Source organism: Sus scrofa, chromosome 2 (assembly GCF_000003025.6).
Source record: "Sus scrofa isolate TJ Tabasco breed Duroc chromosome 2, Sscrofa11.1, whole genome shotgun sequence".
In the NCBI taxonomy this organism is placed as follows: Eukaryota; Metazoa; Chordata; class Mammalia; order Artiodactyla; family Suidae; genus Sus; species Sus scrofa.
In genome coordinates, this window is record NC_010444.4 from 50,728,166 (window position 1) to 51,016,523 (window position 288,358).

The 288,358-nt window shown below is 40.0% G+C and overlaps 3 protein-coding genes across 4 annotated transcripts; 2 read left to right on the forward strand and 1 right to left on the reverse strand.

Moving 5' to 3' along the window:
• JMJD4 (jumonji domain containing 4) lies at positions 76,632–84,015 on the reverse strand. 2 transcript variants are annotated; one of them, XM_003123609.5, is made up of 6 exons: positions 83,517–84,015; positions 83,081–83,246; positions 80,892–81,017; positions 80,281–80,548; positions 79,565–79,711; positions 76,632–79,122 (listed from the first exon to the last, which is right to left on the reverse strand). In XM_003123609.5, the coding sequence occupies exons 1-6, from the start codon at positions 83,779–83,781 to the stop codon at positions 78,820–78,822; spliced, it is 1,275 nt and encodes a 424-aa protein (XP_003123657.2). In that variant the 5' UTR covers positions 83,782–84,015; the 3' UTR covers positions 76,632–78,819. The 2 variants fall into 2 exon arrangements, with proteins under 2 accessions (XP_003123657.2, XP_005661214.1); XM_005661157.3 differs by having other exon boundaries at positions 80,281–80,512; positions 83,517–84,011.
• On the forward strand, positions 84,144–193,579 carry SNAP47 (synaptosome associated protein 47). Its single transcript, XM_021083339.1, is given in 7 exon segments — positions 84,144–84,312; positions 102,951–103,495; positions 149,188–149,678; positions 158,028–158,152; positions 171,367–171,378; positions 189,658–189,746; positions 189,748–193,579. Coding segments are annotated over 6 exon segments (1,305 nt in total). The 5' UTR covers positions 84,144–84,312; the 3' UTR covers positions 189,791–193,579.
• PRSS38 (protease, serine 38) lies at positions 243,967–279,862 on the forward strand. Its single transcript, XM_003354166.5, has 5 exons — positions 243,967–245,142; positions 245,328–245,490; positions 246,082–246,353; positions 276,614–276,756; positions 277,185–279,862. Exons 1-5 carry the CDS (start codon positions 244,980–244,982, stop codon positions 277,437–277,439), a joined length of 996 nt encoding a protein of 331 aa, XP_003354214.3. The 5' UTR covers positions 243,967–244,979; the 3' UTR covers positions 277,440–279,862.

The window sequence follows — 288,358 nt, forward strand, 5'->3', positions numbered from 1 at the left end:
CCACCCTTTGTTCTGGTGCAATATAAGAATCAAGACATAGTTCTCAATGCTACACAACAGGATCTCATTGTAAATCCATTCCAAATTGTATACAATAACCCCAAGCTCCTGATCCCTCCCACTCCCTCCCTCTCAGCCTGGGCAGCCACAAGTCTGTTCTCCAAGTCCATGATTTTCATTTCTGAGGAGATGTTCATTTGTGCCGGATATTAGATTCCAGGTATTTGTCTTTGTCTTTCTGGCTCATTTCACTCAGGATGAGAGTCTCTAGTTCCATCCATGTTGCTGCAAATGGCATTATGTCATTCTTTCTGATGGCTGAGTAGTATTCCATTGTGTATATATACCCCTTCTTCTGAATCCAATCATCTGTCCATGGACATTTGGGTTGTTTCCATGTCCTGGCTATTGTGAATAGTGCTGCAATGAACATGCCGGTGCATGTGTCCCTTTTAAGTAGAGTTTTGTCCAGATAGATGCCCAAGAGTGGGATTGCAGAGTCATATGGAAGTTCTATGTATAGATTTCTAAGGTATCTCCAAACTGTTCTCCATAGTGGCTGTACCAGTTTACATTCCCACCAGCAGTGCAGGAGGGTTCCCTTTTCTCCACACCCCCTCCAGCACTTGTTATTTGTGGATTTATTAATGATGGCCATTCTGACTGGTGTGAGGTGGTATCTCATGGTAGTTCTGATTTGCACTTCTCATATAATCAACGATGTTGAGCATTTTTTCATGTGTTTGCTGGCCATCTGTATATCTTCCTTGGAGAACAGTCTATTCAGGTCTTTTGCCCATTTTTCCATTGATTGATTGGCTCTTTTGCTGTTGAGTTGTATAAGTTGCTTGTATATTCTAGAGATTAAGCCCTTGTCCATTGCATCATTTGAAACTGTTTTCTCCCATTCTGTAAGTTGCCTTTTTGTTTTCTTTTGGGTTTCCTTTGCTGTGCAAAAGCTTTTCAATTTGATGAGGTCCCATGGGTTTATTTTCGCTCTTATTTCTGTTGCTCTGGGAGACTGACCTGAGAAAATACCCGTGAGGTTGATATCAGAGAGTGTTTTGCCTATGTTCTCTTCCAGGCGTTGGATGGTGTCTTGGCTCATATTTAAGGCTCTCAGCCATTTTGAGTTTATTTTTGTGCATGGTGTGAGGGTGTGTTCTAGTTTCATTGCTTTGCACGCAGCTGTCCAGGTTTCCCAGCAATGCTTGCTGAATAGACTTTCCTTTTCCCATTTTATGTTCTTGCCTCCCTTGTCAAAGATTAATTGACCCTAGGTGTCAGGATTTATTTCTGGGTTCTCTCTATTCTGTTCCATTGGTCTGTCTGTCTGTTTTGATACCAGTACCACACTGTTTTGACGACTGTGGCTTTGTAGTATTTCTTGAAGTCTGGGAGGGTTATGCCTCCTGCTTGGTTTTTGTTTCTCAGGATTGCTTTGGCGATTCTGGGTCTTTTGTGGTCCCATATAAATGTTTGGATTGTTTGTCCTAGTTCTGTGTGAAAAATGTCATGCATAATTGGATAGGGATTGCATTGAATCTGTAGATTGCTTTGGGTAGTATGGCCATTTTCACAATATTGATTTTTCCAATCCAGGAACATGGACTATCTTTCCATTTCTTTACATCTTCTTTGATTTCTTTGATTAAAGTTTTATAGTTCTCGGCATACAGATCCTTTACCTCTGGTCAGGTGTATTCCGAGGCATTTGATTTTGTGAGGTGCAATTTTAAAAGGTATTGTATTTTTGTGTTCATTTTCTAATATTTCATTGCTGGTATACAGAAATGCGACTGATTTCTGAATGTTAACTTATACCCTGCTACTTTGCTGAATTTATTAATCAGTTCAAGTAGTTTTTGGGTTGAGTCCTTAGGGTTTTCTAGGTATAGTATCATGTCATCCGCATACAGTGACAGATTTATCTCTCCTCTTTCTATTTGGATGCCTTTTATTTCTTTTGTTTGTCTAACAGCTGTGGCTAGGAATTCCGAAACTATGTTGAAGAGCAGTGGTGAGAGTGGGCATTGCTGTCTTGTTCCAGATTTCAGTGAGAAGTCTTTCAGTTTTTCCCCATTGAGTATTATATTTGCTGTGGGTTTATCATAAATGGCTTTGATTATATTCAGGAATGTTCCCTCTATACCCACTTTGGCGAGGGTCTTGATCATGAATGGATGTTGGACTTTGTCAAAGGCTTTTTCTGCATCTATTGAGATGATCATATGATTTTTGACTGTTCTTTTGTTAATGTGGTGTATGATGCTGATTGATTTGCGTATGTTGAACCATCCTTGTGAACCTGGGATGAACCCTACCTGGTCATGGTGTATAATTTTTTTGGTATGTTGTTGGATTCGGTTGGCTAAGATTTTGTTGAGAATTTTTGCCTCTATATTCATCAATGATATTGGCCGATAGTTTTCTTTTTGGTGGTATCTCTGTCTGGTTTTGGAATGAGGGTGATGGTGGCCTCATAGAATGTCTTTGGGAGTATTCCTTCTTCTTCCACCTTTTGAAAGAGTTTAAGGAGGATGGGCACCAATTCCTCTTTATATGTTTGATAGAATTTGCCTGTGAAGCCATCTGGTCCTGGACTTTTATTTGTAGGGAGTGTTTTTATGACCTCTTCAATTTCATTTCTAGTGATCGGTCTGTTCAGTTGGTCTGTTTCTTCTTGATTCAGTTTTGGCAGGCTGTAAGATTCTAGAAAATTGTCCATTTCTTCCAGATTGTCAAACTTGTTGCCATATAGTTGTTCATAGTATTCTCTTATGGTTTTTTGTATTTCTGCAGTATCCGTTGTGATTTCTCCTTTTTCATTTCTAATTTTGGTTATTTGGGTTTTTTCTCTCCTCTTTTTAGTGAGTCTGGCCAGGGCTTTGTCAATTTTGTTCACCTTTTCAAAGAACCAGCTCTTGGTTTTATTCATTTTCTCTATTGTTTTTGGAGTCTCGATTTTATTGATTTCTTCTGTGATCTTTATAATTTCCTTCCTTCTGCTGACTTTAGGAGTTTTTTGTTCTTCTTTTTCTAGTTCGTTTAGGTGGAGGGTTAAGTTGTCCATTTGGGATCTTTCTTCTTTTTTGAGAAAGGCCTGTATTGCTATAAATTTCCCTCTGAGCACTGCATTCGCAGCATCCCATAGATTTTGAGAGGTTGTGTCTTCATTATCCTTTGTTTCAATGTAGTTTTTGATTTCCTTCTTGATTTCCTCATTGGTTTTTTAGTAGCATGTTGTTTAGTCTCCATGTAGTAGGTTTTTTCTCTTTGCTTTTCCCATGGTTGATTTCTAATTTCATGGCATTGTGGTCAGAGAAGATACTTGAGATAATTTCTATGCTCCTAAATTTATTGAGGTTAGCTTTGTGTCCCAATATGGGGTCAATTCTTGAGAATGTTCCATGCACACTTGAGAAGAATGTGTATTCTGATTTTTTTGGATGTAGTGTCCTGAAGATGTCAATTAAGTCTAACTTTTCTGTTGTTTCCTTTAGGATCTCTGTTGCTTTATTGGTTTTCTGTCTAGAGGATCTGTCCATTGGAGTGAGTGGGGTATTAAATTCTCCTACTATGATTGTATTCCCATCGATTTCTCCCTTTATGTCTGTTAATATTTGTTGTATGTATCTGGGTGCTCCTATATTTGGGGCATATATGTTGATGATAGTAACATCCTCTCCTTGGATGGATCCCTTAATCATTAAGTAGTGTCCTTCTTTGTCTTTCTTTATGTCTTTTGTTTTAAAGTCTATTTTGTCTGATATGAGCATTGCGACTCCTGCTTTTCTGTCATGTCTATTGGCGTGAAATATTTTTCCCCACCCTTTCACTTTCAATCTATATGTATCCTTTGTCCTAAGGTGAGTTTCTTGTAGGCAGCAGATTGAAGGTTTTTGCCTTTTTATCCACTCAGCCACTCTGTGTCTTTTGATTGGGGCATTCAGTCCATTGACATTTAAGGTGATAATTGATAGATGATTATTTATTGCCATTTGAACCTCGTGTTCCAGTTGATTCGGTCTCCTGTTATTATCTGCTTGAGTGTATTTTTTTTTTCATTTATTGCAAATGCAATATTTGCTTTTGGCTTGTGGTTTCCCTGTTTCTTAAGTGTGCTAACCCCTTCCCATAATTGTGTGTTTTAGCCTGATGGTCCTGTAAGTTCAAACACTTCATTACTATATTAAAATTAAGAAGAGAAACATACAAACAAACAAACAAAAAGGTTTATTTACTTCCTAACATCCGTTGCCCACATTTTATGGTTTTGATGACTCTTTTTTATTTTTTTCTTTTTAATTTTATTTTGTTTGAAGCATGTTCATGATTAAATCTGTATGCTGGCTTATTTGAGTGACTGCTCTCTGATTGCGGTTTCCTCAGTCCTAGTTCCTCCTCTTCTTCTTCTTTTTTTCTTCTTCCCTTTCCTTCCTTTCTTTTTGGTTTAGAGAAGCCCTTTCAATATATCCTTTAACCTGGGTTTTGTGTTGCTGTATTCTTTAAGTTTTTGTTTGTTGGGAAAAATTTTTATTTCCCCTTCTATTTTAAATGATATTCTTGCTGGATAGAGTATTCTGGGTTGCATATTTTTTCCTTTTAGCACTTTAAATATCTCTTGCCATTCCCTCCTGGCCTGTAGTGTTTCTGTAGAGAAATCAGCTGATATTCTTATGGGGGTTCACTTGTAGGTAACATTCTGTTTTTCTCTTGCTTCCTTAGGATCCTCTCTTTATCACTAACTTTTGCCACTTTTGTTATGATGTGTCTTGCTGTGGGTCTGTTTGGGTTCAGTTTGTTTGGGGCCCTCTGTGCTTCTTGTATCTTGAACCCAGTATCCTTTAGATTTGGGAAGTTTCCATCGATAATTTCTTCAAGTATATTTTCCATTCCCTTATCTTTTTCTACTCCTTCTGGAATTCCTATTATGCGTAGATTGTCCTGCTTTATATTATCCCATAGGTCTCATATTGCTTTCCAGTTTTTTGATTCGGTTTTCTGTCTGTTGACTGGATTGAGTGATTTCCATTATTCTATCTTCCATATCACTGATTCATTCTTCTACATATTCATTCTGGTTTTTACTGCCCCTAGTTCAGTTTGCATCTCTGCAAATGAATGTTCTAGCTTTTCTTGGCTCCTCCTTCTATTTTCTATTTCCTTTCTGAGGGTATCTGCATTACTGTTCATATCTTCTCTTAATTCCTTCAGTATTTTCAGTATTTCTCTTTTGAACTCCAGGTCTGTCTGACTGCAGAGATCTGTTTCATTGTTGACTGTTTTAGGTGAGTTCTCCTGTTGGTTTGACTGGGGGTGGTTTCTCAGCTTCTTCATCTTGCTTGTTGTTTTCTTTCTCCTGAGGAAGTTGTACTCTCCGTTATTGGGCAGTGTTTGCCTTGTCACTGCCGTGGAATATTTCCTGAGGGCTGGCATTGTTGGTCAATCTTTTTTGAGGCAGTGTGGCTTTTCTGGAGTGTTGATGGGGCTAACAGTGTTTCTTTGAAACAAAGGAGGACTTCCTGAGGGCAGACAGGCCTGGGAGGTCCACACCACGATGGTAGCAGATTTCACTTGGTCATGCAGAGCTTGCTCTGGTGTTTTTAGGCTGTGGGGTTCTTGCCAGGGGTTGGCGGTGTTGGGCAGATGTTCCTCAGGAGTGCATCACCCCCTGGGGGCTGGAGCAGCTATCTGGGTCACTGAGAACCTAAGAGGCTCTTCCCTAGGGCAGCCCAACTCAGAAGGATGGCCTGAGAATGTAGGCGGATCTTTTCACAGTCTAGCCAAGCTTGTTGCAGCTTTTCTGGGCTGCAGGGGCTCTTCCAGGGGACTGGTGGTGCTGAGCAGCCACTCCATGGGAGTGGGGCACCCCCTGGGGCTTGGGCTGGTAGCAGGACCGCTGGAAACCCAAAAGGCTCCTCCCCAGGACAGCCCAACTCAGAAAAACCGTCCAAGAATTAGGCAGATCTATTCATGGCCTGGCTAGGCTTTTTCTAGCTTTTCTGGGCTGCAGGCCTTTTCTTGGGGGCTGGTCGTGTTTGGTGCTACTCTGCGGAAGTGTAGCTCCTCCAAAGGGCAAGCAGGCCTGTGCATGGACAGCCCCTGTGGTGATAGGCTTCAGGCAATTGTTGAGGCCAGCCCTCCTGGATGGCAGGCAGCCCCAAGTTCAGCAAGAGCGTAGCGGGTGGTGGGGGTGGGGGGAGGGGATGCACTGGGAAGCACAGCTTTCAGCTAGCTAGTTGGCCTGTAAGCTTACTGTGGCGTGGGGGTTATTCTATGTGGACCCACCCCTTCTTCTCTCCCCTCCCCAGCACGGGCGCAGACCAGGCTCTTCTCCCAGGTTCCCTCTGATGCGGCTTTCCACTTCCCCACCCCTAGAGTATTGCTCCCTTTCTCTGTGACAGCTTTGTTTTCTAGTCTCCCAGGCAGTCTCTGCCCCGTCAAATGGTTTCTAGACCTCCCAAACAGTTTCCGCTCCTCCCCGCCCCCCCCCCCAGCCCGATCTCAGGGACTAACCTCTGGAGCCAAGATCTCGGGGCCCAGCCCCCACCCAGGCGTCTCAATTTTTGGTGACTGTGCCCGTAGTTCAGATGGTTCATTCAGTTCTTGATCGGCTTTTCTGTACTCCAACTTACTGCTACACTCTTCTCTGCATCTGGAGATTCCTCCGGTTTGTTTGATCTTTCCCCCTTGTAGGTGACTTTCCAGGGTGCGAGATCCCTTTCTCCTCTGCAGTTCCCTTTCGGGAGCACCCGTCCCGCTCGGATTCACCTTCTCTCACTCTTCTCTTTTCTCCCATTCTGCCCAGTAATGTCACGAACTTCTTGCCGTTATTGGAGTTTAGGTTCCTCTGCCAGCGATTGGTTGCTCTTCTGTGCGAGTCATTTATTCTGTAGATGTGCTTTTTTGTTGTGTTTGTGGGAGAGGGCGAGTGTGTCCCCCTACTCCTCTGCCATCTTGTCCTCAACCCGAGAACAACTTTTGAGTGCATTATAAGTTGGTGGATCCAACTGCCAGAGTCTAGCACATACAATGATTTGGTCAAGTGAGCTGGTACATTACACTATTTATATGTGAGTGTCTGAGGTGGAAAAACCAGAACGTTTGACTGTTCTCCAAGGAAGATATACAGATGGCCAGCAAACACATGAAAAAATGCTCAACATCGTTGATTATATGAGAAGTGCAAATCAGAACTACCATGAGATACCACCTCACACCAGTCAGAATGGCCATCATTAATAAATCCACAAATAACAAGTGCTGGAGGGGCTGTGGAGAAAAGGGAACCCTCCTGCACTGTTGGTGGGAATGCAAACTGGTACAGCCACTACGGAGAACAGTTTGGAGATACCTTAGAAATCTATACATAGAACTTCCATATGACCCAGCAATCCCACTCTTGGGCATCTATCCGGACAAAACTCTACTTAAAAGAGACACGTGCACCCGCATGTTCATTGCAGCCCTATTCACAATAGCCAGGACATGGAAACAACCAAAATGTTCATCGACAGATGATTGGATTCGGAAGAAGTGGTATATATACACAATGGAATACTACTCAGCCATAAAAGACAATGACATAATGCCATTTGCAGCAACATGGATGGAACTAGAGACTCTCATCCTGAGTGAAATGAGCCAGAAAGACAAAGACAAATACTATATGATATCACTTACAACTGGAATCTAATATCCGGCACAAATGAACATCTCCTCAGAAAGGAAAATCATGGACTTGGACAATAGACTTGTGGCTGCGTGATGGGAGAGGGAGGGAGTGGGAGGGATTGGGATCTTGGTCTTATCAGACACATCTTAGAATAGATTTACAAGGAGGTCCTGCTGAGTAGTATTGAGAACTTTGTCTAGATACTCATGTTGCAAAAAAACATAGGGTGGGGAAAAAATGTAAATGTGATGTATACATGTAATGATAACTTAATCCCCTTGCTATACAGTTGGAAAATAAAATAAAATAAATAAAACAAAGAAATAGGTCAACTGAACAATACAATACCCTTTAAAATTGCACCCAAAAAAATCAAATTCCTGGGAATACACCTCACCAAGAAGGTGAAAGACTTATATGCCAAGAACTAAAAACATTAACAAAGGAATTTAAAGAGGGTTCAAAGAGATGCTCCTGGGTTGGAAAAAATAGTATTGTAAAATGGCTATACTACCCAAAGCAGTCTAAAGATTCAATGCAATCCCTAACAAATTACCCATGACATTTTTCACAGAACTAGAACAAACAATCCAAAAATTCATAGGGAACCACAAAAGACCCAGAATTGCCAAAGCAATTCTGAGGAGCAAAAACCAAGCAGGAGGCATAACTCTCCCAGACTTCAGGCAATATTACAAAGTCACTGTAATCAAGACAGTGTGGTATTGGTACCAAAACAGACATACAGACCAATGGAACAGAATAGAGAACGCAGAAATAAACCCAGATAGCTATGGTCAATTAATCTTTGACAAAGGAAGCAAGAACAAAAAAATGGGGAAAAGACAGTCTTTTCAGGAAGTGGTGATGGGAAAACTGGTCAGCCACATGAAAATCAATGAAACTGGAACACACCTTCACCAATGTGCAAAACATTCCCTGACATCAGTCTCACAAATTTTTTTCTCAGGTTGGTCTTCTAAGGAAGGAGAAATAAAAGCAAAAATAAACAAAAAATGGGACCTAATCAAACTGGCAAGTTTTTCACATCAAAGGAAATCATTAAAAAAAAAAGGACAACTTAAAGAATGGGAGAAAATAGTTTCAAATAATATGACTTGACAAGGGCTCAATCTCTAAAAAACACAAACAACTTATACCAACTCAACAGAAGAAAACCCAATTGAAAAATGGGCAGAAGACCTGAATAGACATTTTTCCAAAGAAGATATACAGATGGCCAACAAACACATGAAAAATTCTCAACATCACTGATTATTAGATAAGTGCAAATCCAAACTGATGAGGTACCACCATTCAGATTGGCCATCACTAATAAGTCCATAAATAACAAGTGCTGGAAGTGTTGTGGCGAAAGGAACATTTCTGCACTGTTGGTGGGAATGTAAATTTGTACAACCACTATGAAAATCAGTGTGGAGATACCTTAGAAAACTATGCATAGAACCACTATATGACCCAGCAATCCCACTCTTGGGCATATATCCTGACAAAACTTTCCTTGAAAAAGATACATGAACCTGCATATTCATTGCAGCTCTGTTCACAATAGCCAAGACATGGAAACAACGTAAATGTAGAATTGACACATGAATGGATTCAGGTGTTGTGGGATGTATACATAATGGAATACTTCTCCATAAAAAAGAGTAAAATAATGCCATTTGCAGCAACATGAACGGAAGTAGAGACTCTCATACTAAGTGAAGTAAGTCAGAAAGAGAAAGACAAATACCACATGATATCATTTACATCTGCAATCTAATACATGGGACAAATGTACCTTTCCACAGAAAAGTAACTCATGGACATGGAGAACAGACTTGTGGTTGCAAAGGGGGAGGGGGAGGAACTGAGAAGGATTGGGAATTTGGGGTTATTAGATGCAAACTATTGTCTTTGGAATGAATAAGCAATGAGATCATGGGAATTGTGTCTGGTCACTTGTGATGGAGCATGATAAAGTGAGAAAATAGAATATATATATGTATGTGTAACTATACAGTATAAAATTGATAAAACACTGTAAACTAGCTGTAATGGTGAAAATAAAAATCATTTTAAAAACCACAATATTTGGTATGCCATGAAAGCAGTGCTTAGAGGGAAATTCATGGTATTATAGGTGTTCCTCAAAAAAAGAAGAAAAATATCAAAATAACAACTTAACCACCACCTAAATGAATTAGAAAAAGAACAACAACAACCAAAAAAAAAACCCTAAAGTTAAATGAATGAAGGAAATCATAAAGAACAGAGGGGAAATAGATAAAATATAGATTAAAAAATAGAAAAAAATCAATAAAACCAGAAGCTTGTTCTTTGAAAAGATAAACAAGATTAACACACCTCTGGCCAGACTCAGCAAGAAGAGGAGAGAAAGCCCCCCAAGAAATAAAAATTAAAATTAAAAAATGAAAAAGGAGAAATTACAACAGATACTGCAGAAATACAGAAAACCATAACAGAATACTATGAACGATTGTATGCCAACCAATTTGACGCTGTAGGAGACATGGAGAAAACTTTCTAGAGACTTACAGTGTGACAAAATGGAATTAAGAAGAAATATATCATCTGAACAGACTGATCACTAGAAATGAAATTGAATATGTAATAAAAACTATCCCTACAAAGAAAGTCCAGGACCAGATGGCTTCACAGGTGAATTATACCAAACATACAAGGAGGAACTTACTCCCATCCTTCTTAAATTTGTCCAAAATGTTAAGAAGGAACTTACTCCTATCCTTCTTAAATTTGTCCAAAATGTTACAAAGGAATATTCTATACAGCCAATGTCACCCTAATACAAAATCCAGACAAAGATACTACCAAAAAAGAAAATTATAGGCATAGACTCAAAAATCCTCAACAAAATTTTAGTCAATGAGTCCAACAACATATACAAAATATCATACACCATGACCAACATTCATCCAGTTTGCATTCATCCCAGGTTCACAAGGATGGTTCTACATATGCAAATCAATGTCATACACCACATTAACAAAAGAAAAGTCAAAAACCAAATGATCATCTCAATAGTTGCAGAAAAAGCATTTGACACTGTCCAACACCCATTCATGATAAAAATTCTAACCAAAGTGGGTATAGAGGGAATATATTTTAATATAATAAAACTCATTTAGAACAAACCCACAGCAAATATAATACTCAATGGAGAAAGCTGAAAGCCTTTCTGCTAAAATCTGGAACAAAGCAAGGATGCCCACTCTCACCACTGTTATTCAACATAATATTGGAAGTCCTAGCCACATCAATCAAACAAAAATTAAAAGGTATCAAAATTGGAATAGAAGAGGTAAAATTGTCACTGTATGCAGATGACAAGATACTATATACATATAAACCAAAGGAATACACACAAAATTCCTCCAACTGATTAATGAAAACAGCAAAGTAGCAGGATACAAGATTAACATTCATGAATGATTTTCATTTCTGTATACTGACAATGAAATAGTAAAGGAATAAAATAGCTTTTAAAATATAACCCCAAGAGATTAAATACATAAGGCAAACCTGACCAAGAAGGTGAAAGACATATGCTGAGAACTATAAGACATTAATCAAGGAAATTAAAGAGGATTCAAAGAAATGGAAAGATATTCCTTGCTCCTGAATTGGAATATTTAATATCATAAAAGTGGCCATACTACACAAAGCTGTATACAGAGTCAATTAAATCCCTATAAAATCACCAATGATATTTTTCACAGAACTATAACAAACAATCCAAAAATTTATATGGAACCATAAAAGACCCAGAATTGCTAAAGCAATCATGATGAAAACAATACAAGCAGGAGACAAAACTCTGCCTGACATCGGGCAATATTACAAAGCTACACTAAACAAGACAGAGTGGTACTAGTACCAAAACAAACATATAAACAATGGAACAAAATAGTGAACCCAGTAATAAACTGAGACACCTACAGTCAATTAATCTTCAACAAATGAGGCAAGAATATAAATGGGAAAAAGAGAGTCTTTTCAGCAAGTGGTGCTGGGAAAACTGGACAGCTGCATGTAAATCAATGAAACTGGAAAACACCCTCACACCATGCACAAAAATAAATTCAAAATGACTTAAAGACTTAAATGTAAAACAGAACACCCTCAAACTCCTAGAAGAGAAAATAGGCAACACATTCTCTGACATCAACCACACAAATATTTTCTTAGGTCAGTCTCCAAAGGCAACAGAAGTAAAAACAAAAATAAACCATTGGTACCTAATAAAACTGACAAGATTTTGCAAAGCAAAGGAAACCATTAAAAAAAAAGATAACTTATGGAATGGGAGAAAAGAGTTTCAAATAATATGAGTGATAAGGCCTTAATCTCTAAAATATACAAACAACTTATCCAACTCAACAGCAAAAAATTGAAAAATGGGCAGAATACCTGAATAGACATTTCTCCAAAGAAGACATACAGATGGCCAATAGGCATTTGAAAACATGCTCAACCTCACTAATTATTAGAGAAATGCAAATCAAAACTACAATGAGGTACCATTTCACACCAGTCAGAATGGCAATCATTAGTAAGTCCACAAATAACAAATGTTGGAGAGGATGTGGAAAAAAGGGAACGCTCCTATGCTCTGGATGGGAATGTAAGTTGGTATAACTACTACAGAAAATAGTATGGAGGTACCTCCAGAAACTAAATATAGAGCTACAGTACCAGAAATCCCACTTTGGGGCATATAATCAGACAAATCATTCCTTGAAAAAGATATATGTGCCCATATGTTCATCTCAGCACTATTCACAATAGCCAAGACTTGGAAACAACCCAAATGTCCATCAACAGATGAATGGATGAAAAATGTGGTATGTATACAGAATGGAATACTACTCAGCCACAAAAAGAATACAATAATGCCATTTGCAGCAACATAGATGGAAATAGAGACTCGTACTAAGTGAAGTCAGAAAGAGAAAGACAAAATACCTTATGACATCGCTTATATCTGGAATCTAATATATGGCACAAAGAAATCTTTCCACAGAAAAGAAACTCATGGACTTTGATAACATACTTGTGGTTGCCAAGTGGAAGAGGGATGGACTGGGAGTCTGGGGTTAATAGATGAAAATTCTTGCATTTAGAATGGATAAGCAATGAGATGCTACTGTATAGCACAGGGAAACATATCTAGTCACTTATAATGGAACATGATGGAGGATAATCTGAGAAAAAGAATGTGTGTGTGTGTGTGTGTAAGAGAGAGAGAGAGAGAGAGACTGGGTCACCTTGTTGTACAGTAGAAGACGGAAAGAACTCTGTAAACCAACTACAATGGAAAACATAAAATCATCATAAAAAACATGAGAGTCCTAGGGGGAAATATGGCAACAGCTGCTTTCCTGTGAAAGCTAACTTTGGCATTGGTGTGATCTCAGTGATGGGCATGCAATTTGCAAAAGTGAAGCTGGAAACCTCTTGGGCGTGACTGTTCTAAGATTGATGACATGTGGGCAGCAGCCTACCTGGCTAGGCACTACATTTACATGATTGTGAACAGAGTGACTTTTCATAAAAAATCAGCATTTTCCAGGGTGGGGAAAAACTTTTGTGTGTGTTGTAAGTTGTTTGATCCCCCTGCCAGAATGTAGTGCATACAGAGTTTTGGTCATCTGTGCTGGTCCATAACACTAGTTATGTTGTGTTTCCAAGGTTGAAAAGATGTGTAGGTAGATTTTCTGTAGAAACCAACATTGGCGCTGGTGTGCTCTCAGTGTGGAGCACACAGTATGCAAATGGAAAGCTGGAAATCTCTTTTGTGTGGCATTTTTCAAATTGGTGTATTTCAGGTTGAAGCCTAGCTGGCTAGGCTCTACATTTACATGATAATGAATAAAGTGCCTTTTCATACAAGATCAGCCCTTTCCAGGGTGGAGAATTACTTTTGATATACCTGTTGCAAGCAGGTGTATCCCACTTACAGGTTTTCAATCACACAGAGGTGTGGTCATCTTATCTGGTCCATAACAGTAATTATAACTTAGTGTCAAAGGTGGAAAAAAATGCAAAGGTTGGCTTCTTTGGGAAAGCATTATCAGTACTGGTGTCTTCTCAGTGACTATAGCGCAATTTGCCAGTGGGAAGCTGGATGCCTCTCCTTTGTGACCTTACGATCCATGACATGAGGGTAGAAGCTTGGCTGGCAAGGCCACACATTTTGAGTGTAAGGATGAGAATATAGTTTCCTACCAAATCAGATTTTCCCACATTTAGAAGGTGTTTGTCATCTGTTTCGAGGAGGTGAATCCCATCTCAAGAATCTTGCACACAGAGATTTTGGCATCTGAGCTGGTCAAGGACAGTTTTTATGTATAAGAAGTGCAGGTGGCTTAAATGCAACTGGTGATTTCCTATGGAAAACATTACTGTACTAGTGTGCTCTCAGTGACTATCATGAAATTTGCAAGAGGGAAGAGCTAAACTTTTAGAGTGTTAATTTTGTATTATTGGGGACATAAATGTAGAAGCCTATGGAGCTAGGCCCAGCATTTTGACTGCAGTGAAGGGAGTCCTTTTTCATAACACTTTACCATTTTCCAGTATTGAGACCAACTTTTGAGGGTCTTGCCAGCAGGGTGATCCCACTGCCTGAATCTAGCTCACACTGATATTTGCCATATGAGCTGGTCAATCCCAAGAATCATGTGTGAGAGGCCCAGGGGGAGATGGGAAAAGGCTGATTTCTTGTGAAAACCAACATTGGCTCTGCTGTGCTCTAAGTGACATGTATGCAATTGGCAATTGGGAAGCTGGAAACCTCTCTGTGTGACATATCTAAAATTGGTAATATGCAGGGAGCAGCACAGCTGACTAGGCCCTACCTTTTTGTGGTAGTGAAGAGAGCATAATTTTATACAAAATCAGAATTTTCCATGGTGGAGAACAACTTTTGAGTGTGTTGTAAGTTGCTAGATCCCACTGCCAAATTCCAGTGCACACAGAGCTTTGGTCATGTGAATTGGTATATAACAATGCTTATATGTGTGTGTCTGAGGTGAAAAAAAGGAAAGTTTGATTTACTGTGGAATGCATAATTGGTACTTCTGTACTCTCAATTACTGGCATGCAAATTGCTAGTGGGAAGCAAGAAGCCTCTTGTTTGCTACATTTGTAAGATTGGTGACTTGGGGGTAGCAGCCAGACTAGCAAGACCATCCATTATGAGTATAATGAGGAAAGAATATTTTCCTACCAAATCAGATTGTCCTGTATTTTGAAGGAGTTTGGAATATGCTTCAAGCAGTTCACCCCACTTCAGGAAACTTACATAAACAGAGCTTTTGGCATTTGAGCTGGTCAAGGACTGTTATTATGTAAGGAGGTACAGGTGGCTAAAAGACAATGACTGATTTCCTCTGGAAAACATTATTATTACTGATGTCTGCTCAGTGAATAGCAGAAAATTTGCAAGTGTGAAGCTGGAAGCCTCAAGATTGTGACATTTGTAATATTGGGGACATGAGTGTAACAGCTTAGTGAGCTAGACACAGCATTTCAACTGTAGTGAAAGCCATTGTTCATACCAAGTCATCATTTTCCAGGACTAGGAACACAAATTTGACTGTGTATCCAGCAGGTTGATCCCACTGCTGGGATGTAGCTCACACGTATTTTTGCCATATGAGCGGCTAAATAATACTAGTCATGAGTGAGAAGCCCAAGGGGAAAAGGGAACAGCTGAATTCCTGGAGATACCAACATTGGTGCTGGTGTGCTTTCAGTGACAGGCATACAATTTGCAAATGAGAAGCTGGAAAACTCTTTCATGTGACATTTCTAAATTTCTGATCTGCGTGTAGTAGCCTAGCTGGCTAGGCCCTGCATTTACATAGTATTGAAGACAGCAACTTTTCACACAAAATCAGCCTTTTCCAGGGCAATGGCTGAAAAAGTACATAAGCAATTTTGAGTGTGTTGCAACAAGGTGGAACCCACTGACAGACTGGCACACACAGAGCTTTCGTCATGTGAGGAAGTCCATAACACTATTTATATGTGAATGTCCTATCTAGAATAAATGAAAGGTAGATTTCCTGTGGAAAGTATTGTCGGTACTAGTGTGCTCTCAGTGCCTGGCATGCAATTTGTGTAACTTTAAGAGATCACTGACATGATGGTAGAAGCACGGCAGGCAAGGCCAAGCATTGTGAGTGTAATAATGAGAATACATTTTGCTACAAGGTGAGATTTTCCCATATTTAGAAGGTGTTTTGAGTTTGTTTCAAGCAGCTTGATCACACTTCAACTATATAGCACATAAGAGCTTTTGGCATAGGAGCAGGGCAAGGACCATTATTATGTATCAGAAGCACAGGTGGCTAAAAGGCAACAGCTGATTTCCTCTGGAAAGTGTTATCAGTACTGGGTGCTCTCACTGACTGCAAGCAATTTGCGAGTGGGAAACTGGAAGCCTCTAGATTGTGACAATTGTAATATTGGGGACAAGAGGGTCAACGCCTGCTAGCTGTGCCTAGCATTTCGAATGTAGAGAAGTGAGTCATTTTTCAAAGAAATTCATCTGATTCTAGTGTTGAAAACAAAGTTTTAGTGGTCCCACAGCCGAAATCTAGTCCCCACAAGTTTTGCCATTTAAGTTTGTCAATAACAATGGTCATGACGAGAGACCTAGGGGGAAAAGGGTAATGTCTGATTTCGTAGGGAAAACAACACTGGTGCTGGTGTGCTCTCAGTTACAGGCATGCTATATGCAAATGGGAAACTGGAGACCTCTTTTTTGTGACATTCTAAGTTTGGGGACAGGCCGAGGTGGCTAACCCCTACAAGTTAAATATTTTCATACAAAATAAGCCTTAACCAGGGAACAAATTTTAGAAAAAATTTAGAACAAATTTTGGTTAGGTTTCAAACAAATTGATCCCACTGTCAGAATCTAGCACACATATAGATTTGTCATTAGGGTGTTCCATAACCCTCAGTATATATGAGTGTCCAGGATGGATAAAAAAATGTTGATTTCTTGTGGAAAGTGTTATGTGTACTGGTGTGCTCTAAGTGACTGGCATGTTACTTGACAGTGGGAAGATGAAGCATCTTGTTGCTGACATTTGTAAGATTGGTGACAAGAGGAGAGTAGACCAGCCACCTGGCCATGCATTTCAAGTGTAGTGATGAGAACATAATTTCCCACTAAATCAGATCTTCCATTATTTAGAAGCTGTTTTCAGTGTGTATATCAGTCAGTGGATCCCATTCAAGAATGTAGCGCACACGGAGATTTTGCCTTATAAGTTCTTCTCTTCACCATTGATTTCTATGAGGGGAACATGTAGTTAAAACTCAGGGATGATTTCCTGTGGAAACCAACTTTGGTGCTTGTGTGCTCTCACTGAGGGGAATGTGCTTGCAAGTCAGAAGATGGGGAACTCTTTTTTATATGAGAGATATGAAGAGGGCAGCCAAGCTGGCTGCGCCCTACATGTACAAGTTAGTTAAGAATATGTCTTTTCATACAAAATTAGCCTTTCCCAAGGTTTAGAACAACTTTGGACATGTTGCAAGCAGGTTGGTCAAATTGCAAGAAACTAGCCCCAAACAAGCTTGTGTCACCAGAACTGGTCCATAACACTCTTTATATATCTGTGTACAAAATGGAAAAATGGAAATGTTGATTTCCTGTCAAGGCATTAAGCACAGTGGTGTGCCTTCAGTGACGGGAACACAGTGTGCAAATAGGTAGCTTTAAAACTATTTTTGTGAAATTTCTAAGATGGAGACATGGTGGTCAAAGGCGAGATGATTAGGCCCTCCAATACCATGGTAATGAAAAGAGACCGTTTTCCTACAAAACCAACCTATTCCAGGGTTTAGAACAACTTTTGAATGTGTTGCAAGCAGGTTGATCCCACTGCCACAATCTCGCACACAGAGAGATGGTATCAAAGGAACTGGTTCGTAACAATAATTAGATGTATGACTTCAAAAGTTGGAAAAAGGAAAGGTTGGTTTCAGGTGGAAGGCAATATCAGTACTGGGTGCTCTCAGTGACTGGCATGACATTTACCTGTGGGAAGAAGGAAGCTTCATTTTTGAGGTATTTTTCATCCGGTAAACATCCATTGATATATATAAGTAGGGCAGGTGGATAAAAGGCAATGTCTGATGTCCTGCAGAAAACGTTATCAGTCCTGGTGTGCTCTCAGTGGTTGGCATGCAAATTGCCATTGGGAAGCCAGAAGTCTCTTGGTTGAAACATAGGTAAGATTTTTGAACTGATGGTAGCTACAGAGCAACTTAGGCCATGCATTTCGACTGTATTGAAGAGAGCTTATTTTCCTACCATATCAGGTTTTCCAGGATTTAGAAGGCATTTGGAATGTGTTTCAAGAACATGGATCCCACTTCAGGAATCTAGCATCCATTGAGCTTTTGGCATCTGATCTGGGCAAGGACTATTGTTTTGCAATCAAGGCACAAGTGACTAAAAGGCAACAGCTGATTTCCAGGGATAACGATTATCAGTGACCTGCATGCAAGTTGCAAGTGGGGTAGCTGGAAGCCCTTGGTTTGGCCTGCATGCAGGTTGCAAATGGGTAGCTGGAAGCCTCTGGTTTGGCCTATATGTAATATTGGGGATAGGATGGTAGCAGCCTAGCCAGGTAGGCCCATGATTTTGATGGTTATGAAGGGAGCCATTTTTCATACTATGTCCTATTTTTCCATTTATTAGACCAGGTTTTGTGTGTGTTGCAGGAAGGTTGATCCCACTGCCTAAATCTTGCTTGCACAGTGTTTTAACATCTGTGCTGGTCAAGAAAAATAGTCCTACATGAAAGGCCCAGTGGGAGAAAGGCCTCTGATTTCTTGGGAAAACCAAAACTGGTGAAGGTGTCCTCTCAGTGACAGGCATGCAATTTGCACATGGGAAGCTGGAAAGCTCTTTTTTGTGACATTTGGTCACACTGACATTTGGTCACTAAGATTGGTGACTTGTAGGTAGCAGGAAAGCTGGCTGAGCCTGATATTCACAAGTTAGCAAGGACTGTGCCTTTTCATAAAATTCAGCCTTAACCAGGGTTTAGAACAAGTTTTGGGTGGGTTTAATGCAAGTGGATCCCACTGGCAGAATCCAACACACATTTAGATTTGTCATCGAGCTTGTCCAGAACAATACGTATATACCACTCAGTGTCCAGGCTGGAAAGAAAAAACAAAATGTTGATTCCCTGTGTAAAACATTATCTGTATTTGTGTGCTTTCAGTGATTGGCATACTATTTGACAGTGGGAAGCCAAAGCCTCTTGTGTGTGACATTTAAATTTTGGTGACCCAGCCAGCCACATGGCCAAGCATTTCAAGTGTAATGACGAGAGCATATTTTCCCCACCAAATTAGATATTCCATTATTTAGAAGATGTACTGAGTGTGTATCAGTCAGTGGATTCCATGTCAAGCATCTAGTGCACACGGAGATTTTTGCCTTCCAAGGTGATGATTTGACAATTGTTTTCTATGAGGGGCACATGTAGACCAAAGACATGGTTGATTTCCTATGGAAAACAGCTGTGGTGCTTGTGTGTTCTCATTGATGGGCATGCATTTGCAAGTTGGAAGCTGGAAAACTCTTTTTGTGTCATTTCTATTATGGGTGGCATGGTGATCAGTATAGCTGTCTAGGCCATACAGTCACAAATATGTTAGGTATGTGTCTTTTCATGAAAAATTAGCCATTCCCATGACCTGCATGCAAATTGCAAGTGGGTAGCTGGAAGTCTCTGGTTCAGCATGTGTGGAATATTGGGGGCAGGATGGAAGCAGCCTAGCCAGCTAGGCCCATTATTTTGACAGTTGTGAAAAGAGACATTTTTCATACTATGTCCTCTTTTATGGTTATTAGACCAGGTTTTGCATGTATTGCAAGAAGGTTGATCTCACTACCCAAATATTGCTTGCACAGCGTTTTGCCATCTGTGCTGTTCAAGATCAATATTCCTACATGAGATAGCTCAGGGGAGAAAAGGCAATTGCTGATTTCCTTGGGAACACAACACTAGTGCTTGTGTGCTCTCAATGACAGACATGCAATTTGCAATTGGGAAGCTGGAAATCTCTTTTTAGTGACATTACTTAAATGGGTGACCTAGGGCGTCAGCCTAGCTGGCTAAACTCTACATTCACATGTTAGTTAAGTGTGTGCCTTTTCATGCAAAATCAGCCTTAACTTGGGTTTAGAGCAAGTTTGAGATTTTTTTCAAACAGATGGATCCCACTGGAAGAATTCAGCACAACCCTAGTTCTGTCATCAATCTTGTCCATAACACTCATTATATGTGAATGTACATGGTGAAAAAAAGTTGTGTTCCAGTGGAAAGTGTTACTGGTACTGGTTTGCTCTCAGTGACTGGCATGATACTTGATAGTGGGAAGCTGCAGCCTCTTGTTTGTGATCTTATTAGATTGATTACCCTAGGGGAGCAGCCTAGTCACCTGTCCACATATTTTTTCTGTCATTTTGTTTTTTCTAGGGCTGCACCTGTGCCACATGGAGGTTCCCAGGTTAGGGGTCAAATCAGAGCTGTAGCTGCTGGTCTACGCCAGAGCTACAACAACTTAGCATCTGAGCCACGTCTGCGACCTACATGACACCTCATGGCAACCCTGGATCCTTAAACCACTGAGTAAGCCAGGGATCAAACCCACAACCTCATGGTTACTAGTCAGATTCATTAAATGCTGAGCCATGACAGGAACTCCTGGCCACACATTTCAAGTGAAGTGATGAGAGCATTTTCCCACCAAATCAGAAGGGATTCCACATCAAGCATATAGAGCACACAGAGATTTTTTCTTTCCAAGGTGAAGTTTTGACCATTGTTTTTTATGAGATACACTTGTAGATTAAAGCCATGGCTGATTTCTTATGGAAACCAGCTGTGGTGTTTGTGTGTTCTCAGCGATTGGCATGTGTTTACAAGTGGGAAGCTTGAAAACTCTTTTTTTGTCATTTCTTATATGGGTGATATGTGTTGAACAGCCAAGCTAGCTAGGCCCTACATGTACAAGTTGTTAAGTATACACCTTTTCATACAAAAATAAGACTTTCCCAGGGTTTAGATCACCTTTTGGATGAGTTTCAAGTAAGTTAAACCCATTGGCAGAAACTAGCACACAAAGAGCTAATGTCATCAGAATTTTCCATAACATTCTTTATAGATCTGTGTCCAAATGGAAAAATGGAAAGGTGGATTTCCTGTAGAAGGCATTATGCATACAGTGACTGGCATGCAGTTTGCCAATGGGTAGTTTGGAACAAATTTTTATGACATTTCAAAGATTGAGACAGGCAGGTTGCAGCCTAGAATTCTAGGCCCTACATATCCATGGTAGTGAAGAGAGCCCTTTTTCATAAAAAGCAAAATTACTCCATGGTTTAGAAAAACTTATGAATGTGTTGCAAGCAGGTTGATCCCAAGGCCAGAATCTACACTCAACACTTATGAGCTTTATTCATAAGTGCTGGTGCATAACAAAGTTTAGAGGTTTGTTTCAAAAAGCAGGAAAAATGAAAGGTTGATTTCATGTGGAAGGCAATATCAGTACTGCTGTTCTCTCAGTGACTGGCATACCGGTTGCCTGTGGGAAGATGAAAGCCTCATTTTTGTGACATTTTTCATCTGGCCGCACAGGTGGATAAAAGGCAACATCTGATGTCCTATGGAAAACGTTATCAGTCCTGGTGTGATCTCAGGGGCTGGCATGCAAATTGCCAGTGGGAAGCCAGAAGTCTCTTGGTTGAAACATAAGTGAGATTTTTGAGCTGAGGGTAGCTGCCCAGCCAGTTGAGTTGGCCATGCATTTCAAGTTTATTAATGAGCTTATTTTCCTACCAAATTATATTTTCCATTATTTAGAAGGCATTTGGAAAGTGTTTCAAGAAAGTAGATCCCATTTCAAAAACCTGGCACACTCAGAGCTTTTGGCATCTGAGCTGGGCAAGGAGCCTTGTTTTGGAGTCAAGGCACAGGTGTCTAAAAGGCAACTTGGATGGAAAAAAATCATGGCTATAGACCTTGAGCTAAAATGCATGGTCATGGAAAACCATGATGCCTTCTTGGAATTCTAAGAAGGTTGTTCTAGAACAGAACAGATGCTGCCTTGCTGAGATAAAGTAGAGAAAGAATGCATGGTCATGGAAAACCATGACACAGCCGTGGAATGCCAAGAGAGTTGTGTTAGAACAGAACAGACTCCACTTAGCTGAGATAAAATAAGGGATTAATGTGATAACTTTGCTGCCCTGCAAACAGCTACACTATGGCCTAGATAAATGCTCAAGGGACTTTGTTGATAGTAGTTTTCTCACCAGGAGTAAACCTTGAAACTGTCTGTGCTGGATTAGCAGGTTTTATCTATAATCTCTATGAAATTTTTGCTTCTCACACTTCTCCACGTACCTCTTGTTCATGATCCTAATAAAAGACAGATGCTAAGTTTGCTCAGGACTATTACTTTTCACAGCATTAGCCATCTCTGTGTTTTTCTTAAGCTGTTCTCCAGGTGCAGCCTAAGTGCTGATTGTTGCAGATGATGACAGTCAACAGCTGATTTCCAGGGACAAATATTACTGGTACTGGTATGCTCTCATTGACCTGCATGCCAGTTGCAAGTGGGTAGCTGGAAGCCTCTGGTTTGGCCCATATCTAATATTGGGGGCAGGATGACAGCAGCCTCACCAGTCAGGCCCATGATTTCTATGGTTGTGAAGAGAGCCATTTTTCATACTAGGTCCTCTTTTTCCAGGCATTAGACCATGTTTTGGGTGTGTTGTAAGAAGGTTTAACCTACTACCCAAATCTTACTCACACAGCTTTTTCTGTCTGTGATGGTCAAGAACAATAGTCCTGTGGAGAAGCCTAGGGGGAAAAAGGGCACCTGCTGATCTCCTGGAGAAACCAGCACTGGTTTCTCAGTGATGGGCATGCAGTTTGCAAATGGGAAGCTGGAAACCTCTTTTTTTTTTACATTCTTAGATGGGTGACACATGGATAGCAGCCTAGCTGGCTAAGCCCTTCTTTCATAATTAGTTAGGGGTGTGCCTTTTCATACAAAATCAGCTTCAATCCAGGTTTAGAACAAAGGAATAGATGTGTTACAAGTAGGTGGATCTCACTGGCAGAATCCAGCACCCACCTAGATTTTTCATCAAACTTGTCCATAACACTCACTATATATGAGTGTCCAGGCTGAAAAAAAAACAAAACAAAATGTTAGTTTCCTGTGGAAAGCATTAACAGGAATGGTATGCTCTTAGTGACTGGTGTGCTATTTGATAGTGGGAAGCTAAAGCCTCTTGTGACATTTAGAGTTTGGTGACCCAAGAGTATCAGCCACGCCACCTGGCCATGCATTTCAAGTGTGGTGATGAGAGGATACTTTCCCACCAAATAGGGTATTCCATTATTTATAAGGGGTTTGAGTGTGTATCAGTCAGTGGATTCCATCTCAAGCATCTAGAGCTCATGGAGATTTTGCCTTCCAAGGCTATAATTTGATGTTTGTATTGTATGAGGAGCACATGTAGATAAAAGGCACGGCTGATTTCCTATGGAAACCAGCTGTTTTACTTGTTTGCTCTCAGTTATGGGCATGCATTTGCAAGTTGGAAGCTGGAAAACTCTTTTTGGTGTCGTTTCTCTTACGGATGACATGCGATGAGCAGCCTAGCTGGCTATGCCTTCCATGTACAAGTTTGTTAAGAATGTGCCTTTTTATAAAAAATCAGCCTTTCCCAGGGTTTAGAAGAACTTTTTGATGACTTCCAAGGAGGTTTATTCCATTGCCAGAAACTAGCACACGAAGAGCTTGTGTCATTGGAAAATTTCAATTACACACTTTATATATCTGTGCCCAAAATGGAAAAAGGAAAGTTTGATTTCCTGTGGAAGGAATTATGCATACTGGAGTGCTCTCAGTGGCTGGCATGCTGTTTGCAAAAGGGTAGCTTGAAATGTATTTGTATGACATTTACAAGATGGTGACATGTAGGTCACAGCCTAGATGGCTAGGCCCTACATATCCATGGTAGTTAAGAGGGCACTTTTTCATACAAAAACAACATATTCCATGGTTAAGAACAACTTACAAATGTGTTGCAAGCAGGTTGATCCCACTGCAGAATCTCCACATATAGAGATTTTTTTTTGTCAGAGATGGTGCATAACAATATTTAGAGGTGTGTGTCTAAAAGCAGGAAAAAGGAAAAGTTGTTTTTTTCTTGTGGATGGCAATATTAATACTGGTGTGTTCTCAGTGACTGGCATGCCATTTGCCTGTGGGAAGATAGAAGCCTCATTTTTGTGATATTTTTCACCTGGCCAGAATTCATTGTTACATATTAGTAGTTCAGGTAGATAAAAGGCAGTGTCTAATGTCCTATGGAAAACGTTTTCAATCCTAGTGTGATCTCAGGGGCTGGCATGCAAATTGCCAGTGGGAAGCCAGAAGTCTCTTGGTTGAAACATAGGTAAGATTTTGAGTTGTTTGTAGCTGCACAGCCAGTTATGCCATGTATTTTTACTATATCATTCATATCTTATTTTCCTACCAAATTATATTTTCCATTATTTAGAAGGCATTTGCTATGTGTTTCAAGAACCTGGATCCCAATTCACGAATCTAGCACAGACGGAGCTTTTGTCATCTGAGCCGGACAAGGACTGTTGTTATGTAGAAAAGGCACAGGTGGCTAAAAGGCAATGGCTGATTTCTGGGGACAAACTTTGCAGGTACTGGTGTGCTCTCCGTGACCAGCATGCAAGTTGCAAGTAGGTAGCTGGGAGGCTCTGTGTAATATTGGGGACAAGTTGCTAGCAGCCTAGCAAGCTAGGACCAAAATTTAGATGGTTGTAAAGAGAGACATTTTTCATACTATGTCCTCTTTTTACAGACATTAGACAAGGTTTTGATGTTTTGCAATAAGGTTGACCCCATTGCCCAAATCTTCCTCACAGATCATTTTACCGTCTGTGCTGCTCAAGAACAATAATCCTACGTGAGAGACCCAGGGGGAGAAAGAGCACCTGCTGATTTTCAAGGGAAAGCAACACTGTTGCTTCTGTGCTGTCAGTGATAGACATGCAATTTACAAATGGGAAGATGAAAACCTCATTTTTGTGATATTCTTTTGTTGGAGGACATGCACCTTGCAGCCTAGCTGCATAGGTCCTACATTCAGAGGTTAGTTAAGGGTGCAGCTTTTGATACAAAATCAGCCTTAACCAGGATTTAGAAACAGTTTTGGGTGTGTTTGAAGCACGTGGATGCCACTAGCAGAATCCTGCACCCACCTAGCTTTTGTCATCAAGCTTGTCCATAATGCTTATTATATGTGAGTGTCCAGGTTGGAAATAACAAAACGAAAGTTGATTTCCTGTGGAAAGCATTATTGGTACTGGTGTGTTGTCAGTGATTGGCATGCTCTTTGACAATTTGAAGCTGAAGCCTCTTATTTGTGAAATTTAAAATTGGTGAACTCAGCTTAGCAGCCCAACCAACTGGCCATGCATTTCAAGTGTAGTGATGAGAGCATATTTTCCCAGAAAGTCAGATATTCCATTATTTAGGTGTACTGAGTGTGTATCAGTCAGTGGATTCCTTCTCAAGAATCCAGTGTATACAGAAATTTTGCCTTCCAAGTTGATCAATTGAACATTGTTTTGTATGAGTGGCACATGTAGATTAAATACATGTCTGATTTCCCATGGAAACCAGCTGTAGTGCTTGTGTGCTCTCAGTGACAGACATGCATTTGTAAGTGGGAAACTGGGAAACTCCTTTTTGTGTCATTTGTAATATGGGTGACACGCAATGAGCAGCCTAACTGGCTAGTCTCTCCAGGTACAAGTTTGTTAAGAATGAATCTTTTCATACAAGGTCAGATTTTACCAGGATTTAGAACTTTTGGAAGATTTGCAAGTAGGTTGATCCCATTACCAGAAACTGGCACACAAAGAGCAAATGTCACTCAAAATTTTCCACAACACTCTGTATATATCTGTGTCAAAATGAAAAAACAGAAAGGTTGATTTCCAGTGGAAGGCATTATGGATGCTGGTGTGCTCTCAGTGACTGTCATGCAGTTTGTGAATGGGTAGTTTTAAACCTCTTTTTTTACATTTCTAAGATGGTGACAAGTGGGTATCAGCCTAGATGGCTAGGCCCTATGTATCCGTGGTACTGAAGAGAGCACCTTTTCATATATAACTAACCTACTTCTGGATTTAGAATAACTTGAATATGTTGAAAACAGGTTGATCCCACTGTCAATATCTAAAGCACAGAGAGCTTTTCTCACTGGAGTTGGTACATAACAATATTTAGAGGTGTATGTCCAAAGTGGCATAAAGGAGAGGTAGATTTCATGTGGAAGGCAGTATCAGTACTGGTGTGCTCTCAGTGACTGGCAGGCCATTTTCCTGGGGTAAGATGGAAGACTAATTTTTGTGATATTTTTCATCTGGCAAGAATCCATTGATATATATTAGTAATGCAGGTGGATAAAAGGCAATATCTGATGTCCTGTGAAAAACTTTATCAGTCCTGGTGTGCTCTCAAGGGCAGCCATGCAAATTGCCAGTGAGAAGCTGGAAGTCTCTTGGTTGAAACACAGGTAAGACATTTGTAAGATTGGTGACCTGAGGTTAGTAAAGCAGCCCCCTGACCATACATTTCAAGTGTAGTGATGAGAGCATATTTTCCCACCAAATCAGATACTCCATTATTTATATGGGATATTGAGTGTGTATCTATCAGTGGATATACTTCAAGAATCTAGTGTACATGGAGATTTTGCTTTCCAAGTTGATCAGTTGACCATGTTTTTCATGAGGGACACATCTAGATAAAAGGCATGGCTGATGTCCTACGTAAACCAGCTGTGGTGCTTGTGTGCTCTCAGTGATGGAAGTGTTTTGCAAGTGGGAAGCTGGATAACTTCCTTTTGTTTCATTTCTAATATGTGTGATAAGTGGTGAGCAGCATAATTGGCTAGGCCATGAATGTACAAGTTTGTTAAGAATGCACCTTTTCATACAAAATCAGCCTTTTCCAGGGTTTCAAACAACTTTTAGACAAGTTGCAAGTAGGTTGATCCCATTGCCAGAAAATATAACATGCAGTGCTAGTGTCATTGAAACTTTTCCATAACACCCTTTATATATCTGTGTCCGAATTGGAAAAATGTAATGGTTGATTTCCTCTTCAAGGCATTGTGCATACTGGTGTGCTCGCAGTGTGCAAATGGATTGCTTCAAACCTATATTTATGACATTTCCAAGATGGTGGCAGGTAGATGGCAGCATAGATGGCTAAGCCCTACTTATCCATGGTAGTGAAGAGAGCCCTTCTTCATTCAAAACCAACCATGGTTTAGAACAACTTATAAATGTGTTGCATGCAGGTTTATCCCACTGCTAGAATCTGTGTACACAGAGCATTTTTCCTTGGAGCTGGTGAATAACAATATTTAGAGTTTTGTGTCCAAAAGCCAGCAAAAGGAAAGATTGATTTCATGTGGAAGGCAATATAAGTACTGGTGTGCTTTCAGGTACTGACATGCCATTTGCCTGTGCAAAGATGGAAGCCTATTTTTTGTGGTATTTTTCATCCGGCCAGCATCCTTTGATATATATTAGTAGCACATGTATATAAAAGGCAATGTCTGATGTCCTGTGTAAAACATTTTCAGTCCTAGTGTGCTCTCAGAGGCTGTCATGAAAATTGCCAGTAGGAAGCCAGATGTCTCTTGGTTCAATCACAGGTAAGATTTTTGAGCTGAGGTTGGCTGTGCGGCCAGTTAGGCCAAGCATTTTGACTTTATTTATGAGAACTCAGAATGTGTTTCAAGAACATGGATCCTTTTCAATAATTTGCACACACAGAGCTTTTTTCATCTGTTGGGAAAGGTCCATTTTAATGGAGTCAAGGCACAAATGGCTAAAAGGCAACAGCTGATTTCCAGTGACAAACATTACTGGTACTGGTGTGCTCTCAGTGGCATGCATGCCATTTGCAAGTGGGTAGTTGGAACCCTCTGGTTTGACCCATGTGTAATATTTTGGATATGATAGTAGCATCCTAGTTAGTATGCACATTATTTAAACAGTTGTTAAGGGAGTCTTTTATCATATTATATCATTTTTTGCCAGTTACTAGACCAGATTTTGAGTGTATCACAAGAATTTTGATTCCACCGCCCAAATCTTGCTCACACAGCCTTTAACATCTGTGTTGTTCAAGAACAATAGTTCTACTTGAGAGGCCCATGGTGAGAAAGGGAAACTGCTGACTTCCTGGGGAAACCAACATTTGTGCTACTGGGCTCTCAGTAACGGGCATGCAATTTAAAAATGGGAAGCTAGAAACCTCTTTTCATGACATTTCTTAGATGGATGACGTGAGAGTAGCAGCCTATCTGGCTAAGTCCTACATTCACAAGTTATTTAAGTGTGCACCTTTTTATGGAAAATTACCTTAGCCAGGTTTGAGAACAACTTTTGGTGTATAACAAGTTGTGGGTGTGTTTCAAGGAGGCTGCCCACTGGCAGAATCCAGCACACACCTAGCTTTTGTCATCATGCTGGTCCGTCACACTCATTACATAAGTGTGTCCAGGGTGGAGAAAAAAATCAAGATCTTGATTTCCTGTGGAACACATTATCAGTTCTGGTGTGCTCTCAGGGCCTGGCATTCTTTTGACCACAGGAACCCAAAGCCTCTTGTTTGTGACATTTATAAATTTCATGAACCAAGGATAGAAGGACAGCCACCTGGGCATGATATGATATTCCAGTGTAGTAATGAGAGCTGCTTTCCCACCAAATCAGATCTTCCATTATTTGGAAGGTATTTTGAGTGTGTATCAGTCAGTGGATCCCAATTCAAGAATCTAGTGCACACAAAGATTTTGACTTCTATGTTGTTCAATTGACCATTGTTTTTATGAGGGGAATGGGTAAATCAAAGGCATTGCTGATTTACTGTGGAAACCAGCTTTGGTGCTTATGTGCTCTCAGTAACTGGCATGCATTTGCAGGTGGGCAGCTAGAAAACACTTTTTTGTATCATTTGTATTGTGGGTTACATGCAGTTAGCATTCTGGCTGGCTAGGCCCTACATGTACAAGTTAGTTAAGAATGTGTCTTTTCATACAAAATCAGCCTTACCAGGTTTGAGTACAACTTTTGGATGAGTATCAAGCAGGTTCATCCCATTGCTAGAAACTAGCACATGAAGAGCTATTGTCATCAGAACTAGTCCATAACTCTACATATCTGTGCAAAATGGAAAAAGGGGAAGTTTGATTTCCTGTGGAAGGCATTATGCAAACTTGTGTGCTCTCAGTGGCTGGCATGCAATGTGCAAATGGGTAGTTTGAGACCTAATTTTTTTGATATTTCTAAGATGGTGACAGGTGAGTAGCAGCCTAGTTGTCTAGGCTCTACCTTTCCATGGTGGTAAAGAGAGCACTTTTCCATACAAAACCAACATATTCTGGGGTTTGGAAAAACTTCAGAATATGTTGCAAGCAGGTTGATACCACTGCCAGAATCTCACACACACAGAGCTTTTGTCATTGGAGCTGACCCATAACAGTATTTATATATATATGTGTGTCCAAAAGTGGGGAAAAGTTGATTTCATTTGGAATTCAATATCAGTACTGGTGTGCTCTCAGTGACTGGCATGGCATTTACCTGTGAGAAAATGGATGCTTCTGTTTTGTGACAATTCTTCTGGCCAGCATCCATTGGTATATATTAGTAGCACAGGTGGAAAAAGGCAATTTGTGAGGTCTTGTGGTAAACGTTATCAGTCCTGGTGTGTTCTCAGTGGCTGGCAGTAGGAAGCCAGAAGTCTCCTAGTTGAGACATTGAAAGATTGTTGAGCTGAAGGTAGCTGCCCAGACAGCTGGGCCATGGAATGAAACTGTATGGATGAGAGTTTATTTTCTTACCAAATCAGATTTTCCCAGCATTTAGAAGGTGTTTGGAATGTGTTTCAAGATTGTGGATCCCACTTCAAGAATCTAGCAACCACTGAGCATTTAGCATCTGAGCTGGGCAAGGACAGATATTATGGAGTCAATGAACAGATGGCTAAAAGGCAACAGCTGATTTCCAGGGACAAAATTTATTGGTACTGGTCTGCTCTCAGTGACCTGCTGGCAATTTGCAAGTGAGTACCTGGAAGCCTCTGGCTCAGCACGTGTAAAATATTGGGTACAATATGATAAAAGTCTAGCTAGCTATGCACATTTTTTTATAGTTTTGAAGAGAGCTATTTTTCATAATATATCTTTTTCCAGTTATTATAACAGGTTTTGATTGTGTTTCAAGAAGGTTGATCCCACTGCCCAAATTTTGCTCACACAGCTTTTTACCATATGTGCTGGTCAAGAACAATAATCCCATGTAAGAGACCCAGGTGGAGAAAGGGCAACTGCTGTTTTTGGGGAAGACAACACTGGTGTTAGTATGTTCTCAGTGATGTGCATGCAATTTGCAAATGGAAAATTGGAAAACTCTTCTTTGTGATATTTTTTAGTTTGATGACATGTCAGTAGCTACCTAGGCTGGCTAAGCCATACATTTATAAGTTAGTTCAGTGTGCACCTGTTCATACAAAATCAGGGTTTAGAATAAGTTTAGGGTGGAGTTCCCATCGTGGCGCAGTGGTTAACGAATCCAACTAGGAACCATGAGGTTGCGAGTTCAGTCCCTGCCCTTGCTCAGTGGGTTAACGATCCGGCGTTGCCGTGAGCTGTGGTGTAGGTTGCAGACGCAGCTCGGATCCTGCGTTGCTGTGGCTCTGGTGTAGGCTGGCAGCTACAGCTCCAATTCGACCCCTAGCCTGGGAACCTCCATATGCCGCGGGAGCGGCCCAAAGAAATAGCAAAAAGACAAAAAAAAATAATGTTTAGGGTGTGTTTCAAGCAAGTTTATCCCACAGGCAGAAACCAGCACACACCTAGGTTTTGTCATCGAGTTGGTCCATAACACTCATATACATGTGTTTTCAGGGTGGAAAAAAAAGAGGATGATTTCCTGTGGAAAGCATTATTAATACTGGTGTGCTCTCAGTGACTGGGCAAGCTATTTGACTGTAGAAAGTTGAAGAATCTTGTAGTGACATTCATAAGATTGGTGACATGAGGCAACAAGGCCATCCAGTAGATATGACTTTCAAGTGTAGTGATGAGAGCATGTTTTCCCACCAAATCAGATATTCCATTATTTAGAAGGTGTTTTGAGTGTGTATCAGTCATTTGATCACACTTCAAGAATAGTGTAAACAGAGATTTTGGCTTCCAAGGTGTTCAGTTAACAATTTTGTTGTTATGAGAGGCACATGTGGATCAAAGCATGGTGGATTTTCTGTGGAAGTCAGCAATAGTGCTTGTGTGCTATCAGTGATGGGCATGTGTTTGCAAGTGGGAAGCTGGAAAACTATTTTTTGTGTCATTTGTAATAAGGGTGACATGTGGTAAACAGCATAGCTGGCCTGGCCCTGCATGAACAAGTTTGTTAAGAATGCATCTTCTTCATATGAAATCAGACTTTCCCAAGGTTTAGAACAATTTTTGGATGAGTTTCAAGCCGATGGATCCCATTACCAGAAACTGGCACAAGAAGAGCTAGTGTCATTGGAACTAGACCATAACACTCTTTATATATCTGTGTCCAAAATGGAAAAACATAAAGGTTGATTTCCTGTGGGAGGCATTATGCATACTTGTGTGCTCTCGGCAACTGGCATGCAGTGTGCAAGTGGGTAGCCAGAAACCTATTTTTTTTACATTTCTAAGATGGTGACGGGCAGGTAGCAGCCTAGCTGGCTAGGCACCATCTTTTATGGTAGTAAAGACAGCACTTTTTTAATATAAAAACAACCTATTCCAGGGTTTAGAACAAATTGTAAATATGTTGCAAGCAGGTTGAACCCACTGCCAGAATCTCTGCATACAGAGCTCTTGACATCAGAGCTGGCCCACAACTATATTTAGATGTGTTTGTCCAAAAGTGGGTAAAAGGAAAGTTTGATTTCATGTGGAAAGTGATTATCAGTACTGGTGTGTGCTCAGTGACTGGCATGACATTTGCCTGCAGGAAATGGAAGCTTATGTTTTGTGACAATTTTCTTCTGGCAAGCATTCATTGATGTATATTAATAGCCCAGGCAGATAAAAGGCAGTGTCTGATGTCCTGTGGAAAATGTTATCATTCCTGGTGTGCTTTCAGGGGCTGGAATGCAAGTTGCCAGTAGGAAGCCAGAAACCTCTTGGTTGTGACATTTGTAAGATTTTTTGAGCCTAAGGTAGTAGCCCAGCCAGCTAGGACATGCATTTTGACTGTATTGATGAGCACTTACTTTAATAAAAAAACTGATTTCCCATAATTTAGAAGGCATATGTATGTGTTTCAAGAATGTGGATCCCACTTCAAGACTCTAGCACACACAGAGATTTTGGCATCTGAGCTGGGCAAAGAATGTTATTATAGAGTTAATGCGCATGTTGCTAAAAGACAATGGCTGATTTCCAGTGACAAACGTTACTGATACTGGTGCACTCTCAGTGACCTACATGCAATTGTCAAGTGGGTATCTGGAAGCTTCTTGTTCAACACATGTTTAATGTTGGGGCTAGGATGGTAGCAACTTAGCTTGCTATGCATATTATTTCAGCTGTTTTGTAAAGAGCCATTTTCCATAATACATCATCTTGTCCAGTTATTAGAACAGGTTTTGATTGTGTTGCATGAAGGTTGATCCCACTGGTGAAATCTTGCTCACACAGCTTTTTACCGTCTTTGCTTTTCAAGAGCAATACTCCTATGTGAGAAGCTCTGGGAGAGAAAGGGCAACTGCTAATATCCTGGGGAAACCAATTTAGGTTGCTGTGTTCTCAGTGAAGGGCATGCAATTTGCAAATATGAAACTGGAAACCAACTTTTTCTAACAGAACTAAGATTGGTGACATGGGGGTAGTAGCCTGGCTGGCTAAGCCCTACTTTCACAAATAAGGTAAGTGTGCACTTTTTCATACAAAATCAGCCTTAACCAGGGTTCAGAAAAAACTTGGGTGTTTTTCAAGCAGATTGATCCCACTGGAAGAATCCAGCACACACCTAGATTTTGTCATCGAGTTGGTCCATAATACTTATTATATAAGTGCACCCAAGGTGGAAAAAAAAGTTTGATTTCCTGTGGAAAGCATTATCAGTACTGGTGTGCTCTCACTTACTGGCATGCTATTTGTCAGTGGTTTGCCAAAGCCCCTCATTTGGGACATTTATAAAATTGGTGACCTGAGGGGGAGCAGCCAAGCCACCTGGACATGATAGTCAAGTGTAGTGATAAGAGCATATTAGCTGCCAAATCAGATATCACATTATTTAGAATGTGTATTGAGTGTTCATCAGTCAGTGGATTCTACAGCAAGAATATAGTGCACACAGAGATTTTTCCTTCTGTGCTGTTCAATGGACAGTTGTTTTGTAAGAGGTATGGATCAAAAGTATGTCTGATTTCCTGTGGAAACCAGCTTTGGTGCTTGTGTGCTCTCAGTGATGGGCATGTGTTTGCAAGTTGGAAGCTGGCAAACTCTTTTTTGTGTGATTGGTAATATAGGTGATGTGCAGTTAGCAGCCTAGCTGGCTAGGCCGTATGTGTACAATTTAAATAAGAAAGTGTTTTTCATAAAAAGTCAGGCTTCCCAGGGTTTAGGACAACTTTTGAATGCGTGGCAAACAGGTTGATCACATTGCCAGAAACCAGCACATGAAGAGCTTTTGTCATCAGAACTGATCCATATCAGTTTATCTGGGTCCAAACTGGAAAAATGGAAATGTTGATATCCTGTGGAAGGCATTATGCATACAGGTGTCCTCTCAAGTGACTGGCATTCAGTTTGCAAATGGGTAGCTTGAAAACTATTTTGTGACATTTCTAACATGGTGACAAGTGGGAAACAGCTAAGATGTCTAAGCCCTACATTTCCTTCGTAGTGAAGACACTACCTTTTTACAAAACCAACCTATTCCAGGGTTTAGAACTTTTGAATGTGTTTCAAGTAGGTGGATCCAATTGCCAGAATCTAGCACACATAGAGCTTTTGTCATCGGAGCTCTTCCATAACATTATTTTGATGTGTATGTCCAAAAGTGGGAAAAAGGAAAGGTTGATTTCATGTGGAAGGCGATATTAGCACTGCTGTGCTCTTAGTGACTAGCATACCATTTGCCTGTGGGAAGATGAGAGCCTTATTTTCGTGATGATTTTCACTTGGCAAGCATGCTTTGATATGTATTAGTAGCACAGGTGGATAAAAGGCAATGTCTGATGTCCTTTGGAAAATGTTATCAGTCCTGGTGTGCTCTCAGGAGCTTGCATCCAAATTGCCCTTGGGAAGCCAGAAGTCACTTGGTTGTGACCTTTATAAGATTGTTGAGCTGAGGGTAGCAGCCCTGCAAACTAAGCCATGCACTTCAACTGTATCAATAAGAGATTTTTATTCCTACAAAATCAGATTTTTCAGGATTTAGAAGGCATTTGGAATGTGTTTCAAGAATGTGGATCCGAGAGCAGATTAAGATGAGAGCAGATTAAGACGGTGGAATAGAAGGGCTGGAGCTCAACTTCTCTCCTAAAAACAACAAAATTCACAACTAATAGGCTGAGCAATCCCACTCAAATGGACTGGAAACCTTAAAAAAGATACCCTACTCCAGAAGAAAAAGAGGAGGACACATAAAGAGGTAGGAGGGGCAATTTCACAATATAAACAACCCCATACCTCCTGGTTGGGAAGCTCCACATACAGAAAACTAACTGGTTCACAGAGACTCACCTACAGGAGTGAGAGGTCTGAGCCCCACATCAAACCCTCACGTGCAGCGATCTGGCACTGGGAGAAAAAGCCCCTGGATCATCTGGCATTGAAGGCCAGTGTGGCTTCTGTGCAGGAACTCCACAGGACTGGGGGAAACAGACACCCCATTCTTAAAAGGTGCACGTGGACTTTCACATGCACTGGGTCCCAGGGCAGAGTGAGGTCTCCATAAGAATCTGGGTCAAACCTGACCACAGTTCTTGGAGGACATCCTGGGAAAACAGGGGTGAACGTGGCTTGTTGCAAGGGAAGGACATTGAAAGCAAAGCTCTTGGAAATATTCAGCAGCTGCCTTTCTCTGGAGGGGGCAATTTTGGGACAATCTGGCCCCACCCTCAGTCAGTGCTGAGAAGCCCCTGGGCAAGCAACAATCCAGGTGGGGTCACAGCCCCACCCCTCAGTAAACAGGCAGCCTAAAGACCCTCAGGCCCACAGCTGCCTCTAATCCCATCCAGAGACTAAGCCCCACCCACCAGAGGGATTAGAATCAGCTCCACCTACCAGTGGGCAGGCATCAGCCCCTCCCATCAGGAAGCCTATAGCAAGCCCCCCATACCGACTTCAGCCACAAGGGGGGCAGACACCAGAAGTAAGAGAGGCTACAACTCTAATATCTGTAAAAAGTCACCACACCAAAAACATATAAAAATGAAAAGACAGAGAACTATAACTTAGATGAGGGAGAAAGGAAAAAAACCAGAAAATCAGCTAAGTGATCAGAGATTCTAGCCTCTAGGAGAAAGACTTTAGACTGTTGATGCTGAAGATGATGCAAGACATTGGAAATAAACTGGAGGCAAAGATGGATAACTTACAGGAAATACTGACCAAAGAGATACAAGATATAAAACTTAAATAAGAAGAGATGAAAAATACAATAACAAATAAAAAATTCACTAGAAGCAGCTAACAGCAGAATACGGGAGGCAGAAGAATGAATAAGTGAGGTGGAGGACAGATTAGTGGAAATTATGGATGCAGAACAGAAAAGAGAGAAAAGATTGAAAAGAAATGAAGAGAGTCTCAGAGAACTCTGGGACAACATTAAACACACCAACATCCGTATTATAGGGGTGCCAGAAGGAGAAGAGAGAGAGGAGGGGACGGAAAAAATATTCCAAGAGATAATAGCCGAAAACTTCACTAACATGGGAAAGGAACCACTCACTCAAATCCAGGAAGCACAAGGAGTACCATATAAAATAAACCCAAGGAGGAATACACCGAGACACATATTAATCAAACTGACCAAAATTAAAGACAAAGAGAAAATCTTGAAAGCAGCTAGGGAAAAGAAACAAGTAACATATAAGGGAACTCCAATAAGGTTATTGGCAGATTTTTCAGCAGATACTCTGCAGGCCAGAAGGGAGTGGCATGATATACTTAACATGATGAAAGGATAAAACCTCCAACCAAGATTACTTTACCCAGCAAGGCTCTCATTCAGATTTGAAGGAGAAAGCAAAACCTTCACAGATAAGCAAAAGCTGAGAGAATTCAGCCACACTAAACCAGCCTTACAACGAATACTAAAGGAACTTCTCTAGGCAGAAAAGACAAGCCAGCAACAGGAAACAAAAATTCCGCAAATGACAAGGCTCACCAGTAAAGGTATATGTACAGTAAAGATACAAAATAATCCATGCACAGTTATACCACCAAGATCAGAAATAATGAGAAGAGGTGGGTACAAATGCAGGACACTGGAGATGAACTTGCAATTAAGAGAACAACAACTTAAAACAATCTCACATACATATAGACTCTTATATCAAAACTTCAGAATAACTGCAAACCAAAAATCTACAATTGATACACAAACAAGGAATCTCTGGAGAAGAAATATATCTCATAGTAAATAAGTGCGTAATCCACCATGAAGAGGGTAATTTGACATCATTCTTGGAATGCTGAAGTCCTCTGAGATCTGATTCTGATTTCCTCTCCATCAAAGAATTTATGATAATTATAATTAAATAATGCAACTGTACAATTAAATAATACAATCCTACCATTGTATTGTTAATAACCATTTCTCTCTATGGTACAATATAAGGTGTATAATGTCTTGTTTATCACATCACTTAGAATGGTGTAATGCCTATATTGAAGAATCAATAAGATGTAACAAATTGTGAGGATGTATTTATATAGTTACAATGTTTTTTAAACAATTTATGCACTTTATATTCTACTCATTTTTGGAGGGTGTATTATTTTTGTTATTCTTACCAGTTAAGTTATTCTTTTTATTATGCTATATAAAATATTTAATGGTATATAATTCTTTCTTTATAAATTTTAGTTGCACAATATACACAATTTTAATATAATGCTAATATTTAGAGAAAAATTAAAATGTAATAGATAATACTAAATAGTAAAGATGAAAGCCATACAAAATGAGATAAAGTATAGAATAAATTTCGTATTTATCTCAGCATCCTTTCCATTCCACTTCTCCAGAGGGAGTCACTTAATCTGTTTCTTAAGATCCATGATATAATAATCTGCGTGAATGTAACTGTGTTTAAATATATGCATTTTATTCTGTAAAAAAAATAAATTAAATTTAAAAAAAGAATGTGAATCCTACTTCAAGAATCTAGCAATCCATTGAGCTTTTGGCATCTGAGCTGGGCTAGGACCATTGTTATGTAGGAAAGGCACAGGTGATTAAAGGCAGAGGGTGATTTCCAGTGACAAGCATTTCAGAGAATGTTGTGCTCTCAGTGACCTGCCTGAAAGTTCAAAGTGGGTAGCTGGAAGCCTCTGGATTGGCCCAGGTGTAATACTGGGGACAGGAGGCTAGCAGCCCAGCTAGCTGTGCACATTATTTCAACAGTTGTGAAAAGAGCCATTTTTCATAGCTCATAATCTTTTTACAGAACTGGTTTGAGTATATTGCAAGAAGTTTGATCCCAAGCCCAAATTTTGCTCACCCAGCATCTGTGATGTTCAAAAACCATAGTCCTGTGTGAGAGGCCCAGGGGCAGAAAGGGCTACTACTGATTTCCTGGTGAAGCCAACATTGGTGCTGCTGTGATCTCAGCATAGGGCATGCAATTTGAAAATAAGAAGCTGGAAACCTCTTTTCTGTGACATTTCTTGGATTGTTGATATGAGGGTAGCAGCCTAGCTGACTAAGCCCTACATTCACCAGTTGGTTAAGGGTAAACCTTTTCATACAAATCAGCCTCAACCAGGGTTTAGAACAAGTTTTGAGTGTGTTTCAAGTAGGTTGATCCCACTGGCATAATTCTGCACACACCTAGCTTTCGTCGTCCAGCTGTTCCATAACACTCATTATATATGAGTGTCCAGGGTTGGGAAAAAAACCCAAAAGTTTAATTTCCTGTGGAAAGTGTTATTGGTTCTGGTGTGGTCTCAGTGGCTGGCATGCTCTTTGACAGATGGTACCCAAAGCCTCTTATTTCTGATATTTGATATTTTTGTGACTCAAGGGTAGCAGCACAGCCACCTGGCCATGTATTTCAAGTGTAGTGATGAAAGCATATTTTCCCGGAAAGTCAGATATTCCATTATTTAGAAGGTGTATTGAGTGTGCATCTGTCAGTGGGACCCCACTTCAATAATCTAATTCACATGGAGGTTTTGCCTTCTGTGTTCTGCAAGTGACCTTTGTTTTGAATGAGGGCCACATGTGAATAAAAGGCATGGCTGATTTCCTGTGGAAACCAGCTTTGGTGCTTGTGTGCTCTTAGTTATGGGCATGAGTTTGCAAGTGGGAAGCTGATAAACATTTTTGTTCATTTGTAATATTGGTGGCATGTGGTTAGCAGCCTGGCCTGATAGGCCCTTCATGTACATGTTTGTTAAGAATGCATTTTTCATATAAAATCAGCCTTTCCCAGGTTTTAGAACAGGTTTTCACATGTTGCAGGTGGGTTGGTCCCATTGGTAGTAACTATGACACAATGAGCTCTTATCATTGGAACTGGTTCATAATATCTTTCCATAACTGTGTCCCAAATGGAAAGATATAAATATCTGTGTCCAAAATGGAAGAATAGATTTCCTGCAGAAGGAATTATACATAAAGGTGTCCTCTAAAGTGACTGGCATGCAGTTTTCAAGTGGGTAGCTTGAAACTTATTTTTGTAACATTTCTATGATGGCAAGATGCAGACAGCCGCCTAGCTGGCTAAGCCCTACATTTCCATATTAGTTAAGAGAGAACCTTTTCATTCAAAACCAATCTATTCCATGGCTTAGAACAAATTTTGCATGTGTTGCAAGTAGGTTGGTCCCACTGTAAGAATATTGCACACACAGATTTTTTTTCACCGAAGCTTGTCCATATCACTAGTTATGTTTGTATCCAAGGTGGAAAAAAAATGAAAGACTGATTTCCTGTTGAAAGCGTTATTGGTACTGATATGCTGTCTATTACTGGCATGCAATTTGCCAGTGGGAAGATGGAAGCCTCTTTTTTCCGACATATATACCCTGGCATGCTTCAATTTTTATATTTGAGTTGTGCATGTTTATAAAAGGCAACATTTGATATCCTGTGGAAACTGTTATTTTTACTGGTGTGCTCTCAGTGAATGGCCTGAAATTTGCCAGTGGAAAGCAGGAAATCTCTAGGTTGTGACAATTTTAAGACTGTTCAGCTAAAAGCAGCAACCTAGCAAGCTAGGATATGCATTTTGACTGTAATGATGAGAGCTTATTTTCCTACCAAATCATATTTTCCAGCATTTAGAAGGTATTTTGAGTGTTTTTCAAGCAGGTTGATCCCACTGCCATAATCTAGTGCACAGAATTTTTTATCATTCCAGCTGATCCATAACACTAGCTGTATGTGAATGTCCAAGATGTAAGAAATGGAAAGATTTATTTCCTGTGGAAACCTTTATTGGTACTGGTTGGCTCTCAGTTACTGGCATGCAGTTTGCAAGAAGGAAGTTGGAAGCTTCTAGAGTGGGACATGTGTGATATTGGCAACATGATGATTACAGCTTAGCTAGCTATGCCCAGCCTTTTGACTATAGTTGATGGAGCTGAAATTAATACCAAGTCATTATTTCCTCTTATTTAGAAGATGTTTTTAGTTGGTTGCAAGCAGGTTGATCCCATTGTCTGAATCTAGCTCAAACAGAATTTTGCCATTGGGTCTGATCAATAAAATTAGTCTTAAGAGAGAGCCTAGGAGGTTAAAAGGGCAATGGCAGATTTTCTGTTGAAACCAATAATGATGCTGGTGTGTTCTCAGTGACAGGCATGCAATTTGCAAATGGAAGCTGAAATAATCTTCTTTGTGAAAAGGGAAAAATTGGTGACATGAAGGTTATAGCCTAGCTGGGTAGGACCTGCATATACATGGTAGTGAAGAGAGAGGTTTTTCATACCATATTACCCTTTACCAAGGTTTAGAACAACTTTTGTATGTGTTGCAAGCAGGTTGATCCCACTGCCAGAATCTATCACATGCAGAGATTTTGGGATCTTAGCTGGACAATAATCCTAGAAATATGTGAGAGCATCAGATAGAAAAAAGGCAACAGTTGACTTCCTGTGAAAACCAAGATTGGTGCCAGTGTACTCTCAGTGACTAGTATCCACTTTTCATTCAGAAGAGGGAAACATTTTTGTTGACATGTATAATAATGCTAACATATGGGTGGCAGCTCTATAACTGGCCTCCGGTTTGTGATGGGAAGCTGGAAGCCTCTTTTTTGTGATATTATTAATATTGGTGACATGCACATAGCAGCCCAGCTAACAAGACACTGCTTTGCACTGTAGTGAAGAGAGGTACTTTTCATGCCAAATCAGCATCTTCTAACATCGGAGACTAAGTTTTGAGTGTGATGCAAGTTTTTTGAGCACACTGCCAAAATCTAGCACACACAGAGCTTTTTTGCATCAAAGTTGGTTACTATCAATAGTTGAATGTGAGATGCCAAAGTGAAGAAAAAGAAATAATTGTTGAGTTCCTATGGATACCAACATTGGTGTTGGTGTGCTCTCCATGACTGCCATTCCCACTGCAATTGGGAAGCTGGAAGCCTATTTTTTTGTCTTTTGTCTTTTTAGGACCGCACCTGCAGCATATGGAAGTTCCCAGGCTAGGGGTCTAATCAGAGCTGTAGCTGCCAGCCTAGTTCACAGCCACAACAATTCCAGATCCAAGCAGTGTCTGTGACCTACACCACAGCTCACGGCAACGCCGGATTGTTAACCCACTGAGCAAGGGCAGGGACCGAACCCGCAACCGCATGGTTCCTAGTCGGATTGTTTCTACTGTGCCATGACAGGAACTCCTGGAAGCCTGTTTTTTGTGACATTTGTAAGATTTCTGACATGTGGGTAGCTGACTAACTCGCTAGGCCCTGAATTTCTATAGTAGTGAAGAGAGCACATTTTCATACATAGTTAGTATTTTCCAGTATTTAGAACATGTTTTGAAGGTTTTGCAAGTTAGTTGAGCCCACTGCCAGAAAGTGAACAAAGAGCTTTTGGCATCTGAGCTGGTCAATAACAATTTTCCTACTGAGAGACCCAGGTGGAAAAAAGGCCACAGTTGATTTCCTGTAGAAATCAACATTGGTGCTAGTGTGCTCTCAGTAACTGGCATCCACTTTGCAGGTGGGATGATGGAAGCCTTTTGTATGTGACATTTCTAAGATTGCTGGCATGGTTGTAGCAGCCTATCTAGCTATGCCTGCATTTCAACTTTAGTTTAGAGAGCTCATTTTCATACCAAACCAGCCTTTCCAGTATTTATAACACGTTTTGCATGTGTTTCAATCTCCCTGAGCCCACTGCCATAATCTAGCACACACAGAGTTTTTGGCACTTGAGCTGGTCAATAACCCTAGTTATATGCCTTATGGACAAAAGGTAATGGTTGATTTCATTTAGAAACCAAAACTGCTGCTAGAGTGTGCTCAGTGTTTGGCATCAATTTTGCAAGTGGGAAGATGGGAGCTTCTTGTTTGTGACATTTTCAAGATTGGTGACATGCAAGTAGCAGCCCAGCTGACCAGAACCTGCATTTCAACTGTAGTGAAGAGAGGGGGTTCTCAAACCAAATCAGCCTTTTCCAGTATTTGGAAAGTGTCTTGAGTGTTTTTCAAGCAATTATAACCCGGTGCAGAATGTAGACCACAAAGATCCCTTGGCATCTGAGCTACCATATAAGACTAGTTTTATATGAGCGGCCCATTTGGAAAAAGGCAACAGTTAATTTCCTGATAAAACCAATATTGGTGCTGGTGTTCTCTCAATAACTGGCATCCACTTTGCAAGTGGGTAATTGGGAGCCTCTTGTTTGGGACATTTGTAAGATTGCTCTCATGCAGGTAGCAACTCCTAGCTATAACCTACATTTTGAATGTAGTATAGAAAGCACATTTCATCCCACATTAGCCTTTCCCAGTATTTAGGACATGTTTCATATGTGTTGCAATATGTTTGTTCCCACTGCCAAAATCTAGCACACAGAGATTTTGTAATCTGAGCTGGTCAATAAATCTAATTATATGTGAGATTACCAGATGAAAAAACGGCAATGGTTGATTTCCTGTGGAAACCCGGATTGGTACTGTTGTGTTCTCATTGGCAGGCATTAATTTTGCAAGTAGGAAGCCAGAAGCCTCTTTTTTTGTGACATTTGTAAGATTGATGACATGTGTGCTGCAGCCTAGATATCTATGCCCTGCATCTCAACTGTAGTGAAGAGAGTGTCTTTTCATAAAAAATAAGCATTTTCCAGTATTTAGAACATGGTTGGGGAGTGTTGCAAGTTAGTTGAGTCCCCTGCCAGAATACAGCACACACAGAGCTTTTGCCATCTGAAGAGCTCAATAAACACTTTTAGATGTTAGAGGGTCAGATGGGAAAAAGTTAAAGGTTTATTTCCTTTGGAAACAACAAAGGTTTTGGTGCAACCTCAGTGACTGTCATCCAGTATGCACATGGGAATTTTGAAGCCTCTTGCTTGTGATGATTATAAGATTGCTGAACTTCATGGAGCAACATAGCTAGCTATTATCTCCACTTCCAATATAGTGATGGGATGTCTTTTCATACCAAATTAGCCTTTTCCAGTATTTAGTACACATTTTCAGTGCTGCAAGTAGGTTGAGCCCACTGCAACAATCTAATTCTCACAGAGTATGGGCAGCTGAGCCAGTCATTACCCTAGGTGGAAAAGAGTCAAGGGTTTCTTTGCTGTTCAAAAGAATATTGTGGCTGGGTGCTTTCAGTAACTGGCACACACATTGCAAGTAGGAAGCTGGAACTCTGTTGTTTGTGTCATTATTAAAATTGTTCATATGCAGACAGCATCAAGCTGACTAGGCCCTGCATTAGGACTGTAGTGAAGAAAGCGCCTTTTCATACCAAATCAGACTTTCCCATACAGAAAACACATTTTTAATTTGTGACAATCTAGTAGAAACACTGCCAGGATCTAGCACACACAGAGCTCATGGCAACTGAGCTTGTCAATAATCATAGTTATATGTGAGAGACCTAGGTGGATAAAGGCAACAGTTGCTTTATGTAAAAAACAACGTTGGTGCTGGTGCACTCTCAGTGAATCACATCCACTTTGAAAGTGGGAGCCTCAAAGCCTCTTTTTTATGACATTTATAAGATTGGTGACATACTGGTAGCAGCCTACCTGACTAGGCCCTGTACTTCCACTGCAGTTGAGAGCAACTTTCCATACCAAATCAGCCTTTTCCAATATTTATAACATGTTTTCAGTGTGCTGAAAGCTAGTTGAGCCCACTGCCAGAAGCTAGTGCTTTGGCATAATGAGCTTTTGGCATAATAACTTTTGGCATATGAGCATGTCAATAATGGTAGTTATATGTGAGAGGCCCAGGTGGAACAAGTCAATGTTTGATTTCCTGTTGAGACCAACATTGGTGCTGGTGTGCTCTCTGTGGCTGCCTCCGATTTTCAAGTGGGAAGTTGAAAGCCATTGTTTGTGACATTTGTAAGATTGGTGACATGCTGGTAACAACCAGGCTAAGTAGGCCCTGCCTTTCTACTATACTGAAGAGAGCACTACTCATACCACTTCAGGCTTTTCCAGTATTTAGAGCATGTTTTGAGTGTGTTGAAAATTGGTTGAAGCCACTGATAGAATCTAGAGTGCACAAATTTTTGGCATTTTATATGCTCAACAATCCTATTTATGTGTGAGAGGCCTAGGTGTAAAAAAGACAATGGTTGCTTTCCCTTGGAAACCCTCATTGTTTCTGGGTGTTCTCTTTGTGACTTTTGTGAGAAGGCTAACATGTGGGTAGTAGCATAGCTGACTGGCCCAGCTATATTTCTACTATATTGAGGAGAGCAACTTTTCATAACAAATCAGCTTTTTCCAACATGGAAGACATGGTTTGAGTGTCTTGCAACCTAGCTGAGCTCACTGACATAATCTAGTGTACACAGAGCTTTTGGCATCTGAGATGCTCTATAATTCTATTTATATTTTAAAGGCTCAGGTTGGAAAAAAAAAGGCATCAGTTGCCTTCCTGTGAAAACCACCATTGGTGCTGGTGTGCTCTCAGTGATTGGCATCCAATTTGGAATTGCAAAGCTGGAAACCTCTTGTTTGTGACATTTGTAGGATTGGTGACAATCAGGTAGCAACCTTCTTGGTTATGCACTGCATTTGCACTGTAACAAAAAGAGCACATTTCATACCCAATCAGCATTTTCCAGCATTGGAAAACATGTGAGTGTGTTGCAAGCAGGTTGAGCCCAATGCAACAATCTAAGTCTCAGAGAGAAATGACAGCTAAGCCAGTCAGTAACCCTAGTTATATGTGAGAATCCTAGGTGGTATTGCTTTGCTGTTCAAAAAACATTGATGCTGGGGTGCTTTCAGTAACTGAAATACACATTGAAAATAGGAAGCTGGAAGCCTCTTGTTTGTTACATTTGTAGAATTGCTTATATGTGGATGTCACCTAACTGACTAGGTCCTGCATTTAGAGTGTAGTGGAGAGAGCAACAGTCCATCATGTAAAACAAGTTTTGAGTTTGTGGAAGGCTAGTTGAGCAGACTGCCAGAATCTAACACACATAGAACTCTTGGCAACCGAGCTTGTCAATAACCATAGTTATATGTGAAAGGCCCAGGTGTAAAGGGGAAATAGGTTCTTTCCTGTAGAAAGCAACATTGGTGCTGGGGTGCTCTCAGTAGCTGGCATCTACTTTGCAACTGGGAAGCTGGAAGCCTCTTGTTTGTGACATTTGTAAGATTTGTGATATGAGGGTAGTGGCCTAGGTAGCTTTGTCTTGCATTTAAACTGTAGTGAAGAGAGCACATTTTCATAACAAATCAAATCAGCCATTTCCAGTGTTTTGAACATGTTTTCAGTGTGTTTCAAGCAGGTGGAGCCCACAGCCAGAATCTAGCACACACAGAAATTTGGGGATCTGAGCTGGTCCCTAACCCTAGATACATGTGAAATGCTCAGGTGGAAAAAAAGGCAACAGTTGATTTACTGTAGAAAACAACATTGGGTTCATGTGCTCTCAGTCACTGGCATCCACTTTTCAGGTGGAAAACCTGAAGCCTCTTTTTTGAGACACTTGTAAAATTCCTGATATGCAAGTAGCAGCCTAGCTGACTAGGCCCTTCATTTCTGCTGTAGTGAAGAGAGCACCTTTCATACCAAATCAGCATTTTCCAGCATTGGAGAACACATTTTGAGTGTGTTGCAAGCTAGTTGAGCCCAGTGCCATGATCTAACACACACAGAGCTTTTGGTATCTGAGTTGGTCAATATCAATAATTATATGTGAGAGTCCCTAGAGGAAATGAGGCAACAGTTGATTTCTTCTGGAAATCTACATTGATGCTTGTTTGCTTTCAGTGACTGGCATCCACTTTGCAAGTGGAAAGATGAAGCCCCTTGTTTGTGACATTAGTAAGATTGCTGACATGAGACTAGAAGTTTTGCATTCTCTGCCCTGCCTCGACTGTAGTGAAGAGAGTTCTTTTCATACCACATCATCCTTTTCCAGTATTTAGAACATGTGTTTAGTGTGTTTTGAGCTAGGTGAGCCCACAGACAGAATCTAGCAGACATAAAGCTTTTGGCATCTGAGCTGCTCAATAACCTTAATTATATGTGAGAAGCCAAGTTGCAAAAAAGGCAATGGTTGATTTCCTATGGAAACCAGCCTTGGTGCTATTGTACTCTCACTGACTAGCATCCATTTTGCAAATGGGAATCTGGAAGCCTCTTGTTTCTGACACTTCTAAGATTGGTGACATGAGGTTAGCAGCCTAGCTGACAAGGCCCTGCATTTCAACTGTAGTGAAGAGGGCACATTTCATACGAATCAGTCTTTCCCTGTATTTAGTACATGTCTTTAATGAGTTGCAAGCATGTTGAGCCCACTGCCAGAATCTAGCGCACACAGTGATTTGGTATCTGAGCTGGTCCTTAAACTTAATTATATGTGAGAGGAACATGTGGGGAAAAGGCAATGTTTGATTTCCTATGGAAACCAACTTTAGTGTTGGTGTGCTCTCACTGACTGTTATCCATTTTGCAAGTGGGAAGCTGAAGGCCTCTGGTTTGTGATATTTCTAAGACTGCTGACATGAGGTTAGTGGCTTATGTAGCTATGCCCTGAATTTTGACTGTAGTGAAGAGACTGCCTTTTTGTAACAAAGCAGATTTTCCCAGTATTAAAATTTTTTAAGTCTGTTGCAAGCTAGTTGAGCCCACTGCTAGAATCTAGCACACACACAGAGCTTTTGGCATCTGAGCTCATCAATATATCTAGAGGCTCAGGTGGAAAAAAGGAAATAGTTGATTTCCTATGGAAACCAATGTTGGTGCTGGTGGGCCCTAAATGACTGGCATCCACTTTTCAAGTGGGCAGCCAAAAGCCTCTTTTTTGTGACATTTGTAAAATTGGTTATATGAGGCTATGAGCCTAGCTAACTAGCCCCAGATTTATGCTGTAGTGAAGAGAATGCCTTTTCATATCAAATCAGCACTTTCTGGTATTTAGAATGCATTTTCAGTGTGTTGCAATCTTGTTGAGTGCACTGCTAGAATCTAGCATGCACAGAGCTTTTGGCATCTTAGCTGCTCAATAAATATAATTATATGTGAGAGGCCCAGGTGCAAAAAGGCATTGGTTGATTTCCTTTGTAAACTGACACTGGTGTTCACGTGCTCCCAGTTACTGGCATCCCCTTTGCAAGTGGGAAGCTAAAACCTCTTATTTGTGACATTTGTAAGATTGCTGACATGCAAGTAGCAGCCTAGTGACTGGGCTCTGCATTTCCACTGTAGTGAAGAGAGTACCATCTCATACCAAATCAGCATTTTCCAGCATTGGAGAACATGTTTTGAGTGTGCTTCAAGTTATTTGAGCCCACTGCCAGAAACTATTGCAAACAGAGCTTTTGGCATCTGAACTGATCACTAACCCTAACTTTATGTGTAAGAACCAGGTGGAAAAAAGGCAAAAGTTGATTTCCAGAGGAAACCAACATTGGTGCTAGTGTTCTTTCAGTAATTGGCATCCACTTTGCAAGTGGGAACCTAGAAACTTCTTGTTTGTGACATTTGTAATTTTGCAGACATGTGGGTAGCAGCCTAGGTGACTAGGCCCTGTATTTAGACTGCAGTGAAGACAGTGCCTTTCCATATCAGATCAGCCTTTTCCAGTATTTAGAACACATTTTGAGTGTGTTGCAAGCTATTTGATCATAATGCCAGAATTGTAGTCACACAGAATTTTTGTATCTGAGCTTTTCACTAACCTTAACTTTATATGAGAGGCCTAGGTGGAAAAAATGCAATGGTTGGCTTCCTATGGAAACCAACATTGGTACTAGTATTCTCTCAATGGCTGGCACCCACTTTGCAAGTGGAAGCTGGAAACCTCTTGTTTGTGACATTTTAAAATATTCTTAGGGCTGCACCTGTGTCATATGGGGGTTCTCAGCATTGGAGTCAAGTTAAAGCTTTAGCTGATGGCCTATGCCACGGCCACAGCAATGTGGGATCTGATCTGCATCTGCAACCTACACTACAGTTCACAGCAATGCCTGATCCTCAACCCACTAAGCAAGACTAGGGATCCATCTGTATCCTCACGGATACTAGTCAGATTCATTAACCACTGAGTCATAACAGGGACTCCTGTTTGTGATACTTGTAAAATTGCTGACATTCAGTTAGCAGCCTAGCTAACTGGGCCCTGCATTTTCACTGTAGTGAAGAGAGGACCTTTTCATTCCAAATCAGCATTTTCCAGATTTGGAGAATATGTTGAGTGTATTGCAATCTAGTTGATCACACTGTCATAATCTAGTGCAGACAAAGCATTAGGCATTTAATTTTGTCAATATTGATAGTTATCCTAGAGGCCCAGGTGGGAAAAAGGTTGATTTCCTGTGGAAACCAACACTGGTACTGCTGTGCTCTCAGTGGCTGGCATACACTTTGCAAGTGGGATGCAGGAAGCCTCTTCTTTGTGACAACTGTAAGATTGGTGAAATACAATTTCACCTACCTAGGTATGCCCTGAATTTTGACAATAGTAAAGAGAGGGCCTTTTCATAACTAATCAGATTTTTCTAGTATTTAGAACAGCTTTTAAGTGTGTTGCAATATTGTTGATCCCACTGCTAGAAACTAGTGCACACAGAGATTTTGGCACCTAAGTTGGTCAATAACCCTTGTTATATGTGAGAGTGCCAGGAGGAAAAAAGGAAACAGTTGATTTCCTGTGGAAACCAACATTTCTTCTAGTGTTCTCTCAGCAACTGGCATCTATTCTGCAAGTGAGAAGCCGGAAGCCTCTTTTTAGGATCTTTGTAAGATTTCTCTCATATGGGTAGGAGTCTAGTGAGCCCATTGTATTGGCTGTAGTTTACAGGGAGCATTTTCATACCAAATCAACCTTTTCAGATATTTTGAACACATTTTGAGTGTGTCAAAAGCTGTTTGAGTCCATGGCCAGAATCTAGAATACAGAAAACTTTTGGCATCTGAGGGGTCAATAACCCTAGTTTTGTGTGAGAAGCCCAGGTGAAAAAAAGTCAACGGTTTATTTCCTGTAGAAACCAACATCAGTGCTGTGTGCTTTTAGTGACTAGCATTCACTTTACTTTGTGTCATTTGCAGGATTGATGACCCAGGGTAGCAGCCTAGTTTGCTCTGCCATGCATTTTAACTGTAGTGAAGAGAGCACCTTTTCCAGTATTTAAAACACCTTTTTAGTATGTTGCAAGCTAGTTGAGCCCACTGCCAGAGTCTAGTGCACACAGAGCTCTTGGCATCCTAACTGGTCATTAACATAATTTATATGTGAGAAGCACAGATACATAAAATGCAATGGTTGATTTCCTGTGGAAACCAACATTGTTGCCAGTGTGCTCTCACTGGCTGGCATCCACTTTGAAATTGAGAAGCTGGAAGCCTCTTGTTTGTGACAAATTTTAAGATTGGTGACATGTGTGTAGCTGACTAGAGAAAACACTATGGAAATTTCTTAGAAAACTAAAGGTAAATCTACCATATGATCTAGCAATTCCCACTCCTGGGCATATATCCAGACAAAACTTTCATTGAAGTCATATATGAGCATGTATGTTCTTTGCTGAACTATTCACAATAGCCAAGACATTGAAACGATCTAAATGCCCACTAGGAGATGAATTGATTTAGAAGATGTGGTACATGTATACAATAGGATACTATCAGCCATAAAAAAGGACAAAATAATTTCATTTGCAGCAACATCAATGGAACTAGAGATTCTCATAGTGAGTAAAGTCAGGAAGGGAAAGACAGACACCCTATGATATCACTTATATGTTGAATATAAAATATGTAACAAATGATATACCCACAAAACAGAAACAGATCATGGACATGGAATACAGACTTGCATTTGCCAGGGGGGAAGGGAAGGGAGTGGGATGGACTGGGAGTTTGGCATGAGTAGATGCAAAATACTGCATTTGGAGTGGATAAGCAGTGAGACCCTGCTGTATAGCACAAGGAACTATATACAATCAGTTGCAATGGAACAGGATGAAGGATAATGTGAGAAAAAGAATGTATATATAACTGTGTCACTTAGCTGCACAGCAGAAAATGGCAGAATATTGTAAATCAACTATAATAAAAAATAAAAATGAAAACCAAAAAAAAAAAACGTATTCTGCTGCTCTGCTGAATTTTTGATCAGCTCAAGTAATTTTTGTGTGGAGTCCTAATGGTTTTCTGCATATACTTTTTGTCATCTACATAGAGTGCCAAATTTACCTCTTCCAATTTGGAAACTATTTATTTCTTTAATTTGTCTGATAGCTGCATCTAGGACTTCCAATACTATGTCAAATAAATGTGGTGAGAGTGAGCATCCTTGTCTTTTTCCAGATTTTAGCAGGAAGGCTTTCATCTTTTCTCCATTGAGTATTATATTGGCTGTAGGTTTGTTATAAATGGCTTTATTATGTTAAGATATGTTCCCTCTATACTCACTTTGGTAGGAATTGTTTTTCAGTCTTTATGTCTTTTCAGGGCCACACATGCAGCATATGGAGGTTCCCAGGCTAGGGGTCCAGTCAGAGCTGTAGCCTCCAGCCTACGCCAGAGCCACAGCAACGTGGGATCTGAGCCACATCTGCAACCTACACCAAAGCTCATGGCAACACCAGATCCTTAACCCACTGAGCAAGGCCAGGGATGGGACAGCATCCTCGTGGATGCTAGTTGGGTTTGCTAACCACTGAGCCATAATGAGAACTCCAGTAAGAATTTTTATCATGAATGAATGTTGGATTTTGTCAAATGATTTTTCTGCATCTATTGAGATGATCGTGTGATTTTTCACTTATCTTTTGTTAATGTGGTATTTGACATTGACTTGCATGAATTGAACCATCATTGAGAACTTCGTATGAGTCCCACTTTGTTGTGGTCTTTTTTATATGTTTTATGTGTTGTTGGATTTAGTTGGCTAAAATTTTGTTGAGAATTTTTGCATCTATATTCATAAAAAATATTTGCCTATAATTTTCTTTTTGGGTAGTATCTTTGGTTTTGGTATTAGGATGATGGTGGCTTCATAGAATGTCTTTGGGAGTGTTCCTTTTTTTCAAACTTTTGGAAAAGTTTAAGAAGAATGGGTGTAAGTTCTTCCTTTTATATTTGGTAGAATTAGCCTGTGAGGCCATCTGGTCCTGGACTTTTGTTTGTGGGAATTGTTTTTTATATTCAATTTAATTACTAGTAATTGGTCTGTTCAATTGATCTATTTCTTCTTGATTCAGTTTTGGCAGGTTGTAAGTCTCTAGAAATTTGTCCATTTCTTCTAGGGTGTCTAATTAGTTGTTCATAACATTCTCCTTATGTTTTTTAAATTTCTGTAGTACCCATTGATATTTCTCCTTTTTCTTTCTCATTTCATTTACTTGGGTTCTCTCTCTCTTCTTAATGAGTCTGGCCAGGGTTTTGTCAATTTTGTTTACCCTTTAAAAGAATCAGCTCTCAGTTTTACTGATTTTTTTTCTATTGTGTTTTAATCTATAGTTTATTTGTTTCTTCTCTGATCCTTATGATTTCTTTCCTTCTGCTGACTTCAGGGTTTTTTTCTTTTTTTAATTATTTTAAGTGGAAGATTGTTGCTTGAGACTTTTCTTCTTTATTGAGCTAGGCTTGTATCACTATGAACTTCCCACTAAGAACTGCTTTTGTGACATCCCACAGGTTTTGTATGTTTCTGTTTTCATTGTCATTTGTCTCAAGGTACTTTTTAATTGCCTTTTTGATTTTCTCATAGACCCAGCGGTATTTTAGTAGTTTTTTAGTCTCCATGCTGTCAGTTTTTTCTAATTTTCCCCCTGTGGTTGGTTTCTAGTTTTATGCCATTGTGGTCAGAGAAGCTGCTTGAAATAATTTATATACCCTTAAATTTGTTGAGGTTAGTTTTGTTTCCCAGCATGTGGTCAATCCTAGAAGATATTCCATGTGCACTTTAAAAGAATGTATATTGTTTTATTTTATGTGGTGTCCTGAAAATATCAATTAAATCTAACTATTCTATTGTGTCATGTAGGATCTCTGTTGCCTTGCTGATTTTCTGTCTCAAAGATCTGTCCATTGGTGTGAGTGAGGTGTTAAAGTCTCCTACTATTTTTGTATCCCCTTCAGTTTCTCCTATTATGTCTGTTAGTATTTGTTTTATGTATTTGGATTATTCTATATTAGATATATATATTGACAAGTGTAATATCCTCTTCTTGAATTGATGCTTTTATCATTAAATCATGTATTTATTATCTTTCTTTATGGCTTTTGCTTTAAAGTCTATTTTGCTTATATGAGTATTGCAACTCCCACTTTCCTGTCATTTCCATTGGCATGAAATATTTTTTTCTATGTCCTACTTTCTTTTTTTTTTTTTATTTTCCCACTGTACAGCAAGGGGGTCAGGTTATCCTTACATGTATACATTACAATTACAGTTTTTCCCCCACCATTTCTTCTGTTGCAACATGAGTATCTAGACATAGTTCTCAATGCTATTCAGCAGGATCTCCTTGTAAATCTATTCTAGGTTGTGTCTGATAAGCCCAAGCTCCTGATCCCTCCCACTCCCTCCCCCTCCCATCAGGCAACCACAAGTCTCTTCTCCAAGTCCATGATTTTCTCTTCTGAGGAGATGTTCATTTGTGCTGGATATTAGATTCCAGTTATAAGTGATATCATATGGTATTTGTCTTTGTCTTTCTGGCTCGTTTCACTCAGGATGAGATTCTCTAGTTCCATCCATGTTGCTGCAAATGGCATGATGTCATCCTTTTTTATGGCTGAGTAGTATTCCATTGTGTATATATACCACATCTTCCGAATCCAATCATCTGTCGATGGACATTTGGATTGTTTCCATGTCCTGGCTATTGTGAATAGTGCTGCAATGAACATGCGGGTGCATGTGTCTCTTTTAAGTAGAGCTTTGTCCGGATAGATGCCCAAGAGTGGGATTGCAGGGTCATATGGAAGTTCTATGTATAGATTTCTAAGGTATCTCCAAACTGTTCTCCATAGTGGCTGTACCAGCTTACATTCCCACCAACAGTGAAGGAGGGTTCCCTTTTCTCCACAACTCCTCCAGCACTTGTTATTTACGGACTTATTAATGATGGCCATTCTGACTGGTGTGAGGTGGTATCTCATGGTAGTTTTGATTTGCATTTCTCTTATAATCAGCGATGCTGAGCATTTTTTCATGTGTTTGCTGGCCATCTGTGTATCTTCTTTGGAGAAATGTCTATTCAGGTATTTTGCCCATTTTTCCATTGATTGATTGGTTTTTTTGCTGTTGAGTTGTATAAGTTGCTTATATATTCTAGAGATTAAGCCCTTGTCAGTTGCATCATTTGAAACTATTTTCTCCCATTGCCCACTCTCACCACTGCTCTTCAACATAGTTTTGGAAGTCTTAGCCACAGCAATTAGACAAACAAAAGAAATCAAAGGCATCCATATAGGAAGAGAAGAGATCAAACTGTCACTGTATGCAGATGACATGATTCTATACCTAGAAAACCCTAAGGACTCAACCCCAAAACTCCTTGAACTGATTAATAAATTCAGCAAAGTGGCAGGATATAAGATTAACATTCAGAAGTCAGTTGCATTTCTGTATACCAGCAATGAAACATTAGAAAAGGAATACAAAAATACGATACCTTTTAAAATTGTACCACACAAAATCAAATACCTCGGAATACACCTGACCAAAGAGGTAAAGGACCTATATGCCGAGAACTATAAAACCTTAATCAAAGAAATCAAAGAAGATGTAAAGAAATGGAAAGATATTCCATGTTCCTGGATTGGAAAAATCAATATTGTGAAAATGGCCATCCTACCCAAAGCAATCTACAGATTCAATGCAATCCCTATCAAATTACCCGTGACATTTTTCACAGAACTAGAACAAACAATCCAAACATTTATATAGAACAACAAAAGACCCAGAATCGCCAAAGCAATCCTGAGAAACAAAAACCAAGCAGGAGGCATAACTCTCCCAGACTTCAAGAAATACTACAAAGCCACAGTCATCAAAACAGTGTGGTACTGGTATCAAAACAGACAGACAGACCAATGGAACAGAATAGAGAGAACCCAGAAATAAATCCTGACACCTAGGGTCAATTAATCTTTGACAAGGGAGGCAAGAACATAAAATGGGAAAAGGAAAGTCTATTCAGCAAGCATTGCTGGGAAACCTGGACAGCTGCATGCAAAGCAATGAAACTAGAACACACCCTCACACCATGCACAAAAATAAACTCCAAATGGCTGAAAGACTTAAATATACGACAGGACACCATCAAACTCCTAGAAGAAAACATAGGCAAAACACTCTCTGACTTCAACATCATGAATATTTTCTCAGGTCAGTCTCCCAAAGCAATAGAAATAAGAGAAAAAATAAACCCATGGGACCTCAGCAAACTGAAAAGCTTTTGCACAGCAAAGCAAATCCAAAAGAAAACAAAGAGACAACTATGTCCTACTTTCAATTTACATGTGTCCTTTGTCCTACGTTGGGTCTATTTTAGGCAACATATAGCCTCAGGCGCCTTTCCTTCTCAGGCATATTGGTCTCAGTGTGGGGCACCAAATTTCCAGGCCAAAAATCTCTCCCTCTTGGGTGACTTGTAATTAGCTTCTAGGTTTATCAGAAGTCCATACAAGGCACTTTGGACTTGGCCTCAGGCTGTCTAGAGCAATCCAGATTTGGTCTCAGGCACTAGGTTCCCAAATGACCAGCTGTCTATCTTGGACATCTCATGCATTATGAATTCAGCCTCAGGTATCAGGCTGATGGGTCAACCAGTTGTAGGTCCTGGGCATCCTGGCCCTGGCCTTGACACTAAGCTCTTGAGTTGATCAGCTGTCTGTCCCAGACATGCTGGATCATCCCAGATTTGGCCTGTGCTCTGGGCTATCAGGTCAAACACTATCTATACTGGACATCCTGGACTTAAACTTGGCACAAGTCTGTCAGAATGACTAGTTGTCTGTCTCAGTTTTGGTCTCAGTGCCAAACTCCTGAGGTGACCAGTTGTACATCCCATGCATCTTCTAGGTATCATGGCATTTAATAATTGGCTCTGGGGATGGGCTTTTGGATTTTGACAGCTGTCTGGCAGAGGTGTATCAAGAGTCCTGGACTTGGCCTTGGATGCCAAGCTGCTGGGTTTACCAGTTGTCTGGCCCATACATCCTAGATTTGGCCTTGGGTGCTGGGCAGCCAGAAGAACATCCATCCCTCCTGGGCATCCAAAATTTCCCTCTGGTACTGGGCTGCTGAGTTGACCAGTTGTCAATCCTGAGCATCTCAGATATGGCCTTGGGTGCCAGGCTTCCAGGTCAACCATCTGTTCATTAAGGATGTCTTGGACCTGGCACTGGGCACTAGATGGCTGAGTAGACCAACTTCCATTCCAGGCACCCCAAACTTGGCATTGTGTGCTGGGTTACTTGGTTGAGTAGCTGTCCTCTAGGGCATCCCAAACTTGGCCCCACATATGAAGTTGCCAGGGCAACTAGCAGTCCAGCCTGGGCATCCATATTTTTCCATGAGTGCTGGTCTCCCAGGTGAACTCCAGTCTGTCCCAGGCTTACTATATTCCCAGACTTGGCATCAGCACTGGGCTATGGGTTGACCAGATATCTGTCTTGGGTGTCCCAGACATGGCCTTGGGCACCTGGATTTCAGATCAACTAGCTGTCATATCAAATTATCTTGGACTTTGTTTCAGGCACAAGGCTGGCCAGTGCTGTCAGCTTTGGATCCTGTTTATCCTAGACTTGGCTTTGGGTACTGAGATTCTGGGTGCTATTTGAGTTGACCAGCTGTCACAGTAGTCTCTGATATGGACTTGTGTTCCACTGTTTAAGGTCAACAAACTTCATTCTTGTATCTCAGGTATCCCAGACCTGACCTCGGGGATTTCTGGGTCATTTAATGGTCTTTCCCAGGTATCCTCAGTATCCCGAACTTGGCATCATGTACCAGGTTACTAGGATGACTAGCTGTTCAAGATGTCCTGGACTTTACCTCAGGAACAAGTTGACAGGTCAACTAGCAGCCTTGATTGGGTGTATCAGTCTGTCTTGGCCTTGACACTAGATTGCTAAGTCTACAGGTTGTTCATCCCAGGCATATCAAACTTGGACTTTATGTCATTTTGCTAGGTTTACCAGCTGTTTTTCTGGCATCCTGGGTGCCCTGAATTTGGCCTTTAGCAAGGTGCTACCAGGTCATCAACTGTCCTGCCAACTGTCATTTGACCTTGGCTTTTTATTTTTCCCAGGTGTCCCAGGAATGACCTAGGCAATAAGCTATTGTGTCAAACAGGTTTCCACTCAGTCATCTCAGGTGTCCTGGATATGGCCTTGGGTACTGCGGTCACGAACTAGCTGTCCCAAGCTTTCCATGTGACTTGGCATCAGACATTGTGTTGCTGAGAATACTATTAATCCCAGGCATCCTGGACTTTGTCTTGGTGCCTGGATGCTGGGACAACCAACCTCTCATCTCAGATGTCCTGGACATAGTTTTGGTGATGGAGAGTCAGATCAGTCAGTTCTCTATCTCAGGCATTCCAGTGTTGGCCTTAGTGCCAAACTCTTATGTGACTAGTTTTTCATCCCAAGCATCCTGGGTATTCCAGACTTGGCCTCAGGGCCTGGAATCCTAGTGACAGCTATCTATCCTGGATGTCTTGTGCATCCCATATGTGGCCCCAGGCACTGAGTAGCTGGGTTGACAAGCCATCCAGTAGCTCCAGGGCTTGGGTGACTGAGGTCCTGGTATAATCCAGAACTGAGGCAAGCATTGGACCACAAATTCAGTCAAAATTCAGAGATATGCCCATCCTTGCTAGAGCCTCAGGGCCCTCATTTGTAAGTGGGGCCATGGTAAATGACCAGGCTTGGTAAAGAGGTCTTATGAGTTAACTGGACATCCAGGGCCAGTGGAGGGTAATAGGGAGATAAGGGAGAATGGAGGTCCCTCTCATCAGTCCTGGAGCCTGCCTGCCCCACTTCTCTGCCCTGTGAGGGCCCAAGGAACCAGTGCCTGATTGAATTAAATATTGTGTTTTTCGTTCTCTGATTTATTGCCTGGACTATAGTTAGTGCACTGACCACCAGGAAGTTGGCTGTACTTCCTGCACAAAATGGAGCAATGTGGGAAGGGATGAAAAACTCAAGTGTCATACTGAGTAACTGCCTGCCTCCCACCCAACTTTCATTTTTTATAATTAGCATCCATATCCACAATGTGAGCTGCCCATACATGGGGAGTGGGCTCTGGATCCTCTGATTTAATCATTCAGCTACTGTACTCTGAGCACTCTCACCCTGTTCAGAAGCCATGTAAGCCCCTGGGTGCCACATCCTGGTGGTCTCTGCTCCCTAGTAGCTCACAGTCTGGAGGGCAGATGGGGAAAAACCCAAGAAAAATGCTTATAAAGGAAAATAGCAAGTGCTGTAATGAAAATAAAGTGTGAGGGAATGAAGGCAGGATAAGGGCAGGGAGGTATGGCGAGAGACAGAGAATTGAGATATTGAGAGGTGAAAGAGGGGTAACACAGAAGAGAGTGATTAAAATGGAAACCACAAACTTCTTCTAATTGCATCCTGGGGCGGGACATCCCAGAAATTTTGCAGTATCTGCAGTTAGAAGCAAGTTGTTAGGTGCAGTACTCACTCAGGATGAGGCTGTGGGGAGAGAGATGAGGAGGTCAGAGAAGGAAGAGTTATGTGATCTGATTTGGGAATGAAGGTATGCAATGGTGCCAGTGTGTTGGTCAGCTGCATCAGCTGAGTGCTCACCCTCATGACTGCTCTCACCTGGAGGTGGCTGGGGCTAGCATAGCAAATTTTCTGGAGCCCACTGTGGTGGAGCCTAAGGGGCTGGGGCTGCAGACATGGGAGCATACTTTTGCCCCAGTTGCCTGTAAGGGGGTGTTTGGGTGATTCTCCTCTCAAAATCATGCTTCCTGTTACCCCTGCTGGAAGCTCACAGGGTCTGTGGTGGATCCAGGAAACTCCAACTCCTGAATGGAACAAGGAGTGTGCTCTGAGAGAGGAAATACCATTCCAGCTAAGTTGGCGGCCTTTGCAGAGACAAGCTGGGAATCAGGTCCTGATCAGGCAGTAGCTTTCCAGACCAATTTTTGACTATTTTCAAGGGTAATTTTCTAGGTCAGAGAGTGATATGTGAGGTGGGGGAAGGGAAGTGAGCATGTTTCAGTTTCCAGCTGCAGAAGGAGGGCTTTATGCTACTTCCCATTATGGGTAATTTGGGGTAAGGAGTATGTGGGTGCTGCTTCATAGATCTCTGCCTGAGGGTTCCTCTGACTCTGCTGCCCCCCTGCTTCCCCCCAGCACCTTCTCCTCAATATTGAGCAACAATACGGACTAGTCATATGAGGATTTATGTCAGCTTCCATATTTTTATTTCCAAGATGCACATGGACTACACACAGCTCAACATGCTTGGTTTAGACCTTGAGCAACACCCAGAGCCCTGAAGCTCACTGAGGCAGAGCCAGAGGGCCAGGAACACTGGAGGTGGCAGTTGTAATGAGGGATAGGCCAAGGTCACAAAGAAAAGAAGCAGAGAATAGCCTCAGTTCACTCATATGATGGGCTTTAGTCTAGGAACACTTCCTGGGATGTTTGGCCTGGGCTTCTCGTAAAGGCAATGGGTTGTTTTCTGTCTGTGGAAAATCACATTGAAAAGTAGTCATGTTGTTGAACAGCTCCATCACCTCTACCACCAACAATGATAGGCCAGCTTCAGCATTTTTTTACCACCAACTACAAGGATAGAACTCTATTATCAATTCCTGTGCCAGCTCTAGAGATAAAACCACCTCCAAAACTAATTTCAGAGTTAGAGTCAGTGTCAGATCCAGAGCTAGAGTCAGTGCACATTTAGAAGAAAAGCCAACTCAAGCACCAAACTCCACATCTAGAACCAGTAGAGGGGCAGTTTTAGCTCCAATACAGAGTTAGAAAGAGCTCAAGTACAATCACTACTACAAAATCCAGAGATAGAGGCAGCTATCACCAACTGCCATGCCAGCTCTTGTACCAGTTCTTGCAACAGCTCCAATGCCAGATCCACACAGAAAGAAAGCTCTAACATCAGCTCTAGAGATAGAAATACCTCACATCCAGTTCCAGCTTTTGAGCTACAATCAGTGCCAATTTCATAAGCAGAGATTCTTCCTCTCACTTGTTTTTAGTAACAAAAAATATACACTTCATGGTTACATATATTTTGTTGTAAAATTCATAAAAAATTTGGCTTTTAAAACATTTTAAGTTGTACAATCCAATAATACTCACAGTTCTATGCAATCATCACTACTATCTAGTTTCAGAATATTTCATCATCACAAACAGAAACCCTGTACCTATTAATCAGTCACTGTTCATTCCTCTATCTCCCCTAGACTGTAAAACCAATACCCTCACTTCTGTCTCCATGGTTTTACCTATTCTGATTTTTTCATATTAGTGGAATTATACAATATGTGGACTCTGTTTTTGAACTCTTTCACTGAGCATGATGTTTTCAAGGTTCATCTACACTGTAGCATGTATCAATACCTCATTTTAAGTCAGAGTAATATTCCATTGTATGTATAGCTTTTTAAAAAATTCACTCATGTCATCAATTCTTTTGGTTATAAGTAGAAATGTTTGGTCAAATGGCAAGTCTACATTTGTTATAATTCAATGAATTTTATTACATTTATAGATGAGCAATGATCATCACAACCAAATTTTATAGCTTTTCCATCCAAACCTCCAGCCCATCCCCCACCCCCAAACTCTCTCCTTTGGAAACCATTAGTTTTTCAGTCTGTGAGTCAGTATCTATTCTGCAAAGAAGTTCATTGTGTCCTTTTTTCAGACTCCACATGTCAGTGATAGCATTTGATGTTAGTGTCTCACTGTCAGACTAATTTCACTTAGCATGATAACTTCTAGGTCCATCCATGTTGCTGCAAATGCCATTATTTCTATCCTTGTAATGACTGAGTAATAGTACCTTGTGTATATTCACCACATATTCTTTATCCATTCCTCTGACAATGGACATTTGGGTTGTTTCCATGTCTTGGCTATTGTATATAGTGCTTCGATGAACACTGGGGTACATGTATCTTTCTGAGTCATGGTTTTCTTTGGATAGATGCCCAGGAGTGGGTTTGCTGAATCAAAAAATAATTCTAATTTTAGTTTTCTTAGGAATCTGCACACTGTTTTCCACAGTGGATACACCAATTTACATTCCCACTAACAGTGTAATAGGGTTCCCTTTTCTCCAAGCCCTCTCCAAAACTTTTTATTTGTAGACGTTTTAATGATGGCCATTCTGACTAATGTATTGGTTTTGATTTGTACCTCATAGTGGTTTTGATTTGCATTTCCTCTAATAATTAGAGATTTAAACATCTCTTCATGTTTTTTGTTTGTTTGTTTTGGCCATCTTTGGTCTACTTTAGAGAAATGTCTGTTTAAAACTTCTGCACACTTTTTGATAGGGTTTTTTTTTGTTTTTTTGGTATTGAGCAGCAGAAGGTGTTTGTAAATTTTGGAGATTAATCAATTGTCGGTCCCTTCATTTGCAAATATTTTCTCCCATTCTGTGGTTTGTCTTCTCTTTTTGTCTAGGGTTTCCTTTGCTGTGCAGAAACTTTTAAGTTCATGTCCCAATTGTTTATTTTTATTTTTATTGTCATTACTCTAGGGGGTGGATCTGAGAAGATATTGCTGTGGGTTATGTCGGAGATTGTTTGGCCTATGTTTTCCTCTAAGAGTTTTATTGTACCCAGTCTTATATTTAGGTCTTTAATCCATTTTGAGTTTTTTTGTGTATGGTGTTAGGAAGAGTTCTAATTTCATTCTTTTACATGTGGCTTTCCAGTTTTCCCAACACCAGTTATTGAAGGGACTGTCTTTTCTCTATTGTATATTCTTGCCTCCTTTGTCATAGATTAGTTAACTGTAGGTGTGTGTGTTTAATTCTGGGCTTTCCATCCTAATCCACTGATCTACGTTTCTGTCTTTGTGCCAGTACCATATGATTTTGATGACTATAGCTTTGTAGTATAGTCTGATCAGGGAGCCTGATTCCTCCAGATCCATTTTTCTTATTCAGGCTGGCTTTGGCTCTTCCGTTTGTTTGTGCTTCCAAGCAAACTTTAAAATATTTTGTTCGAGTTCTGTGAAAAAATGTCCTTGGTAATTTGATAGGGAATGCATTGAATATGTAGATTGCCTTGGATAGTACAGTCATTTTGATAACATTGATTTTCCAATCTAACAGCATCTGTTTGTGTCATCTTTGACTTCTTTCATCAGTGTCTTATCGTGTCTTATAGTTTTCTGAGTACAGACCTTTTGTCTATTTAGGTAGGTTTACTACTAGGTATTTTATTCTTTTGGATGTGATGGTAAATGGGATTTTTCCCCCTAATTTCTCTTTCTGATTTTTCATTGTTAGTGTATAGAAATGCAGTCAATTTCTGTGTATTAATTTTGTATCCTGTGACTTTGCCAAATTCATTGATGAGTTCTAACAGTTTTTTTTTTTTTTTGGTAGCTTCTTTAGGATTTTCTAGGTATAGTATCATGTCATCTGCAAAGAGTGATAGTTTTACTTCTTCCTTTCCAATTTGGATTCCTTTTATTTCTTTTTCTTCTCTGATTGCCGTGGTTTAGACTTCCAAAACTATGTTAAATAGTAGTGGCAAGAGAAGACATCCATGTCTTGTTCCTGATCTCAGTGGGAATTTTTTCAGCTTTTCATCATTGAGACTGTGGTGTGTCATATTTGGCCTTTATTATGTTGAGGGAGGTTCCCTCTATGCCCACTTTCTGAAGGGTTTTTATCAGAAATGGGTGTTGGATCTTGTCAAAAGCTTTTTCTGCATCTACTGAGAGTATCACATGGTTTTCATTCTTCAGTTTGTTAATGTGATGTGTCACATTGATTGATTCATGGATATTGAAAAATCCTTACATCACTGGGATAAATCCCACTTGATCATGATGTACAATCCTTTTAATGTATTGTTGGATTTGGTTTGCTAGTATTTTGTTGAGGATTTTGTATCTATGTTCATCAGTGAAATTGGCCTGTAATTTTCTTTTTTTGTGATATCTTTGTCTGGTTTTGGTGTCAGGACGATGGTGGCCTCATAGAATGAGTTTGGGAGTATTCCTACCTCTGCAATTTTTTGGAATAGTTTCAGAAGGATAGGTGTTAACTCTTCTCTAAATGATGGATAGAATTTGCCTGTGAGGCCATCTGGTCCTGGACTTTTGTATGTTGGGAGTTTTCTTGTTTTGTTTTGTTTTTGTTTTTGTTTTTTTTTACAAAGGGCAAATAAATCTAAACTTAATTTTGTTGTATTAAAGTGGTATAATTTTTTAAAGTTTTTTTATCATAACTGATTTTTTTTGGTTTTCTTTTCTTTTGTTTAATTTATTTATTTATTTTTCCAAGGTACAGCATGGGGGCAAAAATACACTTACATGTATACACTTTTTTTCCACCCTTCGTTCTGTTGCGATATAAGTATTTAGACATAGTTCTCAATGCTACTCAGCATGATCTCATTGTAAATCCATTCCAAGTTGTATCCAATAACCTCAAGCTCCCAATCCTCCCACTCCCTCCCTCTCCCCACTGGGCAGTCACAAGTCTATTCTCCAGGTCCATGATTTTCTTTACTGTGGAAATGTTCATTTGTGCTGTATATTAGATTCCAGGTATACGTGAAATCATATGGTATTTGTCTTTGTCTTTCTGACTCATTTCACTCAGGATGAGATTCTATAGATCCACCCATGCTGCTATAAATGGTATTATGTCGTTCTTTTTTATGGTTGAGAAATATTCCACTGTGTATATATACCACTTCTTCTGAATCCAATCATCTGTCCATGGACATTTAGGTTGCTTCCATATCTTGGCTATTGTGAATAGTGCTGCAATGAACATGCCAGTGCATGTGTCCCTAAGTGGAGTTTTGTCTGGATATATGCCCAAGAGTGGGATTGCAGGGTCATATGGAAGTTCTATGTATAGATTTCTAAGGTATCTCCAAACTGTTCTCCATAGTGGCTATACCAGTTTACATTCCCACCAACAGTGCAGGAGGGTTCCCTTTTCTCCACAACCCCTCCAGCACTTGTTATTTACAGACTTATTAATGATGGCCATTCTGACTGGTGTGAGGTGGTATCTCATGGTAGTTCTGATTGCATTTCTCATATAATCAACGATGTTGAGCATTTTTTCATGTGTTTGCTGGCCATCTGTATATCTTCCTTGGAGAACAGTCTATTCAGGTCTTTTGCCCATTTTTCCATTGATTGATTGGCTCTTTTGCTGTTGAGTTGTATAAGTTGCTTGTATATTCTAGAGATTAAGCCCTTGTCCATTGCATCATTTGAAACTGTTTTCTCCCATTCTGTAAGTTGCCTTTTTGTTTTCTTTTGGGTTTCCTTTGCTGTGCAAAAGCTTTTCAATTTGATGAGGTCCCATGGGTTTATTTTCGCTCTTATTTCTGTTGCTCTGGGAGACTGACCTGAGAAAATACTCGTGAGGTTGATATCAGAGAGTGTTTTGCCTATGTTCTCTTCCAGGCGTTTGATGGTGTCTTGGCTCATATTTAAGGCTTTCAGCCATTTTGAATTTATTTCTTGTGCATGGTGTGAGGGTGTGTTCTAGTTTCATTGCTTTGCATGCAGCTGTCCAGGTTTCCCAGCAATGCTTGCTGAATAGACTTTCCTTTTCCCATTTTATGTTCTTGCCTCCCTTGTCAAAGATTAATTGACCCTAGGTGTCAGGATTTATTTCTGGGTTCTCTCTATTCTGTTCCATTGGTCTGTCTGTCTGTTTTGATACCAGTACCACACTGTTTTGATGACTGTGGCTTTGTAATATTTCTTGAAGTCTGGGAGGGTTATGCCTCCTGCTTGGTTTTTGTTTCTCAGGATTGCTTTGGTGATTCTGGGTCTTTTGTGGTTCCATATAAATTTTGGATTGTTTGTCCTAGTTCTGTGTGAAAAATGTCACGGGTAATTTGATAGGGATTGCATTGAATCTGTAGATCGCTTTGGGTAGCATGGCCATTTTTACCATATTAATTTTTCCAACCTAGGAGCATGGACTATCTTTCCATTTCTTTACATCTTCTTTAATTTCTTTGATTAATGTTTTATAATTCTCTGCATATAAGTCCTTTACCTCCTTGGTCAGGTGTATTCCGAGGTATTTGAATTTTGGAGGTACAATTTTAAAATGTATTGTATTTTTGTATTCCTTTTCTAATATTTCATTTTTGGTATATAGAAATGCGACTGATTTCTGAATGTTAATCTTTTATCCTGCTACTTTGCTGAATTTATTAATCAGTTCAAGTAGTTTTTGTGTTGAGTCCTTAAGGTTTTCTATATATAGTATCATGTCATCTGCATACAGTGACAGTTTTATCTCTTCTCTTCCCATTTTGATGCCTTTTATTTCTTTTGTTTGTCTAAACGCTGTGGGTAGGATTTCCAAAACTATGTTGAATAGCAGTGGTGAGAGTGGGCATGTTGGAATTTTTTAATCACACTTTCAAATTCAGTACTTAAGATTGGTCCATTCATTTTTTCTATTTCCTTTTTGTTTAGTCTTTGAAGATTGTACTTTTCTAATAATCTATTTCTTCTAGGTTTTCTGTTTTATGGGCATATAGTTGCATGTAGTAGTCTCTTATGATCCTTGCATTTCTGTGATGTCCATTGTTAATTCTTTTTCATTTCTAATTTTTTTGATTTGAGTCCTCTGTTTTTTCTTTGTAAGTATGGCTAAGGGTTTATAGATTTTGTTGATCTTTTTAAAGAACCAGCTTTTACTTTCATTGATTTTTTCTATGATTTTCTTCATCATTTTTATTTCATTTATTTCTGCTCTAATCTTTGTTATTTCTTTCCTTATGCTAACCTTAGTTCTTGTCCATTCTTCTCTCTCTAGCTTCTTTAGATGTAAAGTTATGTTGTTCATTTGTGCTTTTTATTGCTTCCTGAAGAAGGCTTTTATTGCTATAAAATTCCCTCTCAGAACTGCTTTTGCTGCATCCCATAGGTTTTGGAGTGTCATATCTTTGTTGTCATTTGCTTCTAGGTATTTTTTAATTTTTTCTTTGATTTCTTCAGTGACCCATTTGTTGTTTAGTAGCAGGTTGTTTTCTCTGCACACTGTGTTTTACTTGCAGTTTTTTCCTTGTATTTGATTTACAGTCAGATAGTGGTGTGGGTGGAAAAGATGCTTGATATGACTTCAATTTTCTTAAAGTTACAGAGGTTTGATTGTTGACCAGAATGTGATCAATCCTAGAGAATGTTCTGTGTGCACTAAAGAACGTGTATTCTGCTGCTTTTGGATGGAATGTCCTATAAATATCTATTAAATCCATCTGGTCTAATGTTTCATTTAGGGCCTGTGTTTCCTTGTGATTTTCTGTCTGGTTTTTCTCTCCATTGATTTAATTGGGGTGTTAAAGTCCCCCACTATTATTGTGTTATTGATTATTTCTCCTTTTAAGGTTGTTAGTAGTTGCCTTATATATTGAGGTGATCTGATATAGGAGCCTACATATATATATATATATATATATATATATATATATATATATATTGTTTTAAGTTGTTGGTCTCTTAATTGCATGTGCATCTCCAGTGTCCTGCAATTGTACCCTCTTCACCTCATGATTTCTAATTTTGGTAGCATATTAGTGCATGGATGATTTCCTACCTTTACTCTATATATACTTTTACTGGTGAGCCTCATCATTTGTGGTATTTTTGTTTCTAGTTGTGGCCTTTTCTTTTACGCCTAGAGAAGTCCCTTTAGTATTTGCCATAAAGCTGGTTTAGTGTTGCTGAATTCTCTTAGCTTTTGCTTATCTGTAAAGCTTTTGATCTCTTCAAATGTGAATGAGAGACCTGCTGGGTAAAGTAATGTTGGTTGGAGGTTTCTTCCTTTCATCACTTGAAGTATATTGTGCCACTCCCCTCAGTCCTGCAGAGTTTCTGCTAAAAAATCTGCTGATAACTTTATTGGGGTTCCCTTGTACATTATTTGTTTCTTTTCCCTAGCTGCCTTCAATATTTTATTTGTCTTTAATTTTGATCAGTTTGATTAAGATGTGTCTTGTGGTTTTACTCCTTGGAGTTATTTTATGTGGAACTCGTTATGCTTCCTGGATTTGAGTGACTGGTTCCTTTCCAATGTTAGAGAAGTTTTTGGCTATCATCTCTTAAAATATTTTTTCTGTACCTTTCATTCTCTCTTCTCATTCTGGAACCCCTATAATACGGATGTTGGTGCACTTAATATTGCCCCAGAGTCTCTTAGACCATCTTCATTACTTTTCAATCTTTTTGCTCTTTTCTGTTCTGCATCAGCAATTTCCAATAGTCTGTCCTCCACCTTGCTTATTCGTTCTTCTGCCTCCTGTATTCTGCTTTTGGTTGCTTGTAATAATTTCTTTTATTTCAGTTGTTATATTTTTGCATCTCTACTTGCTTAAATTTAAATCTTGTATTTCTTTGTTCATTTTGCTATAAATTATCATCTTTGCCTCCAGTTTATTTCCAATGTATTGTATCATCTTCAGTATCAACAATCTAAAGTCTTTTTCCAGTTTTGGTACCAGTACCACACTGTCTTGATGACTGTGGCTTTGTAATATTGCCTGAAGTCTGGGAGAGTTATGCCTCCTGCTTGGTTTTTGTTCATCAGAATTGCTTTGGCAATTCTGGGTCTTTTGTGGTTCCATATAAACTTTTGGATTGTTTGTCCTAGTTCTGTGTGGAAAATGTCATTGGTAATTTGATAGGGATTGTGTTGAATTTGTAGATTGCTTTGGGTAGCATGGCCATTTTTACCATATTAATTTTTCCAACCTAGGAGCATGGACTATCTTTCCACTTCTTTACATCTTCTTTAATTTCTTTGATTAATGTTTTATAATTCTCTGCATATAAGTCCTTTACCTCCTTGGTCAGGTGTATTCCGAGGTATTTGATTTTTTTGACGTTCAATTTTAAATGCTACTGTATTTTTGTATTCCTTTTCTAATATTTCATTGTTAGTATTCAGAAATGTGACTGATTTCTGAATGTTAATTTTATATGCTGCTACTTTGCTGAATTTGTTGAGTTCAAGTAGTTTTTGGGTTATGTCCTTAGGGTTTTCTATATATAGTATCATATCATCTGCATACAGGGACAGTTTTACTTCTTCTCTTCCTATTTTTATGCCTTTTATTTCTTTTGTTTGTCTGATTGCTCTGGCTAGGACTGCCAATGTGATGTTGAATAGCAGTGGTGAGAGTGGGCGTCCCTGTCTTGTTCCAGATTTTAGTGGGAAGGCTTTCAGCTTATCGTCATTGAGTATTATATTTTCTGTGGGTTTGTCATAAATGGCTTTATGTTAAGGAATGTTCCCTGTATGCCCACTTTGGTAAGAGTTTTTACCATGAATGGATGTTGAACTTTGTCAAATGCTTTTTCTTTATCTATTGAGATGATCATGTGGTTTTTGACTTTTCTTTTGTTAATGTGATGTATGACATAATTATTTGCATATGTTGAACCATCCTTGTGAACCTGGTGTGAATCCCACCTGGTCGTGGTGTATGAGCTTTTTGATATGTTGTTAGATTCAGGTAGCTAAAATTTTGTTAAGCATTTTTGCGTCTATATTCATCAAAGATATTGGCCAATAGTTTTCTTTTTTGGTGGTATCTTTGCTTTTGGAATTAGGGTGATGGTGGCATCATAGAATGTCTTTGGAAGTGTTTCTTCTTCATAAGCCTTTTGGAAAAGTTTAAGGATGATGGGTATAATTTCCTCTTTTAATGTTTGGTAGAATTCCCCTGTGAAGCCATCTGGTCCTGGACTTTTATTTGTAGGCATTGTTTTTATGACATATTCAATTTCATTTCCAGTGATCAGTCTGTTCACTTGATCTATTTCTTCTTGATTCAGTTTTGGCAGGTTTTAGGACTCTAGAAAGTTGTCAATTTCTTCTAGGTTGTCAGATTTCTTGGCATATAATTGTTGATGGTATTCTCTTGTGGTTTTTTTGAATTTCTGTAGTATCTGTTGTGACTTGTCCTTTTTCATTTCTGCTTTTGATTATTTGGGGTTTTTTTCTCTCCTTTTCTTCGTGAGTCTTGCCAGAGGTTTGTCAATTTTGTTTACCTTTTCACAGAACCAGCTCTTGGTTTTATTGATTTTGTCTATTGTTTTTTGAATCTCTATTTTATTGATTTCCTCTTTGATCTTTATGATTTCCTTCCTTCTGCTGACTTTAGGAGTTTTTATTTTGTTCTTCTAATTCATTTAGCTGGTGGGTTAAGCTGTACATTTGAGATTTTTCTTCTTTTCTGAGGAAGGCCTGTATTGCTATGAACTTCCCTCTGAGCACTGCTTTTGCGGCATCCAATAGATTTTGAGTGGTTGTGTCTTCATTATCATTTGCCTTCATGTATTTTTTAATTTCCTTCTTTATTTCCTCATTGACCTATTGGCTTTTTAGCAGTATGCTGTTTAGTCTCCATGTAGTAGATTTTGTCTTATTTCTTTCCCTGTGGTTGATTTCTAGTTTCATGCCATTGTGATCAGAGAAGATACTTGAAATAATTTCTATACTCTTAAATTTGTTAAGGTTAGCTTTTTGCCCAAATATGTGATCAATTATGGAGAATGTTCCATGTGCATTTGAGAAGAATATGTATTCTGATATTCTGGATATAATGTCCTGAAAAAGTCAATTAAGTCAATTAACTTTTCTATTGTTTCCTTTAGGATCTCTGTTGCTTTATTGATTTTCTGTCTAGAGGATCTGTCAGTTGATATGAGTGAGGTGTTAAGTCTCCCACTATGATTGTATTCCCATCAATTTCTCCTTGTATAAGTATTTGTTGTAGGTATCTGTGTGCTCCTTTATTAGGGGCATATATATTGATGATTGTAATATCCTCTTCTTGAATGGATCCTTTAACCATTAAATAGTGTCCTTCTTTGTCTTTCTTTATGTCTTTTGCTTTAACGTCTATTTTGTATTGTATTTTGTATTGCAACTCCTGCTTTCCTGTCTTGACCATTGTCATGAAATATCTTTTCCCACCCCCTTTTCAATCTATATGTATCCTTTGGCCTAAGATGAGCTTCTTGTAGGCAGAAGATTGAAGGGTTTTGCCTTTTTATCCAATCTGCTACTCTGTCTCTTTTGATTGGAGTGTTCAGTACATTGATATTTAAGGTGCTTATTGATAGATATTTATTTATTGCCATTTTAAACCTTGTTTTCCAGTTGGGTCTATGTTTTTTTTCTTTTTTTCTTTTATTTTTTTGGTTGGATGGTTTCCATTTATTTTACACTTGAGTACTTTTAAGTTTTTGTGAGTGTAATGTTTGGCTTTGATTTGTGGTTGCCCTGTTTTTTAAGTATGTTAACTCCTTCCTATATCTGGTTACTTTAGCCTGATAATCATATAGGTTCAAACACATCATTAAGATAACAAAGAATCTATTTTTCCTTCCTTCCCTTACCCACATTGTATGATTTTGATGTCTTCTTTTTTATTTTTTATTTTTTATTAACATCTTAATGTTTGGATCTGTATGCTGGCTTATTTAAGTGACCGATTTCCAATTGTGGTTTCCTCCATCCTAGTTCTTCCTCTGTTTTTGTTTGTTTGTTTGTTTTTAATTTAGAGAAGCCCTTTCAGTATTTCTTTTAGAATGGGTTTCATATTGCTGTACTCTTTCAGCTTTTGCATGTTGGAGAAATTCTTTATTTCCCCTTCTATTGTAAATGATATTCTTGCTGGATAGAGTTTTCTAGGTTGCATATTTTTTTATTTTCAGCACTTTAAATATATCTTGCCACTCCCTCCTGGCCTGTAGAGTTTCTGTAGAGAAATCAGGTGATAGCATTATGGGGGTCCCCTCATAATTAGCACTTTGTCTTTCTCTTGCTACCTTTAGAATCCTCTCTTTATCTTTAACTTTTGCCATTTTTATTATAATATGGCTTGTTGTAGGCCTGTTTGAGTTAAACTTCTTTGGGCTCCTCTGTGATTCCTGTGTCTCAATATCAGTACCCTTCAGATTTGGAAAGTTTTCAGACATAATTTCTTCAAATATATTTTAAATCCCCTTTTCTTTTTCTTTTCCTTCTGGAATTCCTATTATGCATAGATTGGCCTGCTTTATATTATCCCATTGGTCTCTTATACTGCTTTCATGTTTTTTCATTTGGTTTTGTGCCTGATGTCCTGTTTGGGTGATTTCCATTATTCTATCTTCCACATCACTAATTCGTTCCTCTGTGTTATTCATTCTGGTCTTCATTGCCTTTAGCTCGGTTTGTATCTCTGAAAATGAATTTTCTAGTTTATCTTGGCTCCTCCTTATATTTTCTATCTCCTTTCTGAGAGAATCTGCATTACTGTTCATATCCTCTTTAATTCCTTCAGTATTTTAAACAGATGGCCAACACGCACATGAAAGAATGCTCAGCATCCCTCATTATTAGAGAAACGCAAATCAAAACCACCATGTGATACCACCTCTCACCAGTCAGATTGGCCATCATTAATAAGTCCACAAATAACAACTGCTGGAGGGGGTGTGGAGAAAAGGGTACCCTCTTGCACTGTTGGTGGGCATTTAAGCTGGTACAACCACTGTGGAGGTACCTTAGAAAACTATACATAGAACTACCATATGACTCTGCAATCCCACTCTTGGGCATATATCCAGACAACACTTTCCTTAAAAAAGACACATGCACCGGCATGTTCATTGTAGCACTATTCACAATAGGCAAGACATGGAATCAACCAAATGTCCACTGACAGGTGATTGGATTAGGAAGATGTGGTATATATACACAGTGGAATACTACTCAGCCATAAAAAAGAACAAACTAATGCCATTTGCAGCAACATGGATGGAATTAGAGACTCTCATCCTGAGTGAAGTCAGAAAGTGAAAGAAAAAAACCATATGATATCACTGATATCTGGAATCTAATATATAGAGCACAAAGGAAACTTTAAACACAAAAGAAAATCATGGATTTGGAGAATAGTCTTGTGGTTGCCTAGGGGGAGGGGAGGGGGTGGGATGGATTGGGAGCTAGGGGTTAATAGGTGCAAACTATTACTTTTGGAGTGGATTAGCAATAAGATCCTGCTGTTAAATGCTGAGAACTATGTCTAGCCACTTATGACAGAGCATAATGGGAGAAAAAAGAATATATACATGTATATGTAACTGGGTCACTATGCTGTACAGTAGGGAAAAAAATTGTATTGGTGAAATAACAATAATAAAACAAATAATAAAATAAAGTCTTTTTCCTGGAGTCTGATAATCTCCCAATCACTTAGCTGTTTTCCTGGGTTTTTTTCTTGCTCCCTTCATTTTTATAGGTTTTTGGTGTGCTGTCCTTTTTGCAGACAATAGAATTGTAGCCCCTCTTACTTTTGATGTCTTCCCTTCCTCAAATGCTAAGTCCATATTTAACTTTTTGAAGAACTGCCAATCTTTTTCACAGAGGCTGCACCACTGTACCTCTCGCTCCTCCCCAGCAATGAATGAGGCTTCCAACCTCACTAGCAGTTTTTTTAAATGATCTTTATTTTTTCCATTATACTTAGTTTACAGTTGTGTCAATTAGCTACTGTACAGCAAAATGACCAAGTCATATATTTTTTTCTCAGATTATCCTCCATCCATTATGTTCCATCACAAGTCACTAGATATAGTTCCCTGTGCTATACAGCAGGATCTCATTGATTATCTACTCCAAAGGCAATAGTTTGCATCTATTAACCCCAGACTCCCAGTCCATCCCTTTCCCTCCCCATCCCCCTTGGCAACCACAAGTCTGTTCTCCAAGCCCATCTTCTGTGGCAAGATTCATTTGTGCAATATATTAGATTCCAGATATTAGTGACATCATATGATATTTGGCTTTCTCAGACTTTGCTTAGTATAAGAGGCTCTAGTTCTATCTATGTTGCTGCAAATGGCATTAGTTTGTTCTTTTTTATGCCTGAGTAGTATTCCATTGTGTATATATACCACATCTTCTTAATCCATTCATCTATTGATGGACATTTAGGTCGTTTTCCATGTCTTGGCAGTTGTGAATAGTGCTGCACTGAACATATGGGTGCATATTTCTTTTTCAAGGAAAGTTTTGTTCAGATATATGCTCAAGAGTGGGATTTCTGGGTCATACGGTAGTTCTATATTTAATTTTCTGAGGTACCTTCATACTGTTTTCCATAGTGGTTCCACCAACAGTATAGGGAGGTACCCTTTTCTTCACACGCTTCCCAGCATTTGTTATTTGTTGACATGTTAATCATGGCCATTCTAAAATATGAGAGGTGGTACCTCATTGTAGTTTTTATTTGCATTTTTCTAATAATTAATGATGTTGAGCATTTTTTTCATGTGCCTGTCAGCTATCTTTATATCTTCTTTGGGGAAATGTCTGTTCATGTCTTTGGCCCATTTTTCAATTGGGTTGTTGGGGGTTCTTTTGCTGTTGAGTTGTGTAAGTTGTTTGTATATTTTGGAGATTAAGCCCTTGTCAGTTTCATCCTTTGCAACTTTCTCCCATTCTGTAGTTTGGCTTTATGTTTTCCTTTGCTGTGTAAAAACTTGTCAGTTTGATTAGGTCCCACTGGGTTATTTTTGCTTTTATTTCTGTTGCCTTGGGAGAATGACCTAAGAAAACATTTGTAATGTTGATGTCAGAGAATGTTTTCACATAAGAAGCACCCTATCCTGCTTAGCCCACGAAGGAGGTGCTGCAAAGGATCTCCTAGTTGCAGGGTCCTGGGAAGTGACAGTGATCAAGCATGTGTGGACACTGCCCAGAGTGTTTGGCAGTGGCAGCAGCAGGGCAAGTGTCTTCCCAGGGGAGTGAGAGCAGCAACAGGTGGCACTCAGTTGCAGTGCCCTCTTTTTTGCTGACTTCTGAGGTGACTGGGGTCGCAGGTGGAGGGCCCTAGTAGTGAAGGGCCACACACCCCCATGGTTTCTGAGATGACTTGGTCATTTGTGCTGCCTGTAGATCACAGAAAAGGTGCCACTTCGTGATTAGTCTCCCATTGCCCTTAGCCTATACAAGAGGTTCCCAGGAACCCGTAGCCTGCACAAGAGGCATCCGGTCTCCTGTAGCCCAAGATAGTGGCCTATCAACCACCTGTTGCCTGCACCAGAGGCAACTCACCCTCTGAGAGCCCACACATGTGCAGGAAAAGAGATTTCTATGGTAGTATGCCCCTCTTCCTCTCACCATCCCCTACAATGGCACCTTGCTTTTCTTGCAGGGCAGACCTCCTCCCAGGTTCCCTCAGCTGTGGAGTTCTGCTCCCTAGCCCATGGCATACCACTCCCTAGCCCCTCAGGCAGACTCCACACAGCCAACCTTAGTCCTCTCTCTGGAACTGACCTCTGGAGCCTGAGTCTCAGTGCCCAGTCCCCACCCAAGCATCCCAGACTGTGGTATCCGGGGCAGTGGTATGGATGATCTGTACAGCTCTCACACTGCTTTGCCCTCCTCAGTCCAGCTACTGCACTTTTCTTGGCAACTTTGAAATCCCTCCATCTCGGCTGATCTTCCAGTCAGTTAGGTAGCTTCCCAGGGTGTGGGTTCCTTTTCTCTTTCACAGCTCCCTCTCTGGAATGCCAGTCCTGTGCTGATTCCTTTTTTCCCTTTTTTTCTCTTCAGTTTGGAGGGTTTCTTGCCCTTTTTTGAGGCTTAAGTTCTTCTGCCAGTGTACAGTAGATGTTCTGTGTGAATCATTCTACATGTATGTGTTTTTTCGATGTGTTTCTGGGAAAAGGTGAGCACAATATCTTACTCCACTATCTTGATCCTTCTCCCATTTTGTTTTTTAATTTTCTTGGTAATTGTGAAGTGACTTTGACTTATTTTCCCTAATATCTAATGATATTGATCATCATTTCACATGGTTATTGGTCATTTGTGTCTCTATGAGGAGAAATGTTTATTCAAGTACTTTGCCCACTTTTATTTGGGTTGTGGTTTTGTCATTGAATTGTAAAAGGTTTTAATACATTCTGGGTTCAAGAACCTTACTAGATTTAGTTTGCAAATATTTTCTACCTTTCTGTAGGTTGTCTTTTCACTTCTTGAAGGTATTGATGCAATCTGATTTTGATGAAGCCTATTTTATATTGTTGCTTATGTTTTGGTGTCATATTTAAGAAAACATTGCTAAAATCCATGTGCATAAAGATATCTCCTATGTTTCTTTCTTCCCTAGGGGCTTAGAATTTTAGGTCTTTGATCCATGCTGAATTAATTTTGGCCTATGTTGTGAAGTAAGGTTCCAACTCCACTCTATTGCATGTGGACTTCCAGTTTTCCCAACACTATTTGCAGAAAACCTGTTTTTCCTTTATTGGGTAGTCTTAGTGCCTTTGTTGAAAAATCCACTGACCACACATGTATGGGTTTATTCTTTAAATCTCAATTTCTATTTCATTGAGCCTGCAGCTCAACTGACTTTGTTTGCTAGTTTTAACAGTTGTGTGTATGTGTGTGAATTCTTTAGGATTTTCTACATATAAATTTTGTCATCTGTAAATAAATAGTGTTACCATCTACTTTCCAATTTGGATGTTTTTACTTTTCTTGCCTAATTTTTCTAGTCAGAACTTCTAATGAAATAGAAGTGTGAAGATGGATGTCTTTGTGTTTTTCCTGATCTTAGGGAGAAAGTTTTCAGTCTTTCAAAACTAAACATGATGCTAGTTGTGGGGGTTTTATAAATGCCGTCTATCATGTTGAGGATGTTCCCTTTATTCTACTTATTGAGTTCTCGTATTCTTAGTGTGTTGGCTTTTGTCAAGTGTTTTTTTCAGCATCAATGAAGATGATCATATGGATTTTCCCCCTTCATTCTATAAATGTGGAAAGATTTAATTTCATATATTGAACAGTACTTTAATCCCTGGACAAATCCCATTTGGCCATGATGCATAATCTTTTGGATTTGGAAATATAATCCTGCTGGATCCTGTTTGCTAGTATTTACTGAAGATTTCTGCATCTATCTTCATGGGGGATACTGGTCTCTAGTTTTCTTTTCTTGTGAGGTCTTTGTCTGGCTTTCGAATTAGGGTAATGGTGCTCTCGCAGAAATCAGAAGTGCCCCCTCCTCTTCTATATGCTGGAAGAGTTTAAGAACTCTTTAAATGTTTGGTAGGATTCACCAATAAAATGTTTTATAATTTGCTTATACAAATTTTCCCATTTCATCTACAGCATGCAATTTGTAGGTATATAATTGTTCATAGTCTCTTACAAAGTCTTTTATTTCTGTGGGGTTAGTAGTGTTGTCCCAACTTTGTTTCTGACTTTGGTTATTTCAGTCCTCTCTACTTTTTGCTTAGTCAATCTAAAGGTCTGTCATTTTTTTTTCAGAGAAACAACTTTAAGTTTGCTGATTTTTCTCTATTGCTATGTTGTTCTCTACTATATTTATCCCTGCTCTAATATTTACTTTTCAGATTTACTTTGCTCTTTTTATGGCTCACAAAGGGCATCTTCTAGCTGATTCCTGGTCATAGCTAGCCTCAGGATCACCCTTTCTAGGGTGAGCTAAACACTTACTGACTTCAGTGCCTGGGCCAACCAGGCATTGTGCTCCCAATTTGCCAGCCCAGGCCACTTCCAGACTGGCTGGGCATGATGTCTGACAGTTGACAGGCTGATCTGGATTCCCATGGGTAATCTTGCTGTCTTAGGTGACTTCTGCTCTCTGGGAACCAGAGGACTAGCTAACTAGCTGAGAAGCACTGCCCAAAGTAACACTGCCCTGCTTGCTACTAGCTATTGCCCTCTGTAAACTCTTCTCATTTCTTTACAGGTCACATAAAGGCACCAATGAACTGTAGTCATCAGACCTGGTAGGATGCCTGTAGGCACCAATGACTAGGTAATAGTCACTGCCATCGGTGTCTAGGGGCACCCTACCAGGTCTGATAACTACAGTTTTTTGTTTTTGTTTTTATTTTTTGTCTTTTCACCTTTTCTAGGGCTGCTCCCGTGGCACATGGAGGTTCCCAGGTTAGGGGTTTAATCGGAGCTGTAGCCACCAGCCTATGCCTGAGCCACAGCAACAGAGGATCCGAGCTGTGTCCGCGACCCACACCACAGCAATGCCGGATCCTTAACCCACTGAGTGAGGCCAGGGATCAAACCCGCAACCTCATGGTTCCTAGTCAGATTCGTTAACTAATGCGCCACGAAGGGAACTCCAGTTCTCTCATCTTATAGCACCTGCTTATGACCCTCCCAGGTATCCTGACCTTATCTCACATCACTCCAGCCTTTCTCAGAGTAGATGGAATCTCAGATTCCATTATCAAGGCCAATTGAGAGTGAGAGTTGGCTACCTCCCTCCCCCAGTAGAGGAGAGATTCCACTTCACATACATTGCTCTCCACCAGGTGAGGAGGGGCAGCTGAGTCCCAGTGATGGTATCTGCTGCCACTACAAGTGTCAGGCACCAAGGAGTTTATGATACCATAAGAGATGGGTCAGTGGGAAGGGAAGATTTCAGAGGAGGTGAGAGGGTGATTTTTTTTTTTTTGTATAAAAGGTTAAAAATAAATTACTATTGTTGTAAATAGATAAGGATGTCCTTGAATATTATATTAAAATCCAGTTTCTACTATAACCTGGTTTTCACCTTTCATTTCATATGTTGAAAGAGGCATTCTCACTCCTCAATAAGGCACTCTCACTATTCAATAAGTCTTGCATAGCCATCAGTTTATTGTATATGGGAGAAGTGAGAAGGGCCAGCCACCCCTAAGGACATGCACAAGTCTAGCTTTTACAGACATTTGTTTCAGTTTCATTAAACTAGAAAAGAGCTGAGATACCCCCTCAGAACTCAGGGGATTTGGAGGTTGAAGGTACTTTCACAGGCATAGCAACAACCACTGAAATTTTGGGGTCTTTAAAAGTAACTCTTGCCAGGACCGTTTCCTACCCCAGGACAATGGCTGCCTCTCTACACTTTGGAGGAAGAGAAGCTTTTGCTGTGGTATCTTTTGACCAATATTGGGGAAACTGTATGTCAAACTTTGGAATTCCATAAACCCTAAGTAGATAAAATTGTTAAAAAGATAAAACCATATAATGTGGAAAAGAAAAAGCCAGAGGAAGATTATTAGCAAACACACTGAGGGCAGGCAGGATTTTCTATTATTATCCCTCTCCTCCAAAGAAGAACTTTATCTAAATTTGAATATTCCTCTGACTTCAGAATTCCTTTTCCTGCTTATTTCTTGGATTCCTTTTCCTGCTTATTTCTTGGATCCTGGCCTGGGGAAAGATTTGTGATGCAGACTTAGGCCTACAGCTGGGTGTCATTCTACAAGCACCCTTGCTGCCTATGTACAAGGATTTTCAGCATCCCTGCAATGCCCTGTACAATTAACACAGAAATGCCCTAGACGGCCCCCAGTCTATCAGGTACACAATGGCCACTCCTCTTTGGCTGGGGCCTGATGAATTAATTAACTTTGGTTAGGCCATGGTGATGTGAAACTTTCCATGAGAAGGGCTGAAAGATGCAGTGGATAGGCAGGGGAAGAGGTGTATCACTAGGATCAACAATTCATGGGCAGCAAAAACATAGTTCTACCAATTAATCACCGGAGTGCTTTCAATCTGGGTGGGAAACACACACTGCCTTGAGCTTACCCAATTGCTCTCCTGCAGCTTTACCCAGTACTGGATACTAAAGAGCTAGTGCGAGGCACAGCAAGAAGCCCCCAGGACCCTACCCAACCTTCACTGTGGTGCAGACAAGCGTGAGGAGTCTGTAATGACTGATTTTGTTTGGCACAGGGATTATAAGTAAGCCTTGGAAGTTGGACAGGGCAGAGTGAACAAAGAGTGGTTGTTGGATCAAACACTGCTTGCAAAGTGACTTTGGACAGCAAATAGTGAAATGAGTGAAAGCTGGATGGTGCAGGTATGTGAAGTATGGAAGAGGCCCAGGTTCCAGCTTGTCTGCAGGAGGACCTTGGGCAAGGCCCTCCACCTCACTGGGTATGCAGCTGCAAGGCTGGGCTTAGAGTCCCTGAGGGGAAAGGTGGTACTACAGTAAGCAGGAGGGGGATAAACTCACTTGTGCTTTGCTTTGCTTACTTCTTGCCAGCAGGGCCCAAGTGGCATCTGAACAATGTATCTGTGACACCTGGGGGGACCTACATGAAGGAGAGCACATGAGGCCTGGCCTGGAGACCTGACCAATAGGCATCCCTCAAGTTCCTGTTGGGGAGGAGGGGGCCATAGACCAGTGGCAGGAAGGAGGTTCTATGTAAACAATGGTTCTAGTGTGAGAGAGACACAGGTCTTGAGCCCCACTCTACATCAAGGACCTTGTTCTAGCAGATGTGTGGACTTTTACAGGGATGTATGCTACAGCAGAGGGAGCCCTGCAAGACAAGGCAGATGTACTGCACCACTGAGGATGGGAGGCCTGTCAGCTTGGGTACTAGACTTTGCTGAGGGAAGGCTGGTATGGAGGTGAGGGTGCGCCAAGAAAACCCACTCCTCAGTCCACAGCACATTCTCAGCCTTCTTGCCTTGGGTCCAACTGACTAACACCTTCCCACCCACCCCCTCACTGGATCCAGAGTTCCCAGTCCTGGCTGGGCCTCATGATGACAAGGAGCCTGGAACCTCTAAACAGGCATCAGGTTCCTAGGGATGCCAATGGATAACTGGACATATCAGACCCCGGAAAGCAGGAATTGTGCCTGGGACACCAAGGTGACAAGGTTCAGCTGAGAGACAACACATCCCAGACCACAAAGGAAGATAACTTTTTCCTAGAAGGGACCCTGGAACAGGGCGACTGCCTGGAACAGGGCACCTCCTCGGTCCCCTTAGGACATGTTGCATCTGATCTTCATAGCACATACTAAAGGGATGTGGTGGCGGCCACAACCTCCTCCAGCTGCTGCAGCAGTTCCTCTGGCTGTGGGGAGAATGTACTGGTATCCATTCTCTGGAAGTCAGGGTGGGCCAACACAGACTTGAGCACCTCAGCTATGCGGCTGACATCAAAAGCAGCCTGCTGGGGGCCTAGCCCAGTGCTCTTGCCACACTCCACTTTGCCAGGGCCCACTCCCTTTGCCAGAAAGAGAAGCCTCCTTTCAGCGATGACCTTGAGAAAGTGATAGAATTCCTCAAAATTAATCCCGGAGCAGGACCTCATGATGACCTGGGCCAGAAAGGAACAGACAGTGAGCTACTGTTTTCCCACAGCTCTGGGAAAGTTCTACTGACCCTACATGGAGTCTAGGTTACAAAAGTTCTTGAGACATGGCCCAGTTCTTGAGGATGAAGAGACACCCAGGGGCCAGCCAGTGATCAAATGGCTCTGAGTCCTATAGCCTGGAAGCCCTAGACTCTCACTCACATAGGTAGGCCTTGTGGTTACCAGGCCCTCAGGACTGCAGCTCTGACATTAAAGATCACACCCTCCCTTGAGACCTCATGCTTCTCCACATTCTCCCCATGACCAAGGCACTGGCCCTGGGGAGCACGCTTTTGCCCGACTGTGGTCCTGGAGCAGGTGAACACCCTATCAACCCCTTCAACCCCACTATAACCCTAGTGAGCTTCACCCCATGTCCCCCTCCTGCTCAAACCAGTTGTCCCACCTGGCAGTGGTGGTGCCAATCAGGCATGGTGTCCCTCCACTCAATGATCTCCTGCTGCACAGCACAGAGCTCCTGCTGCAGGAAGTGCCACATGTTGGCCAGGTTACAGCCGTTGACCCAGTTGTGGTTGATGGAGATGGTGTCCTCCTGCAAGGGGCAAGGTGCAGGCTGTCCCCAAGAGCCCACAAGGGGCACTGTCCCCTCCCCTCATCCTGAGGTCCTTTCAGCCTTCGTCGGCTAGGAAAAGCTGCTCCTATCTCCCAATGGGAGCCAGCAGGGAAGAGGGATCCAAGATAAGATCATCTGAATTCAGTTAACCCAGAGTAGGGCTCCCCAAGGGCAGGACAACACCATGGTGTGTGGATCCGTTACCCAGGAAAGCAAAACAGGAGGGACAGAAAGAAGCTGAGGGCCCTTAGCAGTGCTGTGTGGAGGAACCAACATGGCCACATGCAATACCAGCCTTGCCCATGCCCCACCCCATCCCACACCCAGGCTCTCCCAGAGGGACAGTCTGTCCACTCTGTAGGAACAGCAGAGGTGGGCTTGGCCCTCTCTCTACCAGAAGCCATCTAAGAGGTGTTGAGGAGGATGGATGCTAGGCAGGCCAAGGGGCAGAGTTGAATGGGGGTCAGAGTCAGCCCATTGGAGCCCTGTGGCATTTCTCCCTGACCCGTCTGGGCCATAACATGTGAGGTGGGGAGTGCCCACCTTACCAGGTTGTGGACTTGGTGGTGCCACCCACTGGGCACAAATACCATCTCGCCGGCTTCCTGTGTGACCTCCAGTGGTGGGCTACAGCGATTGAGCACGGGGTGTAGGCGGCTATCCAGGAGTGTAGGGGAGGTCACGTCATAGGGGAGGCCACCATGGCAATCCCGCAGGGCTTCTTCTTGCCCCGGTGGGAAGAAGAACCACTTTTTCCTCCCACAAATGTTGACAGACCAGCTGAAGGAGCGGAAAATGTCGGCATGGAACGGCGACCTGTGTAAGAGCTCCTGTTGGTGCTCTGTGGCTTAGATGTGAGCTTTGCTTCTTCTGAATGGACTGGCCATGCTCAGAGGCCTCAATGGTTCCCAGCTCTCATACCTGGCCTGTGAGCCAGGTGGGAGGGCCAAAACTCCCCCACCCCAAAACATCATACAGAAGGTGCATAGGCTCTTTCCACAGAGGAAAGAGGGTAAGTAGGCTTAGAAATGCCAAACCTGGCAGCCAACTCCACGACCTGACTAACAGGAATTTCTGAGAGGCTCTGGCCAAGAGCGGAACACCAGCTGGAAGGTTTAGGGTCGGGGGTACAGGATGGTGGGAGCGGACAGGCAGTTACCAGGTGCCGGTGGGGCCCATGTAGATGAAGCGGTAGTCATCCACGTCCAGAGCATCCCAGTACTCGTTGAGCCAGTCTGACGAGAAGTATATGGGCAGGGTGAACACGCTCTCCGCCGAGGAGTCCCTTTAGAAAGTGGCTTGAAGAAGTGGCTACGAACCACTGCAGCAGAAGTGGCTACGAACCCACCTCCCAGTGCCCTTTCCCGAGCATATGAAGCCATGAGTTTTGAAATTATGTGAATGACCCTGACCTACCTTCTGGAGCTAGAGCCAATTGCTAGGCTGAGTAGGGCTACCTCGGATATCCAGCCATAATCCAGCCACCTGATGATCACAGCCCCAAATGATCCTAGCTGAGCCCTAAGCAAATGACTGAACCAGAGTTGTAAGCAGATGAAATGGCTCTGGGGGTACTGTGACACAGCCTAGACAATTTGTACAGGCGTGACCTAGATGTTAAGGACCCTTACAACACCTATTCCAGGATTTCAGCCTAAGCTGGCATTCTAAATGCATTATTTGCATCATGGTGATTTCCCAGATCTGGGGGCCTCCTTCACTTTTTCACCCATACCAGTGGCCTTGGTTTTATTGAGCAGATTCAAGGTCACAAAACCAGGCACAAGGACACCCCAGGTACACCAAGATTCTTTTCACCTCATCTCTCAACCCCTCACTCCCCTAGTCCATCCCCACAACCCAACCAATGGGCTCTCAGAGGAGCACTCTAAAACAGTCCAAAGAAGAGTGCAGCTCTGCCAACAACATAGTCACACAACACTCTTTGTAAGAGGCCATGATGGGGAGAACCTTAGTAGTTCCAAATCATCTGTAGCTCTCCAAAGCACCATGCAGGTCCTTCTGCTGCCATGCCTTTGTACACTGACAGACTCTTACTTATCCTTCAAAACTGCTCAGATATCACCTCTTCTGTGGCTATCCTTGCCTGCCTGATCCGAGCCTTCCTCTGTTCTCTTTACTTTAGGGTTGCCAAGGAAAATGCAAGATACTCCATCAAGGCTGAATTTCAAAACAAAAACAAAAAACAATGAAGAAGTTTCTAGGATGAGTATGCTCCTTGTAATACCTGGGACATACTTAAAACCTAAAAAACCATTTGTTGCTTATCTGAAGCCCAAATCCACAATGCAAGAGCATCTGAGTCTGAGTCCGTCTGTGCTGATGGAATATGAGTCCCTGAGGTCTAGGATCAGGGTATGGTTGCATCTTATCCACTGTTTGCTGGGCAAGCTCTCTCTGCTAAGTAAGAAGCTGTGTAGCAGATAGTACCAAGGGAAAACTTTGAGCAGGATGCTAGTGCCCTTCATGTACTGTTGGATTGGTCTTGGGAATGACAAGGGCCTGAATTTTTTTTTTTTTTTTGAGTTTTAGCTCCTACATCAGCAAAACAAGAATTTGATTGTTCACTCACTCATTAATTGAGCATCTACTCAGTGCCAGTTGGTGGGCGCCTGACTATGACTCCCTCTGTGTTTGTGGAAACATACCCTTGGCAGGGGAAATGGCTACAAAATCTAAGGGCCACTGAGAGTGGGAACACCAGAAGGGGTGGGGCTGTCCACTAGAGTGAGACATTTCTCAGAGTAGCATCCTTTGAGCTCCCCAAGTGGAAGAAGTGTGTGGTAGGAGGACACACCTCAGAAGGCCTCATTTAAGAGCTGGTATTGCTTGTTAGTGATGGAGATTTTAAATGGGCAGGACACAGTCCCGCTGGAAAGCTCTAGCTTTAATGAGCCTAGCAGTGGGGTGCAGGACTTGAGGCAGGGCAGCTAGTCTGGAGATTGGCAGCAGCCAAGGTAGAGGAGAACAGGCTTGATTTGGAGAAGTAGGTTTGGATAGGGGTGGCCGGTCCCAGAGGCATCTGAGCACTGGTGAAGGCTGGGTGCTGCCAGTTAGATCGAAGTGAGACTGACAAGGGCAGCTCCGGGAAAAACAGTGACAAAAAAGAGTTAGGTAATCACAGGCCATCTGAGCCTCTGCCAGAGGTGCCCACATTCCTCACGCAGCCAACCCCGCGCAGGCATGGTGAGATGGCCATGATTGGAGAGAATGACATTCCAACCAGGCTGAAGAGAGTGGGTTTTTTACACTGATTAAATTCATAACTGGAGAAAAGACAAGTTCCTCACTCATGACTAGGAAAAGCAGTGTTCTGGGCCCCTTTACCTGCACAGATGCCAGTCTTTGAGATAGAGACAGCCCCGTGAAGATGAGTAGTTTCCCTGAATGTACTCTTTCCAGTAGCTGATGTAGTCTTTGAGGGGCATGTGTTCTTTGGGGTTGGAGTTGTATTCCCTCACCCCACAGTTTGCAACAGGTACAACCACATCTCCTGAAAGGAAAGGGTCAGGCACAAACTTTTCTGAGAGTCCTCCACCCTGTCCACCCTCCAACTCATTGCTACACCGTCTCCAGAAGAATTCCTCTGGGGATTAACTCATGTTCCCTGCCTCCCTCAAGTCCTCTTGTGGCTCCCCTCATTTGCACCCTCACAGTCTGACCTAAGGGAATATAGGTAGGGCGAGGGTCAAAGGACACTGGCTGGAGTTTTGTGCTGCATTCCAAGGTGTTCCTGCCTGGGACACTCGCGCTCAGTCCTTACCATAGTTCTGAAGCAGATAATCAAAATTGGGCTTTCCGCTTGGCGTCACCCAGAGCCTCCTGCTGCCCCAGCCCTCGGTGAAAGCGCTGGAGAAAACACAGGGCAAGTTGGGGAGCAGATAGCCCTTGAAGAAGTCGGCGTAGGAAAAGGAGTCTGGATTCTCTATGAAGTCCACGTGGTCCAGTTTCGGGCTGACATTGCTGGAGAGACCTCCCTGGAGGCCTCGGAAGTGGCTCTCGGCAAATGCGCGCATCTGTCTGTCCATGCTGGGCTAGGCTCAGAGTCCGTTGCGTGAGGGTCTGCTGGGAACAGGGGGGCTGGGAGCGTCGGAAGAGCTGCGGGAGTAGGAGGGGGTGCTGGACGCGGAGGGGCTGCCAGCGATGCTGGAGCCAGCGGCCAGATCTCCCGGCTGCCGTCCGGCAGAAGGTCAGGAACCCAGAATGTGGTTTCTGTATTCCCACTTATCTGTTCTTTAAACTAGGAAGTGAAAAAGGAAGTATGTGCGAAAACTACTTCCGGCGTACACGCTACGCACCCGCGGCCGCTTGCAGAGTCCGCCGTCAGCCCGGCGCCCTCGTGCGGAACCTAGAGTTTGCAGACAAGAGTTCCTGCCCGAGCCAGAAACACAGCCAGCCCAGCTCTGGGCGCATGCTCTCTGCTTGTTGCGGCCCGCCTGGGCAGACTCAGGAGCGGTGTACTGAGACTGTGATCCAGCTCAGGGTCCGCACGGTTTCAGAAATTGTCGAACGGTGCTGGCCCCTAGTCTCGCCGTCTTCGCACCTCCCCAGCAACTCAGGTAAGTCGTGTCCCCAGTCTGCAGCTGGGCCTGTGCCCGGAGCTCTTCCAGGCGTCCCTTGGCACAGTCCCTCTCGCCGCTTCTGCCCAGGTGAGTATCTCTCCTCTTTCCAGTGCTTCAAGGACTGAGGAAGGTGGTGGGACGTGGCTGGGCTAACAGAGAGCACAAGGGTCAAAGGTGGGGTCCTGGAGAAGCTGGGGGTCTAAGGGGATGCTGAAGACCTGGAGGGGATGCTGAAGCCCTGGAGGGCATGCTGGGGAACTAGGACGATGGGAGACCTAGGGGGGTGATAGGGGAATTGGAAGGAGTGCTGTAACTCTCAGGCGATAGTGGGGACCTGGAAGGGATGATGGGACCTGGTGGGGATGCTAGGGGACTAGGGGGCTGCTGGGGACCTGGAGGAAATGCTGTGACCAGGAGAGGATGGTAGGACCTGAAGGGGATAGTGGGGACTGGAGGGGATGCTGGGGGAATAGGGAGGGTTCTGAGTGAAGGTGTGGGGGATCAAATGTGGTGATATGAGGCTGTGCACAAAAACATATCTGAATAGGGTTACATAAAAGGGGAGCTTAGGTGGGGGTGCCATATCAGGGTCTCAGCATGTTGCAGAAATAGATGTCCTGCCAATACAGTCCTACTCGTATCAATATGGAAAGGAAGAAAACAGTTTCATTGCTGTATGAGCAGATTACATATATGTAAGGCATCTGCAGTAGAATACACAGCTGGGTAGGTCTTCCCACATTTCACACACAGGAAGAAAGAAATGTTGAGAACTCTCTCATCTCCTTGAGGGAAAAATAGATGCACCTGTGTAGTCTGTGCCTAATGAGAGACTCTTGCCTCAGTTCTGGAGGTACGTGTTTACAGCTCTGAGTCAGCAGGTGGTGACAATGCCTTATGAAATCTGAACACTTGAATTTGTTTCCTTCCTGACCAAAGGAAACACCCAAAGGGAAGAGGAGAGGCACCTACCGCCCCTTTATTAAATAGTGAACATGTAATCTTGTTTATTTAGCCTTATAGGTGGCATAAGGGAGATTCTGGGGATATTGGGGCTCTAAACTTTGGAGAGGGGCTTGAGGGGGTACTCTTTTCAAGGAGTATGAAACTTACAAGAAGGAGAAGAGCAAGGACCAGAAGTGGAGAGAGGCAGAGGAGGGGAGGACTGGGAAGAGAGTCCAGGTGGGGGTTCTAAAGTGGGAGCTGAGAACATGGGCAGGATGAGACAGGTGGTGGAGAGTTGGTGGCAAGCAAAGCAGTATGAGGGTTTTGTGATTGTGTTTGAGCTGTGCTCCCTTCCCAGTGTGCCTCATTGTGCCTCCTGTGGTCAAGTTGTGGAATTCTTTACTGGGCCAGTATTGGGCAGAAGGTTAGAAGGCACTGGGAAGATAAAATGGAGAAGAGTCACCCTTAATCCCATCCGGAGATGAGCATTTTCTTGTTTCTTGATAAAGAGTTATCCTTCCAGGCATGCACTCATTCACTTTCTCTGTCTTTCTCCCTCCCTGTACACACATATACAGACACACACAGTCTCTTTGTTATATATGTATAAGTTTATATATGTCATCTTTTGATGCCTTTAACTTTTTTTTAAAAGATTAACAATACATTGTCAGTTTTTTGCCACATTATTGACCAGATGTTCATTAATTATTTGGTTCTAGTTGTGGCAGGTGTGGATCATGGAAGGCAAATAGGAAAATTGTGGGAAGTGGAATGTTCATAATTGTCTAAAGATTCGGGAAATATGGCTTAAAGATTGCCTCATTGGGGAAGTATTAAATTCAAATAGTCACATCCTGGGAGGAACCCCAGGATTCAGCTTCTGAAGCTATGTAGTTGAGACTAAGTTTCATAAGAAAGCGGGGGCTTTACCAGCAGGTCTACACACTCCCCAGGATTGTTGGGGCAACTGAACTCAGAGTAGGAGGGGAGACCTCCTTTCTTGAGCATTTCCCCTGGGACAAGCATTCTGTGCTGTATTTCCCTAGTCCACATGATGGCTCTCTGATACTGGCAGTATTACCACCACTGTACAACCTGAGGCTCCAGCATTACTAGTGAGAACAGGATTGGGACTGGAACACAGGTGTGTGTCCCTCCAAGGCCCCTAGATGGCAGTCCTGTCATCATCTGGGAACTTATGAGAAATGCACTTTCCTGGGCCCCACCCAGACCTAAATCAGAACCTGGGAGCAGGGCACTGCTCTAAGCCTTGTCACATCCCAGGGGCACACCCCACAGAGGGCTGGAAAGAAAAAAAGCAGGAAGGGAGTTTAAAAGTTAGCACTTTGTAGGAAATGCATTGGGAATAACATAAAAATCCTAGTTCTCTACCCTGAAAGTTTAGAAAGGGGGTGCATACCATGTGAATAGGCTGTGTTATTGCAATGAAACACCCACAAACAGCACGTTTGAACCTCCCAGGTTGAAAGTGGGAGCCTCTGAGGAGCAGGAGGTGAAGGTAATGGAAAAGACTGGCCGCTGGTGCCTGGAGACACTGCTTCCAGTGTTCTGAATCTAAGTCTTATTGCCATCAGGAGTTGTTGGAAGTTGTATAAAATGTTGCTTGGTCTGTTACTTTGGAAATTAACTAAAAATAGGGTGTTTACTTGATACTGAGTCTACTCCAGGGCACAGGTCTGAGGAAGAGCTAAAAGAGATCCATTATACTAAATTCAGTGTGACCACTCATTTCTTCCCCAGAAGCATCACTCTTGAGGTGCCTTGCCATGATCTCCTCTCCCTAATTCAGCTCTGTCCACAGGGTCAGCACAAGTCTACAAGCATTTTCACTGGGAGATATGGGTTCCAGGTTACAGCAGGTGATGACCAAATAAGGAGTCCCGAAACTTAGCATAGAGTAGAGACCTAGTTCAGCATGTAGAAAGAAGAAAACTGTCCACAATGGACACAGTTGATATTTTCACTTCATATGATTTGTGGTTCACTCAACATATTTCTGGGATTCCTGTGATGTGTCAGTATTGTGCACAAGGCATATTACTTGTGGTGTTTACTTTCTTCAATGTTTTGACTGAGGTGGTCAACGTGTAAGAACATTCACAGGTTCTTTGGAGTTGTGGTGAGTGCTGTGGTCAGTGAACGGGAGAGGATGACACTAGAGTGGAACTGGAGAGTGAGGTGAAATTGGTCATTCAGAGTCACAGGAGCAGCAGGTGGGGTGCCCTGAGACAGGAATAGAGCAGAGCAGAGAGGGGGTTGCAGAGTGGTGAGGCTGTAGTTGGTAAAGCCTGCATGGCTAGGGCGGGGACTTTGGACTTTACTTGAGGTACGTGGGAAAGAGTTTTAGCAGAAGAGTGACATTTTCTATATTGTTTTTTGACTGTCACATTGGCTGATGTACAGAGAATGGGTGATGGGGGCAAAGTGAAACAAGGAGGCCATTTGAGAAGTTTCCCAGGAGAGTAATGACAACATTGCACAGTGCTGTAGCTGTGGGGGTGGGAGGTGCAGAGGGCCAATATGAGATACAATTGCCAGGACTTGCTGACAGATTGTTGAGAGGGGTGAGGAGGAAGGTACTCAGGAGTACTCACCTAGAAGTGCCTTCACTGAGATGCAGGAGCAGATGAAGGGGCTTGCTAAGTTGGGAATGCCTGATAGATGGTCAGGTGGAGACACCCAGTCACTACCCAAGTCCCAGAGAGTCTGGGCTGGAGGGAAAGTTTGGGAGGTAGCAGTGTGGAGGTAATATTTAGCACCATGAAACGGTTTTGACTCTCTTAGGAGAAGTATTAAGAGGACCCAGATTGTGACCTGGTCATTCCAGGATTTAGCAGTTAGATAGGAGAGTAAGAAGCAGCAGAAGAGACTGAAAACAGGCCCTCAGGGGGTGGGAGACCAGGGGAGCACGGTATCTAGGAAGCTAAGATGTGATGTCTCTCAGGAGGGGAAGAGTTATGTTGAATAGATGTGGGCTTTGGATTTGGCCATCTGGAGGCCTGAACAGAGAAGTGTCAGTGAGTGGTAGGGACCCTGTCTTGAAAGGGAGGTTCTTGGGTGGTGGCTGGGGGCGGGGGGGGGGGGCAAGCCCAGTGAGGCAGTTAGAGTCTATTGGAGGAGCAGTGAGTAGAGAGGACTGTGAGGATGTGGGAAGGGTGTTTGTTTTAAGGTGTTCTTAGAGCGTATGTGTAAATTGATGAGATGATCTAGGACAAGGGTTGGTAAACTATTGCCCATGGGCCAAGTCTGGCTGCCACCTGTTTTATAAATGAAATTTTATTGGAGCAGCTGCATCCCTTTGTTTCTGTATTGTCACTGGCTGCTTCTACTCTACAAAAGCAGAATAGTTTAGTAGAGACCATATGCTTACAAAGCCTAAAATGTTTACTACCTGACTCTTAGCAAAAAACAAAACAAAACAAAAACACACCCTCTCCTAGGGTAGAGGGATAGAGACATTGTTGCTGTAGGTTGGGATCAAGAGCACTAGAGCTTGGTCTTTGAGGGACTAGGGTTATTGCTTCCAGCAAACTATACGTGGAGACCAGAGGAAAGGCAGGACACCCAGAGACAGGTGTGATATGTGTGTCCTCAGTGTTGTTAGGTAATGTGGGTAATGCACATGGGAAGGTTGTTCTCACGTTGGCCTTTGTACTTAATCCTTGTTTATTTTTGGTCTCTTGGGAAAGCTGCCATGGCAATCTGTGATAGGAAAAGTTGTGGCCACAGGTGTGTCCTTTTGCATTTTCCTTGGTATTTGTCAGACCTGATTATTTTTCGTGGTTTTTGTTTTGTTTTGTTTTGTTTTTTCCTGTATTTTGTCTTTTTAGGGCTGCACCCACAGCATATGGAGGTTCCCAGGCTAGGGGTCTAATCGGAGCTGTTGGTGCCAGCCTACAGCAGAGCCACAGCAACACCAGCTCCAAGCCACATCTGCGACCTACACCACAGCTCATGGCAACACCAGACCCTTAACCCACTGAGCAAGGCCAGGGATCGAACCAGCAACCTCATGGTTCCTAGTCAGATTTGTTTCTGCTGCTCCAAGACATGAACTCAGTGATTATTTTTCTTATATTTTTTGTATATAGTATGATAATAAGAAGTGTATTGATTCTTCTTTTAAAACATCTTTCCTCTTTTCTCTTTTTGAATATTGGAATAATTTAGAACTGATAGAGGCCCAGAAGATGACGTAACTTTTTCACAGTCATAAAGTTTGCAGTAGAGCTGGAGTTGGAACTACAGTGTAGTTCCTTGAATGCTGCAATGCCACACTCAGTAATTCTTTGGGGAATTTGTGTGTAATCTCACTCAGTGTTCAAGGAATACCTCCGAGAGTACATACTCAGGAATACAACTCGGGTCAGTCAATTGTCAATGTAAATTCAATTTCCATGCTAAATCAAACTCTCAAACCATGTGGAATAGTGGTGAACAAGATATGGCCCTGCCTCAACTCTCTTGGGGGAATTGGGGATGGTTTATGGCAGCCAGGGTGTAGCCAAGTGGTAGGAGGCTAGCTTCAGCTGGGAAGATGAGGTTCCACCTGGTTTTAGGGGCAGACCAGAGCTGGGGGCACACTGCAGTGACTGAGGCCCAACGTACCTTGCCTTTGACATTTGTCTTGGAAACACTGAAAACCATGGCTAAATTGATGGGGATAGTTGCCCTCTAATTCTGAGAGTAAAAAACTTTGTTACTCACGTCTGAATGACTGCTGAATGGCCTCGTGGCAGAACGGTGCTAGCAGGTTGTACTGGTGACTCACTAGGGACCTCACAGCTCATGGGGGACTGTAGGTGTCTCAATCACAACAAACTGAAGGTCTGCATCTTCCTTGCCTCCCGTTCCTGTGAGAGGCCCCAGTCTGTTTTATGTCTGTTTAAGAGTGCTTGGGTGAGAGTTCTTTTCACTTGGGAGAAGGGTCTGAAGACATTTTGGCTTTACACAGTTCCTTTTGTCCAGTGCAAACCATAGTTACAGAAGAAAGGCATCCTTCCAGCTGCTCTGCCCCATGATCCCAATGTGTGCCAGGAGAACTTGTCAGAGAGTTCACAGATAAAGCCCCTCAGGAAGATGTCACCAGTTTTCGGTACTAAAGGTCAAGAGTTTTAAACAGCTGAGGAGATCTTCGTTAGCTTTCCAGTGACGTAAGAGCATGGATTTCCTGGCTTCTTCACAGAGCTCTGCTAAGTTGGAATATGAGGTTGTTTGTTTGTTCAATGTGTTTTTAGTGTTGAGATTCCCCTTGGTCTGGAATTCATCATCATGTTGGCTAAGAAGATGGATTCTTGGGTTCATGTCTCCTTGGGCAAGTTTCTGACCCCAGAAGCCTCAGATTTCACTGTGACCCAGGGTGGTCATGCCTGCTGATGCACAAGAAGGTACTACCAGATCTGAGAGCAGAAAGTCTGCTTTTTCTTGCTCTGGTCCTACTACATTCTTTAAGTAGGAGGCTTGTCTTCCTTATAGTCTTAATCTGTAGCAGTCTCTTCTAGAATGTTCTTATCACTTACTATTTTTGCTCTTCAGTGCAAGTGCAATCTTATTAGTGCTTATCTTTAACTGAATACATTTTGTCCCTTTCTATACCCATTTGGTCTCTGCACTATTGTTGTGTCTCTTTAAGTATGTAGGTCCAAAGGGTATTACTTTCTCAAAATTGATGCTCATACAAAACACTTGAAGATGCTAATATTCCTGAAGGAGAATGGACTCCTTCAGGAACTTCTAGAAGCTTTTAGAGCTATGCTTGTTCATCTGTAGATTGAAGTGAGTTTGGATAGATGATCTCTGTGGTTCCTCCAGCCCTGACATCTTTATATTTATGACTTCTAAGTCCCATATCTTATTTTGTAGTGGTGACAAAATTCTCACACTTAATATGGCAAAGTTCTTTTATGCTTGTCCAAATTTCAAATATTGGTAATTAGCAGAGCTGGTAAACTGGACTTATTTGTAGTACCAAGCAACAGGAGTTATTTGGCATATATGCATATCTAGGAAGTTTGGGCCAGCCCTTACTCTTGTGATTAAGAGAAGTGCTAGAATGCACTTGATAAGTATTTCAGTCCCATCACCATAGGAGTTAATTTGTCTTGTAATGGAATCAAGTTGTTTTGATTTAACCTGGCATCTTAATTTTGTGTATACCAGCCTCATTCTTCCTTTTATTTTCCACTTTTTCAGTGTCCTGTTTGTTTGTTTGTTTTTGTGGCCACCTGCTATCTATAGCCAACTCTGATCAGATGATGAAAACTAATGAAACCAAATGGCAGGTTCTGGGTGTGGTAATGTCCTAGCAGTCATTAAAGAAATGGAATCAAGAGAAAACTTGTAGACACTTCACATTCCTGATAGATAAGCTATATTAGTTCTATAGTTACTTCGTAACATTTATTACATACAGCATATATTAGGTATTAAATCTCTTCTAGGCATCTTTCACACACCAGTTCAGTTAAGCCTTTCAGCTGTAGTGTGGGATAGATACAATTATTATTCCCATTTACAGATCAGGAAGTAGAGTCAGAAGCGCTGAGTAGTCAGTGGTCACACACAGATGAGTGGGAATACCTGACATTATCTGTATGAAAGGCTTGTGGTGTAGCCTTCTAGCTATGCAGCTGCCTAAGGCAATGATTTCAAATGGTTTTGAAATTGTAATACCTAGCTGAAATATAGTTTTGGTATATCTTTCATGTACATTTATTATTAATTTTAATGTAATTTTATATTGTTAATATTTAGTAAGTCCTTCATTGAAGTCTTAATGCAGAAAAATGAACAAATCATAAGAATAGAAAATGTACAAATCTTGAATTATCGCAAAATGAGGACACCCAGGGCAAGAAATGGAACATTATCAGCAGCACAGAGTCCCCCCTCAGTGGAACTCCTCAATTATAACACCATTCTGACTTACTATTTCTGAACATTTCATGTACTTATTTTTAAAATGAATTAAAGTTTGGGGGAAATTTTTGATAATTCCCTTAAGTCAAGTAAAAACATCCAAGGGTGTTATGAATTGATAGAGTGAGATAACGGAGTTTGCCTCCCAAATATTTAAATAGATTCTGGTATGAAGAACCCATACCCAGAAGAAAAATGATCTTTGCAGTACACATCACTGTCAGAAACTATGAAGGGTCTGAGACTCATGGACTAAAAGGTGAGCCTGTCACAGTTTTGTAGATGTGGCAGAAAACAGGAGACTCAGAGAGAAAAGGCCTGTTATACTGCATGGCACAGCAGGCCTTGTGTGTGCATCTCTTCTCCTTGCCCTCCAAGTTCTGAGGGCCCAGGTGGACACTGCAGACACTATGGGTTTGTGTCATAGCTTTTGATGGGCTTACTGGTAAACCTTCCTAACCCTTGCCTCCAAGGGGACACTGCTTTATTATCCTGGTCAGGCCACAGATTTTCTCTCAAACAGGAGGGAGACATTGCTCACAGTTACAAGAAACTGATATAAGCGGTGAAGAAACACTATAGAGAATTCCTTCCCACTAATGTCCACACCTTGTTTCTGTATCATCTTGGCTTTGGTGAATTTTCCCAAAGTACTTCATCAACCACTGATTAATTTATGGTACAGGATTTAATTAAGGCTACCATGGGTAGGACTCAACAGTAGGATGAGGCCTGCCTGAGCATTGACCTCAGCTGTGCCGAGGTTCACAGCTGGACAGATACCATAAACTATGAGTGTCTGTTCCATTCATTTTGTCACAAAGTATTTCCTGAATTAGAATTATGAATAAAATGCAGCCATTTCCCTTTGAGAGCTTGCAGTCAAATAACAAGTGGTCATCCTACTATTTAATAAGTACAGTAAGTGTACTTAGCTTCACAAACGAGGGAGAGGATGAGGGCTGGGTCAGGCCTCTCTTACTCTGGAAAGAATATTGTGGTAGCAGTAGTGGGTGACCAATTAGACTGCTGTTATTGTCCTATTAAGCCTTCTTTGCATTCCTTATGCCTGCAGGCCTGAACTTTGGGGTTGTTTTGTTTTGTTTTTGTCGTCCTGTGGCATATGGAAGTTCCCAGGCTAGGGGTCAAATCAGAGCCACAGCCTCAGGCTTAGGGCATAGCCACAGCAATGCCAGATCTGAGCCACATCCCAGACCTACATCACAGCTTGTGGCAATGCTGGACCTTTAACCCACTGAGTGAGACCAGGGATTTAACCTGCCTTCTCAATTCAATGAAAGCTGTTTAGGTGCAGGTACTACATTTTTTTTTTTTTTTTTTTTTTTTTTTTGCTGTCCAGCCCCGTGTTGCTTGATTTGGTGTCTGGTACAGTAATTACATTGAAGAGTTTGAGTCTTTAGAATATAACTCATTGAGGAAGTTTATAGAATTCCAGTGGACTCTAAGCTCCATGAGCCAAGGTCTGTGTCATTGTTTCTTTTGTACTTACAGCCCAGCATGGCTTAAAACTTGTTAACCAAATGCAGAGAATTCTTATACCTATTCTGTGAAAGTCCACGCTTTTCAATTATTTTCAGGGCTGTTATTTTTTCGCCTGTTTTTATAGTTGAAATCACATCATATTTAAATTGTGTGTGTGTGTCCACCTGCTTGAGAGAGAGAGAAGGGAAGGGGGAAGGGGAAGAAGGACAGAAGGAGGGCAGGTAGGCAGGCCATATTGCAAGTGGACCTGTAATTGGAGAAGCATTGAACTAGGTATTATCAGGCCTAATTCTAGCCAGGTTAATGTCATGAGCTTGTGGTTTGACCTGTACAAGGTCTTCATCCTTTCTTGGACTTGTATTCTTTACCTGTGCAATGAGAGGTTTGGACTAAGTCTTCTACAACAATTTTTTCAAATCTGCCATTCATGGCTTTTTTTCAATTATAGTTGATTTACAGTGTTCTGCCAATTTCTGCTGTACAGCAGTGTGACCCAGTTATACATATGTATACCTTTTGTTTCTCACATTATCCTCGATCCTGTTCCATCACAAGTGATTGGATATAGTTCCCTGTGCTATACAGCAGGATCCCATTGCCCATCCATTCCAAATATAGCAGTCTTTATCTGCTAATCTAATCCATCCCCCTCCCTCTCCCTCCCCCTCCCCCTGGCAAACACAAGCCTGTCCTCCATGTCCATGATGTATTTCTGTGTTGTAGGTAGATCATTTGTGCCATATTTTAGACTCTACATATAAGTGATATCATATGATGTATATCTTTCTCTTTCTGACTTACTTCACATACTCTGAAGGTCTCTAGTTCCATGTTGGTGAAAATGGCATTATGTTGTCCTTTTTTATGGCTGAGTAGTAGTCCATTGTGTATATGTACCACATCTTCTTCATCCATTCATCTGCCAGTGGGCATTTTGCTTATTTCCATCATGGTTGTACCAATTTACATTCTCATCAGCAGTGAAGGAGGTTCCCTTTTCTCCACATCCTTTCCAGCATTTGTTGTTTTTTGACTTGTTAATGATGGCCACTCTTAACTGGTATGAGGTGGTAATTCACTGTTGCTTTGATTTGCATTTCTGTAATAAAAAATTAGTGATATTGAGCATTTTTTTCATGTGCCTTTGGGTCATCCATAGGTCTTTGGAGAAATGTTTATTTAGGTCTTCAGCCCATTTTTCAGTTGGGTTCTTTGTTTTTTTGTTGTTGAGTTATTTGTATATTTTGGAGGTTAAACCTTTGTTGTTTGAGTCATTGGCAAAGACTTTCCACCCATTCTGTGGATTGTCTTTTCATTTTTTTTTAATGGTTTCCATTGCTATACAAAAGCATTTGGGTTTCATTAGATCCCATTGGTTTGTGTTTTTATTGTCATTATTCTAGGAGGTAGGTCAAGCAGGATGTTGCTTTGATTTATGTCAAAGAGTGCTCTGCCTATGTTTTCCTCTAGGAGTTTTATAGTATCTGAATTTACATTTAGGTCTTTGATCCATTTTGAGTTACTTTTGTGTATGGTGTTAGAAAATGTTCTAATTTCATTCTCTTACATATGGTTGTCCGGTTTTCCCAACACCATTTATTGAAGAGGCTGTCTGTTCTCCACTGTATGCTCTTTCCTCCTTTTTCAGAGGTTAATTGACCATAGGTGCTTGGGTTTAATTCTGAGCTTTCTATGCTGTTCCATTGACCTCTATTTCTGTTTTTGTGCAGTACCCTACTGGATGATGACTGTAACTTTGTAGTAAAGTCTCAAGTCAGGGACACTGATTCCTCCAGTTCTGTTTTTTTCTTTTCAGTATTGCTTTGGCTATTTGAGGTCTTTTGTGTCTCCATACAAATTTTAAAATATTTTGTTCTAGTTCTATGAAGAATGTCATTGGTAATTCAATAGGATTGCATTGATTGAATGAATAGATTGCCTTAGGTAGTATTGTCATTTTGACTATATTGATTCGTTCAATCCAAGAACATGATATATCTGCCCAACTATTTGTGTCTTCTTTGATTTTTTTCATCAGCATCTTATAGTTTTCAGAGTACAAGTCTTTTATCTATTTAGGTAGGCTTATTCCTAGGTATTTTATTGTTTGTGATATGCTGGTAAATGGGATGGTTTCCCTAATTTCTCTTTCTGATCTTTCATTGTTAGTAGGTAGAAATGCAGTCTCTTTCTGTGTATTAATTTTGTATCCTGCAACTTCACCAAATTCATTGGGAGCTCTAATAGTTTTCTGTTAGCATCTTTTAGAGTTTTCTAGGTATAGTATCGTGTCATCTGCAAAGAATGATAGTTTTACTTCTTCTTTTCTAATTTGGATTTGTTTTATTTCTTTTTCTTCTCTGATTGCCGTGGCTAGGACTTCCAAACCTATGTTGAATAACATTGGTGAGAGTGGGCATCCTTGTCTTGTTGCTGATCTTAGTGGAAATGCTTTCAGTTTGTCACCATTGAGAATGATGTTAGTCGTGGGTTTTTTCTAAAATGACTTTTATTATACTGAGGTAGCTCCCCTCTGTGCCCACTCTGTGAAGAGTTTTTATCAGAAATGGGTATTAAACTTTGTCAAGAGCTCTTTCTGCATCTATTGAGATGATCCTATGTTTTTTTTCAGTTTGTTGATGTGGTGTATCACATTGATAGTTTGGTAGATGTTGAAGAATCCTTGCATCCCTGGGATAAACCCTACTTGATCATCTTTTTTTTTTTCTTGTCTTTCTAGGTCCGCACCCACGGCATATAGAGGCTCCCAGGATAGGGGTCTCCGGCCAGCGCCACAGCAGTGCAGGATCCGAGCCGCGTCTGTGGCCTACACCACAGCTCATGGCAATGCCGGATCCTTAACCCACTGAGCGAGGTCAGGAATCGAACCCATTACCTCATGGTTCCTAGTCAGATTCATTAACCACTGAGCCACAACAGGAACTCCGAATGATCTTTTTTAATGTATATTTGTATGCAGTTTGCTGATAATTTGTTGAGGGCTTTTGCATCCATGTTTATCAATGATACTGGCCTGTAATTTCCTTTTTTTTTTTTTTTTTTGTGGTGTCTTTGGTTTTGGTATCAGGGTGATGGTGGCTTTTCTTCTTTCCCGAGATAAGATGAATGAAACTGGGTGTGTTCCTTCCTCTGAAATTTTTTGGCAGAGTTTCAGAAGCATAGGTGTTAAGTCTGCTCTGAATGTTGGGTGGAACTCAGCTGAGAAGCCATCAGTTCCTGGACTTTTGTTACTGGGAAGTTTTTATTTTTTTTTTATTATTTTTTTCCTACTGTACAGCATGGTGACCCAGTTACACATATATGTATACATTCTTTTTTTCTCACATTGCATGTTCCATTATAAGTGACTATACAGAGTTCCCAGTGCTACATAGCAGGACCCCATTGCTAATCCATCCCGAAGGCAACAGTCTGCATCTGTTAACCCCAAGCTTGTTATTGGGAAGTTTTTAAATCACATTTTCAATTTCAGCACTTGTGATTGGTCTATTCATGTTTTCTGTTTCTTCCTAGTTCAGTCTTGGTAGGTTGTACCATTGTAAGAATCTGTCCATTTCTTCCACGTTGTCCATTTTATTGGCATGGAGTTGCTGGTAGTAGTCTCTCATGATCCCTTGTATTTCTGTGTGCCAGTTGTTACTTCTTTTTCATTTCTAATTTTATGGATTTGGACCCTCTCCCGTTTTTTCTTGATGCGTCTGGCTAAAAGTTTCTCAGTTTTTATCGATCCCTTTCAAAGAGCCAACTTTTGCTTTCCCCGATCTTTTCAATTGTTTTGTCTCTGTGTTATTAATTTCTGCTCTAATCGTGATTTCTTTCCTTCTACTAATGGTGGGCCTTGTCTGTTCTTCCTTCTCTAGATGTTTAAGGTGTGAGGTTAGGTTGTTTGAGTTTTTTCTTCTTTCCCCGAGATAAGATTGTATTGCTATAACCTTCCCTGTCGGAACTGCTTTTGCTATGTCCTGTGGGTTTTGGATTATTGTATCTTCATTGTCATTTGTTTCTAAGTATCTTTTCATCTCCTCTTTGATTGCTTCAATGATCCATTGGTTGTTTAGTAGCATATTGTTTAGTTTCCACGAGTTTGTGCTTTTTTTGCTGTTGTTCTTTTGTTGTTGTTGTTCTTGTGGTTGATTTCTAGTCTTATAGCGTTGTGGTCAGAGAAAATGTGGAAATAATTTCAAATTTTAAAAAATTTACCGAGGCTTGATCTGTGGCCCCAGATGTGACCTATCCTGGAGAGTGTTCCATGTGCACTTGAGAAAGAAGAAAGTGTATTCTGCTGCTTTGCGGTCGAAAGTCTTATAGCACTAAGTCTGTTTGGTCTAGTGTATCATTTAAGGCCTGTGTTTCCTCCTGGATTTCCTGTCTGGATGATCTGTCCATTGCTGTAAGTGGGGTGTTAAAGTCCCCACTATTATTGTCTTACTATCCATTTCTCCTTTTATGGCTGTTAGTAGTTGCCTTATATATGTGGTGCTCCTATGTTGGGTGCATATATATTTACAATTGTTATTTCTGCTTCTTGGATTGATCCTTTAATCATTATTAATGTCCTTCTTTGTCTCTTGTGACCTTCTTTATTTTATAATCTGTTTTGTCTGATGGGAGTTTTGCTACTGCCGCTTTTCTGTAATTTCCATTGGCATGTAATATATTCTTCCATACCTTCACTTTAGGTCTGAATGTGTCCTTAAATCTGAAGTGGGTCTCCCTAGGCAACATGTATATGGGTCTTGTTTTTGAATCCATCCAGCCACTCTATCTTTTCGTTGGAGCATTTAATGCATTCAAGTTCAGTGTAATTATGGATAAGTATGCACTTACTGTCATTTACTTAATTTTTTTGGATTGCTATTTTGGGTCTTTTTTCTTCCCTTCCTCTTTTTGTTGTCTTTTCTTATGATTAGCTGACCATCTTACTAGTGTTATATTTGGCTTGCTTTTTCTTTTCTGTGTGTGTGACCATTATAGTTATTTGATTTGTGGTTCCCATTATACTTTGATATGTCCATCTATATGTGTGCAGACTTGTTTCTCCTTGCTGGTCCCTTAATTTCAAATGTATTTTCAGTGTTCTGCAGTTGCTCTCTCGCCTTCTCATGCTTGCTAGTTTAGATATATTTGTCGATGGGTGATTTCCTACTTTTGTTTTATCTTTGCCTTTACCAGTGAGCTTTTGCATTTGTCATAGTCTTGTTTCTAATTGTGCTTTTCCTTTTCTGCTTAATGTTCCTTTAGTCGTTGATGTAGACCTGGTTTGGAGGTACTGAATTCTCTTAGCTTCTACTTATCTGTAAAGCTCTTGATCTCTCCATCAAATCTGAATGAGAGCTTTGCTGGGTAGGCTATTCTTGTTTCTAGGTTCCTCCTCTTCATCACCTCAAATATATTTACCACTCCCTTCTGGCTTGTAGAGTTTCCTCTGAAAGATCAGCTGTTGTCCTAATAGAAGATTCCTTATATTTGATTTGATTTGTGGCTCTTAATATTTTTTCTTTGAATTCTTTTTTCAGTTTTATTAGTATGCCTCTTGCTGTGTTTCTTCTTGGGCTTATTTTGTATGGAATTCTCTGTGCTTCTTCCACTTGAGTGAGTTTTTTCTCTCCCATATTTGGGAAATTTTGGGTTATAATCTCTTCAAATATTTTCTCTGGCCCTTTCTCTCTCCTCTGGAACCATATGATGCAAATGTTGGTTCATTTATTGTTGTTCCAGGGGTCTCTCAAACTCTCCTCAGTTGTTTTTTGGTTTTTTTTTAATTCTTTTTTCTTTAACCTTTTCTGTAGCAGTGATTTCCACCACTCTGTCTTCCACGTCACTTCTTCGTTCTTCTGCCTCTGTTAGCCTGCTGTTGGTTCATTCTAGATCATTTTTCATTTCAGCTATTGTGCTCTTCATCTTGCTTTTTAAATCCTCCAGCTCTTTGTCAGTCATCTCTTTCAAGTTGTCAATTTGTGTCTCCATTCTTTTTCCAAGATCTTGGGTCATCTTTACTATCATCACTCTGAATTCTTTTTCAGGTGAATTGCCCATCTCCTCATCATTTAGTGGTTTTTGTGTGTTTCTGTCTTGTTTCTTTGTCTGAAAGCTGTTTCTTTGTCATAGCATAGTGTCTACCTTTCTATTTATTGTCCCCTTGACAGTTCGTATGTAGCTGTCATAGCAGGAGCCTAGTCCTGGAGTTCTCAGTGGTGTTCTAAGTTGATTTGTACCCAGAGGATATGTTGAGAGCAGTGGTATCACACTTCTGTAGCTTGTGGCTGCTAGGGATAAGTCTGTGAGGCAGGTGGCAGTGTTTCACCATTCAAAGAATTGTTTTTGTAGCTCATGGATATAGCAGTGTCTCTTACAGCTCTTCTTGCTGTCAGTTAGCTCGGAGGGCTTTTTTTTGTAGCTTGCAATGTCAGCAGTTTCTCTTGCCACCCCTCCCTTTGCCAGGAAGGCTCTAGGGACTGCTCTCTGTAGGTATAGGAGCAGATGCCACTGTTCTGCTGGCACTTCCCTTGCTTGACCACTCTAGGGATCTCTCTCTAAAGCCCCAGGGGCAGGGGGCTTCTCCCTAATTGTTGCTAAAAGTCTCTCCTGTAGCTTCAGGATGTGTGTTTCTGGCCATCTCTCCCCCTGCCTTGCTTCTGGTGGGAGTGCTCTCTTTAGCCCTGCAGATAGGAATGTAGGTTAATGTGCCTCCACTGGCTCCCTTGGTGTGGAACAAGTACCGCTGACATGGGCCTTGGCAGGGTCCCTGGCAGGGACCCTGTATCTTGTGCTTTTCTCCAGTTGGGCAGCCTGCAGCTCTCTCAGAGAGTGGGCAACAACAGCCCTCTCACAGGAATGGGTGCTGCCCCTGGCAGCTCTTCTGAGACTTATTGGATGGGGCTGGCTTGAGCCTCTGCATGTTCTCTGGGTGGAATATGTGTTTCCCTGACTGACAGGGAGTGGGCATTGGCAGGCATGGGCAATGCTGCCGACAGTTCTTCTGGCACTGATTGGGCTCTGCTAGTGCAAGCCTCTGCAGATTCTCTGGGCAGAGCCAAGGCGCCTGTGTTTTCCCTGATCTCATGGAGGATGGGCCTTGCCGCAGCATCTCTTCTGGCACAGTTTAGGCTCTACTAATGCTGGGGCCACTGGAAGTAACTGGGAACTTGGTTATTTTCCCAGGTGGTTACTCCACCTGCTCCAAGAAATCTGTAGCACTAAGGGTGGGGCTGCCTCCCAACTGTTGCTAGGCAACCACTACCACCAAGTTGTTCCCCAAGCTGAAGCAGGCAGTGTCCTGCAGCTTAATACAGTAGGCATAGGGAACAAGGCTACTTGGATCCTGCCTCTTCCTTCTAGCACCTCCAAACAATGGCATCTAGTCTCTAAGCCCCACTGGGTTGCCTCTGCTTAGATGCTCTCCATTGTGGTTGCCCTATACTCTAGTCCCTTCAGGCTCTTTCTGCACAGCCAACCCGTTTCTTCCCCATGTAGCCGGCCCCAGGTCCCCCTTTGTGTCTGGTCTCTAAGGCCACAGTTTTAGTTCCTATCACCTGCTGGCACCCACCTACAGTTGCCCATTGCCTGTTCCACTGACCATATGTGGAGGACTGTCTCTTTTTTAACTGCTTCACACCGTTTGTCTAGAGTTCCTCCTCCGTTTTTGGCTGATAGGGGAAGTTCCTGGGGTGCAGGAGCTATTCCTCTTTCTAGCTCCCTCCTGGGAGAGCAGGTTCTGTCTCATTTCCTTTCACATTTTTTCTTTTTCCCTTTTTTTTTTTTGTTTTTTTTTTTTTTTTTTTTTTTTTTTGGCTTTTCTGTTTTTAAGACTGCACCCACGGCATATGGAAGTTCCCAGGCTAGGGGTTGAATCGGAGCTATAGTATCTGGCCTGTGCCAGAGCCACAGCAGTGCCAGATCTGAGCCACATATCTGTGACCTAAACCAAAGCTCAAGGCAACGCCGGATCCTTAACCCACTGAGCGAGGCCAGGGATCAAACCCACAACCTCACAGTTCCCAGTCGGATTCATTTCCGCTGTGCCATGACAGGAACTCCCACTTCTTTTTCTTTCTTTTTTTTTTTTTTTTTTTTTTTGTCTTTTGTCCTTTTTAGGGCCACACCTGTGGCATATGGAGGTTCCCAGGCTAGGGGTCAAATTGGAGCTGTAGCTGCCAGCAATGCCAGATCTGAGCCACGTCTGTGACTTACACCACAGCTCATGGCAATGCCAGATTCTTAGCCCACTGAGCAAGGCCAGGGATCGAACCCGCAACCTCATGGTTCCTAGTCAGATTTGTTTCCACTGTACCACAGTGGGAACTCCCACTTATTTTTCTTTTGTTCTTCTTTCTCATGTCCTATCTGGTTTTGTTATGTTTTTCTTTTTCTGACATAATCTTGAGGTCTTTTGTCAGTTTCTCACAAACATTTTGTGCAAATAGTTCCACATGTGTTTGTGTTTTAAATGTATTTGTGAGTAGGTGAGCCTTTCATCCTGCTATTCTGCCATCTTAGACCACTACCTTCAAGACATTTTAAAATGCATTGATAGGAGTTCTTTCATGGCCCAGCAGCTTAGGGATCCAGCATTGTCATTGCTGTGGCTTGGGTAAGTGCTGTGGTGCAGGTTCATTCCTTAGCCTAGGAACTTCCACATGCCATGAGCATGGCCAAAAAAATGCATTGATAAATGCAAACTGTATATATTAATAGTATACTTTATTGCATATAACTATTTAAAACTATATAAAATTATGTACATATAATTGTATAATATGTAGAACTCTGTAAAGTTAGTTGAGATTACAAGAGGGTAAAAGTTTGTAAGATTATTTTCTTTATGAAATTAAGTAAATTATAAAAATTTCAAAAGGTGAACGTTAGTTTAGAAATTTGTGAAGAGTGTGTAGAGATAGAGGTCATCACACTGAAATGGTGTTCCAGTGAAGAATCCTGGGGTGGTGGCTTCCAGTGATTTTCTTCCTTTGATCACATCCAGCTCTAGCCCCTAGTCCTAATGAGCCCCTGGGGACCTTGCTGCTTTGGGACAAGCATAAGTCTGGCCCTAGCCCCCACTTCTCTGCTGAGTCTTCATCCTGTCTGTCACAGGTGGTATGAGAGCACTTGCCAGGCAAGGGTCTGGCCACATACTAGAGTCTCTGGTGTGCTATCAGTGTCCTAGTGTCAAGAGTGATGACACATTTTAGCCTTACCCACCCACTAATTTTTCCCTTTTCCTTCAGATGCAGAGTGACCTTGGCCGTGGTACAAACCAACCTAGGAACCAGATGAGCAGAGACATCTGTGTCCACACCTGGCCGTGTTCCTATTATTTAGAACTTAAGAAGCAATGGGTCCCTGGAAAGATTTCATTAACTTCTCTCTCACTGAAATTTATGACTGATAAAACTGGAGAAATTCTTGTCAACTTTCCCCTTTCCAGTATAATTGAGATCAAGAAAGAGGCTTCTCATTTTATATTCAGTTCTATCACCATCCTGGAAAAGGGTCACATCAAACACTGGTTCAGTTCCTTTCAGCCTAGTCGAAATGTTGTTTTCAGCATTATCGAGCATTTCTGGAGAGAGTTGCTATTGTCCCAGTCAGAAGCTGCTATTCAAGGATTACACCGCCCTGTGACCAAGGGGAAGGCGCTGACTGATCTTATGGCCTGTTCCCAGAAGCATCTGGAAGATACAGCCAAAGTCCTCCATCATCAGGGTGAGCAGCTTGACAGCATCTCGAGAGGCCTGGACAAGATGGAATCTGACCTGGATGTGGCTGACAGGTAAAGACTGTAATCCTAACCTGGCCTAACTTGGTGGCTGTGGTATGATATCTGGTATCTTTTCCATCATCTCATATATAGTACACATTCAGTATTCTGAAAACATAATTTATGCCCTTGTGGACAGTTACACTGGGCCAACTACTGTGGGTATGCAGATAATAAGGTCCAGCATTTGCTGAGTGTGCAGTATATGCCAAGTACAGTTTCAAGTGTTTAATGAGCATTACCTCATTTAATCACCACACTAAGCCAAGAGTAATATGTTGTTCTTTATTTTACCCTTGGGGAAACTGAGGCTGAGAGGCCAGGTAATTTGTTCAAGGTCACATACACCAAGTTTGCTAGCAAAATTTATCTGTTTCTTTTACATAGCTGTATAATAAGGATTGAGCTGAGGGATTTTTGGCTTCAGAAGCTTCCTCCTCAGCCACTATACTAGCCACTTTCAAAGCTTTAGTCTCGGGGCTCCTCCCCTTTAAAATTTGCCAGGAGTTCTTGTCTTGGCTCAGTGATTAACAAATCCAGGTTCCTGCCTGCCTAGGAACCATGAGGTTGCAGGTTTGATCCCTGGCCTTGCTCAAGGGGTTAATGATCTGGCGTTGCCCTGAGCTGTGGTGTAGGTTGCAGACACAGTTCAGATCTGGCATTGTTGTGGCTCTGGCTTAGGCTGGCAGCAACAGCTCTGATTAGACCCCTAGCCTGGGAGCCTCCATATGCCACGAGTGCGGCCCTAGAAAAAGACAAAAAGACAAAAAAAAAAAAATTGTGGACCCAAAGAGTTTTTATTTATGTAAGGGTTCTATTTACCAATATGTACCATATTTTTTTAAAACTAAGAAATTAATTAATCATTTTTCAAATACAATGATAAACCCTCACCTAGTAACATAAATAACACTTTAATGACATAATTTTTATAAAGCAAAACATTTTTAGTAAGACAAGTGGCACCATTTGAGATTTTTGCACATCTCTTTAATGTAAGGCTTAATAGAAGACAGCTGGATTCTCATGCCTGCTTCTACAATCAGTCTGCTGTGATACCACAAGTCACGTGGCCTCCGGAAACTCTACACTCATGAGAGAATAGAGGAAATAACTGGATAGTGTTGCAGTGTTGTATGAAGTAATTTTGATTTCCCAGACTTCCTTGGAGAGTCTCGAAGACCACACTTTGAAAAGCTCTACAATGACTGTAAGAAGTATACAAGATGTCAGGGATCTTAGAGTCTAGTAGGAGTAACCTCTCTCCTATGTCCAGAAGAGTTGCTAGGGAGCTTAGGATGAGGTGGCAGCCTCTCAGTGATGGGTCCTGAGAGGTTTTCTCTAGGACCAGGACTGTGTGGCTGCTGTTTGTGAGACCCCTTGCTCCTGAATGAGCCCACTCTACAGTCACCACCTGTTGCACATAAGCACCTATGTGGTGAAGGGCATTGTGCTAGAGCTACAGGGAATAGGGCCCTGCATCTTATTCTTTTTTTTTTTTTTTTTTTTTTTTTTGCCTTTTTTTAGGGCCGCACCCATGGCATATGGAAGTTCCCAGGCTAGGGGTTGAATCAGAGCTGTAGCTGCCTGCCTATACCATAGCAATATGGAATCTGAGCCACATCTTCGATCTACACCTCTTGGCAATGCCAGATCCTTAATCTACTGAGTGAGGCCAGGGATCAGACCTGAGTCCTCATGGATACTAGTCATTACCACAGAGCCATAATGGGAACTCCTTTTCTTTTTTTTTCTTTTTTTTTTTTTTTGCCATTTTTTTAGGGCCACACCCACAGCATATGAAAGTTTCCCATCTTATTCTTAAAAGGGGGTGCTTGTGGTGGATGAGACCTAAGATCACTAGACCTTTGTGAGTTTTCCTCATGGGAAAACAGACATTTTTCCACCCTTCCTTGCAGATTTGTTGTGGTAGAAATGATGTAGCTCACTTGCAGGCCTAGTTTCTAAAAGCCTTCCTACCAATGTCCAGTACTCTCTTTCCTTTCACCTGCTGGAATCCTCCAGGACTTGAAGGCCCAGGGACAAAGTACAGAAACATTAGTTAGATGGAGTTTAGGGCCCCAAACAGCTCCCCAGAGCAGAGCCCTGACCCCAGCCCTCAAATGGACTAGATTACAATGTAAACAAAAAATCATTCTTTATTGGGATTAGGGCCTTAAGATTTGGGGAGTTGTTATAACAGACAGCCCTCGCAGACAAACACAACATTCCTGTAGGAAATTGAGACACCTATTAAATATTTTCAAGTACATACCAGAACATAGAGACCAGAGATTTAGAAGAATGTTCATCTGCCCTGGAAATCAAAGAAGTGCACATTAATAATAATGGAAATCTATGTTTTAATGATCAAGTTAATAAAAAAAGTAAGAATACACAATACCAACTGAGGATAGTGGATAAAGCATTTTCATACACTGCTTATTAGGAATGACAATTGGTATAACCCTTTAGGAGAACAATCAGGTAGGTGATTTATAAATCTTCTTTTGGAAAAAGAGTGAAAGGATGAACCTAAGTTTGAGAGAAAATATTTGTGATACCTACCCATATCCTAACAAGAGATTAATATCCAACTAGTTAAAGACAAAATGAGAAAAAGACAATTCACCCGAGAAGTTGGTAAAGGCCGTTTATTGGAGTTGAGGCTAATAAGCTGCTGTAACAGAGATCCAAAAATTTGTGATTAAAGTAAGCTAGAAATTTATTTCTCTCCATATGATGGTCCAAAGGAAGGTAGGTATCCTAGGCAGATAGAACTCTGCTTTAGGTCATCACCTCGGGCTTCATGTTGGCTGGAAGTTCTCCTATCTTATCACATGACACTATCATTGCATCAAAAGTTGCTGGTGTCACTCATTCCTAGCCAGTGGGGGGGGTACAGAGAGGGAAGCCAACCTTGTCTTTAAGAAGATGACCCCAAAGTAGCACGAATCACTTCTGTTCATATCCTGCTGGCAGGACTTAATCACATATCTACACCTAGAAACAAAGAAGCTGGGTAGTTGTGAGATTACTCTCAGATGTTCCATTATGAAAGGAAGAAGAGGAGAATGGATGCCCGGGATCATTAGTAGTCTCTGCCATAATGTCTCACAAATGAGGAATCCCAAAAGACCAGTGAACTACAAAAGGGATTTCAAAATCCCTAATAATTAGGGAGAGGTAAATTAAACAAACGAGTATATTAGTTGGGTAATACCAGCTGTTGGTTGAAGATGTGGGGTAATAAGAAATCTCTTTCTGTCAGTAATGTGAATTGGTTCATTACTTAGGAGAGCAATTGTCAGTACCTAGTGAAATCATAGGGGTACAGACCCCATGACTGTGCCCTTTCCCTTTCAAGTGTGTATCCTAGGGAAACACTGGCACTTGTGCACAGCATATGTGGGACATTAACATTTATTAAAGTACTGTGGACAGTAGTGAAGAGTTGCAGTCCATTACTTCTCAAGAGAGACGGGTACATAAGGTATGATTTAGTAGTAAAATAGACTAATACTTTCATGTTAACTGTGGTATATTAGATCTATATGTGTCAACTTGGATAAATCCCAAAGCAGTGTTTTGTTTTGTTTTTTTTTTTTTTAAAAAAAGCAAGTCACAAAGATGTGTGCAGCAGGATACCATTTATAAGATTTTATTTAAATGTGCAAAATAATACTACATGAAAAATAGTTAAAATATGAAAACCTGAACAGGAAGGGTACATACAGAGCACTATCCTACATAGCTCTGTGATGAGTTATCCAGAGAACAACTGACTAGTGTTCCTGGAGTGGTGTTCTCGTGCTTCATGATGCTCCTTGATGTGGATCCTTTCAAATCTGTTGTGATAGGCCCTCAGTGAGTTCTCTAATTTGTCCATCAGAGCTGGGGAAATTTCCTGTATTATTTCTTTGATAATTTCTCTGCCCTCAATGTTTAAAATGTATTACTATCAGAATGGACTGATCTTCTAAAATTGTTCTCATTTTTCTTTCCCTGTGTCCTTTTGTTCTACTTTTATTTCTTGAATTTTATCTTCTTACCTGTCTATTTCTATTATCATATTTTATTATGATATTAACTTACAGGAATTATTTTTTGTTTTCCCAAATGTCTCTTTTGAAGACCAACCTGTTACTGCTTCATGGATGCCCTATTCTCTTATCTCTTGGGCTGTTAGTGATAGCCTTCTCTTAGTATGTTATGGATTGTCTTGTATGGGAAAGCCTGAGTGGACTGTATAATTTTTGCTTCTGCTGAAAAGTGCTTTGGTCACAGTGTTTGAGAGCTGTGCACTGTGGTCTGAGAGTGTCTGGTCTCTCTTCCCATGATAGTCCTAGATGTAAGCAGTCATAGTACCTTCAATAGTCTTCACAAAATGTGGTCTCTCGCTGTTTCTTTGCTCACTACCACTACCTCAACCCCCTTTCTATTGCCCTCCCATTCTTTCTCTCCATGTTTATTATACGTGTGTGTGTGTGTGTGTGTGTGTGTGTGTGTGTTTGTATTTGTTGGTTCTGTCTCTCTGGAGAACTCTGACTAACATAGATTCTGGTACTGAGAGTGGAGATTTTGGAATCTAATCTGATTAGATTTAAACTGATTAACAATTTATTTGCAGTGGTATAGAAGGCACTGATGGTGTGGTGATGCTAATACATAAAGTATCATCATGGGATACTCGTAGTCAAATATATTTTGTTTATATTTTATAATTTATTTTTTCTTCATTTTATTTTTTAAAGCTTTATTGAAGTATAGTTCATTTGGAAGATTGTGATAATTACTGCTGTACAACAGTGATTCAGTTATGCATATACACATATCCAGTCCATTCAGTTTCTTTTCCTACTTAGATTATCACAGAATATTGGGTAGAATTCTCTGTGCTATACAGCATATCTCTATTGGCCAGTCATACCATATACTTCAGTGTGCATGTATGTGCAACCCCAAACCTCCAGTCCATCCCTTTCCCCCCACCTATTTCCTTTGGTAACCATAAGTATTTCTGTTTTGCATATAAGTTCATTTGTACCTTTTTTTTAAGATTCCATGTATAAGTGATATCATATGATGCCTGAGGAATCTGTATCACTAACTTACTTCACTTAGTATGACTGTCTTTAGATCCATCCATGTTGCTGCAAATGGCATTAACTAATTCCTTTTATTGGCTGAGTAATATTCCATTGTGTATATGTACCATATCTTGTTTATCCATTCCTCTGTCAGTGGATATTTAGGTTGTTTCCATGTCTTGGCTATTGTAAATAGTGCTGCAATGAACATTGGGGTGAATGTATTGTTTTGTATTTTGGGTTTCTCCAGATAGATACCCAGGACTGGGATTGCTAGATCATATGGTAGTTCTATTTTTAGATTTTTGAGGCAACTCCGTGCTGTTTTCCATAATGATTATACCAATTTGCATTTAATACTCATATTCAAATATTTTTAAAAGGTGAGTTTATTTTTTAATTTTTTTAACTTTTTTAATGTCTTTGGTCTTTTGTCCTTTTAGGGCCACAGGCTAGAGTTTCCCAGGCTAGAGGTCGAATCAGAGCTGTAGCCACTGGCCTACACCAGAGCCACAGCAACGCCAGATCTGAGCCATGTCTGCGATCTACACCATAGTTCTTGGCAACGCCAGATCCTTAACCCACTGACGGAGGCCAGAGATCAAACCTGCAACCTCATAGTTCCTAGTCCAATTCGGTTCTGCTGCGCCACCATGGAAACTGCTATTTTTTTTAATTTATTTTTTTAGGGCCGCATATGTGGCATATGGAAGTTCCCAGGCTAGGGTTTGGATCGGAGCTGCAATTGCTAGCCTATGCCACAGCCTCAGCAACACCAGATTGAAACCACATCTGCGACCTATATATACTACAGCTTATGGCAACACCAGATCCTTGACCCACTGAGTGAGGCCAGGGATTGTACCCATGTCCTCATGGATACTAATCATATTTGTTTCTGCTCTGCCACAATGGGAACTCCCTAAAAAGGTAAGTTTCTGAGTATCCATATATTTGACACCTAATAACATTTTTGTCAAATTAATGAGATTGGTTGACTGCTCTAACTCCACTGGACAAAGTGTAGAAAGGAAAAGATGAGTTGAGGTTACCCCATATGACCTAAATATTTCTATACCTGCCCTGAGAGAAAACTTTAGCTCCCTTACCTACAGCACTGAGATTTCTGAAAACCAGATCCTGTGAGTGGCTGAATTACAGTGTAAATTGAAATCCCAACTTTGCATGGTATCTACTGTTAAACCAGACGTATTGATAGGGAAGAAAAGGGATCCTAAAAATTGGACACATAAGAGATCCTAATAAAACTGGGAAGGTAAAACCCCTAAATTCTGATAAGTCTCTTTTGCCAGTAGAAGCAGCCCTTCCACTTCCATTTGAGGTAATTAACCATACTTTGCCTGAGGAATCTGTATTGGCTTCCCCTGAGGTAATTGGTTTGCAAGACAATGCAGATTTTCCTTAAGATCCACTCACACCACACTTTTTTTTTAGATAGAAGTTGCAGCAAATCCCAAAAGATGGATGAGACACAAGTTGTGACTCACAAAGAGGTGCACTACACTCTGAAAGAACTGCATTGTTTTTCTAATATACGACAAATCTGCAGAATATTGTGGGAATGGATATGATATCTAGGGTGTGGGGTAATGGTGAGAGGCGTGTAAAACTGGATCAGGCTGAGTTTACTTTAAAATGGGCCCACTAAGCAGAGATCCTATATTTGGTGCTATGGCTCGAGGAGTTACAAAGGCTTTAACAATTTGGTTGGTTGCCTGACATGTGTACTAAAAGGTGCCCTACGATGAAGTTTGAAATGTCAAACTGTCTTGCCATACTCCTGAGGAAGGATCCAAGACTGAGGAAGATTGGAATAGTAGCTGGAATAGATTTCTTATGTGAGACCTCTTCACTCACCCTGGCAGGGTCCAAGAGGATGCACTTTTTACAATGACTGTTTAAAAATTTTTAAGGAGAGCCCCAGTATCCTTGAAGAGCTCTGTGGTTGTTTTTCTCTGTAGGCTGGAAATTACAGTGGGAACTTTTACCACTAAGCTTCCTTAAATTCAGCAGGGATATTTGGATCCCAAGGTGGCAAAGCTAAGTGGTAGCACTTAATCATCAAAGACAAGTGGGGATGCTTACTATAACAGACATCAGAATCCAAGCAATAATCAGAATAGTCATATAATGACATTGGCTATTGGTCATGTGCCACTAGGAGGGAAATAGTTGGGCATTCTACTCAATTTTTACTTGATCTGTGTAAGCAGAAGAGTTCTAGGTCATGTGAACAAGTATATAACTTGGAATTTAAAAAATAATAGGCATGACGCTTCAGTCGATTTCCAGACATGAACTTGTTTATAGACCCAGAACCCCTTGAATGATAGGGAAGGTGGGTCACTTTGTGGAAGGACTCTGAGATGCTACCAAATTTAATACTGTTTATCTTTCTCCCAGCCTTCCCAGGGAGACCTATGGCATTTTACCAGGGTGACCGTGCACTGGGGAAAAGGAAATAATCAGACTTTTTAGGGACTACTGGACACTGACTCTGAACTGACACAGATTCTAGGAGACCCAAAACATCATTGAGGCTCACCTAGGTGCTTATGGTGGTCAAATGATCAGTGGAATTTTTAGCTCGGGTTCATTTCACAGTGGGCCCCTGAACCCAGCCTGTTGTTATTCTTCCTAGTTTTGGAGTATATAATTGGAATAGATCCAGTCATTTGGCAGAATCCCAAACTTGTTCCCTGACCTGTGGTATGAGAAGTATTCTTGAAGGAAAGATCAAGTGAAAGCCATTAGAACTGCTTCTGCCTAGAAAAATAGTAAGCCAAAAGCAATTTTTCATTTCTGGAGGAATTCTAGGACTTGAAGGAAGCATGGATAGTGAGTCCTACTCCATCTATTCAGTTCACTCTGGCTATGCTGAATAAAGATGGATCTTGAGGGACAGTGGATTATCTTAAACTAATTGCAATTGTTGTTCCAGATGTAGTTTTACTGCTTGAGCAAATTAACACATCCTGTGGTACATAGTGTGCAGCAACTGATCTGGCAAATTTTTTTTCCATCTCTACTAATAAAGACAGCCAGAAGCAGTTTTTATTAGCTGAAACGTCCAGAAATACACCTTCACTGTCCTACTTGAAGAGTATACCAACTTTTCAGCCCTTGTCATAATTTGGTTCACAAAGATCTTGATGCCATTCTCTTCCACAAGATAGCATGATATTAATGCTGATTGGACTGAGTGAGTAAGAAGTAGCACCTACTCTAGACTCTAGGCTGCATATCAGCATGGGAAATAAATCTGACAGAAATTCAAGGGCCTTCTGCTTAAATTAAATCTTTAGAGATCTCATGGTATGTGGCTCATTGAAATATATATTCTGCTGTTGAACAAGTTGTGGAAGAAGTTATTACATTTGGCTCTTCCTCCAACCGATAAGAAGAAACTGTCAAGTGGACCTCTTAGCATTTTGGAAGCAACATATTCCTCATTTGGGTGTATTACTCCTGCACATTTACCAAGTGACTTGAAAGGTTATGGTTTTGAATAGGGCCTAGAACAAGAAAAGACTGAAACAGATCCAAACTGCCATAGAGCTGATCTGCCACTTGGGCCATATGATCCAGCAGACCCCATGGTGCTTGATGTGTCAGTTGCAGACAAGCGTGTTCTTTGGAACTTTTTGCAGACCTCTATAGGGAAACAGTGTGCACACCCTTAAGGTTTTGGAACAAAGTTGTGTCATCCTCTTCAGATAACTATTTTCCTTTTGAGAAACAGCTCTTGGCCTGCTATTGGGTCTCAGCAGAGACTGAACACTTAACCACAGGACACCAAGCTACCACAGGACACCAAGCTACCACATGACCTGAGCTTCCGATAATGACATGGGTGACCCACCAAGCCATGAAGTTGGGCAAGCTTGGCACTATCCCATCATAAGATGGATTTCACCTTTTTAAGGCTGAAAATATATTGTGTGTGTGCATGCATATAAATATAATGTAAGATCTGGCTCAAGTTGGCCCTGAAGACGCAAGTTACTATGCATAAGGAATTGGTTTAAATACCATGATCCCTAGTTCTGCTACACTACCTTTTTTCTCACAGCCTGCATCTGCAGTTCATTAGCTGCTTGGGGGGGGTGCCCTACAGTAAATGACTGAGGAGCAAACACTGAGGCCTCATTTACAGAGGATTTTGCACAATATGCAGGCACTACCCAGATGTGGACAGTAGTGGCATGACAGCTCCTCTCTGGGACATCCTGAAGAACAATGAACGGAAGTCCTCCCAGTGAATAGAACTGCAAGTAATGCACCTGGTTGTCCATTTGTGTTGGTAAATACAGTTTTGTGCATGCAGTCTTTTCACCCTCATTTGACCTCATAAGAATGGGCCTTGGGGCTGCTACGCTTTATTACCAAGAGGTGAAGAACCCACACAGCCTATGTCAGGTTCTGCCAGTTCAGTATTGTTATACCTACACTTCCTATTCTGCCATCTTCCCTGCTGTCACCAGCTAGATGGCATTTATGAGTAGATGCTGCCCTTCATATACTACTTCATTCCAGAGCAGATTTCATAGATGTTTGCTGCTTTTCTGATTTTAGTGGTTTGTTCTTTATTATTCTCAAAAAAATGTCCAATTACTATTTTTAATATTCTTTTGAATTCATGAATTTTTAAAAAATATTTGATGGGTTTCAATCCATTGAAATTAGTATCTTATTAAAATTTATCCTATCTTTGAGCATTTGTGATTTAGCAGGGAGCAGTCTAGGAATGTGAACCCTAAATTATATAATATCATGGGTTCCTGGACAGCTCCTGTGACTGTTAATTATACTTTAAATATAACTTGTGTTGGTGGAATGGTCTACAGATAAATTCCAAGTAAAGCCCACATTACAGAGCAGAAGCCAGAGGAGGCACAGAGGGAAGTCCCTGGAGAAAGTCTCTTCAGTGAGTTTGGCTTCCACAGCCTTCATTTACAGTGTCTTCTTGGGAGGGAGTTAAGAGTACTGGTTCTGTAATGCTCACTCGAGAGCTGTGCCATTCTTCAATACATAGTTAACATTTCCTCACATTCTCTGGTAAAATTAGGATTACATAGCAGGTTTTTAGAAAACAATATGTATTTATTTACACATATTAAAATCCTGGATTATATGTGTCCTACTTTTTGGTGTTACGTAGGTCAACCAAGGAAAGAGGCACATCTAATATAAAATAATTTATTGGTGTCTTAAAAAAGGGAGCTTTGGAACCTCAGTTTGTCAAGAATTATGATCAGAAGATATTATAATTTATATTTCATTGGGTTTCTGAGCACTTTGCATAAGTCACTAGGAAATCTATTGTTAGAATATCCAGATTTTATCTGGACACAGCAATATGGTCACAACAGTCTTGTGGTCAACCATCTGCCTTTGCCCAGTTCAAGAGTAAAATTTAGTTCCTGCTAGATGAGCACAAGATGGAATAGTTTGAATCCAGAATAGAGTCCATTCTATCTAATTAAGCACACAAGTTCACATGTCTCTTTTAATAAAATGATGACAAAATGTTAACAGATTTAATTGCAAGGGTTTGCTAGAATCTACTTGGTGAAATCATTGGTCTAATTTTGTTTTCACTGGGGTCTATGTTTAGATAGTATTGTCTCAATCTTTATATGTTGGAAAATGCCTTCATTTTACTGACACTCTGAATGATAATTTGGTTTTTCATAATTGAGCCAAATTTAGCTCAATACTTTGAAGATGTTTTTCCATTGTCCTCTTTGCATGTATTATTGCTAGAGAGAATTTATTTTTCCCTTGTGGCTTATGTTTTTTTTCTCCCTGTCTTAGATGTTCTGATTTTTTTTTTTACTCTGATTTATCTGTGTAGTTTTTAGAACAAATTTGTGATTTACATACCACAATTCAATGGCTTTTAGTAAATTTAGAGTTGGGCAAACATCACTGTATTCCAGTTTCAGGATATTTCCATCACCCCCAAAAGTTGCCTCAAACTCACTTGCTGTCACTCTCTGTTCTTGCCCTAGCCTAAATTACCACTAATCTACTCTAATTCTGTATTGTGTAGATTTGTCTTTTCTGGAGAGTTAATGTATGCCTGGCTTCTTTCACCTAGCATTATTGTTTTTGAGACTCATCCTTGTTGTAGAATGTAATTTTTTAATTTATATTTCTGAATAATACTCTATCATATGGATCTATCACATTTTGTTTGTTTACTATTGACTAGTTTTCATGGATATGTTTTTTTTTTTTTATTTTGTGGTTATGATGAATAGCGCTGCCATGGACACTCATGTAGAAGTGTTTGTATGGACATATGTTTTCCTTTTAAAAAATATTTTATTGAAGTATAGATGATTTACAATGTTGTGATAATTTCTGTTGTACAACAGAGTAACCCAGCTATACATGTGCACATATCCATTCTCTTTCAGATTCCTTTTCCACATAGATTATCACAGAAAATTGGGTGGAATTCTCTGTGCTATACAGCAGGTTCCCATTGACCAGTCATTCCATATACCACAGTGTGCATATGCCAATCTCAAATCCCCAGTTGATCCCTCCCCCCACTGCCTGTCCCCTTTAATAACCATAAGTTTGTTTTCAAAGTCTGTAAGTCTTTTTGTTCTGCCAGTAAATTCATTTGTATCCTTTTTTAAGATTCCACATATAAGTGATATCATATGATGTTTGTCTTCTACTAAGTTCACTTAGTATAATCTTTAGGTCTATCCATGTTGCTGCAGATGGCATTAATTCATTCTTTAGTATGGGTGAGTAATATTTCATTGTGTATATGTACCACATCTTTATCCATTCCTCTGTTGCTGGACATTTATGTTGCTTCCATCTTGTGGCTCTATATAGTGCTGCAATGAACATTGGGGTGCATGTATCTTTTAGAATTATGGTTTTGTCAGGATAGATGCCCAGGAGTGGGATTTCTAGATGATATGGTAGTTCTATTTTTAGTTCTTTGAGGAACCTCCATACTATTTTCCATAATGGTTGTTCCAATTTATATTCCTACCAACAGTGTAAGAGGGTTCCCCTTTCTTCCCAACCTCTCAGCATTTATTGTTTGTAGACTTTTTGATGTTGGCCATTCTGCCTGGTGCAAAGTGGTACCTCATAGTTCTTCTGATTTGCATTTCTCTAATAATTATTGATGTTGAGCATCTTTTCATGTGTTTTTTGGCCATTCATAGGTCTTCTTTGGAGAAATGTCTACTTAGGTCTTATCCCCATTTTTTGATTAGTTTTTTTTTTAAATTGAGCTGTGTGAGTTGTTTGCATATTTTGGAGATTAGTCCCTTGTCAGCAGTTTCATTTGAAAATATTTTCTCCCATTCTGTGGGTTGTCTCTTTGTTTTGTTTATGGTTTCCTTTGCTGTGCAAAAGCTTTTAAGTTTAATTAGGTCCCATTTTTTTATGTTGCTAATTTATTTTATTTTTTTTAATTGTTATTTCCCCAATACAGTTTTTTTCTACTGTACAGAAAGAACAGTAGTTTGTTTGTTTTTATTTTATTTACTCTGGGAGGTGGATTAGAGAAGGTATTTCTGTGGTTTATGTCAAAGAATGCAAAGAGTGTTCTGACTGTATTTTCTTCTAGGAGTTTTGTAGTATCCAGTCTGATATTTAGGTCTTTTAATCCATCTTGAGTTTATTTTTGTGTGTGATGTTAGAGAATAATTCTAATTTCATTCCTTTAGACATATAGCTGTCCAGTTTTCCAGCACTACTTACTGAAGAGACTGTCTTTTTTCCATTGTATATTCTTGTCTTTTTGTCATGTATTAATTGACTATATGTGTGTGGGTTTATTTCTCAGCTTTGTATTATGTTCCATTGATCAATATGTCTGTTTACCGGCTGGTGCCGTATTGTTTTAATGACTATAGCTTTGTGGTATAGTTTGAAGTCATTCCTCCAGCTCTGTTTTTCTTTCTCAGGATTGCTTTGGTTATTTGGGGTCTTTTGTGTTTCCATATAAATTTTAAAATTTTTTGTTCTACTTCTGAGAAAATTGCCATTGGTAATTTCATAGGGATTGCACTGACTCTGTACATTGCCTTGGGTAGTATAGTCATTTTTATATCAATTCTCCCAAACCAAGAGCATGGTATATATCTTTCCATCTGTGTAATCTTTGATTTCTTTCATCAGTGTCTTATAGTTTTCGGACTTCAAGACTTTTGTCTCTTTAGGTATGTTTATTCTGAGGTATTTTATTCTTTTTATGTGATGGTAAATGGGATTGTTTCCCTAATTACTCTTCTGATCTTTCATTGTTAGTACATAGAAATGCAGTTGATTTCTGTGTATTAATTTTGTATCCTGCAACTTTATCAAATTCATTGATAAGCTCTAATAGTTTTCTGATAGTGTCTTTAGGATTTTCTAAGTATCATGTCATCTTCAAACAGTGATAGTTTTACTTCTTTCTTTCCAATTTGGATTCCTTTTTTTTTTTTTTTTTCTTTCCTGATTGCTGTGGCTAGGACTTCCAAAACCATGTTGTATGAAAGTGGTGACAGTGGGCATCCTTGTCTTTTTCCTGACCTTAGCAGGAATTCTTTCAGCTTTTCACTATTGAGAATAATGTTAGCTCTGGGTTTCTCACATATGCCCTTCATTATTTTGAGGTAAGTTTTCTCTGTGACAACTTTCTGCAGGGTTTTATTCTTTTTCTTTTTTTCTTTTTTCTTTTTTTGTCTTTTTAGGGCTGTACCTGTGGCATATGGAGATTTCCTGGCCCAGGGTCGAATCAAAGCTGTAGCTGCCAGCCCACACCACAGCCACAGCAATGCTGGATCCAAGCCGTGTCTGTAGCCTATCCATAGCTCACAGCAATGGTGGCTCCTCAACCCACTGAGCAATGCCAGGGATCAAACCCACGTCCTCATGGAACTAGTCGGGTTTGTTAACCACTGAGCCATGGCAGGAACTCCCTGCAGGGTTTCTTTCTGAAGTGGGTATTGAATTCTGTCAAAAGATTTTTCTGCATCTATTTATATGATCATATGAATTTTATTCTTTAGTTTGTTTATGTCATGTATGACACTGATTGATTTTTAGATATTAAAGAATCCTTGCATCCTTGGGATAAATTCCCTTGATCATGGTATATGATCCTTTTAATATATCATTGGATTTGGTTTGCTAGTATTTTGTTGAGTATTTTTTGCATCTATGTTCATCAGTAATTTTCCTTTTTTTGTGGTATTTTTGTCTGGTCTTGCTATCAGGGAGATTGTGGCCTCGTAGAGTTTGTCAATGTTCCTTCATCTGCAAATGTTTGATAGATGGAGGGAGCAAGATGGCAGAGTAGTAGGACATGAGGCTCACCTACTTCCATAAATACATTGAGAATGCATCTACATGTAGAACTATTTATATGGAAAATTTGCTAAACACTGATATGATTATGATAGTTCAAGAAAAACTTCATGAAACTGGATAGAACAAAAGAAAGAAGAAAAAGAACAGAAAAGAAGCAAGATGGGACCTGCACCCCTGGGAGAGAGCTGGAAATAGGAAAAGCTCCTGCACCCTGGGAAGCTCCCCCACTAGTGAGTAGATCAGCTGGGACAGAGGAAAAACTTTAGAGTATTAGAGGAGAACACAGCAATCAGTATGAAGCAATTAAAACAGAAACAGTCCTCCACAAATGCTCTATGCTATGGCAACCAGAAACTATATGCTGGTGCCAGCAGTTGTCGGGAACTAAAACTCTTGACTTAGAGTTACATTAGATATCAAACTCAAAGAGAGGTGGGTCTGGCTACATGGTAAAAAAAATGGGGTTGGCCATGTGGAAACAACCTGGAGGGACTAGAGTATATTGTGACCACCTTTGAGGGTGTAAGCTGAGGCAACCCAGTTGGGCTTAGAGACTAGGTGCCATTGTTTGGAGGTGCTGGAAGGAAGGGGCAGAATGCATTAGTACAGTCTTGTTCCCTATGCACACTTTCAGGCTGCAGAACACTGTCTGCTTCAGCTCTGGGAGCCACCCAGCTGTGGTGGCTGCCTAGCAACAGCTGGGGAGCAGCCCTGCCTTTAGGCTATAAAGAACTCAGAATAACTGCCCAGGGGAATAACACAAGCTCTGTGGCTCCTGCTAGTGGTTCTGCAGGGGCCCATGCTAGCAGTGCTCCTTCCATGCCCTAAGAACTTCAAGAGGCCTGCTGGTGCACATTCCCTGTGGGAAATGCAAACTGCCAAACTGGGAATAGCACAAGCTCTGCAGATGAAGCCAGTGGCCCTGCAGGAGTCTGTGCTAGTGGCATCCACTCTGTGCCAAACGAGTTGTGAGAGGGCTACTTGTGCACATCCCCTGTGGAGGTTGCAAATTGCCTGTCCAGAGAAAAGCACAGCTCCATGGCTCCTGCCAATGGCCCTGCAGGAGCCCATGCCAATGGCCCTTCTTCTGCACCAAAGAAGCCATGAGAGGCACACTGGTCCACATTCCGATCTGCTGCAGCTGCAGAGAGCTCTGCTGCCAACAGCCAAGCCTGGGGAGGGACTGCCAGAAGTACACATCCTGTAGCTACAGAGAGAGCCTTGTAGAAACAATTATGGAGCAGCCACTGCTCTTGGGGCTTCTGAGAGATCCCTAGAGTGGCCAAAAAGGGAATGACTATAGGATGGTGCCTGCCCCTTAGGCTGCAGAGAACTGTCCCTAGAGCCTCCCCAGCAAAGGGAGGGACTGCAGGAGCAGCTGCCAACATTGCTAGCTACAGGAAATAATCCTGACTGCTACCTGGTAGCAGGGAGTGTCGCAGAAATCAACTACCAAAAAAAAAAAAAAAAAAAAAAAAAGTGAAGAACGCAAACTCCCAGAAGCTAAACAATATACTTCCAAACCAGTGGATCATTGAAGAAATCAAAAAATACTTAGAGACAAATGACAGTGAAGATACAATAATCCAAATCTACAGACACAGCAAAAGCAGTTCTGAGAGGGAAGTTTATAACAATAAAATCTTATCTTGGGAAAGAAGAAAAAACTTAAACAACCTGACCTTACACCTAAAACATCTAGAAAGGAAGAACAGACAAAGCCCAACATTAGTAGCAGAAAAGAACATAAATATTAGAGCCTAAATTAATGACAGAGAAGATCAATGTAACCAAAACTTTGTTCTTTGAAAAAAATCAAGAAAATTAAACATTTAGCCAGATTCATCAAGAAAAAAGGAAGAGGGTTCAAATCAATAAAATTAGAAAAGAAAAAGGACAAGTTTTAACTCACAGAAATATAAAGGATCATAAGAACAACTGTGTGCCAATGAAATGGACAACCTAGAACAAATGGATAGATCCTTGCAAAGATACAACCTGCGAAGATTGAAACAGAAAGATGTAGAAAATGTAAATAAACCAATTACAAACACTGACATTGAACATGTGATTAAAAACTTCCAACATATGAGGAAAAGAATGTGTATATATGTGTCATGGGGTCACTTTGCTGTATAGCAGAAATTCACAGAACATCAACTATAATAATAATAAAAATTTCCAACAATAAAAGTCCAGAACCTGATAGCTTCACGGGTGAATTCTATTATGCGTTCAGAGAAGAGTTAACACCTATTCTCCTGAAATTCTTCCAGAAAATTGCAGAGGAAGGAACACTCCTTTGAAGCCACCATCACCCTGATAACCAAAACCAGACAAAGGTACCACAAAAAAAGGAAACTACAGGCCAATATCACTGATGAACATAGATGCAAAAATCCTCAGCAAAATACTAGCAAACTGAATCCAACAATACATTAAAAGGATCACACACGAAAATCAAGTAGGATTTATCCCAGTGATGCAAGAATTCAATATATATGCAAATCAATTGGTGTGATACACCATATGAACAAAGTGAAAAATAAAGGCCATATTATTATCAATAGATGCAGAAAAAGCTTTTGACAAAGTTCAACACCCATTCCTGATAAACAGTCTCCTGAATGGGCATAGAGGGGAACTGCCTCAACATAATAAAAGCCATATATGACAAACCCACAGCTAAATTCATTCTCAGTGGTGAAAAACTGAAAGCATTTCTGCTAAGATCAAAAACAAGATAAGGATGTCCACTTTCAACATAGGTTTGGAGGGACTAGCCACAGCAATCACAAAAGAAAAATTGGAAAAGAGGAAATAACACTGTCACTGTTTGCAGATGACATGGCATCATACATATAAAATCCTAAAGATGCTACCATAAAACTATTAGGGCTCATCAATGAATTTGATAAAGTTGCAGGATACAAGATTAATGCACAGAAATCTACTGCATTTCTATATACTAGCAATGAAAGATCAGAAAAAGAAATTAGGGAAACCATTCCATTTACCATCATATCACAAACAATAAAATACCTAGGAATAAACCTACCTAAAGAGACAAAACACACCTGTACTCTGAAAACTCTAAGACACTGATGAAAGAAATTAAAGATGATATGAACAGATGGAAAGATATACCATCCTCTTGGTTTGGAAGAATCAACATTGTCAAAATGACTATACTACCCAAGGCAATCTACAGATTCAGTGCAATTTCTATCAAATTACCAAATGGCATTCTTCACAGAAGTAGAACAAAATATTTTAAAATTTGTGTGGAAGGACAACAGACCTTGAATAGCCAAAGCAATGTTGTAAAGGAAAAAAAAAAAAAAAAACAGAACTGGAGGAATTTGGCACCCTGACTTCAGACTATACTACAAAGTTGCAGTAATCAAAACAGTGTGGTACTAGCACAAAAAGAGACATATTGATCAATGGAATGGGACAGAAAGCCCAGAAAGAAACACAAGCACCTATGGTCAACTAATCTATAACAAAGGAGGAGGGAACATACAGTGGAGGAAAGATAGTCTTTTCAATAGGTGGTGCTTGGAAAACTGGACAGCTACGTGTAAAAGAATGAAATTAGAACATTCTCTAACACCATACACAAAAATAAACTCAAAATGGATCAAAGACTAAATATAAGTGCAGATACTTTAAAACTCCTAGAGGTAAACATAAGCAGAACACTCTTTGACATAACTCATAGCAATATCGTTTGATCCACCTCCTAGTATAATGACAATAAAGACAGATAAACCAATGGGACCTAATTAAACTCAAAAGCTTTTTCATAACAAAGGAAACCATTTAAAAAATGAAAAGGCAACCCAAAAAAATGGGAGAAAATCTTTGCAAACTATGCAATTAACAAGGGCCTAATTTCCATAATGTACGTACAACTCAACAACAGAAAACCAATTTATGCAATCAAAAATGGGCAGAAGACCTAAATAGACATTTTTCCAATGAAAACCACTGGGCAGCATGCACATGAAAAAATCCTTAACATCACTAATTAATAGGGAAATGCAAATCAAATTTTCAATGAGGTGCCTCCTCACACCAGTCAGAATGGCCACCATTAACATGTCAACAAATAACAAATATTGGAGAGAATGTGGAGAAAAGGCAAACTTCCTTCACTGTTGGGAATGTAATTTGGTACAGCCAGTGTAGGAAACAGTATGGAGCTTTCTCAGAAAACTAAATATGGAACTACAGTATGATCCAGCAATCCCACTCCTTGGCATGTATCCGTACAATACCATTATTCAAAAGTTGCATGCTGGAGTTCCCATTGTGGCACAGTGGAAACAAATCCGCCTAGTAACCATGAGGTTTTGGGTTCAATCCCTGACCTCGCTCAGTGGGTTAAGGATCTGGTGTTGCTGTGAGCTGTGGTGTAGGTCGCAGATGAGGCTCAGATCTGGTGTTTCTGTGGCTATGGCATAGGCTGGTGGCTACAGCTCCGATTAGACCCTAGTCTGGAATCCTCCATACGCCACAGATGTGGCATTAAAAAGACAAAAAAAACAATTAAAAAAAAAAAAAAAAAAAACTACATGCACCTGTATGTTCATTGCAGCACTGTTCACAATAGCCAAGACATGGAAACAACCCAAATGACCATCAATAGATGAATGGATTACAAAGATGTGGTACATACATAAAATGGAATACTGCTCAGCCATAAAAAGGGAAAAATGATGTGATTTGCAGCAACACTGATGGAACTAGAGATTCTAATACTAAGTGAAGTAAGTAAGAAAGAGAAAGATACCACAATGATATCACTTTTATGTAGAATCTAAGATATGACACAGACAATCTTATATACAAAATATAAACAGATCATGGACATGGAGACTAGACTTATGTTTGCCAGGAGGAGGGTGATGGACAGGGAATTTGGAGTTGGTAGATGCAAACTATTACGTTTAGAATGGACAAGTAATGGTGTCCTGCTGTACATCACAGGGAACTGTGTATACACTCTTGGGTTAGAACATGATGGAAGACAGTATGAGAAAGAAAGACTATATATATGTCTGGGTCACTTTGCTGTATAGCAGAAATTAAAGGAACATTGTAAATTAACTATATTTTAAAAATTTTACCAAAAAAATGTTTGATAGAATTCCCCAGTGAAGCCATCTGGTCCTCGACTTTTTTTGTTGTTGGAAGGTTCAAAATCACGGTTTCAATTTCAGCGCTTGTTATCGGTCTGTTCATCTTTTCTATTTCTCCTGTTTCATTCTTGTAAGGTTGTATCTTTCTAAGGGTTTGTCCATTTCTTTAGTTTGTCCAGTTTATTGGCATGTAGTTGTAGTAGTCTGTTATGATCCTTTGTATTTGTGATGACTGTTGTAACTTCTTTTTCATTTCTAATTCTATTGATTTGAGCTCTCTCTTGATGAATTTGGCTAAGGGTGTATCAATCTTGTTGATCTTTTCAAAGAACCAAGTTTTGGTTTCATTGGTCTTTTCTATTGTTTTCTTCATTTCTATTTCATTTGTTTCTGCTCTGATCTTTATGACTTCTTTCCTTCTACTTACTACCTTTGGGTTTTGGTTGCTCTTTCTTCAGTTGCTCTTAAGTGTAAGGTTAGGTTGTTTATTTGAGATTTTTTTTGATTTCCTGAGGTAGGCTTGTATTGCTATAAACTCCCCTCATAGAACTAACTGCCTTTACTTTATCTCATAGGTTTCGGATTGTTTTGTCTTCCTTGTCATTTGTCCCTTTTTGATCCATTGGTTGTTTCAAATCATTGTTCAGTTTCCACGTGTTTGTGTGTTTTGAAGTTTTTTTTTTCTTTGTTATGATTTCTGGTCTTACATCATTTTGCTTGATATCACTTCAGTTTTCTTAAATTTACCAAGGCTTGATTTATGACCCAGAATGTGATCTGTCCTAGAGAATGTTCTGTGTGAGCTTGAGAAGAGTGTGTACTCTGCTGCTTTTGTATGACATATTCTATAAATATCTATTAAGTCTACCTGGTCTAATGCATCATTTAAGGCCTGTGTTTCTTTGTTGATTTTCTGTCTGGATGATCTGGCCATTGCTGTAAGGGGGTGTTGAAGTCCCCCACTATTTTTGCGTTATTGTTGACTTCTTTTATAGCTGTTAGTGGTTGCCTTATATATTGAGGTGCTCCTATGTTGGGTGCATATATAGTTACATTTGCTATATCTTCTTGGATTGATCCTTTGATCATAGTGTAGAGTCCTTCTTTATCTCTTGTAACATCTTTACTTTAAAGCCTATTTTATCTGATATGAGTATTGCTACTCCAGCTTTCTTTTGATTTCTGTTTGCATAGCATATCTTCTACCATTCTCTCAGTTTGTGTATGTCCCTAGAACTGGCGTATCTTTTATAGCAGCATATCTCTGAGTCTTGTTTTTGTATCCATTAAGCCAGTCAATTTTTTTTTTTCCTTTTTAGGGCCACACCTGCAGCCTATAGTACTTTCCAGGCTATGGGTTGAATTCGAGCTATAGCTGCCAGCCTACACCACAGCCCCAGCAACATGGGATCCAAGCCGTGTCTGCCATCCACAGATCACAAGAGTGCCATATCCTTAACCCACTGAGTGAGGCCAGGGATTGAACCCATGCCCTCATGGATAATAGTTGGATTCGTTTCTGCCGTGCCACAATGGGAAATCCCAGTCGATGTATTTTGATTGGTGCATTTATTTCATTTATTTCATTTTCATTTAAGGTAATTACTGATAGATATGCTCTTATTGCCATTTTGTTCATTGTTTTAGATTTGCTTTTGTGGGTCTTTTTTCTTCCTTCTCTGTTCTTCTCTCTTGTGTTTTGATGACGGTCTTTAGTTCTATGTTTGGATTACTTTTTTTGTTTTGTGTTTATCTATTGTAGATTTTTGGTTTATGATTACCATGAGATTTTGATATAGGAGTCTACATGTATATAAGATTATTTTAAACTGCTGTTCTTTTAATTGCAAATCCATGTCCAATATCCTGCATTTGTACCCTCCTTTTATCACCTTTGCTGGTTTTGGTATCATATTTCTGTGTGCATGATTTCCTACCTTTGCCATATGTTTGCCTTTACCAGTGTGCCATATCATTTGTAATTTTTTGTTTGTGTTTGTGTCCTTTTCTGCCTAGGTAAGTTACTTTAGTATTTGTTTTAAAGGTGGTTTGGTGATGCTGAATTCTCCTAGCCTTTGCTTGTCTGTAAAACTTTTGATTTCCCCTTCAAATGTGAATGAGAGCTTTGCTTAGTCAGTAGAGTATTCTTGGTTGTAGGTTTTATTCCTTTCATCACTTTCAGTGTATCATGCCACTCCCTTCTGGCCTGCAGAGTTTCTGCTAAAAAAATCAGCTGATAACTTTATTGGGGTTCCCTTGTATGTTATTTTTTGCTTTTCTATAGCTACTTTCAACATTTTATCTTTGTCTTTAATTTTTGCTGGTTCGATTAATATGTTTCTCAGAGTATTCATTCTTGAGTTTATTATATAAGGTATTCATTGTGCTTCCTGTATTTAAGTGAATCATTCTTTTCCCATGTTAGGGAATTTTTTATCTTCTTTCTCTGTCCTTTTCTCTCTTCTCCTTCTGGAACCACTATAATGCGAATGTTTGTGAATTTAAAGTTGTCCCAGAGTTCTCTTAGACTACCCTCATTTCTTTTCATTCTTTATTCTTTATTCTGTTCCAGGTCAGGGATTTCCACTGGTGTGTCTTCCAACTCACTTGTTAATTCTTCTGCCTCTTGTATTCTGCTATTGGTTCCTTCTAATGAAATTTTTATTGTGGTCATTGTATTTTTCATTTCTGCTTGTTTAATCTTTTAATCTTCTATGTCTCTGTTAAATGTTTCTTTTTTTTTTCTTTTTACAGCTGCACTGTGGCATATGGAAGTTCTTAGGCTAGGGTCCAATCAGAATTCCAGCTTGCAGAAACACCAGATCCTTAACCCACTGAGCAAGGTCATGGACCGAATCCACATCCTCACAGACACTTAACCTTAGCCACAATAGGAACTCCAAATGTTTCTTATAATTTATTGGTATTTGCCTGAAATTTTTTTCCAAGATCATCTTACTATCATTACTCCAATGTCTTTTTCATGGATTTCGCTTATTTCCGGTTCCCTTAGCTGTTTTTGTGGAGCTTTAACATGTCCCATCATCTGGCTCATATATCTCTGCCTTTTCATTTTATGTAGCTTTTTGTGTGATCTTCTTTTTACAGACTACAGGGTTATGGCCTCTCTTGCTTCTAGTGTCTACCCCCTTGTGGGTGAAGTTGATATGGGGGCTTGTGGCAGGCTTCCTGATAGGATGGACTGGTGCTTTTCCACTGGTAGGTGGAGCTGAGTCTTGTTCCTCTAGTGGGTGAGGCTTTGTCTTTGGGTGTGATTAGTGGCAGCTTTGTGACTAGGAAGACCTTTAAAAGCCTGTTTGCAGATGTGTGGGGCTTTGTTCCCACCTCGTTTGTTGTTTGGCCTGGGACTTTTCAGCCATGATGGGTTGGGGGTCATGTTTTTCCAAAACGGCAGCCTCCTGGGGAGCTCATACCAATGATTATTATGGGGACCTCTACCTCCAGTGTCCTGTCTCCAGAGAGCCACAGTCTCCACCTCCTCTCCCAGAAGACCCTCTAAGACCTGCAGGTAGGTCTGACTCAGATTGTTATGGAGTCCAGGCTGTGTCTTGGCACCCAGTGCACATGAAAGCCTGTGTGCACCGTCCAAGAGTAGAATCTCTGTTTCCCCCAGTCCTGTGGAGCTCCTGCATACATGCCTTGCTGGCTTCCAATGCCAAATCCTCTGGAGGCTCCTCTTAATGCCAGTTCCCCAGACTGGGGGAGCTATGTGGGGTTTGGAACTCTCAGTGCTCTGTGATATAGTTGTTTTTCAGTATGTGGGTCACCACGTGGTGGCTATGGGATTGCTTATATTGTGAAAGCACCCTCATACAATCTGATGTGGTTTTTTCTTTGTCCTTGGGTGTAGGATCTCTTTTTGGGTAGTTACCATCTATTTTGTTGATTGTTGTTTAGCAGTTAGTTGTAATTTTGGTGTTTTCATGAGTGGAGGTGTGCTTGAGTTTTTTGTATTTATCCATCTTGTCTCTGAATCCTCTGGACATATATTTTCATTTCCCTTGAGAGAGAGATTTCTGGTTCTCTGTCCATCATTTTTAGAAACAAATTGTTTTCCAAAATAGCTGTACCATTTTACATAACTGCCAATAGTGTATATGGGTTCCATTTTCTCCACATCCTCACCAATACTTATTATTGCCTCTTTTTTTTTTATTATAGTCATCTTTGTGTATGTGAAGTGGTATCTCATTGTGGTATTAATTTTCATCTGCTAATGACAGCATCTTTTTATGTGCTCTTTGTTCATACATTTACTTTGTTTTCAAATCCGTTGGTCATTGTTTTTCTATTATTATTATTATTATTATTATTATTATTATTATTATTATTTTAAGAGCTGCACCCATAGCATGTGGAAGTTCCCAGGCTAGGCTGCAGGTCCTGGCCTATGCCACAGCAATGCCAGATCTGAGCCACATTTGTAACTTATACTACAGCTTGTGACATCTCTGGATCCTTAGCCCACTGAGTGAGCCCTGGGATCAAACCCACATCTTCATGGATACTAGTCAGGTTCATAGTCTGCTGAGCCAAAATGGAAACTCCTGATTATTATTGCTGTTACAGATTTGCAAGAGTTTTTTATATATTCTGGATACAAGTCCCTTTATCAGATATATGATTTGCAGATATTTCCTCACATTCTGTGGATTGTCATTTCGTTTTCTGATTGTGTTCTTGAGTGTGAATGATTTTATTGTTGATGATGTCTAATGTATCTGTTTTTCATTTCACTTCCATTTTTATGTCAGATCTAAGAATCCAATGCCAAATGGAAGGTTGAAAAGATGTTCTCTTCTAAGCATTTTTTAGTTTTAGCTCTTATATTTAGATTTTGATTCATTTTGAGTTTGTTTATGCAAATTGTGTAAGGAATGGGTCCAACTTCTTTTTTTTTTTTGCATGTGTAGCCAGTTGTATCAGTAACATTTGTTGAAAAGACTTGTTTCACTATTGAATTGTCTTCTCACCCTTGTTTAAAATCAATTGCCTGTAAAGTCAAGGTTTGTTTTTGAACCACAAATTCAGTGTTGTTTATTCATATATATGACTGTTAGCCAGTACCACACCATCTTTATTAATTACCCTTTGTAGTAAGTTTTGCAATTAAATAGTAGGAGTCCATCAATTTTTATCTCTTTTTCAAGATTGTTTTGACTATTTTGAGTCCCTTGCATTTTCATAGGAATTTTAGGATCAACTAGCTAATTTCTGCACAAAAGCCATTTGAGATTTTGATAGAAATTTGGTTGAATCTGTAAATCATTTGAGGGGAGTTTTGCCATCTTAACAATGTAAGTGTGATATAAAATTACTTAAGCCTCCTACTTTATTTTTTGCGTTCTTTATTCCCTCTGTTGTTCATATGGGTTACTTGAATATTATTTTAGAATCCAATTATGACTATGTGTTTTGAGTGTAACTCCTTATATAGATTGTTCATTAGTCACTCTAGGTATTATATTGTAAAAACCTATTTTTCACATTTTACCAGTTTGAATGGTGTGTAGAAACCTTACCTATCCTTATGTCTCTTTACCCTACCTGATTCATTTAAATATATGTTAAGATAACAGTCATCTTAATTTCATACATACTTTGAGAACTTCAATGTTACACTTTTTATTTCAAGCGTCACACATATTTTAGCAAGCTCAAAAGACAAGGGCAAGCCTATTTTATTTCCCTTTATTTTTACTTTTCCATGTTCCTGCTCTTTTCCCTGATGTTCCAGGATTCTTGCTTTATCAGTTGCTTTCTGATTCAAGAACTTCTTTGAGCCATTTTTCTTTTTAAGGCTGCACGTGCAGCGTATAGAAATTCTCAGGCTAGGGGTTAAATTGGAACTGCAGCGGCAGGCCTGCACCACAGCCACAGCAACGCCAGATCTGAGCCACATCTGCGATCTACACCGCAGCTTGTGGCAACCCCAGATCCTTAACCCACTGAGTGAAGCCAGGATCAAACCTGCATCCTTACAAGTTTTAGCTGTATTTTTAACACACCAAACCACAACAGGAACTCCACTGAGCCATTGTTTTAGGGGCAGACCTGCTTGCAACAAATTCTCTGTAATTTCCCTTCCAATGAGGAATTTCTTTTCATTCCTGAAGGATAGTTTTATTGGACATAGAATTTTGTCTTGTTTTGTTTTTTTAAGGGCTGCATCTGTGGAAGTTCCCAGGCTAGACATCAAATCAGAGCCATAACTGCTGGCCCAAACCAGATCTGAGCCTCATCTATAATCTACACTGTATCTTTTGGCAACACCAGATACTTAACCCACTGAGCGAGGCTGGGGATCAAACCCATATATATCCTCATGTCTATTAGTCAGGTTCTTAACCCACTGAGATACAGAAGGAACTCCTAGATACAGAATTTGAAAGAACATTTTTTTTCAGCACTGGAAAAAGATTATAGGACTTCCTTATACCTCCATAGTTTCTGATAAAAAGTCCACTGTTATTTGAATTGTTTTTCCTCTATAGTAAAGTCTCCTGTCTCTCTTGCTGCTGTCAAGGGGTTTTGTTTGCCTTTTTAATGTATCTTTATGTTAATTCCTTTGGTTTTATCCTATTTGGGTCCATTTTTTTGAATCTAAGATTTTATGTATTTTTGCCTAATTTGGGAAATTGTCAGCTATTACTTCTTTGAAAAATTTTCAGGCCCATGTTCTTTTTTTCTTCTGGAATGCCAATGATATAAATGTTATATCTTACTCAGATAGGCTCTACTTTTTTTTTCCCCTTGGTATTTTCTGTTATCCAGATTGTGTAATTTCTATTCTTTAATCTCTAATTTCAGTGATTCTTTTATCTGTCATACTATACTTCATTTTACCTTCATTATACCTTTCATTTTACCATGTCAGACTTTTTGTATCAGTTTATTGTATTTCTCAATTCTGTAAGTCCCATTTAGTACTACTTTCTTGTTACTTCAATTTCTTTGTGACAACTTCTTGTTTTTTTTCATTTGTTTCCAGCATGTTCATAATTTCTTGTTAAGGCATCATAGCTTGATGGCTCTTTTAAAATCTTTGTCAACATTTTCTATCAATTTCATCTTGTTTTTGGCATCTGTTTCTTGATTGTTTGTTTTATTGAGGTTCAAGTTTTTTTCTGGTTCTTGAGTCATTTTAGTATTTTGTGTTCTTCTAGGTCTTTTTTCATTTTATCTAAATTTTCTAATTATATTGTAGCATAAAAGCTCCTTGTTGTTTCCTGATAATGCTTTTAATTTATAAGGTGAGCATATATTCTGCTTTCGTTCCCAATTCTAGTAATGTGTGTGTTCTGTTTTCTCGGTTAGTCCAACTTTTAAGTTTATCAGTTTTGTTGATATTTTGAAATAATTTTGGTCTTTGTGACTTTTACATTGCTCTTTTCTGTTTCATTGATTTCCTTCTTTAGTTTGCTCTTCTATTTTCTTTTGTCTTTATGTGGAAATTTATGTTTTTTTATTTCAAATCTACTTTTGTAATACAGGTATTTATAGTTAAAAATTCCTTATAATTATTGCTTTAGCCACATCCTATAAATTTTAGTATCCAGTATTTTAATGTTTATATAGCTCAGACCCTTTACTTATTGTCCTCGAGATTCCTTCTTTAACCCATTGGTTGTTTGAAAATAGATTGTTTAATTTCTAAATATTTGTGTTCTTCTGACATTCCCTTCTGTTGGTATCTATTGCATTGCATCATTGTTAGGGAACAAAAGTATTTTGCATTATTTAAATATTTTTAATTTATTGAGACGTGTTTAATGACTTAGCAAGGAGCTGGCAAATGATGGCCTATGGGCTATAAATTCATCCCACCTCCTGTTTTTACTTATGAATTTTTATTGGGACATAGCCGTGCTCATACATTTGTGGTTGTTTTCATGCTCTAATAGGAGCTAGATATTTGCAGTAGAGATAGTTGGTCCTCAAAGCCTAAAAAGTTTACTGTTTGTCCCTTTGCATAAAAAGTTTTCTGATCCCTGGTCTAGCATAGCATCTATGTTGGAGAATGTTCCATCTATACTTGAGAAAAATATTCATTCCAGTGTTTTCAGAGGAAGTCATATTTAGATAGCAGTTAGATGGAATTGGCGAATAATGTTCAACTGTTCTGCATCTTAGATGGTGGTTTTCTAGGTTTTTTTTGGGGGGGGGTCTATTTTGAGAGTAAGGCCTTGAAGTCTCCAGTTATTGTTGAACTGTCTATTCTTCAAATCTGTCAATTTTTTCATCATGTATTTTGCATCTCTGTTTTTAGGTGTTTAGATGTTCATAATTATTATTTCTTCCTAATGAATTGACCCTTTTGTCATTTTAAAACAATTTTCATTATAGTTGATTTACAATGTTTTGTCAACTTCTACTGTACAGTCAAGTGACCCAGTTATACATACATATATATATGTATACACACACACACACACACACACACACTTTCTTTTCCTCACTTTATCCTCCATAATTTTCCATCACAAGTGATCGGAGATGGTTCCCTGTGCTGTACAACAGAATCTCATTGGTTATCCCCTCTAAATGCAGTGCATTGTATCTACTAACCCCAAACTCCCAGTCCAACCCACTTGCTCTCCTACCAACTTGGCAACCACAAGTTTGTTGTCCATGTCCATGAGTTTGTTTCTTTTCTGTAGATATATTCATTTGTGCCATATGTTAGATTCCAGATATAAGTGATATCATGTGGTATTTTTCTCTTTGTGACTTCACTTAGTATGAGAATTTCTAGTTCCATCCATGTTGCCAAAAATGGCGTTATTTTCTTCTTTTTATGTCTGAGTACTATTTAATTATGTATATGTACCACATCTGCTTAATCCACTCATCTGCCAATGGACATTTGGGTTGTTTCCCTGTCTTGGCTGTTGTGAATAGTGTTGCAGTGAACATACCGGTGCAAGTATCTTTTTGAATTAAATTTCGTCCAGCTATAAGCCTAGGAGGGGATTGCTGGATCATATTTGGTAGTTCTATAGTTTTCTGAGGTACCTCCATACTGTTTTCCATAGCCCTTGTACCAATTTACATTCCCACCAACAGTGTAGGAGGGTTCCCTTTTCTCCACACCCTATCTAGCATTTGTTATTTGTGGTATTAATGATAGCCATTGTGACTGGTGTGAGGTGGTACCTCAGTGTAGTTTTGATTTACATTTTTCTAGTAATTACTGAGGTTGCGCATTTTTTGCATACCTGATGGACATCCGTATGTCTTTGGAGAAATGTCTGTTTAGATTTTCTTCCCATTTTTCAATTTGGCTTTTTGTTTTTTGTTTTTTGTTTTTTGTTTTGGTGTTGAGTTGTATGAGTTGTTTGTATATTTTGTAGATTAAGCCCTTGATGGTTGCATCGTTTGCAGATATTTTCTCCCATCTGTAGGTTGACTTTTTGGGTTTTTTAATGGTTTCCTTTGCTGTGCAAAAGCTGGTAAGTTTGATTAGATCCCATTGGTTTATTTTTGTTTTTATTTTCTATTGCCTTGGGAGACTGACCTAAGAAAACATTTGTATAGTTGATGTCAGAATGTTTTGCCCATGTTCTCTTCTAGGAGTTTTACAATATATTGTGTTATGTTTAGGTTTTTAAGCCATTTCTACTTTATTTTTGTGTGCGATGTGAGAGATCTTCTAGTTTCATTGATTTACATGCAGCTGTCCAGTTTTTCCAGCACCACTTGCTGAAGAGATGGTTTCCCATTTTATATTTGTGCCTCCTTTGTCGAAGATTAATTCACCATAGTTGTCTGAGTTTATTTCTGGGCTTTCTATTCTGTTCCATTGGTCTATATGTCTGTTTATGTAACAGTACCACACTGTCTTGATTACTGTAGCTTTGTAGTATTGCCTGAAGTCTGGGAAAATTATGTCTCCTGCTTGGATTTTATTACTCCGGATTGCTTTGGCATTTTAGGTCCTTTATAGTTCTATATAAATTTTTGGATTTATTCTAGTTCTGTGAAAACTGTCATATGTAATTTGATAGGGATTGCATTAAATCTGTAGATTGCTTTGGGTAGTATGGCCATTTTAATGATATTAATTCTTCCAATCCAGAAGCACAGAATTTCTTTCCATTTCTTTGAATTTTCTTGAATTTTCTTGATGAGATTTTATAGTTCTCAGCATGTAAGTCTTTTACTCCCTGGTCAGGCCTATTCCTAGGGGTTAATTTTGGGGGTGGGCGATTTTAAAAGTCATTGTGTTTTTACATTCCTTTTCTAATATTTCACTGTTAGTGTGTAGAAATGCAACCAATTTCTGAACATTAATCTTGTATTCTGTTACTTTGTTGAATTTGTTGGTTAGTTCAAGGAGTTTTTGTGTGGAGTCCTTAGATTTTCTTTATATAGTATCATATCATCTGTGTATTGTGACAGTTGTACTTCTCTTCCAATTTGGATACCTTTTATTTCTTTTGCTTGTGTGATTGCTGTGGCTAGGATTTACAATATTAGGTTGAATAAAAGTGGTCAGAGTAGGCATCCTTGACTTGCTCCAAATTTTAGCAGTATATTGGCTGTGGGCTTGTCATAAATTTCTTTTATTATGTTAAGGGATGTTCCTTCTATACCGATTTTGGTAAGAGTTTTTATTATGAATGAATTTTGAGCTCTGTCAAATGCTTTTTCTGCATCTGTTGAGATTATCATGTGGTTTTTGACCTTTCTTTTGTTAATGTGGTGTGTGATGTTGATCGATTTGCATATGTCGAACCATCCTTGTGAACTTGTTATGAATCACGCTTGATTGTGTTGTATCTTTTTTATGGGTTTTGGATTCAGGTGTCTAGAATTTTGTTGAGAGTTTTCACATCTATGTTCATCAAAGATACGGCCTATAATTGTCTTTTTTGGTAGGATCTTCATCTGGTTTTGGTATTAGGATGACGGTGGCTTCATAGAATGTCTTCGGGAGTATTCCATCTTCTTCGCCCTTTTGGAAAAGTTTTAAGAGTTTTAAAAGTTCTTTGTATGTTTGGTAGAATTCACCTGTAAAGCCATCTGGTCCTGGACTTTTGTTTGCAGGGAGTGATTTTATTACATATTTAATTTCATTTCTATTGATCAGTCTGTTCAGTTGATCTATTTCTTCTTGATTTAGTTTTTGCAGCCTGTAAGTCTCTTGAAAGTCATTCATTTCTTCTAGGTTGTCAAATTTGTTGCCATGTAATTGTTCCTAGTATTCTCTTATGTTTTTTTGTATTTCTGCAGCATCCGTTGAGAGTTCTCCTTCTTCATTTCTTATTTTATTTGACTTTTTTCTCTCCTCTTTTTGGTGAGTCTGGCAAGAAGTTTGTCAATTTTGTTTACCTTTTCAAAGAACCGGTTCTTGGTTTCATTGATTTTTTTTTTCACTTGTTTTTTGAATCTCTATTTTATTTGTTTTCTCTCTGATCTTTATGATTTCCTTCCTTCTGCTGACTTGAGGTTTTGTTTGTTCTTTTTCTGTTTCTTTTATGTGGTAGGTTAAGTTGTTGATTAGAGGTTTTTCTTCTTTTTTGAGGAAGGCCTGTATTGCCGTGAACTTCCCTCTAAGAACTGCTGTTGTAGCATCCCATAGATTTTAAATGGTTGTGTTTTCATTATCACTTGTCTTGAGGTATTTTTTAATTTACCTTTTGATATGCTCATTGACCCATTGGTTTTTTTAGTAGCATGTTGTTTAGTCTCCATGTAGTCAGTTTTTCCTCATTTCTTTTCCTGTGCTTGATTTCTAGTTTCATGTCATTGTGGTCAGAGAGGATGCTTGAAGTAATTTCTATACTCTTAAATTTGTTGAGGTTAGTTTTGTGCCCCAGTATGTGGTTAATCAGTGAGAATGCTCAATGTTTACTTGAAAAGAATGTGTATTCTGATTTTTTTGGATATAATGTCCTGAAAATGTCAATTAAGTCTAACTTTTCTACTGTCATTTAGGATCTCTGTTTCCTTATTGATTTTTAGTCTAGAGGATCTGTCCATTGATGTGAGTGGAGTGTTAGTCTCCTACTATTATTGTATTCCATCAATTTCTCCTTTTGTCTGTTACTATTTGATGTATGTATCTGGGTGCTCTTATATTCAGGTCATATATATTGATGAGTGCAATATTTTCTCCTTGAATTGATCCTTTTATCATTAAATAGTATCCTTCTTTGTCTTGCTTTCTTTTAAAGTCTATTTTGTCTGATATGAGTATTGCAGTTTCCACTTTCTTGACTGTTCCATTTGCATGAAATATCTTTTTCCATCCCCTCACTTTCAATTTATAGGTGTCCTTTGCCCTAAGTTGAGTCTCTTTTAGGCAACATAGTGTAGGCTTTTCTTTTTTAGTACATTCTGTACTCCATGTCTTTTGATTGGAGCATTCAGTCCATTGATATTTAAGGTAATTATCAATAAATATGTAATTACTGTCATTTTAAAACATGTTTTCAGGTTGATTCTATGTTTCTCCTTTGTTCCTTTCCTTTTTTGGCTGGATGGTTACCCTTTATTTTATGCTTGTATCCTCTTTGTAGTTTTTGCAAATGTACTCTTTGGTTTTGATTTGTGGTTGCCCTATTTTTCAAGTCTGTTAACCCCTTCCTATATCTGCTTGCTTTAGCCTGATAGTCATATAGGCTCAAACACATTCTTTAAAAAAAAAAAAAATAGTCTAGATTTTTTTACTTTCCTTCCCCACATTTTATGATTTTGATGTCCTTTTTTAACATCTTCATGTTTATCCTTTTGCTGTCCTTGTGTTTATCATCCTTTTACAATAGTTTTTTTTTTTCCTTTTAGATCTGTATTACTGGCTTATTTAAATGATTACTTTCCTATTGTGTTTTCCTCTATCCTATATCTTCTTACTTCTTTCCTATTTAGAGGGGATCTATCAGTGTTTCTTTTAAAATGCGTTTAGTATTGCTATATTCTTTTAGTTTTTGTTTCTTGGTGAAACTCTTTATTTCTCTCTTTTTTTTTTTTAATGATAATCTTGCTGAGTAGATTATTCTAGCCTGCAGATTTTTCCCTATTAGAACTTTGAATATGTCTTCTGGCCTGTAATGTTTTATAGAGCAATCAGCTGATAGCCTTATGAGGGTTCTCTTATAGTTAACTCTTTGTTTTTCTCTTGCTGCCTTTAGAATCCTCATCTTCAGCCTTTGCCATTTTTATTATAATATGTCTTGGATGTGTATTTGTTTGGGTTCACCTCATCTTCAGCCTTTCCCTGTCTTGGATGTATATCTGTTTGGGTTCAGCAAATTTGGGGTCCTCTGTGCTTCCTGTATCTTGACATCTGTTTCCTTTAGATTGGAATGTTTTCAGCCATAATTTCTTCAAATATATTTTCAATCCCCTTTTCTTTTCCTTCGCCTCTGGAATCCCTATCATGCATAGATTACCCCACTTTATATCATTCCTTAGATCTCTTATATTGCTTTCATGTTTTTCATTTTGTTTTCTGTCTGCTGCCCTGATTATGTGATTTCCGTTACTCTATCTTCCAAGTTACTTACTCATTCTTCTGCCTCATTCATAATGCTAGTTTAACTTACCTTGTGTCTCTGCAAATGAATTTTCTAAATTTTTTTGGCTCCTCCTTCCAGTGTCTAGTTCCTTTCTAAAGTTATCTGTCTTACTGTTCATATCTGCTTTTAATCCTTCAGTATTTTCATTACCTCCTCTCTGAACTCGGTGTCAGTTATACTGCAAGGTCAGTTTCATTTTTTGCTCCTTCAGAGGAATTCTGTTCTTTTAACTAGGAAAGGTTCTTGAACTTCTTCATTTTGCATATATATATATATATATATATATATATATATATATATATATATATATTTAATTCTGTTAGTTCAAGGAAGACAACTGTTGTAGTCTTCAAGGGCTGTTTATATGTGGGAGCCACCTTGGATATTTTTTAAGGGACCATGGTTTGTTTGGTTTTTTTTTTTTGACTTGAGTGCTGCTTTTGGTTTGGATGCTTGCTGTCTCTTTCCTCAGTGTGTGCAGACTGCTATCCTCCATGCTGATGTATGGCATGCACGTGCTTCCACAGTGATGAAGGCAATGGGCAAGGCCTGTAGACAGTGCCTGGTTGCTGGGCTCTTGAAAGTAGTGAGGACCTGCAGGGAGGTGGTACAGCCTGCTCCCGTTTACAGGGCCCTGTGAAGTGGCAGTGACTCTCAGGCAGGTGTAGCCAGCACCTAGAGCTTTTCGCAGTGGCAGTAGTAGGGTTTGTATGTTCCCAGGGGAGTGAGAGCAACTAGGTGTGGCACTCAGTTGTGGTGCCCTCCTCTGTGCAGACCCCTGAGGTGACTGATCCTACAGGTGTGTTCATGGATCCCCAGTGGTGGTGGGCCATGCCCATCTCTGGAATCTGAGATTGCTGTGGTGGTTTGCACCTGCTCCCTGTATCCCGCACAAAGGCGCCCAGCTGCCTCAGAGCTTGTGCATGTGCAGAGTAAGATATTCCTATGGCATTCCACCCCTTCTCCTGTTGCACTTCCCAATGATGGCACCTTGCTTCTCTTGAAGGCCCAGGCCTCCTCCTAGGCTCCCTTGGCTATGGCATTCTGCTTCCCAGCACATGGCACACTGCTCCCTAGCCCCAGAGGCTGTCTCCACACAGCCAAACCTAGTCCTCTCCCCAAAACTAACCTCCAGAGCCTGAGTCTCAGTGCCTAGCCCCTGCCCAAGCATCTCAGGTGTTTAGGGGCGGTGGTACTCATGGTTTGTGGGGCTCTCACTCTGCTTTGCCCTTCTCGGTCCAGCTGCTATGCTTTTCTCTGAGACTTTGAGACCCCTCCATCTAAGCTGATCTCCCACTTAGGTAGCTTCCCTGGGTGCAGGTTCCTTTCCTCCTTCACATCTTTCTCTCAGGAGTGCTGGTCCTGTCCTGATTCCTTTTTTCCCTCCTCTCCCTATTATTTTTCCTTTTATTCTACCCAGTTATATGGAGGGTATGTTGCCCTTTTTGGAGGTTTATGGTCTTCTGCTAGTGTTCAGTAGATTTTCTGTGTGAATTGTTCTACATGTAGATGGGATTTTTTTTTTTTTTATGTGTTTGTGGGAAAAATTTTAAAATATTTTGTTAAATAATAGTATAACCCTCTGGCTCCCTTATGATCAATATTTGCATGGTATATCTTTTTTTATTTTCAATCTGTATCTTTGAACCTAAAATGTGTCACTTATAGACAACATATAGTCTGATTTTTTTAAATCCAGAGTGATAAATATGCCTTTTGATGACAGTGTTATTCATTTACATTTGTTCTTATTATTGATATGGTTGGATTTACTTCTTTGAATTTGCTATGAATGTTATATATCTTTTTTTGTTCCCCTGTTTCTCCTTTACCACCTTCCCTCTGGGCTTTAGATTTTTTCTAGTAACTATAAAAAGTATCATATTATTAAACAAAATTTCTTCGTGTGTGTGTGTTTATGGCTATTTACTTTTTGTGCTTACACAGTCTTTGCTTCTGCATGTATGCAGTGTCATATCCATCCTTACAGGTAAGTATTAGAGAAACTCTGATTTACTGTCTTATTATCTTTTTTATTAATGATTTTTATTTTTTCCATTATGCTTGGTTTACAGTGTTCTGTCAATTTTCTACTATACCGCAAAGTGACCCAGTGACACACACACACACACACAAATTCTTTTCTCACATTATCCTCCATAATGTTCCATCACAAGTGAGTAGATATAGTGCCCTGTGCTATACAGTAGGATCTTGTTTCTTATCCACTCCAAATGCAACAGCATGTATCTATTAACCCCAGACTCCCAGTCCATCCCACTCCCTCCCCCTGAGCAACCACAACTCTGTTCTCAAAGTCCATGCATTTTTTTTCTGTAGAAAGGTTCCTTTGTACTGTATATTAGATTCCAGATATAAGTGACATCATGTGGTATTTGGCTTTCTCTTTCTGACTTACTTCACTGAGTATGAGAGTCTCTAATTCCATCCATGTTGCATTATTTTGTTATTTTTTATTGCTGAGTAGTATTCCATTGTGTATATATACCGCATATTCTTAGTCCATTCATCTGCTGATGGACATTTAGGTTGTTTTCCATGTCTTGGCAATTGTGAATGGTGCTGCAGTGAACATATGGGTACATGTATCTTTTCCAAGGAAAGTTTTGTCCAGATATATGCCCAAGAATTGGATTTCTGGGTCATATGGTAGTTCTATGTATAGTTTTCTAAGGTACCTCCATACTGTTTTCATAGTGGTTATACCAAATTACATGCCCACCAACACTGTAGAGGGGTACTCTCTTCTCCACACCCTCCCCAGCTTTTGTTATTTGTTGACTTGATGGCCATTCTGACTAGTAAGAGGTGGTACCTTATTGTAGTTTTGATTTGTATTTCTCTAATAATTAGTGATGTTTACCATGTTTTCATGTACCTGTTGGCCATCTGTATATTTTCTTTGGAGAAATGTCTATTCCAGTCTTTTGTCCATTTTTCAGTTGGGTTGTTGGTTTTTTTGCTGTTGAGTTGTATAAGCTGTTTGTATTTTAGAGATTAAGCCCTTATCAGTTGCATCATTTGAAACTATTTTCTCCCATTTTGTAGGTTGTTGTTTTGTTGTTGTTGTTGTTGTTGTTGTTGTTATGGTTTCTTTTGCTGTGCAAAAACTTGTTCAGTTTGATTAGGCCCCATTGGTTTATTTTTGCTTTTATTTTTGTTGCCTTTGGAAGACTGACCTAAGAAAACACTTGTGTGGTTGATGTTAGAGAAAGTTTTGGCTATGTTCTCTTCTAGGAGTTTGATGGTGTCTTGTCTTACATTTAAATCTTTAAGCCATTTTGAGTTTATTTTTGTGGATGGTGTGAGGGCATGTTCCAGTTTCATTAATTTACATCCAGCTGTCTAGTTTTTCCAACACCACCTGCTGAAGAGACTATCTTTTTCCCACATTACATTCTAGCCTCCTTTTTCAAAGATTAATTGACCATAGGTGTCTGGGTTTATTTCTGGTTTCTCTAGTCTGGTCCATTGGTCTGTATGTCTGTTTTGGTACCAGTACCACACTGTCTTGATTAATGTAGCTTTGTAATATTGCCTGAAGTCTGGGAGAGTTTATACCTCCTGCTTGTTTTTTTTCCTCAGTATTGCTTTGGCATTTCTAGGTCTTTAATGGTTCCATATACATTTTTGGATTGTTTGTTGTACTTCTATGAAAAGTGTCATGGGTAATTTGATAGGGATTGCATTGAATCTGTAGACTGCTTTGTGTAGTATGGCCATTTTAATGATATTAATTCTTCCAGTCTAGGAGCATGGAATATCTTTCCATTTCTTTGAATCCTCTTTAATTTCCTTGATTTAATGTTTTATAGTTCTCAGCATGTAAGTCTTTCACCTCCTTGGTCAAGTTTATTCCTGGGTATTTAATTTTGGAAGGTGCATTTTTAAAAGGTATTGCATTTTTGTATTCCTTTTCTAATATTTAAAAAATATTTTCTTAATCATTTTAGATATTACAGTATACATCCTAACTTATGATCTCTTTCATATTAATACTGATTTAATGTACTCCATTATATTTCAATTTACTCTCCCCACCTTTGTGCCATTGTCATGTATATTACATCTATATATGTTTTAAACCAAAGGATATAGTACTGTAATTATTACTTTATACCACCTTTAATGTTTTAAAGAGATTAGGAAAGAAAAATATATTATAGAATATTTATTCTAATCCAAATACTGTTCTTAGTACATACCATTTCTAACTGTGGACTTGCCATCTATTTTCACACTCTAAACCCCCTTTTGTGCCATTATTTGTCATTTATAATTATATCTTTATATATTATAAGCCTCAGTATAATTTAAAATTATTATTTTATGCACTTACCTTTTTAATAGTTAGGGAAATTAAAATATTTATATTCTCCAATTACCTGCACAATCCCATTACCTGTGCTTTTTGTTCCTTTTTATTGATTTCAGTTTCCTTCTTTGGGTGTCCTTTCCTTTCTGCCCAGAGAACATCCTTTAGTCTTTTTGCAGAAGCAAGAATGCTAGCAGTGAATTCTCTCAGTATCTGTGTGTTTGGTAATATTTTCATTTTGCCTTACTCTTTGAAAGATAGTTTTGCTGGTGTAGAAATCTCCACTGATAGTTTTATTTCTCTCAGAACTTTGGTTATGTCATCTTATGTTATGTCATGAGTACCTTCTGGTACTCATTGTTTATAGTAGAAGTCAACTGTTAATTTTATGGTTCCCTTGTTCATGGTAAATCATGTTTCTGTTGCTGATTTCACAATTTTCTTGTCTTTGGCCTTCCACATTTGACTAGGATGTATCAGTATGTATATCTCCCATCCAAGTACTAACCAGCCTGACCCTGCTTAGCTTCTGAGATCAAACAGGATGTGTTATCGTTTTGTGTTTACTCTGCTTGGAATTTCTTTAGCTTTTTGGATATATAAGTTACTGTTTTTTCATCAGACTTGGAAAGACTTTAGACTCTTGTTTCTTCAAACATTTTTTGTCCCTTTATTTCTCTCCTCTCTTTCTCACAGTCATGTTATGTGTATGTTGGTGGTGTGTTCAATGGTATGCCATAAGTCCCTGAGGATCTGTTTGTTTTTCTTTCTTTATTCCTGATCCTCAGATTATATAATTTCTATTGATGAGTCATCCAATTCATTGATTCTTTCTTATACCATTTCAAATCTGCTATTATATCTTACTCATGTTTCTCTTCACACTGTATAAGCTTTGTGTTTTTCAAATCTGCTATTATGCCCTCTAGTGGAGTTTTGTTATTATCTTTTTTTTTTTTTTTTTTTTTTTTTTTTTTTTGCTTCTTGGGGCCACACCTGCAGCATATGGAAGTTCCCAGGCTAGGGGTCAAATTGGAGCTGTACCTGCCAGCCTGTGCCACAGCCATAGCAATGCAGTATCCAAGTCATGTCTGTGACCTGTGCCACAGCTCATGGCAATGTCAGATCCTTAACCCACTGAGCCAGGCCAGGGATCGAACCTGTGTCCTCATGGATATTAGTTGGGTTCAATACCACTGAGCCACAATGGGAACTCCCTGCTACTATCTAATTTTAGAAATTCCATTTTTTTATGTAATCTGTCTCTTTTGATAGTCTCTATGTGGTGAATCATTGTCACCATACTCTTCTTTACTGTTTTTAATATGGTTTTAATTCCTCAACATTTATAATTACTTCTTTGACATCTTTATCTGATAAATCCACTATGTGAGTGCTCTCAGAAATGGATTCTATTAACTTTCTATTTCCTCCTCTGTAAGGGTCAAATTTTCTGTTTCTTTGACTATCTCATACTTTTTTTGTTAGAAAACTTGCATTTTTTTTTCTTTTTTTTTTTTGTGCCATGCCTCTGGCATGTGAAAGTTGACAGGTGGGGTATCAAACCCAAGCTACAGCAGCAACCCAAGTTGATGCAGTGACAACTAACTGGACAAGGTTTATCCTTAACCTGCTGTACCACAAGAGAATGAAGACTTGACATTTTAAATAATACATTGTTGCAACTCTGTATTCTAATCTCCCTCCTTGATAGGGGAATGGTGGTTTTTATTGGTTTTTTTCATTTTAGTAACTTGCCTTACACTCTGGAGTGTCTGCTGTCATGTGCAACATCTGTCTTCTCTGCTCTGCCTTTTTATTTTTGTTATTTTGAATGTTTAAATTTTTGTATTTTTTATTAAAGTGTAGTTGATTTACAGTGTTGTGCCAATTTCTGCTGTTTAGCAAGGTGACTCAGTCGTGTGTGTGTATTTATATATACTATATATATATTTCTTCTTTATATGTTTGGCAGAATTCATCAGTGAAGCTACCTGGACTGTAGCTTTCTCTGTTGCAAGATTTTAAATTACAGATTCAATTTCTTTGTGAGATTATTCATATTATTAAACAATTTCTTGTCTCAGTTTTGAAATTTGGAGTTTTCCTTATAATTGGAAATTTGTACTTTTTGACCAACTTCATCCAATTCCCCCACCCTCCAATTCCCACTATAAATTAATGATTGTAATTGGTCTGTTCATATTTTGTATTTCTTCCTGACTCAGTCTTGGAAGATTCTATGTTTCTATGAATTTGTCTATTTCTCCTAGATTGTCCCTCTTACTGGTGTAATCTCTTAAGATCCTTTTTATTTCGGTGGTCTCAGTTGTAACTTATCCCTTTTCATTTCTGATTTTATTTATTTGGGTTATCTCCTTTTTTCCTTGAGCCTGGCTAAAGGTTTATGAACTTTATCTTTTCAAAGAAACAGCTCTTTGTTTCATTGATCTTTTCTATTGTTTTTTAGTCTCTATTCCATTAATTTCTGCTCTGATCTCTGTGACTTCTTTGCTTCTAATTTGGGGTTTTGTTTGTTCTTCATTTTCTGCTTTCTTCAGGTGTAGGGTTGAGTTTTTTCTTTTTTGCTGAGGTAGGCATGTATCACTATAAATTCCCCTCTTAGCACTGCTTTTGCTATGTCCCATAGGTTTCATATTGTTGTGTTTTCATTTTCTTTTGTCTTCAAGTATTTTTTTAATTTCCTCTTTGATTGCTTCCATGATCTGTTGGTTTTTAGTAAAATATTGTTTAGCCTCCATGCGTTTGTGTTTTTTGCAGTTTTTTTCTTTTATGTGATTTCTAGTCTCAGAGTGTTGTAGTATAAGACTAGAGGTGTCTTAAACTGTCCGTGTGTGTGTGTCTTTTGCAGCTTTTTTCTCATAGGTGATTTCTAGTCTCAGAAAGACACTAGAGGTGTCTTAAACTGTCTCTCTCTCTCTCTCTATATATATATATATATATCGATACATATATATATATATGTATCGATATATATATATATGTCTTTTGTCTTTTTAGGGCCACACTGCAGCATATGGAGGTTCCCAGGCTAGGAGTCTTAATTGGAGCTACAGCTGCCGGCCTACGCCACAACCACAGCAACACAGGATCTGAACTGCGTCTGCAGCATACACCACAGCTCACAGCAATGCTGGATCCTTAACCCACTGGCGAGGCCAGGAATCAAACCTGCAACCTCATGGTCACTAGTCAGATTCGTTTCTGCTACACCACAACAGACACTCCAAACTGTCCTTACTTTTTTAAATTTTCTCTTTCTTTTTTCTGTTCAGCATGGGAGATTTCAACTACTGTGTCTTCCAGATCACTTATCTCTTCCTATGTATTATCCGAACTCCTGTTGATTTCTTCTGATGTCATTTTTAAATTTCGCTATTATAATCTTTAGCTGTTTGGTTCATCTTTATTTTTTCTAATTGTTTTTAAACTTCTCACTTCAGTCACTGAGCTTGTTGAGCTTGTTTATAGTTGTTATCTTAAACTCTTTACTGGGTAGGTTGCTAATCCCCACCACTTAGTTCCTCTCCTAGGATTTTATCTTTTCCTACCTTTGGAGCATACTCCTTTGTCATCTCCTTTTGCCTAATTCTCTGTGTTTATTTCTATGAATTAGGTAGGCTGTTTATGTTTTCTGATCTTAGAGAAGTAGGTTTATATAGGAGATATCTGTCCTATGATGCCCAGTAGCATAATCCCCCCACCACCACCCCCATCACCAGGGTAATATGATCTAGGGATGCCTCCTATCTTTTGAGTGGGTCCTTCTGTTGTGGCAGGGCGAACTACTGTGGGTATGCTGGCAGGCAGGACTGGTCTCTGGCCCAGTTGGCTGCAATGCCTTGCATTATTCAGAGGCTTTTGGACATTGGTGGGCAAGGCTAGGTCCCAGAATAGCCAACTGAGTCGCACTGGGGTTTCCTGAAAGCTTGTCTCAGCTTGCTGGTAGGTATCAGCCAGTGCTAGTGCAGTTGGTTTTGGGACATGGGAGGTCCTGGGACTGCTGTCTGCAAGTGCTGGCAAGTCCCAGTACTGGTGTCAGCTCACTAGTATGTGGGATGAGGGCCTTAAAACTCCTGGGTCGGATGCTGGCCTGTTTGTGGGCACAACCAGATCCCAGTGTGATTGTCCTTAGGGCCTGGGATCCTGGTGCTGGCTCTAGTCCGATGGGGGCTGGTTTCAGTTCATGGCTGACTCCAGGGCCATGGTTCTACGACTGATTTGACCTGCTGGTATTCATAGTTGTTTCCCATACATGACAGGCTGTGTATGGTGGGGCATCCCAAACTGTTGCTAACTTGCTGATGGGTAAGGCTGAGTCCTGGAGCAAATAGTCTAGACTCCAAAGTATAACTTGCCAGTACCAGTGTGCCCATGGTAAAACATAAATGACTTCCATAAATTACTGCCAGTAGCATCTATGTCTTCAGGGGAAGTCAGGTGGCCTCCTGCTTCTCTGGTAGGCTTCTCCAAGTTCAACAAGTCAATCTGACCTAGGTTTTCAAATTACTTCTCTGTGCTGGATCTCAGAGCATGTGAGATTTTGCTTGTGTCATTTAAGGGCAGAATTTCTGTTTTCTACAGCCTCTAGCTCTCTCTTACACAAGTCCCACTGGCTTTCAAAGTTAGATATTATGGGGTCTCATCTCCAGTGTACCCCTGGGCTGAGGAGCCCGGCCTGAGGCTTGGACCCCTCACTCCTTGGGGAGAACCTTTGCAGTTGTGGTTGTCCTTCTCACTCCTTGAGGAGAACTTCTGCAATTATGATTGTCCTCCTGTTTGTATGTCACCTACCTGGGGATGTGGGTCTTAACTATACTGCTTCTCTACTGGTGCTACCCATCTCACTCTAGCTCCTTCTTGATATCTTAGAGCTGAAAACTCTTTTTTGCTAATCTTCAGGTCCTTTCATTGACAGTTCCTCTGTAAATAGTCATAATTTTTGTGTACCTGTGGGAGGAGGTGAGCACAGGGTCTTCCTACTCTGCCATCTTGACCACTCTGTTATATACATTCTATGTGTTATTATTTTTACGTTCTGAATATATTTAAAAAGAATTTACATTCACAATTTTGATGATGTTTCTATAAATATCAATCAGATTGAATTGGTTAGTGTTGTTCAAAATTTATGTATTCTTACTAATTACTTTTGTCTTCTTGCTGTATCAAACATTGAGAGAAATTTGTTAAAATCTACAACTATGATTGCCTATTCTTTTAGTTTTACTAATTTTTGCTTAATGAATTTTGAATTTCTGTTATTAGATGCATACATATTTACTACCATTAAGTCTTTCCTTGGGATTGATCATCTTATTATTATGCATTGTCCCTCTTTATCCCCAGTAACACTCTTTGTCTTAAAGTTTACTTTTGACATATCTATTTTCTGATCCCTTTACTTCCAGTATAGTTGTATCTTTATATTTCACATTGCTTCTTGTAAACAAGATGTAACTATGTCTTGTTTCTTTATCCAGGCTGACGATTAAAGAATTTAGTATAATTACTAATATGGTTGAGATAATTCCACCATCTTGTTGTTTTCTGTTTATTACATTTGTTCTTTCTTCTTTTGCTTTTCCTTTCCTGCTTCCATTTTTTTCCTCTTTTATTAGCTTTTTTTTTTTTTATTTTCCCACTGTACAGCAAGGGGGTCAGGTTATCCTTACATGTATACATTGCAATTACAGTTTTTCCCCCACCCTTTCTTCTGTTGCAACATGAGTATCTAAACATAGTTCTCAATGCTATTCAGCAGGATCTCCTTGTAAATCTATTCTAGGTTGTGTCTGATAAGCCCAAGCTCCTGATCCCTCCCACTCCCTCCCCCTCCCATCAGGCAGCCACAAGTCTCTTCTCCAAGTCCATGATTTTCTTTTCTGAGGAGATGTTCATTTGTGCTGGATATTAGATGCCAGTTATAAGTGATATCATATGGTATTTGTCTTTGTCTTTCTGGCTCACTTCACTCAGGATGAGATTCTCTAGTTCCATCCATGTTGCTACAAATGGCATTATGTCATCCTTTTTATGGCTGAGTAGTATTCCATTGTGTATATATACCACATCTTCCTAATCCATTCATCTGTCGATGGACATTTGGATTGTTTCCATGTCCTGGCTATTGTGAATAGTGCTGCAATGAACATGCGGGTGCATGTGTCTCTTTTAAGTAGAGCTTTGTCCGGATAGATGCCCAAGAGTGGGATTGCAGGGTCATATGGAAGTTCTATGTATAGATTTCTAAGGTATCTCCAAACTGTTCTCCATAGTGGCTGTACCAGTTTACATTCCCACCAGCAGTGCAGGAGGGTTCCCTTTTCTCCACAGCCCCTCCAGCACTTGTTATTTGTGGATTTATTAATGATGGCCATTCTGACTGGTGTGAGGTGATATCTCATGGTAGTTTTGATTTGCATTTCTCTTATAATCAGCGATGTTGAGCATTTTTTCATGTGTTTGTTGGCCATCTGTATATCTTCTTTGGAGAACAGTCTATTCAGGTCTTTTGCCCATTTTTCCATTGATTGATTGGCTCTTTTGCTGTTGAGTTGTATAAGTTGCTTGTATATTCTAGAGATTAAGCCCTTGTCCGTTGCATCATTTGAAACTATTTTCTCCCATTCTGTAAGTTGTCTTTTTGTTTTCTTTTGGGTTTCCTTTGCTGTGCAAAAGCTTTTCAGTTTGATTAGGTCCCATGGGTTTATTTTTGCTCTAATTTCTGTTGCTTTGGGAGACTGACCTGAGAAAATATTCATGATGTTGATGTCCGTGAGTGTTTTGCCTATGTTCTCTTCTAGGAGTTTGATGGTGTCCTGTCGTATATTTAAGTCTTTCAGCCATTTGGAGTTTATTTTTGTGCATGGTGTGAGGGTGTGTTCTAGTTTCATTGCTTTGCATGGAGCTGTCCAGGTTTCCCAGCAATGCTTGCTGAATAGACTTTCCTTTTCCCATTTTATGTTCTTGCCTCCCTTGTCAAAGATTATTTGACCATAGGTGTCAGGGTTTATTTCTGGGTTCTCTCTATTCTGTTCCATTGGTCTGTCTGTCTGTTTTGATACCAGTACCACACTGTTTTGATGACTGTGGCTTTGTAGTATTTCTTGAAGTCTGGGAGAGTTATGCCTCCTGCTTGGTTTTTGTTTCTCAGGATTGCTTTGGCGATTCTGGGTCTTTTGTGGTTCCATATAAATGTTTGGATTGTTTGTTCTAGTTCTGTGAAAAATGTCATGCATAATTGGATAGGGATTGCATTGAATCTGTAGATTGCTTTGGGTAGGATGGCCATTTTCACAATATTGATTTTTCCAATCCAGGAACATGGACTATCTTTCCATTTCTTTACATCTTCTTTGATTTCTTTGATTAAGGTTTTATAGTTCTCGGCATATAGGTCCTTTACCTCTTTGGTCAGGTGTATTCCGAGGTATTTGATTTTGTGAGGTGCAATTTTAAAAGGTATTGTATTTTTGTGTTCATTTTCTAATGTTTCATTGCTGGTATACAGAAATGCAACTGACTTCTGAATGTTAATCTTATATCCTGCCACTTTGCTGAATTTATTAATCAGTTCAAGGAGTTTTGGGGTTGAGTCCTTAGGGTTTTCTAGGTATAGAATCATGTCATCTGCATACAGTGACAGTTTGATCTCTTCTCTTCCTATATGGATGCCTTTTATTTCTTTTGTTTGTCTAATTGCTGTGGCTTTTTAGATATTTCTCTTAATGTTATAATTGGTCATTCAATATGGTAGCCATTAGCCACACTTTTAAATAAGTTTAAAATTCAGTTCATCATTGTACTTTAGGTGCCCAGTTACATGTCCCCATTACTGGATTAGATAATAAAGATTACTGCAGAAAGTTCTGTTAGACAGCTCTCTAGAGATTAAGATCAGGATTTATTGTGGTCAGAGTGATCTTAGGTCAATTGTGAAAAGATAAACATTCTAGTCAGAAGATGTGTGTTTTTGTTGTGTGTCTGCTACTGATTAGCTTTGTATCTGTAGGCAAATGACCCACTGCTCTTAGCCTCAATTTTTTTTCTAAAACATGGGGATAATAATTCCTGCTCTTTCTGCTTTATGGAGTACTTAGAAGAAATAAGTTTAAAATGATAATTTATTTGTAAGTCAAAGCAGTTTTCAAAAAAAAAGTTAACAGCTGATTGACTAGTTTCTGTGTTTTGTTTGCTTTTTTAGGCTGCTAACAGAACTGGAATCTCATTCTTGGTGGCCCTTTAGCTCCAAGCTTTGGAAGATGCCCTCGGAAACAAAGCCCAGATGGGGTGCCTCAAACACTAGTTCCAAAGCTTTTGGAAAAGAAGGGATAGTGATCAGAATTCCCTCTATTATTTCGCAAAGAACAGAATCTCATGTTATACCAGGAAGTCTCACCATGCTTGTTTCTGGATTGGAAATCCACAACTCGGATTCTTTGCTCATGCACAAATTTGAAAGAGAAGACATAGATGACATCAAGGTTCACACACCATATGAAATTAGCATCCGCCAGCGGTTCATTGGGAAGCCAGACATAGCTTATCATTTGATATCTGCCAAGATGCCAGAGGTTATCCCCATTTTAGAAGTATGGTTCAGCAAGAAGATTGAGTTGTTAGAAGATGCTTTGGTACTCAGAAGCACTGCAACCTCTTCCCCAGTAGAGAAAGGGGACTCAGTCTGGCATGCAGGTGAGTGATCATCAAAACAGTCTGTGCACAAGATTGCTAAAGTCATAGTAAAACTCAACACACCTGTGGTGTATACTTTATACGATGCATCACTCAGAGGAACTGCTGATTTCAGCTCACTAGCCACTGTGATTTGTTTGTAAATAAAAATAATTTCAGATTTTTCCTCAGTACTTGCCATCTGAATGTCAAATCACTCAGGTTTATTACACGCTTGAGAGATCTATGGGTTTCACAAATGTGTCAGAAACGGTTTTGTTAACTCTTTCAAAACAAAGGAAATTTCTGAGTTAGATGTTTTCACGTTCTTTTCTCTGACTTGAGAACCAATACTTCAGGGTCTTAACTAGCATCATCCCCACCTGCTCTGGTATGTCTCCAGTCCCTCCACCTAGGATTATTCTGTTTTCTTGACATTTAATCAAGGTCTTCCCAGCCCACCTTCCAGATGTGCATTTGGGCATCAGAATTTTTGAAAACTTCAGCATGGTTTGTGTGTGTGTGTGTTTTTAGCATCTACAGGATACTGTGAAAACCTTGTTTGTATGGCTGCAGGCCTGTCCGAGGTACAGAGGATGTAGCTGAGCATGGCCCCAGGGTCGTGTGGGTATGTCCCCAGGCCCCAGCCTCCTCCCTAGCATAGGATAAATTGGTGTTACATGACTTCTCATTTTTGCCACTCTGACAGATGTCAAGTGGCATATTGATGGTAATTTATTTTTATTTTTTTATTGATTGTAAGATGGAGCATCTGATGCTTTTTATTTGCTTTTTTGGCACCACAGGTTTTCCTCTATGGGTTGCCTGTTCTATTGTTTTGTTTTTTCTCTTTCTTTACTGAGCTGTCTATGTATTTATTTACTTACTTATTTATTTATTTATTTATTTTGGCCACTCCCATAGCCATGTGGAAATTCATATGGCCAGAGTTCAAACTTGCACCATAGCAGTAACCAGAGCCACAACAAATGTGGATCCCCTAACCCGCCGAGCCATCAGAGAATTTCTGGTTTGTCCTTTTTGTTATTATTATTATTTCTTTGTAATTTGCAGGAGTTCATTATTCATTCTAGATATTTATCCTTCCTTGACTTTAGAGTCTATACTACTTCTCTCAGACTGTCAGCCTCCATTACAGAAATCTTTAGTTCTGCTATGGTCAAATCTACCAGTTTCCCCCTTAAGTTTTTTTTTGAGCCCTACTTAAAATATCCCGAACTCTTTATAAAATATTCTCTTTTCTAATACTAGCAATATAAGTGACATTACTTCTATGTTACGGTAATTTTTCTAACAAGTGATAATAGGCCTTTCTTATTAACTTTGATTACTAGAATTTGTATATTTGTTTGTTTAATTTTTTTTTTTTTTTGTCTTTTTGCCAATTCTAGGGCCGCACCCGCAGAATTTGAAGGTTCCCAGACTAGGGGTCTAATCGGAGCTATAGCCGCTGGCCTATACCAGAGCCACAGCAACTCAGGATCCGAGCCACGTCTGTGACCTATACCACAGCTCACAGCAACGCTGGATCCGTAACCCACTGAGCAAGGCCAGGGATCGAACCTGCAACCTCATGGTTCCTAGTCAAATTTGTTAACCACTGAGCCATGACGGGAACGCCGAATTTGTGTAAAGTAAGAGATATGTTTGTTATTCCAATTCCTTTTCTTTTTTCCTCTAAAGTGATTGATTACAATTCCACCATGTAACCTGTTTCCTTAACACATGAATGTTTTGATGTTATTTTAGATGGCCTCAAGTTTCAAAAAGAAATATTCTTGATAATAGATCTGGTCCCATAAGTATCAAAATGTTGGATATGTTAATGTAAAAACTTAATTTAAAAACTTACTTTCTTGGAGTTCCCTTGGTGGCGCAACAGGTTCAGGATCTGGAGTTGTCACTGCTGTGCCTCAGGTTTGGGCCCCGACTCCAGAACGTCCACATGCTGTGGACACAGCCAAAGAAGAAAAAGCAAAACTCTCTTGGCATTTCCAGATTTTTCTTTGGCCCCTCACTCAAGGCAGGACTCAAGCTGATCCATAAAAGGACCAAGAAGAATGAACTGTACCAGCCAGCATAAGACCCTGACCAGAAGGGTCTGTAAGCCCACCATGGGCACTCTGATACCCCAGGTTTCCCTCATTTCTGTTTTCCTCTGGGAGGGACCTCAGCAGTGAGAAAAAGAAGGAGGCCCTGGCTAATGGGACCAGATGCAGAGCACCATGGGCCATTTGTTCTGATGGTGCTGTTGGAGAATCCTGCTGTGCCAGGCATAGTGCCAAGTACCCATAGTCCTGAAAACAAAACTAAATAAAGCCCACAGTCCTTCTTGTGAAACCCTACCACATTTGTGGGTTTTGTGTTAGACATGGTAATTTCAGAATAGAACATGGCACAGAATATTGAAAATGATGGCAGATGCGAGCAAGCCAATTATGACATAGAAAGTCACACTGTACAAGCAAGAGGAGCACAAGCTTGCTGGGCTTTACTATCATGGCATAGACCCCATGGAAGATGGGATGGTAAACTCTGACCCCGAGCATCCAGGCTAGAGTGGAGCAGGAAGTGAGTGCCAGGGCCTGTGCAGCCATGATCAGTCCGCAGGAAGCTGGGTGGGCGCAAATTCTGCAGGGTCGCCCATCAAGAAGGGGAGAGTGGACTTCCTGAGCACAATCTAAGGCTGCTGACCAGAACATCTTTCTTAGGGAAGTTGCAGACACACTTTTAAGGTCTTTCCACTGATTGAACCAGGCCCACCAGATTGTGTGGGACAAGGTCCTTTATCTAAAGTCAACCAATGGTGAGCCTTCATCTGCAAACACCTTCCCAGCAACGCTTAGATTAGAGTTGAATTAAATAACCGGGGACTATAGCCTTGCCCTTCACAGTAGCAGATTGTATGTGTATGGAGTGAATTGAGTCACTTCCATGATGACAGATGGATTTTCATCTCATTGCTTCTGGGTAGGATCCCTGCAGTGTGTATGTCTGAACTGAACTGAGCAAGAAATGCCCTCCTCCCCTTGTGAGGCTGCCCTGCCCAGGTGAGGCAGGTATACCTTATAGCTGTGGATTTGGAGAGGTGCAGGTGACAAGGAGATATGTTTGGAAGAAGCCAGCATGCTGACTTCAGTAGCAAGATGGTATTTTGTTTGCTTGGAACTTCACAGTAGTCCTATACAAGCCCAGCGATGAGAACTTACTTCTCACTGTTGCCTCTCTTGTTGTGTCTGTGAGCACCTCTGTTTTTACTGTTGTACATTGGAAACTACAGAAACAGTTGAGGAAACCATGACTTTGACATCTCAGAAATGTATTTCTCTTCTTGATGAACCATTTTGCTGAAATGTATGGCCAGAAGGTGGCAGTCTAGTAACAAGAGACCAGCATTTGCTAGGAATCAGTGTCTAGAAGAACTTTCCAGAGATCTCTGTAGTAATGTAGAGTGTAGGCAGGTGAGCACTTGGGGTGGCCAGGCCAACAGCTGGGGGAGGAGAATCTCCTGGAACTCAAGGGCCAGAAATGGCACAGGTGGGCGGATTCCACCTTAGGGAAAAACAGTTGAAAATTGCTATTTTTCTACACAGCATCTTTAAAATCATCTTTTAAATTTTAGAATAATTTCAGACTTAGGAAAAAGTTGTTCCTGTGTCTCCCACACTCAGTTTGCCCTACCTTGTTATTTTACACTAGTATCATTCATTGTCACAACTAATGAACCTATGTTGCTTCATCTTTATTCACCAAAATCTGTATTTTACCCAGACTTCCTTACTTTTACTACCCCAGAATCCCATCCAGGATCCCATATGACATTTCAGCATCTCATCTCCTTGGACTCTTCTTGATAGTTACAGTTTCTCAGACTCTCCTGGTTTTGGTGATCTCGACAGCTTTTAAAAGTAGTGGTCAAGGTTTTTGTAGACTCTCCCCTAGTGTGACTTTGTCTCATGATCCACTGGGGTGATGATGGGCTTTTGGAGGAAGACCACAGAGCTCTTATCTTATAAGAGCAAGGTCTATGCATGGCATTTTAAAGAGTGTTTTGTACTGATTTCGGAGTTCTCTTCATGGCACAGTGGAAATGAATCCGACTAGTAACCATAAGGGCGCAGGTTCAATCCCTGGCCTCACTCAGTGTGTCAGGGATCCAGTGCTGCTGTGAGCTGTGGTATAGGTCACAGGCGCAGCTCAGATCCTACATTGCTGTGGCTGTGGCGTAGGCCAGGGGCTATAGTTCCAATTCAACCCCTAGTCTGGGAACTTCTGTATGCCGCAGGTGCAGCCCTAAAAGGCAAAAAAAAAAAAAAAAAAAGTATTTTGTACTGATGTGTGTTTTTGCTGTTTGCTGACTGTCACCTTCTGAGAGGGGCCTTCTTTGACCACCTAACTTAAGGGGACTCTCATCACCCAATCACTTACCCTATAGAAATCTTGCCTTAGCACTTGCCCTCTGGCGCCACTACCCTCTGGTTTGCTGATCGGCTTCCCACACTGGGACATGTGCTCCAGAATCAGGACGGAGACTATCTTTTCTCACCCCACCTCCAGCACCCAGGACAGGTTCAGGTAACCAAAAGGCACATGCATCTCTGTGTGAAGATGAATAAACTTCTAGGAGTTCCCTGGTGGCCTAGTGGGTTAATGATCCAGTGTTGCCCCTGCTATAATGTGATATTGATCTCTGGCCTAGGAACTTCCACATGTTGCAGGTGCAGCCAAAAAAAAAAAAAAAAAAAAAAAAGATTAAACTTCTGGGGCATTGAAATCTCTGCACAGGGTCATTAATTTAAGACCATCTTTTGAAGCCATGAAGCCCTGGGACATAGCACCATGGTGACCACCAGTAAGACCCTTCCATGTGTTCACTTAGGATGCAAGCACTGGACTGACTATAGATGGCCCCCCTGTGGTCATTAGGTCATGGTGATGCCCTGACTACTGACAGACTCCCAGGGAGCTACTTGGCACTCATCCACTTGATCCCTTCCAAGGCCCCATGCATGAGTCCAAGCCATACGCCATCTAGTTTTGCAAAGTGGTTTTTGTTTGTTTGTTTGTTTTGTTTTTGTCTTTTTGCCTTTTCTAGGGCTGCACCCACGGCATATGGAGGTTCCAAGGCTAGGGGTCTAATTGGAGCTGTAGCTGCCAAGCCTACTCCAGAACCACAGCAACACGGGATCCGAGCTGCAACCTACTCCACAGCTCACGGCAATGCTGGATCCTTAACCCACTGAGCAAGGCCAGGGATCGAACCTGCAACCTCATGGTTCTTAGTCAGATTCGTTAACCACTGAGCCACGATGGGAACTCCGCAAAGTAGTTTTTAAAATTATCATCAGTTGAGACTGCTATCTCTCTCTATTTCATTTCTTTCTGTTATACTTCTTGTTGTATTGAGGACATGAGGCAATTTGTGGGGTTTTTTGAAAGGGCTTCCAACCCAGTTATATAAGTTGCTGGATCCATCCCCAGGTAAAGTAGGCATTTTCCTTTTGTCATCTTTGGGGTGTTTGGAGCCTGGGGACAAAGAGGAAGATTTTCCTGTGGTTCTGTTCCCAGGTCAGGCCCTGGTGATCTTTGCTCTGAACTTGCCATGAGATCAGGAGTCTGTGTCTGATGCACAAAGGAGACTGGAGTCTTGGTGCTGCCTCTTCCAGCCCAGCCCTTGCTCAGGGTTCACCTTAATGCTTCCACGTTCTTGGAAAGTGGAATCTTTTGTAAGCTCCCACGTACCTTGAACAATCTGTGCTTATTTTGTTTAACTGAGATAACTAGTGACTTTTGAGACAAAAGTCATCTTAGACTGAATCAGATTCTTTCAGAAGATATTTCAAGGCATTGAAGTAACTGAATCATCAACTCAGGTCTCAACACAGAATTCTAGGGGTGGCCAACCCTTGAACTAGACAAACCCTATAAAAAAAAATCCGTGATTAGTGTATTCCAAGAAGAGAAATCTTCAATTTTGACTTTTTGATTGTTTAGGTAATCCCATTTGGTAAACACTCAAAAATGTGTAGTCTTTTTCTGTAGTATAACTATAGGTACTGAAATGGAAACCACAGTGACAATACAAGAGCTCGGTTCTGGGCACAAGTGTGCATCAGATGTGCGTCTTGCTGAGAAGCTAGTTGGGGGATCCCAGTTTGAAAAGATGATGAAAAAAAAAAATAAGAAGCAGTGCAGTACCAAGTAAGCTACTGCAAAGGTGTGCAGACTGAATGATATCAGGACAGACGAGGAAAGATTGCCACTAATGGAAGGGCCAAGTGGAAAACATGGCTCTATACTTGGGCTCAGGGACATCTGTCTGCATGACATATGCAGAGAGGCTGCTGGGTAGGTGGGGACAGCATACTGGGGACAGGATGGCTGGAACAGGAATCTTCAGGATCAGGGAGCAGACTTAGGAAGGAGATACAGGCTGAGTGAGGAATTTACTTTCACCTGTTCAGTCATAGAACCATTGTTAACGTAGACAAGTGAAGTGCACTTTGCCATCACAAATCACTGATAACACTTGAATGTCATGTACGTTAGTTGGCCTTTCCTTTGTTGTAATAATGACTAGTAGAACATGTCCTCCGTTTTGGCTATCGTATTGTTTACTTTAGCCCTGTCATTGTAGTGTCAGTTTAAGTGTTCTCTTGCTAACTGTTTCAGAAAAATATTTTTCACTGTGTAACATCTTAATGACATTTGATTTGGATCATGTAAGACCAGGCAACACTGAATTATGTGCTATGGAAAGTTCTCTGCTAATTAATAAGCCCTTATGATGGTTGGAGTAGGGTGGCACTTAGGAGACTCTAGAGCACAGGTTATGAAATCAATTTGTTTGGTTGCATCCAGCTTTTATATGAAGAATAGAATAGAAAAGCACATCTGAGGGCATAGTACTAAGGTTCTTGTCTTGTAAAACTTCTTCAGACCTTCTTGGTGCATGTGAGGGTGTAGCAGTTCTCTGTAGGATGTGCTTCTCACAGTGGTACACAGCTAAAGGATGCAAAGACTCTCATGTAGGGCCTCCTCCTCAGTGGAGATGGGCCTGAGGCTTGCAGTGTGGACCCTGGGTCTTTCCACAGGCTTTGCTTCATATCAACTGGTTCCAAAACTCACTCTATCTGGTCAAGGCCCTTTTCCTGTCTAGAATCCCAAGAAAACATGCTTTATTGTCCTCATTTTAGCCTGAATTTATCCTGGATGAAGCCAGGCCTTCTTTGCCCAGCCAGACACTCTGAGGGAGTGTTAATTTGTAAGAAATTTTTTTAAGAGATAAGAATCAAGGGGATGTTTGCATGCATGTTGGAGGTAGCTTGTCTGTCCCCTGGAAGGAGGGACTTGGTGCAGCTGGCCTGTCCTGGAGGCACCAACTATGCACCTGCTCTTTAGGCCCAACAAGAGCTTTACCCCAAGATGGATTTCTTTTCCTAATAGCTCATTTTTTGGCTACTCCAGACTGCTCTGATGAAGGGTTTTGCTGGCCACCATCAGGGTCCTAGGAAGGAAGTGGGGGTCCCATCTTTGCCCCTCCATTCTGCTGAAGTAGAGAAGTCTGCATAATGGAGTTGGTGCTGCTGATTATGAGCCCAGGGTGCCTTCTGCTTTCCAGCATCCTAGTATTAAACATGGCTATAACAGCATGTCTGAAGTGGTCTGCATTACGGAAAAAAGCAGAGGATAGACTCTATGCTCCTGCCTTGGCTTTGCAGTATCAGGGTTGCAGTTGGAGACATCACTTTAAATAAAGCATTCACTGTTCGTCACCAGGCTGCTCTTAGCAAGATTACCCAAAGACAGATGTGTGAGTGGAAACACCCCACGCAATGCCTCGCCATGTACGGCACTCTGGCTCACCCCCACCTCAGCACAGCTCCACATTCAGCTTGCTGAACCCCTCCAGCTAGCCACCCTCTGTGCTGTGGAACCACAGAGTTTTGCAGGGTAATCAGGTAATACTGTGGTCCCAGTAGTGTGTTTCGTGTAGTATTTATGTTTTATACTCTAAATACAAAATAAAACACTCCTAGATAAAGGAATTAGATCCTCAGTACTTACAGTGTTGCATACTGTGATCAGTGTGTGGTAAAGAAAGAATCAGCCCTGGATTGAGGTAGAAGACAAGGTTCAGGCTGGTTCCGTCGGCTTAGCAGAGGCTGGAAGTTATACCCACCACACCCATTGCTTCTGTAAGAGACTCTAAACCGGTAGATGACTGTAAAATCTGTCAACCCAGGGAGCTCTGCCAATCTTGAATACCACTTGCTATGAAGTTCTGAATGCTCTTGCATTGTTCATACCTTCCTGAAGATGCCACTGCTGTTTGGCTTTCCATTTTAGCATCTGGGCTGATTGACTGTGCCATGCACCACGAACCATCCTCAGGGAGCCTGGAAAGCAGTCCACTTCAGCTACAGTCAAGAGAGCCAGTAATTTCTGAAGGGGACGTCGGGGAACTGAGACAGGTAACATGCATTCATTGTGCCATGTCCTCCCTTTCAGGTAACTTACTTTTCTTTCTTGCCTAAAAACAACTCTTCACTGGTTTATGCTTGCCTCTCATCTATAAGGAGCTGCTAGGATTACCACCTGATTTACTCAGCTCCCTCTGGCTGGAGAAAAAAGACAAAGGACCATGTCCATTTTGAGTCCATGTGTTTTGTGGCATGAAGACACACATAGCATTCCTATGCATGCACAGTAGTTCTGGCAGCCTGTTGTATGTGTGTGTGTGTGTGTGTGTGTGTGTGTGTACATGAGCTCTGACATATCTGCAGGGTGTGTGTGTACATGATGCATGTGTACATGTGGGGTCTGTACATACATGCATATACAGTGTATTATGTGTGCATATGTGTGCAATGCTTGAATGTATATGCTGCATGTGTGCTCTGTGCTTGTACAGTTGAGGGTGCTTACTTTTTCAGATCTCTCTGAAGTACTCAACACTGGATTCTTGAGGCTCACCACATTTGTCTAGGAGGTTGGAATTTAAACATTTGATATAAATAATTTCAACTTATTTTCCTATGTTAATACTAGACAATACAATTGATTTTTCCTTTTCATATTTTTTAATTGTTTTTAATTGAAATACAGTTTCTTTAGTGTCGTGTTAGTTTCAGGTATACAGCACAATTAATTCAGTTACACACATATATGTACTTTTTCCTTTCCTATATATTCTTTTCCTTTATAGCTTATTACAAAATATTGGGTATAGTTCTCCATGCTGTATACCAGGTCCTTGATTGGTTATATAATTTAGATATAGTAGTGTGTGTTTGTTAATCTAAACTTCCTAATTTATCCATTTCCCCCACCACCTCTCCCCTTTGGTAACCATAAGTTTGTTTTCTATGCCTGGAGATCTATTTCTGTTTTGTAAATAAGCACAATAGTTTACCTTTTTTTTGGATTCCCCATGTAATTGATATCAGGATATTTGTCTTTCTCTGTCTAACTTACTTCACTTAGTATGATAGTCTCTATTTCCATCGATGTTGCTGCAAATGACATTATTTCATTCTTTTTCATGGCTGAGTAATATTCCATTATATGTATATACCACATCATCTTTATCAATTACTCTGTCAGTGGACATTCACATTGCTTCCATATGGTAGTTCTATATTTAGTTTTCTGAGGTACCTCCATACTGTTTTCCATATTGGTTGTACCAATTTACATTCCTACAAACAGTGAAGGAGTATTCCCTTTTCTCTACATCCTCTCCAGCATTTGTTGTTCATTGACTTGTTATTGATGGCCACTCTAACTGGCTTGAGGTGGTACCTCATTGTTGTTTTGATTTCTATTTCCCTAATAATTGGTGGTGTTGAGCATTTTTTCATGTGCCTCCTTGCCATCTGTATGTCTTCTTTAGAGAAACATGTTTTTAGGATTTTTGCCTGTTTATCAATTGAGTTGTTTATTTTGTTGTTGTTGAGTTGCATAAATTCTCTGTATATTTTGGAGATTAAACCTTTGTTATTTGAGTTATTTGCAAAGATTTTCACCTATCATATATGTTGTCTTTTCATTGTTTTAATGGTTTCCTTTGCTGTTGGAAGCTATTGCGTTTAATTAGGTCCCATTGGTTTACTTGTGTCTTTATTGTCAGTATTCTAAGAGGTGGATAAGAGAAGATGTTGCTGTGATTTATGCCGAAGAGCATTCTGCCTATATTTTTATCTATGAGTTTTATATTATCTAAGTTACATTTAAATCTGTAATAAATTTTGAGTTATTTTGGTATACAGTGTTAGTGTTCTTTCATTCTTATATATGTACCTCATTTTAAAATATTTTGTTTTAGTTCTATGAAGAATGTCATTGGTAATTCGATAGGGACTGCATTGATTGAATGTATAGATTGCCTTAGGTAGTATTGTCATTTTGACTATATTGATTCGTCCAATCCAAGAACATGATATGTCTGCCCAACTATTTGTGTCTTCTTTGATTTTTTTCATCAGCATCTTATAGTTTTCAGAGTACAAGTCTTTTATCTATTTAGGTAGGCTTATTCCTAGGTATTTTATTGTTTGTGATATGCTGGTAAATGGGATGGTTTCCCTAATTTCTCTTTCTGATCTTTCATTGTTAGTAGGTAGAAATGCAGTCTCTTTCTGTGTATTAATTTTGTATCCTGCAACTTTACCAAATTCATTGGGAGCTCTAATAGTTTTCTGTTAGCATCTTTTAGAGTTTTCTAGGTATAGTATCGTGTCATCTGCAAAGAATGATAGTTTTACTTCTTCTTTTCTAATTTGGATTTGTTTTATTTCTTTTTCTTCTCTGATTGCCGTGGCTAGGACTTCCAAACCTATGTTGAATAACATTGGTGAGAGTGGGCATCCTTGTCTTGTTGCTGATCTTAGTGGAAATGCTTTCAGTTTGTCACCATTGAGAATGATGTTAGTCGTGGGTTTTTTCTAAAATGACTTCTATTATACTGAGGTAGCTCCCCTCTGTGCCCACCCTGTGAAGAGTTTTTATCAGAAATGGGTATTAAACTTTGTCAAGAGCTCTTTCTGCATCTATTGAGATGATCCTATGTTTTTTTTCAGTTTGTTGATGTGGTGTATCACATTGATAGTTTGGTAGATGTTGAAGAATCCTTGCATCCCTGGGATAAACCCTACTTGATCATCTTTTTTTTTTTTTTTTTTTTTTTTTGTCTTTCTAGGTCCGCACCCACGGCATATGGAGGCTCCCAGGATAGGGGTCTAATCGGAGCTGTAGCCACCGGCCTACGCCAGCACCACAGCAACGCGGGATCCAAGCCGCATCTCTGGCCTACACAGCTCATGGCAATGCCGGATCCTTAACCCACTGAGCGAGGTCAGGAATCGAACCCATTACCTCATGGTTCCTAGTCAGATTCATTAACCACTGAGCCACAACAGGAACTCCGAATGATCTTTTTTAATGTATATTTGTATGCAGTTTGCTGATAATTTGTTGAGGGCTTTTGCATCCATGTTTATCAATGATACTGGCCTGTAATTTCCTTTTTTTTTTTTTTTTTTGTGGTGTCTTTGGTTTTGGTATCAGGGTGATGGTGGCTTTTCTTCTTTCCCGAGATAAGATGAATGAAACTGGGTGTGTTCCTTCCTCTGAAATTTTTTGGCAGAGTTTCAGAAGCATAGGTGTTAAGTCTGCTCTGAATGTTGGGTGGAACTCAGCTGAGAAGCCATCAGTTCCTGGACTTTTGTTACTGGGAAGTTTTTATTTTTTTTTTATTATTTTTTTCCTACTGTACAGCATGGTGACCCAGTTACACATATATGTATACATTCTTTTTTTCTCACATTGCATGTTCCATTATAAGTGACTATACAGAGTTCCCAGTGCTACATAGCAGGACCCCATTGCTAATCCATCCCGAAGGCAACAGTCTGCATCTGTTAACCCCAAGCTTGTTATTGGGAAGTTTTTAAATCACATTTTCAATTTCAGCACTTGTGATTGGTCTATTCATGTTTTCTGTTTCTTCCTAGTTCAGTCTTGGTAGGTTGTACCATTGTAAGAATCTGTCCATTTCTTCCACGTTGTCCATTTTATTGGCATGGAGTTGCTGGTAGTAGTCTCTCATGATCCCTTGTATTTCTGTGTGCCAGTTGTTACTTCTTTTTCATTTCTAATTTTATGGATTTGGACCCTCTCCCGTTTTTTCTTGATGCGTCTGGCTAAAAGTTTCTCAGTTTTTATCGATCCCTTTCAAAGAGCCAACTTTTGCTTTCCCCGATCTTTTCAATTGTTTTGTCTCTGTGTTATTAATTTCTGCTCTAATCGTGATTTCTTTCCTTCTACTAATGGTGGGCCTTGTCTGTTCTTCCTTCTCTAGATGTTTAAGGTGTGAGGTTAGGTTGTTTGAGTTTTTTCTTCTTTCCCCGAGATAAGATTGTATTGCTATAACCTTCCCTGTCGGAACTGCTTTTGCTATGTCCTGTGGGTTTTGGATTATTGTATCTTCATTGTCATTTGTTTCTAAGTATCTTTTCATCTCCTCTTTGATTGCTTCAATGATCCATTGGTTGTTTAGTAGCATATTGTTTAGTTTCCACGAGTTTGTGCTTTTTTTGCTGTTGTTCTTTTGTTGTTGTTGTTCTTGTGGTTGATTTCTAGTCTTATAGCGTTGTGGTCAGAGAAAATGTGGAAATAATTTCAAATTTTAAAAAATTTACCGAGGCTTGATCTGTGGCCCCAGATGTGACCTATCCTGGAGAGTGTTCCATGTGCACTTGAGAAAGAAGAAAGTGTATTCTGCTGCTTTGCGGTCGAAAGTCTTATAGCACTAAGTCTGTTTGGTCTAGTGTATCATTTAAGGCCTGTGTTTCCTCCTGGATTTCCTGTCTGGATGATCTGTCCATTGCTGTAAGTGGGGTGTTAAAGTCCCCACTATTATTGTCTTACTATCCATTTCTCCTTTTATGGCTGTTAGTAGTTGCCTTATATATGTGGTGCTCCTATGTTGGGTGCATATATATTTACAATTGTTATTTCTGCTTCTTGGATTGATCCTTTAATCATTATTAATGTCCTTCTTTGTCTCTTGTGACCTTCTTTATTTTATAATCTGTTTTGTCTGATGGGAGTTTTGCTACTGCCGCTTTTCTGTAATTTCCATTGGCATGTAATATATTCTTCCATACCTTCACTTTAGGTCTGAATGTGTCCTTAAATCTGAAGTGGGTCTCCCTAGGCAACATGTATATGGGTCTTGTTTTTGAATCCATCCAGCCACTCTATCTTTTCGTTGGAGCATTTAATGCATTCAAGTTCAGTGTAATTATGGATAAGTATGCACTTACTGTCATTTACTTAATTTTTTTGGATTGCTATTTTGGGTCTTTTTTCTTCCCTTCCTCTTTTTGTTGTCTTTTCTTATGATTAGCTGACCATCTTACTAGTGTTATATTTGGCTTGCTTTTTCTTTTCTGTGTGTGTGACCATTATAGTTATTTGATTTGTGGTTCCCATTATACTTTGATATGTCCATCTATATGTGTGCAGACTTGTTTCTCCTTGCTGGTCCCTTAATTTCAAATGTATTTTCAGTGTTCTGCAGTTGCTCTCTCGCCTTCTCATGCTTGCTAGTTTAGATATATTTGTCGATGGGTGATTTCCTACTTTTGTTTTATCTTTGCCTTTACCAGTGAGCTTTTGCATTTGTCATAGTCTTGTTTCTAATTGTGCTTTTCCTTTTCTGCTTAATGTTCCTTTAGTCGTTGATGTAGACCTGGTTTGGAGGTACTGAATTCTCTTAGCTTCTACTTATCTGTAAAGCTCTTGATCTCTCCATCAAATCTGAATGAGAGCTTTGCTGGGTAGGCTATTCTTGTTTCTAGGTTCCTCCTCTTCATCACCTCAAATATATTTACCACTCCCTTCTGGCTTGTAGAGTTTCCTCTGAAAGATCAGCTGTTGTCCTAATAGAAGATTCCTTATATTTGATTTGATTTGTGGCTCTTAATATTTTTTCTTTGAATTCTTTTTTCAGTTTTATTAGTATGCCTCTTGCTGTGTTTCTTCTTGGGCTTATTTTGTATGGAATTCTCTGTGCTTCTTCCACTTGAGTGAGTTTTTTCTCTCCCATATTTGGGAAATTTTGGGTTATAATCTCTTCAAATATTTTCTCTGGCCCTTTCTCTCTCCTCTGGAACCATATGATGCAAATGTTGGTTCATTTATTGTTGTTCCAGGGGTCTCTCAAACTCTCCTCAGTTGTTTTTTGGTTTTTTTTTAATTCTTTTTTCTTTAACCTTTTCTGTAGCAGTGATTTCCACCACTCTGTCTTCCACGTCACTTCTTCGTTCTTCTGCCTCTGTTAGCCTGCTGTTGGTTCATTCTAGATCATTTTTCATTTCAGCTATTGTGCTCTTCATCTTGCTTTTTAAATCCTCCAGCTCTTTGTCAGTCATCTCTTTCAAGTTGTCAATTTGTGTCTCCATTCTTTTTCCAAGATCTTGGGTCATCTTTACTATCATCACTCTGAATTCTTTTTCAGGTGAATTGCCCATCTCCTCATCATTTAGTGGTTTTTGTGTGTTTCTGTCTTGTTTCTTTGTCATAGCATAGTGTCTATTTATTGTCCCATAGACCGGTTAGCATATAGATGCCAAATCAAGTGCCCAGTCCTGGAGTTCTCGGGAGTGGTAGCAGTTCACATGTACCCAGAGTTCATGTTGAGAGCAGCAGTATCAAACTTCTCCTGGAGCTGGGTGGCCCATAAGGATGGGTTCTGTGAGGCAGGTGGCAGTGTTTCACCATTCAAAGAATTGTTTTTGTAGCTCATGGATATAGCAGTGTCTCTTGCAACCCCTCCTGCTACCTAGTAGCTTTGGGGTTATTTCCTGAAGCTTACAATGTCAGCAGTTTCTCTTGCCACCCCTCCCTTTGCTGGGAAGGCTCTAGGGACCTCTCTCTGGAGCTGTAGGAGCAGGTGCTCCTCTTCCACAAGCACTCCCCTTGCTTGGCCACTCTAGGGATCTCTCTCTAAAGCCCTAGGGTCAGGGTGCTTCTCCCTAATTGTTGCTAAAAGTCTCTCTCTGTAGCCACAGATGTGTATCTCTGGCAGTCTCTACCCCCACATGGCTGCTGGTAGGAGAGCTCTCTGTAGCTGCCGCAGATTGGAATGTGTATTAATTGGCCTCCTGCAGCTCTCTTGGTGTGGAATGAGTGCCACTGATTTGGCACTGGCAGGGTCCCTGTAGCTTGTTCTTTTCTCCAGTCCAGCCACTGGCAGGGGTCCTGTAGTTTGTGCTTTTCTCCAGTCGGGCAATCTGCAGTTCCAGCAGGGAGCATGTACCTTCAGCCCTTTCTTGGCTCTTTTTGGTGCAGATCGGGTGCTGCTAGCCCGAGCCCCTGCAGAGCCTCTGGATGGAATCCCAGATCCTGTGTTTTCCCTGGTCGTGCAGATTACTGCTTTTTCAAGGAATGAGCATTGCCGCTGTAGCTCTTCTGCGCAGTTCAGGCGCATTACTGCAGAGGCCATAGACAGGAGCTGGGAGCTTGTGTTATTCTCCCAGAGGGTTAGTCCACCTGCTCCAAGAAGTCTTTAGCCCTAGGGTGGGGCTGTTACCCAGCTATTGTTAGGCAACCGCTGCTGCCAAGTGGTTCCCTGAGCTACAAGCAGGCAGTGTTCTACAGCTTGATACATCACATGCAAGGAACAAGGCTATAGTAGTAGATCCTGCCTCTTCCTTCTAGCACCCCCAGGCAATGGCATCTAGCCTCTAAGCCTGACTAGGTTGCCTCAGCTTTGATGCTCTCCATTGTGGTCTACCTATACTCTAGTCCCTCAAGGCTGTTTCCATGCAGCCAACCCCAGGTTTTGCCCACGTAGCTATCCCCAGCTCCCTCTTTGTGTCTGATCTCTAAGACCAGAGTCTTAGTTCCCAACACCTACTGGCACCCACCTACAGTAGCCTCTAGCAGTGACCAATTGTGCAGCATTGTTTCCATTTTAACTGCTTCGCACCATTTGTCTAGAGTTCCTCATCTCTTTTTGGCTGATCTACTCGCTGGTGAGTGAGATTTCCAGGTAAAGAGCAGGTCCTATCTTACTCCCTCTCGCTTCTTTTTCTCTGTTTTCTTCTTTCTTCTTTCTTTTGTCCTATCTGATTTTATGAAGTTTTTCTTGCTCTATCATAATCCTGATATATTTTTCAGTTTTTAGCAAATTTTCTGTGTGAATTGTTCCACACGTAGGTGTCTTTTCCATGTATTTGTGGGGGTAGCTGAGCCTCGCGTCCTGCTCTTCCACCATCTTAGCTGGTTTCCCCTAACTTTGGCTTATGTTTGTTCTTTCTCTTGTTGGTTTAGAAAGAAGATTACATTTTTTATTTGAGATTTTTCTTATTTCCTGAGGTGATCTTGTATCTTTATAAACTTCTCTCTTAGGCCTGGTTTTGCTGCATCCCAAAGGTTTTGGATCATTTTGGTTTTGTTTTCATTGTTCTAGGTATTTTTTTTTATTTCCTCTTTAATTTCTTCAATAATTCATTGATTGCTTAATAGTTTATTGTTTAGGCTCCATGGGGTTTTTTTTGGTCGTTTCTTTCTTGTGTTACATTGTTGTAGTCATTAAAGCTGCTTGATTTTTACTTCAGTTTTCTTAAAATTTTCATGGCTTGGTTTGCGCCCCAGAATGAGATCTGTCCTAGAGAATGTTCTGTGTGCCTTGGGAAGAATGGATTATGCTGCTTTTGGATGGAATATTCTATAAATACCTATTAAAAGTCCATCTGGTCTAATGCATCATTTAAGGCCTGTGTTTCTTTGTTGATTTTCTGCCTGGATGATCTGTTCATTGTTGTAAGTGGAGTTTTAAAGTCCCCCACTATTATCATGTTATTGTCAACTTCTCCTTTTATGGCTGTTAGCAGTTGCCTTGTATATTGAAGTGCTCCTATGTTAGGTGCATATATAGTTATATTTTTTATATCTTCTTGGGTTGATCCTTTGAGCATAGTGTAGAGTCCTTATTTATCTCTTGTAACATCTTTATTTTAAAGCCTATTTTGTCTGATATGAGTATTGCTACTCCAGGATTTCCAATTGCGTGGAATATCTTCTACTATCATCTCACTTTCTGTCTGTATGTGTCCCTAGAACTGAAGTTTGTCTCTTGTAAGAAGCATATGTATGGGTCTAGTTTTTGTATCCTTCATCCAGTCTGTGTCTTTTGGTTGGAGCATTTAATCCCTTTACTTTTAAGGTAATTATCAAACATATGTGTTAATATTGCCATTTTGTTAGCTATTTTAGATTTGTTTTTGTGGCTGTTTTTATTTTATCGCATTCTCCTTTTGTGATTTGATAGCTGAATTCCTTTTTTAATGTATATCTATTATAGATTTTTGATTTACATAACCATAAGGTTTTGGTATAGCTGTCAGTATATCATGATTGTTTTAAGTTGCTGATCTCTTCATTCAGATGCATTTTACCTATCCTGCTTTTATACCTCTCCTCATGATTACTGGTTTTGATTTCATGTTTGTGTGTGAGTGATTTCCTACCTTTACTGTATGGTTGCCTTTACTGGTGACCTTTCCCATTTTTTAATTTTTTTTTGTTTCGAGTTGTAGCCTGTTCTTTCTTAGAGAAGTTCCTTTAGCATTTGTTTTAAATGCTAAAGGAACTTAGCATTGGTGGTTCTGAATTTTTTTAGCTTTTACTTGTCTGTAAAAGCTTTTGATTTCTCAATCGAATCTGAACAAAAGCCTTAGTGGATAGGGTATTCTTGGTTGTAGGTTTTCTCCTTTTATCACTTTTAGTATATCATGCCCCTCTCTTCTGGCCTGCAGTTTCTGCTGAAAAATCAGCTTGTAGTTGTATGGGGATTTCCTTGCATGTTATATGTTGCTTTTCTCTTATTAATTTTAATATTTTCTCTTAGTCTTGAATTTTTGTCATTTTGATTACTAGGTCATTTTGTCATGTTCCTCCTTAGATTAATCCTGCATGGGATTCTCTGCACTTCCTGGACTTGGATGACTGTTTTATTTCCCATGTTAGGGAAGTTTTCATCTACTTCGCTTCATTTATTTTATAAGGCCCTTTCTCTCTCTCATCCTTCTGGTACCCCTATAATGCAAATGTTAGTGTGTTTCACATTGTCCCAGAGGTCTCTTAAACTGTCCTCATTTCTTTTTATTAATTTTATTCTTTCCCATGGTGGTGATTTCCATCACTCTGTCTTTTAGCTCACTGATTCATTTCTTCTGCCTTATTTATTCTGCTATTGATTCCTTCTGGTCTATTTATCATTTCATTTATCGTATTCAGCTCCGGTTGTTCTTTGTATTTTCTAACTCTATTAAAAAAAAAAAAAAAAAAAAACCTGGCGTTCCCATCGTGGCACAGTGGAAATGAATCCAACTAGGAACCATGAAGTTTTGCATTCAATCCCTGGCCTCGCTTGGGGGATTAAGGATGTGGCGTTGCCATGAGCTGTGGTGTAGGTCACAGATGTGGCTCATATACGGCACTGCTGTGGCTGTGGTGTAGGCCAGCAGCTGTACCTTCAATTAGACTCCTAGCCTGGGAACCTCCATATGCCATGAGTGCAGCCCTAAAGAGCAAAAATAAATAAATAAAAAATAAAAATAAAAAACTTCTTGCTCTGTGCACCCATTCTTTTCCTGAGTCCTTACATCTTTTTCCTGAGTCCTTGGATCATCTTTATGATAATTACTCTGAACTCCTTCTTGGGTATCACTTAGTTGTTGTTCTGTATTTTTTTTTCTTGTTTATTTTCCTGGAACATATTCCTTTCGAACCTCATTGAGTCTAAGTTTCTATTTGTATTTTTATATATGTAGTAGGTTAGTTTTGTTAACCTTGGAGAAATGGCTTGCTGCAGGGGTTTTCCTGTGTCTCAGCAATACACTTCCCTGCTCCCCTCTTGTCACCCAAGGGCCATGGTCCACCTGGTACCAAAGTAGGTTCTGACCTGTGTTTGCAGACTCGGTTACACAGGCTGCAGAATCATAGTTTTCTTGCTTTTGTTGTGTCTCCTTGTGGGTGAGGCTGGCTTTTGGCCCTCTGGTGGGTAAGGCTGTGTCAAGGGGCATGTCTAGAAGTGGCTGTGTGCTCAAGAAATTTTTAGGCAGTATGTCTGCTGTTGGATGTGGCTGTGTTACCATCCTATGGGTTTGGCATCCCAGCACTGGAGCCTATTGGGTGGGGCCAGATTTTGATGCTGATGACCTAATCAAGATGTCTGCCTCCAGCAAGAGTTCACATAGATGAACACTCCCCAGTATGGTTGCCACTAGCCCTTATGATCCCAGAGAGAGCCGCAGCTGCATCTCACCTACCTAGGGGACCCTCCAAGACCAGCAGATAGGTCCGGCCCAGGATCCTTTGAAGTCACTGCTTTTGCCCCGGAGCCTAGTGCACAGGAGACCATTTCTGTACCCTCCAGCAAAAGTGGAATCTGTTTCCCCTAGTCCTTTGGAGCTCCTGCAGTTAAACTCTGCTGGCCTTAAATGCCAAATGTTCTGATGGCTCTTATTCCTAGTGCCAAACCCCAAGGATGGGAATCCTAACTTGAGGCTCAGAACTCTCACTGCTGTAGGAGAACTTATATTATAAAACTATTTTCCAATTTGTAGGTCGTCTACCTGGGTGATATGGGGTTTGATTATATCACAAGTGTGGCACTCCTACAGCCTCATTGTGGTTTCTTCTTTATTTCTTTGGATGTCGAATATCTTTTTTGGTAAGTTCCAGTCTTTTTACTGATAGTTTTACTGATAGTTCAGCCAGATAGTTTTGATTTTGGTGTACTTGTAAGAGAGGAGGTCAACTCAAGCTCCTTCTAGTCCATCATCTTATCTCTAGATTTTCTTTTTTATTTTTAATAATTATGTAGCAAATAACTAGACATTGCATTGTTGCATTCATAACTGTTTCAGAATGTAGCTTTAAAGGTAAGAACTGTTAAAAAAAATCAGTGCAATAGTGTACTCACCTTAAAAGTAATAAGTAGATTCCTTGGTATCATCAGACATCAAGACAGTGCTTAGATTCCTCCTCACCTCATTTAGGAATATATGTTGCATGTTCAGATAAGTATCCTCATGAGGCCCATGTGTTACATTCAGTGAAGTGCCTTTAGTGCATAGCTTTCTTCTGTCATCTCATGTTTTTCCTTGGCAGTTTATTTTATGAAAAAAAATTAAATTGTTTCTCTGCTGAGACTTTTGTAGTTTGCTTCTTTCGGACTTGGGTTTCCTGGTGATGAGCTGTCTGCTCTCTGCCCTGGTACTCTTGTAGCATGGTTCGTTGCTCTAGAGGCTCCCTCAGATTCAGTCTCCATTTTGAAGAGACTATTTCATTGGCAGCACTGCACACTTACATCAAGGCATACAAGAGACTTTTAAACCTGTTTTTAATTTTTATTTTATGTGTGTCTATGACCCCTTTAAACTTTTCCTTTTTGGGAAAAAAGGCATTCATCTTTTACTAGGGAGTATTTTAAATATACACGATTTGTCACTTTTTTCCTTCTGATATAACTAATCACTTTTAGTAATGAAAAGCTCCTTTCTAGCTGCAAATAGCAAATTCTACAGGTTACTAATCATTTCTGATAGGCTTATAGATTCCAGAGTACTGCAGGTAATTGTCTGCTTTAAGTCTCAACTATAAAGCCAATCTTGCCTGTTCTGAGGGTGGATGAGGGTGCCTATAGACCTCAACTCGGTAGAATCTGGCACCATCCTTTCCCACCCTCCAACGAAAGTGTCTGTGGCTGAGATGAGCTCTTCTGTGTCCCACATTTGTGTTGAGGCTGAAGCAAGAACATGGCTTTTTAATGGGAAATGTAGAAACTTTATCTTTTCTAACAGTGACCATGTAGTATGAGAGGGCCCTTCCAGTTTCAAATAACCAGTCTCAACTCTTATGTACAATATGCCTTTCTACTAAAAGTAGTGATAGGATGGGCGAGGTCAGGATGAATGCACCAACAGCTATGAGTAGAATAAGGTTCCTCACTGACAAGTAAGGTCACCATTTCTACCCCATGAAAGCATGTATGTGTGGTTGGTCCTGACTGTCATCATCAAGTCTTAGTGAGCCTTGTGGTATCCATGCTGGAAACAGTGGATGCCATGGTTTTGAATATCAGGATGCTGGCTTCAGGGCAGAGGAAGTGGTGATCCCTGAGCATTTGGTCTGGGAAGACCCACCCATTGGAGAGGCAGGGCTTTGTACTAATAAGTGCCCCACTCTCCTTCCCTGCAGGGAGAACCTTTTGAAGTAAAACACAAGTTCCGTATTTATAGAAGAATTCGGAGCTGTGTGTTTGAAGCTCAAGCATGGGTAGGAATGAGTTAAATTTCTGGAGAAAAAGAAAATGCCAGAAAATCTCCCTCTGTTCATCTGTGGTTTCTGTTGCAGATGCTATTAAAGTCATTATGTGAGACTGGGTCTTGGTGACTTAAACTGCACTTGAGGTGCTAGAGAGAAGATTCGCCATGATTTCCCCCAGGGAGCAGGCAGCAGTGCTCAGTACAGTATGCCAGCTCCCTCTGTGCTGGGCCCCTAGAGCAGGCATGTGAGCTGCAGTTAGGCCCCATCTGCTGCGTAACTGTGGCCATCCACCATCTGCTGTGGGAGGACACGTGGTGGAGGAGACTGGAAGAGGAATCAAGAGTCTCTCAGAAGGGTTTGGCAGAGTCTTTTCCAATGTCAGATGTGCTAACTCTTCCTGCCTCAGAACTATTGCTCCTTTTTTTTTTTTTTTTTCTAAGTCTGTGGCTACCATGTATTTGATACACATTTGGAAATGATAAAACAAGTGGCATGATTCTGCCCTGAGGACACTCTAGTTTTATGTAAAGTTTCTTCATAACTTTTTAATCTTTACTTCTCTGTCTTGTCCAGTATTTGGCGTTTCTTTATCCTGCTTATCTCTTTCACCAAGAGCTAATCAGATGAACAGTTGGCCCAGGTCTGGTTTATCAGGCTCCAAACAGGTTGTGGGGGCCAGCATCATAAGAGCTCTGCAACAGCCCTAGCACCAGGAAAGGCAGTGAACGAAGACTTGCACTGGATGTTATCTTTATTTCCAATAAAGGATACACAGAATGTGGATTCATGGCAAGTTTTTAGGTCATAGTTTTGAACTTCTGTTTGATTGTATTTGGACATTTCGTCTGCCAACTATATGTGATATTTTTATAATCAATAAATGCAAAACACAAAAATTAAAAAGGAAAATGGAGGCAGTTCATTCAGTTCAATTAGCAAGTTAATTTACTAGAAAATTTAGCCAGTCAGCTGTTGTGAAGAGAAGAATTTACTGAAAAGACAGCCCTGTGGACGCTTAGACTGGGGAGATGAGTGAAACCCAGAGCTTTTGTCTCTGTATCTCTGCCTTCTCTATTTGCTTAGTAGAACCAAATTCCACATGTATATCTGCACTGGCATTTTATCGGAACTTTCTTGAAATAATTCTTGGGCAGAGAGGATTCTGCGGTTTTCTATTTGCACACACACACATAGATAATGTAGATATATGTACACACGCACAAATATATACATCTATACATATATATTCTTTTTCATATTCTTTTCCATTATTTTTTTTTTCTTTTGTTTTTGTTTAGGGCTGCATCTGCAGCGTATGGAAGTTCCCAGTCTAGGAGTTGAATTGGAGTCGCAGCTGCCAACCTGTACCACAGCCACAGCAACACCAGATCTGAGCCACATCTTCGACCTATACTACAGCTTGCAGCAACACTGGATCCTTAACTCACTGAGGGAGGCCAGGGATTGAACCCACATCTTCATGGTAGTAGTTAGGTTCTTAACCTCTTGAGCCACAAGGGGAACTCCCCTCATTATTTTTTATGAGAAGATATTCTTTTTTTCTTTTTTTTTTTTTTTTAGAAATTATAGGATACATTTCATCTTCAGTAACTCCACCATTATGGTACATTTTTTTCCATGTACTTTGTTCCTAGGTATTTAAGTTCGTCCTAATTCATCTATCTCCCTTCCTAATCAGGAAAAAAAATTATCATTTCTTACATACGTAATCTGTGTAAAAGAATTATGTTTAACAAATGTTCTTCAGTCCCAAATAAATGTCTGATTCAGTGAATTATTTACCCCTGGCTTCAGTGTGGTAACTGTCTGTTTGGAGAGATGACAGATATGGGTATCCTGGGATAATTGTCAGGAATTATCAGCTATGGCAATGAACTAGTCTGCACTCCAGGAATGTACATTCTAGAACTGATACTTCTTAGGAAGAAGGGATGACTAAACTGGTAGGCCCTCAAAAGTAAATAGGTAAGAACAATGGTAGCCTGTAGGACCACAAGCCAGTGCTGGGAGGGCGTACAGATACCTTTGTTGAAGTGGGCTCTGTGGAGAAGTATGGGGACAGAGAACTGGACATGCCTTCTCACTTATCAGTACCTGCATGCCAGGCAGTTGTCCTGGAAGCATTTTGGAATCATTAAAGATTTCAAGGCAAGGAGTAATAGGATAATTTCAGATTTTTGCCCATTCTCCTCATGTTCTCTTATTGTCTTTTGCTGCCTTCTGGATCTCTTTCAGACTGTTCATTTCATTATTTATGACACACAGAGTGTTGTTGTTTTCATATATGGCTTTGATACCAGTCCAGATATTAGCAATGAGCTAGGCCATTTATTTAAATATATGTTACTTTAATTGTAAATTATTAATAAATGTTCCTGACATTATATCCTGTGTCATTTTGAAATGTTAAACAATAAGAAAATTCTTGGTAACCAAGAAAAGGTGCCTAGTAACTTTTGATGTGTACACATATTTGAAGAAGAGGTCATGTGTCCTAGGATGAGCCCTGGACTAGGAACCTAACATCCAGATGCTGGTTTGGACCTGCCTGTGGGCTCTATAGTCCTGGGAAAGCTGCTTTTCTCCCTTGGCCTTAATCTCTCCATCCAAAAGGGCACTGATTTGTAGGGTATTGTCACACTGTACTTTTTAAAATATTCCTTCATGGTTTTCCTGTCTGTTCTGTTGGTTAACTAAACTAGGTCACTGGTAATCTTGAGCACTGCTTTGACAAGAGAGAGACAAATGGTGACCCCACCCCCAGCCCAGCCATGCCTGCTGTGGTTTTATCTGCCTCCTACTGCTGCCCTCTGAAATTTCCTGGGACAATCAGCTCTTCTTCACAACAGCCTTCAGAACTCTATGAATGGGGGTTAGAAATGACAGTAGAGGAGTAGGACATGAGGCTCAGCTACAAATTCATCAAAAATCCATCTATATGAGGAACTAATTGCCCAGAAAATTTGCTGAATGCTGACAAAAGAACCCAGGATTACAATAGAGAAAGAAAATTTTCATGAAACTGGGTAGGACAAAGGAAAGAAGAAAAAAAGAAAAGGAAAAACCCATGCCCCGGGAGGGAGCTGGAAAAGGAGGAAAAACAAAACTCTGTACCATGAAAAGTCCCCCACACCAGTGAGGAGACCAGCCAAGACAGAGGAGGAAATTTGCAGAATTGGAGAACACAGCATTTGGAGTAAAGCAGTTAAAATGGAAATGGTCCTCTACAAACAGTCACTGTCATTGCCCTGTACTTCCCAACCATAAGTGGTGGCGGATAGGGGCCAGGAACTGAAATTCCACCTTTAGAGGCCAGAATAGGACAGAAAGCTGGGGCTGGCTACCTGGGGGAAAACTAGGATTGCACAGAGACAACCTGGAGGGACTGGTGTCTAAAATGACCACTTTTGAAGTTGTTAGCTGAGGAATCCCAGCCTGGATTGGAGGCTACATGCCATTGTTAGGGTGTGCTGGAGAGAAGGGCGGGATCCGTCACTATACCCTCACCCCACAAGCACTCTCAGATTGCAGGACCCCAACTACCCCAGCTCCAGTTCACCCTTGAGCAGTGACTGCCTAGCAACAGTTGCAGAGCAGCCCACAGGCCTTAAGACTACAGAGAAAGTGGAGCTAGTGGAAGGAACCCTTTGAGTAAATGGAGAGAACTTGGGAATAATGCAGTCTGCACAGCCCCAGCCAGCAGGGAACACCACAGGAACTGCTATAATAGCACAGAAGGCTCAGGGATTGTAGATGGCCCCTTGTGTGGGTGGAGAGCCCCATTTTCCCTAGGGGACCGAAGATGATTTTGAAAACAGCACAGATAGTTCAGAATTTTGCAGGGGGATTCCTGAGCTGACAAAGACCTGCAGATTTCCTAGGGAGCAGAGAAAGTTATTTCTGAAGCAGCATGGAGGGGTGAGATTCTGCAAGGACCTTCCAGGTGGGCACAGAGCCTCAGTTTGCCTAGGGTAGAGAGGGTAATTTGGGAAACAGCGCAGAATGTCCGGGAATCTGTGAGGGACTTCCTGGGTGGTTGCAGAGCTGTGATTTGTCTAGGGGAGGTGAAAAGTATCTTGGAAGCATCGCAAAGGATCCTGGAAATCTTTAAAGGGCTTTCTGGGCAGGTTGAGAGCTGTGAAAAGCCCACTGAACTGGTAAAGTTATTTTAGAAATAGCTCAAAAGGTCCTGGGAATTACAGAAGGCATAGTGGGCAGGCAAATAGCTGCAATCTGCATCTTGATGGTGGAGAAAGCAAACTTGGAAACAACACAAAGGATCCTGGGATTTTCAAGAGGCCAAATGTACAGGTGGAAAGCCCTAAAAGGCCTAGTGAAGGGGCAAAGTGAACCTGGAAACAATGCACACAGCCTGGGAAACACAAAGAGCCGGGAGGATTGGCAGAGTGATCTCAGGAAAAGCACAAGTTCTGTGATCCATGCCAACAGTCAACCAGGGGACCAGATGCACCATTTGATGCATGCCTAGCCAAAGGAGCTGAGAGGAGCCCACTGGCACACATTTTTATACTGCAACAGCTACAGGGAGCATTCCACCTTCAGCCTGTAGGGGGAAGGACTGCCAGAATGGTGCAGGCAGAGCCTCACCTCAGAGAAAGCCTTTTGGCAACAGCTAGGGAAAAGCACCTGCCCCTGGGGATGCAGAGAATGTCCCCTAGACTGGAAAAACAAAGGGAGTGATTACAGAGAGGTGCCTCCCCCCCCCACCAGCCACAGAGAGCAGTCCCTAGAACCTCCCTGACAAAGGGAAGGACCATGGGATCAACTGATGACGTTGAATCACAGGAAACCATCCTGAGAGCTACCTGGAAGCAGGAGATACAACAACCCAAAACCTATGGGACACAGCAAAAGCAGTTTTGAGAGGAAAGTTTACAGCAATACAATCTTAGCTCAAGAAAGACGAGAAAGCTCAAATAAACAACCTAACCTTACGCCTAAAACAATTAGAGATGGAAGAACAGAAAAACCCAAAATTAGCAGAAGGAAAGAAATCATAAAGATTAGAGCAGAAATAAATGAAATAGAGACAAAGAAAACAAAGGAGAAGATCAATGAAACCAAAAGTTGGTTCTTTGAAAAGATAAACAAAATTGATAAACCTTTAACCAAATTCATCAAGGAAAAGGACTCAAATCAATAAAATTAGAAATGATAAAGGAGATATTACAAATGACTCCACAGAAATACAAAGCATCATAAGAGACTAATATAAGCAACTATATGCCAATAAAATGGACAATCTAGAAGAAATGGACAGATTCTTACAAAGGTACAATCTCTCAAGGCTGAACCAGGAAGAAATTGAAAATATGAATAGACCAGTCACAAGTATTGAAATTGAAAATGTGATTAAAAACCTTCCAAAAAGCAAAAGTCCAGGCTACACAGGTAAATTCTATTTAACATTCAGAGAAGAGTTAACACCTATTCTTCAGAAACTCTTTCAAAAAATAGCAGAGAAAGAAGCACTTCCGAGCTCATTCTATGAGACCACCATCACCCTGATACCCAAACCAGACAAGGATGCCACAAAGAAAATTATACACCAATATCACTGATGAACATAGATGCAAAAATGCTCAACAAAATACTAGCAAACTGAATCCAAATATGTATTAAAAGGATCATACACCATGATCAAGGGAGATTTATCCCAGGGATGCAAGGATTCTTCAGTGTCTGCAAATCTATCAGTGTGATATACCATATCAACTAACTGAAGAACAAAAACCATATGATCACCTCAATAAGAAGAAAGGGTTTTAACAAAATTCAACAGCATTTCTGGAAAAAAAAAAAAATTCTCCAGAGAGTTGGCATAGAGGGGAGCTACCTCAACATAATAAAAACTGTATATGCAAAACCCACAGCTAAGATTATTCCCAATGGTGAAGAATTGAAAGCATCTCCACTGAGATCAGCAGCAATACAAGGATGTCCACTTGCAATATTTTCAACATTGTTTTGGAAGTCCTAGCCACATTAATCGGAGAAGAAAAGGAAATGAAAAGAATACAAATTGGAAAATAAACAAAACTATCACTGTTTGCAGATGGCATGATAAAAACCCTAAAGATCTAAAGCACCTAAAGCAGTTAGAATTCAGTGAATTTGGCAAAGTTGCAGCCTCCAAAATTAATACACAGAAATCAATTGCATTTCTATATACTAACAATGAGCAATCAGAGAAATCAGAGAAACCATCCCATTTATAATCACATCAAAAAGAAAAATACCTAGGAATAAACTTAGCTAAAGAGACAAAAACCTATACCCTGAAAACTATAAGATGTTGATGAAAGAAACCAAAGACAACAAACAGATGGAAAGATAAACCATGCTCTTGGATTGGAAGAATTAATATTGTCAAAATGACAATACTGCCTAAGGACAATGTACAGATTCAGTGCAATCCCTATCAAATTACCAAGGATATTCTTCACAGAACTAGAACAGAATATTTTAAAATTTGTATGGAAACACAGAAGAACTCAAATATTCAAAGCAATATTGAAAAGAAAAACGAAAATGGAGGAATCAGGCTTCCTGACTTTAGACAATACTACAAAGCTACAGTCATCAAAACAATATGGTACCGGCACAAAAACAAATATAGATCAGTGGAACAGGATAAAAAGCCCAGAAATAAACCCAAGCATCTGTGGTCAACTAATCTATGACAAAGGAGGAAAGAACATACAATGGAAGAAAGATAGTGTCTTCAATAAATGGTGCTGGGAAAACTGGAAAGAATGGAAGTGGAACACTACCTAACACCGTACACCAATAAACTCCAAATGGATTAAAGACTTCAATATAAGTCCAGATACTATAAAACCCCTAGAGGATAACATAGGCAGAACACTCTTTGACATAAATCACAGCTATTTCTTGTTTGATCCATCTCCTAGAATAATGACAATAAAGACACAAATAAACCAATGAGACCTAATTAAACTCAGAAGCTTTGTCACAGCAAAGGAAACCATTAAAAAAATGAAAAGACAACCTATAGAATGGGAGAAAATCTTTGCCAGTGATGCAACAGACAAGAGCCTACCTAATCTCCAAAATATACAAAGAACTCATGCAACTCAACACCAGAATAAAAACCCAATCAGGAGTTCCCGTTGTGGTGCAGTGGTTAACGAATCTGACTAGGAACCATGAGGTTGCAGGTTCAGTCCCTGCCCTTGCTCATTGGGTTAAGGATCTGGCATTGCCATGAGCTGTGGTGTAGGTTGTAGACGCGGCTCAGATCCCGCATTGCTGTGGCTCTGGTGTAGGCTGGTGGCTACGGCTCCGATTAGACCCCTAGCCTGGGAACCTCCATATGCCATGGGAGTGGCCCAAAGAAATAGCAAAAAAAAAAACCAAAAAAAAAAAAAATGGCCATAGGACCTAAATAGACATTTCTCAAAAGAAGACATACGAATGGCCAACAGGCATATGAAAAAATGCTCAGCATCACTAATTATTAGAGAGATGCAACACCTCATGCCAGTCAGAATGGCCATCATTAACAAGTCTACAAATAAATGCTGGAGAGGGTGTGGAGAAAAGGGAACCCTCCTACACTGTTGGTGGGAATGTAAATTGGTACAACCACTATGGAAAACAGTATAGAGGTACCTTAGAAAACTAAATATAGAACTGCCATATGATCCAGCAGTCCCACTCCTGGGTATATATCCAGACAAAACTTTCATTTCAAAAGGATACGTGCACCTGTATGTTCATCATAGCACTATTGACAGTAGCCAAGGCATGGAAACAACCTACATGTCCATCAACAGATTAATGGGTTAAGACAACATGGTAAATATATACAGTGGAATATTACTCAGCTGTGAAAAAAGACAAACTAATGCCATTTGCAGCAACATGGATGGAACTAGAGAATTCTCATACTAAGTGAAGTAAGCCAGAAAGAAAAAGACAAATACCATATGATATCACTTACTTATGGAACCTAAAATATGGTACAGTTAATCCAATCTGAAAAAACATAAGCAGATCATGGCCAAGGAGAATAGACTTGTTTTTTATTGTGGTAAAATATATATAATGAAAATTTGCCATTTTAACTATTTTAAGTATAAAATTCAGGAGCATTAATTACATTCAAATGTTGTGCAACTATTGCCACTATCTATTTCCAAAGCTCTTTTATCACCCGAAATAGAAACTGTATTTCCATGAAGCAGTAACTCCACGTTCTGCCATCCCCCATCCCTGGTAACTGCTAATCTTCTGTCTCTATTTATTTGCCTGTTCTAGGGACCTCCTGTAAGTATAATCCTTTTGTGTCTAGCTCTTATCACTTAGCATAATGTTTTCAAGGCTGATCCATCTTGTAACATGAAGCAGTACTTTTTTCCTTTTTATAAGTGAATAGTATTCTATTATATGTATAAAACGTTTTTATCTCTTCATTATTGGTAGACACGGGTTATTTTTACCTTTTGACTGTTGTGAATATTGTATGCACATTCATGTACCAATATTTGACTTACTGCTTTCAGTTCTTTTGGACATACCTAAGAGTGGAATTACTCAATTATAGGATAACTCTTATGTCCATCTTTTTAATAAGCTGCTACACCATTTTAAATTCTTACCAGCAGTGTATGAGGATTGTGGTTTTTTTATATCCTTGCCAACACATTTTCTTTTTTGAAAAATTGTTCTAGTTATCCTGGTGGATATAAGGTGGTATCTCCTTGTGGTTTTTGTTTGCAGTTCCCTGATGGCTGATGATGTTGAGCATCTTTTCATGTGCTTCTTAGACATCTGTACATCTTTGGAGAAAATGTCTATAAGAGTTCTTTTCCCATTTATTAGTTGTGTGGTTTGTGTTTTTGTTTGTTAAGTTGTAGGAGTTCCTTATATATTCTAGATATTAAGCCTTTATCAGATCTGATTTGCAAATGATTGTCCCATTTGTAGGTTGTCTTTTGACTTTCCCGATGTCCTTTAATGCAGTTTGAACACTAACACCTAACTGGTATAATGCACTTCAGTTCTGGCACTAACTACTACTCATTGTTAGTGCATACCCATCAAGTTAAAGGTCCTAGTCCCCTGTGTGCCTGCTCCTCCTTGAGATGCCAGCCTCAGCGGGGTCCCCAAGACACTTGCAGTTCTGACCAACTAGTTACAAATCTTGGGGTGTTCCCAAGACCCCTTTCAGGTTTGATAATTCATCAGAGCAACTCACAGAATTCAGGAAAGCACTCTAGTTATGGTTACAAAGTATACAAATCAGGGATAACCAAATGAAAAGACATACAGGGTGAAGTCTGTGTGGGTCCCAGTTGCAGAGCTTCTGTGCTCTCTCCAGAGGATTGGCCCATCTACCTCCTGGCACATTAACATTTTACCAATGAGGTAGCTTCCACTGAGCCTTGGGTGTCCAGAGTTTTTATTGTTTCATCTAGTAGGAATGATTGCTGGATCCATTGGTCATGTGACTGAACTTGGTCACCAGTTTCCTCCTTTCCCTCCCCTGAGGTCAAAGTTTCTACTCTCTAATCACATAGTTGGTCTTTCCAGCATAGCCAGCTTCCATCCTGAAACTATCTAGAAGTCTACCATGAGTTACTTCATTAGTATAAACCAGATGTTGTCCCAGGGACTCATCAGTAACAAGTTACTTGAAAAATTCCGAAGATTCAGACTGTCTCTCCCAGGAGCCAAAGACAAAGGCCAATCAAATTCTTTATAACGCAATAGATATACAGAAGTTTGGAATTCTGATGAAATGTAATTTATCTCTTTTCTTTTGCTTGTGCTTTTGGTGTCATATCTGAGAATTCATTGCCAAATCCAAGGTCGTGAAGTTTTACCTTTATGTTTTCTTCTAAAAGTCATTGATCCATTTTGAGTTAATTTTTGTATTTTTGTATATGAAGTAGGGAAAGAGTCCAACTTAATTCTGTTGCATGTGGATGTCCAGTTGTCTACCACCACTTACTGAACAGACTATTCTTTCTCCATATAATAGACTCCGCACACTTACCAAAAATCTGTTAGCCATAGATATATGAGTTTATCTGAAGACTCTATTCTATTCCATTAGTCTATATATGTCTGTTCTTATGCCAGTGCCATACTGTTTTTGTTATTGTAGTTTTGAGTCAGGTTTGAAATTAGAAATTGTGAGTTTCTCAGTTCTTTCTTCTTTTTCAGATGTTTTGACTATTCAGAGCCCCTTGCAATTCTATATGAATTTGAGAATCAGCTTTTCCATTTTGGGGTGGGGGAGGAAAGTTTTGGGAATTTATACAGATTGTGTTGAATCTGCATGTCACTTTGAGGGGTATTGGCCTCTTGTCATTTTTAACTCTTCCAGTCCAGGGACACAGGAGGTCTTTTATTTATTTCATCGTGATTTATAATTTTAGTCATTCACCTCCTTGGTTAAATCTATTTTTATTTTGGGAGTGCTATTATAAGTGGATTATTTCTAAATTTCATTTTCTGATTCTTCATTGCTGCTGTATAGAAACAGAAGATTTTCGATCTTGTATCCTATAACTGTTAAATTCGTTAATTAGTTCTCTAAGTTTTCTTGTAGATTCTTCAGGAATATTCTATATATAGGATCAGGTCAAATAGAGATAATTTCTTCTTCCTTTCCAATTTGAATGCCTTTTGTTTCTTTTTCTTCACTTATTGCTTTATTTAGGACTTCCAGTGCATAGCAGTACTGTGTAGCAGTGATGAAAGTAGCATTCTTGTCTTTCCCTGATCTTAGGAAGAAAGCTTTCCATCTTTCTTCGTTCTGTATGCTATTAGCTGAATTTTTCACAAGTGCCTTTTATCATGTTCAAGTTCTTTCTTTCCTAGTTTCTGAGTTTTTATCATGAAAGGATGTTGGGTTTTGTCATTGCCATTTCTTTATCAGTTGAGTCAATTGAGTTGATTATGTGGGGTTTATCCTCTTTGTTCTAATGTAGTATATTACATTAATTGATTTTCCAGTGCTGAACTACCCTTGTATTCTGAGATAAATCCTACTTGGATTCAGCTTGCTGGTATTTTAGTATGTTGTGTTTTGTTTCATTTGTCTCAGTGAATTTATTAATTTCCCTCTTTGACCCACTGGTTTTGAAGAGTGTGTTGTTTGATTTCTACATATCTGTGAATTTTTTTAGCTGTCCAGATTTCCATGTCTTTCCACTGTGACCAGAAAAGGTACTTTCTATTACCTTAATCTTAAGTTTAAAGCTTGTTTTGTGTCTACTAGATGGTCTTTCCTGGAGTTTTCCCATGTGTACTTGAAAAGAATTTGTATTCTACTGATTGAGGTGGAGTATTCCATGTATGTCTGTTGGGTGCAGCTGGTCTATAGTGTTGTTCAAGTCTTCTCTTTCCTTACTGATCTATCTGGATGTTTATCCATTACTGACATCTTTTTATTAAGTTTTAAAAATAGTTAACAGGTATTAGGTGGTTTTTTGTTCAGAATAGGAAGTCAGTTTTGTGCAATTTTTAAGTGTGAAATTGGACTGAATGCATGAACATAATGTTGGGAGGCTATATGACCTTGAGCAGAATAGGTCTGATTATCTCATTTGCAGCATGAGGGTTGGGGACTGGTTCTTGGAAACATGGCTTCTGTTGGGCAATAGCCATGTTAGCCATATGGCCTTCAGCAAGCTGCACATTTTTTTGGAAAAGTGTTACTGTCACATTTTACAGAACAAGGTCCTTCCTCAAAGATTGCTTGGGGATGAAGTAAGGATAAGATGAGCTCTGTACTGTATGGAGCAGAGTTCTGGCACATAGCGAGTTCTATATAAATCTATCAGTAGGACCCCAACTGGATGTGACCCAGTCAACTCTGAAGAGCCCATACTCCATGCATTCTTTTGTTTGTTTCATATTATGAGAATGTCCCACTGAGGCATTTACTTCCACATATAAGATGAACCTTCGGTTTATTGAGCACTTCACTTGGGTAGGAATTCCATTGCTCTCACCATGGGAAGCTCTGCTTATGGTCTGATAGCAGGTTGGTTCCCAGGACCTCTCTAGTCCAGGAGGTACTCCTTGTGCTTCCCTGTCCAGACCTTGAGTAAGAGGGGCCATCTGTGCCATCAGGACCATTTGTAACTAGAGGCCAGTTATCAGATTCAAATTAGGGCTGACAGATCCTTGAAGTCTAAGCTCTCAGAGTCTTGCTATACCGACACAACCCTGGTGCATAAGGCAGGTTTGTGCTTAGCTCCTCTTTCCGTTGACTGAGAGGGTATCATGAGGAGGGGAGCACATAAGAGGACTCCTTAAAAAAAACCCTGTGCTGCCCTGTTCATCCACAGATCACCTTCAGGGCCTCAAGGAATGTAACAGAGGAGACAGGGTGGGTTGTGGGGTGGTCTGTGAATGCTAAATATGACAGTTTGTAGCCTAGAATATTCTTTACAACCTCCAGAGCTTTGGTTGAGAGGAAGCCAATTTTTCCCTCTTTACCTTCTCCATAGCATATTAATGGCCTCAACTGGTAGAATTGCAGACAGCTTGATTTATCCAGTACTATTCTTAAATGGTTGTTAGTTTCTCACTGCAAGAAAATGTAGTTTTCAGTGGGTCAGCTTAATAATAAAAAGATCAGGACAGACGTCTAGCTAATACTAAACTTATTTTAGGTGCTTAATATACTAATACTCTAAAACCTGGAGTTTTACCATGAAGTGAGCAAAAAACTTTATTTTTTCAGACTATAAATTCAGGCAACAACTGGCATGTTATTGATGGTTTAGAAGTGTTAAGGCCATACTTGTGTGTGCTGTATACTTCCATTGCTGCAGTTACACAGTGAAAGCACGAGCCTAGACACTTCAGGGCCTGCTTGAGCACAGCTACTAGCAGAGCTTGGGGGCTCTGATTCCCAGACTTCACACTTTGATAGCCGATGTGAGGCATACATCTGTTTTGGTAAGTGAACCTACACTATTGGATGAGCAGTTTTTGCATAATATATTTCCTGTTTTTATAAACATCATGGAAATGGTTAGAAGGCTAAACTGTCTCCATATCTGCTGTTGTATCAGCCAGACAGTGTCTCTGCCACTGTTCTGAGGTCTGTGGCATTGGAGAGATGGAGGTCACCATAGCATGTAGCCAAAGCAGGTCCTCCTCTTCCAAAGAGGACAGTAACTTCTGCTGTGTCCTGGGGACCATGTGGTGCCTCCACTTCCTGCTGAGTCATCTCTGCTGTCCCTCTTCCAAGTTACTAATGCTGGTGAGTGAGTCCAGCATCCTGCCTGTGGGGAACCAAGCCTCCTGTACCGGCTTTGTTGAGCACCTGTGACTCTTGAGCTGAAGAGCACGGATTGTGTGTGTGTGTGTGTGTGTGTGTGGTTTTTCTCAAGATGTTGTTCCTGGAGGGTACTAGCATGTGTGTTTTTATGTCTTGCTTGTACTTGTATGCACTGTGTGTTTCTTTGGATTTTATAAAAGTTAATTTCTTTTAAAACTCAATGTACTCTCTTTGGCCATGATCTCTTTTTTTTTTTTTAGATAGGATCATCTGTTCCATGTTTTATTTTTATTTAATTTTTTATTTTACTATGATTATTATTGCTTTTTAGGACCACACCCATGGCATATGGAGGTTCCAGGCTAGGAGTTGAATCAGAGCTACAGCTGCAGGCCTATGCCACAGCCACATCAACACCAGATCCGATCTGCATCTGTGACCTACACATAGCTCAAGGCAACGCCGAATCCTTAACCCACTAAGCAAGGCTAGGGATCGAACCTACAACCCTGTCGGATTGTTTCCACTGCGCCATACAGGAACTCCTGTTCCATATTTTAGACTCCACAGATAAGTGATATCATAGATATTGGTCTTTTTCTTTCTGACTTACTTCACTTAGTGTGAAATCTCTAGTTCCATCCATGCTCCTGCAAATCACATTAGGTTGTCTTTTTTATAGCTGAGTAATATTCCATTGCATATATGTACAATCTTCTTAATCCATTCATCTGTTGATGGATATTTAGGTTGTTTCCATGCTGTAAATATTGTGAATAGTGCTGCAGTGAACATAGGGATGCATGTATCTTTTTGAATGAAAGGTTGTCCAGATAGGTGCCCAGCAGTGGGATCACTGGATCAGATGGTAGTTCATATTTAGTTTTTTGAGGTACCTCCATACTGTTTTCCATAGGACTTCTAGTGGGAAAGTGGAGGGAGTGGGATAGATGGGTATTTGGGGTTTTTGAATGCAAACTGTTATATTTGAATTATTGGGCAGTGGGGCCTAGTGTATGTACAGCACAGGGAAAAGTGTATGATTGGGTCACTTTTCTGTACAGCAGAACTGAAGAACATTGTTAATCAACTATACTTTAATAATAATAAAAATTAAAATTTAAAAATGAAAGAAAAATAAAACTCAAGGTACTCATAATCAGGTAATTTCTGTGTAGGTACTAATGTGGCTAGAAAGATGGCTGGCTACTGAGTTTATATTTAGTGGAGGAGAGACTTGAGAAGAGTCATTTTGACCTAGCTTTTGACTCAGAGCCAGTGAAGGCTCATATAAGAGGCAGTTGGTTTCCAGAGGCTGGCAGCATCATACATTGATGACTAGACAGCTTGTCATCCTGGCCACAGAAATAACAACTGTTTTAAGGTTTGGCCAGACTTCATAGTCTCCATTCTTTCCATCTCATGTTATATGGAATGCACATGATGCCATTTAATTACTTCAGTCCCTTTCTAAATGAAAAAGACACTGGACCAATATTCAGAGATACTACTGGTTTGAAGGTTTACTCAGTTATTTTCTTTGCACACTTAATAACTGTAAAGATCTTGCTTGTATTTTTGAAGTATTAATTAATTTCAAGTGCAGTTTTAGCAGACCAACCAAGGGTCTCAACAGCTGCATAGAATGAGTGCTATATTTAAGGCCATCATCTCAGTGGAACTTTTTCCAATAAAATTCAATAGGAACAACCTTTATTTGAACTATACACTCAGTAAAATGTTCAATTTTTGTAAGCATGTAAGCTGTTCTTTCTCACAAAATAAGAGTTGTATGTGCTATTAAGTATAGACTTAGGAGTATAGGTTTCTTTCTTTTGCCAATGTTTCATTTTAGACTGAGAAAAAGGCGGTTGATTCATGCTCTAGAGAAAGATGGCATGGAAGTGTAGGACACACAGGGTCAGTCACACAAAGTGGCATTTGATGGAAGAGTTTGTGTGGCAATATGGTCTATGCTACCTGGCACAGTAGCACTGGTACAGTGGTACGAGCACTTAAAAAGCAGTTGGTCTGGAGTTCCTTGTGGCTCAGTGGTTAAGGATCTGGCATGTCACTGCAGTGGTTGTATTGTGCTGGTACAGATTTGATATTGGCCTGGAAATTTCCACATACCATGGGTGGGGCAAAAAAAAAACAAAAAACTGCATTGGTCCAAGATGAATGTATAATAGTATAACATTCATACTAGCTTGCTAGTACTTCATTTTTTAAAAATAATATGAAATATCTCATTATAATTATTTATTGACTTCATGTTAAAATGATAATTTGGGGTTGATTGATTTAAGTAAGATATGTTATGAAATTAATTGTGCTTTTTACTTTTTTTAAAAAAATACTAATTTGAGTATTAGAAAATTTGAAATTACAAGGGTGGCTCTTCTTATACTAGACATCCTGCCATAGTAGCTCAGGACTATAAGAACTGGTGCAGATTCTGGGGCTTGGCTTCACTTGGGTGTGTGAATGGACTGCTGATCCCTGGTAAGAACCATTATGCAATTTTTAAGGGTCTTATGCAATTTCTTTCTGTCTCAGTGATGTGACTGAGTCATTGCCATGACATCTGTGTCCATGCAGTAGTCTTAGGATGCACTGGAGCGGACCTGAATCAAGCAGTCGCCCACTCCTTTGCTTGTTTGTGAACAAAGTTAGATTAAGGGTTAATAGAGAATATTAAGGCACATTGCAGGAGTCATAATCCTATCCTTATTTAGGAAAATTGGGTATGAAAAACAAAAAAAAATTTCATATACATATATTTAACCCCAGTTTTACTTTCTCTTCAAGTGTAGAAATTGGGTGAGAAAGAAAGATGACAAGCCATACAGTATATCAGATGCTGTTGACAGCATTAATTGGATTTTGAAGATTTTATCTCTAAATTATTTCCTATTTCTAGTAACTTATTACAGAACAAACAAGATGACTGTCCACAAAGGGACCATGCTGCTCTGAAGCAGTCTCCACCATCAGCTATATGAGAAAGTGGTCGGAAAGACATTTCAGCTGAAAATAATTGCCATGAGATTGCTGTATAGAAGGGAACTATTTATCACTTGTGAAGGAAATGATAGAGGATAATGTGAGGAAAGATATATATATATATACAACCACCAATGATGTATTATAATGGTATTTGCGTACGCAAAATGACAGAACATGTAAATAGTATAAAGAAAAATAAAATCTTATTAAGAAAAGAAATGAACTGACCCATTTGATATGATTGAAAGTACATCAAGATTGCAAAAGAGGTCACACAGCATCTGTGCTGCCTGATATTCATCTATACCTCGAGGGTATCAGATCAGATGCAGGTGTGTGGCATAAGCTAATCTCTAGGGGACATTTTTTACAAGTTCCTGGTAGAATGGCCTCATTATCATACTAAAATGGAGGTAATGAGGAAGGAATAGTTGACCAGAGAAAAACAGCATAGAAGACCTGCCTACATGGTGGAGTGGTGACTTTTTTTATGTGTCTGCGGCCTCAGCCGGTATGGAGATCAATAAAATGAGAGATGGAAAAGACTCCTGTATTGGTCATCCAGCATCCCCTCAGAGGCTGACTGACCACAGTATACTTTCCAGAGCTCCTTCCAGTTTTTCAAGGATCAACTGATGGAGTTCTCACCAGCTCCAGAGGTGCAAAAAGACCGTGTCTGAGACTGCTAGCTTGAATCAGGATTTATGCTTCTTTCTCATGATGAAGATCCAGTGATGATGCTTTATTTGAAGAGAAGTGTGGGGGTAGATCTGCCTCTGTCACTAACTTGTGTGTAACTATGGATGACCTCAGCTCGCCTCATCTCCCATTTCCCCTCCAGAAAGCAGGGTGCACTGCTGGCTCTCGCCTGAGTTTTTAAGACTTGGCGTCAAGCACTTACATAGCATTAGTAGTTTTCACAGCTTGTTCACATTTGTGATCTCATTTGAGCCTCACCATTCTTGGGATGGAGTTGACTTATTATCCTCCTGGCCATCTTCCTGCATTTATTCTGTTTCTTGTTAATCAGACAAAGCAATTCTCCGAGGCAGGTGGTAGGCCAAGTGGTCAGGCATTCCTTTTGATTCTAAACACAGAGCTGCTTCTTTTGACACACAAGTACTGTCATGCCTTCTGAAACACCACATGGGATGCAGTTTACTCCCTTTCCTAGGTATAGCACTGCCAAGATTGTCCAGGCCACCTGTGGAATCTAGAGCTTTCTTGCTATGTCATTTGTGAGATCTGTAGGGGTGACGGTGATTTCAGTGTGGAGCATGATAGATAATATGATTGTGCCTGGAGTCCTTGAAGTGGTCACTCAGTCTGTTCACTCTAATTTCCATCCTCATGTATAAAGGACCTTGAAATAGATCTGTAAGCAGGTTGCTACTGGGAGGTTAGTAAAGGGACACCAAGGCTGTTTAATAATAATTTCTTTAGTTCCTTTTTGTGACTAACCATGATCTGAAACTTTTCCTAAAAGAAGAGAGTATAACATTTATTGCAAGTAGTGTCAGTAAGATTTCTCTTAATCATTTATTTCTTTTCAGCTTGAGATATTAAATTTTGGTATAGTTAAATAATTTCACAATGCAATTAGTCTCAAATAGAATTATGATAAATGCTGCTCTTAGTTATGAAAATATATGAATTATACAAGTATGAGGGGTGCACTTACGGTACCATATTTGTATGTAACTGATCTTCAAGCAATCCTTGGTATTATTTGTGTATGTTTGTTCAGCCTTTGCATTTGTAAGTGCAATTTTAACTATAGAAAAAGGGATTTTGCTTTTCTTTTAAATTTTTTTTCAGCTTTAGTCTGCAGTTAGTACTCTGGTGCAGATAGGTAATAAAAACAGTGATTGGCTGAGAGCTGGAACCAAATCTGAGTTGTAGGCTCCAGATCCTGGTTCTGCCCTGTGCCAGCCACCCTGCACTGTTTGCAAAGAATTCCACATGGTTGTGGTAAATTCCTAGCAAGGCTGTCAGTGTTGATAAAACAGCAAACTGTGGTCTGGAAACAACAGTGCCCTAGGGTACATCTTCCTAGGTCTGTGTGGTCGTCTCCTTGCCTGTGGCCTAGAGCACAGCTAGAGAGCAAATACATCATCTAACACTCTATCTTGCTAAAAGTGCCAGGATGTGCCATAGCTGAGACGCAAACCAGGTTCTGTGCTTAGAGTGTTCATCATCACCATTAACTCACACCATTTCTTGAGCATGTAAAAATGATGAAATATTGCTGTTTTGAGAGTAATAGGAAAGGCAACCCCTCCTATCATTTGTGCTTTCTGCAGATCTGAGGAGCTAAAGGATCTTGCCTTGGATGCCAAGACAGAGCTAGAGAGACAGGATGAGGCCTTGGATGGCATCACTGCAGCTGTGGACCGGACAGCCTAACATTGACAAGCATAATCAACGAATGAAAAAACTGACTTAGAAGGACACAAAAAGCACAGAAGTGACCACTTTGACAAGAATCACTTCTCTAAAGTACATTGTTCTCAATCCCTGCATGCTTTCTAATATGAAGACCCCAAGAATTTATTCCAAGGGCCCTCCCCAGGGGGTGCATAGCTGCCTCAGGACGAAGGGATTCTGTGAAGGCTGTGGAGCCTGGAAGATTGTGCTGCTACCAAGGATTGCCCTGTAGGGAGCTGAAGGTGGCTACAGGAGAGTAGTTCTGCCTGCAAATAAAGGAGCTGCTTCCCCTCAGGGTCCTCTTGGACTGCTTGGGGAGTCAGGAGCACATATGCCTCAAATATGGGCTGAGTTTTATTGAATTGGCCACGCAGTAGGTAGTCTTACCTTGCAGCAGGGTGGCTACACCCAGCATGCAGGGACCACTTGCATGGTCATAATCCCAGTTCTCCGGGAATGTACAACTAGTTGCATTTTCATCTTATCTCCATTCTTGATAAGCATAAAAGTATAATTTAAATCTCTATGAAAGAAAATACTGATTCTGACTCTACCATCTGAACACTATCAGCAAAATCTCTTCTCCTGCCTCGACTACATTCAGGCCTGAGCCTGCCTCCTATGTGGGCTGCTCAGCACAGCCCACTACCTTCACTTTGTTCCATTTTTCTCTGGTGACAGTCACTTTCTTTTGGTTGTATGTAATTCTCACCAAAGCTAAGAGTCTAGTACACCTTGAAGTCATCCTATAAACACCCAAAATTCTTACTGCCCAGTTTTTAGTCAAACACAAAAATAGTACATTTTTCATGTTTGACTAAACACTGTCCTATTTTAAAAGTGTTTCATTTTTGCCTTTTCTGCCCCATTTCTATCCAGAACAAAAGAAAAATGCTAGTTTTAGAATATTTTTGAGTCAGCATTGATGCTACTTTTTCTTGGTTTGGGCATCTTAGTGTGTCCTGGGAGAGCCCGTCATGGGAAGACAAGGAGAAAATAGAGAATTGGGTTACCTCCTCACCTTTCACAACGGGCCACCTCCAGACTGCTTTGAAATAGCATCCCAAAAACGTTGCACAGAGAGGCTCGTAGAAACCTTGTAGAAATGCTATTTGAAGTGCCTTTCCTACAGCCCTCCTGAGATGGCTCCACAAGCCCTATGCTGCCGTGTTGCACCACTCCACCTTATATTATGAGTTCTGGATGGTTTTAAGAATTAATTCACAGGTGCAGTGTTAGTCTTTTGGCTGCCCTGTGAAGTACACAAACAGGGGGCTAAACAGTAGGAATGCACTCTTCTCAGTCTGGATGCCAGCATTGCAGGATCACAGTTGGGAAGGCTGTGCTCCTTCTGTAGACTCTAGGGGGAAGATTTCCTGCCACTTCTAGCTGATGGTGCCTCTAGGTATCACTGGGCTTATGGCCACATATCCTAATCTCTGCCCTCATTGTCATGTGGCCCTCTCCTGTGTCTCTGTGTCTCAAATCTCCCTCTGCTTTCTCTTATAAGGATCTGTTATTGGATTGAGGCCCACCCTAATCCAGAGTCATTCATCTCAAGATCCTTACCTTGATGATATCTACAAAGACCTCATCTCCAGATAAGGTCACATTCTAAGGTTCCCAGTGGGCATGAATTTGGAGTCACCTCTGATGCCCAGCATTGTGGAAGCTGACCCATTACAAAGAAACATGGAAAGTAGCACTTCTAGAAAGTAATGTCATAAAGGTCTTCCAATTCTTTTCTTTTTTAATTTAGTAAATTATATTCCTGGTCTCTATTTATCTTATTTGGTTTGTACTTACTAACTTCCAGAATAAGAAGTTGGCCTATTCTTAAAGGTTTCTCACTCTAATGCAAGGCATTTGAGCAGTTGCTCTGACCTTTCCAGCACATGAAATGATAGAGCTCCTTGGAGTTTGTGCCCATCCCAGGGGAGCTGAGCCGTGCAGCCCCTTCTTCTTGTGCTCAATGATAGAGAGTTCAGGGAGGGCACAGCAGATGTGAAGATGTGTCAACAAGGAGTGTTATGAGTAGCAGCAGCTAGATCTTGCCCTCATGGAGCTTGGAGTGGTGTGGAGGGAAGGCAGCTCATGTCCTGTGCACAGGGCAAGTGCAAGTGGGCAGTATCCTGACACTGGTAGCTTCTAAAGCAGCCCACGAAGAGCAAGTTCCCTCGAGGTGGGGTACGTGGTTCTCATCATAGCCACACACTGGCTCATCATGCCAAGGACTAAGAAAATACAAACAGATGCACTCACATGCCCTGACCCATGCCCTCAGTCAGAATTTCTGTGGGTATACACACTCCCAAATGTTTCTAATGAGTAGGCAGGGCAAGATCCACAAGCCAGGTAATGTACTACCATCAGACCCGCTCTCTTTTACATCTGGTGCTGGAGAGCCCTGAGTAGCTGGATGAAAGTGAGTCTGTCCACTCATGATGCTGTTCTAAATCCAGATGGGCACTGCTCAGGAGTTCCCAGCTCAGCCTACATTGACCACCTGACATCTGCTTGTCCTGAAAACACATACCACCCAGCACTCATGTGGCCTCAGGGCTGCACACATCTTGGCTGCTCACAGGCCTCTGAAAAGCAGAGGGCCAGGATTCTGCTGGTGAATCCTGAGGTCTCTGGCCTCACCCTTTCTTTATCTGTCACTGGGGGATGCATAAATCTCAGACACTCTGGGCATGAAGGTGTGTGGTTCAGAGACATTGTACCATTAGAAGATTATTCTCCAGGCCTTCACTCTCCCATGAATAATTAACTTGATAGACACTATGGTCTGTTTATGTGGAACTTATAGTATTAAGAGGAGGGGGGCATCAAGCACCATTTTCTGCTATTTTTTTAACTCTGGCCCCAGAGTTAACTTTTTTCACCCTAACCCCTTCTAATATTAGAAAATCCATCTGCCAAACTGTTAGTCACCAAGGCCGAAACAAAATTGCCAAAAACCCTGTAAAACCAGGCACTAACTCCCGCAACATACTGATCTCCACCCCAAGTGCACTCATTCCACTTCCCACTGCTCCCCAACTTTTGGTACATTGGCTCTGCTTCCACAGTTTGGACACAGGAAGGTCATGAAGGGAACAAACATTGTCATGCTTCTAGAAGCAGTCAGTACCAGGGGAAGGAGATGAGCAGGTAGGCCAGTGATCTCTCTGCCATCCTCTGGCAGCCCAGGTTAAGTGCCATGATGGCGGGAACTAAATGGATCTCATCAGGTGAGTAGTAGACCTCTGTAGTGGCAGGAAGAATACACTGAGCCCATTGTCATCATTATTGCTAGTTTTGGATCACAACATATTGTGTCTTGTTTTCTACTTTCCTGATGTGGAGAGCGTCCTCTAACATTGACATTGAGTTTGTGTGTGCATTCAAGCTCATGCATGTGCTTTATTCTAGCACAAAAATCTGATTTCCTTTTAACCTGTGACTGAGGAAATAGATTACGCTAGTTTGTTGTCACCCTATAAGGTATTTGCACTTCCTAAAACACATAATGCTTTGAACTCAGTTTTACACTCATAAATGTGGGCAAAATACAAGATCCATATCCAATGCAGCTGTGAGACCAATACTGAACTGAAATGAAACATTTCATCAAAAATAGCTGATTCTTTGTTTGTTTAGGGCAGATGTCAGCAGACTTTTCTATAAAGGCTAAGTAGAAAATCCTCATCCCAGCCATGTGGTATCTGTTAAATGTCTCAGGTCTGCTATTAAATGAAGGCAGTCTGGACTTGTGAACAAATGGACGTGCTATATTCCAATAAAACTACCAGTGCTAATCACAGAATTTCATTTATTTCATGTGTCCCAAAATGTTACTCTTGTTTTTTTTTTTTCCTTCAACCATTTTTTTTTTCTCTTTATGGCCATACCTGCTGCATATGGAAGTTCTCTGGCTAGGGACCATTTTGGAGCTAAGGCCTACACCACAGCCATGGCAACACTGGATCCACTTCTGTATCTTACGCCACATCGTGAGGCAACACCAGATCCTTAACTCACTGAGGCGAGAGATTGAACCCACATCTTCATGGAGTATGTCAGCTCTTCTTTTAACCATTTGAAAATTCAGACATGTCCCTAGCTTGCAGGCTATAGGAGAACAGGCTACAGGGCTTTGCAGAGGCTGCAGCCATCTGTCCAGGTGAGTGTGTTCCTTTTGAGGTTTCACCTCAAAGTTGTCCAGCACTGTCTGTCCTGGAGGGCAACTCACTTCCCAAACTCAAGCCTGTCCTGAGCCCTTCACATGGCACTGCTGCTGGTGGTCAATGGTGAGTCTAGGGTGCAGCTAGGAGGGTTCTAGGTATTTTTGCTGTAAGATTAAAAAGAACAAAATGTAAAAGACATAATGAAGTATGAAAAATTAATGACAAACCTTCAAAGATTTTACTGTGAAAAATGAAAAGACAAAAAATATTTGACTACAAGTAAAATGTGTACAGATTCATGGTTATAGTTGTATTTGAGTACCTTAGAGAAAGTGATGATACTTCCTTTCTCAAAGTCTATCAGTATCAGGTATATAATATATAATCAGCATCAGGTATAAGTTCTTTATGATGTAAAAAAATCTGTTAAATCTTCAGGTTTTTCTGGAAGTAAGATGAACAGATAAAGAATCCTATTTATTTATTGTGTATAAGTGATAGTACATGTATGGATTACATTTAAATGTTCCATTACATGTCCCGTCAATCCTTATATTTCACCAAATCATCTAAGCTGGATTCTTTGCCAAATACCAAAATTCTGCCTACATCATCTACTCCACTATCAAATAGCAAAAAATTTTTCACCATTTTCAAGAAACTTATACTCATCAGAATCACATAACCATTTCTTTTGGGGGGAAATAGGAGGTCTTTGATTCTTTTCCCTCAAACTTCTAATATTACATGATAAGTTTAGTGAAGAAAGCATTAGAAAACAAGCTGTCAAATCTAAATTAGCTAAAGAATTGATAGTTAATGCTCTCAAAGACTTGTGAATTACTCTATCTTTTATGGCAAAATTGCCTTACATCCAATTAGTCCTGCTACCATACTGCTTGCAGCAAAGATGTTCACAGCAAAAATACTGGACACAGACTGGGAGACCCAGCCGCATTTACTGACTGCTCAGCTGTTCAGGGCTTCAAAGCCTGCCTTGATTGTGCAAAGTCAGTCCTCTTCTTTTTAAAGGCAGAAAAGGGAGACAGTGGGGGCGGGGGTGAGATGGGAAATGACAGGTGCTGGTTTTCACAAGCCCCAAATCTGGAGGCCCCACATCAGCACACACACAAATTTTAGGAGAAAGGAAAAAACAAAAATCAAGCCTTGAGGCATTTTCAAATACCACAGAACTCTCAACTATATGCAGTCAGTTGGCGTTGGGGCTTTGGTTTCATTTGTGGTTTGAGGAAAGGCCATCTTGAAGGCAGTTGTGTTGGTTGGGGAGTCAACCATGGCATGAGACCACACCACAAGCAGGCACGTCCAAGGCTGCAGTGGCCTCACCTGTGAGGAGCCTCTTCCCTCCAGTTTAATTATTAGCTGTGTTTGAATAAAACTTGAAATACATGCAAATTGTAGTCAGTTTTCACATTTGCAACTGATTTCTATACCCACGTAGTATCTCAAGCTTTTGGCACCCATCTGGAAATTGAGAACAGTGGTGGCTTTTCCCAAGAGGTTAATTTCCCTGATGCATTTTGAAAGTAAAAACCACAGGGTTGGTCCTCCAGCTAGTCTGAAGGCAAGGGTGGTCCTGTTCAGCCTCATCCCTCAGCTTCCTCAGTGACCAGACCAGCAGACACAGAGTGGGGAAGGCCTGATTCAAAGACAACAGGAGCTATTTGCCAAGCCCAGAGAGCTATTCAGGGACCTCCTGCAGTGTCCAGGTGAGGATACCTGGGCTGCAGTGGTGGGGACCCATGAGCAGGAGCAGAGTCAAAGCTGTTCTCTGTGAATCTGCCTCACACATCCTGGGCTCACACTGGGGTAAGACAGCCATGTCCTGAAGCTGTAGCAGGCCATCCCTTCATGAGTGGCTACTGTCCTGGGGTGCACTGGTGCCGCACTAACTGTCCAGCATGTTCTCCCACCAGGTCTGAAGCAGCACTTGTTCTTCAGGGATTTCTAGATTTTACTCTCATCTCCTATTTCTCTAACCCTTTCTTTCACCCTGGGGATGGAAATGTAAACTAGGGAACAGGCAACTTATTTCCCCCCACCTATCTCTTCTGAAGTCGGAGGGTTAGGGAAAGGGGCATGTTCCCCAGAAGGAATAAAGGGCAGAGTGCAGAAAAACAGTTATACACGGAGAGTCAGGGCTTCACAGGTGTCCCGGGATGTGAAGACATCCCAAGGCTGCTGCTCATGGGACCTCCAGGGCAACACTCCTAGGATGCCCCTTCCCGCCAGTGGTGGCTGTTCTTTTCCCATGCCTGGCCCATGGAGCTGGTGCTAAGAGGTTAATGAGGCTGGCCCTTTTTGAGGCTCTGTGGGCAGGGGCACATTCCTTGGAAAGAACAAGGGGTGAGGTACAGCCATTGAGCTTCCATACCATGGAAGGTGAAGACATGCAGAGAATGCACACTCTCATGAAGTCCTTTGGATGTAGCTGTTTAGATTTTGGGCTACATTTCCAATGGAAGTGACACTCTAGAGGGCAATTTGTTTCCTAATATGATGGCAGCATTGAGATGCACCTCTTGGGAATGAAGACTAGGAATGAAGATGATGGGAATGGGTCAGAGGGCAAGACTTGGGAATCCCATTCCCAAATGCCCAGTTAATGGTTCAACTGGGAATCAAACATTTGGATTTGCTCATGTGTGCTGGCCTTTCTCTGAGTGTTCACAGAAGCTCACCAGAGGGGAGCTCTGTTTACCCTTATTTATTTATTTATTCATTCATTCTTTCCCACTGTTCAGCATGGGGACCAAGTTACACATACATGCATACATAATTTTTCCTCTCATTGTCGCGTTGCAATGTAAGTATCTAGACATAGTTCTCAGTGCTACCCAGCAGGATCTCATTGTAAATCCATTCCAAGAGCAATATAGTTTGCATCCGTTAACCCAAGCTCCCAGCCCCTCCCACTCCCTCCCTCTCCCCCCAGGCAGCCACAAGTCCATTCTCCAAGTGCATGATTTTCTTTTCTGTGGAAAGTTTCATTTGTGCTGTATATTAGATTCCAGTTAAAAGTGATATCATATGGTATTTGTCTTTCTCTTCCTGACTTACTTCACTCAGTATGAGAGTCTCTATTTCCATCCATGTTGCTGCAAATGGTATTATGTCATTCTTTTTTATGGCTAAGTAGTATTCCATTGTGTATATATACCACATCTTCCTAATCCAATCTTCTGTTGATGGACATTTGAGTTGTTTCCATGTCTTGGCTATTGTGAATAGAGCTGCAATGAACATGCAGGGGTATGTGTCCTTTTCAAGGAAAGTTTTGTCTGGATACTTGCCCAAGAGTGGGATTGCTGGGTCATATGGAAGTTCTATGTACAGATTTCTAAGGTACCTCCATACTGTTCTCCATAGTGGCTGTACCAGCTTACATTCCCACCAGCAGTGCAGGAGGGTTCCCTTTTCTCCACAACCCCTCCAGCACCTGTTATTTGTGGACTTATTAATGATGGCCATTCTGACTGGTGTGAGGTGGTATCTCATGGTAGTTTTGATTTGCATTTCTCTAAGAATCAGGGATGTTAAGCATTTTTTCATGTGCTTGTTGGCCATCTGTATATCTTCTTTGGAGAAATGTCTATTCAGGTATTTTGCCCATTTTTCCATTGGGTTGTTGGCTTTTTTGCTGTTGAGTTGTATAAGTTGCTTGTGTATTCTAGAGATTAAGCCCTTGTCCGTTGCATCATTTGAAACTATTTTCTCACATTCTGTAAGTTGTCTTTTTGGTTTCTTTTCGGTTTCCTTTGCTGTGCAAAAGCTTTTCAGTTTGATTAGATCCCATTGGTTTATTTTTGCTCTTATTTCTGTTGCTTTGGGAGACTGACCTGAGAAAATATTCATGAGATTGATGTTTGCCCTTCTTACCAGCAAAGCAACAAACATTTAACAACCACGCAGGGTCAGCACACAAGCCTCTAGGGGCTGCTGAGATCCTGACTCCCCAACAGGAGCTTGCCCTCTGGAAATAGAGTGTGAGGAGAAGGAAAAGTGTTCTAGGTCATGGGGCATGATCTGGATAAGCCAGCGTCACTTAGAGTGCAGATATTGACTACAGATCCGAACCCACCCATTTATGTCCCGTCTCATAGAAAACAGGTTTCTTTTGAAAGCAGTAGCCACCTCTAAACTCACAAGCCACCTTTCTTTCCAATTGGCTTGTGTATGTAGTACATTACCTCAACACAGGAGGGCCACAGAACAGGCTAGAGCAATAGCTCAGGAAGCAGCGATATGTTCTCTGGGATACTTGGTTTCCTAATCCCTCCAGCTTAACTCAAAATCAGGAGGTACCTGAGCCTGGAGCCTCACTTGTTTTGTGTTCTTGCAGGAGTATACAGGTAATGAGGAAAGATACCATTGCATCTTGTTCAAGCCAGCTCTGACCTCTGGGTCCTATGAAGTAAGCGTGTTAGCCTTAGGCTACTCAGAGTTCCACTCCTGTTTGCTCAGTTCTCCCTCATCACAATGCCTAGCACAGGGAACATCAGCATGGGTGGGGTCTCCCTGTTAACTCAGCCCTTCACTCTTATCAGACCTTATAGGAAGGAGTAGGGTCTCACCATCACCTGTCCTGGCTGCAAACTGTACAAAAGAGCAAATGGTGTTGTGTGATCTTCCTGGGGCCGCTGTGACAAAATACCACAAACTGGGTGGCTTAAAACAACAGAATTTATGTTTTTGCAATTCTGGAAATCAGAATTCTGAAATCAAGGTGTCAGCATGGTCCTGTTCCCTCAGCAGCTCTAGAGGAGAATCCTTCCTGCCTCTATCCCTTCTGGTGGCCTGAGCGAGCATCTCCATTTTCACTGCTCTTTGCATTTCCCCTTCCCCTTCTGTGTATCTGTCTCAAAATTCCCACTTCCTGTTTTTTTTTCTCTTTCCTTTTTCTTTTTAGGGCTGTACCCATGGCATATGGAGTTCCCAGAACTAGGGGTTGAATTGGAGCTACAGCTGCTGGCCCACCCCACAGCCACAGCAATGCCAGATCCAAGCCACATCCTCAAGCTCTGCCAAAGCTTGTGGCAATGCTGGATCCTTAACCCACTGAGTGAGGCCATGGATCAAACCCACATCCTCAAGGACACCAGTTGGATTCTTAGCCCCCTGACACAACGGGAACTCCCCACTGACTCTTATAAGAACAATTGTCAGTAGATTTAGCATTCAGCAGATAATCCTACATGATCTATTCATCTCAAAACTCTTAACCTAACTGCATATGTAGATGCACTTTTTCCAAGTAGATCATATTTACAAGTCCCTGGTATTAAGACTTGGACATATTTTGCAAGGGACAACAAATTCAGCCTATCATAATATGGCCTCTGTTCCTCCTAAATTCGCATTCATCCCACAACAAAATATATTCACTCCATCCCAACATCAACAAAAGTCTCAATCCATTATATAACAGCATTTCATCCAAAATCTCATCTAAATTTTACCAGCTCCAATCTCGTCACCTGAATCATATGAATCCAGTGTTGGTGAGACTCTTAGTATGGCTCATTCTCGGACAAAATTCATCTCCATCTCTGACCAGAAAACAAATTATCTACTTCCAAAATACAGTGGTGGGACAGTCATATGATAATAGTAATAGACAGTTCCTACTCCAAAAGTGTGTGTGCGGGGGTGGGGAGGGATTACGAAGGGTCACCAGAGTTTTTGTTTCCTGTCCAGTAAGTAAAGAGCTGAGAAGTCACTACTTAATCCTAATAACAAGCTGAATAAACTGAAAATTAGCAACCCTTCTTAGATCCTTTAAAGAACTGTGGTCATAGGACAAATGTCCTAATTCATTCTATGAGGCCAGCATTTCCTTAATACAAAACCAGATAAAAGCATTGTAAGAAAACTATAGATCAACATTTCTCATGACCATAGATGCAAAAATGCTCAACAAAACATTAACAAATCAACAATGCATAAAATGATTATACACAATGACCAAGTGAAATGTATCCTATGTTTGCAAGGCTGGTTCAACATTTTTTTAAAAATCAATCAAGGAGTTCCTGTCATGGCTCAGTGGTTAACGAATCCGACTAGGAACCATGAGGTTCCAGGTTTGATCCCTGGCTTTGCTCAGTGGGTTAAGGATCCGGCATTGCCATGAGCTGTTGTGTAGGCTGCAGACGCTGCTTGGATCCCGCATTGCTATGGCTCTGGCTAAGGCTGGTGGCTACAGCTCCGATTAGACCCCTAGCCTGGGAACCTCCATATGCCGCAGGAGTGGCCCAAGAAATGGCAAAAAGACACACAAAAAAATCAATCAATATAATCCATCATACCAACAGATTAAAGAAGAAAAATCACATGATCATATCAATAGCTGCAGAAAAGCATGTGAAAAAATCCAATACTCATTAATGATTTTTTAAATTTTTTTATATAATGATTTTTATTTTTTTCCATTATAGCTGGTTTACAGTGTTCTGTCAATTTTCTGCTGTACAGCATGGTGACCCAGTTGCACATCACTTATGATGGAGCATTAATGATTTTTTTAAAAGGTTTCCAGCAAAAAAGGAACAGAAGAAAACTTTCTCAACTACATAAGGAACATCTACAAAAATCTACAGTAAACATCATACTTGATGAGAAATTAGAAGTTTTCCTGCTAATATCAGGAACAAGGCAATAAGACAAGAAAATAACATAAAAAGTATACCGATTGGGAAGGAAAAAATAAAACTCTTTTTGTTTGCAAAAAGATCTGATTGTAGTTTGACAAAAAAAAAAGCTGCTGTAATTAAGAATTATAGCAAGTTTGCAGGATACAAGTGTTAATATTACAAGAGTCAATCACTTTCTTATGTACCATTAATGAACATGAGGAATTTGAAATTAAAAACAATGTCATTTACATTAGCACCCCACCCCAAATGAAGTATTTAGAAATCTAACAAGATACATGCAAGATATATATCAGAAAAACTACAAAATCCTAATGAAAGAAATCAAAGAAGAGCTAAATAGAAAAATATTCTATGTACACTGATAGGAAAATTCAATTGTCAATATGTCAGTACTAAACAACTTGATATATAAATTCAATGTAGTTCCAGTCAAAATCCCAATAAGTCATTCTATGCATATCAACAAACTGATTCTAAAGTTTATCTAAAGAGGCAAAAGACTCAGAATAGGTGACTCAACATTGAGTCAGAAGAACAGAGTCAGAAAACTGACTCCAAGACTACTGCTATAGTAATCAAGACAGTGTAGTATTGATAAAAGAATAGACCCAAAAAAATCAATGAAAGACAACAGAGAGACCAGAAATAGATTCACATGAATATAGTCAATGGATCTTTGACAAAAGAGCAAAGGCAATGCAGTGGAGTAAATACAGACTTCTCAACAAGTGGTGCCAAAACAACTGGATATCCACAAGCAAAAAAAAAAAAAGAATCTAAATGTAAAACAAAAAACTCTACCTACAAGATAACATTGGATCAAACCTAGATAACCTTGGGTATAGTGTTGTCTTTTTAAATACAACACCAAAATCACAATCCATGAAAAAATTGATCAGATGGATAAAATTTAAATTTAAATTTTCTGCTCTGTGAAGGATACTGTCAAGAGTCAAGACACAGACTGGGAGGAAATATTTCCAAAAGACATACCTAATAAAGGACTGTTACCCAAAGGACTGAATGAGCAAATAAACTGTACATCTAGACAAAGGAAGAGAGCTATCAAGCCATGAAAAGACGTGAAGGAAAATTAAACACACATTACTAAGTGAAAGAGAACAATCCAAGAAGCCTACATACTATATAATCTGAAAAGGCTACATACTATATGATTCCAACTATATGATGCTATGGAAAAGGCAAGACTATGGAGATAGTAAGAATTGTTTCCAAGGACTGGGGGGATAAAGGGATGGATAGGCAGATTTTTAGGTCAGTGAAACTATTTTATATGATACATCAACTTAAAAAAAATATGGACAACCTAAAAGTTGAGAGTTAAGTTTTATCTGGGGCAAAATGAGAACTGCTAGGAGGCAGCATTTCAGATAGCTCTGAAAAAATGCTCCAAAGAGGAAGGTAGAAATGTCAGTATATATGTGATTTTGATGAAGGGGAAAGTACACGCAACCAAGAACACATTTTTACAGAAGGTTTCTACTAGTCTTGTGAAGGTTACTGCTAGTCATGAGGAACAAATGTCACCCTGAAGGATTTTAGTTTTTTTATAGATATGAGGAGATGCAAGAATTGGGCTCATGAAATCCTCCCCTGAAAATATCTAATATCTGAAGATCTATTCTGCCAGTTTTCCCAAAGCACAGAGTGCTTCACTCCTAATTTCCACCCTCAGCTCCTTCAGGGGGGTGTTGAGGGTCAGCAGCTACAGTGGCCCATGATTCAGTCAAAGTAGATGCAGATGGCAAGTGCCAATCTCCAGTTCACAGATACTACTATAACAGTGGATATATTTTTCAAAACCATAGAATGTACATCAAGAATGAACCCTAATGTAAACTATGGACTCTGGGTGATAATTACGTGTCAGTGTAGACTTATTGATTATAATATACTACCCCTCTGTTGTGGGATTTTGATAGTGGGAGATGTGTGGTGGGGAAGAGGGTACCTTCTCTGTACCTTTCTTTCAACTTTTCTGTGAGCCTAAAACTACTCTAAGAAAGAAAAAGGAAGTAAGGGATGGAGGAAAGAATGGAGGTAAAGGAAGGAAAGAATGAAATCTCTGGTCCCAAGCAACACCAAAATCCAGCAGGACAAATTCCATTCAGTTTCAAGACCTGCCCTCTGGGCCCACGGCTTCAGTATTGAAGTAATTCTTCCTTTTTTCTTGAAGAACAGAACATGTCAAACAGCTTAGTGTCTCTATCAGCCTGTTTCCTGCCTGTAGAATTTCAGAAGTCTAATTTTTTAGAAGTCTGCCCTTTTTTACTCCATCCCTTTCTGTCTAAGCTGACAGTGTTCCTGCTCATTAATATTCTCAAAAAACTTGTGGGTCTCCTATATTTGTATGGGGATCCACACCATCAGACAAGAAGACCCTCCATAGTTTCTAGATAATCCCATCTCTACTCCTGGCTTTGCTGAGATTGTTGCTGTGCATCCGTGAGTCACACCCTTAATCTCTTTATCCATACTGTAGGCTTTCTCACTAGTGCACATTTTCCTAACCATGAATCTCCTAATTTTAGCATCTTTTGCTACCTGAACAGGCTAATCTCCCAAATTATCAGGTGTTCATTTTTGTTTTACAGTTCCTTCTTCAATTTATCTCCCCTCTCAAATGTTACTGCAATCAATAAGGAGGAACCAGGTTGCACCTTCAAAACTTTTCATAGAAATCTCCTCATGTTCCTTTATAAGTTCCGCTTTCCACCCAACAGTAAAACACAGTTCATCTGAGTTCTCGCTGCTTTATAATAAGTTTTCTCCAGTTTCCAATAACATGTTACTCATTTCCTTCTGAGCACTTACTGGCAGAGTTTGTAACATCCATATTTCTACAATAGTCTATTTGAGGCAATTTAGATTTTTTCAAGTGTCTCAAAACTTTTCAAGCCATTACCTAATCTAAAGCCACTTCCACATTTTAGGTGTTTGTTTCAGGCACCCCACTCCAGGTAACACAATCTGTATTTGTTTCCCAAAGCTGTCATAACAAAGTACTAAAAACTGGGTGACTTGAAACAACAGAAATTTTCTCTCAGTTTTGGAGGCCAGAATTCTGAAATCAGATGTTGGCTTGGCTATATCCTCTTCTGGGCTCATCTGGACTCTTCCTAGCTCTTTCAGGGTATTGGCAGAATTCAGCTCCTTACAGCAGTGAGACTGACGTCCCCATTTCCTTACTGTATCAGCTAGACCAATCTGAGCTCTAGAGGTCATCCACGATCCTTGACCTGTGTCAAGGCACCCTCCATCTTCACACTAGCAGCAGCAGGCAAGCCCTTCCCATGCTGTGAATCTAGGACTCCCCTTCTGCAACCATCTGGAGAAAACCATTTTTAAAGAGAGTCATGTGATTAAGTCAGGCTCACCTGGGTATCTCCCTATCTTAACGTTCACTGATCTGGGACCTTGATTCTATGGGCAGAATCCCTTTGCATCAGCACCTAATTAGTGTTTTATCAAATACCTGGGAGAAGCTGTGTGTATACCAGGGCAGGAATTTTGAGGGCATGTTAAGATCTGCCCCTCTCTGTTTCCAGCATCCAGGAAAGCTGTGGTCTGGCCCTCACTCCTCACCCACTGGGTGAAAATGCATTGAACCTCAGTGCTGGCTCTCCTTGCTCTCTATGGGACTTCAGTAAGTTACTCCCACTCTGAAGATTCATTTCTGCTTCTATAACATGTGAATACTAAAGATCCACTGTCATAGCCAGGCAGAGCTATGCTTGTTATCTGTGAGATGTCCCCACCCCTTATGACTGTGAGATGTCCTCACAGTGGCTTCAGGAGCTGGATGAAGAAAGGGCTTTGTGAACCTGCTTCTGTTCCAGAAGCCCTTAGTGCTGAGGTCCTAGGAGAAGCCCCCTAGCCTTCACATGTTTGAAGAAATGGAATAAGCACGATGATGCATTATGAGGGCCATAGCTATGGAGAAAAACCCCCCTGACCCTCTCTGCCTGGCAGGCAAGGTTATCAGCTGCCTTGGCCATTTCAAAAGAACTCTCTTGCTACACTTCCAGCAGGTTGCTCTCAGGGTGACAGCCAGACCAGAACCAGAGCCAGGGAGGTCCAGACAGCGACTTACAATGAAAGTCGCTGGCTGGACATGAGCATTATTCAAGATATGTTCCAATTTGTTCCAAATGTTTTTAGTTTAATGGTTTCTATTGTAGTGCAAAGTGTTTATGGCAGTAATATAAGGACAGACAGGTGGCAACCTATAGGCCCAGGATTCCTGTGTAGGAAGTAGGGCGCTGCCCAATTGCCGGTGAACAGGGGAGCAAGTAAGGGTCTGACAGGAGACAGTTTTTTGCCACAGTTTATGGGCACAGCTCTCTCTGTCAGCATAGCAGTGCAAAGGAAGAAAACAGTGGAAAGAGATGCAAGCTGAGAAGTCAGGCCTCTAAGGAGCGCACTTTTCTCCATGTTTTCTGCCTGCTGTGGATGTATAGGCAAGACAGACAGGCTAATGCCAGCCACAGGTTTCTGTTAGGGAGCTGGCTTTGCCTGATTGGAGAGCAAATCCAGAGCACCCTGTTCTCTAGGGTTTGAATCTTGTCTGTTTGAAATCAGAATCCCCTGGATTTAGTTCCTTACCACAGCATTTCAGTGCAATAGACATGAAGAATTTCTGACAGTTATCCCACACAGGTAGTAACCTCCCATCACTGGAGGTATTCCAGGAACCAGACACTCCCAAACAGTGGCCATGCTAGGGATGGCTTCACATTTTTCAGAGAAATGGACATAAGGACCTGTCAATCATGTAATGTTATAGTCAGTGCATATATATATATATATACACTCTGGTTCAAAAACCCACCTTCCTACCTGCTTGTTACAAGAGGATCTTTGACTCAAAGTGCTCATGTTTGAACCTGAGATAAGTCTGGCCCTTCTGGCCAGCCCTGAGGTAATCACTTTGTTCAACAAACACCACTCGAGCCCTTGGAAGGAAGAGAGGACATTGCTGCCCTGGAAGGGCTAAGCGTCCACTTAGAAGAGGGAACAAGGCCTAGAGTGGAGATACTCACATAGCACCCAGGGCACAGGGAGGCCCTCTCTTATTGAAACAGTGTGAAGAAAATAAGCTAGGGCATCTGATGTTCTGTAGTGTGAAAAGGATTCAGTGCTCTTGACAGATCTCATGATGAATCAACCATCAACCAAGTGCATGGAGAAAAGCTAAACTGTACAGTGCCTAGGAGCCTTTCTGAAAATTGCCATGTAGTGAATCTCTGGGAGGCAGAGACATAGATGCTCGAGGTGTCAGGCTCTCAGGATTATGGTCTTTTCTCTGCCTTTTGCACCAGGGGTACAAGAACCTCATGGAAAGGGAGTCTCTTGTATGAGTGTGCTTGGCGGAGGAAGCAGAGACAAGGCCTCAGTTTGTGTTCTCTGGTGCTAGCCCCCACTGCTCCTGGGTAGAAAGGGCAGATGGATGCAGCATGTGGGCATCAAAAGAGTGCCCCAAGCAGGCCCATAGGTGATACCTGAGGTCCTATTAGGATCTAGGTGCACATGCAGCTAGGTTCCTCCACCCTTCCAGTGGGGCCTGCCGTAAGGGCATGCCTGGCATGCAATTGGCACCAAACTCCACTTAGGGTCATGACTACATGAGGTCTAGTTTAATGGCATAGGAAAAATCTCCTGAGGGTGTGCTGCTAGGAGAGATTACTTTTTGGTTGTTCGTTTTGTTTTTCATGGCCTCACCTGCAGCATATGGAAGTTCCCGGGCTAGGGAATGGAGTCAAATTGGAGCTACAGCTGCCGGCCTACTCCACAGCCACAGCCACAGCAGATTTGAGCCACAGCTTCAGCCATTACCACAGCTCACAGCAATGCCAGATCCTTAACACACTGAGCAAGGCCAGAGATCGAACCTGTGTCCTTGCAGACACCATGTCGGTTCTCAACAGGCTGAGCCACAATAGGAACTCCAAAATTACTTTTTATTGTCCTAAACCTTAAGCCCCCAGCTTGGGTATGTCTCTGAGCAGGGTAGTATCTCATGGAGCGGTGGGATGAGAGGGCAGAAAGCAGAAGGTCTGGGACAGAGTCCTGTGGAGAGAGAGGGGTAGGCGTCCCTAAGCCTCTTCCTGTAAAGAAGAGGGCCCAGTTGCCAGGGCACAAGCACAGACCTGTGGAGGATGTCAACTGTCTTTGTGGAAGGACTCCCCACTTGGCACTCACCTCTTATTTTAGAAAGAGAGCTGTGCATTTTTTGCATTTGTACAACTGAATTTTCTGTGTGTTAGGCATAACTAAATTGCAGACTCTCACCAAAAGCAGATGTTTATCTCCAGATGCCATCCTAGTGAGCACATGGCCTGAATAAATAAATAAATTACTCTGCAATTTCAGAAGAAAGCATGTCAGTATTGGCTTTTGGTAATTTTCAAGGGAGAAATTTCCAAAACAGAAATCTGCTTAGATTTGGAAATGATACCTCCTTCAAAGCTTAATTCTTTCCTTATGTCTTACGTCTTATGTCTGATAAAAATGAGATACAGATTGAGGCCTATTTTAATACAGCCCTGCTAGCTGCATCAAGATAAAATTTTGTGCAGGTAGAGTATTTTGCTCGTTCTTGTCAAGCACACTCACCTCTGAGCGTGAGCACACCTGAAGCCACAATCTGGACACCTGGGAACGTGTGAGAGTGAGCTGATAGCCACGATGAGCCAGAAGGGACAGATAGCACAAGGGGACAGGCAATAGGAGGGAAGGGTGTGGCTGGTACCAGAGATCAGGTGACATCTCCCAGCAGTTGGAATCTGGAGTGTGAGGAAGGTTGAAAGGGGGTAGAATCTGAGCTGTCTTTCTTCATGAGGGAGGTCTTTGATAAGTATTAGGCTTGGGGGAGCACAGGACCTATACCCTCTGGGCACCAAACCTAAGCAGGGAGACAGGATAGAGCCCCAAAAGGGTTTTCTGGGAGCAATAACTGAAATGATACAGTGGTACCTGCTCACATTGTGGAGGGTCCCAGGCAAGCATGTCTGCATACAAGTTGCCAGTAGCTTGGGCATACATGAACCAACTACATGAGGTTCCCAGCTCCTTGCTGAGGGTCCTACCTTTTGACCAGATCTTTGGGCTCCTCAATCCATAACCTCTGGCTCCTTAGGCCTTGGTCACTAGGATTTACGCGAGAGATTACCAGAAGCTCTGTCCAAGGCCAACTTCCCTCCCAATGCCAGAGCAGTGTTTGGTTGTGGGACACATGCCTAGGGCTGTCCAAGGACACAGTGGAAACAGCCTTGTGAGGTGGAAGAGGAAGGGATGGCCAGGTTCCAGGGCAATTAACTAGCACCACTTCAACAGAGAGCACAACAGTGAATCTTTAGACTTTACCACACCATCCAAGTGGCCTGCCAGTATAAGTCACAGGTCATAGTGCCCAGTAATTATGGAAGTCCAGAAATCTGTTCTCTATCCACTGCATGCTAAACAGTACTGTTTTCACCAGGTTTGGGAGACATCACACAAACTTTTTACTATTTTCCCAATCTTCTGTCTCAGTCACAGACCCTGGACCTTTCACACCCGAGAGAGGAACTTCCCAGGATGTGGGACTTTGGCATGAACACCAGGATGGTGCTTCTAATCCTGGGCCCTGAGTAAACCTAATGAATGCCAGATCCATATAGTCCCTCTGGAGAAATAAAGAAATCCATATAGTCCCTCTGGAGGCTTCACAGCACTCAAATCTCCCACCTATTTTTCTCAAATAAGCCAGGGACACACATCCTTGGTGGGGGCATCTTACACTAGTTTCCTGTGCTCTCCCAGCTCTACTCAAGCTGCTTTCTCCCTCTATAAGAGAGGGACCATGTGCTCATCAGAGCACTCCAAGTGTTGGCTGAGAAGAGCATGGGATACACAAAGCCATAGGGCTCCCTTCAACCCATCTGCTTCTGGCTTTTTTTTTTTTTTTTTTTTTGTCTTTTTGCTTTTTCTTGAGCCACTCCTGTGGCATATGGAGGTTCCCAAGCTAGGGGTCGAATTGAAGCTGTAGCCACCAGCCTACGCCAGAGCCACAGCAACGCAGGATCCAAGCCATGTCTGCGACCTACACCACAGCTCATAGCAATGCTGGATCCTTAACCCACTAAGCAAGGCCAGGGATAAAACCCACAACCTCATGGTTCCTAGTCGGATTCGTTAACCACTGCGCCATGACAGGAACTCCATCTGCTGCTGGCTTTGAAGGACCCCAGGCTCCACATGAGAACAGGGATCATGTTCTGGATATGCCACCTATGGAAACTTGGGGTGAGCTCTGGACTCGGGCAAGGCTGAGTAAACTGGGTCAGACATGGAATTTCTCCTGGAAGGTCAGGAGCTGTGATGCCCCAAGTTCTCTGCAGTACCGCCCCACCCTCCTGCCCCCTAGGACAGGGTGACACTCCTAACTGGCCAGGCTTTGGCTCCTGGCCAGCTAAGAGAAAAGGACGGAAGGAGAGAAAGTGCAAATGAAGCAGCTATGCCAGCTTACTCATGTCCAGTCTCCAGACAGGGATGGTGGCTCCTATAGCCTGGACCCAGCTCCCCACACCAAGAGGCAAGAGGATACTCATAGCCTCATTTCTAGGCCCCCATCCTCCCTGAGTGCTATCAGTTCCTATGCAATTGCTGTTGGACCCACTCTCCACAACAGTGTACACAGTGCCTTATTACAGACACAGGAAGAGTTTATGATGCTGAGGAAAGGGAGGCTGCCGTCCATTCTCCCTTCCAAAATCTAGCTCATCTTCTCTTCAAGTGACAGAAAACACTGTACAGAGGTGAAGGAGAGGTATCTGAGGAGGGTTTAGGAGAAAGAGAGGCCCCTGGTTTAATCCCCACCCTCTGACAATGAGAAGAAAAGCTAAGGGTCTGCAGAGAAAGAGTGACCCATCCCTTAGGCCACCAGGGCATCCCCCCACCCCCCATGATGAGAGCCAAAAACATAGTCTTACCCTGAAAAGGAACATATGGGAGAGAGCCCCTGAGTCCACCCTCTGGAAGAACCATCCTGCCCAGGTCAGGCCTTTATCCCAAACTCCAGTCCTGTGTTTTCAGGTCTTCCCTGAAAGAGGCCAAATAAATTTCAAAAGGTTTAAGTGAATCAAAATTAAAAAGTAGAAAAATTCACAAATATCAAGTTTGCAAATAATGAGAATCCACTATAATCAATGTACCAATCAAATTAATTGATTTGTGTTTACTTTCTTTCAGAAGGTGTCTAGCTGGCTTAAAATAAAAACATGTATATGGAACACTTACAATTGGAAAAAAGCTTAGGGCACTCTCTCTTGTGAAGGAAAAAACAAACAAGGAAACTGGGTGGAGTCACCTTGGGAGGCTGGGCCAAGGTTAAATGGACATGTAAATATGTGTTTGTGTCATAGCTCTGGATGAATGTGGGCAAGCTGAGGCGTTCATGGGAGAAACAGGCTTTTTCCATGCACCATTTTCCATGCCGAGGCATCTGGGCTCCTTCAACTTAGGGGCAGTGTAAGTGCTAACTGCAGACTGAAATTCTGGAAGCCTCCAGGTGCTTCCGTTTCCCACAAACATTGGAACTGATGTCTGCATGAATTAATTATTGTTCCAGAGTCCTTGCTAGTGTTGGATGCTTCTTGATGACTTTTATAATTTATAATTTAATATTCAAGCAGCAATCTTCAGATTTAATGCAACTCCTATCAAATTAACCATGACATTTTTCACAGAACTAGAATAAATAATCCAAAAATTTATATGGAACCATAAAAGATCCAGACTTGCCAAAGCAATCCTAAGGAAAAAGATAAAGCAGGAAGCATAGCCCTCTCAGACATCAGACAATACTGCAAAGCTACAGTGATCAAAACAGCATGGTACTGGAGTTCCCATCGTGGTACAGCAGAAATGAATCTGACTAGGAGCCATGAAGTTATGAATTCGGTCCCTGGCCTTGCTCAGTGGGTTAAGGATCTGGCATTGCCATGAACTGTGGTGTAGGTCACAGATGCAGCTTGGATCTGGTGTTGCTGCAGCTGTGGCTTAGGTTGGCAACTGTAGCTCCTATTGGACCCCTAGCCTGGGAACCTCCATATGCTGCAAGTGCAGCCCTAAAAAAGAAAAAAAAACAGCATAGTATTAGCACAAAAATAGACATATGGATGGATGGGACAGAATAGAGAGCCCAGAAAAAAACCAGCACACATACAGTCAATTAATCTTTGACATAGGAGGCAAGAATATACAATGGGAAAAAGATAGTTGCTTCAGCAAGGGATGTTGGGAAAGTTGGACAGCCTCATGTAAACCAATGAAGTTAGAACACACTTTCACACCATACACAAAATAAATTCAAAATGGTTTAAAGACTTAAACTTAAGACACGACACCATAAAACTCTTAGATGCAAACATAGGCAAAACATTCTCTGGCATGAAGTCCTAGAGCCAGCTCTTCCTCATCACTCACCATGTACCTGGACTGAGGCATGTGTTATTATCCTGCCTTTCACAGGTGAGAAGCTGCAGGTCCCATCACCCATTCTGGCATCTTTTGATGATGTCACCATTTAAAGAAACCTCCATCAAGAGCCCTTCTGAGCCAACTTTATGACCAGCACAAGGCGATATCTGGCACACATCAGTGCCTCCCTGGGTGACAGAACAGGCTTCCCTCCTGAGGCTTCTGTGAGTGTGCTCTGATCCAGCAGCCTCTGTCTGGAGTCTCTTATGCCCCAGATGAATGTTGTGGCTTTGGCATTTACAAGGGCCATTGCTGTATCATTGTGGGATATACTCTTGGAGCCAAATTTGGTTTGGGGATTTTAGATGGTATTTTAAGGAGGGGAGCTCATATTTGGGCACCCCCCATGCCATCATATCTTCCTTTTGTTTGTTCAGAGGAAGGATTGACGGCCAAGAGACCTGTCCCATCTGTGCGACCATGGGGTCCCAGGCATTTACTTCCCTCTTCAGGATTTTTCAGCTTCGCCATCTGGTCAGTAGGGGCCTGTTGCTTCTTGGGCTCTTTAGTGAGGTTGTCTTTCTGATCAGACAAGCCTCTGCACTCACATGGCGGGAATAGAAACTGCAGCTGGGACCTCAGACAGGTGTAAATTCTCGACGGATAGATGCCATCTGGAAGCCTGGAAAACCTGGTGTGGAAGAGAAGCAAAAACTCAGGTAAAAACCTACCAAAATGACCAGCATCCTCACTGGGCAGGTGCATGATCTGATCAGGATCCTGCCAGAGTCTTTGGAACCATCCTCTCTGAGGTTCTCCTGTAAGTTTAAATCCTTGTCTGTCCCTTCCCAACTTCAGTGTAAAACCCATAAGATCTGGGACTTATCACCAAAATGATGGATGAGTGAACATGTAGGGCTCCTTTGGCAGCCTGAGTGAGACGAAGCAGCCCAGATGAGGTAGAGCTGGTAGTGAGACAGAGGCCCCAGGAGAGAAGGCCCAAGGCCTCCACCTGTGTACATCACTCTGTGAGCAACAGCATGCTAGAGTTGGGTCACAGCACAACCTCCCAACAGACAGTTTAAAGGATGATCAGCTGTCACACTTGGTTTTTCTGTCCAAGTCTCATAAACCAGGCAGTTTTCTTTCATGAGGACAGGAGTAGATTGAGTAAATCTTTTCCATCTTCCTCGGTAGCATCCAGTGACTTTAATCTAGCTGATTATGGTCTCTGTTACAACTATGTACTTATCTCTGCTGTTGTAGAGTAGCAGCAGTGAGTGACAATACAGAAACAAAGGGGTGTGGCTGTTCCAACAAAATTTCATTTATAAAACAGTTGGCAGCCATCCTTCACAGAACTAGAACAAACAATCCAAAAATTTATATGAAACCATGAAAGACCCAGAATTGCCAAAGCAATTCTGGGGAACAAAAACCAAGCAGGAGTCATAACTCTCCCAGACTTGAGAGAATATTACAAAGCCACAGTAATCAAGACAGTGTGGTACTGATATAAAAACAGACATATAGACTAATGAAACAAAATAGAACCCAGAAATAAACCCAGACATCTATGGTCAAGGATGTAAAATGGGAAAAAGACAGTCTCTTCAGCAAGTGGTGCTGGAAAAACTGGATAGCTGCATGTAAATCAATGAAACCAGAACACACCCTCACATCACGCACAGAAGTAAACTCAAAATGACTTAAATATAAGATAAGACACCATAAAACTCCTAGAAGAGAACATAGGCAAAACATTCTCTGACATCAACATCACAAATGTTTTCTTTGGTCAGTCTCCCAAAGCAATAGAAATAAAAACAAAAATAAACCAATGGGATCTAATCAAGCTTACAAGCTTTTGCACAGCAAAGGAACCCATAAAAAAAGACAACCTTCAGAATGAGATAAAATAGTTGCAAAGGATGAAACTGACAAGGGCTTAATCTCCAAAATATGCAAGCAACACATACAACTCAACAGCAAAAAAACAAACAACCTAATTGAAAAATGGGGAGAAAACCTAAATAGACGTTTCTCTTAAGAAGACATACTGATGACCAATAGGCACATGAAAAAATGCTCAACATCACTGATTATTAGAGAAATGCAAATCAAAACTATAATAAGGCACCACCTCACACCAGTCGGGATGGCTATTACTAATAAGTGTACAAATAACAAATGCTGGAGAGGGTGTGGAGAAAAGGGAACCCTCCTACACTGTTGTTGGGAATGTATATTGGTTCAACCACTATGTGAAACAGTATGGAGGGACCTCAGAAAACTAAATATAGAACTACCATATGACCCAGCAATGCCACTCCTGAGCAAATATCTGAACAAACCTTTCTTTCAAAAAGATACATGCACTCCTACATTCATTGCAGCACTATTCACAATAACCAAGACATGGAAACAATCTAAATGTCCATTGGAAGATGAATAGATTAAGAAGATGTGGTGCATATGCATAATGGAATACTACTCAGACATAAAAAGAACAAAATAATGCCATTTGCAGCAATGTAGATGGAACTGGAGATTCTCATACTAAGTAAAGTAAGTCAGAAAGAGAAAGCCAAATACCATATGACATCACTTATGTCTAGAATCTAATATATAGCACAAATGAACGTATCTAGAGAAAAGAAACAAACTCATAGACATGGAGAACAGACTTGTGGTTGCCAAGTGGGTGGGGGAAGGAGTGGGATTGACTGGGAGTTTGAGGTTAGTAGATGCAAACTGTTGCATTTGGAGTGGATAAGTAATGGGGTCCTGCTATATAGCACAGGGAACTATATCCAATCACTTGTGATGGGAGATAATATAAGAAAAAATATGTGTATATATGTATAACTTGGTCACTGTGCTGTACAGCATAAATTGATAGAACATTGTAAATTAAGTTAAAAAAATTAGTAAAATAAAATAAAATTAAGCCTTCTGAGGACCCAGAGGCTAAATCTGTAATTTCTTTTTTCTTTTTAAAATCTTTTCTAAAATTTATTTTATTTATTTTCATTAAAGTATATTTGATTTACAGTGTTGTTCCAATTTCTTCTGTACAGTTAATGTCTTACATTCCCTGGATAAAAGCTGAACTGGAAGGCATAGTCAAGGAATTTCCCAAAGTAACCAAAGATCATCATATTTTCTAAGGGATTTAATATAGTCATTCAAACTTATCAACCTGGTTTCTCTGACTTATATCAGCTAGTTCATATGCTTGTCATTGAAAGTCAGTCCCAGCATTGGATGAAAACTGCTAACTAGGTAAACCTTGAAAGGTCTCTATTAGTACAAACAGAAGATTAGCTTACTAACTTATATGATTAGACTCAAGCAATTACTAGACAACTTCATCAGATAATTCCTAGGGCTTCCAGAACCTGTGGATTGGAACAAGTGTCAGGCTTGCACACAAAAATCTGATGAATATATTCACGACTATTATTCAGATTATTTTTAAAGAAAGTTCTGGTCTTCCCTCAGATACTGAGTCCACTGGGCTAGCTTTTAAATCTATGTTTATTAATGGACTGAACCAGGACCTTTCCTTTTTATTTAAAACGACCAGGATGGAATGGGAAACTATGCCTACTCCACATTTAGTTAATCTGACAAACTTTCTCATACTCTAGGTGAATCACCTAAAAGAAGATTGCTAAAATTCTTAATTTTCAACTCCAGCAAGTGAGGACCCCTAAACAAAACCAAAAGTTCCTAATCCTATGTTTTTTGCAAAGCAACAATATCAGAAAAGGAATTGTTACAAAGCTAAGTGCTTCAGGCATCTTCAGCCCTTTAAGCAACATTTCCAGTGTCCCTCCAGTTCTCAATAATGTGACTCCAAGAAAATACAGAAGCTCTTCCCAATCTTGCCTCTTAATCAGCTTAGAGAAACACTTATCTAGATGAAGGGTGGGTCTTTTCTAGTCCTAATTGACAATGGAGTCACACTTTCAGTGCTCAATCCTGCTACTATAAAGTAGCCCTTGCCTTGGAGTATCAAAACAGTTTAAATAGTGAATATTTCTAATGAACCTCAACAGGTTCTTATTTCTGAACCTATTCCAAAAGGCCCTCTGGAAGATCCATACTCTTTTCTCTTTAGTTCTCTGCCCCTATTTATCTATGAGAACAAGACTTCTTTAAAAAAGTATTGTGTGGGAATTTCTTTCTCCGAAAAGAGGAAATAAGTCTAGAATTTGATAGTAACCATCAAAATAACCAATCAGGTGAATCAAATGTTTTTGACACTTTTTCTTTGCTCTGTCTCATAGAAGAGCTGATTCTGGAAACACTGATAATCTGTCCCTATTGAACCAGCTACCATCCTCCTTTGGGCAAGACCTCCAATTGATTTTGGCAAATTCACAATCAAGATTCAAGTATAGCTTTGAAAAACCTCTTCCCAGAATTATAGCAATAAAGGTAAAGAAGCTCTTTAAATCACAAGGCCCATACTGGAAGATTACAAATTTCAAGACCTTATTATCCCTCATACTAGCCCCTGTAGCACTCCCGTTTCATCAGTAATAAAATCTAAGAACCAAGGGCCAAGGTTCATCCAGGACTTCAGAGGGATAAACAATATTGTTATCCCTTGACACCCTGTTGTTCCTAACCCTTGTACTAACTAACGTCCATTCCCACTGGAGGCAAATTCTTTACTGTAATTGATCTGTGCACTGCATTATTTAGTACTTCAGCTGATAGAGCTAGCCAATACATTTTTGCCTTCACTTGGTAAGAAGAACAATTTACCTGGACAGTAATGCCTCAGGGCTTTACTGAGAGTCCTTGTTTATCACAAATCCGGAATGCTTATTTGGATGATATAAAGTTTCCTAAGTTTCTACTCTGTTACAATATGTGAATGATTTGCTTCTTTGCTCTCATTCTCAAGCCTCCTCACAGGAGGGCAACATTCACTTGCTAAAATTTTTAGCCTTAATGGAATATAAGATCACTAAGGGAAAATTGCAGCTTGACCAAACCCAGGTTCCGGTTTGATATTTAGGGCATCTGATAACAGAACAAGGGCTATACCTAGATTCAGATAGGTTTCATGGGTGTCCTAAGTTTCCCCAAACTGGAAACTAACAACCACCTGCAAGGTTTTTCTTGGGCTAGTTAGTTATTGGTGAAATTGGATTCCAGATTTCTCTCTTAAGGCCAAACCTCTGTATTTTTGACTAAATGATAACGACTCCAACCCAATTTTATGGGAAGGATCAAACAATATAAGTTTTAAGTCCTTAAAGGAGAGTTTGATGAACCCATCTGCCCTTGGGCACCACAATTATCAGATTCTCTTTTTCCTTTTTGTATGTAAAAAGGAAAGGAATGCCCTTGGAGTACTCACCCCCAAACAAGGGGACCACCATCAACACACAGAGTACTGTAGCTAGAATCTAGAGTCTGTGGCATGGAGATAACCCTCTTTGCCTTAGAGCCATTACTGTCACTGCCCTTTTGGTTAAGGCCACAGGAGAAAATCTTTAATCATTTTTGTACCTCATACAATTGAAGCCCTCCTGAATTCTCACCATACTCACTATTTCTCAGTCAGCTGCCCCCCCCTTTGAAGTCCTTTTGTTAACTGATCCTCATGTATTGCTTTTACATCATAGTAATTTTAACCCTGCTACTCCTCTCCCTTCCATCACTGATGAAGTCCCCCACAACTGCTTAATGCTGATGGACCACCTCCTGACTCCTTGTGATAATTTACTTGAACCTACTCTGGGTAGTCCTGAATTTCATGGTTCACTGATGATTCTTATTTAAAAGCTGACAATGGTAAATATTGTGCTGGATATGCTATTGCAACTCCTCTTGGTGTTGTTGAGGCAACATCTTTATCTATGACTACTTCAGCCCAACATACTCTTACATGGGCTTGTACTTTAGCCAAGGACAAAACTGCCAATATTTATGCTGATAGTAGATGTTTTCAGAACAGCCCATGATTTGGGGATATTGTGGAAGCAATGTGGCTTCCTTACTTCTAGAAAAAGTAAAAATTAAAATGGCCCCTATGTTCAGAAATTATTAGATAAAACATTTTACCTGATGCTTTAGTTATTATTAAGATTCTGGGGCATTCTAAACGTGACTTTCTGGAAGCTAAGGGAAATCACCTTGTTGACATTTCTGCAAGGAATATTGTCTTTAAAGAAACCAACCTCTGTCATGGTCCAAAGGAATATTTCCCCCAAATGATAGCTTAGAAAAACTGGCTAAAGAAGCTGAAAAACTGGCTTCAGAAAAGGAAAAACAAGATTGGAAATCCAACAATTGTTGGTTCAATAAAAAGAAAGCTGTGGTTGAGAGCAAATACATCCCAATCCTAGTGGAAATTCTAAAATCCCCACTCCTCACCACTGTACATGGATACACTGTACATGAATGCATTGGTCCACTGACAAAATGATAGCTTTCGTGATCAATGATGGTGGGAAAACATTAATAAGACTGCAAAATTGCCTACTTAACTTGCTCCATTTGTCCAAAATCTACTCCAAGGAAGCCTGTTTGCATTGCTCCTGGATATTTTAAATTGTCTAATGGACCATTTGAGCCCTGGCAAATAGGTTTCACACAACTTTCTCTGTCTAGTGGATGTAAATACATTTTAGTTGTGGTCTGTGTATTTTCACACGGAACTGAAGCCTTCCCTCTTTTGTAGCTAAAGCCCTTTTGGAAAAAAACTGTCTGTACCTGGGGAACTCCTCTCAAATTCGCAGTGATCAAGGGACTCGTTTTACTGTCCAGGTACTTTTACAGAGCTGTACCTGTTGGCTGGTTTTAAAACTTTTTACTGCACTTATCACCTTCAACACTCTGGTTTAATAAAATTCACTAATAGCATTATTAAGATTCAACTGGCAAAATTTATAGAGGCTCTCATAATACTTTGACCAAAGGCATTGCTGTTCATCCTTTAAAATCCCAGATCCACTCTTTTTGGAACTCATAAACTCTCACCCATTTAGATAGTCACAGGATGCTCAATGTACTTGCCTCCCACTTTCTTTTACCCACTGCTGATAAAAAGAAAGATACTCCAATTTTGCAAAGACCTAATCTCTTCTATTTACAATAACCATGTTTTGGTAGAATAATATTTTCACAGTGCATTCTCAAGAGATGAAGACCTTAAGCAGCATACTTGAAAACTGGAGACTTTTTCTGTTAGAAAATACAACTCCAGAAAGACTATCTTCAATACCACTTTTTAGGCCCTATCAGGTACTTCTAAACCAACTCTTATGCCATCAAACTCCAGGGAAGATTCTTGGACTCATATGACACACCTAAAGAAAGCATCAAACCCTGATTAGAACTGCACATCATCTGGTGACCTGAAAGTAAAGATTTTCTGGAATTGAAGCAGATGACATTTTATGAGACAGCTTTCCCAAGATATCCAGACCAGGTCTGTTAGAAGTCCGTTGTCAATCCTCTGATGGTGGCATAATGCTTCAGATGATCTCAAGTGCCTGTGGCATGTGGAAGTTCCTGGGCCAGAGATCAAACCTGAACCACAGCGGTGACAATATCTGAACCACAGCAGTAACAATACCTGAACCACAGCAGTGGGCCACCAGGGAACTCCTCTAATATCTACAATCTTGATAACATATGGACTTTATATTAAAAAGTACCTAAGAGTGCTCCCTCCTACTCCTCCTTTTCACTCAAATGTGACCTCAATAAGTTTCCAATCTGTATACTTTCTTTTCTGGAAAAGATTCAGCCAATGAAAAGCCATAGATTCCTTGTTTACTAGAGCCCTCCCAACTTTCTTTTCCTCTCTACAGAAGAGTTCTCCTTCCCTTGCTGTGCAGGAACTTTCACGTGGCTTACCATGGTTGCAGACGCTGAATTTCAATTCTCTGCTGATCCTGAATAAACTGATCTTTGCTGGGTAAATAACTGACAGTCTATTTGTTTTAGGTCAACAGGATTCCAGCCAAAAGCCAGTGGCCCCAGAAGCTAGGCCATGAGAATGGGGCTCTCCAAATAGCTCTCTTGCTGGAATGGGCCACATCCAGGGATCCTCTTCCTTGGAATCTCTGCCTGCCCTCTGGAGATGGTTGAGAATAAATGTCCAGGAGGGCAGGGTTAAAGAGACAGGAACATGCTGCTCCGCCTGCTCTCAGGGCTGGAATGTGGAATGAGTGAAGGATCAGGTTTCCTCATTTGCCTGACAAGTTCACTTAACCAGTGGGATCTGAGCCCTGCTCTAATGGGAACCAGCTGTGGGTGGGGGAAGCTCTGTCTGGGAGGAGCACAGGCCACATACTCCCTGCTCAAGTCATCACCCAGGGAAAACTTAGTTTAGCCCTCCTTTTACAGCTGGGAAACTGAGGCCCAGGAAAGTGGGCCACCACAGACCTATGTCCAGGGCTCCTCCACACAGACTACAGCTGGGGATCCTTGGACCAGGCCTCTAAATGGCTTCTTCTTGAATTCACTGCCCAGGAGGACTGTCCTTGGGCCCAGACAAAGCTCCCCAACAGGGTTGACCTAGCTCCTGTGTGCCTTCCACCTTGCCCAGAACCTGCCAGTCTGGTCTCCATGCACCCAGAGAGAGACCTGGATGTTCTGGCTTATACTCCTTTGCTTCCTTTCCCTTTATAACAGTCACAGCTTTCCCTCAGGCCAGGGGACTCAGGAGTGAGGAGCATTTCTTCCCACACCAGGTCCTTCTACAGTGGAAATAATTCACAGTTTCATCAGTTTAGGTTGTTTTGGAGAAGGATGCTAGCCATGGTGTGGGGAGTGTAACCACTGGCAGTAAGAGAATCCAGGTTTATCCCAGTTGCCCAATCTTACCCTACTACAGAACTTTAGCCCTATATTCCTTCAAATCCCGCTCTTACTACCTCTTATTATGTATAAGTTAGTTTTTGCTTCATAATAAGCCATTTCCAAACTTGGTAGCTTAGGACAACAAATGTTTCATTTTTCATGATTTTATGGGCCTCCTAGGTGCCTTGGCTGGAAATAAATGGGGTCTCACACAGGTGCCTGGAGGGCCACAGGAGCCAGGACAGGAGTCAGAGACCTGGGTGATAATGGAGTTATAGCTCAGTGGGGCTTGAGCCCTCCTAGAAAGGGCTGGGGACAAGGATGGGAGATGGAGTGGAATGAGAGGAATAGTGACACTGCCCATGGCTGGGTTTAGGCCTGGCTAGGGCTTCAGGCAGGTGGAAGCTACTTGGCCCAGCCTCTGGGTCCAGGCTCTGAGCAGGGAAGGCATGGATCAGAACTACAACAGGCCTGAGGGGCAATGATGACCACACCTGGGACTAATGCCAGGACTCCATGGCAACTTACAGACACTCTGTGCCTGTTGCAGGGCCAGGCCTCTCCTTCCTGGCTTCCTAGGTGTATCCTGGGTGGGTCTGGCATGGAGTCCATGGAGGTGAAGGGTGAGTAGGGGACACTGTGGGTGGGCTGGTCCTCAGGTAGGATCCTAGTACTATTCCTGACATTTTCCTGCTACACTGTCCTTGGATAGAAACTCCAAGGCATCAGAAACAGCCTGATCCGATCCCAACTTTCAGCTCATCCACCCCACTGACCCTGACTGAGGTCCATGAATCTTCAGAATGGCTCCTTGGAGAGGCTTACCTGCAGAATGCAGGCCTGGGGGCAGATAAAGTTCCCATAGGGCAGGTTCCTGAGGATGGCCCGAGTCCTCCTACTTAGGAGCATCATCCATTTCAGCTGGAGGCCAGAGTGATTCTGTAGAAACAGTTTGGCCTCTTCATTCAGGCCTATGAAAAGGAACAAGCAGTCAGGATAGTCTGTGGGGCCACAGGGGACTCCCAGGCCAAGATGAACATGGAAAAAGGCAAACACAGGTATAGGAAGTACTAGTAGGGGACACCCTGGGGTGGAAGGAGCAGGTCTGTGGAGGACAAGTGGGTAGGAGAGGAGGGAACACAGAGGATGAAAGGAGTAGGCCTGTTGAGGACAATCAGGTATACAGGAGGGGACATGAAGGTAGAAAGAGAGGGCCTGTGGGGGACAGCCCATAGGCACATGTTGGGTCATGGCACTGGAAGGAGCAGACCTCTGGGAGGACAGCCCCAGGGTGACAAGGCAATGTGAAGCATGCCAGGAATGTGGCCAAGAATATAAAGGATACAGGAGGAGAACTTGGGGGGAAGTAGATCTGTGGGGAATCGTTAGTGGGGAGGGAAAGAGAGGACAAGGGGGTAGAAGGAGAGGCCTATGGGAGACAGATGAGGGGAACAGGAGGGGTGGAAGGAACAGCCTTTTCACCAGGACCCACCTCACAAGCAAGAGTGAATTCCCATGATTTTCAAAAGCTGTGTCAGGGGTTAGCAAATCTTTTCTCTGAAGGGCCAGAGACCTGGGCCCTACAGTCATAATCCTCACTTCCAGGACTGTCTCAGAAAAGCAGCCAAGATTATCCATAAATGATTGAGTCTGAATAAGTTTCGATAAAAAACTTATTAATACACACTGAAATTTTAATTTCATATAACTTTCACATCATGATAGTCTACATTTCTTTTCATTCATTTAAAAACATAAAACCATTCTTAGATGGCATGCAGTCCCAAACCAGGTAAAAACCAGAGTGCTGACTTGAGCTAGAATGGCAAATCTCTTTAAAAAAAAATAACATGCAAATACAATAATATGCAATACTCAGCTGACTGTGGAGAAGGGCAACCATGTACGCTGTCAAGATTCTTCTAGGACACTTCTTGACGGTATATTTATGGGAATTTAAGCTATTACAGTCTTTTAAGGGAATTTGACAGTGCCCACCTACTTTTAAATATGATGGCCTTCCAACCAGCAATTGCATTAAAAAAAAAAAAAAAAAAAAAGTCCATCAGAGTTCCCATTGTGGCACAACGGAAACGAATTCAACTAGGAACCATGAGGTTGAGGGTTTGATCCCTGGCCTCGCTCAGTGGGTTAAGGATCCAGTGTTGCCATGAGGGGTGGTGTAGGTCGCAGACGTGGCTCGGATCTGGCATTGCTGTGGCTCTGGCATAGGCCAGTGGCTACAGCTCTGATTAGACCCCTAGCCTGGGAACCTCCATATGCCATGGGTACAGCCCTAAAAAGGACAAAAGACAAATAAATAAATAAATAAAAATTTTAAAAATCCATCCTACAGAAATATGTGTTGAGAATGCAAGAAGGTGGCATTAATTGTAAAAGTAGAAAACTGTGACTTTATTAGGGGGTTATTGAGATAGTTAATGTGTGAAAGGGTTACATTGAGCATCCTTTCTGTGTATTAAGTGGGTTCATATCCATTTCCACCTGTATCTACAGGTGTTTCCCCCTAGGGTTGGGGCCTCTCCCTATCTCATAGGAGCTGTGACCATCTTAGTTAGGAGGCAGTGGAATTGGAGCAGTGGAGGCAGGGGCTCACCCATGGCCAGCGTAGCTGGGGCAGGAGGCGGATTAGAGAACATTCCTCGGATGCCGCTGCCCAGCCTTCCTTGCCCGGCTGGCAGACGCCTTTGGAGTCCTCTGGCTGACCCAGCTCCTCCTTGGAAAGCAGACCGGAATTCCCATCAGCATGCACCTGGCTAGGCCCGTCCTCACAAACTGATGCTCATCTCCTCGCCTTCGGGGAGGGAGCAGTGCCATGAGGGGAATAAAACCATGCCAGGAGGAGCTCCCAGTCCAGGAGTGAGGGATTGGAGGGATAGGTGAGTGGCGAGGAACTGGGAGGTACCTTTCCAGTTGACGGGATGCCCCTAGGGACAGTGGTCACTCATAGCACCCTGAGCAGCTGATGGGTGTCCTAGGCCAGTGCAGCATATAGAATCCAATTTTGTGGGCCCTGCCAAGCACAGCAGCTTCTCAGGTCCCTCTGCCAGCCCCCAAAGTAGTGACTGCCCATGCAATCACAGTGTCATTGTGGGGTTTTGTCATTCCTGCCCTCCACGTCCCAACCCTCAGAACTAAGAGAGGTTTGGCAGAACACTGGTGGTGAAAGCGCCCAGCCATCAGCCCTCACCATCCCACTGTCAGACATTTTTCTGACCACAGGAGTCTGACTCCCACTTTCCTGAGCTCAAAAGGAGTTGGATCATCTGGGTATGTTTGCCCTTTCTGCTCCCACCTCCCAGGTCTTGGCACACTAACCTGGGAGGCAGAGACTCTGCTCTGATTGAAGGGCCCTGACCCATGAAAGTGTTGCAGGAGACCTCTGACTGGGGCTTCAGCAGCAGACTTGATTAAGGTGCCAGGTTGGTCAGAGAAGCTCTGGCTCAGCTAGATGCAAGTACACAATGCTGTGTACTGACTCAGCTCCTGGCTGACCCACACTTAGGGCCTCTGAGCTCTCAGACCCTCTCACAACCTCTGTGCTAACCTAAAATTCAGAGTTCAGGCCTCCACAGTCCTGCTCACCCATTTTCCCCTTACCTGTAAAAGGATATTTGCAAGGTGTTCCTGCATGGCAGGTATGAGAAGGACCTACCATGTTTGAGTGGCCTGTACTTCTCCCATGCCTTACCTTAGCTCTAAGTTTGAGCCAAACAAAGACACTTGCTGTCTCCCAGGTGAATTCAGAACTCCCTGCCACCCCTGGTCCTTTGCTAGAACTCCATGCCTCTCCCAAGCTATCCTAAAGTTCTCTGCCTCAATCAGGACCATCTAGGACACACTGACTCCCCTCCCAGGCCTGTCCTAGAACTCCCTGCTCCCCCCAGCCTTGTTCTAAACTTTCTACCTTCCACTATGCCTATTCTAGAAGTCTATGCCTCCCAAGGCCTCTCCTAGACTACTTGTCTTCCAGGTCTGTTCTTGAACTCCTTGACTCCTCCAGTCCTATCTTAGAACTTCCTGCCCTTCTGCATAGGGCCAGGCCTTTTGGCTACAGTGTTTCCTGCCCTGTGTCAGCCATAAGAAGATGCAGTATAATGGGTGCAGGCACTAGATGAGCTCTGCTCTAATGGTGGGAAGCAGTCAAGGATGCCCTGGGCTACTAATGATGGACCCAGTGGACAGTCTTGTGCCTGGACAGCTGGGAGGCTTCCCTACCTGGTAGTTGAGACTGTGGATTCATTTCAAATTCAAAGGCTGGGTGATTCTTCCAGACCCCAGATTCTGAGACTCAAAACTGGTTTTTCAATCTCCAGAAACTTTGATGGATGGTTTGCTGCTCTGTGCGATCCCGAAGTTCTCTGTTAACCCTACATGGGGTCCTAGTGAGTTCCTGTGGGGTGGTCCTCTGGCTAGTGCAGGCTGGTCCTGTAGAAGTTGCCACAAGTCTAGCTGGATAATTTTAATGAATCAGATTTGGAGGTTGCTGTAGATTCTCCAGAGATTACAGGAGAAAGCAGGCCGCACAAAGCAGCATGGTCACAGTCAAGATAGGTCATCTTTATCGATATGTGCTAAGCTGCCAGTCATCTCCCCATTCCATTGACAAGAACACCATTACTGCCTGGTGTTCTGCTGTGGAACAAACCAAAGCACACAGTGAGGTCCTGCAGAGCACCTGGGACTCAGGTCAAGGTCTCTGTACTCAGAGAGCTCAGGGTTTAGTCACAAAGATGAGGCACCCAACCAGCTGGTGAGGGGCATGAGAGAGAATGTGCTTACTCAACCCAGCACATAAGGGATCGAAGTGCACGATTCTGGGTGGGAACTTGGGAATAGGCCTGGGGTCCAAGTCACTGAGGTAAGACCAAGAATAGCCAGAGCAGGTGGAGGTCTGCTTGGAGTCCCTCAAGAGTGGCATAGCCCAGATGTAGACAGGAAGGATAGGCTGAGAACATGAGTCAGGCCAGTTGAGGCGAGGAGAGGTAGTGGGTGAGACTGAGTAAAATGATATTGTCAGGCCTGAGTGTGGGCTAGAGAAAGGAGCCCAGGCTCAAGAGGGTGGGTAAGGATGAGGAATGTATCTGGGAGGTGGGAGGCAACACCAACCAACTTTTATAAGACTCCAAAATATCATTTTCCACACTAAATCAAAGTTAAAAATTTTGTGCTTCAAATATGACACTATCAAAAGAGTCAAAAGAATCTTTGGGGGAAAATAGAAGAAAATATTTGTAAATCACATATCTGATCAGAGGTTACTATCCAAATATATAGATAGAGAGATCTCTTAAAACTCAACAACAACAACCAGGATTCAAAACCTGGTATAGGACTTGAATAAACATTTTTCCAAAGAATACATACAGGTAGGCCAAAAAGCACAGCATCACTAGTCATTAAGGAAATGCAAATCAAAACCACAGCTTTACCTCACATCTATTAGGATGGCTGTTATAAAAAATTACAACAAAACAAAATAAGAGCAGACAAAAACAAGTGCTCATGAGGCTGTGGAAAAATTGGAAAACTTATGCATTGCTTGTTGGAATGTAATATGGTGCAGCTGCTGTGGAAAATGGTTTTGTGGTTCCTTAAAAGTTTAAACCTAGAGTTATCATATGATCTAGCAATTCTACTTCTAGGTATAAACCCGGAAGAATTGAAAGCAAGGAAACAAACAGATGTTTGCACACTCATGTTCATATTAGCACTATGCACAAAAGCCAATCGGTGAAAACAACCCAAGTGTCCATCAATGGATAAATAGATTTAAAAAATGTGGTATATCCTTAAAATGGAATATTATTTAGCCTTGAATAGAAATGAAATTCTGATACTTGCTGCAGCATGGAAAAAAAAGACATTGTGCTAAATGAAATAAGCTAGACACAAAAGAACAAATATTGTATTATCCCACCTATATGAAGTTCCTAGAATAGGCAAATTCATAGACATGGAATTAAAATAGAGGATACCAGGGACTGGAAGGAGGGAGGTAACAGGAGATGATTTAATAAGTGCATAGTTTCTCTTTGGTTTAAAAGTTTTGGAAATAAATGGTGGTAATAGCTGTACAGCATTGTGAATATACTTAATGCCACCAAATTGTACACTTATATAAAATGGTTAAAATTGTAAAATTTATGTTATATATATTTTACTAAAATAAGATGACATGTGATAAGAAAATTCACTAAAGTATTATTTGTGGTAGTGAAATATTAAAATAAACTGCAAAAAATAAACTGAGATATTGAACATTAAAGAGGAGGAAAAGTTAAAAACATTTGCCATCTCTGATGACACTTATGGTTCAACCTTATTCTTTTCATTTGTTAAAGTTTTGTTGAAGTGTAGTTGATTTATAATGTAATGATTTCTGCTGTACAACAAAGTAATTCAGTTATACATGTATAAACACCATTCTCTTTCAGTTTCTTTACCCTCAAAGATTATCACAGAATATTGGGTAGAGTTCTCTATGCTATAAGCAGGTTCCCATTGGCCAATCATTCTATATACCTAAATGTGCATATGCCAATCCAAAACCCCCAGTCCATCCCTCCCCAAAGCCCCATATCTGTACCCTTTGGTAACCATAAGTTTTTCAAAGTCTGTGAGTCTGTTTATGTTTTGAAAATAAGTTCATTTGTATCCTTTTTTTAGTTTCCAGATACAAGGATATCACATGATATTTGTCTTTCACTGTCTTTCTCTTAATATGATAATTTCTAGGTCCACTTATGTTGCTGCAAGTGGCATTATTTTGTTCTTGTGTAAGGCTGGGTAATATTCCACTGTATAAATGTACAACATCTTCTTTATCCATTCCTCTGTTGATGGACATTTATTTAGGTTGCTTCCATTGCAGCATTGTAAATAGTGCTCTAATGAACATTAGGGTGCACGTGTCTTTTTGAATTTTTGGTTTCTCCAGGTAGATGCCCAGAAGTGGGATTGCTAGATCACACGGTAGTTCTATTTATAGCTTTTTTGGAGGAAACTCCTTACTGTTTCCCATAGTGACTGCACCAATTTACATTCTTACCAACAAGTGTAGGAGTGTTCTCTTTTCTCTGCACCCTCTCCATCATTTATTGTTTGTAGACTTTTTGATTATGGACATTCTGGCTGGTATAAGTTATTTTTTATTTGCATTTCTCTAATAATTAGTGTTGTTGAACATATTTTCATATATTTTTTGACCATCCATATGTCTTCTTTGGAGAAATGTCTATTTTGATCGTCTGCCCACGTTTTCATTGGGTTGTTTTGTTTTTTTGATATTGAGCTGCAGGTTGTGTTTGTATATTTTGAAGATTAATCCCTTGTCAGTCACTTCATTCGCAAATGTTTTCTTACATTCTGTGGGCTGTCCTTTCATTTCGTTTATGGTTTACTTTGTTGTGCAAAACTTTTAACTTTGGTAATTAGGTCCATTTGTTTTTTGTTTTTATTTTCATTACTCTAGGAGGTAGATCTGAGAAGATATTGCTGGTGGTTTATGTCAGAGAGTGTTCTGCTGGTTTTCTGTAAGACTTTCACAGAATCCAGTCATCTATTTAGATCTTTCATCCATTTTGTGTTTGTTTTTGTGTATGGATTTAGAGAGTATTCTAATTTCATTCTTTTACATGTAGCTGTCCAGTTTTTCCATAATAATTTATCGAAGAGACTGTCTCCACCACTGTATATTCTTGCCTCCTTCATAATAAATTAGTTGGGTTTATATGTCATAGATTAATTGGGTTTATTTCTGGGCTTTCTATCCTGTTCCACAGGTCTATATTTTTGTTTTTTGCCAGAACCATATTGCCTTGATGGCTATGGCTTTGTAGTAGTTTGAAATCAGTAAGCCTGATTCCCCCAGTTCCATTTTTCTTTTTCAATATTTCTTTGGCTATTTGGGGTCTTTTGTGTTTCCATACAAATTTAAAATTTTTTTGTTCTAGTTCTGTGAAAAATGCCATTGATAATGTTACAGGGATTGCATTGAATCTATAGATTGCCTTGGGTAGTATATTCATTTTGACAATATTGATTCTTCCAATCCAGGAGCATGGTATATCTTTCCATTTATTTGTTCATCTTTGATTTCTTTCATCAGCATCTTATAGTTTTCAGAGTACAAGTATTTTGCCTCTTTATATATTCCTAGGTGTCTTATTCTTTTTGATGCAATGGTCAACATTCTTTATACCCTGATATTTCATGTTTTTTGTTATTATTGGCACTTCATTTCTAATAATAGTTTTTTTCTAATATTATGGGAATAGTTCTTGAAATTAAGCAAACATTTTTACACAATTCAGGTTACTCTTTCCCCCCATAATGATTAGCCTATGTTTATGATCCACAGAAAGTAACCAAAAACAAAGTCAAAACTGCTCATTTTGTATATTTTATATAAGTAACATGCAGGTTTGAGTAATGGAATGGCAGATTATTTTTTACTCTGAAGTCTAACCAAATCCTATTTTAATCCTATGAATAATGTGAGTTTTAACTTGTGCCATTTTATGAGCTTTAAATATTTTGCTTACTTTTTAAACTTTCTTGTTTTCTGATAATATATTCATATTTATAATGCCTTTTATGAAAGGCGTTTGTTTCTTTTTTTAACTTTTTATTGTGAAATTATGGACTTATGGGAAGCTGCAGTTATAGTACAAAGTGACCCAGATAACATTTTATCCAAGACTGACATCTTTTGCAATTGCAGTGAAATGTCAAAACCAGAAAATTGACATTGATACAATACAGAGAACTAGACTACAGATGTTAGTCAATTTTCACCTTTAAGAAAACCCTGCACATTCGTGTGTGTGTGTGCATGCATGAACATATGCATGTGTGCACTGTTCTGTTCTTTGCAATTGGACTCATTATTAGACTCACATGACCACCATCAGGGTATAGAACCACTCTATCACCTCAGAGCTTTAATACTGCCCCTTAAGACTCTCACCTCCCCCAAAATCCATTTCTCTATAAAGCAACATAAAAAGTTGTCAAAACAAACTTTTTCAGTACTCTGGAAACTAATCAAATTTTCATCACAACCCAAGGACATTTAATAAAGAAAAATATACTTTAAAAATTTTATACCATAGTGAGATATGATTTAATATCATATTTAAGAAAACATTGGCTAACCCCAAATCATGAAGAGTTACTCTTACGTTTTCATCTAAAAATCTTACAGTTTTAGCTCTTACATTTAGTTTTTTATGATCATTTTGAGATAATTTTTTGGTATGGTATCCTCATGCCAATACCTCACTGTCTTTGTGTAATTTCGTAGCTTTAAAATCAGGAGGTATAAGTCTTCCAAATTTTCTTGGGGCTTTTTTCACGCACCAGATTGGTTTGGCAGTTCTGAATCCTTTACTTCCCAAATAAATTTTAGGATCAGTTTGTTGAATTATGGAAAAAGAAATAGGCAGCTTGGATTTTGATGGGAATTACATTGACTCTGTAGATCAGTATGGGAACTATTGCCATCTTAACAACATTAAGTTTTCTGATGAACACTGAGTGTTTTTCTATTTATTTAGATATTCTTTAAACTCTTTCTAGAAAGCTTTATGGTTTTCATTGTACAGAGCTTCCAGATCTTCCATTTAAGTTCTTTATTCTTTTTGATGCTATTGTAAATGGAATTGTTTCATTAATTTCATTTCAAATTGTTTGGTACTTCTTTTTTCCCAAGTGGATAGCTTTTATTTCTTTTCTTGATTAATTTCCTTGGCTAGAGCCTCCAGCAGGTTGCTAAAATGAAATGATGAGAACAGACATATTTGTCTTTTTCTTCACCTTATGGAGAAAGCATCCAGTCATTCACCAAGTATGATGTTAGCTCTGGGTTTTTTGCTTTCTGGTTTTGTTTTTTGTTTGTTTGTTTCTTTTGTGGCCATCCTGTGTCATATGTAGTTTCTGAGCTAGGGATCACATCCGAGCCATGGTTGTGACCTAAGCTGCAGGTGTGGCAACGCCTGATCCTTAACCCACCATGCCAGGTTAGGTATTGAACCTGCAGCTCTCCCAAAATGCTGCAAATCCAGTTGCACCACAGCAGGAACTCCAGCTCTGGTTCTTTGCTGATACTCATTACATCAAGAAAGTCCTTTATACTCCTAGTTTGTTGAATGTTTTATTATAAAAGAGTGTTGAATTCTTTCAAATGCCTTTTTTGCCTCTATTGAAATTATCAGTATACTTTGTTCTTATTCTATTAATATGGTTTACTACATTAATTGATTTTGGGGTGTTAAACTAACCTTGCTTTTCTGGACAAAATCCCACTTGGTCATGGTGTATATTTTTTTCACTTGTTGCTGGATTCAGTCTGATGCTACTTTATTGAGGATATTTGTGTCTCTATCATAAGAAAGAAAGTCTAGTTTTCTTATAATGGTGTTATTTATCTTTGGTATCAGGGAAATAGTGGCCTCCAAGAATGGGTTGAGAAGTCTTCCCTCCTTTTCTACTTTTGGAAGAGTTTTTTAATGAATGGTATTATTTCTCCCTTAAATGATTGGTAGAATTCTCCATTGAAGCCATCTGGTTGTAGGCTTTTCTTTGTGGAAACTCTTAAAAATTACTATCCATTTTTTTGTAATAGGTATATTCAGATATTTTCTTCTGCTTGAGTCAGTTTAGGTTGTTTGTGCCATTCTAGGAATCTATCCATTTCATCAAAATTATCTCATTTGTCAGTATACAATTGTTTATAATATTCCTCCATAAATATTTTTTTTGTAAATCACTCCTGATTATAGTAATTTGAGTCCTTATTTACACTGTCAGTCTAGCTAAAGTTTTGTCAATTTTGTTGATCTTTTCAAACAACAAACTTGGTTTTGTTGATTTTCTTTATTCTATATTCTATTTTTAAATTTCATTGATTCCCTCTAATATAATCTCCTTCATTTTTTGAAATGTGTTACTAAATTATTCATCTTGGCATTATTTGTCTATTTTCCCTTCAATTTTTTCAATTCTTTCTCCATGAAATTTAGACTCTGTTTTGATGCATATGTTTATAATTATTTTATCTACATGATGAATTGACTCTTTTACAATTTTTCAATTTTTATTGAGGTATAGTTTATTTACCATATTTCTTCAATTTCTCTTTTATAGCAAAGTGACCCAGTCACACAGTTCCCTGTGCTGTACAGTAGGACCCCATTCAATGCCCATCCATTCCCAGTGTTATAGTTTGTATGCACCAATCTCGAACTCTTGTCCACCCCACTCCCTCCCTCCAGCAAACACAAGTATGCTCTCCATGTCCATGATTTGTTTCTGCTTTGTAGATAGGATCATTTGTGCCATATTTTATATTCCACCTATAAATGTTATCATATAGCAACTGTCTTTCTCTTTCTGACATACTTCACTTAGTATGAGAATCTCTAGTTCCATCCATGTTACTATAAATTACATTAGTTTGTCCTTTTTTATGGCTGAGTAGTATTTCATTGCATATATTGCATATATATACTACATCTTCTTAGTCCACTCATCTGTCCATGAACATTTAGATTGTTTCCATATCTTGGCTATTGTGAGGGCTGTGATGAACATGGGGTGCATGTGTCTTTTTGAGTGAATGTTTTGTCTAGCTATATCCCCAGAGTAGGATTGCTGGATCATATGGTAATTCTCTAATTAGTTTTCTGAGGTACCTCCATACTGTTTTCCATAGTGGTTTTACCAATTTACATTCCCACCAAGAGTGAAGGACGGTATTTTTCTCTCCTTCATTTGTTATTTGTTGACTTTTTAATGATGACCATTCTATGAGGTGGTACCTCATTGTAATTTTAATCTGCATATCTCTAATAGTTAGTGATGTTGAGCATTTTTTGTGTAGCTGTTGGCCATCTGTATGTCTTCTTTGTAGAAATATCTATTTAGGTCTTTGGTCCTTTTTTAAATTGGGTTGCTTGGGGTTTTTGTGGTTGAAATTTTTTTTAATTTCTGTTTTTTAATTTAATGATTTTTTATTTTTTTCCATTATAGCTGGTATACAGTGTTTTCTACTGTATAACAAGGTGACCCAGTCACACATACACATAAACATTCCTTTTTCTCACATTATCATGCTTCAACATAAATGACTAGATATAGTTCCCAGTGCTATACAGCAGGATCTTATTGCTTTAATATGTTGTTAAATTGTATGAATTGTTTATATATTTTGGAGATTAGGCTTTTATCTGTTGCATCATTTGCAAAGATTTTCTCCCATTCTGTGAGTCATCTTTTTGTTTTTCTTTGCTTTGTTGTCTTTGCTACACAAAAGTTTTCAAGTTTAATTAGGTCCCATTGGTATATTTTTATTTTTATTGACTTTATTCTAGGAGGTGGACAAAACAGGATGTAGCTGTCAAAGAGCATTCTGCCTACGTTTTCCTCTAGGAGTTTTATAGTATCTGGCCTTATATTTAGGTCTTTAATCCATTTTGAGTTTATTTTTGTATATGGTGTTAGAGAGTGTTTTAATTTCATTATTTTTATAAGTAGCTTTCCAGTTTTCCCAAAACCATTTATTGAAGACACTGTCTTTTTCCACTGTATGTTCTTTCCTCCTTTGTCATAGATTAGTTGACCATAGGTGCTTGGGTAAAAAATAAAAACCATGTGGTTATCTTAATAGATACACAAAAACTTTTGACGAAATTCAACACCCATTTCTGATAAAAACTCTCCAGAATGTGGGCATAGAGAGAAACTACCTCAATATAAAAAAAGCCATATATGACAAACCCACAGCTAACATCATTCTCAATGGTAGACAACTAAAAACATTTCCACTAAGATCTAGGACAAGACAGGATATCCATTCTCACTACTTCTATTCAACATAGTTATGGAATTCCTGGCAATGACAATCGGAGAAGAGACAGAAATAAAAAGTCCAAATTGGAAAAGAAGTAAAACTATCACTGTTTGCAGATGTCATGATATTATACTTTGAAAACCCTAAAGACACTTCCAGAAAACTGTTAGAACTCATCAATGAATTTGGCAAAGTTGCAGGACACAAAATTAATACACAGAAATCAATTGCATTTTTATACACTAACAATGAACTATCAGAAAGAGAAATCAGTGAAATGATACCACTTATCACCATATCAAAAAGAATAAAATACATGGGAATTAACCCACCTAAAGAGACAGAAGACCTATACTATGAAAGCTATAAGATGCTGACAAAAGAAATCAAAGACAACACAAATGTATGACACAAACAGAGCAGATATACCATGCTCTTGGATTGGAAGGATCAATCTTGTCAAAATACTACCCAAGGCAATCTACAGATTCAGTGCAATCCCTATCAAATTGTTAAGGACATCCTCCAAATAACTAGAACAAAATTTTTTAAAATCTGTATAGAAACACAAAAGACTCTGAATAGCCAGAGCAATATTGAAAAAGAAAAACAAAACAAAACAAAAAAAAAGGAGTTCCCATCGTGGTGCAGTAGTTATCGAATCCGACTAGGAACCATGAGGTTGCGGGTTCAGTCCCTGCCCTTGATCAGTGGGTTAATGATCCGGCATTGCCATGAGCTTTGGTGTAGGTTGCAGACGCAGCTCGGATCCAGCATTTTTGTGGCTCTGTTGTAGGCCAGTGGCTGCAGCTCTGATTCAACCCCTGGCCTGGGAACCTCCATATGCTGCAGGAGCGGCCCAAGAAATAGCAAAAAGACAAAAAAAAAAAAAAGAAAAGAAAAGAAAAAAAAAACAGAAATGGAAGGAATCACGCTTCCTGGCTTCAGACAATACTACAAAGCTACAGTTATCAAAACAATATGGTACTGGCTCAGAAAGCGAGATATAGATCAATGGAACAGGATAGAAAGCCAATAAATAGATCCTTTTATAATTTTTAAATGCCATTCTCTATCTCTGATAATATTTTTGTCTTAAGGTGCATTTTGTCTGATATTTGTATAACTACTCCAGTTCTTCTATGGTTTTAATGTTATATTTTCTTCCATCCTTTTACTTTCAGCCTATTTGTACCTTTGAAATGCAAAGTGTGTCACCTGTGGATATCAAATAGGAGAACCTTTATTTTGCTTTGTTTTGTTTTTATCCAGTCTAAAAAATCTCTACATTTTGATTGGATATTTTAATCCAGTCATACTTCATATTACTATTGTTATAGTTGGATATGCCTTCTATTTTGCTTTTTGTTTTCTATATGTCTCATACATATTTTGTTCTTCTGTTTCTCCTTACTGCCTTCTTTTGCATTTATTTAACATTTTCTGGTATAACATTTAATTAATTAAATAATATTTAACTGTATTTTTTTGTGAGTTTCTAGGGCAACCAAATAATCCAGGATAATCTCCTTGTCTCAAGATCCTTAACTTAATCATTTCTACAAAGCTTCTTTTGTCATATAAGATAATGCTCCCTTAGAATTATGGTGGGGGCATATTTGGGAACATCATTCATTTGTTTACAACAGATGAGCTAATTACTCTTTTTAATCAAATGTGGGAAATATTCAACAATGATTTCTTCTAAAATTTGTTCTGTTCCTTCCTTTTTATCTACTGTCATTTCCATTATGCATATGTTGGTGCCGTTAATGATGTACATATCTCAGAGGCTCTGTCAGTTTTTATTCACTCTTCTTTCTTCCTTCAGATTTCACATCTCTCTTCAAGTTTGCTGATTCTTCTTCTAGCTTAAATCTACTATTGAATTCTCTAGTAAATTTTTCATTCTGACTATTGTTCTTTTTAGCCCCATAATTTTATTTTATTCTTTTTCATGATTTTTATTTCTGTTGTAATTCTCTTTTTGGCCAGACATTTTCATCAGTTCTTTGAACATATTATAATAGTTGCTTTGGCATCTTTGCCTGCCAAGTCCAGAATGTTAGTGGTTAGTACAGACAATTTCACAGGCAGTTTCTATCATCTGTTTTTTTTTTATTGTGTATCAGTCACACTTTACTGTGTCTTTGTATAGATTTTGTTAAAACAGGCCATTTAAGATATATTGTATTGTAATATATTTGGATATTACCTCCTCCTCCCAGAATTGGGCTTGTTATATTGTTTGCTTATTTGTTTAGAGGCCTGGCTGGACCAGTTCAATGAAGTGAATTTCCCCTGCAATGTAGCCTCTTATGTTGCCTCACAGAATGAACAGTCTTGGTAATGTGTACAGTCTCCCTGCCCACCAGAGATGATTGTGGTTTTAGCTGGCTCTTTGTCTCTTTCTCCAATCTCCCCATTAAGATTTCAGCTGGTCTGATTCCATTGGCATCATACCCAGCTCTTAGTCTCCACTAACTGCTAGCTGACTTCTCCAACATTTACAAAAAGCCCTGTAACATAAATTGCCTCACAGTCCAATCCAGTTGAAGTAAAACTCTTTGGTAGGGGCAAGGTGTTGCCAATTTTTGCCCTATTGGTCAGGGTGTTGCCAACCTTCCCCTAGGAAGAACTTTTGTGCAATGAAATAGGAGTTGCCTGTAGGGGAGGTGGGCAGGAACATGTGCCACTTCCCAGTTGTTGAAGAAACTGGCAACTATGGATCTTCCATAGCTCAGAGCCAGGGAGGATAGTATCTATGTATGTTCACTGGCTATCAGATCTACCCAGGATAGTTCTTTTGCCCCAAGAAGCTAGTGGAGATGGGCATTGCAACTGTGCTGCTGAGACCACAAAATTATCTTCCCCAGAACACAAAGCTAATTTGGAGAGTTGCTGCACTCTTCACCAGCCACTCACCCAGATCATCCCTATATGGTGAAAAATGAGGGTGGGAAGGTGGATGCTGCCTAGTTTCCACCACATACTCAAGATAGACTTTCTGTAGCACCAAGCTGAGGAAGATACCAACTGATGTGCACTGGCTGCCATATCCATCCTTAATAACTCTTCCCTACCATGGAACTAGAGGAGATGGTAAATGCAACTTGGCCATCTGCCCAACTAAAACAGCAAGACAGAGATATGAAGGAATGAATGCAGTCCTTAGCTCAGATGCCTCAATCTCCTACTTCCATAATTTTTTTTGCATAAGTGCATCTTAATTTGTTGTAAGCCCTTTGATCATTATATAGTTTTTGAATGGTTATCTCTGCAAATTTTGGCCAGGCTAATGGATGTCTCTCCAGGGGAAAGTTTTCGCAAGCTCCTCACACTACAATTCTGGAAATCTTACCACACATTTTTTTATTACTAGGTATTATTCTGTTGGAAAGATTACTGGGAATTGTATAATAATTCACCCATTAAAGGACATTTAGATTTTTTCCAGTTTTTCGCTATTATGAGTAAAGCTTCTGTGGATATTCATATATAGATTTTTGTGTGAACAAAAAACGTTCTTTCTTTGGAATGCCTGTGTAAGAGTGCAATTGCTAGTTTGTATGTTAAGTGCATTACCAGAATTATTTGCCAGAGAGGCTGTGCCACTTTACATTCTTATTTTACATTCAAAGCTGATAGGGTATTAATATGTTGGAGTACTCTGTAAACTTAAAGAATCCATAAATGTCATTTATTAACTTGGTATTTAAAAAGCAATCTAGGGGAGTTCCCATCATGGTACAGTGGAAAAAAATCCGACTAGAAACCATGAGGTTGCAGGTTCGATCCCTGGCGTCACTCAGTGAGTTAAGGTCCCAGTGTTGTGTGAGCTATGGTGTAGGTTGTAGACACAGCGTGTATCTGGCATAACTGTGCCTGTGGTGTAGACCAGCTTCTGTACCTCTGATTGGACCCCTAGCTGGGAATCTCCATATGCTTCGGTGCAGCCCTAAAAAGCAAAATAAATAAATAATAAAAAGCAGTCTATGAGAGGTCTAAATCCCCAACATACTCACCAACATTTGGTATTGTCACTATTGTTTTTAATTTCAGCTGTTATACGAAGTATGTAGGGACATATTATTCTCGAAATGGCTAATGATATTGAAACTCTTTTCATTTGATTGTTAACCATCAGTTTTACACCCCCCCCTTTGATAAAATGCCTATTCCTGGCTTCTGCCCATTAATAATATGACTGTTTATTGCTGAGTTTTTGGAGTTCTTTATGTATTCCAGCTCTGACTCTTGCATCAGATATATGATTTATAAATATCTTCTCTTTATCCACTTTATCCTCTTAGCATGATCTACCATAGAGCAAAACTTTTCATTTTGATTATATACAATTTATTTTTCATTTCATGAATCTTACTTTTGGTATCACATATAAGAACAGTTCAATTAGCTTTAGGCCCTGAAGACTTTTCTCCTAAGTTTTCTTCTAAATTTTTTATAGTTTTAAAAATTTATACATAAAGCTATGATCAACTTTGACATAATGTTTTATGAAGTGTAAAGTTTTGGTTGACATTTTTTACCATATAGATGTCTAATTGCTCCAGCATCATTTTTTGAAAGACTATACATTACCACATTTTTTTCATTTTATAATGATTTTTATTTTTTCCATTATATCTGGAATCTAATATATGGCACACTATCCCACATTTAAATGCTTTTCTGCCTTTGTCAGAAATCAGGTGTTGGTCTATTTCTGTTTATTTTATTCTAGTGTCTTTCCCTCCACTAATAATACACTGTATTGGTTATTGCAGATTCTGTAGTAATCCTTCACACTGGATAGAATAATTTCTCCCACTTTATTCTTATTTTTTTTGTCTTTTTGCCATTTCTTGGGCTGCTCCCGTGGCATATGGAGGTTCCCAGGCTAGGGGTCGAATCAGATCTGCAGCCACCAGCTGTAGCCACAGGCCTATGCCAGAGCCACAGCAACGCAGGATCCAAGCCACATCTGTAACCTACACCACAGCTCACAGCAACACCAGAACTTTACCCCACTGAGCAAGGCCAGGGATCAAACCCGCAACCTCATGGTTCTTAGATTCATTAATCACTGCGCCATACTGTGAACTCCATTATTTTTTAATTAAAAAAATTTGGGGGGGAAAAAGAAAGTCTATTCAGCAAGCATTACTGGGAAACCTGGACAGCTGCATGCAAAGCAATGAAACTAGAACACACCCTCACACCATGCACAAAAATAAACTCAAAATGGCTGAAAGACTTAAATATGAGACAAGACACCATCAAACGCCTGGAAGAGAACATGGGCAAAACACTCTCTGACATCAACCTCATGAGTATTTTCTCAGGTCAGTCTCCCAAAGCAATAGAAATAAGAGCAAAAATAAACCCATGGGACCTCATCAAACTGAAAAGCTTTTGCACAGCAAAGGAAACCCAAAAGAAAACAAAAAGGCAACTTACAGAATGGGAGAAAATAGTTTCAAACAATGCAACAGACACAGGCTTAATCTCTAGAATATATAAGCAACTTATACAACTCAACAGCAAAAGAGCCAATCACCCAATGGAAAAATGGGCAAAAGACCTGAATAGACTGTTCTCCAAGGAAGATGTACAGATGGCTAGCAAACACATGAAAAGATGCTCAACATCGCTGATTATCTGAGAAATGCAAATCAAAACTACCATGAGATACCACCTCACACCAGTCAGAATGGCCATCATTAATAAGTCCACAAACAACAAGTGCTGGAGGGGGTGTGGAGAAAAGGGAACCCTCCTGCACTGCTGGTGGGAATGTCAACTGGTACAGCCACTATGGAGAACAGTTTGGAGATACCTTAGAAATCTATACATAGAACTTCCATATGACCCCGCAATCCCACTCTTGGGCATCTATCCGGACAAAACTCTACTTAGAAGGGACACATGCACCGGCATGTTCACTGCAGCACTATTCACAATGGCCAGGACATGGAAACAACCCAAATGTCCATGGACAGATGATTGGATTCAGAAGAAGTGGTATATATACACAATGGAATACTCCTCAGCCATAAAAAAGAATGACATATTGCCATTTGCAGCAACATGGATGGAACTAGAGAATCTCATCCTGAGTGAAATGAGCCAGAAAGACAAAGACAAATACCATATGATATCACTTATAACTGGAATCTAATATCCAGCACAAATGAACCTTTCCTCAGAAAAGGAAATCATGGACTTGGAGAATAGACTTGTAGCCAGCTGGGGGGAGAGGGAGGAAGCGGGAGGGATTGGGAGCTTGGGGTTATCAAACACAACTTAGAATGGATTTACAATAAGATCCTGCTGAGTAGCATTGAGAACTATGTCTAGATACTTATATTGCAACAGAACAAAGGGTGGGGAAAAAATGTATACATTTAAGTTTAACTTGGTCCACATGCTGTACAGTGGAATAAAAAAAAATCATTAAAAAAAAAGGATCTAGCATTGCTGTGAGCTGTGGTGTGGTTCACAGACGTGGCCTGGATCTGATATTCCTGTAGCAGTGGTATAGGCCAGCAGCTACAGTTCTGATTCAACCTTTAGCCTCTGAATTTCCATATGCCACAAATGCAGCCATAAAAAGACCAAAAAAAAAAAAGACTTTCTGTGCTTCCTGTACCTGGATATTTTTTCCTCTTCAGGCTTGGAAATTTTTCAGCCATAATTTCATTAAATACATTTTCAAACCAATTATCTCTCTTCCTTTTTTCTTAGACTCTAATAATACAAAAGCTGCTATGCTTGATGTAATCCCAAAGATCCCTTAAACTGCATTAATTTTTTTCTGTTCTGAAATTGGGTGATTTTCATTATTCTATCTTCCATATAACTTGCGCATTCTTTTCTCTCACCTAATCTGCTGTTCATTCTTTCCAACTTGTTTTTTGTTCTTCAATTCTGCCTGGTGTGTGTGTATATGTATATAATTCCTTGTCAAAATTCTCACTGTGTTCATTTATTATCTTCCTTAATTCAGTTAGCATTCTTATCACTGATGCTTTGAATCTTTATCTGGTAAGGTTTTGTTTGTTTGTTTGTTTGTTTCTTTAGATGATTTTTCATGGGCTTTCTCTAATTTTTTCAGTTGAAACAAATTCATTCCTCAGTCTTCTTCTTTTGCTTATCTTCCTCTGTCTCTGTGAAATAGGTGACACAGTTACTTATGGTGGACTTGATGGATCCCTATACAATGTATGTGTATCCATTGCCTTTGGTGGGAGAGCTTGATTTGACATGAACACAAGTCTTTTCTTTCCTTAGGGTGTACTAGCAACTTTCACATTGATAGGAGTTTGGGTTGGAGATGGAGGGGTTATGGCCAGAGTTAGATATGAGGTGGGGCCTCTTCTCTGTTCAGTGGCTATCACCACCCTATCAAGGGTGGGGTCAGGTCTCAAGTTTCTGGAGCAGAAGGCCTGAAGTTTGGGTCCTAGCTATCCCAGTTCCCTACCAACACCAGCACTTTTGCCCCAGAAGGGAGCAGCGCAGGGGCAAGAGAGGCAGATATGGGTAATTGGCAAGGGTCAGAACACAGGCTATGTTGGTCTAGCCACCCTCAGAAATCCAGAATGCCTCTGATTCACCACCTGTGAATTCACCACAATGGTTGTTCCCCCCTATTCAGATGCTGTTTATGGATTCAGCCACATCATTGTCACACAGTTGGATGAGTTCTTTCCTCAGTCATGATAGCCCTCACTCCAGGATGGATCTGTTACATGAGGCAAGCAGGGATGGAACATTCATTTGGCTCAGGCTGGGTGTACACTGGGGTGGTTGCAGGAAACAAGTCAGCTATTTATACAATTTTAATTTCAATCTGCCCTCTGTGCCTTGCTTTGGTAGCAAGTAAGTCTTAGGTACACTCCTCACAAGTAGAACCCAGGTTTCCTATAGCCCTCCTGTTAGTTTCACCAGCCTTCCAATCAGCCAAGGGACTCTTCTTGCCTTTGTTGGACACCAGGGCCTCAGGCAACTAATATGTGGCTTGAACACTTCACTTCCCAAGGACGAGTTCTACCTTGTCTTCTGAGTCCACTCCCAGGGGCACAGGTCCTGCACTATTGCAACTCTTCCCTTCCTTCTCGATTCTATGTGCATATTTATTACAGTATTGCTTTCACAGGAGTCTTTCTGCTTGTCTCCAGTTGGTTTTTAGTAAGAATTGCTCCACATGTGTTCATGAGGGAAGATGACTTCCATGCCCTCCTACTCTGCCATCCTGATTTCTCTTCAGGTCAGTTTTTCTTCTATTTCTCAGTTATGGTACATTATGTCAAGTTTCTGGTCATCTTTGTTTATGTGCATGGAAAAGTATTTTTTAAAGTTTTATTGAAGTAAAGCTGATTTACAATGTTGTGATAATTTCTGCTTTGCAACAAGGTGATTAATTTATATATATATATATATACACACGTCCATTCTTTTTCAGATTCTTTTCCCACATAAATTATCACAGACTATTGGGTAGAGTTCTCTGTGCTATACAGCAGATCCCCACTGGCCAACTATTCCATATACTTCAGTGTGCATATGTTGATCCCAAACCCCCAATCCATCCCTCCCCCCACCTTTCCCCTTTGGGAACCATTAGTTTGTTTTCAAGCTATGAGTCTGTTTCTGTTCTGCAAATAAATTCATTTGTAGATTCCATATGTAAATGATGTCACATGACATTTGTCTTTCCTTGTGTAACAATTTTATTTAGGATGGTAATCTTTAGCTCTATTGATGTTGCTGCAAATGGATTTATTTTATTCTTTTTTTGTAGCTTAGCAACATTTCATTGTATATATGTACCACATCTTCTTTAACCATTCCTCTGTCAGTGGGCATTTAGGTTGCTTCCATGTCTTGGCTGTTGTAAATAGTGATGCAATGAACATTGGGGTGCATGTATCTTTTTGAATTATGGTTGTCTCTGGATAGATGCCCAAGAGTGGGGTTGCTGAATCATATATGGTTTTTCTATTGTAAGTTTTTTTGTGGAAACTCCATACTGTTTTCTATAGTGATTCTACCAATTTACATCCCCACCAACAGTGTAGGAGTGTTCCCTTTTCTCCACACCTTCTTCAGTATTTATTGTTTGTAGACTTTTTGATTATAGCTATTTCACTGGGATAAGGTCATTGTAGTTTTGACTTGCATTTCTCTAATAATTAGCAATGTTGAGATTTTTTTCATTTTTTTGGCCATCTGTTTGTCTTCTTTGGAGAATGGTCTATTTAAATATTTGGCCCATTTTCTGACTGGGTTGTTTTTTTTTTTTTATATTGAGCTGCAGGAGGTAATTGTATATTTTGGAGATTATTCCCTTGTCAGTTGCTTCATTTGCAAAGATTTTCTCCCATTCTATGGATTGTCTTTTCTTTCTTATTTCATATTTTTAAGTTTTATTGAAATATTGTTGATTTACAATGTTGTGATAATTTCTCCTGTACAACAAAGTGATTCAGTTATACATATACCACCATACACACACACACACACACACACACACACACACACAACACACACACACACAACACACATGCCTTAAGAAAAGCCAATAGGCCAGGAAAGATTTGCCCACTATGACAGAAACCTTTTAGCCAAATTACCTGTTCTTAAGGCAAACATAAGAAGAGCTTCACCCCTCTGTTACCTAACAGTCATTGCAGAAGCTGAGTTCATTGGTAAGAGGCTATGTTCCAATGCTTTTCCTCCACAATAAGGTAGTCCTCTTAGAACCCACAAGCCAAAATATTTCAATCTCAGCATTACTGACATGTGGGGCTGGAAATTCTTTGTTCCAGAAAGGTGTCTGTGTATAATAGGATATATATTAGTGTCTTAGATAGCCTACCAGATACCAGTAGCCACTCCCCCAATTTTGATAATCAAAATATATCCAGATATTACCAAATATGCCCTAGGAACATCACCCCTGGTTGAGAACCAGTGCTATCTGATTTCCACAGGCTCCTGTAGGAAGTATGGGACACACAAGCCAGACATATTATGGAGCCCATATTCTCTCCCCATCTGCAGTAGGAGGCAACACCTTTCCCATCTCAAGCTAGCACTAAGACTGTGAAGGAAACATGCAAGTGGACAGATCAGAATAGTCCTGCAGAGACTTGATAAACTAAACCACAGTCCACCAGAGTGAGCCAGGATGTGCATTTTGAAACTAAACAGGTTTACAACTTACTAAAATAGAATTTAAATGGAAATCAGTCTTCTAGAGTAGTACTCAAAATGCAGAGGACACAGTCCAAAATGACTCGTCACATTAAGAACTAGGAAGGTTTCAGCTCCAATAAGAAGAGACTGTTAATAGACACCAACATCAAGCTAACACAGCTGAATTATTGGACAAGGATTTTTTAAAAAGATTTTTAGTGCCACACCTGAGGCACATGTAAGTTCCCAGGCTAGGAGTCCAATCCGAGCTATACCACAACCACAGCAATGCAGGATCCAAGCCACATCTGCAAACTATACCACAATTAATGGCAACACCAGATCCTTAACCTGCTGAGCAAGGCCAGAGATCAAACCCCCATTCTCATGGATACTAGCTGGGTTCATTACTGCTGAGCCATGACTGGAACTCCTTTGCACAAGGATTTTTAAATCATATCATAAAATATTCATAAAAATTCATAAAAATTTCTACCATAAAAATTCTCAATTGAACAATTATGAACACACTTGAAACATATTAAAAGACAAGGAATAGTGAAGAAAGAGAAATTATTGGCATTACATATAAAAGACAAAGATTAATATCAAGAAATAGAAGGTACAGAAATTTTTCAATACCTCTTGCCCTGACACATGCATTGCCTCCTGCATTAACAACCACTGTACCTGTTGTTTAATTTCGTTGTGAACCCAAAACTTCTATAAAAATAGTATTTTTTTTGTCTTTTTTTTGCCATTTCTTGGGCCGCTCCCACGGCATATGGGAGGTTCCCAGGCTAGGGGTCTAATCGGAGCTGTAGCTGCCAGCCTACACCAGAGCCACAGCAACGCGGGATCCAAGCTGCGTCTGCGACCTACACCACAGCTCATGGCAACGCTGGATCATTAACCCACTGAGCAAGGGCAGGGATCGAACCCGCAACCTCATGGTTCCTAGTCAGATTCGTTAACCACTGCGCCACGACGGGAACTCCCAGTATTTATTTTTAAAAAAAGAAATATAAGAAGCACTTAGAGCAGAGGTTGGCAAACTACTTGATTCTAAATATCTCATGAACTAAGAATGGTTTGTACGCTTTTTACTGTTTTGGGGTAAAACAAGAGAATATTTTATGAGACAAGATAATTAAAAGAAATTCAGATTTCAGTGTCCATAAATAAAGTTTTATTGGAACACAGACATGTTTATGTTTATGTATTGTCACAATAGCAGAGTTCTGAAGTTCCCTTAGAGCTTAAGTAATACAGTGCATTTTCCAATCCCCCTTTTCCATCAGCTGTATAACTTGCTTTATTCAATAGCACATTAGCAAATATGATCAAGAAGAGGCATGAAAGTGCTTATGCATTTCTGGAATGCTGCAACTGAGACATGACTAAGCCCCAGCATGCTGGCTGATGTTTGGAGACACCAGACCAAATTATTCCCACTGCATCAGCCAAGAGCAAGCCAGCTGATTGGGGAGAGACACCACTGACCACCACCACCATCCAGGAGTGAGACCAACTAGGGTCCACTGACCGCTAGCCAGAGAGTGAGACTGCAGAGAGCCAGCCATGGTGGGGATGGACGATGGGGCAGGGGTGGGGGGATGGGGCAGAGGTGGCAGGGAAGGAGACCATTGAGGGCTGGTTCTGAGCTGAGGAACGAAACAGCCATGACCTCCCAGAAGCTCCAGGGGGCGTTCTCACGTATCCCTGTGGATAGAGGAAATAGAGAGCAGGGGTTACACGGTCATGAGTATGAGATGAAAAGCAAAAATCAGCCGTTCAAAGTTCTATCATATGTGGGTTACCATTGTGTGTTGGTGCCATCATATGCCCGGGACCCCTGGAATATTTGTGCTATCATGCTTTAGTACCACCTATGCCTGGACACTGTCGCATGTTAGTGCCGTCACAAGTCACGTGCTCTGATCTACAACCGCGAGGCGCGCTTGCTTCATGGCTGCCACCCTGATGAGACCTCCCACTGGGACTGGCGAGTCCTGGCCCATGATCCTGAGCCTCCTCCTCCTGCTCCTGCCCTTCCTGCCTCCCACCCAGGTTGCAGCGACGGCCCTCAGGCACCCTGCCAGAGAGGGGGTCGCCATTAGCCGTGATGTGGGTAGGACCCTCCAGGCCCAGATTGGTGGTGGTGGTCCCAGTGGTGAATCCAGGGCTTTCTCCCTTCAAGGGTGGAAACCTAGTCTTCTCTGGCCTTCCCCTCCTCCCACTTGACCCTCCCTCCACTTTGCCTATGGCCAGGCCTGCCCTGGCACCACTGCTACTCACACACTCTTTCTCCCTAAGCCTGTGGCCAGCGTCATGTGCAGGGGAAAATCATAGGAGGTGTGGATGCCCTCGAGGGAAAGTGGCCATGGCAGGTCAGTGTGCACTATGCAGGCTTCCACATCTGTGGTGGGTCCATCATTGATGAGTACTGGGTCCTGTCTGCAGCACACTGCTTTGAGAGGTGAGTGGGCAGTGCTGGATACTATTTCCTTGGAGGTCTAGGGCTGCAAGACTGAACACACAGGCTGCATAGGACTGGGACTTCTTAGAGGTGGAGGAGAGAGTGGGACCTAGCACACAGCTCCACCCACTACAGCTTCTTCTTGCACAGGGATGAGGGCTCTTTTAGGGTCCTCTCCTCTTCCAGATAGGTGTGAAACCAAATAATAGGATGAGAGTTGAGGAGAGTGGCCACACCATAGGATGAGAGGAGAGAAGAGGAGACAAATCACAGGATCAGAGTTGATGAAAGACTCATCTTCTTGAGCTACACATCTGCACATATGGCAGGCTCACCATCCTGGGCTGTCCAACAGGGCCTAGTGGGTCCCTGAATCCTCTATAGGCTCAGATCAGGACTTCCTTGGGGGCAATTCTGCCAGACAAACAGGTGCCACTATGCTAGAAGGGCTCACTTTTCCACATCCTGGCTGAGAGCTTGGATACCCAGACTGCCATGCTTCAGGACTCCCTAGGCCTATGAGCTCAAGGTGGCTCCTCTTTCCAAATGCAAGGTTCTTAATCACTGTGCATTTGTTCTCTGTCCCCATAGGGACAAGAATACTGAGGCATTTGATATGTATGTGGGCCTTGTGAATCTCGGGGTTGCAGGCCATCACACCCAGTGGTTTGAGGTGAATAAGGTGATCATACACCCCACATACGAAGTGTACCACCCTGTTGGAGGTGACATCGCTCTGGTGCAGTTGAAAAGCCGCATTGTGTTTTCCGACTCTGTGCTTCCAATCTGCATTGCACCCCCAGATGTGAATCTCTGGAACCTTTCTTGCTGGGCTACAGGATGGGGATCCATCTCTCAACAAGGTAAGAAAACTAGGTGCAGGGTCATTTCCTTTATTGGAGCTTGTGGAAGGGATGACAACTATATGACATTACAGGAGTGAACATGTTCTTTCCACTAAGTGGTTGCAAGTACCTGAGGACTGGAGTCTCCATTTATCAAATCACTGTCTGTTTCTCTGTCAATGTAGAGTTTTGTTTTAATCATGACTGGCTTCATTGTATACAGAGAGGTAGTTACATCTACTTCGAGTGTGGAATTAATTTTAGTATAACAAGAACACAAATTTCCAAGCATAGTTGTTCTTAAGATTTTAAACTCAACTTAGAAATAATCTTTTTTAACCTATGAAAAAAGGCATATTAGATATTCTAGTTATCTCCACAAAGGCCTTGTACTTTCCTTCTAGGTCTATATATGCATACCTTAGAATTTTATGTTTATTTAAAAGGTTATTTGAATTGTATTTGCTCATCAGTCACAGCTGTTGATTTCTGCACATTAATCTTTTCTCCAGTTACCATATAGGGCTCATTTTTAATGACTTTTCAGTTGATTATTTAATTTTTCTAGATTTTTAACATCATATATCTTCCTTTCCTACGTTTTATCTGTTATTTCTTTTTCTTATTCCAATGGTTAGAACCACTAGAAGAACTGTGGCTAGGTCTCCTTTTCTTGTTTTTTTTTTTTTTATTTTGGTGGACATGCTTCTAATAGTTTACTATAAAGTCCAGTCTGTGGCTTTGTTTGGAAATTTCAGAAAATTTAGTGTCTGGTTTACTTAATTTAAAAAATTATTATTGAAGTTAAGCTGTTAAATTTTAAAATGTTAGAATTTTAGACTATTAAATGTAATCCCCCATTGTAACCACAAAAAGAAATTAAAAATTATTCACTTTTAAAAATCTACTAAATGCCGAGAAGACAAAAATGCAAGAAAATGAGGGACAAAAAAGCTATAGGCCATGTAGAAAATAAATAGTAAAATTACAGAAGAACCTCTTTATCAGTAATTACTTTAAATTATTACATTTAAATGTAAACAGAGTTAGGGAGATATAGCTAAGATGACAGAGTAGCTCTGAGCTCACTCTTCCTCACCTCTTCTCATTGAAACATCAAAATTACAACAATTTGATGGAACAACTATTGATGAGAAAGATTAGAATCACAAGAAAAGATTTTCTACAACTAAAGATATAAAGAAGGAACCATGTAGAGATGGGCAGGAGGGGCAGTCACAGTATAGTCAAGACCTATACCCTCGGATGGGTGACCCACTAACAGGAGAATAATTAAAAACATGGCCCATATCCTTGCACCAGGAATATTTGGTTTTGGAGGTCAACAGAGCTTAGTTTTGGGAGACCTAAAAAGCTGTGGGAAATAGAGACTCCACTCTTAAAAGGCACATGCAAAATCTCACATGCTCCAAGACCCAGGCTGGAAGCAGTAATTTGAAAGAATCCTGATTCAGACTCACCTACTTATCTTGGAGACTCTCCCAGAGAGGCAGGAGGCAACTGGAACTTACATTGGGGACACAGACACTGGTGGCACCACTTGAGGGTGCTCATTCTATCACATGGACACGGTTGCTGACAAGCACTATTTTTTTAATTAAAATAAGTTGATTTACAATGTTGTACCAATTTCTGTTTACAGCAAAGTGACATATATATATATATATATATATATCCTTTTTTTATATTGTTTTCCATCCTGATCTCTAACAGGAGATTGGATAAACAAATTCAACTTAGTAGCAGGATACAAATTAACATCAGAAATCAATTGTGTTTCTGTATACTAGAGTGAAATATCAAAAAGGGAGTGAAAAAAAATACCTTATAAAATTGCACCAGGAGTTCCCATGGTGGCCCAGCGGTTAAGGACCCAACATTGTCTGTGTGAGGATGCAGTTTTGATCCTTAGCCTCACTCAGTGGATGAAGGATCTGTCATTGCCACAAGCTATGGTGTAGGTCCAGCACTGCTATGGCTCTGGTGTAGGCCAGAAGCTGTAGTCTGACTGTATGACTTCTAGCCTGGGAACCCCTATATGCCATAGATGCAGCCATAAAAAGAGAAAAAGCGCTCCAAAAAATATACTTAGAAATAAACCTGACCAAGGAGGTGAAAGACTTATATACTGAGAACTATAATGGAATACTATTCAACAATAAAAAAAGAATGAAATAATTAGTTAAGTTAATCAACTAATCAACCTCCCCCTTAATCCACAAAAAAATAGTTCTGTGAAGAATGTCATTGATAACTTGATAAGGATTGCAAAGAATATGTATATTGCCTTAGGTAGTGTAGTCATTTTGACATTGATTCATCCAATCTAAGGAAGATTATTTATATATACCAAAAGCATGGTATATTTTTCTACCTGTTTCTGTCATCTTTGATTTATTTCATCAGTTTCTTAAAGTTTTCAGTCTTTTGTCTCTTTAGGTAGGTTTACTCCTAGGTATTTTACTATTTTTGATGTGATGGTAAATGGTGTTTTTCCCCTCATTTCTCTTTCTAATCATTCATTGTTAGCATATAGAAATGCAATAGATTTTTATGTATCCCGCAACTTTACCAAAATCATTGATGAGCTCTAACAGTTTCCTGATAGCATCTTTAGGATTTGCATATATAGTAACATGTCATCTTCAAATGGCAACAGTTTGACCTCTTCTTTTCCAATGTATAATCCTTTTATTTCTTTTTCTTTTTTTTGGTTTAAAAAAACAGTGCATTTTTTTTCTTTTATAATTATTATTGAAGTACAGTTGGTTTACATTGGTTTACAGTGTTTCTTCAAGTTCTGATGTACAGCAAAGTGACCCAATCACACACATTTCCCTGTGCTATACAGTAGGGCCCCAATGCCCATCTATACCAAATATAACATTTTGCATCCAAAAAACCCTCAAAATGTCCGTCCATTCCACTCCCTCCCCTTTCCCCCACCCCGGGAACCCCAGGTCTGCTCTCCTTGTTCATGATCTGATTCTGTTTATTTTTTATATAGGATCATCTGTTGTATGTTTTAGATTATACAGATAAGTGATATCATATGGTATTTGTCTTTTTCTTTCGGACTTACTTTACTTGGTATGAGAATCTCTAGTTCCATCCATGTAGCTGCAGATGGCATTAGTTTGTTTTTTATGGCTGAGTTATATTCCATTGTATATATGTACCACATCTTCTTAATCCATTCATCTGTCATTGGACATTTAGGTTGTTTCCATGTCTTGACTATTGTGAATAGGGCTGCAATGAACATATGGGTGCATGTATCTTTTTTAATGAAAGTTTTGTCCACATATATTCTCAGCAGTGGAATTTCTGGATCATATGATAGTTCTATATTTAGTTTTAAGAGGAACTTCAAAACTGTTTTCCATAGTGATTGTACCAATTTACATTCCCACCAACAGTGAAGGAGGGTACCTTTTTCTCCATACTCTCTCCCGCATTAGTTATCTGTTGACTTGTTAATGATTGCCATTCTGACTGGTGTAAGGTGGTACCTCATTGTAATTTCAATTCACATTTCTCTAATAATCAGTGATGTTGAGCATTTTTTCATGTGCCTATTGGCCATCCGCATGTCTTCTTTGGAGAATCTATTTAGGTCTGCTGCCCATTTTTCAACTGGGTTGTTTGGTTTTTTGTTATTGAGTTTCATTAGCTATTCATGTATTTTGTAGATTAGGCTGTTGTCTGTTGCATCACTGGCCTAGATTTTCTCTCATTCTGTAGGTTGTCTTTTTGGGTTTTTTAATGGTTTCCTTTGCTGTGCAAAAGCTTTTTTTTCTGTCTGATTGCCATGGATAGAACTTTCAAAATTATGTTGAATAAAGGTGGCGAGGTGGACATGCTTGTCTTGTTTCTGATCTTAGCAGAAATTCTTTCAGCTTTTCATTGTTACGAATGATGTTAGCAAAGGATTTGGGCCATATATGGCTTTAATATATTGAAGTACATTCTCTCTATGCCCACTTTCTCTAGGATTTTTTTAAATCACAAATGGGTCTTAGATTTTTGTGAAAAGCTTTGTCTGAAACTATTGAGATGATCATATGGTTTTTATTATTCAGTTTATTCATGTGGTGTAGCACATTGATTGACTTGTGGATATTGAAGAATCTTTGTATCCCTGGGATAAATCCCACTTGACTGTGGTGGTATATCATCCTTTTAATGTAATTTTGGATTTGTCTTGCTAATATTTTATTGAGTTTTTTTGCATCTTTGTTCATTAGTAATATTGGCCTGTAATTTTCTTTTTTTGTGGTATCTCTTTCTAGTTTTAGTATCAGGGTGATGGTGGCCTCATAGAATGATCTTGGGAATGTTCCTTCTGCAATTTTTTGGAAGCATTTCAGCAATACTTTTCTATGAATGTTTGGTAGAATTGGTCTGTGAAGCCATCTGGCCCTGAACTTTTATTTTTTGGAAGCTTTTAAATAAAATTTTCAACTTCAGTACTTGTGATTGGTCTATTCATATTTCCTATTTATTTCTGGTTCAGTTTTGGAAGGTAGTACCTTTGTAAGAATCTATCCATTTCTTCTGGGTTGTCCATTTTATTGGCGTATACTAGATTATAGTAGCCTCTTGTGATCCTTTGTATTTCTGTGTTGTCAGTTGTAATTTCTTTTTCATTTATAATTTTAATTTTTTGTAATTTGAGCCCTTTCCCTTTTTTCTTGATGAGTCTGGCCAAGGATTTATCAATTTTTTTATGTTTTTAAAGAACCAACTTTTGGTTTCATTGATCTTTTCCATTGTTTTCTTCATTTCTGTTTCATTTATTTCTGCTCTGATCTTTATGATTTCTTTCTTTCTACTAACTTTGAGCTTTATCTGTTCTTCTTTTGTCATTTTAGGTGTAAGGTTAGGTTGTTTATTTGAGCTGCTTCTTGATTCCTGAGATAAGGTTCTAATTTGTTATAAACTTCCCTCTCAGAACTGCTTTTTCTGTGTCCCATAAGTTTTGGATTATTGTATCTTTATTGTCATTTGTCTATAAGAATTTTTTTAATTTCCTTTATGATTTCTTCGGTGATCCATTTGTTGTTTAGTATTATATCACTTAGCTTCCAGGGGTTTGTTTTTTTCTAATGGGTTTTTTTTTTCTTGTAGTTGATTCCTAGTCTCATAGCCTTGTGATAGGAGCAAATGCTTGATATAATTTCAATTTTTAAAAATTTCCCAGTGCTTTATCTGTGTCCCCAAGATGTGATCTATCCTGGAAAATGTTCCGTGTGCATTTGAGTAGAATGTATATTCTGTTGCTTTGGGATGGAATATTCTATAAATATCAAGTCTATCTGGTCTAGGGTGTCATTTAGGATTTGTGTTTTGTTGTTGATTTTCTGTCTGGATGACCTGTCCATTGATGTAAGCAGGGTGTTAAAGTCCCCCACTATTAATGTGTTGTTGTCAATTTCTCCATTTATGGCTGTAAGTATTTGCCTTATATATTGTGATGCTCCTGTGTTGTATGAATATATATTTACAATTGTGATATCTTTTTCTTGGATTGATCCTTTGATCAATGTCGTGTCCTTCTTTGTATCTTGTGACCTTTTTTATTTTAAAGTCTATTTTGTCTGATATGAGTATTGTTCTTCTAGCTTTCTTTTGATTTCCACTTGCATGCAATACTTCCTTCCATCCCCTCACTTTCAGTCTTTATGCATCCTTAAGTCTCAAGTGGGTCTCTTGTAAACAGCATATATATGGGTATTGTTTTTGTATCCATTCAGCTAGTTTATGAGTTTTAGTATGAACATTTAATCCATTTACATTCAATATTATTGTGTATATATGTATGTACTTACTGCCATTTTCTTAATTATTTCAGATTTGTTACTTTAGGTCTTTTTTCTTCCCTTCCTCCTTTGTTTTCTTCTCTTGTGACTTGTCATCTATCTTTAGTGTTGTGTTTGGATTGCTTTTTCTTTTTTTATGAGTGTGTCTATTGTAGTTTTTTGTTTGTGATTCCCATTAGATTTCAATGTAACAGTCTGTATATTTACAGAATTCTTTTTGGTTGCTGGTCTCTTAATTTCAAATGCATTTTTAATGTTCTTCACTGTTCTCTCCTCTTCTCATGCTTGCTAGTTTTGATATTATATTTGTGGGGTAATTTCCCACCTTTTTTTTTTTTTGCTTTTTAGGGCCACACTAGTGGCATGTGGAAGTTCCAAGGTCGAATCAGAGCTACAGCTGCCGATGTAAGCCACAACAACATGGGACCCAAGCTGTGTCTGTGACCTACACCACATCTCATGGCAATGCCAGATCCTTAACTCACTGATCAAGGCCAGGGATTGAATCCCCATCTTTATCAATACCAGTCAGGTTTGTTACTGCTGAGCCACAGCAGGAACTCCCTTCCTACATTTTTTATGTTTGCTTTTACCAATGAGCTTACTTATTTATAATTTTGTTGTTTCTAATTGTGGCCTTTTCTTTCCATCTAGAGAAATTCCTTTAGCATTTGTTGTAAAGTTGGTTTGTTGGTGGTGAAGTCTCTTAGCTTTTTCTTGTCTGTAAAGCTTTTGATTTCTGAATCTGAACAAGAGCTGTGCTGGGTAGAGTATTCTTGGTTGAAGTTTGTATGTACATTTATCAATTTGGGCATGTGAAATGAACCTTACATCCCTTTGATTTTGGTCATTGTATATAATCCTTTTTATAGGTTGCTGGAATCAGCTTGCCAATAATTTGTTAAATATTGTTGCCTCTATATTTAAGAGAGATATTGGCTATATTTTTATGTGATTTTTTTCTGTCTATGGTATCATGTTAATACCTGGTTTTATAGTATCCCTATTGTTTCTTCTTTAAACATTTGCTATAATTCACTAGAGAAGTGATCTGGAATTGGGCCCTCCTTTGTGAAAGGATTATCTATTTATTTGCTTATTTGTTATTTATCATTTCTTTTTGTTTTTTAAGATATATTCAGATTTTTATTTATTCTTGAGTTAGTCTAAAATGTTTAATTTAGTGACACTCAGTTGTTCATAAAATTCTCTTTTAATTTCTAAAAAATTGGCAGTAATGTCTCATATTTCTCTTCTCATTTTGATGATTTGTGTCTTTTGTCTTTTCATCTTGGTCATTGCAACCAAAGGTTTATCAATTTTAGTCATCTTTTCAAAGATCCAACTTTTGATGAGTGGTTTTCTATAATTTCTGTTTTATATTTCATTATTTACCAAATGGATATTTATTTATTTGTCTTTTTTATTGCTTTGAGTTAAATTTCTCTTCTTTTTCTAGTTTCCTAATGTGGAAGCTTAAAGAGATTTTGTAATTTTCTTCTTCCAATATACACATTTAAAGATGTAAATTTCCCTTTAAGCACTGCCTTAAATTTATCTCACAAGTTTAGATATGTTGTGTTTGTTTTCATTCCGTTCAAAACATGTTTTAATTACCTTCATAATTTCTTCTTTAAAGTGTATTATTTAACTCTAAATATTTAGGGAATTACCAAATTTCTTTCTATTGTTAATTTCAACTTTAATTCCATTGTGCTTAGAGAACATACTTCATATGATTTCACACTTATTTACTGAGACTTGTTTTATGGCCTAACATATGATATATCCTGAAGAATATTTTATGAGTGTTTGAAAAGAATGTGTCATGCTGTAATTGGTGTGGAATTTTTTTGAATTTTTAATAAATCACATGTCAAGTTTGCTGATAGTATTTTCAAGTCTTCTAGAGTCTAAATTTTTTTATAAATCACATTCAAGTTTTCTGGTAGTAATGTCAAGTCTTCTGTAGTCTTACCTATCTTTTCTAACAGTGAGACAAAGTCGAGTATTGAAATATCTAACTGTGAATGTTGTTGTCTATTTCTTCTTTCTGTTCATTCAGGTTTTGCCTCACGTATTTTCTCTGATGGGCACCTATATGCTCATAATTATGTCTTCATTATATGTTGGCTTTTTTATAATTGTGAACTGTTTCTCTTTGTCCCTATAAATATTGCTTGTTTTAAAGTCTATTTTGTCTGATGTTTGTCTAGCCTCTTACAGTTACTATTTGCATAATATATTTTTCTACCACTTTACATTCAACCTATATGTGTCTTTAAATCTAAACTGTGTCTTGTACAGAGTATATAATAATTGTGTCTTCCTTTTTCTTCCAGTCTGGAAATCTCTGATTCTTGAATGAAGTGTTAGCATACTCACATTTGATCTAATTTCTAAAATGTTTGGATTTACAAATGTCATTTTGTTAAATGTTATGAATATACATATATATTCTCATCCCCCTATATTTTCTTCTGCCTTCTTTTGTGTAATAAGCAAATGCTTTTTAGTGTACTATTTTAATTCTTCTCTTGATTTTTTTTGTCTATGCCTGTGGTATGTGGAAGTTCCCAGGCCAGGGATCAAACCTGTGCCACAGCAGCAACCCAGGACACTGCAGTGATAATGCTAGATCCTTAACCCACTGCACTACAAGGGAACTCTCAATTCTTCTCTTGATTTTTAAACTATATTTGTAAAGATGTTTTTGAGTGGTTACTCTAGGGATTACTTAGTTTATCATAATCCACTCAGATTAATACTTAGTCCTAGTAAAAGATAGAAGTTTTGTTTCAGTATAGTTCCACATGTAATTTAAAAAAATTCCAAAACACAGTTATAATTATTGCTTTATAAAATTAAGTATTTTAAAGAATTTAATAGATTTTAAAAAATGTTAATACCTTGATTTCTGGTGCTCTTATTTTTTATCCATGAATTAAAGTTAGCATCTATTATCCTTTCTTTTCAGTGTAAAAGACTTCCTTTACTATTTCAAGAAAGGTAGTTACGCTTTTTCTCACTTTTTATTTATCTTAAAATATCTTTATTTCACCGTCATCCCTGAAGGATAGTTTTGTTGGATACAGACTTCTTCCTTGAAGAGCATTTCTTTTCAGCACTTTGTTGTTCTGCTTCCTCTGGCTTTCATTGTTTCTGGTGAGAAGTTGGCTGTTAACCATACTGTTATCACCATGTAATTAGTTGCTTTTCTTCTTATTATCATGACATTTTTAACTCATTAAATATCATTTTAAAACATGTAACAACTCTTTTGAAATCTTTATCAGCTAAAATAAACACCTAGGGCCACACAGAACTTCTTTATATTGATTTTTTTTTCCTGAACATGGGTCATACTTTCTGAGTTGTTTGCATAAATTATAATTTTATTGTTTAAATTGGACATAAATAATACATTATAAAAACAGGATTCTGATTTTTCCTGAAGAATTTGATTTGTTTTTAATAATTTGTCCAGACTTAGTTTGCATAATCTCTCCTGTAGTTTGTAGCAGTCTGTGCTAGGTTTTCTTTTTTTTCTTAATTCTTATAGTTATTACTTTTATTCTGGTTTCCTTAGGGTCACCACCATGTCTAAATAGCTCATTGGTTAGCCAGTGATTTGGGCATGTCAAACTGCTAGGCTTCCACCTCTGCCTGTGGGTTATATCTGTGAGCACATTTAGAGTTTGTGTGATTCCTCAGTTTTTGCTTTCCACTGAGCCCACTTCTGTCTCCATGATTATACATATAGTTACCCAGTAATCCTAGAAATCAGTGGAGATTTTCCAGCCTTTCTATTGCTCTCTCATTTCTAGACTCCCCATAAATTTCTGGCAGACACTGTTCACCACACCCAGAACTATAATCTCAGACAAAAACTGTTTAGATCTTCCTCACTCATTTCCTACAAATTTAGATAGTTTAACTGACTGTACAAAGTGTTACCTTTTAGTTGTCTTCTCCAAATCAAGTTCTTGCCCTTTGGCAGAAAAACTGATTTTTTTTCCTAGCTAGCCCCACCAAGATAAAACTACCACATTGACATAACAGATGTGGAGGGGTGTCAAGGGCAGTGAAGCCCCGGGAAAATAAGTCATATTTTTGACATTATTACCTAAAGTTCCACCAGTTTTTCATGAATAAACACCTCTCACATTTCCTTTGAGTTTTGATTGGAGCCCTGAAATTTTAAAAAATAATTTTGTACAGTTTATACTTGTTTATTGGAGAAAGAGTTTGCTGACTTCTTCACTCTATGCTAGCCAGAAATCCCATATGTAGACTTATTTCTAAAAAATTATTTTATACCATCTGATGCTTTCTTTTAAATATTTTTCATACTTTTCTCCTTTTGCAATACATTGATTTTCTATATTACTTTTTACTGTATACTGTTCTGTAAGTTAAATATCCAATTTTTAATCTTCTTGTGACTCTTCTTAAATTTTTTTTGTCTTTTGAGGGCTGCACCTGCAGCATATGGAGGTTCCCAGGCTAGGGGTTTAATTGGAGCTACAGCTGCCAGCCTACACCACAGCCATAGCAATACCAGATCCGAGCCTCATCTGCAACCTACACCACAACTCATGGCAACGCTGGATCCTTACCCACTGAGCAAGACCAGGGATCAAACCTGCAATCTCATGGTTCCTAATCAGATTCGTTTCTGCTGTGCCACAATGGGAACTCCTCTTCTTAAATTTTTAACATGCATACCTGAACATACTCATTTCTCAGAGGAAAAAAGACCCCATTTTATATATTTATAAACATACATGGAGATATTTTATTTCCTGTTACTTCTATTTTTGTATGTTTATATATTTATAAAAATATGTTTATTTCATATGTTACTTCTACTTTATGTTACTTTCATTCCACTGTTTCTATTACAACTTTTTTTTTTTGCAAGCTAGGTCTTTATTAAAGGAAAGCAGATAGCTCCCAGGGTTGCTGGGAGGCGGGATAAGAGCTCCTTTTCTCTATTGTCCTATAGGGGTTTTTAATTCCTTTAAGATGGGGGATACCAATGTGGGGTCCAGAAAGATGTGGTTGTCTCCCATTGGCCTTGTTCAATTACCTATATCAACCCTTGTCCAATAGGGTCTCAGGGGTGGAAATGTCCCAGGAGTCTCATAGTTTCTTTGACCTTTTCCTCCCATAAACTGAGTCATAGGGGATTAGGATTAATGTCCATCTGGGCACAGGTACACTCTCTATAGTAAACAAGGCCTGTGGGGATGTTACTCCATGGAGCCCTTAAGCCACAAATGTTAATCAATGGCCATATCAAAGAATGCATCAAAGCCCATGCCCCTACACTGACTACCTGAATTAAATATTCTGGCTCAATCCCCCTTCTAGAGTTGGCGACTCTAACTGTGGGGGGGCGGGCAGTGACCATTCTGACTGCCTCCTGCTGAATAGGGGTGTTGTTAGGGGAGAGCAGTTAAGTCTCCACTCATGGGATGGTCAAGTGGGCTTCAAAAAACTGCATTGGGTACCCTTTCCATCACCATTTGAGGGTTGATGGCTTCTCATCGGGATGTAATAAAATGAGAAATACAATTAATTATACAGGTTTTGAATAAAACGATTAAGACCACAATGATGGCTATGGTGAGGAAATATTTTCTCCAGGAGGAGGAGGTCAACCAGTTCCAGAGGACAGTTCCAAAAGCTGGAGCTGGATCAGACATCTTATGAATCTGCTGCTGGAGATCTTTAGTTTCTGTTTAGTAACTGATGTCTTAGTGTCTCATTTGACATCTGTTAAACCTTATGAGCACAAATGTATTGGATCAGATCCTGGATGAGCCCCTAAAAGTGATGTTACCAGAAAGATGATACCAGAATCTGGGTTCGTGTTCAAGGCAGCCAAAGAATGAACTCTGCAAACACACAGGCAGCAAGCAAGCAGTCTTTATTGAAGGAAAGCAGATAGCTCCCAGGGTTGTTGGGAGGGGGGAGAAGAGCCCCTCAACTTTTTAATCATTCAAGTTTACTAACTTTACTCTTGTTTTATATAGGATATGCTTTTTTGGCTATATTCATATGTGAATCTAATTTCTTTATTCCTGCATTATACTTCTTTCAATTAGTTTATTTTCCTTATTGCCAAAGAATTTGCTACAACTCTTAAACATGAATCAACCATTAAACAGTGGATCAAAGGAGAAATCACAGATTAATTTAGAAATATTTTGAGATGAATAAAAACAAAAACACATTACCAAAACTTATGGAATGCAGTGAAATCAATGCTTAGATGGGAAATTTATAGCTATAAAAGAAGGAAGACCTCAAATCAATACATTTACTTTATGATTTAAGGAATTATAAGAACAAACTAAACCCAAAGCTAGCAAGAAGAAGGAAATACTGAAGATTAGAGCATAAAAATGAAATAGAGAATAGAGAAGATTAGAGTGAATGAAACACAAGTTAGTTATTTGAAAAGATAAACAAAGTTAGAAAAACTTAACTAGACTGACTATAAAAAGAAAGAAAGAAAAAAATACAAATAGATAAGACCAGAAATGAAACAGGGAACACAATGACTGACCTTACAGAAATAAAAAGGATTGTAAGATAATGAATAAATATCAATAAATTCTGTATCAACAAATTAGATAATTAGATAACATATAAAATGAAAAAATTACTATAAACACTCAAATTACCAAAACTTAATCAGGGAAAATTAAAATAGATTTATAGAAAATACTTAGGTTAAATTCAAAGATTTAATCAGTATTCAAAAAGCTTTTAACAAAAATAAGTCCAGGACCAGATCTCTTCACTGGTGAATACTACTGAACATTTAAAGAAGAATTAACACCTTTTCAAATTCTCCAAAAAATAGAAGAGGAGGGAGCACATTATAATTCATTTTAAGGGGTCAACATTACACAAATACCAAAGCCAGACAAGTCACAAGAAAAAAAAATCACAGACCACTATCCTTCATGAATAAATATACAAAAATCATCAACAAAATACTAACAAACTGAACCCAAAAGTACATTAAAAAGATTATACACTGCAACAAAGTGAGATTTATGCCAGAAATACAAAGGGGGGGGGGTAGACACACTAAAATTGATCAATGTAATATAACACATTAAAGAAATGAAGGAAAAAACCTGTGTGATAATCTTAAATGGTGCATAAAAAGTATTTGACAGGATCTAACATCCCTTCATAATTTAAAGAAACACTCAGAAAACTATGAATAGAAAGGTATTTCTTCAAAATGATTAAGGGCATTTATGAACAACTCACAGTTAACATTTTACTCAATGAAGAAAAGCTGAGAACTTACCCCTGGGTCAGGAAAAAGATAGGTGCCTATTTTCACCACTGTTATTCTATATTGTACCAGGCTATAGACACATACATTAGGCAAGAAAAAGAAATTAAATGCATTCAAATTGGAAATGAGGTAAAATAACCTCTCTTCATAGTTGACATGATCCTATATAAAGAAAATCTGAATGAATCCTCAAAAAAAACCCAAAAACCTACTACAGACAATAAACAAATTCAAAAGTTTTTGAGGGCACAAGATCAACACACACAAAAATCAATTGTGTTCCTATACACTTTAATGAACAATTGAAAAAGGAAATTAAGAAGATAATTTTCATATCATCCAAAATGAAAATTATCTATAAATAAATTTATCCAAGGAGGTGAAAGACTTGTATACCAAAAGCTATAAAACATTGCTGAACGAAATTTTAAAAGACCTAAGCAAATATAAAGCAGTTCATGATTCTGGATTAGAAAACTTAATATTGTTAAAATATCAGCACTCCCCAAAGTGATCTACATATGCAATGCATTCTCTATCAAAAGTCAATATTTTGCAGAAATGGAAAAACTGGTCCTCAAAATCAAATGAAATTCAGAGTTCCCATCATGGCTCAGTGTTTAATGAACCCAACAAGTACCCATGAGGATGTAGGTTCAATCCCTGGCCTTGCTCATTGGTTTGAGGATCTGGCATTGCCATGAGCTGTTGTGTAGGTTGTAGATGCAGCTCAGATCCTGCATTTTTGTGGCTGTGGCACAGGCTGGCAGCTACAGCTTCAATTTGACCCCTAGCCTGGGAACCTCCTTATGCCATGGGTGTGGCACAAAAAAAAAAAGGCAAAAATCAAATGAAATTGGAAGGAACACTAAACAATCAAAACAGCCTCAGAAAAGATGATCAAAATTGGAAAATTCAGGAGTTCCTTTAGGGGCATAGCAGAAATAAATTCAACTAGTATCCATGAAGATGCAGGTTTGATACCTGGCCTCACTCATCTGGAATTGCCATGAGCTGTGGTGTGGGACACAGATGTAGCTCAGCTCTGGCATTGGTAAGGCTGTGGTGTAGGCCAGCAGCTATAGCTTGGACTCAACCCCTAGCCTGGGAACTTCCATGTGTGGTGGGTGTGGCCCTAAAAAAAGGCAAAAAAAAAAAATGGAAAATTCACCCTTCTTGATTTCAAAATTTACTACAAAGCTATAATAATCAAAACAATATGGTACTAGCTGAAGGAATAGTCAGTGGAATAGAATTGAAAGTCCAGAAATAAATGCATTCATCTATAGCCAATTGATTTTTTCAAGTTTTATTGAAGTATAGTTGATTTACAATGTTGTGATCATTTCTGATGTACAGCAAAATGATTAACTTATGCACATAAACACATCCATTCTCTTTCATATTCTTTTCCCATATAGGTTATCACAGAATATTGGGTAGAGTTCCCTGCCCTATACAGAATGTCCCCATTGACTGTTCCATATAAAATAGTATGTGTATCCCAATCCCAAATCCCCAATTCATCCCCCCCACATTGTCCCATTTGGTAGACATAAGATTATTTTCAAAGTCTGTGAATATTCTGTTTTGATTTTTGACAGTGGTACTACTCCACTCAATGGAGAAGGAATAGTTTGTTCAACCAATAGTGGCAGGTTAACTGGATGTCCACATGCAAAAGAATGTAGTTGGACACTTACCTCACACCATACACAAAATTTTAAATGGGTGAACAACCTAACTTTAGGAATTAAAACCATAAACATCTTAGATGAAAACATAGGAGTAAATCTTCATGATCTTGGGCTTGGCAGTGGATTCTTTGATGTAACTTTAAGTTTTTGAAGTCATGTAGTGTGGATTCTTTTTTTCTCCTTTCTCATACTACTGCTTTTGAGATTCATCAGTAGTTCATGTTGTTTCTCTATCATTCTGTCTTCATTATATGAACATAGGAAAATTTCTTTTATACATGTTCCTTTAATTTTCTTGTTAGGGTCAATATTAATTAATTAATTTATTTATTTATTTATTTTGTTTCCCCAATACATTATTTTTTTTCTACTGTATAGCATGGTGACCCAGTTACACATACATGTATACATTCCTTTTTCTCACATACATGTTCCTTTAGATATGACCTCTGGGTTGTCCCCAGTTTTTAAGTCTTATAAGTAAATATACAACAAATATTGTACAAGACTTTTTGTGAACATATGTCCTTGTTAATCTTGAGGATATACTTGGTAGTAGAATATGTTAGCTATAGGGTGGGGTATATTTAACTTTATTAGAAATTGCCAAACAGCTTTCCAAACTGGTCATGCCATTTTATAGTTCCATAGCCAATGTATGAGAATGTTAGTTGCTCTACATCCTTGCCAACACTTGACATTATCAGTCTTTTTCACCTTAGCTACACTGATCATTATGTAGTGATACCTTCTTGAGGTTTAATAAAAGTAGAAGTTTTATAATTTATAGAAGTTTTTTATATATTCTAAATATGTGTACTTTGATAAATATGCTAATAGTCTCTGCTAGACTGTGGCTTGTTTTCTAAAATTCTTAATATTGTCTTCTGATTGGAAAAGTTTTAAAATTTAGCCCAAATCCAATTTATCACTTTTTTCTTTATTTGCTTACTATAAGCTTATGAATAATTTTCTGCATTTATCCTAGAAGCATTATGAATTTAATTTTTACATTTAGTTATAAAATCCAACAAAAAAAATTTTTTGCATATAATATGAAGGGAAAAAACAAGGTTCACATTTTTCTGTATTGATATTCACTTGCTCTAGCACCATTTGTCAGGAATATCTCCTTTTCCTACTGATATGTACTGGCATCTTTCTCAAACATCATGTGACCATACATGTGTAGGTCTACTTCCAGTCTTACTATTCTGCCACTTAGATCTCACCAAATACAACAGTGTTGTATTTACCATAGCTTTATGATGGATTCGGTCCTACACATCATCCATGGCTGTTTCTCTTTTTCAAGATCATCATGGGCATTCTAGGTCTTTTGCACTTCCATATGAATTTTAGAATTAGCACCCCAATATACAGTAAACCCAAGATTTTGGATGACTCATCATTTTCCATGGCTCTTGGCACTGTGAGACAACTTTCTCCTTGGATACTTCATAAAATTGCCTTAAAAAAATACCACATTGAATAACTTTCCCAGCCTCTACTGGGGACCCAGAGCCCTTTTGAGATATTGAACATAATGCTACCTTTTTGTCTAGACTGGCAACATTTTTATAATTACAGATCTTGAGCTGTGTGGCACTGCTGGTTGTGGCTGAGCTTGTCTGTGTGTCTGATGGCTGTCTCTCTATGTACTGGCCTGTGACAGAATGAGCTGAAGTGCTGGAATCTGATCCATGCATCTCTCATTGTCCAGAATCCCGACTAGGGAATGTCCAAAGGCAGTGGTGGAGAAACACAACACTTTTTGAAGCCTCTGCTTACAAGAAGTCTGTTTAAATTCCATTGGCAAAACATACCATGGGGTAAAATTCAGATTCAGGAATTGAGAAAATACATAACACCTCTCAAAGGGAGTGACTGCAAAGACACATGGCAAAGGGAATATATGTAGAAAAGTATGGAGAACTGGATTCATTAATGCAATTCATTTAAATTTGTAGTTTACTGCTTAACAGATAAACACTAACATAGTGTTATCCCGCTTCAATTCTTTATGCTATTGTTCTATATTTTACTTCCTTTTTTAATTACTCAATGAATTTTGTTACATTTATAGTTGTACAATGATCATCACAATCCAATTTTATAGCATTTCCATCCCAAATCCCCAGGACATTGACCCCCCCCCAACCTGTCTCATTTGGAAAACATAAGTTTTTCAAGGTCTACATGTCAGTATCTGCTCTGTAAAGAAGTTCATTTTGTCCTTTTTTTAGATTCCACATATAAGTCATAGCATATGATGTTGATTCTATATTTTACTTCTGCACAGTATACTGGTATTATTGTTGCTTAAAACCTTCAGTAATCCTCCAAAATACTTTTCAATAGTCTCATTTTTAACATCATCTAGGAAATTATTGATCCAGTGATCAAATACTGTTTACTCAGAAACCAAGACCACTCACCTTCCAGCAACATTTCTCATCCCCTAATATTATCTTACACATGTAGTGCACCCCAAACTCTGAGGTTGAGTGGGGTGGATGGAATGTACAACCATGATCTGTCTAGGCCCAGATCATATCTATTCTCCAAGGTATTCTTTTTCTAGGATACCTTACCCAAATTCATCCCAGCCCTCTCTCCCTTCTCAGACATACAGTGTCATTTCATATGTCAGGTATCTCTCTGTCTTGCTTTCTTTGGACCTCAGGGACAGACAATGGGAGTCATCCTAATTCTTGGTTCGAAAAACATTCATTCATTCATACATGGTCTTATTTATGTTTGTTTCTAATAATATAATGCATACTCATGTACACATCTCTAAAATAGGGAAATTGGAACATTGAAAGTATCGGCTTCATTGTCATTGTATCTACTTGTGTCTGTGGAACATTGTATCTACTTCATGGTCCTGCCCCATCCTGACCCTCTTGGTCTTCTCATTTGAGTGAACTTAGCAAAAATCTTTTCTTCTTTTTTAACTGGGTTAAAATATACTAAACATAAAGTTTATCATCTTATTCATTTTTAAGTGTACACTTCATTAGTTTAAATAATTTACATTGTTGTGCAATCATCACATGCCATCCATCCCCAGGATTCTTTTCATCGTGTAAATCTGAAACTCTATACTTATTAAACAGTAACTTCCCTTTCCTCCTTCTAGCCCCTGGAAACCATCATTACACTTTATGTCTCTATGAGTTTGACTACCTAGTACCTCATATAAGTGGAATCATTCAGTATTGTCCTTTTGCTACTGGCTTATTTCACCTAGCATGATGTCCTCAATGTTTATCCTTGTTGTAGTGAATTGCAGAATTTCCTCCCTTTTCTCCTATTTAGTTTCTTTTTTAACCATTTTTTGTATTGCAATATAGTTGATTTACAATGTATATATGTATGTGTACACATATTCTATTTCAGTTTCTTTTCCATTATAGATTATTACAAGATATTGAATATAGTTCCTGTGCTATTAAGCAGAGCTTTTTTGGTTATCTGTTTTATATATAGTAGTGTATTTGTTAATCCCAAACTCCTAATTTATGCGTCCCCCACTTTTCTCTTTGGTAACCTTAAGTTCATTTTCTATGTCTATGAATCTATTTCTGTTTTGTAATTAAGAGAATTTCTATTATTTTTTAATATTTCACCTATAAGTTATATCATATGAAATTTGTCTCTGACTTACTTCACTCAATGTGATTTTTAGGTCCATCCATATTGCTGCAAATGGCATTATTTTTTCTTTTTTAATGGCTGAGTAATATACCATTTTATATTATATACAATATATTATTTATTTTATATATATATATATATCTCACATTTTCTTTGTCCACTCATCTGTCAATGGACATTTACATTGCTTCCATGTCTTGGCTATTGTAAATAGTTCTTCTATGAATATTGGGGTGCATGTATTTTTTCAAATTAAGAGTTTTATCCAGATATATGCTTACAAGTGGGATTGCAAGATCATGTGTTTAACTCCATTTTTAATTTTTAAGGAACCTCCATACTGTTCCCCATAGTAGCTACACAAGTTTGCATTCCCACCAAAGTGTAGGAGGGTTCTTTTTTCTCCATACCCTCTCCACCATTTATAATAGTAGACTTTTTAATGATGGCCATTCTGCCTGGTGTGAGGTGATATATCATTGTAGTTTTTTTTATTTATGTAATAATTAGTGATGGTGAGTATCTTTTCATGTGCTTGTTGGCCAACTGTATTTCTTCTTTGGAGAAATGTCAACTTAAGTCTATTAAATTTCCCTCCTTTTGAAGGCTGAATAATGTTCCTTGATATGCATATACCCCATTTTGGTAATCCGTATACCAGGCAATGGACACTTGGTTGCTTCCATGTTTTAGTTATTGGGAATAATGCTAGTATGAGCTAAATGGTATACAAATATCTCTTTAAGGCCCAGTTTTCAATTCTTTTGGGTATATGCCCAGAAATGGAATTGCTGAGTCAAATGGTAATTCTATTTTTTATTTTTTGAGCAACCTCCATACTGTATTCTATTGTTATACAATTTTACATTTGCACCAACAGTTCACAAGGGTCCAATTTCTCCATATCCTTGCCAACTTGTGATTTTCTGTTTTGATAGCCACCCTAATGAATGTGAGGTGGTATCCCATTTCAGTTTTCAGTTGCTTGTTGAGCATGTTTTCATGCATTTATTGACCATTCATTTGTTTCCTTTGGAGAAATGTCTATTTGAGTCCTTTGTCCATTTTTTAAATTGTTTTGTTGTTGTGATTGTTGAGTTTTAGGAGTTCTCCATATATTATTCAATAATAACTTATACAATTTGCAAATATTTATTTCTTGCCTGTGGGTTCCCTTTTTAATCTGTGGATAGTGTCTTTTCATATACAAAATTTTAAAATCTTCATGAAGTCCAATTTGTCTATTTTTTTGTTTGTTACCTGTGTCTTTGGTGTACTATTCAACAAATAATTACCAAATCCAAAGTCATGAAGCTTTCATCCTATCAATATTTTAAAGTATATTGAGATTTAGTGCATGGCCTAAAATTACGACCTATTCTGGAAAATGCCTCATGTACACTTGAGAAAAATGTTTACTCTGCTATTGCATAGAATGTTCTGTAAACATCTATTATATCTAGTTGGTTTAACGTGTTGTTTGAGGCCTTGGTTTCCTTGTTTATCTGCTGTCTGATTATTCTATCCATTATTGTGAGAGAGGTTAGAAGTCCCCAGTTATAGAGAACTTTCTGTTTCTGCATGGAATTCTGTCAGTTTGTGCTTCAAATATTTTGATGGCATGTCATGAGGTATGCAAATGTTTATAATTGTTGTATCTTCTTGTTGTATTGAATTTTTTGTTATTATATAATATCCCTTATCTCTCAGAAACTTTTTTGATTTAAAGTCTGTTTTTTCTAATATTAGTATACCTCTTTCTGCTCTCTCTTTGTTACTAGTTGCATGAACTATCTTTTCCCATCATTTCACTTTCTACCTGTTTGTGTCTTTGGATTTCAGGTGAGTTGTGTAGATATCACACAATTAGATCACGTGTTTTATCCATTCTTAAAATCTGTCTTTTAATTGGATAATTTCAATTCATTTACATTTAAAGAAATTATTGATAAAGAAGGACTTCTGACAATGTGCTTTTAGTTTTATTGTGCCCCACAGTTCCTTTTTTCTCATTCCCTTCCTGCCTGCCTTTTTTGAACTTACTTGATTTTTCATACTAAAATGTTTAAATTTCATATCTCTCCTTTTGTGTATATTCTATAGCTAGTTTCTTTGTGTTATCATGGGAATTACATTTGACATTCTAAATTTATAGCATTCCAATTTGAATTTAAAACAGCTTAATTTTATTTTTGAAGATGTGTAGGTGAAATTTATTTCATATTAATAATTTTTTATTACTCAATGAATTTAACACATCTGTAGTTGTATAATGATCATCACAATCCAGTTTTATAGGATTTCCATCCCACACCCCCAGCTCATCCCCCCAAACCCTCCAAACTGTCTCCTCTGGAGACCATAAGTTTTTCAATGTCTGTGAGTCAGCATCTGTTCTGCAAAGAAGTTCAGTCTGTCCTTTTTTCAGATTCCACATGTCAGTGAAAGCATTTGATGTTGGCGACTCATTGTATGTCTGACTTCACTCAGCATGATAACTTCTAGGTCCATCCATGTTGCTAAAAATGCCGGTATTTCGTTCCTCTTAATGGCTGAGTCATATTCCATTGTGTATATGTACCACATCTTCTTGATCCACTCCTCTGTCGATGGACATTTAGGTTGTTTCCATGTCTTGGCTATTGCAAATAGTGCTGCCATGAACATTGGCGTACATGTGTCTTTGCGAGTCGTGGTTCTCCCTGGATAGATGCCCAGGAGTGGGATGGCTGGATCAAATGGTAGTTCTATGTTTAGTTTTCTGAGGACTCTCCAGACTGTTTTCCACAGTGGTTGCACCAATTTACAATCCCACCACCAGTGTACTAGGATTCCTTTTTCTCCACACCCTCTCCAGCACTTGTTGTTTGTAGACTTTTGGATGCTGGCCATTCAGGCTGGTGTAAGGTGGTACCTCACAGTGGTTTTGGTTGGCATTTCTCTAATGATGAGTGATGTTGAACATCTTTTCATGTGTTTCTCGGCCATCCATATGTCTTCTTTGGAGAACTGTCTGTTTAGATCTTTGGCCCATTTTTTGATGGGGTTGTTGGTTTTTTTTGTTATGGAGCTGCAGAAGGTGTTTGTAAATTTTGGAGATTAATCCCTTGTCAGTCGATTCATTTGCAAAGATTTTCTCCCATTCTGTGGGTTGTCTTTTCATTTTGCTTACGGTTTTTTGCTGATTTGGTTTTCTGTCTGCTGACCTGATTGGCTGATTTCCATTTTTCTATCTTCCATATCACTGATTCGTTCTTCTGCATTATTCATTCTGGTTTTTATTGCCCTTAGTTCAGTTTGTATCTCTGCAAATGAATTCTAGTTTTTCTTGGCTCCTCCTTCTATTTTCTAGTTCCTTTCTGAGGGTGTCTGCATTACTGTTCATATCTTCTCTTAATTCCTCCAGGATTTTCACTGTTTCTCTTTTGAACTCCAGGTCTGTCAGACTGCAGAGATCTGTTTCATTGTTGACTGCTTTAGGTGAGTTCTCCTGTTGGTTTGACTGGGGGTGGTTTCTCAGCTTCTTCATCTTGCTTGTTGTTTTCTTTCTCCTGAGGGAGTTGTACTCTCCGTGGCCAGGCAGTGTTTGCCTTGTCACTGCCGTGGAATGTTTCCTGTGGGCTGGCATTGTTGATCAGTCTTTTTTGAGGCAGTGTGGCTTTTCTGGAGTGTTGATGGGGCTAACAGTGTTTCTTTGAAGCAAAGGAGGACTTCCTGAGGGCAGACAGAACTGGGAGATCCACACCACGATGGGAGTAGATTTCACTCGGCTGGGCAGAGCTTGCTCTGGTGTTTTTGGGCTGTGGGGCTTTTGCAGGGGGCTGGTGGTGCTGGGCAGCTGTTCCTCAGGAGTGCAGCACTCCCCAAGGGTGGGAGCAGCTATCTGGGCCACTGAGAACCCAAGAGGCTCTTCCCCAGGGCAGCCTGACTCAGAAAGACTGTCTGAGAATGTAGGCAGATCTTTTCACAGCCTGGCCAAGCTTTTTCTAGCTTTTCTGGGCTGCAGGGGCTCTTTCAGGGGACTGGCGGTGCTGGGCAGCTGTTCTGCAGGAGTGCAGCACCCCCGAGGCCTTGAGCAGCTAGCTGGGCCACTGTGAACCCAAGAGGATCTTCCCCAGGGCAGCCTGACTTGGAAGGACTTTCCAAGAATTAGGCAGATCTTTTCACAGCCCGGCCAAGCTTGTTCTAGCTTTTCTGGGCTGCAGGCCTTTTCCCGGGGACTGGTGGTGTTTGGTCCTGCTCCATGGGGGTGTAATCCCTCCAAAGGTCAAGCAGACAGGGCAGGGACAGCCCCTGCAGTGGCAGGCTTCTGGTAATTGTTGAGGCCAGCCCTCCCAGGTGGCAGGCAGCCCCAGGTCCAGCGTGTGCATAAGGGGTGGCAGGGACGGGGGAGTGATGCACTGGGAAGCACAGCTTTCTGCTAGCTAGCAGGCCAGTAAGCTCGCTGTGGAGTATTCTGTGGGGGCCCACCCCTTCTTCTCTCCCCTCCCCAACACTGGCACAGACCCGGATCTTCTCCTAGGTTCCCTATGATGTGGCTTTCCACTTCCCCGCCCCTAGAGTGTTGCTCCCTCCCCCTGCAATGCTCTGCTTTCTAGTCTTCCAGGCAGTCTCTGCCCCATCAAACTTGACAGACTGGTTTCTAGACCTCCCAAGCAGTCTCCACTCCACCCTGCACTCCCTGCCCTTTCCTGGGGACTAACCTCTAGAGCCGAGGTCTCAGTGCCCCGCTCCCACCCAGGCGTCTTATTTTTTGGTGACTCTGCCCATAGTTCAGATGATCTGTGTGGTTCTCGATCTGCTTTTCAGAACTCCAACTTACTGCTATACTCTTCTCTGCATCTGGAGATTCCTCCGGTTTGGTTGATCTTTCCCTCGAGCAGGTGACTTTCCAGGATGCGGGATCCCTTTCTCCTCTGCAGTTCCCTTTCAGGATTGTCCATCCAGCTCGGATTCCCCTTCTCTCACTCTCCTCTTTTCTCTTGTTTTACCTAGTAATGTCACAAAATTCTTGCCCTTATTGGAGCTTAGGTTCTTCTGCCAGCAATTGGTTGCTGTTCTGTGTGAGTCATTTATCCTGGAGATGTGTTTTCTTTGCTGTGTTTGTGGGAGAGGGCGAGCGTGTCCCCTACTCTTCCGCCATCTTGCCTCCTCCTGTTGGAAGTTTTTTAATCACAGTTTCAATTTCAGTTCTTGTGATTGGTCAGTTCATCTTTTCTATTTTATCTTGGTTTAGTCTTGGCAGGTTGTACCTTTTTAAGGATTTGTCCATTTCTTCTAGGTTTTCCATTTTATTGTCATATAGTTGCATATAGTAGTCTCTTATGATCCTTTGTACTCCTGTGGTGTCCATTGAGACGTCTCCTTTTTCATTTCTAATTTTATTGATTTGAGTCCTCTCTCTTTTTTTCTTGATAAGTCTGGCTAAGGGTTTATCAATTTTGTTGATCTTTTCAAAGAACCAGCTTTTTGTTTCATTGATCTTTCCTATGGTTTTCTTCATTTCTATTCCATTGATTTCTGCTCTGATCTTTATGATTTCCTTCCTTCTAGTAACTTTAGATCTTGTCTGTTCCTCTCTCTTGAGCTGCTTTAGATGTAAAGTTAGCTTGTTTATTTGAGCTTTTTCTTGTTTCCTGAGGCGGGCTTGTATTGGTCTAAATTTTCCTTTTAGAATGGCTTTTGCTGAATCCCATAGGTTTTGGAGTGTTTTATCTTTGTTGTCATTTGCTTCTAGGTATTTTTTAATTTCCTCTTGGATTTCTTCAATGATCCATTGGTTGTTTAGTAGCATGTTATTTAGTCTCCAAGTATTTGTGTTTTTTGCAGGTTTTTTTCTTGTTGTTAATTTCCAGTCATACAGCATTGTGGTCGGAAAAGATGCTTGATATGATTTCAATTTTCTTAAAGTTACCGAGGTTGGATGTGTAGCCCAGGATGTGATCCATCTTAGAGAATGTTCTGTGTGCGCTTGAGAAGAATGTGTATTCTGTTGCTTTTGGATGGAATGTCCTATAAATATTAAGCCCATCTGGTCCATTGCTTCATTCAGGGCCTGTGTTTCCTTATTGATTTTCTGTCTGATTGATCTGTCCATTGCTGTGAGTGGGGTGTTAAAGTCCCCCACTATGATTGTGTTATTGTCAATTTGTCCTTTTAAGGTTGTTAGCAGTTGCCTTATATATTGTGGTGAACCTGTGTTGGGTGCGTAGATACTTAAAATTGTTATATCTTCTTCTGAGATTGGTCCTTTGATCATTATGTAATGACCTTTTTTGTCCCTTAAAATATTCTTCATTTTAAAGTCTATTTTGTCTGTTATGAGTATTGCTACTCCAGCTTTCTTTTGATTCCTGTTTGCATGGACTATTTTCTTCCATCCTCTCATTTTCAATTTGTATGTGTCCCTAGAAGTGAAGTGGGTCTCTTGAAGACAGCATATGTATGGATATTGCTTTCATATCCATTCAGCCAGTCTATGTCTTTTGGTGCAACAGCTTAACTTTAAACATACTAGAGCTCTGCTTCTTTACAGTTGATCCACAGCCAGTTTAGTTGTTGATGTCACAAAATTGTGCCTTATACATATTGTGCTCTCAAAACATAAACTTAAATTTTTTTTTGGTTTTTGTCTTTTCAGGGCCACACCCATGGCACATGGAGGTTCCCATGATAGGGGTCAAATCAGAGCTGTTGCCGCCAGCCTACACCACAGCCACAGCAACACCATATCCAATCCATGTCTGCAACCTACACCACAGCCCATGGCAATGCTGGATACTTAACCCACTGAACAAGGCCAGGGATTGAACCTGCATCCTCATGCATAGTAGTCAGATTCATTTCCACTGAGCCACTACAGGAATTCTGAAACTAACAATTCTTTTAATTGCATCAATATTTTTAATCTCGGAGAAAACAGAAAGGTGCAGTTACAAAATATTGTTACAATAACACTGACTCATAACTGGCAATATATTTATATCCTTATTGAGATGTTCATTTTTTTTCATGTCTTGAAGTTGCTATTTTCCTTTCTTTTCACCTACAGTACTCCCCTGAGTATTTTTTGCAGGGCAAGTGTAGTGGTCATAAATCCTCTCAGCCCTTGTTCATCTAGGAATAGGCTGATTTTCCCCTCCTTTTGCAGAGACAGTTTTTCCAGATTAGAATTCTCAGTTGAGAGTTTTTCTCTTTTAGCCTTTGCTTTTATCTGCCCACTGTCTTCTGGTCTCAAACATTTCTGATGAGATATATACTGATAATCTTATTGAGAATCCCTTGTATGTGATAATTCTCTTATCTTTTATTGCTTTTGGGATTTGCTCTTTGGCTTTGGCTTTTGAAACTTTGATTATAATGTATTTCAGTGTGAATCTTTTTTGACTTTATCTTTTCCAGAGTCTGTTAATCCTCTTGGATGTTTATATTTATGTATTTCATTAAATTTGCAAAATTTCTAGCTGTAATTTCTCTAAATACTTTCCCTTTCCATTTATCTTTCTCTTCTCCCAGAGAAGAGAAGTACCCATAATGTGTACTTTAGCTACTTGATAGTGTGTCACTCACTGGTCCCTTAGACTCTGTTTGCCTTTCTTAAACTTTTTACTTTCTGTTTCTCAACCTCCATAATTTCCATTGTGCTAGTTCAAGCTCACTGTTTATTTCTTCTGCCTGCTCCACTTGCCTTGAATCCATCCAGTGAACTTTTAATTTCAGTTATTGCATTTTTCAGCTCCAGAGTGTTTCCTTTGTTTTTGTCTGCTTTTAGATTTTTTATCTTGGTTGCAAATTCTATTTTGCTCACACATTATTTTCTTGACTTTCTCCACATCTTTTAGTTCAGCTTATCTAATATATCTGCCCTGTGTCTCTTCCAGGGACAGATTCTGTTCATTATATTTTTCCTTTGATTGAGCCATTCCCTGTTTTTCTGTATGTCTTGTGGGGCTTTTTGTTGTTGTTGTTGAACACTGGATATTTTAATTGAATATGTGGTAATTATGAAAATCAGATTGACCCCCTTACCCAGGGTTTTCTGGGTTTTAAAAAATGGTGTGTGTTATTGATTTTTGTAGTCTGCTCTCTGTGCTAAGAACCAGCCTGGGTTGTATCTTGAGATCATCTGTCTTTTATGACCTGAGCATACATTGTTACTTTCTAATTTTCTCCATATATTCAGTTCATTTTGAATGTCCTAGTCTTTAATGTCCGGGTACCAAATAGGGAAGAGTGAAAAATGAAGGCAGAAAAGTGCTGTGGCCCCATAAATTCCCTATAAGCTGCTTTAGCTGGAGCACAGGTGCTTGTGACAATATGGAGAGGTACAATAACAATGGATGCCTCCCCCCTTTGTGTGTACATTTGTGAATCAAAAGCAGCAATCTAAAATCTAAGCACAAATAAGCAATATGTAGAAGATAGAGTCTTATTTTCTCACCCTGGCTCCTACACGCTGTGTGAAGCTCTCCAGGAATATGTGTATAGCTCCCTGTCCCAGGAGTGAGGTTGGTAGCTGCTACTGTGTTAAGAGCTGAATTTGACTGCAGTTTACCTTCCCAGCCTTCAAAAGCCTCTAGGGTTCCAAAATAGTTATATCAGACAAATTATGGCAGTGTGCTTGCTGTCCTGGTAAGAGAGAGATTCCTAGCCCTTCATTTAGGCCATTTCCCAGGATCCTCCCCATAAATCTTTTATAGACAATCATAGTATATACATAGATTCCAGAGTATAAGACCCATTCTTGGCCATTATATCTCTACCCTGTAGCCAATTCTCATTCTGGAACTAATTTCATATGTTATTTGTTTGCTATTGCCCCACAGCTCTTAAGCGCTATTCTGCTTTATTTGTCACTCTTTTTCTTTTGTGTCAGTATGCATAATAGCAATTGACCTATCTTCATATTCACTGATTCTTTCCTCATTTTTATCCAGTCTGCTGATACATCTACTGAAGGAATTTTTAAAATCTCCAATAGTGTGTGTTTCTGGCATTTCTAATTGATTATTTTTTATATTTCCATATCTCTGCTTAAATTCTTCATGTTTTCATGCATGTTGTTTACTTCTTTAACATGCTTTCTTTTTTTCTTTTGTCTTTTTAGGGCCACACACATGGCATATGGAGGCTCCCAGGCTAGGGGTTGAATTGGAGCTGTAGCTCCTGGCTTATGCCACAGCCACAGAAATGTGAGAGCTTTAACCCGCTGAGTGGGGCCAAAAATCAAACCCACATCATCATGCATACTAGTCAGATTTGTTAACCACTGAGCTGTGATGGGAACTCCTTCTTTAACATATAATCATTATTTTAAAGTTCCTTTCAGGTATTTTCAATATTTCAGTCATCTCTGGATATGAATCTGTTTAATGCTTTTTTTCTTAACAATGGATATAGTGTTTTATCCCCTCCTCCTGTGTGTGTATGTGTGTGTGCATGTGTATATATGTGTGTGTATGTATATTTTCATTTTTTGTTGAATACCAGTCACTATAGAAGAATATTTAAAACTAAAGTCTCTGTACCCAAAAACATGCATTCCTCTTCTGACAAACCCCTGGTATGATGAGGCACAGCTGATTCAGGCTAGTGTGAACTTGAGCTGGGTTGTAGTTTTTGTTGTTCCTGCTGACTTCAGTGCACCAGAGGCTTCAGATCCCTCCATGGTAGGCTCTGTGTGAGGCCTGGGGTGTTTCTCTATTCCTGCTCCACCCTTAACTTCAGCATTTCTGTATACCTGTGTCAAGTTTTTGCCTGCCCTCCAGAAGAAAACTTCTGTTCTTGGCATTCATTACTAGACTGTTAACGGGAATGAGAAACCTTGAGTCCCCTGATTCAACCTCAGTCTTAGGCAGAGCTATGGGTCTGAGTTGTAAATGGATCTCTGTATGCCACTGTTCTTCCTTTGGGGTAGCTAAGCTCTACTTTGTATCTATGATAGCTCCTGAGAGGATCTAGGCCCTGCCCCCATGGAGGCAGTCCTCAGATGTTCCTGGTGTTAGCTTTGCACAGTTGGATGTAAGGCTTGTTTTTACTGTCCCTGCAGAATAATGCACCTTTGCCATGCTCTGAGGGAAGGAATATTTGATGCTCCCCCTTGATAGCCAGTAGAAGGCTTCTGCTCCATGTATAAGAAGGAAAACAAGCTGTGTTCTTGCAAGTACCTAGTAGTAGATGGTCATCTTCTGAAGACCTGCACTGAGGTGCTCTCTCTGGACCCCTGTTCTGCCCCATGTATATCTCATTAGCTGCTATTGATGACCCAAGCAAAAGACCTACCAGTGAGTACAAACCTTATCTTATCTAATTACACATCATTCTGAACTGGCACAGTATCCCACATTTGAAAAACTCATTGAAACTATAGCTGACTTTCTCTCTTCCCTTCCTTTGTGCTGTGCTAAAGGTGAAACTACTTGTGTGGAGCTCATCATTCTGACCCCCATCCACCTGATTCCATGTGGGCCTTGGCATCTATGTGAGCATGACAGGAATATTTTACCCTATCTCTGCACTTTCCACCCAATGTCTTGGGTGCTCCACAAGACTCTCCATTCTTGACTTGTTAGAACTCAGCCTCCTAGCCACATGTGAGCTCTAGGAACTTCAAAGTCTAACCTGGCCACTCTGCCCTCCTTGTGGAATTATACACTCTGAACACATGCTTCAGGGTCCAATAGCAGACTGTGGGAATGGAGGCCCTCTGGGGCTCCTTCTCTCTGGAACAACCTCCCTCTTTGCAAATTTCAGCTGCCTATGTTCCTCTTCACATCACAACTTGGAATGTGCCCCAGACAGGATGATGGGTTACTTCTAGACCTTGCCTCATCTGCTCTCTTTTCTCAGGGACCATAACCCTGGTTTACTTCATGGCTGATGAGAAACATTTGCCTTGTGTGTAGACATGTTCACTGCTAGATTGTGGCAGAGGGAAGTTCACTCCAGTTAGCCTATTGTGGGCACAGTGGAAGCTTTCGGTAAATTTTTAGTTGGCTCAGTAGTTCAAAGTGTTTCCTAACTGTGTTTTACTAGGTTGCTTCTCCAGCATTACTGTTTCTGAGTTTTTTCCTTCCTTCCATTGCTCTGCATTCCTGTTTGCAACCATCTAATTCTTCAGTGGCTCTTTTCTGATAATACCTTTCCAACACAGTCAGCAATAAGCACAAGTACTGCTGATATTCTGCTTCCCATGGTTTTCCTTTGAGCTCTAAAACTGATTCCCCACATGTAACAGGCCAACCCTTATCCAAATATGCCCCTCCTTTGATACAAATGAGTCTTCAGCCTGTGAGAACAGCTCCTTTCCAGACAAGGCAGGCCTACTGGCACACTGGTCAGGATAGTACAAGGTTCTGGAACCAATTACTATATCCATTGGCATATATAAGGACATATAGGGTGAACCCACAAAATTTGGAGGTTCCTTTCTTATACTCACTCTGTATCATCCACTCATGGTCACCTAGAGACTCAGCTTATGGAGTTGTTTGTACTTGAGCCATGTCAGTGGGAATGAAATAGGATGAATCAAGTCCTGGCTCTTACATCTCTTAGGAAGTGTCACATGAGGCTTATATTTAAACTTCATTGAACAAAGCTTGAGTGTCTAGTGCAGAAAACAGCCATTTGGAAGGCCAGTGCAGGAGAAGGAGTTCCAGCATGAGCCCACTAGGCCTTGGGGCAGGGTATACCCTGGGGAACAGTTGTGAGAAGACCTTTTACTGGGCCTCTACTCCTTTCTGACAGGTGACACTTCAGACAAGCTGCAGGAGGCACAGCTGCCTCTGATCCCATCACCCCTGTGCCAGCTACTTTATGGACACACATCATATATTCTGCCAGACATGCTCTGTGCTGGAGACCTCAGAAACATGAAGACTGTGTGTAAGGTGCAATCCACTCTGAGTGTAGGAGGCTAAGCCCAGGGATTTCAGATGTTTCATCTTCTTTAAGACAGGGGCACTTCTCCTGGGTGGGTAGGTGGGCCCAGAGAGCCACTCCTTAAGGGCTTGGAAGTACATCTCCATACAGCCATAGATTGTGTGGGAGACCATAGGCCTCATTCATACTCTGTGGACCCCAGTGCTGGCCAGAGCAGGCCAAGACTCCATGTTGCCTGGGTGCCTTGCCTGCTAACTGTTGACACAAGGCACCCACCCTCTACTTACAAGACAGTGCAGTGAACACTGTTGCCTGAAGCAGGGCCTCCCTCTGGCAAGGTTGGGCTACATGAGTGGAAGGATTCTGGCCTTGTCCCATAAGGGTGGGTATAAGACCTCAAACTCCCAGTTCATAAGAAATTCCTCTTTTTTTCCAGGGTGACTCTGGGGGCCCTCTCGTCTGTGAATTCAACCACACCTGGATTCAAGTTGGAGTAGTGAGCTGGGGACGTGGTTGCACATACCCTATGTATCCTGCAGTTTATGCCCAAGTCTCCTATTTCTCAAAATGGATTCATTATCACATAGAAAACACACCCTTACCTCATCAGCCACTCCCCACCATCTCCTCTATTCTGGGGGTCACCATCAGTGTCCTTGTTACCTCGCTGGCTGTCTCATCAATGTTGTAAGGGCCAAGGCTCCCCACCCCCAGCTTATTCATGGCTGCATGCCTCTGTCCCTACCAGCTCCAGCCTCTCAGGTCTTTGTGTACCTGAGCAAGGTGAGGGCCACCAGCTAGGCCCTTATGCAGAGTCCAGGAAGAGGCTAACAAAGGCCACACCCAGAAAGGCACAGAAGCTAGTCTCATCACAGAAGGGTGGAAGTACATGAGAGAGCAGAGCACATTGTCTGAGTGCTCTGGACACCTAATATTTGGTAAAATATTAAATATTTACCCAAAAAAGTGTCCCAGAAGTCCTATGTCCATCTTTCTATCCAGAGTGCAAGCTCCCTCATGCAGATAGTGTATTCATCACACGCCTAGTTGGGATGACAGGCAGAAGGATGAGAGAAAAAGGACAAAGCAAACTGCAGCATTTATAGAAAGGTCAGCCACACAAACACTAGTGTCTTGGATAGAGGGAGAGCCTCAAAGCCTTGGAGAAACCTGAAGCAGCTCATCTGAAGAGGGCAAAGTAGAGAGTAGTGGAATAGAGCCACACAGAATACCAATACCACTGCCCAGCACACCCAGGCCTGAGACACTTGGGTGAGGTCTGGGTGCTGAGGCTCAGGTCTCAGAAGTCAGTCCCAGGGACAGGATTAGGGTTGGCTGTGTGGAAACTGCCTGAGGAGACTAGGGTGTGGTATAAGAAGCCTAGGTAATGTGGGAGGAAGTGTGGGAGCACAAGAGAAACAATGTTCCATTGTTGGGGAGTGCAAGGGGAGGGGATATGGGACTGCCATAGGAATGTGTGGGCCCTCAGGCAGCATGGCACATTCTTCGTGGGCTGTGGGTGCTGGTACAAGCTGTCACAGCCATCTCAGAGGTAGGTGAAGCCCACCATTGCCTACCAACACCCCTACCCCAGAGATTGACACCACTGCAGAGTGCCCTGTGGGAGGGCATCTCCCACCATACCAGCCTCCTTGTGACATGTGTGGGCTGTGCACCTGTGCATGCCATCAAGGGGATAATGTCCTGCACATTCTGAGGAAAGAGAGAGAAAGCATCAAAAACAAATGCAGCCTTCATGCTAAAAAAAAAGAAAAAAAAAAGGAAAACCCACTCAAGCTACCCAGGTATGCTCCCACATATAAACAGACCTCTAAGATTATGGTAAATAATTGTTTCCCCTAAACTCACAGAATAAGGGAAATATAAGCAAAGTGAAGAGGGAGAGGAACCATTCCCATTTAAAAGAACAGGAAAATTCCTTTGAAGAAACATACAGTATAACAGACGTTGAGTTCAAAAAGAGGTAATAAAAGGAATTACTGAAGGAATTAAGAAAGGCTATCAATATAAATGCATATTGCTGTAAAAAAGGAACTAGAAACTATAAGAAGGAGCAAGGAAAAACTATAAAATTCATTTGCCAAAATGAAACCTGAGCTAAAGGTGATGAATAGCAGAATGAATAATTCAGAAGTAGGAATAAGTGACTTGGAAGATAGAATAATGGGAATCACCCAATCAGGAGAGCAGACATAAAGCCAAATTTTAAAAAAATGAAATCAGTGTAAGAGATCAAAGGAATAAAATACAGCATGCCATTCTACCCTTAATAGGGGTCCCAGAAGGAGAAGAAAGAAGAAAGAGAATTGAAAATGTTTTTGAAGAAATTATGTATGAAAACTTCCCCAGTCTAAAGAAAGATAAAGGAAGCAAAAAAGGTCCCTAATAAGATAAACCCAAACAAATCTATACCAAGACATATAATAAAGGTGGCAAAAGTTGAATATAGAAGAGGATTTTAAAGGCAGCAAGAGAAAAACAAAGAGTTAATTATGAGGGGACCCCCCCCATAAAGCTACCAGCTTATTTCTTTATGGAAATGTTGCAGGCCATAAGAGAGTGGCAACATATATTTAAAATTCTGAAAGGGAAAAAACTGCAGCCTAGAACAATTTGCCCATCAAAATTATCATTTAAAATAGAAGAGAAATAAAGAATTTCTCAGATAAGTAAAAAAAAATAAATAAAAGGATACAGCAATACTAAACCTATCTTAAAAGAAATATTGAAAGTTCTCTAAATAGAAAGGAAGTAAGAAGGCATAGGTGGAAGAAATCATAATTGGAAAGTAAATCACTTAAGCAGATCAAAAAGAAAAAAATACTATTTGTGAAAGAGATGATGAAGACAAGGAATGACAACAGGACAAACACAAAGATCTAAAGAAGGACATAAAAATCATAAAATATGGGGAAGGAGAGTTAGAAAATCTAGACTCTTTTTAAGAATGTTTGAGCCTGACTATCAGTATAAAGCAAGGGGTTAATATACTTGAAAAACAGGGCAACCATAAATCAAAAATAAGCAATAGACTCACAAAAACCAAAAAGGAGAGGATATGAGTGTAAAGTAAAAGTAAATCATCAAACCACAAAAAGGAAAAGAAGGGGACAAAGAAAAAACATAGAAATGGAAAATAAGGTTTAAAATGACAATAAATAGATATTTATTTAATGATATTTAAAAGTCAATAGACTGAATGCTCCAATCAAAAGACATAGTGGCAGACAGGATAAGAAAAGAAAGAACTTACAATATGCTGCTTAAAGGATCCACTTTAGGGCAAAGAACACACATAGATTGAAAGTGAGGGGATGGAAAAATATATTTTATGAAGACAGAAGTGACCAGAAAGTGGAAGTCACAAAACTCGTATCAGAGAAAATATACTTTATAACAAAAGCCATTAAGAAGGACACTAATGATAAAAGGATCAATTCAAGAAAAGGATATCATACGCATCAACATATATATACCTAATATAGGAGCACCCAAATGCATAAAAAAATACTAACAGACACAAAGTGAGAAATTGATGAGAATGCAGTAATAGTAGAAGACTTTAACACCCCCACTCACATCAATGGACAGACTTCTAGACAGAAAATCAATAGCACAAAAGAAATCTTAAATGATACATTAGAACAATTAGACTTAATTGATATTTACATCCCTAAAAAATGATAATGTACATTCTTTTCAAGTGCACTCTCTAAGATTTACCACAAACTATGGGGCACAAAAATAACCTCAAAAAATTTAAGAGTATAGAAGTTATTCTAAGCATCTTCTCTGACCACAATGGCATTAAACTAGAAATCAACCACAGGAAAAGAAATGAGGAAAACTTTTTTATATGGAGACAAAACAACATGCTACTAAAAAAAAGAGTGGGTCAACAAGGAAATCAAAAAGTAGTTAAAAAATACCTTGAAACAAATGACGATGAAAACACAACTATACAGAATCCATGAGATGCTGCAAAATCAGTTCTTATAGGGAAGCTCATAGCAATACAGACCTTCATCAAAAAAACAAGAAAAAGCTCAAACCTAACCTACCACCAAAAGTAATTAGAAAAAGTGGAATAAACAAAAAACAAAGTTCCCATTTGGCTCAGCAGCAACAGACCTGAATAGTAACCATAATGATGCAGTTTCAATCCCTGGCCTCACTCAGTGGGTTAAAGATCTGAAATTTCTGTGACCTGTGGTGTAGGTTGCAGATGTGGCTCAGATCTGGTATTGCTGTGGCTGTGCCATAGGCCAGAGGCTAGAGCTCACATTTGACTCCTAGCCTGGGAACGTCCATATGTCATAGGTGCAGCCCTAAAAAGCAAAAACAAACAAACAAAAAGCAAAAAAAAAAAATCAAAAGAAAGAAGGAAATAATAAAGATGGGGAAGGAAATAAATAAAAACTGGATTTAATGAAACAGTATAAAAAATTAAATAAAACATTCTGTAAGTTGTCTTTTTGTTTTCTTTTGGATTTGCTTTGCTGTGCAAAAGCTTTTCAGTTTGCTGAGGTCCCATTGGTTTATTTTTTCTCTTATTTCTATTGCTTTGGGAGACTGACCTGAGAAAATATTCATGATGTTGAAGTCAGAGAGTGTTTTGCCTATGTACTATTCTAACAGTTGGATTGTGTCCTGTCTTATACTTACATAATGGGAGAAAATAGTTTCAAACAATGCAATAGACACAGGCTTAATCTCTAGAATATATAAGCAACTTATACAACTCAACAGCAAAAGAGCCAATCACCCAATGGAAAAATGGGCAAAAGACCTGAATAGACTGTTCTCCAAGGAAGATGTACAGATGGCTAGCAAACACATGAAAAGATGCTCAACATCGCTGATTATCTGAGAAATGCAAATCAAAACTACCATGAGATACCACCTCACACCAGTCAGAATGGCCATCATTAATAAGTCCACAAACAACAAGTGCTGGAGGGGGTGTGGAGAAAAGGGAACCCTCCTGCACTGCTGGTGGGAATGTCAACTGGTACAGCCACTATGGAGAACAGTTTGGAGATACCTTAGAAATCTATACATAGAACTTCCATATGACCCCGCAATCCCACTCTTGGGCATCTATCCGGACAAAACTCTACTTAGAAGGGACACATGCACCGGCATGTTCACTGCAGCACTATTCACAATGGCCAGGACATGGAAACAACCCAAATGTCCATGGACAGATGATTGGATTCAGAAGAAGTGGTATATATACACAATGGAATACTCCTCAGCCATAAAAAAGAATGACATATTGCCATTTGCAGCAACATGGATGGAACTAGAGAATCTCATACTGAGTGAAATGAGCCAGAAGACAAAGACAGATACCATATGATATCACTTTTAACTGGAATCTAATATCCAGCACAAATGAACCTTTCCTCAGAAAAGGAAATCATGGACTTGGAGAATAGACTTGTAGCCAGCTGGGGGGAGAGGGAGGAAGCGGGAGGGATCGGGAGCTTGGGGTTATCAGACACAACTTAGAATAGATTTAAAAGGAGATTCTGCTGAGTAGCATTGAGAACTATGTCTAGATACTTATATTGCAACAGAACCAAGGGTGGGGGAAAAATGTATACATGTAAGGATAGCTTGATCCCCTTGCTGTACAGTGGGGAAAAAAAAAAATATATATATATATATATTTCCTTTGCACACCTCACTGGAAAAAAAAAAAAAAAACTTCCAACAAACAAAAGTCCAGGACCAGATGGCTTTACAGGCGAATTCTTTTTTTTTTCTTTCTTTCTGCCTCTTCTTGAGCCGCTCCCATGGCATATGGAGGGTCCCAGGCTAGGGGTGTAATCAGAGCTGTAGTCACCAGCCTACACCAGAGCCATAGCAACACGGGATCCGAGCCGCCTCTGCAACCTACACCACAGCTCATGGCAATGCCGGATCCTTAACCCACTGAGCAAGGCCAGGGATTGAACCCGCAACCTCATGGTTCCTAGTCAAATTCGTTAACCACTGCGCCACGATGGGAACCTCTCACAGGCGAATTCTATCAAACATTTAGAAAAGAGCTAACACTTCTCCTTCTGAAACTATTTCCAAAAATTGCAGAGGAAGGGAAACTCCCAAACTCATTCTATGAGGCCATCATCACCCTGATACCAAAACCAGACAAAGATACCACACACAAAAAAAGAAAACTACAGGCCCATTTCACTGATGAACATAGATGCAAAAATCCTCAAGAAAATACTAGCAAACCGCATCCAACAATACGTTAAAAGGATTGCATATCATGATCAAGGGGGATTTATCCCAGGGATGCAAGGATTCTTCAATATCCGCAAATCAATCAGTGTGATGCACCACATTAACAAACTGAAGAATAAAAATCATATGATCCTCTTGATAGACACATAAAAAGCCTTTTTTTCATTTTTTTATTACTGAAATGAATTTGTCACATCTGTAGTTGTATAATGATCATCACAATCCAGTTTTATAGGATTTCCATCCCACACCCCCAGCTCATCCCCCCAAACCCTCCAAACTGTCTCCTCTGGAGACCATAAGTTTTTCAATGTCTGTGAGTCAGCATCTGTTCTGCAAAGAAGTTCAGTCTGTCCTTTTTTCAGATTCCACATGTCAGTGAAAGCATTTGATGTTGGCGACTCATTGTATGTCTGACTTCACTCAGCATGATAACTTCTAGGTCCATCCATGTTGCTAAAAATGCCGGTATTTCGTTCCTCTTAATGGCTGAGTCATATTCCATTGTGTATATGTACCACATCTTCTTGATCCACTCCTCTGTCGATGGACATTTAGGTTGTTTCCATGTCTTGGCTATTGCAAATAGTGCTGCCATGAACATTGGCGTACATGTGTCTTTGCGAGTCGTGGTTCTCCCTGGATAGATGCCCAGGAGTGGGATGGCTGGATCAAATGGTAGTTCTATGTTTAGTTTTCTGAGGACTCTCCAGACTGTTTTCCACAGTGGTTGCACCAATTTACAATCCCACCACCAGTGTACTAGGATTCCTTTTTCTCCACACCCTCTCCAGCACTTGTTGTTTGTAGACTTTTGGATGCTGGCCATTCAGGCTGGTGTAAGGTGGTACCTCACAGTGGTTTTGGTTGGCATTTCTCTAATGATGAGTGATGTTGAACATCTTTTCATGTGTTTCTCGGCCATCCATATGTCTTCTTTGGAGAACTGTCAATTCTCCAGAAAAAGCCTTTGATAAAATCCAACACCCATTTCCGATAAAAACCCTTCAGAAACTGGGCATAGGAGGAATCTACCTCAACACAATAAGGGCCATATATGACAAACCCACAGCTAACATCATTCTCAATGATGAAAGCTGAAGGAATTCCCGCTGAGCTCAGGAACAAGACAAGGATGCCCACTCTCACCACTACTATTCAACATAGTTTTGGAAGTCCTGGCCACAGCAATCAGAGAAGTTAAAGAAATAAAAGCAATCCAAATGGGAAAGGAAGAAGTAAAACTATCACTATTTGCAGGTGACATGATACTACATCTTGAAAATCCTAAAGACTCTACCAGAAAACTGTTAGAGCTCATCCATGAATTTGGCAAAGTCCCAGGACACAAAATTAATACACAGAAATCAATGGCATTTCTATACACTAACAATGAAAGATCGGAAAGAGAAATTAGGGAAGCAATCCCGTTTACCATTGCATCCAAAAGAATAAAACACGGAGGAGTAAACCTACCTAAAGAGACAAAAGACCTGTACTCTGAAAACTATAAGACACTGAGGAAAGAAATCAAAGATGACACAAATAGATGGAAAGACACACCATGCTCTTGGATTGGAAGAGTCAATATTATCAAAATGACTATACTACCTAAGGCAATCTACACATTCAATGCAATCCCTATCAAATTACCAAGGACATTTTTCACAGAACTCGAACAAAATATTTTAAAGTTTGTTTGGAAGCACAAAAGACCCAGAATAGCCAAAGATATCCTGAAAAAGGAAAATGGAGCTGGAGGAATCAGGCTCCCGGACTTCAGACTATATACTACAAAGCAACGATCATCAAAACCGCATGGTACTGGCACAAATGCAGAAATATAGATCAGTGGAACAGGATAGAAAGCCCAGAATTAAACCCATGCACCTACAGCCACCTCATCTATGACAAAGGAGGCAAGAATATACAATGGAGAAAAGACAGCCAGTTCAATATGTGGTGCTGGGAAAACTGGACAGCCACGTGGAAAAGAATGAAATTAGAACACTGCCTAACACCATACACAAAAATAGACTCAAAATGGATTAAAGACCTAGATATGAGACCAGATACCATAAAACTCTTAGAGGAAAACATAGGCCAAACCCTCTCTGACATAAATGACAGCAACATCTTCTCAGATCCACCTTAGAGTATTGACAATAAAAACAAAAATACACAAATGGGACCTAATCAAACTTAACAGTTTACGCACAGCAAAAGAAACCGTAAGCAAAATGAAAAGACAACCCACAGAATGGGAGAAAATCTTTGCAAATGAATCGACTGACAAGGGATTAATCTCCAAAATTTACAAACACCTTCTGCAGCTCCATAACAAAAAAAACCAACAACCCCATCAAAAAATGGGCCAAAGATCTAAACAGACAGTTCTCCAAAGAAGACATATGGATGGCCGAGAAACACATGAAAAGATGTTCAACATCACTCATCATTAGAGAAATGCCAACCAAAACCACTGTGAGGTACCACCTTACACCAGCCTGAATGGCCAGCATCCAAAAGTCTACAAACAACAAGTGCTGGAGAGGGTGTGGAGAAAAAGGAATCCTAGTACACTGGTGGTGGGATTGTAAATTGGTGCAACCACTGTGGAAAACAGTCTGGAGAGTCCTCAGAAAACTAAACATAGAACTACCATTTGATCCAGCCATCCCACTCCTGGGCATCTATCCAGGGAGAACCACGACTCGCAAAGACACATGTACGCCAATGTTCATGGCAGCACTATTTGCAATAGCCAAGACATGGAAACAACCTAAATGTCCATCGACAGAGGAGTGGATCAAGAAGATGTGGTACATATACACAATGGAATATGACTCAGCCATTAAGAGGAACGAAATACCGGCATTTTTAGCAACATGGATGGACCTAGAAGTTATCATGCTGAGTGAAGTCAGACATACAATGAGTCGCCAACATCAAATGCTTTCACTGACATGTGGAATCTGAAAAAAGGACAGACTGAACTTCTTTGCAGAACAGATGCTGACTCACAGACATTGAAAAACTTATGGTCTCCAGAGGAGACAGTTTGGAGGGTTTGGGGGGATGAGCTGGGGGTGTGGGATGGAAATCCTGTGAAATCAGATTGTGATGATCATTGTACAACTATAGATGTGTTAAATTCATTGAATAATAAAAATTATTTAAAAATACAATATCATGAGATGTCTGTCTTTCAGTGTGCGACTAACTTCACTTAATATGATAATCTGTAGGTCCATCCATGTTGCTGCAAATGGCATTACTTCATTCTTTTTGTGGCTGAGTTTTATTCTATTGTTTATATGCGTAAGATGAATCCTCATTTCTTTATCTATTCTTCTGTCAATGGATATTTAGGTTGCTTTCGTGTCTTGTCTATTGTAAATAGTGCTGCAAAGAACATGTGGGTGCATGTATCTATACAAATTATGATTTTCCTCCAGATAGATGCCTGGAGTGGGATTGTTCGATCATGTTGCAGTTCTATTTTTAGTTTTTTGAAGAACATCCATACTGTTCTCCATAGAGGTTGTACCAATTTACATTCCCACCCACATTGTAGGAGCATTCCCTTTTCTCTGCACCCTCTCTAGCATTTATTGTTCGTAGACATTTTTTTTTTTTTTGTCTTTTTGCCATTTCTTGGGATGCTCCAGAAGCAAAGGCAGGTTCCCAGGCTAGGGGTCAAATCAGATATGCAGCCACCGGCCTACACCAGAGCCACAGCAATGTGGGATCTGAGCCACGTCTGTAGCCTACACCACAGCTCACAGAAACACCAGATCCTTAACCCACTGAGCAAGGCCAGGGATCAAGCCTGCAACCTCATGGTTCCTAGCCGGATTCGTTAACCACTGAGCCACGACAGGAACTCCTGTTTGTAGACATTTTGATGATGGCCATTCTGACTGGTGTAAGGGCGTACCTCACTGTTTTTTGATTTCCACTTCTCTAATATGAGTGGTGTTGAACATCTTTTCACATGTTTTTTTTTTTTGTCGTCTGTATGTCTACTTTGGGGAAATATCTATTTTTATCTTCTGCAGAATTTTTGATTGGGTTGTTTGGGGGTTTTTTGATATTGAGCTACAGCAGGTGTTTGTATATTTTGGAAATTAATTGTTGTCTTTTGCTTCATTTGCAAGGATTTTTCTCCCTTTCTGTGGCTGCCTTTGTTTTGTTTATGGCTTACATTGCTGTGCAAAAACTTTTAACTTTAATTAGGTCCAATTTGTTTATTTTTGGTTTTATTTTCAGTACTCTTAGAGGTGGATCTGGGAAGATATTTCCAGCAGTTTATGCCAGGGAGTGTTCTGCCTGTGTTTTCCTCTAAGAGTTTTATAGAATCCAATCTTATACTTAGGTCTTTAATTCATTTAGAATCTATCTATATGTATGATGTTACAAAATATTCTAATTTCATTCTTATGCAAGTAGTTGTCCAGTTTTGCCTGCACCACCTATTGAAGAGACTGTCTTATCCATTGTATATTCTTGCCTTAATTGACCAGAAATATGTGGGTTTATTTCTGGGCTTTCTATGCTATTCCATTGATCTATATATCTGTGTTTGTGCCAGTACCATACTGTTTTGATTGATATAGTTTTGTAGTATAGTCTAAAGTCAGAGAGAGTGATTCCTTTAGCTCTGTCTTTATTTCTTAAGATTATTTTAGCTATTCAGATTTTTTTGTGTGTTTCCATACAAATTTTAAAATTCTTTGTTCTTTTTCTAGGAAAAATGCCATTGATAATTTCATAGGGATTGCATTGAATCTGTAGATTGCCTTGGGTAGTATAATCATTTTAACAATGTTGATTCTTCCTATCCAAGAACATGATATATCTTAGCACCTGTTCTTGTCATCTTCGATTTCTTTCACCAACATCCTATAGTTTTCAGAGTATAAGTCCTCTGCCACCTTAGGTAGCTTTATTCTTATTCTTTTTGATGCAGTGGTAAATGGAATTGTTTCCTTAATTTCCCTTTCTGAAAAATGTGAGCGATATTGTGTATTAATTTTATCCTGCAATTTTACTAAATTCATTGATGAGCTCTATTAATTTTCTGATAGCAGCTTTAGTATTTTCTATGTATAGTATCATGCCTCTGCAAACAGAAACATCTACCCTCTCCTTTTCCAATATGGATTCCTTTTATTTCTTTTTCTTTTCTGATTGTCTTGGATAGGACTTCCAAAACCATGTTGAGTAAATATGACGAGGTGAATATCCTTGTCTTGTTGGAAATTATTTCAACTTTTCACTGTTGAGAATGATGTTAGCTGTGGGTTTGTCAAATATGGCCTTTATTCTTTT

Bases quoted from the DNA above. Each gene is read 5' to 3' on its own strand.
- JMJD4 (XM_003123609.5), bottom strand. From the start codon at position 83,781: ATGGACAGACAGATGCGCGCATTTGCCGAGAGCCACTTCCGAGGCCTC. The intron at 80,549-80,891 runs GTAACTGCCTGT...GCTCTTACACAG, and splicing joins ATGGGCCCCACCGGCACCTG to GTCGCCGTTCCATGCCGACA. The intron at 79,123-79,564 runs GTGGGACAACTG...TTTCTGGCCCAG, and splicing joins ATTGGCACCACCACTGCCAG to GTCATCATGAGGTCCTGCTC.
- PRSS38 (XM_003354166.5), top strand. From the start codon at position 244,980: ATGGCTGCCACCCTGATGAGACCTCCCACTGGGACTGGCGAGTCCTGG. The intron at 245,143-245,327 runs GTAGGACCCTCC...TTTCTCCCTAAG, and splicing joins CGCCATTAGCCGTGATGTGG to CCTGTGGCCAGCGTCATGTG. The intron at 245,491-246,081 runs GTGAGTGGGCAG...CTGTCCCCATAG, and splicing joins GCAGCACACTGCTTTGAGAG to GGACAAGAATACTGAGGCAT.